A 258,038-nucleotide genomic window follows, 5' to 3' on the forward strand; every position below is an offset into this window, starting at 1 on the left:
TCTTTTTCTGCCGCTGTAGCCACCGTCTGACTCCCGCTCTCATCTGCGTCAAGGGATTCCGTTCTTATTCCACAATGCAGGATGCAATACGGTGACGTCATTTCGATGCGATGTGTTGGCCAATCCACAAAGGGGTTGTGTTTCTGTAGCCACGGCAATCCCAATATGACGCCATATTGGGGCGCTCGGATGATGTTAAAATCGATTTGTTCCAAATGGTTCCTCCCATATCTCATCGGAAGGACCCCCGTGTGCTGTCCGATGGGCCCCGTCACCAATCGCCTTCCGTCTACCGCATAGACGTCTTCGGGTACTGCTTTGGGAAGAAGCACTAGCCCTAGCCTGCATGCCTCGTTGTGGTCCATAAACATGCCAGTGGCCCCTGAATCCACCATGGCCACAACGGGTATCCACTGGTCATGCACTCCCACGTGCACCGTGATAAACAGGTGTCGTTGTCCCTTAGTGACCGAGTTGGAAAGTGAAGGGATGGATGAGTGACTCCGAGATGCCCCTTCTCTGGTCTTGGAGTCCTCTAGTTTTCCGCCGGTATGTCCACCACGGCTGTTACCGACCGGTTGGCCCGATAACGTGACGTCTTCGGTTTAGCAGGGCATTCACGTACGTAGTGGCCTTTTTTGCCACAATATAGGCACAATCCTTGTTTACGGCGTGACTCTTTCTCCGTGGCTGTGAGGCTCGCTCGTATTGCGCTGATGTCCATGGGTTCTCCCTTGGATGCGGTGGAAGTTTCAGGACTTCCCACCGTCACATAGGATGGAAGGGATTTTCCTTTTCTCCCATGATCCCCCTTTCTTTCACTTAGCCTATGTTCCAGCCGTAATACCAGGTTGATAAGGCCCTCACATGTCTTGGGTTGAGGGTCAATATGAGCCACGGCGTCCTTGAGCTCATCGCACAGCCCTTGATGGAAGAGCGCCGTCTGTTTAGCAACAGGCCACTTGGTTTCCGCAACCAGCCTTCGGAACGCGTTGAGATACTGCACCAGGTCGTTGGATCCCTGTCTCAACTCAAGCATTTCGCGGTCCGCCGTGTACGAGTCAGCCCTTCTGTCGAATACCTTCAGGAATTCCTCGCGAAAAGCACCCCAATCACATAAGAGGGGGTCGTCCCTGCTCACCAGAGGTACGGCCCATTGTGCCGCGTTTCCAGCCAAATAGGATAGAAGGAAAGCCACACGAGCCTGACTCGTGGGGAACGCCTTTGGTTTGCACGATAAATGTAGCGCCACTTGTGTGAGGAATACCTGCACTGTGTTAGGATCCCCACTGTACCTCTCTGGTGTTGCCAAGGGGATGGCTACCGGCATTTCCACTACTACCGCAGGGGTCTGGTTCGTGAGGGAGGTGCTGGGCGTGAGCGGGTCCAATTGGATAGCATCCAGTCTGGCTTTTACATCGGCTGTTTCTTGCCTAGAGGCAGCCACTTCAACTTGCATGGCCGCTAAAGCAGCCAGCACATCATCAAGTGTTGCCATGTCTGTTATCGACCGGGAGACAGTTAGTGTTATTAAGGTCGGATATTTTGTAACGCCCTGAACGTCTCAGGATCGTTTAACAGACACGACAATGAGGACGCAACCACTTGTGAAGGGTTAGTTCTTTTAATGAAGGCAAATAAAATACAAAGAACAAACAAAAGTTATAGTCACTGGAATCCTCCAGGCTAAGTACGTTACCAGCCCACAGCACGGATGGTCCTAACCGTCCTCTGCATATACGCCGATCCCGGCGTATGCCAACAGAGGGCAGAAATGAAATGGCCGACAATGCCAATCGGTAGGCTGTGAGGGGCACGAAGAGTGTTGGGGAGAATCGAGGAGTCAGGGAAACACCCAGCCGGGGTCTCTACCTGAAGGGAGCAGCCGCTCAACCTCTTCCTCAGGCTGCACCGGGACGCGGAGTCACCTCCTGGTGATGCGTCACCGATACCCCAATCACAAGCAAGAAGACTGAACCTAGAGCAGCCGCTCGATCGATCCTGTGGACTTCCGAGTCTGTAACGCGGCAAACACCTCCTGGTGTGCGTTACAGCTGGCAGTCCCCGTGTCTCTGGTCGGGCTGGGAGTTACGACTCCAACCAGCAAAAGCGCCACTGCGCTTGGACTCAGCCGAGTCAAAAAGCGAAGCTCAATGGTTGACCGGTAGAGCTTCCGGGTCCTTCACAGGTGACGATGGGGCAAGACACGGCCCAGGGAGTAACGACTCGACCTACCTCCGTTCTTGCCTTACTGGAGCACCACTCCGGAACACTGCTCTTCACGAAGCAGGTACGTCGGTGTAAACACAATATCCGACAGCCTTGTACCTCCCGGTTCCTCCCTTTATAGGGCGTGTTTCCCTTGAGTTATGTAACAGCTCTCCTGTTTACATAAGGGCGTGTTTCCCTTGAGTTATGTAACAGCTCTCCTGTTTACATAAGGGCGTGTTTCCCTTGAGTTATGTAACAGCTCTCCTGTTTACATAAGGGCGTGTTTCCCTTGTATGACAGGAATTCTTGACACTACCATGGGCAAGAGGCCTGATGTCAAGTTTAAAAACCTTCACTTTCTCTTTCATTGTTGTGTCAAAGAAATTTATAGGAACTAAAGACATTTTTGCCCCATAATCAAAGAGCATATTGATGGGATAGCCATTCACCTTGACATTGTCAATAGGGCTCTTACCCTTGTTCAGGCCAACCTGAAGTAGCACTTCCCCGCAGTGTAACTCATCACAATCAGAATCACACTTGTTTTGTAAGCTAATTTCTTTCACACGTTTACTCTTCTTGTTTTTCTGAGCCCTATAAGCTTTTGCTAAATGGCCTATTTTCTCACAAATGAGACATTTGGAAGTTAAGGCAGGACATGACTTATCATTAGCCAAGTGGCCAACCATATCACAATGGAAACACTTTTCCATAAAGCCCTTCTTAGATTTGAGAGTCGAAGTCGTATGATTCACAGGTTCTGTTTGTTTCAAGGAAGTTTTTGTCACACTCTGCACCTTATCACTCGAAGTACCATACTCTTTCTTCATGACTTCTACACAGGCGAGAGAGTGCTCAATTCGTTTTGAGACTTAGATAACCTCATCTAATTTTGGGTCATCTTTTTGCCACAACTCATCCTTAATCTTCTCTATGTTGCAACCCAACATGAATTGGTCACAAATACGTTCTTCAAATGCAGGGTTGATTTGTGAGAAAGAATGGAGGCGGTGTGACATTTTGCATTTCGGTATAAAAATTGTTACAAATAAATTTCCAAATTTCACATACGTACTATACAAAGCGGTTACGCTTGAATGTGAGTAAGCGACTGCAAAGCCTTTAGTACAGGAGGTTGTGTGATCAAAATAAACTAAAATGAGCTAAAAATAAGTGTCTCAACAATTTAGTAGATGAGTGGAATGTAGGTGTGCCTATCGCTGTGGTAAACAGTTGAAAGTTTGTACGGAGATCCTGTGGTGAGGAATTTTTGCAAATCAGAGAATGTTGAATGGTGTGCCTATCACCATAGAAGAGTGCAACTTAGTTATTTGTGACAGGCAAGGTTGTATGGAGATCCTGAAGTGGGGAATTTTGCACGTAAGCAATGTCAAATCAGAGGATACTGAATGGTGTGCCTATCACCGTAGAAGAGTGCATTTATGACAAACAGAAGAATTAACTAGCTCCTTTAAGAGACAGTGTGCTTGTCACTGTCGAGAGAGCTTCTACTTTAACTTGGGAGACTCAAACTTTCCTCTTTTACTTCGCAACAGAATGTTTTTTTTTGTTATTTAGACGCTTGAAAGCCGTGTGGTGTCACTGCGTGGTGAAATTCATGGCAAAGCGGCACCTTTCACGGCGTCACTTAGCAACGGTGATTCAGTACAAGTGCTTCACTTGTCTTTTGTGGCCTGGTAAACCGAGCAATAGTGTGGCATTGTGCGACACAGCGTAATGACGTAAACGCCAAGAAGCCAAAGTGGGGAGGAACTTCTGTTGCCTTTCGTTGCCTGGGAGACTGAGCAATGAGCTCAATGACTCTATGATGCAAGACTCAGCAGGATAGGAGGTAGGAAGGCATGCAACGGAGTTTGTTGCCACAAGGCAGTGCGGGCAGGTAACAGCACTGATTTAAACAAATTAAAAAAATAGGAAACAAATGTGCTTGCAAGTATGTGGGGCATTTTATGCGGGGCCGCAGGGTTTGTGCAAACAGTACCTTAGATTGGTCAAATCTCCAGCCGTGTTAGGACTTTTCAGAATTAAGAAGTTTGAATGAGATGTTATGGTCCATTTTTCACCAGATCGTTGCCAGTCTGAAGGAGCAAGATGAATCCAGTAGAGTTAAACAGCTTCTTCTTTATTTGAAGTTACATCAGAAGTATAGAAACGTCCTATCCACAGGGCACCTCAACAGCAACAACTCATGGAATTCTAGAGCTAACACGCTCTAACCAACATAAACACTCTAGAATTTAGAAAGCTTCTAAATATAAAATGTCAGGTAAAATGTCTCTGCAGAGACAGGTTACATATTAACTACTACAGCTACCCATTTATTTTACCTATGTCAATGTAGTAGAGCTTACTGGCTCACTCACTGAAAGTTCAGTTTCTGTGTGCTTAGCTCACCTTTGGCCTACATGAGGATGGATATGGGGTTGGCAGCCCATGCACGTTTGTGCCACAATACATGGAGGACTGCATGCATGTTTGTACACAATGCATTAGTGTGTATGTGCGGGAGTGAGTGTTACAGTACATGGAGGATTACATGCATGTTTGCACGCAGCACAAAGAATGCATGCATGCCTATGAGTGGTACAGTGCATGGGGCCTGTGACAATAGAGGGAACCTCAGGGCTTTCTGGAGATGACATGTGAAGGTAGAGGAGACTCCCCAGACAGATGTGTTGATTTCTACATTCCTGGGAGCTGGGTGGGACACATCTTGAAGGAAGGGAGAGCCAGGCCCTTCATGCACCTCAAAGGGGCTCTGTGATTCTAGAGGAGGTTACTGGTCAAAGGGACCTGAGCATATCTCGGGAAGCAGATGGGGATGAATCATAAAGAATATGGCTAGAACCCTTTGGTAACATTTTGTTGTGCATACATCAGTGAGGCTGACATCTAGCTGTGAACCTCAATACCCTCCCATGGCCTTTGTTGTGGCACTATCAAGTTTGGAGGCATTCTTGTTGTGATAAACTGCTCTCTGAAAGAAAGAGATGACATGAGTGTGTAATTTGAAGTGGGCTACACCCATAACATGAACTTCAAATACTGAGACTAAATCACATTTGTGTCTGGAAAATGATTATAAAAAAGGGGATTTTGAGACTCCCAGATTGTCAAATTGAGCTGCACATCAGGGTGTAGAAGCTCAACATGAGGTTTGCCTCTTGTTTTCAAGACTGGGGACTGAGGGTCTGCCAATCTCCCATGCTGGGTAAGGGAACATCACACAGAAGAATCAAGAACACTCGCCTGGAGCACCAGCATAACCCTGACACAAGATCAGAGGATTCTGTGAGGACACAGAGATTGCCTGGGGAAGCAAGGTCCAGTGGGATCCTGACAAGTGGATCCCAGGAACGTGGTGTGAGATTCAAGCCCATTGGGACCATTGCATCGATCTGGCATTCTTCCTGTGAGCAGAAATTGTGACTACCTTGCCTGATGGGGCCGTGAAGAACGAGGGTCATAGCCCTTGGTGTTGCACTGTGTCAACATAAGGGCAGCTGCCCTATGTAGTCCCATGACCCGGACAGGCCATTGCCGCTTGTGTCCACGGTATGCCACGTGGGAGGCAGTGGTGAAAACTGAAGGCACTGTTCTGGTGCAGCACTATATGGAGAAGAGGGCCGTCACCCTGTGCAGTGTTGTGTCCTGGAAGGGTCCGTCACCCTGTGTATGTAGATGCAACACCCCGTATTTCAAGTGGGGGGTCATAAAATAGTAGAAGGGCCATTGCCATGAACCAATGTGCAACCATGAATGACAAGCGGGTCATGACCCATAAAGAAAAGAACAAGGATTCAACTCACTGAATCCGGGAGCATCCAAAATCTCTAGACTGAGAAAGAGACTTACCGCAAGACCGGAGGAGTACCATGGACATCTTCTGCCTCAACAGCAGTACCTCGACTTCTGCTCAGTACCAGGCTGCAGATGTGCTCCTGGGGACTTCAAACCACCACTTCAGTGAGAGAGGGTAGGACTGACTCCAGCACCGTCGGACCCTGCTGAAACCTGTTTTGACTGATGTCCTAGGTGCAGAGACACTTTGACTTTTCAAAGGCTTAGTAGAACTTCGAAGATTTCAACTAAATTGCTGGGCCTAACTTGGATGTCACCACACGTAAATGGGGAATAACCACAATCCCTGGAAGGGTAAGTGGAACTTGAGAGCTGACCCAGGTAACACTAGCATGTCTCTTTTATGAAGATTGTGTATATTGTTTATGGCATTCCGTATTGTACTTTGAGTAGACTAGAAAAATACAAGTGTTGGACTGGACAATCATTGATTGAGTTTTCTGGGTGTATTACTGAGCTGTAAACCTGTGTTCGCCCTACAGCTACCTCCTCCACGAGAAGCCTTGAGCTGCTCGACCTGGGCTTCTACTCAGAGCCAGGTGCTGAAGGGTTACTTGGCCCAGTTGATGTGATCGCATATTCAGCTGGGCCCGGGGACATCAAGATTGAAAGTCCTCACCCACCACTGTTGGGCCAGTAGTGCCAGCTTGCCCTTGGCCCTCTGAATAGGGTCCTAGGAATATTAAATGGCAGTTTACAGGCATCTTTCATTACTACCTCAAATACAATCACAGGGATTACACTCCCTTTGTTTAATTTTATGGTTGGAAGCTGGGTTGCCAAAATGGAAGAAGTTTCTCTTCTCAGCCATAAATTATCTTCCTGAGAAGAGTGTTTGGCCATTGTTAGCTACTTCGTACAAGGTAGTTGGCTCTTTCCAGATCTGTTGTGAAAACAGTATCAAAACAACTCTCCAATCAAGAAATCAGTCAGTTATGCTCCAAAACTAATTTAGTAAAATTAAACAAGTATTTTATAATTAAAATAAGACTAAGGGCTGATTACAAGTACGGTGGTCCGACCGTCCGATTACGAGCATGGTGGTTGGTCTGCCTTGAGACTGCCAAGATCTTGGATTCTGCAGTGGCAGTGGTGGGGAATGAGGCGGTGCCGATGCTGGCACCGCAGTGCTGATTACGACCTGCCTTACGCCGACCTTTTCATGGTGGGGCCCCTGCCATGTACAGGTTGGCAGAAAGACAGGGAAGGGTTCGCCAAACAGGGCCACTGGGAATTTTAGCCTATTGGGCATTGTGGCTAGGGGCACATGTTGTGCCCCCCTGTACCTGTACTGTTGTACATACACTGTGTCCCATGTAGAACCTGGTGCATGGCAACAGTGCTCACACAATAGTGCAGGTGCTACAGTGCGGCGACATTGCCTTCAGGTTCTCTCTGCGACCTGAAGCATGCCGCCACCCCAAGACTGCTGCCAGCACACCGCCAGCCCAGTGGTAAACTCCAAATGTGGTAATTGGGTTGCTGCTGTCTTGGTGGCGTTCTCCTGACTGCCGACGTGGCAGCCTTAAGTGAATGGACAGTTAGTGAGGGTTCCTCTGCCTTGCTCATAAGTGGCCAATGGAGGTGTCCTGCCACCCCAGGAATACAGCACTACTCCCAGATCTATGCCACCACCTGCTTTTACCCGGGGGAAGTGGCTGAATGAGAGTCAACTGACTTGTACAGGCTAGTATAGTTGACAGTTTCCAAACTTCAGAGTTCCTTTGAAGAGTGCTCCTTTTTTATCCCCTCATGGCAGGGACAGTCTTTGGACTCTCTCTTTCTACCAAGCCTAGTGGACTGGTTCCTACTTTTCCTAGTGTGTAATGAAGTTCTTGATACTGACGTCCTCAAGTTCTCAATCTTCTATAGAAGTGTTCCCCTTGAAGGTACCAGACAAAGGTGCCTGGAATTTGGCACTGTGACACTCCTCAGTTTCATTAAATAATCTTCACAGGGACCACTGCAAAACTGGTCTACTTTATAAAAATTGTCTTTTTTGTGCTCTATTTGTGTTATGGGAGACTATCAGGAAATCAGCTAATTTGTATTGTCTTTGAGAAACACACAACCGGAGATCTGAATGCCTGATGGGTCCACTCTCATTAGAGTTCATTCATTGTAATCCCTTGGACCACTCTCTTCTTCTCTCTGTCCCCCAAACTCCTTGAGCTGACAAAAATCCATGATGGGTGAAGATTACACATAAATTCCCAATTGAAAAGCATGTCTTGTCTGGCTGGTGACCAGTCTAACAACACACACATTGATGTAGTTTACAAAATTGTGAAACAAGAATATTGTCTAAAATATCATGACAGAAATATCGATGGCAAGAATGTTGTTTGAAGTGTTATTTTTAATATTGTTGTAAAAAATACAGTTTTCTAAATAATCGTATATAATAACATTTTTATGTTTAGTTCATTATGGTTTTTGTACTATCTATTGAGAGTTGTATGTTGATTTATGGGTTAATTTTTTGTTTCTAGTTTATTTAATGTAATTTGAAAATGTTATAATTATTTTTAATTATTCATTAGATTTTTTTCATTTTTATAAGTTTTAATATGGTAAAGGAGTGAGATATTGGGTTTATACGGGAAAAGGGTGTGGAGCATTTTTAAAATATGTTTGTATTAAATATTTTGTGAAATTTGCTGTATGGGTGATAATATAATATTTTATCAATTTAATTTGCAGTTTTACATTTAATATTTTATCTTTAATGAGAACATGTTTGTTAAAATATGTTGACATTTTTTCAATAGTTTGTTTAATGTTCTTTATTTGTTCATATCTACTTCATATGTTTGATAATTTTGCTATATAATTTAATACAACATTAAAAATCATTTATTTCAATTTATGTTGCTTATATTTTTAGTGTTTTAATGTATTTAATGTTTTTAAAAAAATTATTTATTGTGTGAAATATTTATTATATTTTTGTTGAAATGTTTTATTTATGGTATAATTTTAAAAAGTTAACTTTATTTCATTATGTAGATATTTTTATTAATTAAATTGTCTTTTAATTTTTTTAAACATGTGAAATTATTAAATAAATTAATATTTAGAATTTATATATGTTAGGTGTTGAAAATTATAAATATTGATGTACTAATTTATCAATTATAGCCTTTTCAATTTTAGTTACATTTTAAGTATCAGTTTTTTATATGTGATTATAAATAATGAAAATGTATGTATTGACTTAAAGAATTTTGCTTCTAAGTATGTTTAAGAAAAAAATTAATTATATATATTTTTTAATATACAGATGTACTGTCATGTTAATTTTTCTTAAAATGGTATTTGAAAAGTCATTTTTTATTTCATAGTCTTGCATAATTTTTTTTATAGCTATGTTGGTTGTATTTTGTTTATATTTTTTGTTATTCGTGTTTTATATTATGCTTATGTTTTAACGTGGTGAAAATGGTTATATAATAAATAAATTGAATAAATAATCACATTTAATAAATAATAATTTTGTATCAGCATATGCTTTCATGGTAATCTATGTTTATTTTGGTAGAATTTCATATTTTCATTTAATATATATGTAATTTGTATGCTTATTGTTGTATAATCATTTAGATAAAATGTTACAATATGTTTGGGAGTATTAAGTATATATATTGTGCTATCTTTAGTGTTGACCACCTTCAAAGAATTTATTTGGATTGGACTGGGAATAGGTAATGTGACCACGTTAGTGTCCAAAACCTTCCCCTAATTAGTTTAGATTGGATTTGGGAATAGTAAATGTGACTCCTTTAGCGTCCAACACCTTCCACTATTTGGCTTTGATTGGAGTGGGAATAGTAAATGTCATGTGTTTGGTGTTGAACACCTTCCCCTAAATGGCTTAACGTGGTGTTTTAACAGGTATTGGGATCCCATCAATATACAGCATAACCCGCAAAATGGTTTTAATATAAGTGGGAGTAGTAAATACAACCACTTTAGTATATGACATGTGTATGTTATATTACAGAGGCAATAACAATCCTGAAGGGTAGCACAACTATTTACATTGCCTATGCTCTAAGCAAGTTTTAATTTATGGCCGGATTAATAAGGAAAGCTACAGGTTTTAAACTCTAGCTCAGGCCAAAATGGGCTGCTTATACAGATCGCTTCCTTTGCACATGTCTGACTCTGTTTTTTAGGTGGAGTTATTGGACCTGCTCCATTTTCTATTTCTTTTTAAAGAGTGCCATTTTGTGATTTTATCGTTTTTAAAGAGAGTTATGCTATGTTAGGTCTTAAAGTGATCTCAATTGGTCTTAACAATTTTGTAACATTGCATTTAAATCGTTGTATTGTGTGTAAGTTTTATGGAATTAATTTTCCTAAATGAACTTTTAAACTTTATATCTTAATACGTTTATTGATATTTAGAGGAAAATAAGAATTGGAACATTTTTACATATTTTAATACATTTTCTAACAAGTTTTGGTTGACGCCCCATTATTAGGGAGATAGTCTTTTTTTTTAATGCATTTAGCGTCAATATTTTTTACTGCTAAGGGTATGTTTGTAGTCTATTCCTGTCAATTTACATCAGATTTGTTGGGAACGAGTTGTGGTTACCTGCTACTAATCACTAGATAAAGTAAAACCTTTTTAAAGAATTTCTATAGGGTTTTGGGTATCGGGAGCTGTGCGTAGATCTAGTTAATGTTATACTGTTAGTTTTAATTTAAGGGTTATTAGTCATAGTTTGCGTTTTATTGTGTAGTATTGTTGTGTGTTAGGCCTACTTGGAGTTTGGTAGTAGTGTTGTATTGTTTTACGTATTGTCATGTTATATTTTGAGCTTATTTTACTTGTAATGTAATGTTTATGCTGAATTTGGAAATAGTGTTTGTCATGGTGGATATTGCATGTTTTCTTACGTTAGCGACGACGAGACACGCAAGGTCATGAACTCCTTCCACTCAGGATCGCCGACAGACCCGTGCCTACACCACATATTCAACAAGGCAGACGCAGCCATCGCCCCCAACTACGGAAGGTCATCAACATCTCCTTCGAAACACCGACATTCCCGGAAAGCTGGAAACACACCGAAATCAACGCCCTCCTCAAAAAGCCCAAGGCGGACCCCAAGGACCTCAAGAACTTCCGGCCCATCTCCCTACTCCCGTTCCCGGCGAAGGTCATCGAGAAAATCGTCAACATGCAACTGACCCGCCACCTCGAAGACAACAACATCCTGGACCCGTCCCAATCCAGATTCAGACGAAACCACAGCACCGAGACTGCCCTCATCGCTGCCACAGACGACATCAGGCGCCAATTAGACAACGGCGAAACATCAGCCCTCATCCTCCTGGACCTCTCAGCCGCCTTCGACACGTTCTGCCATCGCACTCTAAAAACACGCCTCCAAGAAGCCGGCATCCAAGAGAAGGCCCTCGACTGGACCACATCCTTCCTCTCTGGCAGATCCCAGAGCGTCCGCCTCCCACCCTTCCGATCCACAGCCACCGACATCATCTGTGGCGTCCCCCAGGGCTCCTCCCTCAGCCCCACGCTGTTCAACATCTACATGGCCCCCCTCGCACAAGTGGCTTGCCACCACAACCTCAACATCATCTCCTACGCCGACGACACTCAACTAATCCTCTCCCTCCCCAAGGACCCGAGCACCGCCAAAACCAACATCCACGATGGAATGAAGGCCATCGCCGACTGGATGAGGAGCAGCCGGCTGAAACTGAACTCGGACAAGACAGAGGTTCTCATCCTCGGACCCAACCCCTCGGCCTGGGACGACTCCTGGTGGCCAACCACCCTCGGGACAGCACCGACACCCACCGACCATGCACGCAATCTAGGATTCATCCTCGACTCCTCCCTCTCCATCTCCAAACAGGTCAACGCCGTCTCTTCCTCCTGCTTCAACACCCTCCGCAGGATCTACAAGTGGATCACGACCGAAACAAGAAGAACGGTGACACAGGCCCTCGTCAGCAGCAGGCTGGACTATGGCAACACACTCTACGCCGAAATCCCAGCCAAACACCTACGATGACTACAGCGCATCCAAAACATCTCCGCCCGACTGATCGTCAACGTCCCCCGCCGCAGCCACATCACCCCACACCTGACCAACCTTCACTGGCTCTCCGTCGACAAGAGGATCACCTTCAAACTCCTCACCCACACACACAAAGCACTCCACGACACCGGACCAGCCTACCTGAACAGCAGACTCAGCTTCCCCACCCCCACCCGCCAGCTCCGCTCTGCCAGCCTTGCACTCGCCACCGTCCCCCGCATCCAACGAACAACCTCCGGCGGCAGATCCTTCTCCTACCTCGCCGCCAAGACCTGGAACACCCTACCCACCCAGCTACGGCAGACCAAAGACTTACTCGCCTTCAGAAGACTCCTCAAGACCTGGCTCTTCGAGCAGTAGCACAACTCCCCTCCCCCCATCTCAGCACCTTGAGACCCTCACGGGTAAGTAGCGCGCTTTACAAATACCATGATTGATTGATTGATGTTTTCTTACAGGTTTATGGATTGGACGTCCTCCCTTGGACCTCTGGTTATTGTGCTTTTTCAAAAGGATAATAATTTTTCATTCTACTAAACCAATGATATTTTTCATTTCCTTAGATTTTTTGGATTTCCTAGAGCCGTTTTTCTTTTTTTATAGTTCTCTATGACTTTAAATTACTTTGATTGAGTTACCTTGGCCTTTTTCCTTTTTACATCTCTTTTTTTTGGGGGGGGGATATTTTTGCTATTAGGTGGGTTGATTTTTGACAACATGGACGAAGATCTACATCTAGTTATTTATTTGTGGGTGGGAAATGTTATATTTTGTAAATTTGCTGTAATTACAGTGTTATTTTATATTTCTATGTGATTTACTTTAATTTTGTGTTTATTTCTAATGTTGTGTTGCTTATATTTAATTAATTGCCAAACATATTTTTATTTTTCAGTCTCTTCTGTTAGATAATTTTTTTTTACTGATGTACAAAAAGAAGTTGTATAATATTTATTTGAAAATCCATAAGTTATGATGGTGTTTACATTTGTTAAGATTTGTTGTTTAGTGTGTAGTTATCTTGATTTCTTATAATAGGGATTTTACTATTGATTCTAAGTAGTGAATTTCTTTGTTGTTAATAAAGATTGTAACTTTAAAATGTAGCATGTTGCTATTCTACTGCTTTATTTACTTATTTTAGGTTTAATTTGATTACTGATTGCTTGATTCTTAGTTGTTGGTAGTTTTGTTCTTTTTGTAGGACTTCTATAAATTTGTAGAGTGTAAGTTGTGTTCTCCTTAGTGTGCCATCCTCCTGCTACATTGTTGGTTTTGGCTTCATGAGACATGGTGCTAACATAGACAGTCCATCATGGTATTTGGAATATGGGTAGGCATCTGTGTCCAGAGCAGTACAGTCTGCCAACCCAAATGCCTTCAATGTAGTCCATTGGGCGACTGAGTTTGTGTTGGTTCTTTTGGGAAAATGAACTTTCTATAAGTAGTTTGTATTGGTTAGTAACCTATGTTACAGGGCCACAGGCTAGTTATTTTTTTTTATTTCAAAGGCAAACCCGCTGTTTGTTATATTCTACACTTGGGGGCCGATTACGATGCGGTGCGTAAAGGCTCCGATATGCTACTCATTAAGATGGAGGCTGTTGGAAAGGACACCAGCCGGTCATTCCGACTGGCTTCCGATGGCCTCTGAGAGCCTGTCCGCCAGTCGGATTGCAGCCTGTAATCTCAAATGCGGCTCTTTCCATCCTTGATATTCCGTTGCACGCTTTCCGACATGGAACCAGGAATGTGGATGTCTTCATGTCTACAAGGGGCAGCAGGAGCATCACTGGTGGGGTAGGTATAGCTGGTAGCTTTCCTTTGATGTGTTCAGGTACTTTATGGAGTGTATCTTTTATAATTTTGGTAGTGAAATCTTTGGAACTAGTGCTTGCCTTTTTTAAATCTTGAAGTACATGTGTTATTCCAATTTCGGTGGTTGTGTTCTCTCACGTCAATGACAACATCAATTTTTGTAGCTGCCCTCCCATAACAAGCATTAGAGCAGTATTTTGTACATTTCCAATTAACATTCTTGGTGCTTTCTTGGTTGTAAGTGTAACCCATGTTGAAGAGCAATTGTTTGTCTTTTTAAGATGTGATATATCTTGCTATTTCTGACATTCTGTCTGAAAATAGTTTAATACAGTCAAATAAATTGTAATAATTTTTAATTTTGCTTTGCTAATATAAACACAATATTAGAACAATTGTTTTGCATTTTTTACTTACATATGTATTTTTGACACACTGAGAGTGCCTGTGAATTGGTAGAGGAGCACCCAGAACTCAATCAGAGATGATTCAGTCCACAGGCTCCCCTGAGGGGAGGAACAAAACCGTGTCTTGTAGGTAACTGCCACAGCGCAATAGATGGAACAAGCCATCCCACCAACCAGATGTGATGCCTTGTAGTCCTAAATACATGTGCCCTTTATCAGTGGGGTACACCCCAAGGACTATCACAGATGAGACTGGATGACTATGCACTTTATCTGACCCATATAACCAGCTTGCATGAGTGAATAACCTTTTGTTGTTTTCACAGGCACATCTATGGCCTTCAGCCTAACCCTAAATTCATTTAATTTTTTTACTTGTGTGTTTTTTTGTTGGGGTACTTACTAGTTCTAATTAAGTTAGGGCAACAGATACTTCACAGGGAGAAGTACAGATAAGAGTATGGCGGTGCTAGACTGATAGAATGTTTCTACTGGAGAGACTGGGAAGGGATGGGTTATGGATGGTTGTTTGGAGGCAACCAGTTGTCCACCCAACTGAGGCAATGTTGGTTTAGGTCTCTTCCCTATACACCATTTCATGTTTCCACTAGCCACACTGAGAGGTTTGACTTTGGTCATTACTAAATCTGTGAGTGACAAGGCTGATTGTTCTTCATACCATCCAGTATCTCAGATTAATGTAGAGACCCAAACCCTGGCAAAGATCCTGGCCACATGTGTGTTGCATGTAATTAAGTCAAAATGGCTTCATGCCAAATCGTGGGATCAGACACTGTAGCCAGCGTTTACTGGTGATCATGGCCACAATAGGGCAGGGACAGGAATCGACTGCCTTGATAATGTTTATTTCTATACGATGAACCCAGGACACGATGCAGGAAAAACGGGGTGCTCTCTCTCTCCCCTTCCCAAATGGGAAAGGCACAAAGCATTGTTGTTCTCTCTCTGCTCTCATTTTCACAGTGGTGTTTGTGCCCCTGGAAGAGTAGATCCGCAGAGACGCTCAGCTATGAGGGACTTCGCTGGAGTACAAACCATGAGGGCTGAGTCTCGCTTTATGTGGACAATCTCCTTTTGACATCAAAGTGATGGTATCAGCAGCTGATGAAATGCAGTGTGAGAATACAGTGCGACACAAGATTTTAGATAAACATAGGTATATACGCTAATTATAATCATAGCTTATCCACGGCGTTGTATAATTTTGTCACATATTGGTCAAACACGTTAATTACAATCATAACGTTTCCGCGTACCAGGTAACAGAAAAGGGCTCATCATGTGTCTGATAAGCGGAATTTGTAAGCGGACCAGATAAAGCACAAGTTGACAGAATGCAGATACGGAGAATAGTGATGTTGAGTTTTGATTGGCTCACAGGCACCGGATATTAGCTCGGTTTCCAAGTACGAAGGCGGATAAGCCAGCAACAGCATGCAGATTAGAAAGGTAGGACAAACTAGAATTTAGATTGGTCCGAATAGAGTCGGACCGCATGGAAAACAGGTATTCGAATATGCAAATCGCGTAGTTTGAGAATACGGATTAGTGATTGGTGCGGAAAGAACTGGACAACCGGATTGGTGTAAACAACATTTAAAGGGAGTAGAGCGCGAAATGTTTAACGACAGGGGGATTTATCGGACCGGCTGTACGTGGGGACATGGGCTCATCGTGGCAATTGCTGGTAAACAGTTTAAGGCTTTGGGATTGTGTTGTTGGGGATTTGTAAAACGAGTCTCATCCCCTTTAGGGAGAGAAATTGGAGTGTTACCTCGAGAACCGATTAAAGGCTTTAGTGATTTTTTGGTTTGTGGCTTACCGAGTAGGAGTTTAAAATGATACAATAATTATTTTTATATCGTTTTGTGAAAAGGGAGCGAGTAGAAGGTTAAAATTATACAATAGTTCTGTTCAGATCACTTGTAAAATAGGAGTGTGAGTTTGAATTATGAGAGTTGATTTCTTTCCTTTTTTTGATGTAGACAAATAATTGTGCAATACAAACAGCCAAGTTATTGAGAAATAATGAAGAGTACAGACCTAACGAGGATTAATAAAACATTATAAATGTATGTACCGCAATAAAGAATACTCAGACTTTAAGGTGCATAGGATTTAAAAATGTACGGACTAATAGTTGGTTTTATTTGGATAACCCTTTTTGTTTTGGAATAATTTCACAAGAGGATTAAAAGGTGCATTGTTTAACACAATATTGATACATTTGAAAAGGATAGAGGGAAGATTAATGACCAATCGACTAAACACGGGATATAATATGAAATGGATTGTGCAACTGAATAGGTAGGTCTTGTTAACCAGAGCGATAACAATTAGGTTGATCAGAATCGCCGAGAACTAACAATCACATTTTTTACTTTTAGAAATCGAAGCTTTTGAATCAGGAATAAACCTAGGAAGATTAACTTTCAGACAAAGGGTTAATTATGGTATAATTTTAGGTATGTCCCTTGCACTTCACTTTTTTGAAGTGATTAGGTAACAGAGTATCAAGAAAATAAATATTTGGACAAGAGAGTCCAGGATTGGGTTAGGATTAGTGGATTTGCAAATTAGCCTCAAACATGAATTGGGGTATTTATAATATAATTATGACTGAAATTTCTTTTAGATGTTTTGATCTGGAAATTATTTTCTAATATGAATTTATTTTTGTGGATTAACAATACGTTCTTTTCAAAAGATTGTTCGATGTTAGGTTCCTGGGATAAGGAATATAGAATGGAGATAGGCAGGATATTATGGAACAAATCATATAAAATGTTCGTAATTGGGTAGATAATGAGCAATGTATTGATGTTTACACTATTTTGTATTCAAAGATACTGATAAGTGTTTATATGTACTTTTTCTTGCAGCCCTGATGACGTCCAGGATAGGACGAAATGCGTAGGCTGTCAAGACCATTTGATATTGAACAGATGATGCTGTTTTTGATATTTCTGGAATGAAACTGAATATTGCATTGCAAATGGAAACTAGCCTGTCGATTGTTCTTTGGATATATGTCAACTGTGAACTGATATAGTTGTTGATACTGAGAAGATACTCCTTTTTCTTTTTTTTTTGTTGGAACATTTTTTATTAGTTTCCAAATCAACAACAACTGTTCATTACATCACGGGTTCCCGCGTGCCGTAAGAGCAGCCCCCCTCCCAATCCCAACTCGTCCCCCCCCTCCCACCCCTATGTCAGTGCGCCCCTGTCCCCCATTTCACCCTTGATGTGCCCCCCCGATCCTGGAGTTCAATGGCAGTTGCTCACCTCCTCTCTACGTAAGCAAATCGTCCCTCGTATCCAGGCCTCTGGTAGTTGTCTGGGGGCCGCCCTCCTCCCCTTCCCAGCTCAATCCCCAGGTCCCCTCGCCTCTTGCCGATCCGATGTGCTCCCTTCTTCCTCTACCTCAGACATCAGCCCCTGGAGCTCCACTACCAACGCTTCCCATGCCCTTGCCGTCGCTAACGCTTTCTCATCGTCACCCCTCAGAGCCATCTGCACCCGGAGTGTACCCTCCGCCCCCGCCCATCTCACTAGCGCTGTCCTCCACCGCACATAGCTAGGCCCCCCCCCTGGATTTCCAGTGCAGGGTCAATTCTCTCTTAGCTAATATCAGCCCCAGATCATAGAACCTGCTAGTGACCTTCGTGCGGCGGGTGTGGGGAAACCATAGCAACAAGCATGTCCCCATCTCTGGAGTGAGAGAGCGGTCTGTCACCTGATTCAGGCAATCCACTACCTCAGCCCAATAATCGCCTAATTGTGGACAGGCCCAAAACATGTGGCGAAAGTCTACCCCCTCTCCCCCACATCGAGGGCATGGAGAGTGCGCTCCGCCAAAGTATTGCAGGATCTTGGCCGGCGTCATATACGCCCTATGTAATGTGAAAAACTGAACGAGCTGGAATCGTGCATTCCGAGTCCCCTTCCAGGCCCTCCGCACTAGTGTAGACCATGTGGTTTCCGGTATCGTTTTCCCGAGGTCCCTTTCCCACTTGTCTCGCAGGGCGGCCAGAGGTTGCAAACCCTCCGTCGATAATCTGCGGTATAAGCACGTGATGGCTTTGGCCGTCCCTGCTGCCATTACGACATACTGACAACCCGCCGCGGTCGGGGGTTCCGACAGCCCCATGTTCCAATGCTTCTGAATGCTCGCCACCAAAGCCGCATGGAGCAGAAAATCCCCCTGCGGGAGCCCATAGGCGTCCAGCAATTCCTGGAAAGACAATAACGCACCGTCCCGGTAAAGGTCCCCTACCATCTGTATCCCCAGCTCCTCCCAAGTCGCTAGCCCCGACCAATCTCCCCCATGCGGGAGCGCTGTACACATCCCAAGGGGGATTTCCGGAGCGTACGGGCGGACTATAGCTGCCCGCCTCTGGCACCTATTCCAGCACTGCCGGAGGGTGCGTTCCTCCAGGGTCAGCTGAGTCAGATCCAGTCGCTGCTGGAGAACAATAAAGGCCAGCACATGCCGTGGGATCAACCTGTCCCGTGGGCCCTCAGGGCCTCGATACTCCCGGGCCACCGCCTGTGTGAGCCACTGGAGCTGCGCCGCCAGATAGTACCATTCAAAGTCGGGGGCTGCCAGGCCCCCTCCGCTCGTGGCCTCCGCAACGTGGCCAGCGCCACCCGTCGCCGTCCCAACCCCCAAATGAACCCCGTCGAAAGAGCCCGTAAGCGCGCAAAATATGACGCCGGGATCCATATAGGAAGTGTGCGGAAAAAATAAAGAAGGCGTGGCAGCGCCACCATTTTCAGCAACGCCACCCTCCCGGCACACGAGAGCGGGAGTGTACTCCAAAATCCCATACTACCCCGTAGTCCCCTAAGCGCCCTGCCGACATTCCCCTCCAACAAATCTGCCTGGGTATGATAAATGTTAACCCCCAGGTAGCGCAAGCAGCTGCTCTCCCATCGGATATGTCCCGCCGCCCGCGGTGTCCTGCCGCCCTGCGACAATGGGAACAGACACGTCTTACCCCAATTGACCTTCAGGCCGGACATGCGGCCGAACTCCTTCAACAGCGCGGTCGCGCCCCGTAACGCATCAGATGCGTCCCTCAAAAACAACAGCAGGTCGTCTGCATAGAGGGAGATGTAGTGGGCGTCCCCCCTCAGGGAGACTCCGGAGTAAGCACCCCCCTGTCGGGCGTGAGCGGCCAGCGGTTCAACAGCCAGCGCAAACAACAAGGGGGAGAGGGAACAGCCCTGCCTCGTCCCCCTCCGCACATGGTAGGAAGCCGAGATAGTAGTACCCGTTTTCACCCGGGCCGTGGCCCCGCTATACAACAAGGTGGTCCAACGGACAAAGTCCTCCCCTAAGCCGAATGCCCGCAACACTCGATACAAATACGGCCACTCCACACTATCGAAGGCCTTTTCTAGGTCGACCGACAGGCCTCCGGGTATTCGTCCCGGTCCAGCTCCATCACTCGCAGCAACCGTCGAATGGAGGTGGCTGTGCTGCGCCGAGGAATGAAGCCCGCCTGATCCGGGTGGATCAAGGCGGTCATGTGGGTCAAAAGGCGTGACGCCAAGATTCTACTCAGGATCTTGTAGTCCACCGTCAGCATAGAAAGCGGGCGGTATGCTGTGCGTGCACCCGCCTCGCCACCAGGTTTCAGCAAGGGTATCACGATCGCCTCCCGAGCAGAGGCGGGCAACTGTCCCAACTCCCATGCCTCGCTATACAGGGCCTGCAGCTGCTGCGCCAACAGCTCCGGGTAGGCTGCATAAAACTCGACAGGCAAGCCATCCGCCCCCGGGGTCTTGCGACGAGCCATATGCCTAATTGCCACTCGGATTTCGCTCGGCGAAATCGGGCCCCCAAGGCCCTTTCCAGCGTCTGAGTCCAGTCGAGGCAGGCGGGCTGCCAACAGAAAACCAACAAGGCCCTCGGGTTCCTGCGCCATTGTACTATCATATAACCCAGCATAATAGCTGGCGAACCGCATATTAATCCCCACCTGGGGAGATACTCCTTTTTCTTACTTATTACTTACTTATTAACTGCATTATGAACAGTGGCCTGAGGCGGTGGACCACGAAGAGTTGAGCATCCACACTGAACTGGATTGAATAGCTTGAATTTTGACTTGTGCACACGGGATCTATGCCCTCATCGCTTATGTTTTATTGTGTTATGGTTTATTAAGGGTAGTGTTGCACAGTCATTGGGGAAACAATAGGAAGTTAAAGATTGAAATTTAGACTTGATAATTAATCCCAGGATGGAGGATGATAGGGAAAAACTGGCAGCAGAACTTTTTGCTCAAAGCAAGCAGGAAACAGCAGATAAAAGCAAAGAATCATAGAACAGTAGTTTAAAAACTAAATTTTTGAAATTAGAAAAGCTTAAAAAAATGGAGGTATCAAAGTGGTGGGATGTTATCACTCTTAAAAATTATGTGGACCAAAAGAGAGTGCCAAGAGGCTTAAGAATATTGATTTTTCCAACGTTCGATGATTTAGATGAGGACCTGCTCCAGGAGTGGGAAGAGAATCTACACTCATCATCCTTTCGTATGATGCATATATTGATTAAAAACTGTAAAAGGAAGGTGGAGAAATTTAAAAAATCAGATAGCAGAGCTGGAGAAAGAAATAAGGGACATGAACCTAACAGAGCTAACTGAGAAAAATTATGTGATTCTAAAGGAAGTGATTAACAGGCACCAGTTACAGATTAAAGAGAAAAAATTAAGTAAAATTAGGAGGGATGAACGGGACTACAAACAAGGGCAAGTATTCACCTTTGGTAAAGGTTTCGACAAGATACAAAAGCCGAAAGCTAGTGGGGGGACCCAAGCTCAAGATGATTTAAGTTCAGTAGATTATACAAGTTCAGACATCTCGTCAGGGGAAGAATTGGGGGCAAGTACTGTAAAAAAACGGTACCCGCACAAGGCGGGGGAAGCGAAAACATAGACAGTACAAGGATAGGTGTACGCAGCCAGGACAAATTCAGAAAGTAGAGAAAGGCATTGGGGAGAATGTACAAGATGCTACAAAGGGGGATTTGAAAGTGATCAATTTATCTGACAGATTGTTGAATGAGTATGAACTTGCAGTCCCACAAAGAGGTTTATCATTTTGTCCGAACAAATAATGTAACTTTACTGATGTTGAGATTGATTTATATAAATTGAAATAAAAAAGTTTTTTTTCAACAATCAAAAACCCTTGGAGTTTAATACTAGATTGGGAAGTTCCGAATTGTCTATTGAACATTTAAGAAATGTACATACTTTGGGTTTTTTGACTGAAGGTGATGAATATGGAATGACTGAAGGTGATGAATATGGAATAGAAGATGTAGCATCCATGTTAGATATCCCAACAGACTATGACTGCACCAGTGGTCTGAGACCAGCATCTAAGTTTATTCCCCAAGGTCCCCAGTTTGCAGCGATTGATCTATTTGTGAAAAAGACTATGGACGATTTATATAAATTAGAGGATTGAATTAAAAGTGGTCAGAAAAATTATGGCTACTACGATAACCTATCCAGAGAAGAACGCCAAGCAATCGTCACCCTAAAAAATGATGCAACCATAGTAGTACGTGAAGCCGATTAAGGCGGTAATATTGTGGTCATGGGCAGGGAGGATTATTGCGTTGAGATAAAGAGGAAATTAGGGGACACAAGTTGTTACAGGAAACTAAATTCTAATCCAACTAAAGAGGTAGGCAGAAAAATAACAGAAAGACAATTCTCTTGGAAGGAACAAGGCTTATTGGATGAGCAGGAATATAGATATTTAAATGTGCTCAATCCCACTTTTCCTTTTATCTATATATTGCCTAAAATACATAAATCTTTACAGAAGCCACCAAGAAGATCTATAGTCTCCAGAATTGGAAGTCTGACAGAACACCTTTCTGTATTTGTAGATTTGTTTTTAAAACCTCTAGTCACCAATTTGCCCTCTTATATAAGAGATCCTCTAAATGATGTGCTAAATCAATGACAGGACATGGTCTGTGAGGAAGAGATGAGTTTTGTTACTCTAGATGTTGTAGGTTTATATACCTGCATAGAAAATGACAAATAACATCACTTTTTGGGCAAAAGAAGTGTGAGTTTATGGGACCACTCTAACATGTTGGCAGACAGGAGCATGTTGATTTTGAATAACAATTTTTTCATATTTGAAGGTGATACCACCAGATAAGAGATGCATCGATGGGCTCCAGGTTTGCTCCCTATTATGCCAACCTCTTTATGGGTGGTTTGAGAGGGAGCACACCTGGAGTAGGAGAGCATGAAAATGGATAGATTTAATTTTATTTTGGGAACGATTTATTGATGATATTTTAGTTATATGGAGAGGATCAGAGAATGACCGAACAAAATACTTTGAATTTTTGAATAACAATGATTTCTTTGAAACCTTCAAAGATGGCCACCAAGTAATGAGCCTGAAACCTTCAAAGATGACCTGCACAGCACATGTATTCCCTTTGGTTGGACCAGCCTGTGTTGGGCACAGGAACTCGTTCTGAGGGCGCCAGGAAATACCTCTGTGTTTGGGCCAGCCAAAACACCCACTTGCCTGCAGTACCGGGGGTCCACAGCGCGAGCACCACAGGGAGAAGGGAGAAGAGCGAGGACTCCAACTCCCAGAAGCCTCATTGCCACCGTCAGCAGCATCGCACCAGGAGGCGCATAAATCATCTCGTCGGCTCCTGCGGCACGGGACGCCAGGAAATATCTCTGTGTTTGGGCCAGCCAAAACGCCCACTTGCCTGCAGTACCGGGGTTCCACAGTGTGAGCACCACAGGGAGAAGGGAGAGGAGCGAGGACTCCAACTTCCAGAAGCCTTGACGCCACCGTCAGCAGCATCGTGCCAGGAGGCGCATAAATCATCTCGTCGGCTCCAGTGGGACGCACCCGGGCCAAGGGCGGGCCCATCCTTGCCCGTCATTGGCAGGAAGAGGTAGGGCTGGGCCACCTCCCTTGACTTTGTTGTTGCCAACGCTAAGCAAGGTACTGTACATTTTGGTCTCTTTCTTACGACACTGACGGTAGACACTTGAACATATATTAACCTTGGTCTGCTGACTTTGATGGTGCTTGCCCTCCTTCTGTTACAAGGGACTATATAGCACTTTTGCTTTTTCTTTGATTCATTGGCCTGTATTTTCTGTTCCCTACCACTTTTTGTGGGGGAATATATGATTATTTATTGTCTGACCCGATAAAACTGTGGGCACTGACTAACATTACCATCGGCGATACCTTGCCGTCCAACATGGGGAAGCGGAAAACTATGGAAGGCACTGGAGGAAGTGGGGTAGGCAGACTTACTAAAGGGAAAAGGGCTAAGAAGTCTCTCAAACATCCGGGCAGTAACTGTGTACTCAATAGGATAGATACCCTAATAAACAAGTGCGAAGAAATCCCAGAAGGCAATCAATCGATACCCCCAATTCTAGGGTGTTTGGATGATAGATCATCCTCAAGCTCGAGAACAGCCCGCTCTCTTGCTATCCCAATGATGTTTCAAAAGTTACCTTTCAAAAGGGCATCTACCAACTTAAATAAGTCAGTTCCCCCTGTCCAAGGTACATCCCAAGCTCCCGTCACTCCCCCCGCCAACATTAGTACTAATGTATCTCAAGATGCTCATGAACAAGAACCTACTATCCCTTGCTCAAACAGTTTTTTACCTCTTCAGTCAATTGGGGATGAACACAGTGACAACTCTCCGCAGCCACTGCCTTATGGTTCGGTTGTCGCTATCGGGGCATGTAGTGCAGAAAAACAAATTGAGCCCACAGATACTGTCCTTGCCATAAACGCATTAAGAACAGAGATTGACACACTGAAAAGAATGATTGAGGATCTCACAACCCTAGTTACAACTATAGTGAGGAAGGTCGCGCCCTGCAAGGAAAATATTACCCTTGTGCAATGTCACTGCTCACAGCCCACCAATAGTAGCCACAAGCAACTAGTTCCATTAACCTCTAGCGTAAAAAGCTCCTCTTATGATTCTAATGTTTATCCATTAGCCACCTCTGCTCCTCTGACCCGAAAATGTGCCTCTAATGATTCACTGAACCAGAGCACAAATAGGCCTAACAGCCTTATACAGGATAGGCTCAAGAGGTTAGCAAACCCACAGACTCTACAGGGCCCTGCAATAAAACACACCGCCCAGCCATGACAGGCTCAACCCCCATATCCAACACCCTACTTATGGAACTCGAGAACCCCTGATCACTGCAACTGCTAAAATCAATAGCAATAGATCACAATCCCAAAAAATATTCATGATTAACGTCCCAAGAATTAATACTACCACCAAGAACGCTTTTGAGAACGAAGAATCTTTAATTAATTAAGTGATCCACTGGATTCGTTACACTAGGGGTTGCCAATCGGTGATCAGAGATGATATCCTCAGAGCTCGGCGATGTCTCGCACCCCTTACCCAACTGGATGATATTGAGATTACCTTAAAGGAATCTGAGATTGCGGAGAATCTCCTAGCTCTGGAGTTTTGTACCTGCCCTCCGGATGGCTCATCTATCCAGTTTAGACATCAGCCTTTGCACAAGCTAGCTAAGACACAGCATACACAAGCAATAATCCACTTAGCAGGTATCTCCTTCTTGGATACTAACGATTGACTACAAGAACCATCTCCTCTGATCCCCCCTATCTGCACAAATCATTACGTGCAAACCTCTCAATGTCCAGTAGGCACTAATGGGGCAATAATCCATCTAGACGATGAAATAGTCATAGATTCACATTTGTATACAGATTTTCCACCCCTAGCCCCTCTGCTGGGAAATATCTCCACCCTTTCACAAAGTACAGTTTTTATATCAAATCAACAGCTTAAGATTGTATCTTGGAATGTGGCGGGATTGACAGCAAACTCCCTCTCCCTCACTGGAATGACTTCGTAGGGAATTTCGACATTTGTATTTTACAGGAGACGTGGAGTTGTGTACCCTTACACAAACCTGGCTATACTTGCCACTTCATCCCTGCAACATCTGTTGGGAGAAGCCGCCCTTCAGGGGGCTTGATTGTTTGGACGAGCATTGCTCTTGATTGTCGAATTACCTTCCAAGCAAGCCCAAGCCCAGATATTCTATGGTTGAGTATCAGGGGACCTAAGGGTGGCAGTCAAATTGAGCTTTTTAATGTTTATGCAAGAGGGACTAAGTGTGGTAGGCCCTCGTATACCATCTCTGCACTAGAGGAATGCTTAGACAAATTCCCGCCGCATGCAAGAACAATAGTCGCAGGCGATTTCAACTGCCCCTACGAACCCTTGGCCATAGAGGAACTGTTGGAAACCGAACCCCAATACACTAGGTGGGCAGTACCCCAACTTGATCTCCCTCATATCAAAAGATGGACTAAACAGGTTCTTCAATTGAATTCCATCACTATGGAACATGGTCTAAGAGCTACTAATGGCAAGTCGTCATCTGACAAGCAAGGGGCCAACACCTACAATAGAATTAGTAGCCCATCTCGGATTGATTATATCCTCCTAGATATCAGATTATGGGGGCACCTGATTGACATGCTAGTGAGCTCAACCACAGAAAGTGACCACAATCCTTTGTGCCTAACTCTGAAACCTCTCTGGGAAGTAAATTCTCACCAGCAGAACACTCAACCCCAGGCAGTCACTAGAGCTGTAGTTCCATCAAATTGCAAAAGGACCCTGAAGTGGAAAAGGGTAGCACTTAGCGAGAGCAAGATTGCCGGCATTAGACAAGCGCTAGCAACTGGCACGGCTGAGCTCCAAATTTCGGTACACAGTGCAACAAGATCTTCAGACGTATCGAGGGCCCATGAGCACACAATCACCCAAATCAGTGCACATTTCTTGATTTCAACACAAAAGGATAAACCTTGCGATTCCACCAAGGATCCTTACTCCTGGTTTAACAAAGATTGTAGGGAAAATAGGTCGGCTTTAATTAAGGCAATCAAGGGGGAAAACAAAACTCAAATAAAAGCTGCCAGAAATTCCTACAAAGTGGCCCAACAAGAGGCAAAGGTAACTTGGGATGAATCAAGATGGGAGCAATTGAAAGACGCATGCTTATCCAAGGATAACAATCTCTTTTGGAAATTGGTTACCTCGGACAACAGGTCAGGTCCACGCCCTCCTCCGAGCTACATCACTAGCCAAGTATGGTATAATCATTTTAAAGGGCTTTATTCTATTGAAGGAGACATCCAAGAGGGTGAACCAGCAGGGCAAATTGGGCATCAGTTAGAGGAGGAGCACTTTACATTCATGGAGGTAGAAGCCGCAATAAACAAAATAGTTCCCGCGAAAGCTGCAGGCCTGGATGGCCTACCCGGCGACCTATTTTTGGGCGACCGTGCTCAATGGGCACGTTACATTTTACTACTAACTAATGCCATAGCCGAAGGAGCACCTGTCCCAATGTCATGGAAATACGCCAAAATAGTCCCAATACACAAAAAGGGAGCTAGAGACGACCCCGTCAATTACAGACCAATAAGTCTGATCGATGCTATGATTGATTGATTGATTGATGTGAAACTTATATAGCACAGCTTTCGCCCTGCGGGCATCCTGGCGCTCAGAAGGTATTTGGCCGGATGCTTCTGCATAGGATCCAGACATGGACCGAGGAAGGGGACATTCTTTCCCAGTTTCAGGCGGGCTTCAGAACAAAGACCGGGACAATGGACCAAGTATTTAGATTCCTTTTAATTCATTGGAAGGTAGTGGTGCTAGGTAAGGCAGTCTTTACTTAGCATTTATTGATTTGAAGACTGCCTTTGACCTGGTTCCTAGATCCAGGCTATGGGACACGCTAAGAGAAATGGGTATACCCTACTTTGTTCTTAATCTACTAGTTCGGCTGCATGAGGGGAATTTTGCCCAGGTCAGGTGGGGAGACCAGGGCCAACAAACTGAGCGCATCCCTGTCAAGAGAGGAGTAAGACAGGGATGCGTTCTGGCAGCAACCTTGTTCCCCCTATACGTGAATGGAGTAGTGGACTTCCTCCTGGAGGAGACGGCAGACTCACCTACCCTGGGGGGGAAAAAGATACCAACCTTGTTGTTTGTGGATGGCACGTTGTTGATATCTAAGACCCCAGTAGGGCTACAGTGCTTAGTTGACAGATTTCATCTTTTCTGTGAAAATCGGGGTCTGACCATAAACGCCAGTAAAACCAAATTCATGGATTTTAATCCCCACAGGGCATGGAGGAATGGCCCACTCCTAGGTGGGACTCCCCTTGAAAAGGTCGACACCTTTGACTACCTAGGTGTAATATTCTCCGATAAAATGTCATGGAGACCCCACCTAGGCAAGATGTTGATGGTTCACAAGCGCACGGCAGGAGCAATAGCAAAAGAACATTGCCTTTCCCACACTAGACCTGTAGCTCCAGCCCTTCAGATATACGACACTAAGGTGGTCAGCGCTGCCCTTTACGGAGATGAAGTTTGGGGATTTGAGAAACTAGACGAGGTTTGCAGATCGGAATATACATTTTTAAGAGATCTAGTAACAGCACCAAAATACATCCTCCTCACCCCGCTACTAATGGATATGGGTAGGCGTTTGATAAGCGACATGACTAGGCTGCGCCCCTTGCTGTTTTGGGCCCGCATTAGGAGGACCCCTGAGCTTTCTCCTTACGCAGAGACCTTTACTGAGGTTATCAGCCTTGACACCGGGGGAAAATAGGTTGGATACGTGATACCAAAAAAATGCTACCTGTAATGGGGTTTTCGGGATGCGGGGCCAGTCAGGAACCCCAAGGAGGGAGGATCTTAAATGGCTGTATTGGGAATGGGTGGACCAACGAGAGATCAGTAGGTCCAATGTGGGCAAATTGACAACTGAATTCTACTCATACAAGCTAAGTAGATATTATGAGCCTTACCTTGACTTAATCAAAGTACCTAGAGATAGAATACTCTACATGTATCTCAGGTATGGCTCTCTTCCAGTGGGTAAAGAGACAGCAAAATGGTCCACAAACAACGTAAAAGATTGCCCTAGCTGCAAAGCCCCTGTGGAAAGCACTGCCCACTTACTGTTTGCTTGCCCGGCGTGTAAAACACCACGGAAAAACTGGCTGAGTCCGCTTTGTCGGCAGCTAGGCACACGGGACCATCATGTTGCACTCCGTATTCTTAAGTCAGACTCTAGACCTTTTTTATTTTGCTGTGTAGCTAAGTACTTGGGTCAAGCTTGGCTGATACAGTGGAAAGCACTTTCAAGGAAGATGTAGCTCCTATTGTACAGACGATAGCCAGGACTGTAAAGTCACAATAGCACTGCCGTAAAAATTATCATGCACAAGCACTTTATTTTTAAATACTGGTAATTAACCCAATGAAAATTGAAAGTCTCTCCATGTATCACACTATAAAATGATGAATTATTACTTGTTTTTAACTTGATTTTAGGACGATTAAGTGTATATTTATTACTGTACTTCTTTTTTTATCTATACTCATTTTATGGCTATGTTACCACTGCTTTATGATGCTTTTATGACTTTTGTGTCGAAATAAATCTTGTGATGTTTTTAATGTCACCTTCACCATGTGCCAACAAAAAAACAAAATTGAATTTTTAGATGTGGAGCTGTTTATAGTAGAGAATAGAATCCAAAGTAAGTTATTTCAAAAACAGCCACAAACTCTATCTTACGAGCAGACAGTGCCCACCCTCCTGCGGTCATAAAAGGGATTCCCTACGGAGAAATGATATGCATCAGGCATAACTGTAGTTTAGATAAGGATTTTGAAACAGAACTGAACCAGCTATAAAGTAGACTATCGGGTAGAGGATACTCAAAGATTGGTTTAAATCGAGCTAAAACCAGAATTTGTTCGGTCAAGAGAGAGACTACTCTGATACAGAAAGAGAAAACAACAGTAAAGGAAATAGTGGTCTTCATGTCAACTTATAGTGTTAATCAAAAACAGATCTACAGGATCTTAGAAAAAAATTGGGATCTACTGAAAGGAGTCTCAGGATTACAACATATTGTGGCTGATAAGCCCAATATTATACACAGGAAAAGCCCCACTCTAGGGGCATTAATTACGCGTAACTATTTGTAACCATTAAGTCCACAAAGTTGGAATTGGCTTCCAGCCCCACCTAAAGGTTTTTTTACATGCGGGGCATGTAACATTTGTGATTTGGGTGTGAATCGGATTCAGGAATTCAGTTACAACACTCCTACAAAATATCGTATTAATGAGTTCATGAACTGTAATAGTTGTGGAGTAATTTATATTATCATATGTGAATGTCAGAAGATTTATATAGGAAGCACTAAGCGAGTGTAGAAGGTGAGGATTCAGAAACACAGGAGAGCTATTTTAAACAAAGATGTTAGATCTCCACTGTTTCAGCACATAAAAGAAAACCATAAAGATAAAACGAAATGTAAACTTCATGGTTTACAAAGAATAGAACAGCCAGCAAGAGGTGGGAACTGGGAACTACACCTACGACAGCAAGAAGCTAGATGTATCAGCAGGTGCAGAGCAGTAGCCCTAGGCCTAAATAGTGATAATGGGTTGCACTATTTCTTAAATTAATCAGTTGATTATTTATGATAATTATTTGGGAGTTGAACAAAAATAATATTAAAAAAGTAGATAATCAAGATCAAACCAGCTGATAAATGAGGTACAGCTAATTATAATTGAACAAATAATGCTATATAATCACTGATAAATCAATGTCTTGTGATAGATATAGGTTGAAGACACAAAATTAAATGATCATATAAATGGAGATGAAGACTATAAATAGGGAAGTCACCGATGACATTGTGATAATGAGAACGCATACCGAATACAAGTATTGGAGCGAGAATCAGTCAAGACTGCAATACTTGGAGTGACTAATATGTTGACTAGCATGCGTATTGAGAGTGAAAGTGGACATCGAAGTTATGGTATGGGTAGATGGTTCAATACAGTGTGTGGACAGAGCGCGACATGAGATCCCAGAGGGAAATACGCAAATTACAATCATAACGCAACCACGGATTTGAGATTTTAAGAATTGTTTTACCAATTGGTATATTGAACTTAATACTTGAAGTGAGAACAAGCCAGGATTGCAACATTTGGAGTGATTAAAATGTCAACTAGCATGCCTACAGAGCGTGTGAGTTGACATCGAAGTGATGGTATCAGCAGCTGATGAAATGCAGTGTGAGGATACAGTGCAACATGAGATTTTAGATAAACATAGGTATATACGCTAATTATAATCATAGTGTATCCACGGCGTTGTATAATTTTGTCACATATTGATCTATCACGTTAATTAGAATCATAACGTTTCCGCATACCAGGTAACAGAAAAGGGCTCATCATGTGTCTGATAGCCGGAATTTGTAAGCGGACCAGATAGAGCACAAGTTGACAGAATGCAGATAAGGAGAACAGTGATGTTGAGTTTTGATTGGCTCACAGGCACCGGATATTAGCTCGGTTTCCAAGTACAAAGGCGGATGAGCCAGCAACGGCATGCAGATTAGAAAGGTAGGACGAACTAGAATTTTGATTGGTCCGAATAGAGTCGGACCGCATAGAAAACAGGTATTCGAATATGCAAATCGTGTAGTTTGAGAATATGGATTTGTGATTGGTGCGGAAAGAACTGGACAACCGGATTGGTGTAAACAGCATTTAAAGGGAGTACAGCGTGAAAAGTTTAACGACAGCGGGATTTATCGGACCGGCTGTACGTGGACACGGGCTCATCGTGGCAGTTGTTGGAAAGCAGATTAAGGCTTTGGGATTGTGTTGTTGGGGATTTGTAAGACGAGTCTCATCCCCTTTAGGGAGAGAAATTGGAGTGTTGCCTCGAGAACTGATTAAGGGCTTCAGTGATTTTTTGGTTTGTGGCTTACAGAGTAAGAGTTTAAAATGGTACAATAGTTCTTTTTATATCGTTTTGTGACAAGGGAGCGAGTAGAAGGTTAAAATTAGACAATAGATCTGTTCAGATCACTTGTGAAATAGGACTGTGAGTTTGAATCATGAGAGTTGTTCTCTTTCCTTTTTTTGATGCAGACAAATAATTGTGCAATACAAATAGCCAAGTTATTGAGAAATAATCGAGAGTACAGACCTAATGAGGATTAATAAAACATTATAAAGGTATGTACCGTAATAAAGTATGCTCAGACTTTAATGTGCATATGATATAAAAATTAACGGACTAATAGTTGGTTTTATTTGGATAAATATTTTTGTTTTAGAATAATTTCACAAGAGGATTAAGAGGTGCCTCGTTTGAACATAATAGTGATACATTTGAAAAGGATCGAGGGAAGATTAATGACCAATCAAATACACAAGGTATATAATATTAAATGGATTGTGCAACTGAATAGGTAGTTCTTGATAACCAGAGCAATAACAATTCGGTTGGTCAGAATTGCCATGCAGAGAACTAACGATCGAATTTTTTACTATTAGAAATCGAAGCTTTTGAATCAGGAATAAACCTAGGACGATTAACTTTCAGACAAAGGATTAATTACGTTATAATTTTAGGTATGTCACTTGCATTTTAACTCTGAGTAGGTAACAGAGTATCAAGAAAATAAATATTTGGACAAGAGAGTCGAGGATTGGGTTAGGATTAGTGGATTTGCAAATTAGCCTCAAACATGAATTGGGGTATTTATGATATAATTATGACTGAAATTTCTTTTAGATGTTTTGATCTGGAAATTATATTCTAATATGAATTTATTTTTGTGGATAAACAATATGTTCTTTTCAGAAGATTGTTCGATGTTAGAGTCCTGGGATAAGGAATATAGAATGTAGATAGGCAGGATATTAGGGAACAAATTATATAAAATGTTTGTAATTGGGTAGATAATGAGCAATGTATTGATGTTTACACTATTTTGTATTCAAAGATACTGAAAGTGTTTATATGTACTTTTTCTTGCAGACCTGATGATGTCCAGCATAGGACGAAACGCATAGGCTGTCAAGACCATTTGATATTGAACAGATGATGCTGTTTTTGATATTTCTGGAATTAAACTGAATATTGCATTGCAACTGGTAACTAGCCTGTCGATTGTTCTTTGGATATATGTCAACTGTGGACTGATATAATTGTTGATACTGAGAAGACGCTCCTTTTTCTTAATTAATAACAATTATAAGACCGGTTGCTAGAGGGGACATGCTGGTGATCCCACTGCTGGCCCATTAGCTTTCTGAATTATGCAGAATAGATACATGGCTTGGCATACATAAATAGTAAGGGAAATTGCAAACAGGTCAGCCAATCCAAGAACCATGATTTATTTTTCTCAATGAAAGTTAACATCAAAATATCAAGCATGAAAAACCCATCTACAAAAAAAACACCACCTTTCCAAAAGAAAAACTCTACAAACAAATGTTAAACAAGCATTTACAATGTAATGGTCTCGGCATTGTTAAAGTTAGAGCTGTTGGCATTGCTCATGACATTATTCTTGTTTATGTTTTTGTTTTTAAAACATTTAAAGAAACGGCATTGTTATTTACAATGTCAATAGCTTAATCACTCTCCAATGCGAGACCTATTGCATTTGCACCCACACACAGAGCCACACACACAAAGCCACCCACACACAGAGCCACCCACACATACAGAGCCACTCACATAGAGCAACCCACACACAAATAGAGCCACCCACAGAGCCACCTACACACACACACACACAGAGTTACCCACACTCAGACAGAGCCACCATGCATAGAGTCACACACGCAGAGCCACACACACAGAGCCACCCACACACACATAGAGCCACCCACACACACATAGAGCCTCCCACACACACAGAGCCTCCCACACACACACACACAGCCACCCACACACACATAGAGCCACACACACACAGCCACACACACACAGCCACACATGTATACACAGAGCCAAATACACACACAGTGGCTTCCACAAACCTTCCAGCACCTGTGAAGAGATTAGCAATAAATCATCATTTTCACAGTGTTTAAGGCACGAGAAACGAAGGAGTTAAATGCCAACATCAGAAAGAAAAAAAAAGAGACTGGGCCGACAACCAAGACAAATCACCCACACTGCGAGCATTCACATAATTACTAAACAAATGCTGTCAGAAGCAACCGAGCTGTCAGAGCCTATGACCATTAGGATGAGTTCTCTGACGAGCACCCGGCCCCGCTGGAGCAGCCGCTGAGCTGCTTGCTTCTCATGGCGTGCTGTCTGGTGGGCCTCGGGACCTAAGAGGGGAAGTGAAGGCATTGAACACTGCGCACTCTGGCAGCAGATGCCAGGGAGCACCTCCCGTCAAGACTCCAGGCCATTAGAGAGGCAGACAGTTAAACGGAGGGCAGAGGGCTGAGAGCTGCAGACAGAGGGAGTGAGGCAACAGCTGGACTTGGTAACCATGTTTCTCCGAGGTCAAGCAGAAATGCCTCGGAGAAACGCAGCAAATTTTTGGATTCGGGGGCGTGGTTTTCTTTCTCTCCTCTTGCCATTGGCTGGAATGTTTACATTCCAGAGGAGAGAAAGAAAGTAAAAAACACGCCCCCGAATCCGAAAAAGACGGGGCTTAAATGGACAGACGCACCTCTACTTTGTGGTACAACAATTTGTCTTTTACTGAGCACTTATCCCAATGCACCATTTCTGTATATGATCGGAGGCTTGAAGGGGTGGATGATGATGGAATTGGGGGGTGGTATTTCTGTTACATTAAGAGTTTTGCAGATCAGCAGTTGCATGGGGGACTGCTAACAACGGCGAGAACACCATTCAACACAGGGCAGGGAACTAAAGTGTTTGCAGTACTTCCTTGTTTGGCACTTTTATCCTCCATAGTCAACCTTTCTTGATGCAATGCCTTTATTGACTACTGTATTGAATGTAGCCTTGTCATTGACACTTTGAAAATAAACACATTTAAAAAATTAAAAAAAGTGATAGAGGGTCCGATGTTGTCTTCCTAGCACAAACGTTCACTTATATTTCTGTAATTGGTGCAGCAATGTTCCAAGGTGGAGGGTCATCTCATCAACAACATTTCAGCCTGTCAGTCAGGATGCTTCCCAGGAAGCAAACAACTGTGCCTCAACAGATGAAAATACACAAGGGCCTGTAGAAGAGGGAAGAGACTCCCAGTTGTTGAATTAAGTCCTGGGTAAGAGCGTGTCCAGCTGGCGGTAGAAATAAATGTTCAATTTTGCTTCCATCAGGTAACTTAGATTCATCGTAGCATGGTAGATGGGAATGTCTTTCTCTCTGTTTGTTTCTAGCAACTAGTACGTCAAGCATGAGTCCGTGAAGTAGCGTACTCGAGGCTCCCTCTGCTGGACTCACGGCAGCCCAACCTAAACAGGACTCTTCTGCAGAGAGATTGCAGCGCTGGTGCCAACTTGTAGGCTAAATACAAAAATAAACTGGTACAACAGATATTGCACAGAATAAGTGGGGCAGAAATGTTATACTTCCGTGTTTGTAGGGTTCAAGGTACACTGCTCCGTGAAACAAGCAGCCAACCTTCTTAAATATTCGTCTTCCAGTTTCTTCTCCTGTGGTTTTGTGCTACCATGTGTGTACAATGATAAACTTTTACAAATGTAAAGAACATACAGACAAGTGTATTTTTAGGGCATCTAGTGGGCCACATCAATACTGTCAATATTTCCTTAGGTGGTGTTTTTGTTGCGTATGATTTAATAGGGTGTTTACTTGATGGCAGGCGATCTGTTTGCTTGCTTGGCGCTTGTTTAGTGGAATTTGGGACATGCGGTGCTGAAAGCTCGCTGAATACCGTGCCTTCATCAGCAAACCGTGCTGGACAAAAGCGCGTGCTATTGGCTTGACTCGGAGCCGGCTACCAGAGCACGCATTCCACCCTCCCGGCACGGGCTTTTGTTTTAATAACACTGACTCAAGTGCCCAACGGCTGTAGGGTCGAGTTGCATAATTGTGTGTCCTTAACAAGCCAAGGAACAGCCTGGTTACCGAGTTCAACTGCTGCGGAATTTGTTTGCAGCGATTAAGATAGTGAACTTAACCCCGAGCCACAGCAAATCATTTACCGTTTATTGCGCTTGAAAAACAAATCGTGCCCCACAGACAGCGGCATGGCTGACACCGACCCCAGGATCTCGCAGGAGCTCGCCGACTTGAGAACCATGTTTGTCCGAGGTCAAGCAGAAATGCCTCGGAGAAACGCAGCAAATTTTCGGATTCGGGGGCGTGTTTTTCTTTCTTTCCTCTTACCATTGGCTGGAATGTTTACATTCCAGAGGAGAGAAAGAAAGTAAAAAACACGCCCCCAAATCCGAAAAAGACGGGGCTTATATGGACAGACGCCCCTCTCCTCCAATGGCTGGCCTCCGTTTAGGAAGCCAGCCAATGGAGAAGAGGGGCGGGTTCAAGCCCCGTACTAAAAAACATGAAATCTCGCGAGCGAGACTGCGCAAGCCTTGCCTTCGCTAGCCGAGACCTAAAAATCAGTAAATAGAAGTAAAAAATAAAGAACGCTAAATCTCAAAACCTTAAAAATAGAACAGTTTTCCACCTGATCCAGGAATACCATGCCATTCAAAATGAGTAGTCCACTGTGATTGCCACATGGACCAATCTTTATGACAGTGGGGTTAATGGTAGAGAATCGCAATATTGCGCATGAATGGAGAGCCGTCCAGGCGTCCCGACTGAGTGCCTGGAAAAAAGACATGCATTGATGCATGTTAGCGGAGAGGGCCGTCAAAGCAAGTGGGACAAAATCTGGGGTAAGTGGAACGACTTCTGAGGTGATATGTAGTACGCCTGCTCCAGTTGACCCTGCTGTCCTTCGTTTGGGGCTGCCCAATGACGCCGGGCTCTGATATTTTGTCAATGAGTTGGGGTGGCGGGACTGGAAGAATCTGTTGCTTTACTGTTCAACAGTATGCACTTTGCTGTGCTGAGATGCTACTAAGGCTGCTACTTAATGTTTTTGCCTTATTGCTTTTCCTTGAAATAAAAAGAGATTCCCCCCAAAAAACCTTAAAAATAAAACTAACATAAATGTGACTTTTAAACTAAACAATACCTTTTTCTTAAACGTTTTATTAAAACATTTTTTTTAACATACACAAATTAAGCACCTGTCCCTCACCTTTGCATAAACAAATATAAGCTGACGAAAGAATTCTACAAATTATGACAACAGCAAATATGTACATTTGATAAGTAAAACATGTAATAAGATCTCAAATATCCACATACCTCCAAATATAATTGTAGAACTGCTTAAAAAATATAAAACTTTCACTTTTGAGGTCCCATGACAAAATATCCACAAACAAAATACCATGAGATGAAATATTGTTAGTAGAACTATTGTATTTCTATACTTATTATGTGAATGACAAGAATATTGTGAGCAGATTTTTGGGGCAGGGAATACCATCAAAAACAAAGTAAGAATATACATTTTAAAAATAAAAGTAAACTACAAAGTAATATTTTAAAAATAATATTATTGTTATACACAATACAGTGTATACTACATACCTTTGATAAATTTAATATGTATGTATATATTATATATATTTATACATATATATTTATACATATATGTATAATAACAGTAAATAAGCAATCTTTAAAATACATTCAAATTTAAATAGAACAAACAAAATTAAATTAAAGTTTAAGTTTTAAAGAACGTATACAACCACAAAAGTTATCACGGACTTTAAGTATTTAAATAAACATATAAGTGGGGAGGGGTGAGCCAGATCTCCCCCACTCTCCTTGCAGGATCCATTCCTAGTAAGGTTACCATACAACTCCTCCCAGCTGCGGTTCTCCACGTCATTGTTATGGCCAATGTTCTTCCTCTTAAGAAAGCAGATATGGAAAGTTATCCACAACTAAAAAAGAAAGGATTGCATTGGCTCTCAGACAAGATCAAGATTGACTATTTTTGCCCCAGGGACACATGCCTAAAACCCTTGCAGGTGCCTGTATTGTAATCAACTTCTCTAATAGCTGGCGGGCAGGCGATATTCTAGACTAACTTTCCCATGGGCCTGTGTAAGATGGAAATATTCTTTTGTTCCCCTTGGGCTACTTCTTTAAACTCCATCCCCTTCCCACTGAGTAGAGGCATGGCGGGATAGGGCTGCCTAGATCTATGGTACAGGGGTCCCTGGCCAATTGTGCATCCTTGCCTACCCAGGCCCCCAGCTTATCTTTGAGTAATCACTTTGAGACTTTGTCCAAGTTGGATGCACAAGACTGACTGGGTTCGCAGTTGAATGACTCCTCATCTCACACTCCCCTGCGCTTATTCTATGTCCAGCTCAACACCCTTAAGGCCCTAAGCTAGAATATCGCAGAGATCAGAGGGAAGCTGGTGGACAAAGAGTGTACGGACCTTTTATGCCTCGCTGATATTATTTGTTTACAAGAGACATAGCACACTGGGGTTTCCCTGATTTAGACGGCTACACCCCAATTATTTCACCTGCCTTGACTTCCCTTCATGGTAGAGCTAAGGGAGAGTTAGCAGCCTTTATCAAATTAAGCTTAAAAAGTAAAATGGAGAAAGTTGATTTTCCCTCACATTTTATCCAGGGCACTCTCTTGACCTTTGCACAACAGCTGAGGGTCCTAGTTGTTAACGACTATCACTCACCCCAGGAGGAGCACACCGTTGAGAGCAAGCTCATTCAGCTCCTAACAAAACCGTTGCCAGCTCATCTTAGTTCACAGGTCTCCTTTTGACTTCAACTTACACCTTTGTGCTGACTGCTATTTGTATGGGAATTCAGTCCAAGATGGCGACCCGGTGGTTTGGGACAAAGCACACTTGAAACATAGCCCCATAGGAGATATGTTTAACACTCTGTACACCAATCCCTTGTAAATCTCTTTAGCCGGCAGGACACTCATAACAAACTGCAGACTCCAACTTATAAGGGGACAGGCGCTAGCTTCATCATTGACTACATTTTCAATTGACTTTAAGGTAGTCTGGCATCCGTTGAGTGATCACAATCCCCTTCAGGCTTCCTTCAGGTGGTCATCGACCATGGCAGGGCTCGATGACCTTTTTCAGGAACCGGTCCTTCCCATAGCGCAGGGGCAAAGCCGCAAGTGGGCTAAGGTGGTCACAGCAGAATTTCATCATTCTTTCCTCTCCTCCTGTTTTCAGGACTTTAGTGCCTGTTTAGATAATGGGGCCTCTAACTCCAACAACTTGCTCGCCTTTGTTAACATAGCTGGTCATTTTAAATCTTCCCTTACTGCCCCCATCACAGCCCATGCAGCTCTGCTCAGTAGATGGTTCGACAAGGCATCCTCCAAGGCTCACAGAGCACTCATGGCCTCCCTGCAAGACAGCCCCGTGGCAGGGAGGAAGTGAAGAGGCCCTCTCCGAAAGGAAGAACTCTCAAGAAAGAGTTATGGGTGAAGTTGCTTGGGGCCTGTGGAAGTTTGTGAATCATCCTCTTTTTTTCTACTGATTAAGTGAGCGTGCAGGCATTGACCCTCCCCCCAGCATAGTTTGACCATTTCAGAGCCATTTATAATCTTGAGTCCGGTGAAGTTCCTTTACCTGACGAGTGGGTGTCAATTGGGCCTTGTTTTGAGTGGGAGAAGGTCAGGAAAGCCATCATGTCTCTCCCAGGGGGCAAGGCCCCAGGCCCAGATGTCATCCCAGGGGACTTATTTAAATCTGAGGTGGGTCTATGGCCCCCTTGTTAACTCAGTACTTTAATGCATCTATTGGGGGGGCTCCCCCAGTTGGAAACAATCTATTATAGTCCAGATTTTCAAGAAAGGTAACAGGGCTGACCCTGCTTGCTAATGCCCCATCTCATTGGTGGATAGTCAGGTTAAGGTGTTGGAAAGGGTCCTGTTGGACCACCTTTCCATCGGGCCTAAAGAAAAGAATGCCGGCTCAGAAGCTCAGTATGGGTTTTGGACGGACAGTGTACTGATGACCAGATCCTGAATCTTAACATGCTGACTGCAAAGTACACTGGGGGGAGGAGGGGGTGTTTCACCTGGCCTTCATGGATCTAAGCTCGGCCTTTGATAGAGTTAACAGAGCTAAGCTCTGGGCCGCGCTTGGAGCCATGGAGCTCAAATTGGTTCTGCTCTCCTTCTTGCAAACTTTGCATGAGGGTCTACCACCTCCGTAAGATACAGGCCAGATGGGAAATGCACCCTACCCCTTAAGCCGAAGAGAGGAGTGCACCAGGGGTATATCCTTGATCCCTTTTTTTCACCCTCTATATTATTGGCCTCGACTTAGCTCTAATGGATCCAGGGGTGGATGTTCCGAGCGTAGGGTGTTGTCACCTGCCTGTTCTTTCATATGCGGATGATGCCGTTCTCATGTCATGCACGGCTAAGGGTCTACAACGTCTCCTCAATCTTTTTGTCGCCTGCATGGATGGGCTTGATTTCACCACCAACTACTCTAAATCCCATGTTATGGTGGTGGACCTAGCGAATATCAGATCCAAAGGTTTCTCGATCAAGGACCAGCCTATTACTAGGGTCGATCACTACTCGTATTAGGGATCCTACTGGACTCTAGTCTATCCTGGCAACCTCTGTTAAAGAAAAACACCATGAGGTTTAAATCTGATATTTATGGGGTTAGCTTCCTGGCAAGGCATATGGGACTTACTCATGTGGAGGCAATGCTAAAAGTATTCACGCCTAAGTGTGTTATGTTGGTCTGTTATGGATGTGACATCTGGGGTTAAGTGTCTTACTCCCAGCTTCAGGTCATTGAGAATTCCTTCTTCAAAGGTATTCTCAAAGTCCCCCAGAGCACCCTCTCTGGGGTGCTCAATGAGGAAGTGGGTCTGGGGTACATCTCCAACCTGATTGGGCTGTGCCCCTGCTACTTTGGCTGTCCATCTGGTTAAAGGAGGACATGTCCCTTAATAGGCTCATCCTATATGACTGCCTGGCCTTGGACGCCATGTCACTCAATCCCTGGCTTTCATACATTAGACATACCCTAAACTCCCCGGGTGTCCCTGAACTTTTTTATTGAACCAGGTCATATAGTAAGGAGGGATATTGCATGGATAAAGTAGGCCTTTTTTGAAGGGGTGGCTATGGAACGAGAGGCCGCGGCCCTCCATAAGCAAATTATGCGCCATTTTATCATGGTAAAAACTGTTACTGGGATGGAGCCCTATCTGATGTTAGAGATTTATCATTTTCACTGTAGGTTGTTAACCTATTTTAGATTTAACTTGTTCCACCAACTTTTGTTGCCTAATGTGTCTTCGTATAAAGTCTTGGACCTTACGGCATGTTCCTTTGATTATGTCTCTCACCCTGACACTTTTCACAGTGTCATGACATGCCCAAGATTTAACAACCTTCGTCACAAGTTTATTCATCCACTCCTTCTGCCTATGAATTTTAACCAAGTGAGGCCTTATTTTCTACTCTTCCAACTGCTAAAATCACCCACTATCTGCATTTTCCTGTCTTGTTGTTGTATCTGGGTTTATGCATGGGCACTGCATTTTAGTATTGTTTTTTTAAGTGGGTTTTTGCCCCTTTTTAGCTGCATTTTATGTTGTGATTTAATTATGTTTTTAGATTTTCACATTCCACTATTTGCTTCGTTTATACCTGCTATTTGTCATTTGTAGTGGAAGTGATACATACCATCTTTTCTGTATATTTCACAATGTATACTTAGGGGATTTTCTTGAAAAATCGAATGTTTTTCTTACTTGTAAAAATGATTTTATTTGCCACTATAATTAAAATATACAAACATATAACATTAATATTTATATATATTAAAATATTACTAACATATTTCCAATAACAAAATAATTCAAAAAGGAATATTGCCAGTAATAAAAATTATATGAACATATATACCAAAATTTAAAGTATTATAATAAATACAAAACAATTAAGTTAGAAAAAAAACCACATTTATAAAAAACATACAAATCCTAAACAATTAGGGGGTCATTCTGATGGCGGTCAAACTGCATCCAATGGCTCTTTGGATGCGGTTTGACCACAATCTGCTGCTGCGGTCTGACCGATGCATTACAATGTGTGTGGTCGGAGGCAGCAGGTTGAGGGACATTCCAATGCTTTTCAACAGGCTCAAGGAGCCACAGAGATACCTTCCTTGAGGTTAAGGATAGAACAACAGGAGATAGACAGAAAATGGTATGTGTAGCCACATTCAACAGCAGGAGCAATGAGATAAAAAAGATTATTAATCGCCATTGGACACTCATTACTGACGAGGTTGACACAAAGGAGAAACATCTCTTTGCTTTCAAAAGAGGCCGTAACATACGTCACTAAGGGGCCGATTCCGATCCGGGTCGGAAGGGCACCGAACGCGATCTGGCCAGAAAAACGACGAGCCGAACGCGTGTTTTTCGTCCGACTCGTACAGCTGTACGAGCGAGCAAGTACGATGCGAGCTACGTAAAATTCACCGACCGAGCCGTTTCCGGGTCCAAACCACTCCGTACGTCTCGGTCGGAAGCTAACCGTGGCGTCCAATGGATGCGATTTACGACCGAGCCAGTACGATGCACGTGTCGGACAGGCTGTGCGAGCTGGAGTGTCTGGCTCGCAAAACATCTGGGTTGTTGCCTTTGGGGGTCCTCGTCGGACCCACTGTCACCCGCAGCCCTACGACTCGGACACAGGGGGAGACCCAAGGGTACCCCCAACACAGGCATGTAAGGTGCGGATGGCACCGACCTGTACCCACTGTAGGGGGTGCCCTTGCGCGAGACGTACCCATTCAGTCAATGGGAGCCCATGTATGCATCGTACGACCAGCTCCAATTGACTTCTATGGGAGTCCGACCGAACCGAGTCTGGCAGCATACGGCCGCATTGTACTCGCTCGGTCGGACTGCAGGACTCCGGCTCGGTCAGAAAACACTCCTTATCCGGCTCAGTTGGAGTGCTTTCTGACCCGGATCAGAATCGGCCCCTCAGTAGTCAGATCCTATTTGAAGGCAAATCAAGCTCCTGACCTCAGACCACAACTTTCATTACCAACATGGGTAGGCCATTTCAAATGTGGCCATTATAAGCCCTCCGACCTCACTGTTGAGAGGAAGGCCTTTACCTATTCTGAACGGACTTACATATTGAAACATCACATAAATTACAACTTCACAGATGTTATATATGCCATAACATGCCCCTATGATTTACTCTATATAAGGCAAACTAGACACAAAGTGAAAACAAGGATTTTCCAACACTGCTCAAGGATTAGATGTAAGACACAGGGGGCTCCACTGGTAGAACAGTCCATGCACTTTGAGCACACAGCAGAAAGCTTGAGATGGTGGGTACTAGAAAGGGTCACACGCAATCTGAGGGGAGGGACTTGTCTTCCACCCTCAACTTGCGTGAATGTAAGTGGATACACCTGCTCTATTCAGTGAGTAAAGGTTCAAACGAATCAGAGGAAATTTCTAACCAAACGTCACTATTGTGAATAGGGCAAAATGGATACAATTCACCGGTTGTCTGACCTTACTGATACGTCAAGATAAGATAATCTATTTTCCCAGAAATTTGAATTACATGCTCTCCCAATGAATATGCATCTGTGTAGAAGTGCAAACTTTTCCATTGACGTGCCGGTGTACCGACAATATTATTAGTATGGTAGCATTCTCTAATACCCCACGTATTTTTCATCATCTGTCTGATTATCATCATGCTAGGAATTTAACCTTAACTAACTGTGGTCAGGTCACTATTGAGGCATCATTATCTTTAGACCTAACAATGCGAACGTGTTTCTGCTGAATGTACAAATAATTCTTTATATCATACACAGTGGGTTTTTTCTGTTTAATTAACGATGCCGTGCTACCATGATTTGTAAAACTACTTAACAGACCAAATTACAAATGACCGCTAAGCACATATCACTGTTATGTTATATCCTCTAACAATACATAGCAGGCTCGTTTTAGGCAATACTGATATGCCACCCTTGGACACCTACTATGCACTGGTTCACTAGACCGCTCACTTCACAACACAGGCTCTAGTAACAATAACGCCTTCTGACAGGAGAACGGATGTGCTTAGAGATGTGCTTAGTTCCCTATGAACTAACGGGAGTTTGGCAATCTTTTTGCCCCTTTTGAATCAGAGGTTTTTTAGGATCCCATTGTCCATTATACAGTGAAGCTTTTCTGGATTTTATCATGGTGTTGAATGGATGCGGCTGCACCGTCACCGTAAGGTCATTTTTGTCAATGGAGTTATGGCCTACTTCCTACCGGCCAGGCTAATTTCATATCACTTACGGATACGTACTGTTGTCCTCTACAGCTAACTGAGGCCTCAGACAACCCACTTTTTAAAATAGTATTCTAGGTAATTGTTACCATGCATGCTTCTTTCAGACACATTTGCATGTCATAGAATCCCTTGTGATCTGCCTGGCAACACGGTGGTCCCTAAACCAGGTTCTCCTTCACATGCCTACCGTCATCCCCCCACATCCCCTTCTCTTCCTCCAGCTGGATTGTATTTTCAACTCACTGGGCTCTCTCTCACTGATTTGACACATCGTCTGTTGGATGGTTCGCAGCACCTTAATTACATTCTCTTTACCATACAGGATTTTCCCCCACACACTCCCAGTCTTGAAGAAGACCCTCTGAGATGTTTTCCAATAACACTCTTTCACAAGGGGTTGAGACGTCGACGTACTGAACAAGATATCCCACACCAACATTTCATATAGTGATGCCTAAGGAGAAGGCTTTATGTGTTAAATAATGGGGCAAGTTATTGCGGATCGGGACTATCTTCTCAAGCCTAAAATATCTACCACCAATAGCCAACTGGTATGCATTACTAAACACTCCACAATGAACAATAAAGTCCGCCAAATCATTAAATCCAATTGGCACATTTTGAATAGTAACCATGAAGATAAAGAAAAGATACGGAAACCGCTCTTTGGCCATCGAAGAAACAAAAACATCAAAAATCTCATTACTAGGTCTCGATTCACGGAAGGTACTCCGTTTATCCAAAAGACTATTGATGGTGCAGTACCCATGACAGGCCCATACAAGTGTGCGAGATGTAAAGAATGTGATACTGTCATGGAGGGAACTGCCTACATCTAACATGGATATACCATCAGACCACGCAAATTTTCAACCTGTAAGACCAAAAATGTTATATACCTCCTCGTATGCCCATGTGATTTGGGATATGTGGGGGAGACTTCCCAATCCTTCAGTACACGCCTTACCGAACATCGTTCTCCCATCCATACATCTAAAATGAATGCCTCCTTAGTTAAACATTACATGGAGCATCAACATGAACTTATAGACATTCGGTGGTTCATACTTGAAAATCTGGATGCATTAGGTGGCACTAGAACTGACGAAATTCGCAAGAAACTGGAAGTTTATTGGATCTTTACCTTTACCTTAGCTACACAAAAAAGGGGATTGAACAATGGAATTCCGTGGGAAAACGCAATAAAATATAATTCCATCTAAGTGTTAGTCATTTCTTCCTTTTAGTGAGATCAATACTGTAATTTCTTTTATGTCATTTCTTGCAGCTAATTGTACAGTGATATTTTTCGCTTAATCAAAGTTCTTACACATGTTCTGATGTGCTTTCTATAAGTTTCTTTTGATGAAGTTAGCACTCTAGCAGCCAGTATGATCTTTGGCACATACATCGTAGAAAATTTAGGGATACGTTCCATATGGCTCGTCTCCATCATCGCGCCCCCTATAATTGGTTACATGCGAGCGCGGGTACAATCGCGATGCGTATTCAACTTCTGTATCTTACTTCGGATGAAGATAGGATTCTAGCATTCAGTATGAACTGTTTCCTCATCTACCATAAAGGATCCAAAGGTACGTTCTACACAGCTCGTCTCTACTACCACGCCTCCAGTAATTGGATGGATGCGTGCGTAAGCACGTTTAGTCTCGTCATAAAGGTAGCACTTTCACCCGCATTCTCTTGTACCGGAAGTAGATCAAGCGGACGTCATCCTCGCTGCTAACCGTAAGTAAAGATCTGGATTTGCGATTATTTTTTGCGATTATTTATCCATATTTACGGTCGACTTTTGCAAGCACCTTATCTCTAGCAATTAACGCATTATAAGCTGTTTTACAGCAGCCTCTGTTAGTACCATATCTTTAGCAATTACAGCATTAGAAAGTTTTTTCGCTAGGGTAGCGTTTCCGATTGAAAGCACTCCTCCGACTATAAGTTTATTAAATACGTACCTAGATACAGATTACTGGAGTTTATATCGCCGGCATTAGTTAATATACGGGTGTTCTTTAATGAAACTGCTATAACACACTCCGGAGCACAAGACATAGAAAAGCTCTCCTTTGACCATAAGTCCTGTTATAGATATGTCTACATGTAGACCACTGTGGCTTGTATCGCTGGCTTCATTAAGCATACGTGCGCATTTTAAGGAATTGCTATATCGAGCTCTTCAACGCACGACGTAGAAATGCTCATTATGCATTCACTTGTCTTGTCACTCTATATTTTCTATTAGACAGAAGCTACGAGTGAACATTTCCTGCATCTATTGATCATGACATTATTTATTAAAATCTTTGCAATTAAATCGAGATCGACAGCACAGTATCTAAGGTACTACTGTGCAAAGCATGTTTAGTTTATTTTTAATCTTCTCATAGTATTATTATGATTTACATCTATATATCCATCACTTTTTGCAGACATTGGCGAAGGGAGCCTTTCTCCTGAAAACCCGTTGGTACGATGACTTGGGCTCAAGCATCACTATAGTACCACTTTTCTTCTCTCTGAAACCTGTACATCTGTTCTCAGGTGATTCATTAAAATGAAATATTTGTAACTGATTTTTGTAGTACACTGAGCCTATATAGATATCATTTCATTATGTATAGGACTTGATTTTCGTATGGTCCATAGTTGCTTAGGAATGTTATTTCAGTAAGAATTGTTTCCCTGTCCTAGGATTTTCTAGAATTTTCAGGGGGTCCTTTATTTTCGTACTCAATTTACCCACAGCCTGTCTGTGCGGGGCCATTTGTAGTTTTATCATCTTTTGGTTACTGTGTTGTGGCTGTTGTGCATTTGCTCTCTTGGTGCTCCCCACACTGTTTTGTTATCTCTCTCTTAATTCAATATTCCTTTCTTCCTTTGGAGTCTATCCATCTTGAATTATAATATCTCTCATTATATATTTTTTCAGTATGGACCAATTAAAAACCTTTGGGTTTACAGACGTGGAATTTGCAGCACTAGTGGGCTCTAGTTCCGGTTTCAGTAATAGTTCCACTTCTAACATCAGAGGACACGATGAAGGTAATGAACTCATCTTCCTTAAAAAGAAACTCGCACGGATGGAAGCACACGGTGAGTTCATGCTTGAATATCTCAAGGCGGGAGTGATCCCACAGGGCCTCCGTGTACGTAATATTCTGGGTCTTTTCGTACATATAAAACAATTCCTTGAAAAATGGAGCCTCATCCCTAATAGATGCTCTCGTGACCTCATGATGCTTATAGTGGAAACGGCAAAAGAATTAATAGCAGCACTCAAAAATGAACGAGCCGAACTTGAAGAAAAAAAAAGGAAAAGCAATACTCTTGAGGAAGCAAAAAAGAAACTTGAACAGGCTGACAGAGAATTAGCATTGTTCACAGATTATCTTGTTAAACGCAAAACTGATAAACTACAGAAAGAAATCAGATTAAATTCACGAGATAAAACATATCCTTATCTGGCTGAGAATTTCTATAAGCAGAACCATTATTCCAACGATGATAGCCTAGGCAATCGTTGTGTACATACTTTCTCAGACACTTCGGATTCGGAAGGAGATAATTCTCCATATCAATACGAACAACCTGGACCTCACAGAGCATTTCATTCTAGTCACAATGCAAAGCAGCCTTTTTTAGAACAGCGTGGTACCCGCAGCGGGAGGCAGAAAGTTTGATTTCAGAATCAAACACGAGGCAACTACCAGAATCCTTATCACCAGCAGAACAATTATCAGATGCTGGAGACTCGCAATGGCCAATACTGGAGGAGAGGAACATGATCCCTATTTTTAATTTATCATCCACTCTTTTAGACAGTGCCAGTACTGACCTCCTATCTAAAGGGCTATCATTTGTGGCTCACTCCAAAACTAACATTTTCGAACTCGATCAAGATGTCATAACATTCTTTCGAAAAATTAGACTTAAGAAGTTCTTTATGGATAGAGATAGTTCTTCCAATACAATTACAAATCTTTCAGGGGTGTCAAACCCCTCAATATTTACCCCGTCCTTGGACCAGCTCAGCCCTGAGGTCACGGTTTTCGAACATACAGTTCTTAACTGTTTAGACAAAGCGACCAAATTTGTACCCAAACCGCTTTACAACTTTAATAGAGAGGAATTCTGTTCTCTCAAAAAAATATCGAATGAAAAATCCCTAACTATTAAAAGTTGTGATAAAGGAGGTGGAATCGTTGTATTGGACACGGCCACATATGAACAAAAAAAGAAATCCCTTCTCAATGTTAAAAATTTCTATTCTTTGGTCAATCGAGATCCCACTTCCAAAGTGAAGTCCAAAATCCAACGCTTGACAAAACACCCGTTGGATAACGGACTCATTTGTATCAAAGAATTTGACTATCTGAATCAATGTGAACCAAAATTGCCTTGTATTTACAGCATCCCAAAAATTCATAAAGATCTTTCTGACCCTCCTTATCGCCCAATTGTTTCTACCATTGGCTCTATTTCAGAACCTCTTTCTACATATTCTGACAAAATCTTAAGACCATATATACCTAAAATACCATCTTATGTTATGGACACCACGTCTATTATCAATAAAGTAGAAAATCTCCCTTTCAACCAAGCTAACAATATTCTAGTAACCCTAGCTATTGAATCGTTATATAGCAATATCTCTCGAGATAAAGCTATGACAAACGTGTCCTGGTTTATTGATAAATATAACGTTGTATGTCCTAAAACATTTCTTTTACAATGTCTTGAAATAGTTCTGACTGAGAACACCTTTGAGTTCGGTAACAACCTCTTTAAACAAATAAAAGGCGTAAGTATGGGGGCTTCTGTAGCCCCAGGGTAGCCTATATTTATATGGCATACTTTGAAATGAAACATATTCATAATGAAGTTGCTCCATTTTTTGAGTCTGTCTCGAACTGGTCCTGCTATATCGACGATATTTTCTTTATTTGGACCGACACAGAAGAGAATCTGTCTGAATTCCTAAAGGGGCTTAATGTTTGTGACAGCAATCTTCGATTTACGTCACACACTAGCCAAGGTCAAGTGAAATTCCTTGATATTATCATCAGACACAACCATGGTCTTTTGGAAGTCGATTTGTTCATTAAGCCTACTGCACGCAATACGCTATTACACTTTGATAGCTATCATCCGCGCGCTCAAAAACAGAGTATACCCTTCAGTCAATTTCTCCGTTTACGGAGAAAATGTTCTAACATTTATGACTGATATCCAAGCAAATAAGCTAAAATCTAAGTTTCTTGCCCGTGGCTACCCTCATAGAATCATTCGTGAGTCATTCAAACGAGCCCAGTTTTATGATCGGGACTGTCTTCTAAAGCCTAAAATATCTACCACCAATAGCCAACTGGTATGCATTACTAAACACTCCACAATGGACAATAAAGTCCGCCAAATCATTAATTCCAATTGGCACATTTTGAATAGTAACCATGAAGATAAAGAAAAGATACCGTAACCGCTCTTTGCCCATTGAAGAAACAAAAATATCAAAGATCTCATTACTAGGTCTCGATACACGGAAGGTACTCCGTTTATTCAAAAGACTACTGATGGTGCAGCTCCCGTGACAGGCACATACAAGTGTGAGAGATGTAAAGCATGTGATACTGTCATGGAGGGAACTGCCTACATACACCAAGGATATACCATCAGACCATGCAAATTTTCAAACTGTAAGACTAAAAATGTTATATACCTCCTCGTATGCCCATGTGATTTGGGATATGTGGGGGAGACTTCCCAATCCTTCAGTACACCCCTTACCGAACATCGTTCTGCCATCCATACATCCAAAATGAATGCCCCCTTAGTTAAACATTACATGGAGCATCAACATGAACCTACAGACATTCGGTGGTTCATACTTGAAAATCTGGATGCATTAGGTGGCACTAGAAGTTTATTGGATCTTTACCTTAGCTACACACAAAAGGGGATTGAAAAATGAAATTCCGTGGGAAAACGCCATAAAATATAATTCCATCTACGTGTTAGTCATTTCTTCCTTTTAGTGAGATCAATACTGTAATAGTTTTGATTGTTTCTTTTATGTCATTTCTTGCAGCTAATTGTACAGTGATATTTTTCGCTTAATCAAAGTTGTTACACATGTTCTGATGTGCTTTCTATACGTTTATTTTGATGAAGTTAGCACTCTAGCAGCCAGTACGATCTTTGGCACAAACATCGTAGAGAATTTAGGGATACGTTCCATATGGCTCATCTCCACCATCGCGCCCCCTATAATTGGTTACATGCGAGCGCGGGTTCAATCGCGATGCGTATTCAACTTCTGTATCTAACTTCGCATGAAGTTAGCATTCCAGCATTCAGTACAAATTCTATGTCAGGACAGGAGGCTCCGATTATGCTTTCTCATTTCTTTATTAGAAATGCTCAGCAGCCAATAAAAACACAGTATATAAAGAGAAAAAACTACAGTACCCATAAACACCAGGGTATCACGTGACCAACCATAGAGACCATAGTATAAAAGGTCATGTAGAAAGTATCACATTCTCTTTCTTTGCTGCTCCGCAGCCAGTTAAGTGTATTTTCTTTATTTGTTAATATATATATTGCTTTGTTCTGATATTGCATTTTTATGCCTGTTAAATGCTCCTCTGGCGCTTCATATACGTGCGTTGCCGCGCTGTTGTTGGTCCGGTTTCCATGGTTCCCGTAACGTATTTCTCGGCTCTTCCGCTCGCCGCTTTCCTTCGTTTGCGGGGAGCGTGAGGTTTTTCCACCTTTCCTGAGCCAGGCGCTTCGCGCCCGCGCCTCTGTTTATTGTGGAGAGGGAGAAAGGGGCTTGGAGGCTCACGCTTTGCCTGCGAGCACTCCGTTTCTATTTAATACCGGGCGGCCATTACCGCGCATGCGCGGCGGCCATATTTTTGTCAGAAACGGACGATTTTTCGTCAGAAGAAGGTCGCATATAGCGCCCATTGCCCACAGCCTGTGTATTTCGCTCCAAATATGCCCATTTGCAATATAAATCTTTTGGGCTGTACAATTCATCATAGGCTTTGCCTAGAGTGACAGTTTTTTCTGTGACAGCAAGCCCTCCCTCCACGTTTAATTCTTGCAGTGTGTTCAGGTTTCTACCTGCACTTTTGGCTTGCTGTGGTTTTTTTTCACTCCCCCTGCATTGTGCCTTTGGCCCTTTTGATATTTGTCATCTCTGTGGCCATTATACCTGGCTGCACATCTGTGTCAGAATGGAGGATTATTATTATGAAGATGACTATTACTATGACGATGATGCCTCTGGCTCTCTGGAGCACGATTTGGTTGAGGCTTTGGATCAGGGAGTACAACAGTCGGTTAATAAGGCGCTTGTTCGTGCCATTAACGCCTTAAAACGTCATTTGTCTCTCTATGCTCAACAACAGGGCTGGTTGCCGGCTGCTCGTGCATCCTCTAAATCTCCTGTAAATCCACACAAATCTGATTTTCAAAAGTTGGCTAAAAGTTTGTCTTCAGACAGGTCTACTCCTAAGGCGACGGCTGGGACTTCATTTTCCGCCTTCCCAGATGCTGATGACACTCATTCCTCCACTTCCTCAGAACTTGACCCTCCTCCACGGAAAAAGGCTCGTAAGGACCACTTCGTGGACGCTGCCTCACATCCCCCTATACTTACTTTTGAACCCTCTGATATTGTTCATCCAAACTCTTCTTCTTGGTTGCCATCTCCTGCAGTGGCAGAATATGTACAAGCTCATATTCGCCAACCTTTTGAAAAGGATGTCATGGCCCGCCTGAGATCCGAGTGTCCACGCCCTGATTTGGCTGACCATTTGGCCGAAACCCCAGAAGTGGATCCTACCATGGTCACGTATCTCAAAAAATATGCCAAAGACCCCAAGAAAGGTCTTGACAGGTCCTGGCGTTCCTGCCAAGACAAATTGTTGGACTTATTGTGCCCCCTTACTAAAATCTTGGATCTTGGTGTTCTCGCCAAGGAGTCTTCAGCCCTTGTTGATCCTGATGAGCTCATTGAATGGTCCCAGAGGGCTATTTGCCAGTTGGGCAATGCCAACTGCGTAATTTCTTGTGAACGACGCTGTTCCATTCTTCTCAAACTCGATCCAAAGCTGGCGGAGCTCTCATCTTCCGAGTCCGGCCCCTTGGCTCAAGGACAGTTATTTGGTCAGCCGTTCCTGGAGGAGCTTACGCACTTTGTGGCCACTTTCAGTGGCCTTGACAAGGCTCAAGCCTCGCTGCGGTGAGCGTTTCGGCCGGTTTTTACAAAGGCCGGACGACAGATGGGGCGCTCGTTCGGCCGTGGCTCTCAACAGAATTCCCAGAGAGGATTCCAGTCCCACAGAGGGGGTGGTCAGGACTCCGGATTCACCACTCGTTCCAACTTCTATCCCTCTCGCAAAGGGAGAGGACAGTTTAGGAAAGGTCGATTCGGAGGACACCAAGGAGGTCACCAGGACTCCAACACTTCAGGTGAGGTTAATTGCAGCTTCCGAGGTGGTTTTGGGGGGCAGGATCCAATTTTTTCTCCACAATCGGCATCTAATCTCCAACGATGCTTGGGTGCTGGAAACGGTTCAGGGTTACAAGATAGAGTTTTACCAGCCCCAGCCTCAAATCCTCCCTCCAACCCCGTTGTTTTTCTCCCTTCAGGATCAGGAGTTCATTTCAGCAGAAATAGATTCCCTTCTCGCAAAAGTGGCAATCCTTCGGACTACCCGTCATCCAAGGGGTTTTGTGAGCACGGTGTTTCTGGTTCAGAAACGAGGGGGCGGATTCCGTTTGGTTCTCAATCTAAAGGAGTTCAACGGAGGGGTAGTTTACCGCCATTTCAAAATGGAAGGGATCCATCTGTTGCGAGATCTTCTCAGGGAAGGGGATTGGATGGTTCACCTAGATCTCACAGATGCGTATTTGTCGATTCCAATCTTCAGCCCCCATCGTCGGTTTCTTCAGTTCCAATGGCAGGGGGACTGGTTCGAATACAAGGTTCTCCCGTTCGGCCTCTCGTCAGCTCCTTGGTGCTTCACGAAGCTTCTGAAGCCCGTCGTGGAATGCTTGCGTGCTCGGGGTGTCCGCATGATTGTATACTTGGACGACATTCTGATCATGGCAGATTGTCCACGCAAGTTGATTTCACATCTGGATCGACCTGTTACAATCTCTGGGATTTCTGGTGAATCCTCAGAAATCTGTTTTCACCCCATCTCAAGTGATAGACTTTCTAGGTTTCCAGGTCAATTCTTTGACCTGTCAGCTTCTCTTACCCAATAAGAAGATTCGCTACATCAAGAGGGAGTTAGCTTCGATTATCTCCAAACAGACTGTATCGTTGAGATCTATAGCACGTGTCGTCGGACTATTGGCGTCTTCGATTCAGGCGATTTTCCCGGGCCCTCTGCATTACAGGGCGCTTCAACGATTGAAGATCCGTCATCTCCAGAACGGCCTTCGCTATTCCGATCAAATTCCTCTCTCAGAGGAAGCGAGGTGGGAGATGCAATGGTGGTTAGACCACATGGAAGCCAGGAATGGGCGAGCCCTGTTCGGCTCTTCTCCGGAGATGGTGCTAGAGTCCGATGCCAGCCTGTGGGGCTGGGGAGCCCGGTGCGGACCAATATCGTACCAAAACAAATTCTTCCTCGATTACCTATCCTTCCTTTCCTAATCATCCCAACCTTTGCGTTGTCCAATGCGTCAAGGATTATGAGGTATGTACTGCTTTACATTCAGATATGCATGGTCAACTGTTGATTGCTTTGCAGAAGCCTTTTCGCCCTGTTACCCCAGCTACATTGGCTCGCTGGGTTAGATGGCTCATGTCTGAAGCCGGCATTGATGTTTCCATTTTTGGTGCTCATTCCGCACGTGGGGCTATGGCTTCTAAGGCATTCTCGATGGGTGTTACTTTGTTTGACATCATGAAGGCCGCAGATTGGTCTTCTGATTCTGTGTTCAAAACCTTTCATTACAAGCCAATTGATTATATTGCTTCAGTGGTGGTGGATAAGCTTTGAACAAGCATAATCGGAGCCTCCTGTCCTGACATAGAATTCAAAATTTGCGAACATACGTGACAAGAATTTTCAATTCTATTAAGGACAAGGAGGCGAGGATTATCCCACCCGTTGTTATTGTTTTCTGCACATATCATGCATTTATACTGTTTCTTTTTGCATATGTATTATGTTTAGTGTAATTCATTATTTCTTTAACCCCCCCGCCTATTGTGATTTCATACTATATATATTGGATGTGTATTACGGCAGTCTGTATCTTTTTAGGTTCTGACCCGAAGTAACGGTGTTGCTGTTCCATCTGGTTTTTTCCTGCTTTCGATGCTCTTCGGTTTCCGAGGTTCTACTGCCGGCGAGTCCTGTGTTCTTTGATGAGGACTTCTGCTGCTGCTGATGGTCTTTTTCTATCCCTGATATTCAACGTTGTTCTTGGACTTCCTGTTTTAATTGAACTGTTTTCCTCAACAAAGAAAGAGGATGTGATACTTTCTACATGACCTTTTAAACTATGGTCTCTATGGTTGGTCACGTGATACCCTGGTGTTTATGGGTACTGTAGTTTTTTCTCTTTATATACTGTGTTTTTATTGGCTGCTGAGCATTTCTAATAAAGAAATGAGAAAGCATAATCCTCGCCTCCTTGTCCTTAATAGAATTGAAAATTCTTGTCACGTATGTTTGCAAATTTTGAATTGTTTCCTCATCTACCATAGGTATGCTCTACACAGTTCGCCTCTACTACCACGCCTCCAGTAATTGGCTGGATGCGTCCGTAAGCACGTTTAGGCTCACCATAAAGGTAGCACTTTCACCGCCATTCTCTTGCACTGGAAGTAGATCAAGCAGACGTCACCCTCGCCAGCAACAAAGACTGAAACGTGAGGGTAATTTATAATAAAAATACAGTGGAGATCCGATTAATCAAAGGAAGCAAAAGTGTGGGCATGCACGTACATTTTATTTATTTATTTTCTTTTTTTCTTTTGGGAAGTCACGAAAGTTCACACGGGCCGAGGCCCAATTCCGACTCACCCCTAACGCTGACACTCGGCAGCCGAGATACCGACTACCTTGCTCGCGATAGCTTTCCCCGAATGCACCCGTGGGCGCTCTCGAACCCTCACCGGGCCCATGTCAGGGTAGGCGCTCGACCCCCTCATGCCTCGGGCCCCTCACACTAATTTGGCCAACTTAAAATTAAGCAGGAGAGGGGCACGAAATACTATAATAAAAAATCAGGAGAAGAAACCACAGCGTGCTAGTGGAGGACATTTAAGATGAAGAGCTGCACTTTGCCGCACAGATGCAACGTGGGGGGCAACGCGACTCACTGCTCCCCCCCGCACGCATCGGGTGTACCCAAGCTTGGCTCCGTCTATAACTCCCCTCCCCGCCCCCATTGCGCTGGTCCCGGGGGCTCGTCTGCACACAACATGGGGGGGGGCAACAGCCACTGCGCCCCCCCACTCCGCGCCAGGTGTACCTGGCACCGCTCTAACCTTCCCGACCCTCAGCGGTGATGCCAGGGGTCGGCTGCCTACTCACCATTGCGCAAACCGTGGGGGCTCGCCGCCGAACAGATGAAATATCTGGCGAAGCGACTCTCCGCCCCCCATCCCACAATGCGTCGGGTGTCCCGCTGGCTCCCATAAGGATACCCCCAACCTTTGGCGCAGATGTCAGGGTCGGCCGGTCTCTACCCCGATGGGCTACCCGCCGGGGCTACCCGCCGGGGCCTCCCCCACACCTAAAGTCACGCCTGATGCCACTTGGTGCCTTGTAGCCGGGCCCACTACCGCGAGTTAGGTGGCATCAAGGGCAGTGCTAACAGTGGATGCCGTGCAGGACTGCCCGGCTGCCACCTCCTAGGCCAAACACCCCTTCGCCAAAACCCCCATCCCACTCCCTGGTCCCCGCCATGCTGGTGCCGGCGAAAGCGGACCTGGTGCCGGCGAAAGCGAACCTCGCAGAGGCCAGGGCATCTAAATGGGACAAGGTCCCGCCCGGGCCTGGTCCGCATATCGGGGCCACAGGATTGGGGGGTGGGCTGGGGTGATGGACTAACCTCGTACACTTAAGGTCGGCCACCGCAGCACACACGTCCAAAACAGCGTCCAGGCAGAAGAAGGAAGAGGGCGATCAGTGGGTGGGAGAGGTATAAGTACCTCTCCCCCACCCCCTCCTGCCCGGAAGTGACATGGGCATGGGGGACTCTCGAGGGTCCCGAACGCTGGGAGGCTGACTCGTCGTGTGCCATCTTGTGGCACTAAGGGCGGCCGCCCTCTTAGGAGGGCCCAAGCGTGGGCCTGGGGCAGCCCTGCAAGATCTGGATTTGCGATTATTTATCCATATTTACGGTCGGCTTTTGCAAGCACCTTATCTCTAGCAATTAACGCATTAGAAGCTGTTTTACGGGCGGCCTCTGTTAGTACCATATCTTTAGCAATTACAGCATTCGAAAGTTTTTTCGCTAGGGTAGCGTTTCCGATTGAAAGCACTCCTCCGACTATACGTTTTTTAAATACGTACCAAGACACAGATTACTGGAGTTTATATCGCCGGCGTTAGTTAATATACGGGTGTTCTTTAATGGAACTGCTAAAACACACTCCGGAGCACACGACATAGAAAAGCACTCCTTTGACCATAAGTCCTGTTATAGATGTGTCTACATGTAGACCACTGTGGCTTGTATCGCTGGCTTCATTAAGCATACGTGCGCATTTTAAGGAATTGCTATATCGAGCACTTGAACGCACGACGTAGAAATGCTCATTATGCATTCACTTGTCTTGTGGCGCTATATTTTCTATTAGAAAGAAGCTACGAGTGAACATTTCCTGCATCTATCAATCATGACGTTATTTACTAAAATCTTTGCAATTAAATCGAGAGCACAGTATCTAAGGTACTACTGTGCAAAGCATGTTTCGTTTATTTTTAAACTTCTCATAGTATTATTATGATTTACATCGATATATCCATCACTTTTTGCAGATATTGGCAAAGGGAGCCTTTCTCCTGAAAACCCGTTGGTACAATGACTTGGGCTCAAGCATCACTATAATACCACTTTTCTTCTCTCTGAAACCTGTACATCTGTTCTCAGGTGATTAATTACATGATTCATTAGCTCATGAAAGTGTCTCTCCACACTTTATTCACATGTGGTTCAATATATGTTTATTTCTATGTCCTTTAGATTCATTTATCAGCGTCGGTTTATGTAGCACCTATCAGTTGTCTACACATCACGTGGACCCAGTGCTGCTTGCAGGTAATTATCCATACTTACCTGGTTACTTATCCTTTACTTCCCTTATGTTCTCTACCCTTACCGGTTGTTCCTCATTGCAGATTCGTCCAATCTTGAATTTTCATATCCAGAGTTTTGCTTTCGTTCCCAATTGGTAAGCTTTATCTTTTCACATTCCACAGGCCTTGGGCGAGAACACTTTGACCCCTCCTCACATTTCTGTTCTTGCTTTTGGTACTTTTTATCACTAGATCAGGTGTAGAAGCATGGGTACTTTACTTCTTTCTTTAAATTTTGCACGATAATTCTCTCTAATTTTATTATCTTCGGTATCATCATCACTTTATATTTCTTTTTTTGTGTGTATATGGAGCCCACCTTTTTATATGTATATTGTACAGCCCATATCCCTACACAGACTCAGTGTACTCTGTTGTCTTACGTGTATTTTATGTGTTTTCTTTGTACAGACATCAATGTGGCTTTTCCTGAAGAAGGCGTCTTGGACGCCGAAACTTGCTTAGAGAAAATTACAAAACATCCAAAAAAAGAATCTAGCCACACATGGTCTATACCACTTAAATATCGATCTTGTCTTGATAATTTTTAGTTAATTGTTTGATGGTTGTGTCCCAAATGATCTTCTTTATGTACAGAATGTCGTATATTGTATGTGATGTTATTGATGTTTCATTATGCTTGCTTATGTCAGAATTTTAAACTTTATATGAATAAAATGAAATACTTTTAACTGATTTTTGTAGTACACTGTATATGTGTATAGGACTTGATTTTCGTATGGTCCATAGTTGCCTAGGAATGTTATTTCAGTTAGAATTGTTTCCCTGTCCTAGGAATTCTTACAATTTTCAGGGGGTCCCTTATTATCGTACATTTTGAAGATTCCTCCGCCCCTTCTTATTTGTACTGTACATGTTGACTGTTGTTTCCTGTATATTACACGATATATGTTTATGTATTTAGATGTCTTTTATAGTATACATTTGTATGTATAACATGTGACATGATATATGACAAATAATATATCATCCACTTTTTGGAGTTTAATTTTTGTCACTCTCATTGTGTTCGTGTATCTGTATGGTTTAGACACAAATTACCATTGAGTGGCTCTTTCCTACTGATCAGGACGAATACATATACTAAAGAAATTTAGTCTGTACATGACAGAACCATTTTACAATATACTGTTCCAATACCCCAGGTTCTGTGTGACACTAGGGTTACCCCATTAATTTTTCATGGTTATATGTGCAGACGCTGGTCTGCAAGGGTTTTCTTTCACCGAAATAGAAGCTTATCAACTGTGACATGTCAGATACGCTTTCATACAGTGAGGAATATATCACAAGGCTCATTGAAGGACAAGATGGTTCCTCTTTTCTAGGATCATCCTCTGTTCCATTTGATATTTTTTTTGGGATAAAATAATTTTTATTGGCATTTTCTCTAATTAAGTACATCACATCAGTATCGGTGACATTGACATAAGAAGATATATCACATACATTTTACACCTAGACATAAGGCTGAATAACGTCGTGGTCTACAGCCTCCCCGTACAGTCCCAAAGTTGGTGATGTTTCTAAGGAGCGAGTGGTGAGGCAGTATCGACATTCATGCAAGGCAGTCTGTGTTGTGTGTTGGGATGTGAGGCGCACTCTCGCTATTAGCCCTATACCTCTGTTCCATTTGATACGACACTCAATGACAAATTGAACAAACTAGAAAAATCAGAGAAGAAATTGGTTAGAACTAGACTTCATGGACATCTCACAAAATATTTACAGGCTAATATCATCCCTGGGTGAAGAACGAACCTGCCATATTTCTGGATATTCCCAAATTTCGTGAGAATTTCAGTTTCGTGACCAATAACTGCTCCAGGCACTGGATGGTGCTTGGGGTAGAAACAGCACTAGACTATATCAAAAAACGTACTAAAGAAATAAACAACTTAAAGAAGGAGATTCTAGAAGATAGGTCACTTTGCAATTGAGAGGAGTTGGCCTAACGGCAAGGGCCGTCAACATAAAATCTGGGGAACCGGGTTCGAGTCTCGACAAGGACGCGCAACATCCTGTGATTCTGGGCAAATCACTTAATCTCCCCGTGCCTAACAAAAATGAATGTGTCCTCATGTAAAGCAACTTGTGTTCGTATGAAGCGTTCTGATACCCGATACCTTCGGGTCAAGTTCACGCTATATAAAACTCTGTTAAAAAAAAAGAAATCCACAGAAGCACTAGAAAGTCTAGAGAAAACGGTGGTGGATTTTAACCCCTTCGGTGCCCGCCCCTTTCCCCGCCCTGTGCCGGCCGTTGCATTAGCGGGCGGGGTTTGTGACGAGCTGGACTCGTCATGGGCACAGCGCCACCGCGGCCCATGACGAGTCCAGCTCGTCACGGGCATTGAAGAGGTTAATACAGTAACCCAAACTAGAAAACTTGATAAACTTGGACGCGATATCAGGGTGTATGACAAAAAAGTGACATATCCGTACATTACAGAGGAATACCTCAAACAAAACGAACTGGGACACTACACTAACAGGGGTAGGCAGTACATAAGACGCTACAAAACTTTCTCAGAATCATCCTACTCCAGTGGTCCTGAAAGCGACCATGAACGTCCGGGCACTAGTCAACTTTACGGCCCAGTACAACACTATCAGGATCTATCGTCTGGGCCTTTTTTAGGAGATGGACGGTGGCAAACTCACACAGGAGGCGGTCAGGACCCAGGTTGGAACCTCAACAGGGGATTGAGCAGGGGCCAAAATAAAGGGTGGAACAGGGGCAGGGGAGGAAAACAGTGAGGTTTTATCCCCAGGAGACACACAGAGATATTCAGACCAGGAGACAAACATACAGACGGTGACTCATGAGGGTCCAAGGCCTGAGGGTTTCTGATATGGTTCAGACCAATCAGACGGAGGAAATAACCAGCCACGTTTTCAACCTCTCTAAACATGTACTTACCACCGATGAACAGACTATTTCCGTAAGGGACTGTCCTTTGTACCCACCTCTTCCCCAATTGTTTTAACACAAAAGTGGAACTTCTCCAGTTCTTCAGAAAGGTATGCTTGCGTTATTACAATTTCAAAAATCCTAATCCCAACAAAGAAGTGAGGACTGCAGCCACAACATTTAGGACACCTCCTACCTTCACCCCTTCAGCAAACCTTGTATCCACTAAAATCCTAGCATTTGAACAAGTAGCCATGAGAGATGTTATGAAACTATTTGAAGACAAGAAATACATCAAACATAACATAAGCAGAGATGAGAGATTTGGCCTAGAAACCCTTAAGAGAAACAGTGAGATAGTGATCAAAACTGCTGACAAGGGCGGAGCGATAGTGATTCAGGATACTGAAGACTACTGTAATGAAATCATGAAACAACTACATGTACCCACAACTACACTAAGATACCGAGCAATCCCACGAAAGAGGTGGCTAAATTGTTATACCATCTCACATCTAAAGGACTAGCTGATGGCTATCTCAGCAATTTGGAATTTGGGTACCTGAACAATAAGGACCCTCGAATTCCCACGCTATATACCTTACCCAAAATACACAAAGACAAACACAAACCACCAGGCAGGCCAATTGTTTCAGGACGTGGTTCAATTCTTGAACCCTTCTGGAGATATATTGACCTTTTCCTGCAGCCATGGGTGACTGACACACGTTCCCACATTAGAAACACAATGGAAGCTATCAAACTAGTTGAGAACTTACCCTACAGTAGCGATAGACAATTGCTGGTAACCCTAGATGTATCCTCCCTCTATACCAGCATCCCCCAAGAAGAGGCACTAGATGTCATACGTGACATCCTTAACAGACAGACAGATCCTCGTAGGTCCACACTGAGTTCATTGTAGAACTACTCAGGATTGCCATGACGAAGAACTTCTTTGAATTCAAGAAGGAGTACTTATTCCAAACCAAGGGAGTGGCGATGGGAGCTGGCTTTGCGCCGCACCCAGCTAACCTCCTCCAGGACGCCTATGAGACAACAGATATATATGACAACTCCTACCCTTTTGGTGAAAATTTCACCCTCTGGAAAAGATACACCGACGATGTTTTGATGATCTAAACAGGCGATGAAAAGACACTGCAAGACTTCTTCACATGGCTAAATGACAGGTCTCCTGACATTCAGTTTATTACGTCACATAGTCGAGACGAAATCAGCTTCTTGGACTTAAGTATTAAAACAACAAATGACATACTATACACCACACTATTTAGAAAACCTATGGAGCGCAATACACTACTGAGATATTCGAGCCACCAGCCACGAAATCTCAGAGACAACTTGCCATATGAACAGTTTCTGTGACTCCCCAGGAACTGTTCATGCAGGGGCGATTTTTAAAAAGAAACAGATGACCTTTTGGAAAGATTAACAGATCGTGGCTATCCCAAGAGCTTTTTGAAAAAGGCTAGGAAACAAGCATGGTACTGCCACATAGATACCCTGCAAAAGGTTAAGGATAGAACGACAGGCGATAGACAAAGAATGGTATGTGTGTCCACATTCGATTTGGGAAAAAGGGGGTGGTGATGGACAGAGTTTCTGAATGATGCAGAATACTCTTACCAAGTCAAGAGATCATGGTTTTAATCCATCACCGTTTTTTAGCTCACTGCAGCATCCCAGCTCAGAACCTGGCTACATGCAAATTAGTCTGTACCTGTCCCAGTGCATGATGGGAACAGGGCAAACCAAACTACCAAGCCAATTCTTATACTGGGAAGGAAACAAGCTTCCGGGGACCGGTTTCTGGCATCACAGCCTTCGTCGGCCCGGCTTGCCTGAATCCTGATGGTGCAATGAGCAAGGGGCTCACGTCTGAGCATACCCTCCCACACTGAGTGTGGTTAAAAACGATTTGGGAAAAAGGGGGTGGTGATGGACAGAGTTTCTGAATGATGCAGAATACTCTTACCAAGTCAAGAGATCATGGTTTTAATCCATCACCGTTTTTTAGCTCACTGCACCATCCCAGCTCAGAACCTGGCTACATGCAAATTAGTCTGTACCTGTCCCAGTGCATGATGGGAACAGGGCAAACCAAACTACCAAGCCAATTCTTATACTAGGAAGGAAACAAGCTTCCGGGGACCGGTTTCTGGCATCACAGCCTTCGTCGGCCCGGCTTGCCTGAATCCTGATGGTGCAATGAGCAAGGGACTCACGTCTGAGCATACCCTCCCACACTGAGTGTGGTTAAAAACGATTTGGGAAAAAGGGGGTGGTGATGGACAGAGTTTCTGAATGATGCAGAATACTCTTACCAAGTCAAGAGATCATGGTTTTAATCCATCACCGTTTTTTAGCTCACTGCACCATCCCAGCTCAGAACCTGGCTACATGCAAATTAGTCTGTACCTGTCCCAGTGCATGATGGGAACAGGGCAAACCAAACTACCAAGCCAATTCTTATACTGGGAAGGAAACAAGCTTCCGGGGACCGGTTTCTGGCATCACAGCCTTCGTCGGCCCGGCTTGCCTGAATCCTGATGGTGCAATGAGCAAGGGACTCACGTCTGAGCATACCCTCCCACACTGAGTGTGGTTAAAAACGATTTGGGAAAAAGGGGGTGGTGATGGACAGAGTTTCTGAATGATGCAGAATACTCTTACCAAGTCAAGAGATCATGGTTTTAATCCATCACCGTTTTTTAGCTCACTGCACCATCCCAGCTCAGAACCTGGCTACATGCAAATTAGTCTGTACCTGTCCCAGTGCATGATGGGAACAGGGCAAACCAAACTACCAAGCCAATTCTTATACTGGGAAGGAAACAAGCTTCCGGGGACCGGTTTCTGGCATCACAGCCTTCGTCGGCCCGGCTTGCCTGAATCCTGATGGTGCAATGAGCAAGGGACTCACGTCTGAGCATACCCTCCCACACTGAGTGTGGTTAAAAACGATTTGGGAAAAAGGGGGTGGTGATGGACAGAGTTTCTGAATGATGCAGAATACTCTTACCAAGTCAAGAGATCATGGTTTTAATCCATCACCGTTTTTTAGCTCACTGCACCATCCCAGCTCAGAACCTGGCTACATGCAAATTAGTCTGTACCTGTCCCAGTGCATGATGGGAACAGGGCAAACCAAACTACCAAGCCAATTCTTATACTGGGAAGGAAACAAGCTTCCAGGGACCGGTTTCTGGCATCACAGCCTTCGTCGGCCCGGCTTGCCTGAATCCTGATGGTGCAATGAGCAAGGGACTCACGTCTGAGCATACCCTCCCACACTGAGTGTGGTTAAAAACGATTTGGGAAAAAGGGGGTGGTGATGGACAGAGTTTCTGAATGATGCAGAATACTCTTACCAAGTCAAGAGATCATGGTTTTAATCTATCACCGTTTTTTAGCTCACTGCACCATCCCAGCTCAGAACCTGGCTACATGCAAATTAGTCTGTACCTGTCCCAGTGCATGATGGGAACAGGGCAAACCAAACTACCAAGCCAATTCTTATACTGGGAAGGAAACAAGCTTCCGGGGACCGGTTTCTGGCATCACAGCCTTCGTCGGCCCGGCTTGCCTGAATCCTGATGGTGCAATGAGCAAGGGACTCACGTCTGAGCATACCCTCCCACACTGAGTGTGGTTAAAAACGATTTGGGAAAAAGGGGTGGTGATGGACAGAGTTTCTGAATGATGCAGAATACTCTTACCAAGTCAAGAGATCATGGTTTTAATCCATCACCGTTTTTTAGCTCACTGCACCATCCCAGCTCAGAACCTGGCTACATGCAAATTAGTCTGTACCTGTCCCAGTGCATGATGGGAACAGGGCAAACCAAACTACCAAGCCAATTCTTATACTGGGAAGGAAACAAGCTTCCGGGGACCGGTGTCTGGCATCACAGCCTTCGTCGGCCCGGCTAGCCTGAATCCTGATGGTGCAATGAGCAAGGGACTCACGTCTGAGCATACCCTCCCACACTGAGTGTGGTTGAAAACGATTTGGGAAAAAGGGGGTGGTGATGGACAGAGTTTCTGAATGATGCAGAATACTCTTACCAAGTCAAGAGATCATGGTTTTAATCCATCACCGTTTTTTAGCTCACTGCACCATCCCAGCTCAGAACCTGGCTACATGCAAATTAGTCTGTACCTGTCCCAGTGCATGATGGGAACAGGGCAAACCAAACTACCAAGCCAATTCTTATACTGGGAAGGAAACAAGCTTCCGGGGACCGGTTTCTGGCATCACAGCCTTCGTCGGCCCGGCTTGCCTGAATCCTGATGGTGCAATGAGCAAGGGACTCACGTCTGAGCATACCCTCCCACACTGAGTGTGGTTAAAAACGATTTGGGAAAAAGGGGGTGGTGATGGACAGAGTTTCTGAATGATGCAGAATACTCTTACCAAGTCAAGAGATCATGGTTTTAATCCATCACCGTTTTTTAGCTCACTGCACCATCCCAGCTCAGAACCTGGCTACATGCAAATTAGTCTGTACCTGTCCCAGTGCATGATGGGAACAGGGCAAACCAAACTACCAAGCCAATTCTTATACTGGGAAGGAAACAAGCTTCCGGGGACCGGTTTCTGGCATCACAGCCTTCGTCGGCCCGGCTTGCCTGAATCCTGATGGTGCAATGAGCAAGGGACTCACGTCTGAGCATACCCTCCCACACTGAGTGTGGTTAAAAATGATTTGGGAAAAAGGGGGTGGTGATGGACAGAGTTTCTGAATGATGCAGAATACTCTTACCAAGTCAAGAGATCATGGTTTTAATCCATCACCGTTTTTTAGCTCACTGCACCATCCCAGCTCAGAACCTGGCTACATGCAAATTAGTCTGTACCTGTCCCAGTGCATGATGGGAACAGGGCAAACCAAACTACCAAGCCAATTCTTTTACTGCGAAGGAAACAAGCTTCCGGGGACTGGTTTCTGGCATCACAGCCTTCGTCGGCCCGGCTTGCCTGAATCCTGATGGTGCAATGAGCAAGGGACTCACGTCTGAGCATACCCTCCCACACTGAGTGTGGTTAAAAACGATTTGGGAAAAAGGGGGTGGTGATGGACAGAGTTTCTGAATGATGCAGAATACTCTTACCAAGTCAAGAGATCATGGTTTTAATCCATCACCGTTTTTTAGCTCACTGCACCATCCCAGCTCAGAACCTGGCTACATGCAAATTAGTCTGTACCTGTCCCAGTGCATGATGGGAACAGGGCAAACCAAACTACCAAGCCAATTCTTATACTGGGAAGGAAACAAGCTTCCAGGGACCGGTTTCTGGCATCACAGCCTTCGTCGGCCCGGCTTGCCTGAATCCTGATGGTGCAATGAGCAAGGGACTCACGTCTGAGCATACCCTCCCACACTGAGTGTGGTTAAAAACGATTTGGGAAAAAGGGGGTGGTGATGGACAGAGTTTCTGAATGATGCGGAATACTCTTACCAAGTCAAGAGATCATGGTTTTAATCTATCACCGTTTTTTAGCTCACTGCACCATCCCAGCTCAGAACCTGGCTACATGCAAATTAGTCTGTACCTGTCCCAGTGCATGATGGGAACAGGGCAAACCAAACTACCAAGCCAATTCTTATACTGGGAAGGAAACAAGCTTCCGGGGACCGGTTTCTGGCATCACAGCCTTCGTCGGCCCGGCTTGCCTGAATCCTGATGGTGCAATGAGCAAGGGACTCACGTCTGAGCATACCCTCCCACACTGAGTGTGGTTAAAAACGATTTGGGAAAAAGGGGTGGTGATGGACAGAGTTTCTGAATGATGCAGAATACTCTTACCAAGTCAAGAGATCATGGTTTTAATCCATCACCGTTTTTTAGCTCACTGCACCATCCCAGCTCAGAACCTGGCTACATGCAAATTAGTCTGTACCTGTCCCAGTGCATGATGGGAACAGGGCAAACCAAACTACCAAGCCAATTCTTATACTGGGAAGGAAACAAGCTTCCGGGGACCGGTGTCTGGCATCACAGCCTTCGTCGGCCCGGCTAGCCTGAATCCTGATGGTGCAATGAGCAAGGGACTCACGTCTGAGCATACCCTCCCACACTGAGTGTGGTTGAAAACGATTTGGGAAAAAGGGGGTGGTGATGGACAGAGTTTCTGAATGATGCAGAATACTCTTACCAAGTCAAGAGATCATGGTTTTAATCCATCACCGTTTTTTAGCTCACTGCACCATCCCAGCTCAGAACCTGGCTACATGCAAATTAGTCTGTACCTGTCCCAGTGCATGATGGGAACAGGGCAAACCAAACTACCAAGCCAATTCTTATACTGGGAAGGAAACAAGCTTCCGGGGACCGGTTTCTGGCATCACAGCCTTCGTCGGCCCGGCTTGCCTGAATCCTGATGGTGCAATGAGCAAGGGACTCACGTCTGAGCATACCCTCCCACACTGAATGTGGTTAAAAACGATTTGGGAAAAAGGGGGTGGTGATGGACAGAGTTTCTGAATGATGCAGAATACTCTTACCAAGTCAAGAGATCATGGTTTTAATCCATCACCGTTTTTTAGCTCACTGCACCATCCCAGCTCAGAACCTGGCTACATGCAAATTAGTCTGTACCTGTCCCAGTGCATGATGGGAACAGGGCAAACCAAACTACCAAGCCAATTCTTATACTGGGAAGGAAACAAGCTTCCGGGGACCAGTTTCTGGCATCACAGCCTTCGTCGGCCCGGCTTGCCTGAATCCTGATGGTGCAATGAGCAAGGGACTCACGTCTGAGCATACCCTCCCACACTGAGTGTGGTTAAAAATGATTTGGGAAAAAGGGGGTGGTGATGGACAGAGTTTCTGAATGATGCAGAATACTCTTACCAAGTCAAGAGATCATGGTTTTAATCCATCACCGTTTTTTAGCTCACTGCACCATCCCAGCTCAGAACCTGGCTACATGCAAATTAGTCTGTACCTGTCCCAGTGCATGATGGGAACAGGGCAAACCAAACTACCAAGCCAATTCTTTTACTGCGAAGGAAACAAGCTTCCGGGGACTGGGTTCTGGCATCACAGCCTTCGTCGGCCCGGCTTGCCTGAATCCTGATGGTGCAATGAGCAAGGGACTCACGTCTGAGCATACCCTCCCACACTGAGTGTGGTTAAAAACGATTTGGGAAAAAGGGGGTGGTGATGGACAGAGTTTCTGAATGATGCAGAATACTCTTACCAAGTCAAGAGATCATGGTTTTAATCAATCACCGTTTTTTAGCTCACTGCACCATCCCAGCTCAGAACCTGGCTACATGCAAATTAGTCTGTACCTGTCCCAGTGCATGATGGGAACAGGGCAAACCAAACTACCAAGCCAATTCTTATACTGGGAAGGAAACAAGCTTCCGGGGACCGGTTTCTGGCATCACGGCCTTCGTCGGCCCACATTCAACAGCAGGAGCAATGAGATAAAAAAGATTATTAATCGCCATTGGATGCTCATTACTGAGGAGGTTGACACAAAGGAGAAACCTCCCTTTGCTTTCAAAAGAGGCTGTAACATACTTGACTACGTAGTCAGTTCCTATCTGAAGGTGAATCAAGCGCCTGACCTCATATCACAACTTTCATTACCAACGTTGGAGGGCCATTTCAAATGTGGCCATTGTGAGGCCTGTGACCTCACTGTTGAGAGGAAGGTTTACCTATTCTGAACGGATTTACACATTGAAACATCACACAAATTGCAACTCCACAGATGTGATAGATGTCATAAGATGCCCCTGTGATTTACTCTATATAATGCAAACTAGACAGAAAGTGAAAAGAAGGATTTTCCAACACTGCTCAAGGATAAGATGTAAGACACAGGGGGCTCCACTGGTAGAGCTTTTCATTCACTTTGAGCACACAGTAGAAAGCTTGAGATGGTGGGTACTAGAAAGGGTCACACATAATCAGAGAGGAGTAGACTTGTCTTCCAACCTCAACTTGCGTTAATGTAAGTAGATACACCGGCTTGATTCAGTGAGTAAAGTTCTAAACAACTCAGAGGAAATTTCTAAACAAACGTCACTATTGTGTATAGGGCAAAATGGATAAAATTCACCGGTTATCTGACCTTACTGATATGTCAAGATAAGATCATCTATTTTCCCAGACATGTGAATGTCATGCTGTCCCAATGAATATGCATCTGTGTAGAAGTGCAAGCTTTTCCATTGACTTGCCGGTGTAACGACTATATTACTAGTATAGCAGCAGTCTCTAATATCCCACGTATTTTTCATCATCTATCTGATTATCATCATGCTAGGAATTTAACCTTAACTAACTGTGGTCAGGTCACTATTGAGGTATTATTATCTATAGACCTAACAATGCGAACGTGTTTCTGCTGAATGTACAAATAATTCTTTACATTAGACACAGTGTGTTTTTTTCTGTTTAATTAACAATGCCATGCTATAATGATTTTTAAAACTACTTAACAGACCAAATTACCAATGACCGCTGAGCGCATATCACTGTTATGTTATATCCTCTAACAATACAGGCTATGTTATATCCTCTAACAAAACATAGTAGGCTCATGTTAGGAAATACTGATATGCTATCCTTAGGCACCTACTATGCACTGGTTCACTAGACCGCTCACTTCACAACAAGGGCTCTAGTAACCATAACGCCCTCCAACAGGAGCACGGACGTGCTTAGAGACGTGCACACTTATGTTGCTCACACGCATGTACTTAACGTTGGTTTGTGTGATCTCGCGGCTTCCACCACACCGGATTTGTGCTGCAGTTTTGGATGGACGCATTGGTGCCGTCTCTTAAGGTAATCCCCACTTCCGATCGGGTGGGGTGATCTGCTCATTGCCATCAGAGTTCCCAATGAACTAACGGGCATTGGCGACCTTTTTTCCCCTCTGTTCGGACCAGATGTTTTGAAGGAACCCATTATCCATTATACAGCGGAGCTTTTACGGATTATACCATGGATTCGTGCTGAGGTTACGGACGGACAAATTGGCGCCGTCTCTTAAGGTAATCCATATATCTGATCTTAAGGTCGATTTGTTGCCATCTTAGTTCCCTATGAACTAACAGGTGGTTGGCGATCATTTTGCCCCTTTTAGGATCAGAGGTTTTGTAGGAACCAATTGTCTATTATACAGTGAAGCTTTTCTGGATTTTATCATGGTGTTGGACGGATGCGGCTGCACCGTCACCATTAGGTAATCATTGTCAATAGAGTTATGGCCTACTTCTTACCGGCCAGGCTAATTTTGTACCACTTACGGATATGTACTGTTGTCCTCTACAGCTAACTGAGGCCTCAGACAACCCACTTCTTAAAATAGTATTTCAGGTAATTTTTACCATGCATGCTTCTTTCAGACACATTTGCATGTCATAGAACTACTTGTGATCCGCCTGGGAACATGGCGGGCCCTACACAAGGTTCTCCTTCACACGACTACCGTCATAAGACCCCCCACCCTCTCCCCACCCCCTTCTCTTCCTCCAACTGGATTGTAGGTTAGATTCACTATTCCTTCTCCAATATACACAAAAGTAGGGAAAGTGTTGGGCTCCAGAGGGGTTAAATTTACTAATTCCAGTGTACCCAAAAGTACAGACAATATAGGATTTCAGAAGAGCTGCAGATAACATTCTACCTCCTTATAATTTACAAAATATATATATACCTAAAATTTAAAATAATCATTATCAATTAAAATTACATATTATATAATACAAAAAATATCAAATACTTGATCAAATTAAAAAAATGAATTACATTTAAATTAAATTGACTTCCTTACCACTAAAAAGACAGGATACACCAAATACAGCAGAATTAATTTTCAAACATTTAGTTTATAAAAAAAAGAAATTAAAACTTGGTTTTACAAACATCAATATTAAAATGACTGAATATATTATTAAGTAACACAAATAATGTACATAATTCCATAATAAAAAATAATTAATTATGCTACATACTATGACCACACTTAAATCCAAAACTAACAACTACTAAGCTAAAAAAGGTATAACTGAATTCGAGCAAGCAATGATAATTACAAATTTAAAAATCTACCCACACGCAGCCCTTCAGGGCTATTACTACCATTTTACCCAGAGCATTTGGAGACACCTCTAAAAATCCACACTAACTGTAGATTATTCTCCAAATTTCCAGTTTGCCTATGAGAGAAAAATAATTAAATGGCCTAACATATGTACCAGTCAGAGAAGTGCCTAAACACTACATTCGCCTCAGATTGTTCCTCACCAAATACATGAACACAAGCTAAGTCCCCTTTTTTGAAGATATTTGAATTGGCAGGTTACAATGTTCCGGCCATAGATGCCAACCCAATATCATGGTGTGTGGCTACAGGAATACAACAAGCTGGAAAAACCTTGTCCTGGCAGACCTGCCCTAGACCCTAAAAAGCCTTGGCAGGATTGAAGCACTAACAGTCTTAAGAGCTTTCCCTGAGGTCTGGCAGCATTAGGTAAAGAGTTGAGGGGAAAAGGAATGAACCCTTTTAAATTTGGACCTCTGGAGTACTAGGACCAACCACCAGAATCATTCAGTTTAAAGTATGACCTTCCTTAGCTGAAGAAACGTGTTTCCTTCTTGGAGCTTCTCTGTAGCAGCAAATTCATTTTAACAGGACCTTGTTGAGAAAGTATCCGGTGTTGTTTTCCTGAAATCTGGAGAGATGCAGTAATCAAACCTATATATGGAAAAGAGGATCCTGGCTTACCTAAAAACTATTGCCTAATTAGTTTGATGTATGTAGGGGCAAAAGCGTATGCTAAAATTATATTGCAATATTGAAAAGATTGGATTGATAACCATATTCTAAACCCTGTTGAACAGGGTCATTTTAGAGTGGCAGTTTGATCATAGATCATTATTTTTAGCCTTTTGGCAGTTGCTCACTAATACGTAGAGCAAGTGGGGAAACATTTATGTTGTTTTAGATTCAGATGGCCTTTTGTAAAATGTGTTCTTTTATGCACATTGGCTTCTATTTGGAAGCCAAAAATGCACAGAAATACAATTAGTAATAACAAATATTCTATTCTGTGTTCCCACATATCTTCCGTTAAAAATTGTACCCTACTTGTGTGGCTGAGCCTAGTGCCTGCAACACGAAACACACCAGAACATGACTGGAAGGCATCGCATTTCACCAAGCAAAATCTATGTTTTTTTCATAATGTGGGTAGCTGCAGAATTTGGGCCCTAGTTGCCACCCAGAGCAACCTACCAAACCCAGAAATTTTTTAAAACTAGATACCCAGGGGAGTCCAGGGTGGTTAGACTCATCCATAAGGTCATGCAAACCTCTAACTTTGACTTAGAACACAAACACTTGCATTTTCCTCTGATTTATGTACACCAAAGTTCAGAAGCTGCAGAGATCTACAAAATTCCTATCGGCCAGAATTCCCACACTTTTCCAGATAAAAAATGAAACCCCCCTTGTGTTGCTGGGCCTAGCACCTGCAACACAAAATGCCTTAAAACACAACATGGAGACATCAAAATATCTGATAGAAAAGAGACCTGGTCTGGCATTGTGGGTAGCTGAGGAAATTAGGCCGAGATCCACCACATTCCGGGGAAAACTGCCAAACCATCACATTTCTGAAAATTAGACTTTCATGAGAATCCAGAATGGTGTGACTCTTGGATCCCATGATGTTTTCCTACCCACAAGGCCTTTAAACCCTTGAGCTATGGGAAAGACATGCAGACTCCTTAAATTTCTGTGAGTGAAATCTCGAGAATCTAAGGGAATCTACACATTTCCCATCACTAAGATTTCTCTCACTTGTCCCAATAAAAACAGTGCCCCACTTGTCAGGCAGGCCCAGCGCCCACAATAGGAAAGGTTCCAAAACACAACATGGGCAGAGCAAGTTTTTCCAGTCAAAACTGACCATATTCTGCAATGTTGGCAACTGGATTTCAGAACTAGGCTCTGCTGCCACCCAGGCAAAACTGCCGAATCGAAACATCTTAGGAGAGCCTAGGGTGGTAGGACTTGCATGGATCCCATGACATTTTCTTACTACCTGTGAAGTCTTCAAAACTCAAAGTTCAGCTAAAAAATACCCTTTTTCCTCACATTTCCGTGAGAGTAAATTATGAAATCTATGTGCTGTGGTAGTCAAATGCGGTAGGCCAAATTACATTGTAGTTAAAGGTTTATTGTGTTTGTATTGATTTGTATTGAAGGTGTCGTACAGTTTCCACTTTCGAGTAGGAACTGCGAGTTTGTTGGGCAATATAAATGTTGAGATTGGTGCTAGATTGATTCTGTGCACCACCACAGGTTATGTTGTCCTAATGACCAGCTAGCTCACAGTGCACCATAAATCCCCCAAAACCTAGAAAGGTAAGAAATGGTTTGGGCAAACTCAGAACATGACAACCCTGATTAATGCCCCCCGCCCCCTCCCCAGGGAATCGTGGTAACAAATCTAGAACATTTTCACTCAGTCACTAGTGCTCACGCGGAGAAATATACAAGCAGTACATAAAGGGGCATTTTCAATATTTATTGAACCATAGTGATTCTTGTATAAAATATATGCGCTGCAATGATCAATAGACAGAAGCAGACAAAAGTGATTAGTAATATAAGGACAATGAAGAGAATGAACAATTCCAACATTGTGCTAAAACAGTGCAGATATGCTGGCATATAAGTACTGAGTAGAGTGTATTCCTTCTATGCATTTCCCAAGCTAGGGTCTATGGTGTGTGTGTGCTCTGCCAAGAATCCCCTATTAGATGATCTAACTCTCCTTTACCTGAAGGCAAGGTATGTAGGTCCCCGTATTGGTCAAAGGTTGGACATCCCTCCTCGCAGAGGAATAAACAGGAACCAGCAAGCTGAAACGCCAACACAGCGACAACCTCGCAAGCGACAGTTGAGTGCTCCTCTAATTTGAGCACGGAGGTTCATGCATATTTATAACAATCGCATCCCTGCTTCTGTGTCGATGCTTCAGCTGAGCTGACATTGTTTATTATCTTTTTGATAGCATTGCCGCCTCATGAACAAAATACTAAATAACAACATTTGCACAATGTGTGTCGAGGCCTTGCCGGAAATGTTCATGGTGTCATAAAAGAGTACCTGAGAAGTGGTTTTGTAAGCAATGTGGTTTAGGAGAAACTAACCCTGCACTGTCATGCAAGCAAATGTGTGTCAAAAGTCAGTCAGTCGTCCTTTATTCGATGGTTAAAAAAACACCATAAAAGCACATATATAAAAACGGTTAAAAGTACAATTAAATCATTACGAAGACCTTGACTGCTACTACATCCATAGTTAAAATGGTGACTAGAAAAACAATTTTGTTATGATGATGACAATCCGACTTGCTCTCTAGTTGCCCTCAGTCGCACCGCAACTTTAATAAAGTTTATAATACAACATAATGTCAAGGGGTCAACCACTTTTTGCAAAAAGATTAGAGCCTCTTTAGCATGTATTAATTTAGCTTGCTTTAAAATTCCTACCAAAAATCTGCGCCTAGGCATTGAGTAAAAAGAACATAGGAGTACAAAATGAACGGTGTCCTGCGGAGATCTATTATCGCAGCCGCAGGCACCCTTCTGCTCAATTAAGATAAAACCTGGTGGATCAGCCAGTAAATAAGGTAAAAGATTGAGCCTAAAACGAGACATTAATAATCTATCCTGGGCGTTGTACATAAGATAAAGATACGGCTCCATTCCCTCAGTATTTTTTACAAAACTATAGGCACTCACAGTAGATTTGATCCCTTCAACCTCTGCTCTGTTTGTGGTTCTCTGGGCCAAAAAAGATCTCTTAATAAACAACTTGTCTTGAGATACAATCGTTGTCGGTTTTAAAAAAAGATCCTTGCGGCCAAGGTTTTCCAAACTGGTCAGTACATATTTCAACCATTGTATGCTCATGCTTTTGTCCCTTCCCATGCAATCACTTATAATTTGTCTGCTTAATGTAGCCTCGGGATTTGACCAGATTTTTAGCCATGCCAAGATAGGTCTAAGTTTAACCAAATCTTCTAAATATAGCCTGCCTAATTCTCTATGGGCTATTACAGCTGGGGTACTCTGCGGTATTTTCAAAATTGAACGTAAAAATGTATTTTCCTCCCGCTGTAATTGCTGGGTGTTTACAAAGCCCCATACTTCTGCGCTATAGGTGGCCTTGGAACAACAAATAGCACCATAAAGATTAATTGTTTGTTCAGGGGACCATCGGCCCACTCTCCGCCCATAGCCTGCGATAGCACCATTGGAGGATATCAATTTACAGCAACGTTCCTCCACCAGGGACTTAAATTGTAAAGAGCCATCAAATAGTAAGCCCAGATACGAGAAAGACTGTACCTTTTCTAGTGTGTGGCTTCCTATCTTATAAGCGAAGCTGGTGCAAGGTTTATTGCCTGCGAACATCACATATGATTTACCCAGATTAACCGACAGCTCTAAAATTTCCATGAACTTTACAAATCCGTCTATTAAAATCTGTAGGCTCTTTGGGGTACGTGCAAGTAGGACCGCGTCATCCGCGTATAAGAGTACCGGGATGGGACGCGATCCTACGCTTGGGCAATCGGTTTTTAAATTGATCAGGGACTTCTCCAGATTATTGATGTAGAGTGAGAATAAAAAGGGGGCCAGAATACATCCTTTCCTCACCCCGCTAGTACATGGGAAAGATTCAGTCAGCCCCCCATCCATGTTATAGCGTGCCATTGCAGTGGTGTCCCTATGTAACTCCCTCAAAATGTTAATCAATCCCAAGTCTATCCCCAAATGAGCCATCATAGTCCAAAGTTTGTCCCTGTTCACATGGCCAAAGGCAGCTGCCAGGTCCATAAACCCCAGATAAATAGCTTCATTGCTGGCTTTAGTATATTTCGCTACCAGCATATACAAATTCAAGCATTGGTCACTTGTGGATCTCCCTGTTCTGAAGCCATACTGGGTGTCTGAGATAATGTTGTTCTCCTCAGTCCACTCAGTAAGGCGATTAAGAATTACCCGACCCAATATCTTAGCTGACACATCAATCAGTGAGATTGGTCGATAGCATTGTGGGTTGTCCCTGTCCCCCTTTTTGAAAATTGGAACAATTATGGCCGTGGACCAAGTTCGAGGTAAGCCACACCTAGTGGCGGCATTTAACACTCTAGTAAGTATTGGGGCCCATAGCTCAACATTACTTAGGAACAGATCCGGTGGTATCCCGTCGAGACCAGGGGCCTTGTTTTTTGTCAGACCCTCAATTCCCACAATGATTGCGTTTAGGGTAAAATCTACTGCCTGACCCTGCTTTGCTGTCTCCCCCTCCTCTGGTACGGATACTGTTCTGTAATTATACAGACCCTTAAAATGTGTAAGCCACTGATCCGGAAGAATGTTTGTCCCGATCACAGGGACATTACTGTCATGGAAACAAGGTTTATTAATTATTCTCCAGAACTCAGTAATGTCTCTCCTTTCTGCAGCCTCCCTTAAGTCAGTCCATGCTTCACCCTGGAGAATTGCTTTCCTTCTCTTAATCTCCTTCTTATATATTAGTCTACACTGGGCTACTTTTTGTTTATCCCTTGGCCTTTTCTTGAGACTACATTTAAGTTCCCTTAGGGCGCGTGAACAGTCCCTGTCAAACCATCTCGGACAATTATTTTTCCTTCTTGGGGCACTTGATTTTAAAAGCCCGTCTTCCAGGCTAGTTATTTGCCCGAATGCAACGAGTAACGGTAGCCCCTCCACTGAGGGATCAAGGCACTCATCAATGGGAATTTTCCCTATATCCATAAGGGATTTATAAAAGTTTTTCCCATCTATTTTTGACCACCTAAGCCGCCTCCCCTGGTCTATTACTCTCTGAGAGGTGCCACCCGGCTGTTCCCTCCTGTACTGAGTCAGATGAAAAAGCTCCATTACCACGGGGTTGTGGTCACTGAAAGGGCTCCACTCAATCCCTACAGATATAATCCTATTTTTTAGGAAACTAGATATTACAATGTAGTCAATAAATGACGAGCACCCTCGCCCCTTAAAAGTGGGGGGGAGCATCCCGTCCTTTTCCAGATCCATCATGTTCATCGTATGCACCAAATCATAGGTGACTAAAAATTTGGTGAAGGCCATACCTTCTTGTGTATGGCCAAAGTGGGGTCCATTCTTGACTGAGCAATGTGACCATTCGGCATCAGTGGGAAGTAAGGCTGGGCAAAGATGGCAATTAAAGTCGCCCATGACTAAAATGGTAGGAGCTGGTACCCCCTTGCTAGCTTGCATCTCTTGGTTTAATCTGTGATCCAATTCCTGGAGGAATGGGTTATTTTCTCCTGATATCCCCGTGTTATAAATATTAAACACAATCAGCCTTAGCCCTTTGCCCCTATACCACACAGCCTGAAAATTCTGGGAAGACCAGGTCGGGCTTGTCCATGTGCCTTGAAGATTTAAATCTACATATATGGACAGACCTCCCCTAGCTCTGCCTGATCTTGATTTTTGTGCAGGAACAAAAAAGCATTTATACCCTGGCATGTGGAAGAGACTATTGTCAACCACCCAGGTCTCCTGTAGGCTGATTATCTGATACCGGTTTATATACTGCCGCCACTCGCAGTTATTAAATTTATTCGCCAGTCCGGCTATATTCCAGGAGAGGAATTGTAAGCCTTCCTCGGATTTGTGTGTGCCAGCTATGACAGCAGGAATAGATATTGTGTTAGACAATCCTTCCATATTTCCTATATACCCTAATACTGACCCACTGCCCGGTGATATTTGATCGTTTCCCATATCCCTTGTCTCACTTAGATCTAGGATATCTCCCCCCTCTGGTGTGGTTATATGTGCTGGAGTTTTGACTGTGCTCTTCCCCCTACATTTTCTTGGTATATCAACCTCCTGCATAGGCCAAGGGAGTGGCATTATTTTGTGGTGTATCTATTCCTACCTCTTGCAGTTCCTCGAAGGACGTATTCCTCCCTTTTCTTCTTTGACAAGAATCTGCTGGGGTGAGGAGCTAATAAGTCAATCATTCTCCTCTAGCGATGCCAGGGGACTGAACCTATTTCTCCAACTTGATGGTCCGAGATTCCTCGGTCTGGGACCATCACACGCATACCATTGGGCCCTATGTGGATTAAGTCTCTCCATAAATCTCCCAGATTGGGATGAAGCATCATACGATACTGGATATCTAGGGTAGAAATATCCCAATGGCAGTGTTTTTATGACGCACATATGATTAACTATCCCACATGCCGTGATATGTTCCACTACTCTCTTGTCCCTAAAATTGACTATGATACAATTGCCCGCAATATCTTTACGTCTAGTGCCTACCCAATTTACCCTTCTGACATGTAATATTTCCCCGCTTCCGTTTCAAAAGTCATTGTGTGAAAGAGAAGGCAACTAAAGAAATGTGTATATGTTAAAATGCCAGTGTTTCCTCCTGGGCCTAACTGAGCCCCGTGAAAATGGTATGAAGTTTTTTAAATTGTCCATTGTATTGTAATGTTTATAGGGTTTATGTGTTGTGTTGGTGAGTATTTTGTGTTTCTTTTACAGGTTTATTGTTTGGGTCGTTGAAGATGTCGAATTTTTGTATGCATATTTTTAAAAGAAATAAATGTGGTTATATTTTAACCAAGGTTATTTCGAATATCCTTGCTTTTTCAGTTTTCCTGGAACATATTATTATTATTATTGTTCATGATTTGGATAGCCTACATGGATTGGTATTACTTTTTGGGGAAATTTTTTATTTGAGAATTTTGCATTTTTATTTTATTTTTATTTTCTAATTATATTTGTCTTTCAGATTATTTTGGTTTTTCATCCCTTCAGCTATGAAAGTGTAAGTAACATTTTAGAAGGGTGGTATATGTTACTGCATTGTTTTTTAAGTTCTTTATTATTATGTTTTTAACCCCTTTGCTGCGGCGGGAATTTCGCCGCAGCGCTGGGGGCGATTTGGGGGCAGCGCGGTGGCGCTGTGCTCATGACGGAGCCACTCCGTCATGAGCCACGGTTGAGCTGTGCTAATGACGGAGTGGTTCCGTCATGACTCCGCCCACTGCGCTAATCGCCCGCACAGGCGGGGAATCAGCGCAGCGTGGGCGGAGCGGCGGCCTACGGGCGCAGCATGACGGAACCACTCCGTCATGAGCACATGGCACCCGTGGCTCATGACGGAGTGGTTCCGTCATGAGCGGGGAAGGGGTTAAACTCTGCATATTTTATATTTATTTTTTATTTTGTGTTGTGATTTTTGGGATATTTAATGTTTTATTTCCAATCTTTTAAAGAGTTTTTTAAAATACAATCATCAAATAATTTTTATGTTTATTTTTATTTAAGATCGAATAGTAAATGTTAAAATAATATCAATAAATAAATTGCTGTTTTGTTTGTAGGTTTGTTTAGTTTGTTTTTGTTGGATTGTTTTGCTTAGAGTAAGGTTCTTGCTATCGAACCATGGTATGGTAAGTCTTGATTGCTTGCAGAGAGTTGGACTTTGCTTTGTAACATGTTGTGCATTTCTTTGGTTTGCTTTAAGACGTTTAGTGGTTGTTCCATTCTTAGTTCCCTTTTATTTATTTTTAGAAACTTGGCTTTGTTCTAAAGTTCCTTGGAAGGAATTGTGCCACCCTTCCACTGCGTTATTTTTGCCTGTTGTGCTGTGGTACTTGCATAAACGTTCCGACATGGTATATGGTATATGGAATATGGTACTGGGGTTAGCATCAATGACGAAACCAGTGCCTTCTGTCAACCCAAGTATTTTTGCATGTATTTGATAGTAATGTGTTTTTTATTAGTAGCTTCTAATGTTTTGCTTCTTCAGTTACTGTCACATATGCTAAGGCAATGAGTTTTTTTAATTCTTGGGCAAATTCGGCATTTGTGCAGTATTCTGCACATTATGCCGATTTTTGCTGGTGTCTCTATATAAGTTGTTTAAAGTGGAAGTGACACCCTTGAGTGGTTGTATGAGAATGTGTTTTTAGAGTGGTACATATCAAAGCTTGCTCAAAGTTGATATTTTTTTCTACATTGTAATTGTTGCTTTTGGATTTTATTTCATTTATTCATTCTTGATATGTTGCATTTTGTTTATTTGCTAAAAGGGCGTAGATAAATGAGATGATGGTCTTTTAGTATTCACCATGGAGCATGTAGATTTCTGGGAATGGTGGAGGGCATGATTTGACAGTGCCATTCATCATCCATGTATTGCTCTGAGTGCATTTTAGTGGTTATTATTAGTACCATATATTAATATTACGCTCTCGTTGTTACCAAGGTCATTTACAAGGAAAGTGTCACTTGCATGTATTACTGATAAGTCTTCGAGGACTTTTTATGTGCTCAAATCTTTTTGGAGCAGCAGGTATTTTTCAGGTTGCTTTCCTATTTCTAGTCTAGTTTTCTAGTTTGATATGTTCATGTTGCCTTTTGGGCCCTTTCGTGTGGCAGGTGTTAAGCCCACCCACACAAGTGACTAACTGTTTTCATTGGGATACATGGAGGGATTCTGGGTGCTATTACATTTGTGGCTCCCTGCAGAGTCCAGAACTTGGCCTCCCAGAAATATGAGGAAAATTTGTGTTTTTAGCAAACATTTTAGGTTTGCAGCGCATTGTGGGTAAGAACACTTTATGGAATCCACGCAAGTCACACCACCATGGACTTCCCGATGTATCTAGTTTTCACAAATATATGGGTTTGGTAGGATTCCCTGGGTGGCCGCCTAGCCCAGGCCCATATTCCACAGCTACCCACATTTCCACATCATGTCATATTTTTTAAAGAAAATGTTGATGTGTCCACATTGCATTTTAAGCCCTTTCCTGTTGCCCGGCCCACCCAGGCAAGTGAGGTACATTTCTTGAGAGACTTGGGGGCATGCTGGGTGGTAGGAATTTGTGGCTCCTCACTGATTTCAGAACTTTCCCTCACTCTCACTCTATCACTAAGTGACTCTCTCACTGACTCTCTAACTGACTGACTGCCTCTCTCTCTGTGACTGACTCTCTCTCTCACTGACTGACTCACTCTCTCTCAGTGACTGACTCTCTCACTGACTCACTCTCTCACTCTGTCTCACTAACTGACTCACTCTCTCACTCACTGACTCACTCTCTCTCTCACTGACTGACTGACTCTCTGACTGACCAATTCTCACTCTCTGACTGACTCTCTCACTGTCTGACTGACTCTCACTCTCTGACTGACTCTCTCACTAACTGACTGACTCTCTCTCACTGACTCACTCTCAATCTCTCTCACTGACAGACTGACTCTCACTCTCTGACTGTCTCACTCTCTCTCACTGACTGACTCTCTCACTGACTGACTCTCACTCTTTCTCTTACTGACTGACTCTCAATCTCTCTCTCACTGACTGACTCTCTCACTGACTGACTGACTCACTCTCTCTCTCACTGACTGACTGTCTCTTACTGACTCTCTCACTGTTTGACGGACTCTCTCACTGACTGACTCTCTCACTGTCTGACTTTCTCTCACTGACTGACTCTCTCTATCTCACTGACTCTCTCTCTCACTGAATCTCTCTCTCACTGACTGACTCTCTCACTGACTGACTCTCTTACTAACTGTCTCTCTCACTCTCTCTCTCACTGACTAACTGACTGACTCTCACTGACTGTTATACAGGTACTATTTCCTAACCTTCACCCTCTGTTATTTATGCCCACCCATAACAACAAAAAACATAACAAGCAACCATTGGGACAGGCAGATAGAAGTTGCCAGCATTGAAAGGACAAAAAAAAATCAAGACATTATTTATTGTTAATACTTCTTTAATATGGTTGTTCAGTTGTACATAATGCATTCGTGGTCATATATAAGGTAACAAAATGCTTCTGACACTTCATTATAACTTTTCAGCATACTGCAGACTTCTGTACAGCACAGCTTAAAGACATAGGCAAAGTCAATATCTCTGGCTAAATACTTATAAGGTCCCAAAGGCGAGACCTATTGGCTATGCCAATGCTTGTTCTCTCCTTATATTTTACCATATTAATTTTCTATACTCAGTACAAAGTGAAAAACCATTGTAAGGTGCAGCTCAGTTGTTGATTCCGAGTACCTTGGGATGTAAGAGAACCTACAAACCCTATACATCTTCAGAACTAGAAGGTTCTAGTAGAGTTAACAGTATATTGCTTTTTGTAAATCGGTCATTGTGTTAAGAGCTACAGATGAAAATGTCACAAATGGCTGTTTTTTCTACTCATTTTCCATAGTTTTTAGGTCGAGCATAGCGGCTGCGCGCATGCGCTGCACGCTTTGTGAGGCATGCTGTAGTAGGGTATGCTGTGGAAGCCTCGTCCACTCTCCACCCATATTTGTCATTGGCTTTGTGTCATTGTCCTTCTTACATGCTGGCTTCTGATTGGTAAATAGGCTATTTAGTCACTCCTTGGTACCGCCTTGTCTCCAATTGTTATCGCCCATAACAACTGGAGCTTTTACTTCACTCGTTACACTTTCAGCTTTATTAAGTGGGTGAGCACTATTGTGTTTATTGGCACTGGGGACAATGGCGGTTACTTTTTTGGATTTTTGCATTATGACCGCGGCGTCCGCTTTAGGGACACTGCGATCATTTTAAAATTTACGTTTATTAAACTTTAATATTGAGCACGGCGTCCACTTCTGGGACTCCTGTCTCCGTTGAATTTTTTTTTTACGTTAAAACTGAGCGCAGCGGTTTTATGTAGAGAGTTTACTCCCTGTGTCGGTTACACAAATGCCCCGATCCACACGGTTACACAAATGCCCTACCAAGAGGTTAACTGCTTTCTTTAACCAATATGTCTCCTTGCATTCCTTATTGAGTTTTTTTTTCTGATATTGCCTTTTTTTCTGGGTTGTTACTCCCCCCTTGTTAAGGCTTCTTTTCCCCAGATCCATGTGTGTTCTGAAGTGCAGTCTATTTCCCATACCAGTTTTTCCTCTAAAGCTATTTTTTCGTATCAAGGTTGTGCGCCGTGCCCTGATCTCCGAGCCATACATCTCCAGTGACTGTCGTGTTCTACCCAGGTGTCTCACTAAAAACTCTTTAGGGTATGCATCATGTGACTTCTGTCTTTGTCATCATGATGTCTCTATATCACCTCTGTGCCCCCCAGTCTCATCTTCGCCCACAGCACAGATCTGTATACAGATGTCTGTCTTGCAGAAGGTCGCGCCCTCTCATCAGACTGTGCTTCTTCCCTTGCAGTCTACCCCCTGCTTCACATGGCTGTCTCTTCTCCCTGCCATGTTTGGAATGTGGGAGTGGCAGCAGCCATATGTGCAATTGCACCCACAAACAAGTGGTAGTTGCTTGGCGGGTCCGACCCCCACTTTCAATAAATAACAAGCATTTGCAATGCAATAGGTCTCGCATTTAAGCAAGTTTTAGCTATTGGCATTTGTAAATGACAAAGCCTTTTATTTATGATTTAAACACCCCAAAATAAATAAAAGGCATTGTCATTTTCAATTCCAATAGCTCAAACTTGCGTACATGCGAGACCTATTGCATTGCAAATGCTTGTTTATTTCAAGTTAGTTTATTTGGAAAAACCTGGAGGGATCTACACGAATGACCCCTCTGCATTTAGAATAATGTCTACTTTTCAGAAATGTATAGCTGTCTGGTACCAGCCATGGGTTTTGACCTGTTTCTACTACAAACCAGATGTAGGCTGAAAGCACCAGATTTAGGAAAAAAGGGCTACCTCTTACAAAAATGCCAAAACTGTAGCCAATTTTTTTTTTTTATACAGACCTGCTAGTTCCTATAATATGGGGATATTTTAGCACAGCAAACCTGTTGTTGAAGCCATTTTTAGGAAGAATAATTAATCAGACACTTTCTTACATTTATTTTTCAGCACCCTTTCCCCATTTTCCCAAGAAAAACACCAAATTAAGCTATGTTTGCGTTTTTCTTTTTTTTAATATCTCATATACTTTTGCGTTTTAATCTCAAAAAGTACTTTAATTTGGTTACTATTTTTTAGAGTCATATTTAATAAAATATTTTGTATTTTAATATTCCATTGTATTTTTGATAATTAACATCCAGTGTGTGTAATTACAATTAATTATGACTATTTTATATTAATACTTGTGCTTATTTAATAATTTTATTTATTGGAATATGTGTTTTTTTGCATTTACTTATGAGTATATATTTTTATTTAATGTCTGTAAATTAAACATTTTTATATATTTTTGCACATAGATTTTTTAATGCAATATTTTCATTGTTAATATATAGTTTAGAGTTCATATATAATATTAAATAGTTAAAATACCTATTTTAAAATATTGTTCTAAATGTTTGAAGTCGATACTTATGTACTTTACATAATAAATATTTAATGCCAATATTTTTGCCCTCAATTTGTTTTTGTATGCGATATTCTGTTATACTACTGCATACTGACATCACAGTGGTAAACTGAAAGCAGTCTGCTTTCACTTTCGTCAGTGTTTGAGGAGCATTGCTCCCAGAGCACCGATCAGTGCGGAAGAAGTGTCACTGGAAAGTGAGCAAGGTGCTAATTCAGGCTGTACCACTCTCTAGTAGATCTACATGGGGATAGACACCCTGGGAGGTGATCACAAAGCAGGGATCCATTCACGACACATTAGGGGGAGCATCCGCCCATGCATGGGCCAGTGTTCCCAAAATAAAGAAAAATACTCTTTCTTCACCCTGGAAGGGGCAACTGGAGGATTTGCCCTGGATCCCCTGCCCCAGTGTGAGGGCACAAAGCCTACTGGACCCCAAGAGAAATACATTTAAAACTAGATGAAATGAGGTGGTCTGCCCAGGCATCAGGCCATGTCCCCACACCAAAATGGCCCAACAGTCTTCTTGTAAATCCCTCCAATCTGCCCCGAGGCAAAATGCCCACTGGAAACAATGGATTTTATTTTTGGAAAAAGATGCTGTGGGTGGTCTGCCCAGGAATTGGACTGTACCCCCACTCCATAACGACCCCCTGCAGGCAGATTTAGGGTTTTCCCCTCAGTCTGCCTCTATTGGGAGGTGAGACGGCTTTACGGCGGCTTTTGATACCGTAAACCACTCCATCCTATTAAATAGACTCAAAACTTTAGGCTTCGCGGGCACGGCACTAGCCCTGTTAACCTCCTTCCTGGATTCTCGTATCCAACAAGTACACTGGGCAGGCTTTCACTCTGATGAATTCTTTCTTCCAGGTGGGGTCCCTCAGGGCTCGGCACTGTCACCCACCCTTTTTAATTTGTATGTCACTCCCCTGGCTGCCCTAATCCGATCTCATGGCCTCCAATTAGTGTCTTATGCCGATGACACTCAAATCATAGTGTCAGTGTCCCAGTCCATCGAAGCTACGGCAGAACGCTTCAAACACTGCCTCCTGGATGTTAGAAACTGGATGAGTTGTAATTTTTTTAAATTAAACGCGGACAAAACCGAGATAATTGAGTTCGGTCAGAAACCATCTGTCTGGAGCAACCTATGGTGGCCTCAGGAGGCAGGCCCCTGCCCCAATCCGGTTGATAAAGTCAGAAATCTTGGCTTCTTGATGGATAAGGATCTCTCCTGTAAAACACAGATTAACCAGGTCACCTCCACTTGTTTCTACTACATCAAAGTCCTAAAAAAAATCCTACCCTACATCCCCCCTACTCTAAAGAAGACTGTAATGGCTGCCTTGATAATGTCCCGAGTGGACTATTGTAATGCACTCTACTTGGGCACAGGTGAAAAACAAATCAGCAAACTCCAGGCAATTCAAAATGCAGCAGCTAGGGCTCTACTAAATCTACCCTACCGCCACCCTACGTCAAAAGCTATTAGGGAACTTCACTGGCTCCCAGTCAAAGCCAGAATACAATTTAAGGCCCTTTGCCTGGTCCAGAAATCTCTGTATGGCACTGGACCTGATGACCTGTCTAAACTTATCCCCCGTTATGTGCCATTGCGTGCACTAAGGTCAGCCAACCATGATCTAATATGCCACCCAAGAATAAGAAGAACGCGATGGGGCGGCAGGTCTTTTTCATACCAGGCCTCCAGCCTGTGGAACTCTCTACCCTCCCACCTGCGCTCGCAAAAATCTAAACAATGTTTTAGGAAAGCATTAAAAACCTGGCTTTTCTATCCTCATCAATGATCCACTCTCACCATTCTCTACGTTATCCCAGCGCCAAGACGCCTCGGCATTCGAGCGCTTTATAAATATTTCAGTATTCAGTATTCAGTATTCAGAGGGTCAGACAGGCCTCTACACCAGGAATGTTTTAAAACAATTAGCAAGTTGGAGGTCAGCCCACCTTAATCCACATTTCCTATTCCTTGGGCCCCAACAGTTTTCCCTCAAGGAAAGATTGGGGAATTTGGCCCGTAAAAAGGCCATCAACTGCTAACTCACGGAACACCTGGAGAACAACACTCTCCTGGACATCTCCTAATCCTGATTCCACATCAAACACAGCAACAAAACCGCCCTGATCGCTGCAACGGACATTAGAACCCTCCTGGACCGGAGAGAAACAGTGGCCCTGATCCTCCTCGACCTCTCAGGTGCGTTCAACACTGTATTCCACCGCACCCTCATCAAGATACTCCACCATAATGGAATCTAAGGAAACGCCCTCAAATGGTTCACCTTCTTCCTCACCAGAAGGACGCAGAGTCACCTACCCCCTTTTACCTAAGAACCCAAGAACATTATCTGCGGCATCCCTTAAGGCTCGTCTCTCATCCCTACACTATTCAACATCTACAAAACCCCATTGGCCAGCATCGTCAGAATCCACAAACTAAACATCATATCCTATGCCATCGACACACAGATCATCTTGTTGCTATCAAAAGATTCTCCACCAACATGGCTAACTTCTGCAGATGCGTGACAAGCATCACCACTGGATGAGATACAACTGCCTAAAACTCACTACAGACAAAACAGAAGTGCTGATCTTCAGGAACAACACCTCATCATGGAACTACTCCTGGTGGTCTTCTAAACTTGGACTCTAACCTTCTCCAATTGACAATGCCCGCAACTTAGGCATCATCCTGGACAGCAAGCTCACTATGAAAAACCAGATCAAGCCAGTCTCTTTCGCCTGCTACCTCAGTATACTCATGCTCCGTAAGATCTTCAAATGGCTCCCTGTCAAAACTAGAAGAACCGTCACTCAAGCTCTAGTCACCAGCTGGCTGGACTATGGCAATGCACTCCAAACAGGAATCACCACACACCTCCTGAAAAGACAACAGACCATACAGAATTTATCTGCCAGACTCGTCGCAATACCCAGACAAACCCACATCACCCCCCACCTCAGGCAGCTTCACTGGCTGCCCAGTCAGAAGAGATGTCAATTCAAGATGATGATCCACACTAACAAAGTCCTGCACAACCAAGGACCAGCATACATTAACCACCGCTTGAACTTCCGCCAACCCATCAGACACCTGCGCTCCGCCTCCCTATTCCTCGCTCACACCCCCCCCTTATCTCATGAGGCAACAGTGGAGGTTGCTCTTTTTTCTACCTCGCTGCCAAGTCATAGAACGACTTCCCCCATCACCTCCATATCTCATCCTCACTGCTGGATTTCGGGAAGGGACTCTAGACCTGGCTGTTCAACTGCTCCCCAACACCCACAGGGATCACACCTTCACAAGTGATTAGCCACGCTTTACAAATCCTGATTAACTAATGTATTTATTGAATATCCCCAAAAGCCCACTGGATGGCAATAATATTTCTCAGAAATGTAATGGGCCAGGCCGCACCCACACCCATAAGGGCCCTACATTCTTTCTTTCTTCCCTCTTTGGGCATAGAGCATCTCCATGGCAAGTGAGAGGGAATTTGAATTCTCTGTTGCGTAGTTTTGATATATGGTCCGTCAGAGTGGGGTAAATTACACATTTTCCTGATATATCTTTGAGGCAAAGTTACGCAATTTCCAGAGATCAACAATATTCCTACTATCCCACGCTCCTATGTGTGTATGTTTAATGGAATAGTATTTTGTAGCTTTTTGCATTCTTAATATTTTTTTTTATTTTATATAGCGTGAACTTCACCCAGATTCAAAATTAAGTTAATAGTGATGTAGCTTTTTCTTTTTGCTCGCCATCTAAAATATACATTTAAAATGAATTGAAATTAATATTTGACGTATACTCCTACTTTGTTTCAGTTAATTAAACTGTTTTTACTTTTCCCTACACTTAACCATAGGGAGACTCCGCAGTTGGGGCAGAGATCTCCATAATATTTAAAGTATAGGTAAAAGTAAAAAAAAGTTTATCTGAAAAAAATAGAATCATTTTATGCTAAATATTAATGTAAATCAATTGTATACGTTCATTTGTAAATGTAGAACAAAAGAAAAATGCTATAGCATTATTCACTTTTTTAAATTAAATCTTTAATTAATTTAAATTTAACAAAAATAATTTCTCAACTTAAATAAATTCCCATCTAAAAATTTTTTTTATTATGCATTCATAATGATTAAAAGTGGAATATAAAATTAAAATTAATTTAAATGTTATTCAAATATTTTATATTTAAATAATAAATGTGTTAATTTAGGATTTTAAAAAATTACATTCTATTTACATTGTTAGCTAGTTGAAATTATGTAATTTAATTTAACATCATTTCCTATGAGGTTTTATTTTTCTACCGCTATAATTCTGGTGCTAGACTTACTGCTCTTTCTTTTTTGGCAGTAGTAACTTACACTCATAAATGTGGCTCTACCTCCTTTTCCAGGGTGCGTGGACTTGAAACTCTACACTTATGAGTAACTTTACACTCAGGTTTTGTGAATAGCCAAAACTAGTAATATTACTCAAAAGTGGAAGTGTAAATTAGACATTTAAATTACGCACAGGTGTAATTTACATTCGCAAACAGCTCCATAACTGAGCATACATAAACTGGACAGGGGACCAACCCTTCACTAGCAATAGGCACCAAGCTCAGAATGTCTACCAATCAAGTTGCAAAAACCAAAATATTCTTGTGTGCAAAACCACTACGGCGCAATCTGTCCAAAGGCACCACCCCGTATAACAGGGTCTAAAGTACAAATACAATTGTGTTAAGGTTGCACCACTTTACAAACATATACAATCCAATCAGCTCCATAAATGATTTTGAACTTGGTGCCACAGTTCCAAAGTCAGCAGCTCTGGTCATTAGGCCACATCTTCTATGACCATTATATAGCGATTCATTATGTGCTTATGCAGTTTTGTAAAGCTTTTGAAAAGAGGATTTTACTACCCAGATTACTGGTACTCAATTGAGCGACCTAGGAGGGATGAAAGGCTTATTGTGCCCTGTTGGATTCAATTTTGTCAGCGGATTAAGGAGTATTTTATTGACAAGTGCACAGTTATCCAGATAGAATTGCCTAAATTGTTATAATGCACAGAAAAAACAGAAGGTTTGTGTACCCAGTTTAAATAATACTTTAGCCCAGTGAGCTCTTCAGAACACCGGTTTTCTTTCACTGCTGCAATTGTCACATTTTCATAATAATAAGATACACTTACATTTCTATGCCTCTGGTGTGCTTTAAATGTGTACTGTGGAGTTTAAAATATAGTTTACAAAAGAATGTTCAAGTGTAAAATTCCACTACCACAAAGTTGTTGTTGCTAAACGGAGAAGCGCAAACATACATTTAAAAATATTCCCAGAAACAGTATTTCTGTGCGTCTCCACACCTTCCATGAGAGCAGCAGTCGGAGGTATAGAAAGATGCGTAGGCACCACCATACGAGAAGCGCCAGTATTTCTAAGCTTCCCTTTCACTTCCGGGAAGCATAAACAGAAGAGGGTTGGGGGGGGGGGGGGGGGGGGGGGGGATTTAAACCCAATAGATGTTCTTTTATCACCTGGCTCCTACGCCCTGAATAATCCAACAGCCCTGGAGAGTTCTGGCCCACAATTTATTGTCTCAACGCGGCAGCAGTAAACCGGCTGTTGGACAGCAGTAACGCACTTGGGGACGCGTCTCAGAGACTCGTACCACTGTGCACATGCCGCCTGGCCTGAGATTCAACGATGCGAACAACACTGAAGAAAATAGCCGGACCGGTACACTACCCTCGAACACTAGCCGGAGCAGTGTTGTATGGACGGCACAGTCGCAGTCAATGAGCACTTTTAGGACTTCTGCACAACGCACAGGATTGGCCGAGAGGCTGACAAAGATCCAATCCTAGGTGACTTTAAACGTAACAAGTCACGCCCAGTCACGCATGTCATCGTACATGGGATTGGCTGTCATGCAACCCGGAAGTACTGAAAGAGGATTCATGACTGGTGATAACTGATGATGGGTAGTTTAATAGTTGGGCACTGTACCTGAGCGCTTATTCTGCGATACGCCTGAATTTCTGACGAACGGGTGAACAGAAAATGGGTATGAAAATGCTGCAGTTAATATTTTGATTCCAGCACCGCATTTATATATTCCACAAAATAATATTTAATACACAACATTTGATATTAAATTAGAAGCAATGCTGCACATACTTAAAACATATTATTTTGCCTGCATCAAGAGAAAATTATCCACAGCTGAGCTATATGGATTGTGAGCCAATCGATGATTAGTAGTCATGGGATTTTCTTTGGTTAGTTATCCTACTGGAACCTTTCCTAACCATTGAATTACCTATTTTAGGTATCTGGGATTTCCTACAGTACGGTGGGGGTCCTTTACATTATGAAGAGGTGCAGCACCAGCGCTGAGATTGCTCAGTGCCTGGTGTGCGCCCATTCAAAACCTTTCAAGGAGACTGGCACCCGTTGCATATATAGGAACATCGTTTTTAGGCAGGGATTGGGCAGCTCCAAATAACAACGACATACTATGTTATGGCTACGACTCAGTAGGTGGAAAAACAAAGAGTGGTCTAAGAATGACAGAAGCAGGATTCTCAGGATGCTGAAATAGAATATTACCTAAATGAAAAGGTTGTTGTCTTGCATCACTCTCTCATTTACCTATACATTTCCCTTAGTTAGTAAAGCACCTGCTACAGAGATCTGTCTGTAACGCCTTAACTCTATATGTTGCTTGAGTGATGAAAGCTTGTTCTAGTGTGCCCTTTTTAATCTGTTCTGCAGTGAATGGAAGATTTACACTTCCTTCCTTCTATTAGAGGGGAGCTTACCTTGCCACTGCCATGATACACCTGTTTTGTGAGGAAGCAAAGCTTGCACTGCAGCTGCCTGCTTTGTATATGTCCTGTGATAGGAAAAGGTTTTGTTGCTACTGTCCTAGATGTACATAAACTCTGAAATAATTAAACTTGATCTTTTCCTGCCCAGGGTGACCCAGTTGAATGCATTAAGAAGGGATGTTGCCACTGCTGTTGCACCTGCTTATGAAAAATCAAAGGATATATTTAATTCACGGGTACTTGCAATGTAAAAAGCCCATAAGGCTCAATGAAACCCTGGATATTTCTCAATTTTTTATGTGAGATGCTGAGACCTGTGTCGTGTTGTACATAAGCACAGGAGTCAGGTATGGTGTGTTATGCCTCTTTATTATATGCCTGTACAGCGCTCTTGTTCCCACGTCCTCATCCATCCCCTCGTACCCTAGACTGCCCCTTCCCCACACCCTGACCGGATGTGGTGTCCGGTTGCCCCTCAGGTCACATTGTCTGCTGCAGGGTCCTAGTGCCCTGTCCCCAGGTCACTACATCTCCCCCCTTGTGTCACAAAGAATGACGAGAACGTGACAGTACACAGAGGTGTCATTAGGTGATGGATGTAATTCTTTCATGGCATAGTTCAGTATGCTCCCCCTCACTATATCTCTTCTATTAGTCTCTTTGGGTGCCGGCATGTTCTTCGCGGGCCGGCCTCCGTCCGTAGCTCTTCCTCTAGCCCCTCTCTATTTCCTGTTTCCTCCTTGTCGTGCTCTTGCTTTCCTTGCTCCGCTGTCTCCTTGCCATCTTCCCTTAGTCCTTTGAAATGGGAGCTATTTCTTGTTATCCTCTGATGCTCCGACTCTGCCGTTATCATCGGGCCATTCACTCTTGTTACTGTGAGAGGGTCTTTGGAGAACATGCTGTCAGATTTTCTCTGTTGCCGTTGACGCACTATTACCGTGTCTCCTTCCTTTATGCTCGACGGGATGGCGTGTCGCCTGGCGTCTGCATATCTCTTCATTTTCTCTTTCGCCTCTCTGTCCCTGTCTGCAATGCTGCTACGATCAGGTGTCACTGTCGCTTCTATTTGTGGTAGCCTCGTCCGACTCGTTCTTCCCAGTACTAGTTCTGCTGGACACCTTCCCGTGGAGTTGTGGGGTGTGTTTCTGTAATCACGTAGTACTTGGCACAGTGCTTGACTAAGTGATATTTGTGCTATCTTTGCCCTTTGAACTGCCTTTTTGATGTTCCCCATGAACCTCTCCACCATTCCATTCGCTTGAGGCCATAGCGGTGTTATTTTCCTGTGGCTTATCCCTAGGTAGACCATGAATCGGCCGAATTCTTCTCCTGAGAATGGCGGACCATTGTCTGTTTTTAGTGTCTCTGGTGAGCCCCATGCTGCAAAGATGTCATCCAATATCGGTAGTGTTGCTGTTGCTGATGTTGATGAGACCTGGCGTACTATCGGGAACCGTGAGTATTCGTCAATGACCACAAGCAGGTAGTTGCCTGTGCCTAGGGGCCCAAAGAAATCAGCTGCTAGTGTTGTCCATACCGCCCTTGGAAGATCCGACATTTGTAGTGGCTCATGTTTGGCTGGTGGTCCTATCACTCGACAGAGGTGGCATGTCACTATGGTCTCTTCTACCATGCGATCCCGGCCCGGGAACCACACTTTCTCTGTTAGTAATCTCTTTGTCGCTACCACGCCTCGGTGTGACTCATGTGCCACATGTACTAGTTGTCTTTGGAGTGTGCTTGGTATCACAATTCTCGTCCCCCTCATCATTATCCCTGTATCTGTTTCTGACAGTTCCTCATGGATCTTCTTGAGAGCCAGCATTTCTTCTTTGCATACTCCTGTTCCCCAGGTGCAGTTGTTATTGACGTTCTTCCATCGCTGCTTTCTTGTTATGTCCATTGCTGTTTGCAGCGTGGCATCGCCCTTGCTCTCCTTTGCTAGTTCTAGTAGTGTTATTGGCGCTGGGGTGTTTTGCTTCAGTATGAAGTTGAGGTATTCTTCCGCCATTGATGTCGTCTCATGGACCTGCGGCAATGGGTGTCTCGACATGTAGTCTGCCGGATTGTGTTCTTTCCCTGGCTTGTGCACGATCTTGAAATCATAGTCCATCAGTCTTATGCCCCAGCGTTCAATCCTGGGTGGCATTTTCGCTGATGGGCTGCCGTAGATTGTCACTAGCGCCTGATGATCAGTTATTATTGTAAATAATTTGCCATAGATCAACATGTTGTAGTGTTCACAGGTCCATACCACTGCTAAGCTCTCCTTCTCTGGTTGCGAATATGCTCTTTCGACGTCTGTTAAGCTTTTGCTTGCATACGCAACAATTTTCCTCTGTGTGTCTCTTCCCGGCAGGTGCTGCGCTAGAATTGCTCCTAGTCCTACTGGGCTGGCATCGACCGTCAGTTCAGTGCTTAGTAGCGGGTCGAAGTAGGCCATGTGTTCCACCGTCATCACTGCTTTCCTTATTTCTTCGAATGCATTGTGACATTCTTGGGACCAGATGAACTTCTGCCCTTGTTTGGTCAGTTCTCTTAGTGGTGTGCTCACTGTGGCGAAATCCTGTATATATCTCACACAGTAGCTAGCGAGGCCCAGGAATGATCTTACTTCCGCAACATCTGTCGGAGCAGTTGCGTTCTTCAGTGTTTCAACCTTGCTGGGATCTGGCCTCATCCCTTGTTTAGAGAAGATGTGTCCAAAGAACACTAGTTCACCTCTCCCCAGCTCACATTTCTCTCCATTTAATGTTAGGCCTGCTTGCTCCAGTTGTGTGCACACTTGCCGCAACGCTGCGTCATGCTCTTTGTCTGTCTTTCCAAATACCAAAATGTCATCACTGTAGTTGAGGCTGTTCCGCACTGGCCTTATCACCTGCCGTATTGTTTCCTGGAATATCTCCGCTGCAGATGATATTCCGAAGCTTAGCCGCTTGTATCTACATAGGCCCAGATGCGTGGAGAATGTTGTGATGTATCTGGACTGGTGATCTAGTTCTAGCTGATGATATCCTTTGCACAAATCCAGCTTTGAGAACTCACACGCTCCAGTGAGGCAACTTATCATGTCGTTTAGGTGTGGCCCCGGGTGACGTTCCCTTGCGATTGCTGTATTTGGGATCCTCATGTCCACGCAGATGCGGATCTTTGAGGTATTTTTCTTGGGAACTGCCACGATCGGAGACACCCACGGCGTTGGTCCTTCCGCTGGTTCAATTATGTCTTGCGCCAGTAAGCTAGTTATTTCATCCTCAACTTGTGGTTGGAGATGTATTGGTACTCGTCTATGATGCTGAGTTACTGGCTTAATTGCTTCATTGATGTGCAGTGTTATTTGTTTCCCTTTCAGCTTCCCAAGACCTTTTAGTATGGCAGGGTATTCTTGTAGAATGTTTTCCGTTCCCGACATGTGGTAAGTCATGGCTAGTAGCCCCATCATCTGTGCCGTCACGTTGCTGAGCAGGCACGGTGCTGGGATGTCTCCTTTGAGCACATGTATTTCTTCTTGGTAGCATCTGTCTTTGTACGTCAAGATCTCCGTGAATTTTCCCATGTTTTCTACTGGCCTTTTGGAGCCCCAAGTGAACACATCTACTGTTGACGGTGATAGCTGTGGTTTCACTCTCATTTTCTGATATTCTGACATGCACATGATGTTGCATGTTGCTCCACTGTCAAGTACAAACTTTGCTTGGTGGCTCCCTACGCCAATGTCCACCGTGGCTGTCTTCTTTATTTGTTCTTTTTCCACAAGATGAATGTGTTCTGCCTCTTTTCCTTCTCTTGGCGCATCTGACATGAGGTATAATCTTGCTTCCGACACAGGAGCTGCCGTTTCTTCTGCTTCGTCAGAGGAGCTACGATTTGCTGTTTCCATGTGTCGGGCGTACCTGTTACTTGTCATCTTTGGTCTCATTGTTCTGCCTCTTTCACTCCTGAATTGTCTTGTCATGCATGCTCTTGAAAAATGATTTTCCCTGTTGCACTTCCTGCACCTGTGACACATGGCAGGGCAGGCACCAATGTGTGGAAATTCGAGGCCGCACAGGTAGCATGTCTGTTCGCCCTTCTTTGGTGCAGTCTGCGCCTGGTGAAGTACTGGGAATTTAAAGCCCAGCGGTGCAGGGGAACACACCCTAAGACTTCGGGTTCTTTCCTGTTTCAGACCTACAGAAACACAGAGTCTTCTAGGTGAAATCAAAGATCAGTTTATTGGCTGCAGACCAATTACAGGTATCCGAGAAGTACAACAGCATGTATGTTCTCAGGAGACTGCTTAAAGTTACAGAAACGGGCTTCTCCTTAAATACAAAATATCATGCTTCAGGCACACATTCCTTGTTTTACGATATGGCCATATACATGTATTCATTACAAACGAAAAGGCAGAGTCATGATGACCATCCCACATTCCAGTTAAGCCAGCCCACAATTATTTACCCAGCAAGGCTCAGATCCCACATCAGATATCAATAGGCCCCAATAAACACGAACATCTCCTGTTTGGAAAACAAGCCATAAAGCAGGAAGAGTCAGGTGTGAAAGAGATTAGCCGGAGGCTCGTGTGGGATGAAAAGGCTTTATGGTGTGTCAAACCCTGATGCTAATCACAGGTGGCCGTAGGACGTGGAGCTCGTGAGACCGGACTGACCTGGGGCAGCGAAGCCAAGCTGCCCAGGTCACAGAGAAGTCAAAGGAAGGCACATGTGTTCTAAAGGCCAGTATTTGCTTCATAATATGTAGCCTATGTGAGGGCAACCATAAGATGGCCACCGCTCCAAGATGGAACCCACGAAGTCAATGCATAATATCGTAGACATGGTTCATTTATCAATGAAACGTTATATAAAGCACTTGTACATACCGCATTGACCATTCGCGGTTCGCTAATACCGGGATAGACAGGGGTAGGGCCCTGTCTCCCACGCGGTCCCAAATTTCAAAGTACCACAGACCCTCCTTTTGCCCTTACATAGGCAATAACTATACTCATTTCAATCCGAGTCCAGGTCAATATTCACGAAGTCATGGAGATGTTGCTGCAGCATCATCCTATTACTTAGCTCGTCCCTCGATATAGGTTTCCTTACACATAATGTAGCACAGAGGCCACATATCGCAGGAGCACACTGTATGCACAGACAGAACAGGAAAAGGATGGCTAAGATCATTCCAATGACCATCAGAATCTTCCAACCCCAGGCAGATATCAGTTCCCAGAACCACCCCACCAGTGACCAATCTCCTTTATCCACGTGTATGGATTCAGATATTTTATGCAGTTTGGAGATGGCTTGATAAACCGTTGGAGCGTTATCTGGTATGAAAATGCAACAGCTAGATTGGATAACCTTACATACCCCACCGCGGTCTGCAAGTATGACGTCTAGAACCATGCTGTTCTGCAAAGTCATGAGGCGATCCGCTTGGAGCTCAGCGGTCAAATTACCAAGGGCACCAGCCGTAACATTAACAGTGGATTCAACCACACAAGTCAGTTGTCTCAGGTTCCTACTATTGACCATCGGTCCCCAAAACGGCAGGAAACCCAAAAAGAAGTCTCCCGCTTCCTGACCGGCAGTATCCTCCTTACTAATCACGCCTCTCACAACTCTGGTCTTGTGATAGTCAGAGGCAGCAGTAAATGTCGGCGGTAGCAAGTTTGCAATATAACATGTGCCCGAGAAGTCAGGGGGCAACCATGTATATGCTCGGTCATTGCAGACAAAATATGTACCCTTGGCAGCCAAAAACGCAGGGGAAAACTGTGATGGGAAAGTGTACGTTTCAGTACAGTCACTTCTCCCCAGTTGAGCTCTTGGATTCTGACCATTACCTTGTAAATAGAACCGACCTATGTGGGGTACGACCCAAATTGGGGATGAAATTTTCCGCTGCCTTTCACCTAGACTAATACTATACCCCGTCGCGTTCCACCCTACATAAGCTCTTAATTCATCTTTGGGAATAGATGAGTATGCGTCGATATCTCTGCTCATATCGGCAACTCCTTTCATCAAAGCTTTATTATTTGTGCTAGGTCTGATGGAACGCGGTTGTCGCGGGGAGTAGGCATCTAATGCAAAGAGAAACATGGTCTGGAATGCCCATGACGATCCATTGTAACTAAACGGCAGCACTAGATAAGGAATACCCTTGTTAATGGTATGTGGCATTAACCCACACACCCAGCAATTGGTTGTATTCATGACTAGTTGGTGCTGGTGCAGGAGCTGAATAAACGAGTTGTTTACAAACTCTGATCGTCTAGCTTGTTCATGTTCAGACAGAGGGTGAAAAGAGTGTGAGGAGACAGTAGGAGGAGGTATAGGCTGTACAGTGGGTGCAATGGGCTCTTGAGAGGACAAGAATACAAATCCTACGGTAAACACTATCATACTACATAGTATAAACAGACATAATAATACCAAACGTTTGCTCTTCATTATTTTACATGTTTTTGCTTTAAAGTTCATTTCCTCAGCGAGTCTCTCCATCTTGAAAAACTCCATCCTCTAATCGTGCCGCTCGCGGCGGGTGAGTATCTTCTGCTAAGGAGTACGCCTGTCGGTCCAGGGAACGCCCTAGACCAACCAGAACCGTTGACCTAACGTCTTCGGCCTGTACCCCTGCGGCTGAACCCGGATGGTGGTTCGAAAAACAAAAATCAAGAAAGTCCTTCAGATGGGAGAGCTATGATATCAAAAACAAAAAGGTAAGGAAAAAGAATATTTATTTGTCCATAGGCCTTGGTCTCAAGTTATAGCGGAAACGGCCAGGTACTGTCTGATCTTGAAACAAGAGTTCAGGCTCTGTGGTGTCCAATCGAATTGACGGTGGCACAGCTTCTTGCAAAATATCGTCACTCTGTGGTGCTGAAGTTGTGCCTCTTACGCGTGCATCACTGAATGGTACAAAACGAGGTACAGTGTCTGTTTCAGAGTCAGCGATACCCTCCTGGAACCACTGGTCATATGGTAGAGGCAAAGGGATCCTCTTGATATGGGCGCCGTGAATCCAGTTCTTCTTCCCCTTTACTCGAACAGCTGATCTTGTAGACAGAAGTACGAGGTGAGGGCCAATCCAACGGGGCTCATCGTTGCTCTTTCGCTGGAAGTTCTTGATGAGAACCCACGTGCCAGGGTCAATAGGGTGTCCTGGAGCTTCAGAGGCCTGGGAGAGAGTATCATGCACCTGTTGGTGTAAAACACGCAATTTAGCCGTCAATTCAGACAAATAATCAAGCAGTACTGGATGTTCGATTTCGCTGAATTTTGTCGGTCTTGGCACAACCCATACATTGGCCGGGCGGCCAAAAACCACCTCGTATGGACTAAGTCCCACTCGTGAATGCACAGTCATTCTTGTGGATAGGAGTGCTAAAGGCAGAGCGTCAGGCCATTTGAGACCGGAGCTCGTCTGGATTTTGGCTAGTTTTAGCTTCAGAGTGCCATTGTAGCACTCTACTAATCCAGCTGATTGGGGGTGATTTGCAGCGTGAAACTTCTGCTTAATCCCTAATCCCTTACACACATTCTTCATCACTCGACCCACAAATTCACTCCCATTATCACTCCACACCATTCTTGGCATTCCAAACCTAGGAAAAAATTCCTTCACAAGGGCTTTGGCTGTGTATAAAGCAGTGTTGTCTTTTAGGGGATATGCTTCTATCCATTTTGAAAAAGCGCAAACAACAACCAATACATATTTCAGGTTGTTGCACCTTTCCATGTGGATAAAATCTAGCTGCAAAACTTCAAATGGATATGATGGAGGTGCAAAATGACCAGCTGGAGTTGGGGTTCCCCTACCAGGGTTGTATTTCAAACATACCATACAATTCTTGACGACATTCTCTGCACACTTGGGAATTCCAGCATTCTGCCATACTGGAGCCAATAACTTACAGATTCCTTTCATACTGATATGTGCCATTCCATGTGCCATAGTAACCACTGGAAGCACATATGCATCAGGTAACAACCATCGCCGATGTTCTGACAAATCAACCCAACAACCATTCTCATCCAATTTACCCGTACTTTCTCTCCACTTGCTCAACTCTTTCTCTGTGGCTTCAGCTTGAAGGGACTTCACACTCTCTATCGTGTTTTCACACATTCCAACATCACCAACCCATCTTGCAGGGCCTGCAACATACATTCGAGTCTTCACATCTTTTGCTGTTTCTTTCGCGATTTCATCAGCAAACGCATTACCACGACCAACATCATCAGTGATTTTCTTGTGCGCACTGCATTTCATAATCGCAACTTGCAACGGTAGGGTCAGTGACTCAAGGAGATCATTCACCAACTTGCCATTCTGAATTTTAGCTCCATGCGAAGTCAGGAACCCACGTTCCTTCCATAGGCGCCCAAAACTATGAGCCACGCCAAAGGCGTACTGGCTATCCGTATATATGTTCACTTTCATTCCTTCAGACAACACGCATGCTCTTGTAAGGGCAATTAATTCTGCTGCTTGGGCCGAATTATGTGGCACACGTGCAGTTTCCACAATCGTGTGCAAAGTTGTGATAGCATACGCAGCAGTCGTATCACCATTCGGAAGCTTGAAACACGAACCATCCACCCATAAGGTACCATCACACTCAGTCAGGGGAGTATCTTTAAGATCCACTCTCCCTTTCGTCTCTTCTTCTGTTCTGAACAGACAATCGTGTTGCTCAATCTCATCTAGGTCTGCTGGAATTGGTAATAATGTAGCTGGATTCAACGTGTTGCATCTCTTTATGTGTATATGATTTGCTAACAGTGTTAATTCATATCCTGACAGTCGCGCACTAGTTAAGTGCTGTGTCTTGGTCCTGTTTAACAATGTGTCCACAGCATGTGGGACCATAACAATCAATGTATTATCCATCACTAGTCCAGCAGACTGTCGAATAGACATAGCTGCGGCGGCTGTGGCTCTCAGACAACTTGGCAATGCCCTCGCTACCGGGTTTAAGGTTGACGAAAAATATGCGCATGGACGCGGTCTGTCGCCAAAAGGCTGTGTTAACACTGATAATGCGCAACCGTTCTTTTCATGAACATACAATGTAAAAGGCTTGCTGTAGTCAGGGGTACCCAACACAGGAGCTGAACATAATGCATTTCGTAATTCCAAAAAACTTTTCTGACACTCTTCAGACCATGGGATAGGATTCGGTGTGTCTTTACATGTTAATGCTAACAAAGGTTTTGCCAGCAAAGAGAAATTTGGTATCCAGTGCCTACAGTATGAAGTAATACCCAAGAAAGCACGCACTTCTCTCCGTGTTCTAGGCACACTCAATTGTGCAATGGCTTGAATTCTTTCTGGGGTCAGTTTCCTTCCCTCCTTCGATAAGAGATGACCTAAGTAGGTCACTTCTTGTCGACAATATTGCATCTTTGAGAGAGACACTTTGTGATGAAAGGCAGACAAATGACGCAACAATGACAATGTAGCTTCTTTGCAAATCTTTTCAGTATCCGCGGCGATTAGTAAATCGTCAACGTACGGAATGAGGGTAGCACCACTAGGTAAAACAAGTGCATCAAGCTGCGCTTTTAAAGCTTGACTGTATATTGATGGACTTTCACAGTAGCCCTGGAGAGCGCGTTTAAAGCGGAAGCTTCGGCCTCCTAAACTGAAGCCAAAAATGTCTCTGCTCTCCTCTGCAATTGGGATGCTAAAGAAAGCATTCTTTAGATCGATCACTGAGAACCATGCAGCGGAGGCTGGAATCATAGTTAACAAGGCAGTTATATCAGGGACAACTGGAAATTGTGGCACAACAATCTTATTAACCTCTCTGAGATCAATCACAAATCTGTAAACAGGTGGCTGTGAAGGGTCCGTTCGTTTTAAGACAGGTAAAACAGGACTATTGCAAACGTTGCCTCTTGTCTCTTCAATTACACCCTTTTTAATCAAATCGCTAACAATGGCTAACAACGCTTTCTGACCTTCATTGGAGATCTTATACTGGGGAATGCGTGGCAATCTGACATTGGCCTTTAAAGTGACCACGTATGGCGGTATTTCCAAGAGACCCACATCATTGGGACCAGTAGCCCAAAGGACATCCGGAAGGGATGACAACTCAGGTGGCATTGCATTCTTAGACAAATACATTGGGGAAATCACCTTCTTACCTAATGTAAGTTGTACTCCCGATGGAGAACAATATAGCGTTGCATGCAATCTTTTTAACAGATCCAATCCTAATAGATTTTCACCACATCCTGTCGTTAGGATGAGGGGTGCTTTTAGCTCACAAGGTCCAACAGAAAGTGGCATAGGACTAGAAATCGGGTTCCTAACTGGGGCGCCAGAAAATCCTACTGAAACATTCATTTCGCCAGACAAAGGCGCGCCAGGGAGTTTTGAATGCATGATTCAACTCTTTGCAGCACCAGTGTCTAGCAGAAAGGGCTCTGTTACACTCGCTGTAGTCACTTTAACATATGGTCCGCTCTGATCCACTGGCACTGAAACAACTCCCTCTCTCTGTCTATGGCTGTCCTAGTAATCATTACCTTCCACATTGTCGTCTTCTGCATAATAATCATTATTATAGTACTGAGCTGTATTACCAGTTGCATTGGCTTGCTGATCAAAGCTATTTATCGTATTTTGAGGCGGAAGAGGACGCGCGTTCTGGGGAACGTTTCCACACCCTCTACCTCTAGGAGCTTGCTGACCACCTCTGCCTCTTGCGCCATACGCATTATTAGTACGCTGCATTTATTTAGGACAACTATACTTAAAATGACCTTCCTCTCTGCAATATGAACATTGATTGGGACCTACAGGGATACGTGGTTGATAATACCCATTCTTTTGCTGATTATTCTGAAATTGTTGGGGTACCTTGTGTTTGCCTATAATTATTCTGTCCTCCACGTGGCGGATAAGCCTGCTGTAAAAGGACCTTCGTTTTCAGTTCTTTCGTTTTCTTATCTGTTCTATCCTTCTCATCTTTATCTCTATTTTCATAATACTGTGCAGTAGCCAGTATTTGCGCTGAAGAGGAAACAGCCCAAGAACTTTCTGAATCTTTTAATTTCTTACACAACTCGGGAAGTAGATTCTGCACAAATTTATCAACAAATAACCGTTGGCCACCTTCAGTGCTCATGTCTTGACCACTGTGGTCGATAAACGTTTCTTCAAACCTGGTAAAGAAATCGGACACTGTCTCATCTTTCTTCTGCTTGCATGCAGATAGTTTATCCCAATTTACGCGCATCGCGGGCATTATAGTCTTCATGTATGTAATAATTCTACCAGGGAGTTCTGCTACCAAAGGGTCAGGCTTCGCACCACCAACTTGGCCAGCATCTGCAGCAATGATATTAGCCCATGTGTTACCAAATTCTGCAGCGTGATCTACATTACGAATGGTTCCCATAAAGGCTGTGGAACCACATTCCCAAACAACATATCTATGTCAGCCAGATTCATTACACACGATTCTGCAGTTTGTGATAACTCCTTATAATATCCTGTATGGTTTTTACGGGGGTCAGGCAATGTCTGCTTAAGCGCTAACACCTCAGAACGCTTCCATGGGACATGTACCCAAACACGCTGAAAATGAGCTGGAGCAGCAACAATATTTCTAGCGGCATCAGCCGCAACGGCTTCCTTCCATACCGGAGGGACTTCTCTCATAGGTTATTGTCGCACTTTTCCCCTTTTCCCCACAGGGAATTCCTGGTCGAACAATGATTGTTGACAATCACCATTCCTGAAGGACAGTAAAGTCGCAACTGCTTTATCTACATTGGGACCCACAATTGTACCTGTTTCAAAATCAAATCGCACTCGACACAATTCCTGTGGGTTTGGGTTTGAACCATTATCCTCCAATTCCTCACAGAGGAATTCACACATTTTATCAGAGACATACCTCTGTTTTGGGGCATCCCATTGGTGAAAAACGTTAACAACTGATTCCACATTATAGAGTGAAGGGAAACCAATCCACCTACGCGCCAGATGATCTAACACCTCCTTCTCGTCAGGACCAGGCAGCTGACTACGCAATTGCTTACGCTGTAAACCAGGAGTCGCACTAGATGACCCAAAGAGAGGCGACGTTAAACTAGTAACTACATTAGCTAGTCGTTGTCGTGCTGAAGGAGAAGTTGAGGCGAAAACAGGGGGATAGACAGAGGGAAGAAAAGCGGATTCAGATACAGGTACCTGGGTAGTGTAAGAAGGAGCGCCAGGGGAGGCAGCTGATGTGCTAGGCAAAGTCGCAGGAAGCGCGGGGGCAACAGGTAACAAAACTGGCGGCCCTTGAGAGGGCTGCACTATAGGGGTAGGAGCCAGCTGAGGAGGAGCTGGCAGCTGTGGGAAGGCTTGCGGCATATTTACTGGAGGCTGCACATTTACAAGCTGTGGAGGCGCTGTGGCATTTTGCGCATACGGGGGTGGCGAACTTAGCAAATGGGACATTAGGGAATCTTTCTCTTTCTCTTTTGTTTCATCTTGCACAAGGGTTGACAAAACAGGGTAACATTTATCGATCCCTAGTTTGCGCTGTCTATGTAGCTGTTCATTCATTTGTTCATCTTCATTATCTTTAAATTGCATAGCTGCTTGCATCATTGACATACCTCTTTCTCTCTTATTCCTTTTCGCTAGCTTAATTTCCTTCTGTTTGGCTTCCTTTCGCCATAGGCGGAAAGAATCAAACATCGCCGGCCGGGCTTTCTTTTTAAACAATTTAACTTCCAAATTATCTAAGATATCTGTATCGAAACTACCATTTTGGGGCCATTTTAAAACACCGTCCTTTCTGGTGTATCGGATCCATACTTCATTATATGCAATGGGGCCCACGCCATGTTTTACATAAAGCTCATAAGTTGGAGTTCCAATTGGAGGAACCGGACATGAATCCTCTAACTGGAAATCCCTTCCACAGCCCAAACAAAACAATCTTCCAAATACACTAGAACCAGGCATCTTCGCTCACTAGTCTAGTTTCAAACTTCAAAGGATTATCGATTACGATAGTCTCGTGAATACACGAGTCCTCTGGCTTTGGGACTTGCAAGCTCCAAATCAAAATGATCCCGAAGGATACCAAAAATCCCGAAGGATACCAACAAACTGGGAGACGCTCCACTTATACTTAACTGAATATCGATGATCGATGGCGTCACCAGAAGACTCTCTCGATTGTTTCGCTCTACCAAAATCGTCAAGGGTCCAAAACAGGGCGATTAATCAGGGCAGCAGTCCTTCGTAGCCGTCGGGACACGGAGAACCTCGCAGAAAAGACTTTCGGACCACGTCGACATGCAGGGGTCGATGAAGCGGCGGCCTTCCTCCGGAATTTCCACACGAAGCTCCTCACGAACCTCTGGCTTGGACCGGTACCGCTGAAATCGTCCCGAGTTGGGCGCCAACTGAAGTACTGGGAATTTAAAGCCCATCGGTGCAGGGGAACACACCCTAAGACTTCGGGTTCTTTCCTGTGATAGAGATCAGGGTATGTAAATTATTCCCACTACCACAGATAGAGTAATCTCACAGTTACACGCACATATATTCATCATACGCTAGGGCCCATTTCACTAACATACGCTCAAATACTCTACTGGCAATAAACCTGTGGGAAGAAACTCCTAAACACCCTGCATCTATATCGAGGACGATAGGACCTAATTATAGTGATTGTCCTTAAACATACTCTATACAATCTATACAATAATGATCAAAAATGCACTCAATAATTGACAAGAAAGAAGAATATTCAACACCATGTTTAAAAGTTATATTGCTTTATCTAAATTAGTCAAAGTAAATCAATCAGAATAAATCAGTTCTCATAGTTATCTATTCTAACTAAGTGTCAGAACGGGTCAGGACAAGTCTCTCGGTAATGTCTCTCAAGACGAAGTCCCTCAGCATCGATCCTCAGCAACGCAAGTTCACGCGGCAAAGGTAAAATGGCAAGTGGCAAAGCCCTCCCTAAGCTATCAATTCTTATAGTGGAAATTACAATGGAAACACACATAAAGTTTGAAAAATAAAATGTATCACTGAGCAGAGCGAGAAGGAAGGGATGTAACATTGCTACATCTGAAAATCTTCGCTCAGGAAAAGTCACAAGACGTGAACTACGGAACAGGAACCAAGAAACTATTAAAGTATCCAATTTGTTCAACTTTCCTCGGCAGCCGAGCCACAGTTCATTGTTCATTTCTAAAACTCCTTTGTTTGCCAAGGACGTTCCATTTCTTTGGAGATCCTCCAAGACTGCTGCTGTCCTCATGGAAAGTTTTTCTTACAAGGACTATGGTCAGTCAACTTCAGGACCATTTCCAGCAGGGGTCTCCCTCGTCACGTCTTTCACTTATTCACTCGAGGCCAGGCTCACAAAATCAGCCATCATGGACTAGGCCTCCATAGGCCACAATAGACCATCTCAATTAAAAGAAATAAAAACAACATTACTACAGCATAGTGATTAAACAGTGTTAACCCCACTAATACCCTTATGTGTATGTATTTATCTAGCTTTTGCAACATAAAAAAGCATTAATTCAGACAGCGTTTTGTGCTCAAAAATAAACAGCACACAGCAACGTTTAAACATGAAAACTCGCACGTTATTTCTTAGAAAACAGAAACAGCACACACAAGCTAACCCTCGTGTAACTTTTTCTTATGTTAAGACAAACGGATTGGTTAATAAAACACACTCGCACAAGACAAATAATTAATTGTTAATTATTAATTGTTAATAAAACGCATAGACATGCCAGAGCTTCAAAAGCCCCTGAATTTTCTAAATGAAAACTCTGCTCCAGCAATCCCCCCTTTGGTGATTTTATCACCAAATAAACCCTAAAAAAAAAATTAGTGAAAATTTAATCCCATTTTAGGAGAAATCAGAAATGTCTTTTCCCCTTACACAACATTACACACCAGTCACTCTTTCATCATCTCTCTTTGTCTCTAAATAAACACTCTCCCTCAATTCTTCTAATTCAATCTCTTGCGGTTCTCTTTTCGACCTCTTGTTTTTCTTTTCCTTATTCAATTTCTTCCTCCCTCCCCTGTTTTTACAACACACACACACCAATTTTATTATTAATAAAGCCACAATTATACAAGACAAGGGAAACAATATTCTGCCTATAATAGTACTACCTATTTTTGCAATAAAATCCTTAACAGCTATCATCTTATTAGCTATTTTAGTCCACAAACTCCCAGCTTCAAGTGGTACTAAATCCTCATGCAAATCAGTAATATTTCTGATATAGACCTTCAGGTCTTTACTTTCGTCAGGAATGTAAGTGCAACAATGTTGAACTTTCAGCATTCCACAGACTCCACCCTCCTTGGCCAATAGAATATCAAGGGCAAGTCGATTTTGCATAGACATGGCACGTACGGCACTTAATTCCGTATTCACCAAAAGAAACCCTCCTGCGGTATTTGTCGATAAGCGATCAACCACTGTGGACAGTTTCCGAATTCCATAAGCATTTAAAGAAATTCCCACTGCTGGAATCAAAACCCCAAAAATATCACCCACAATTTCAGACCAAGTTTCTCTCTTAAAACGTGTTAATAAGTTAATATCTTCTACATCTCTTATTTTATCTGTATGAAAAATCTTAGGAAAAACCAGGCCCACATAACATGTGCCATACCAATGGTCAGGCAACTTGTAATAAGCCTTGTTCCCACAAACATAGTACACTCCTGGAAAAATTGTATCCTCTCCACCTCTGAAACCCCAACCTGTCGCAACGAAGTATGTATCATGGCACTCACTAGTCCCCACAAAATATGTATCATATTGGGATTTCCTTCTGGTAATGCATAGTTTACCCTTCTGCGGTACATCTAGAGCTAAAGTTGGACTAGCCCCATTTTTCAACTCTTTTCCCATCTCAATGTCCCAAATTGTCTCACTCACTTCATATTTTCCCGCTTTCTCATGCCTGTTCAATCTCCTTTCCTCTACCATATCCAGGAAAGCTTTCTCCTCTTCTTTCAAACTGCAAGTTAAATTATTCTTAAAAATGTAATCTAATGTTAATCCTCTTTCTTCAATAAAAATCTCACCAAAAGTGTTAGCTTCTTTAGCTGGATTCAGCTCTTTGTTCATTGGCAAGTGCCCAAAAATACTATCTCTGTTAGACATCTTATAATCTATTTTCCCTAACAAATAAAAAACACTACTTAAAATACTACAAGAAATACCATATGTAGCTGGTAAATGGTGATAAGTAACACCCTCTGAAACGGATGCAGGTAACTGCATACAGACATAGCAATCCCTGACTTCCATTGTCTTCACATATTCATATAACAATTTAGAAAACACGTTACTAGAAAAATTATTAATTGACCTATCTTTGTGTATGTAACTACTACTTCTAATTGGAACTACTTTTTGTGAACTCTTCTGTATGTTTGTCACATTTTCTGTATTCATCCCAAATTCAACCTTAAAAGTCACTAATAACACTAAAATACCCCATAGAAGCATTAATAATCCAGTACAGCAGCAGCACATCCTACACCACCTTTTAAAGAAGGCACATCTATTTTGATTATCCTCTATGTTAGCCATTTTACTACTTTGACTTAACCACTACTCCACTACTGAAATTTGAAATCTTAAAAAATCTTCAGCAATTCTTTTCAAACTCTTTCCTTTCCAGCTTCTTCAACTGATCTTTTCGTTCACTTAATCCAAGTGAATCCTCCTTTTATTCAGTTTGGATACTTGTCATTCTTCACTTCACTTTCTTCAAAATCAAATTGTATTAGATCTCCAACACTCAAATCCAAATCCTCAGTATCTGACTCTTCTCCAATGTCAGTCAAGAGTACTTTCAGGATTTCACCAGTATCTTTTTCAACCACTCCTCGTACGGTCTCCTCTGGATTTCCTTGACTTTCCACCTCTTCACCTTCAGGCAGTGTCACATACATCCATTCCGGCGACCTATACTTTTGGTTAGGTTTTCTCACTCTTTTGACTTCTTCTCGTTCTTTCGATTCTTTTGATTCTTTCTCTTCAGCCTTTGAACTTTGACTCGATATTTCATTCACTTGTTCAGCTTTTGATGAATTTGCTCTTATTACTCTGTATCTCAGCCTTTTAACTCGGTTGTTAGGCCATCGATCTCCTTTCACAACCTTTTTCGGCCTTAATTCTTTATCATTCCTTTCTCCAATCCAAGTTCTCTTTCTCAGAACTCGACCCTCTGTTTGTTCATTTTCATCATCCGATTCTGTTTCAAGTGCCTTCTGTTTTCGTTTCTTTGCAGTTTTCTTTTCTTCCACAGATTCTTTCACCACTATTTGAGACTTCCCTACTTCTGTCCCTCCTCGGGTCTCCGACACGCAATCTTCTTGCTGTCTACTTGTCCCTTCACCTAGCTCCTCATGAATGTTCCCTACACCTCCTCGGGGGTCTTCCGCAATCTGTCCCTTTCTATCTTCTTCTGACCCTGCTTCTTCAAGTATAATCTCAAGTGGTTCTTCAAACTCCTCCTCTTCTGATTCAGGAGTAGTCTCTGTGTGATTTTTCTTTTCTTTTCTTTTTCCTCCACTGCTACTTGAAACTTCAGGCTCTTTTACAGAATCTGATCTTCTCTCTGATACTCGCAGTGATTCTCTTGAAGCTCTCTCTGCTTCTTTTCTCACTGATTCTGTATCTTCAGTATCTTCACCATCACTAGAATCTGACTCTTCAAAATACTCTTTACCAGTCCCTTCTTTTGGGTTTGGAACTCTCAGAGTATGACTTGCATGTACCCAGTGCTTCACTCCAGCACACTTTACTGCAGTCGTCGTAGTCAGAATAACTTGTCTCGGCCTTCCCCACCTTGGAATCAAGCAATTTCTTCTTCTGTGCACCTTAATCCTTACCCAGTCTCCTGGACTCAGATCATGGGCTTGCTTCTTCTCAAGTGTGGTAGCTTCTTCTCCAACCTGGTGAAACACAGAATGAACTGTGTCAGCCAGGCCTTTACAGTAATCCAAAATCATGTCATCTGTTATTGTCACCAACTTATTGACAGGCACGAATGCATGGCGCATAGCACATCCCATGATTATCTCGTGCGGGCTCAAACCTGTAGTTCTATCTGGAGTAGATCTCATAGTCATCAGAACTAGAGGTAAAACATCTGGCCATTTCATGCCAGTGGCTAAGCACATCTTTCCAATCCTATTTTTGATTGTGCCATTAATCTGCTCAACCACACCAGAAGCCTCTGGTCGGTATGCACAATGTAGCTTCTGCTGTATTTTCAATGCTTCACAAATTAAACTTATGAGCTCATTTTGAAAGTGTCTACCTCTATCAGACTCAACTGTAACTGGAAACCCGTACCTAGGAATCAACTCTCTCAACAGTAATTTTGCCACTGTTAATCCATCATTTCTTCTAGTCGGGTAAGCTTCCACCCACCTTGAAAACAAACAGACTACCACTAGAACATACCTCAGTCTGTTCACTTGGGGCATTTCAATGAAATCAATTTGCATTCTTGTAAAAGGACCTCCTTCTCTGCCAATAGTCCCTAGACTCACCACTGTCTTTTTCCCAGTGTTAAATTGCTGACAAATTAAACACCTTTGACAGATGCTCTCTGCAATTGTCCTGAACTTTGCATTGTACCAGGTCTGTTTGAACGACCGGACCATTGCGTCTCTCCCCAAATGTCCCTGGCCATGATACATCCTTGCCATTGACGACAAGATTGAGTTTGGCATCACTGGTCTGCCATCTCTGTAGACCCAAACATGGTCTGTTTCTCTTGGAGCACATCCTGCCTTAATCCAATCTTGTTTCTCTTCTTCTCCTGCCTCATCTTGTAACTGCTTCACTTCATCCCATGTCTCTAAGACATTAGTAAACAATACAGAGAGAAAAGACATTTCCCCCTCTCTTTCCCGATTAATGGACTGATTTGTCTTTGCGCAGTATTGCGCAACATCATTGGCATAACGGTTTCCAACCGTTATAAAATCCTCCCCCTGACCATGGGCAGCACATTTTACAACTGCTAGCTCTTTAGGCAGCTGTATCGCCTCAAGCAATTTTCCAATCAATTCAGCATTCTTTATTGGAGTTCCACCTGACGTCAAGAAACCTCTTTGTAGCCAAAGTTGGCCAAAATCATGCACCACTCCAAATCCATACTGACTATCAGTCATCACAGTCGTTCTCAAATCTTTCCCAATCTCACAAGCTTTCGTCAATGCCACCAATTCAGCAACTTGCGCAGATTTCACTCCTTTCAATGTTGATGCTTCCATAACCTCTGAAACTTTGCACACCGCATATGCTGCACATAGCACACCATTATCATTTCTCAGGCATGATCCATCCACAAACAACACATGGTCATTCTCAGGTAAGGGAATATCCCTTATGTCTGGTCTTGGTTTCGTACAGTACTCAAGCACATCCAAACAATCATGATCATCTTCCATCTTTATACCCACATTTTCAATATCCGGCAAGAGTGTCGCTGGATTCACATTCACACATCTCTCAAGAGTCACATTTGATGCTCCCAGAATCACTTTTTCGTACTTAGTCAACCGACTATGTGACATGTACTGAGTTCTGCTTCTCGTCAAAAGAATTGCCACATTGTGAGGTACGAATACCCTTACAGGATATCCCATTATGATTCCCTCACTCTGTTCCAGGCTTCTGCATGTTGCAGCCACAGATTTCAGACAACCTGGTAAACCCACAGCTACAGGGTCAAGTGTCGATGAGAAGTATGCAATAGGCCTTCTCAATTGTCCATGTTTCTGGATTAACACTGAAAGTGCACATCCATTTCTCTCACTGCAGTACAGTTCGAATTCTTTCTCATAGTCAGGCATACCCAAAGCTGGAGCTTCACACATTTTACTTTTGAGCTCTTCAAATGCTGCCAATTGTTCTGCATCCAGTTCCAATGGGTCTGACATTTCACTTTTTGTCAATTTAATCAGTGGCTTTGCTATCAGCGAAAAATTAATTATCCACTGACGACAATATCCCACCATACCCAGGAACATTCTCACTTCTCTCTGGGTTTTTGGAGCTTTCATTTCTCTGATTATTCTGATCCTGTCAGTAGTCACTTTTCTCAGACCTTTTTCAATATTGTGTCCAAGATAATGTACCTCTTTCTTGCAAAATTGCAATTTGGCTGGAGATACCTTTAACCCTCCATCTCCCAGATGATTCAGTAAAGCTATGGTATCTACTTCACAAGCTTCACGTGTCTTTGATGCCACCAATAGGTCATCAATATATTGAACTAGTACTGAGTTCTCAGGCATGATTAAACTTTCCAACGATTTTTTCAATAACTGATTGAATATCGAAGGACTCTCCGTATACCCCTGTGGGATACGACACCATGCTAAAATACGCTGGCCAAACCTAAATGCGAAAATCGGCTGGCTGTCATGATGCAATGGAATTGAAAAGAACGCATGACACAAATCAATCACTGTATACCACTCAGCATCATGTGGAATTTGATACAGAATCACTGATGGATTTGGCACAATAGGACAACATGCCACCACAATTTGATTAATTTTTCTCAGATCTTGCACGATCCTAAATTTGCCATTAGGCTTCTTCAGCCCCATTATCGGTGAATTACACGGACTACTCAATAATTCTCTCAGAACTCCTTGCTGAATCATTTTCTCAATTATAGGAGTTATCCCTTCAATTATTTCTGGTGTCATTTTGTACTGAGGAATGTTAGGATATGTAATTCCCTCTTTCACTGCAATTTTCACTGGATCTACATTATTCATCAATCCCACATCCTCTCCTGTAAAATCCCAAACTACTCTTTTCACTGTGTCTCTCAGCTCTTGAGGCAAATCCTCCGGATTAAATACTGCAAATGCACCAATTAACTCGCTTTCTCTATTTTCTAGAGTCATTCGGTAGAAAACATCATCATCTGGTGTCTCAAAGGCTATTCCATCCGGTGTACAGAAAATTGTACAGTTCATCTTGCACAACAAGTCCCTACCTAACAGGTTCACTGGACTCGTGTCACAGACAATAAATCTGTGCATGTCTGAAAATTTCCCTATCTGTACTCTTACTGGTTCAGTAAGACGTGTTCTGATTTGTGTGTTTGCTACACCAACTACTTGAATTGCTTCATCCGAGAGAGGAAGATTTCTAACATCTGTTGACCTGACAGTTGATCTTGTCGCACCTGTGTCTACTAAAAAAGTAACACTCTCCTCATTTATTTTCCCATCCACAAATGGTCCTGCCTGGTCTATTTCTAGAGTTGCACCAAGTATGCACTCTTCCTCCTCTCTTCGGCACCGTCAATAATCACCCTCAGACTCACTCCCTTCACTCTTTAACAAGTACTGTTGTACCTGGTTAGAACGTCTTGGTTTGTTTACCTGTTCATCATTGTAGAATCCCGAATCCTGATTATACTTTTGTACCCCTCTATTCTGCGGCAAGGGCGGTTTTGGCTCTTGACTCTGCTGTCTTACAACTTTCTGTTGTTGTTGCTGTTGGTTATTCCCTTCGTTCTGCACCTGTTGATTTAAGGATTTACCCTCATTATTCACTAATGGTGGATTAGGACATTCAGATCTCCAATGTCCCAGTTGGCCACAGTTGTGACACGGGAACTTTTTCTTTGCTTCCTCAAGACTTCCCTTTCCTTTTCCTGCATACCTAGGTCTATTCCCCGCATTATTTCCTGGATTATTTGCCTGTTCCACCAACTGTGCTTCCTGTCTTTCTGCAACTTTCACTTGTGCCCACATTGCTTTCTCTTTCAGCTTTCTTTGTTTTGCTTCAATTTCATCACTGAAGTATTTTGCATGTCTCAGGATCTCATCTACCTTTTTACTCTGCCAATCCACTGTGTGTTCACGAATTCTCTCACCAATTTCAGGTCTTAGACCATATACAAATCTGTATACAAAATGACTCAAATCTTTGTCACCCAGGTGTTCATCTCCACTGAATTGTTTAAAAGCCAGTATCAGCCTCTCGTAAAAAGCATGAACTGATTCCTTTGCTTCCTGTTGTGTTCGATCTATCTTAACCCAGTCTGTCTCTTTTGGAGGAACTTTACTCTTCAGGTATACCATCACCTGATCATACTTCCTCATTACTTCTGGATCTGGTGCCCCTGTTCTTGGATCTCTTGGATACTCCTCAGTAGGCCAACTCACAACTATTTTACACTCAGTCCACAAGTCTGCTGGAACAATTATATCAAACAGACTATTCAGGTCGACCCACAGCACTTTTGACAATTTCACAAACCTGTCTACCTGCCTATACCACTCGACGGGCTTTTCTCTCAATCGAGGGAAATCATTCGTAAATGATTACATATCCTCCTCCAGGTATTTCTCTCATGGGATAATGCTCCACTGGTTTCTCCTTTTCTCTCACTGGAAATGCTGAATAAGTCGTTCTATCTTCAGATTCATCTCTTTTCTTATACCACCTATCCTTCCACTTTTCCACATCGCCCCATCTTCGCAATAATGCTATCATTTCCTTGATCTGTCCTGTTCTACCAGAAGTATTCAAATTTTCTATGTCTTTCTCTGTGAAATCCATCCTGTAGGTTTTCTGTAAAGCCTTTACTTTATCAATGTCAATTCCCTGCTCATTTGCTATCGCTCTTAGTCTATCATGTGTATTTCTTGCTCTCCAGGTGATACTTTTACACATAAACATCAGCTCACCATCATGATGACTCTTCAGGATTTCTGTTGGAACTGTTCCTGTCACAAGCTCTTCTAATTCTACACGTAATCTAACCACATCAATAACTTGTGAATCTTTATCTTTTTTCTGAAGAACTTTCATCCAATCATTTAAATCATCAACTGTTATTTCAGCAGTTTTTCTCACTGGAACCACTCTTTTTTGCGGTTCTAAAATTGGCATCCCTGAACAACTAGGTTCACTAGCATCCAATAGTTCACTACATGTGTCATGTCTGGTTTGTCTCAGGTCACTTCTCCCTGTTCTTTTATCTGAATCTCCTGAAGGACCAACTGAATTTGTCAAATCATTCGCAACATATGGAACTACCAGTCCATTTTCACCTGTCCTCTGTCTGTCAAACATAGGAATAACCGGACCTATAGTTACAGGCACCGTAACAGCTTCCAGATTCTTCGTTAACTCCCTAATTTTCTCAGTCAGTTCTGTTGTCGTTTTAGCTAATTGTCTGGCATTTTCCTCACTACCTCGATTCTCTCTCTCCCTGAAAGAACTACTACCTCTTGATTCAGGTGTCACTTTTTCTTTCTCAATGATACAGACTGTATCTCTTATCGGAGAAACAACTGGTGTACTCTCGTCTGGTTCTGGTCTATATGGAGGTGGTCTCTTGTAAATCATGTCATTCAAGACCTCATCCTCATACTCCCCATATCTTCTCATTTCTGACTCAGGAACCCTTTCTGCTCCCCCTTCAACTGTTCTCATCGGATATAATCCCTCTGACATATTAGCATCTCGCCATCTCTTCATTCGATCATGATGTGTTTCACGATCATGTCTCCTCCCAAACATATGCCTGTAGTACCCTCCTGATCTTTGCTTTTCTCGGTCATGAACTTCCTCTTCCCATTCCACTAAAGCCTCGAACTGCGTAGGTCTTGGCTTCGGGTCCAGATGTACCATCTTTTCCCGTAAATTTCTCAACACATGTCCAGATTAAATGAACCATGTTCTGGAAATGCTAGAACACCATCTTCTTTAGTATACCTAACCCAATTCTGCAACCATATACAGGTATGTAATCCATATTTCGCAGCCATGAAGGATGCAGGTGTTTTCGCCGGAGGTAGCAACTCACCCTCTCTCGTTTTAACCTCTTTATCCTTGCTAAACCACTTTTTAACTTTTCCAAAGAATGTTTTTTTTCTTTTTCTTCTCTTCTTGGTAATACATTTTAGCGCTTACCAAAACTCTCTACTCTTTCCGTATTATAAATATACAATACGAGGTTGAAAAGCTCGACTTCACACTATCGCACCAATCCTGGAGCGTCTATGTCACTAAACAGCTCTACCAATCCTTGCGCGGCTCACACCAACACACCAATCCTAGCGCGAGCACTATTCTGATCCACTATCCAATCAGAGCGCGGTCTCTATGACGTCAGCAGCCGCTGCAGTCTCTGTCTCCTGTCTCTGTCACTCGTCTACCCCTCCTTTACAAAATCTCTCAGTAGACTTCGTGTCAAGATTTCTACAAAATCTATTAGTTACAACATAAAAACATCTCCATTGTCTGCTTCGCTAACCACAGAATAGTAAAAGAGAGTCTATTTCTCAAGGGTCAACAAACTTTCATACATCTCATAACTGTTTCCTCTAGGACTTATCCAAAGAGTCTTACAATCAATAAATGTATATGCATTCACGCACATTCATACAAGAAAAATATAGTACATGCACACAGAATCCTGCTTCCCGAGAACAGCGCACACTCTGTCCCACTACAGAATTATAACATACATTAACTAAGCAACTTTGCCCAGTCCTTAACAAGCTCAGAGAATACCTATTACTCCTCCCGCAATAAGCTTTAACGGAAATCCTTACGGATCCCTGGGACTTAAGACCAGAGTTTCACAGATAACCTTCACTACGATACACACTCCTTATATACCAGAAATATTCTAATAGTAACATACAACAATGTCACTGATTCCGAACCCAGACAATGTGAACGCGCAACTTCAATTGTCACACGTAATTCCTTACAATCCCGTCTTTCCCGAGAGCAGCATATACCTTCCTCTGCCCTACTACGGAATTGCTACCAGCTTCCAAATTCCAGAAGCACTACATATAACTCAACAAGACGACTCCAACATATAGTATTAGTACATATACCAACATCAACAAAAATAAATCAATAATCAATAAGCTAATGTACAAGCAATCTTATCTTATCAGATCAAGACAACCATCTATAACCATCCTCTGCTACCAGAGAAATTGATAGAGATCAGGGTATGTAAATTATTCCCACTACCACAGATAGAGTAATCTCACAGTTACACGCACATATATTCATCATACGCTAGGGCCCATTTCACTAACATACGCTCAAATACTCTACTGGCAATAAACCTGTGGGAAGAAACTCCTAAACACCCTGCATCTATATCGAGGACGATAGGACCTAATTATAGTGATTGTCCTTAAACATACTCTATACAATCTATACAATAATGATCAAAAATGCACTCAATAATTGACAAGAAAGAAGAATATTCAACACCATGTTTAAAAGTTATATTGCTTTATCTAAATTAGTCAAAGTAAATCAATCAGAATAAATCAGTTCTCATAGTTACCTATTCTAACTAAGTGTCAGAACGGGTCAGGACAAGTCTCTCGGTAATGTCTCTCAAGACGAAGTCCCTCAGCATCGATCCTCAGCAACGCAAGTTCACGCGGCAAAGGTAAAATGGCAAGTGGCAAAGCCCTCCCTAAGCTATCAATTCTTATAGTGGAAATTACAATGGAAACACACATAAAGTTTGAAAAATAAAATGTATCACTGAGCAGAGCGAGAAGGAAGGGATGTAACATTGCTACATCTGAAAATCTTCGCTCAGGAAAAGTCACAAGACGTGAACTACGGAACAGGAACCAAGAAACTATTAAAGTATCCAATTTGTTCAACTTTCCTCGGCAGCCGAGCCACAGTTCATTGTTCATTTCTAAAACTCCTTTGTTTGCCAAGGACGTTCCATTTCTTTGGAGATCCTCCAAGACTGCTGCTGTCCTCATGGAAAGTTTTTCTTACAAGGACTATGGTCAGTCAACTTCAGGACCATTTCCAGCAGGGGTCTCCCTCGTCACGTCTTTCACTTATTCACTCGAGGCCAGGCTCACAAAATCAGCCATCATGGACTAGGCCTCCATAGGCCACAATAGACCATCTCAATTAAAAGAAATAAAAACAACATTACTACAGCATAGTGATTAAACAGTGTTAACCCCACTAATACCCTTATGTGTATGTATTTATCTAGCTTTTGCAACATAAAAAAGCATTAATTCAGACAGCGTTTTGTGCTCAAAAATAAACAGCACACAGCAACGTTTAAACATGAAAACTCGCACGTTATTTCTTAGAAAACAGAAACAGCACACACAAGCTAACCCTCGTGTAACTTTTTCTTATGTTAAGACAAACGGATTGGTTAATAAAACACACTCGCACAAGACAAATAATTAATTGTTAATTATTAATTGTTAATAAAACGCATAGACATGCCAGAGCTTCAAAAGCCCCTGAATTTTCTAAATGAAAACTCTGCTCCAGCACCTGTTTCAGACCTACAGAAACACAGAGTCTTCTAGGTGAAGTCAAAGATCAGTTTATTGGCTGCAGACCAATTACAGGTATCCGAGAAGTACAACAGCATGTATGTTCTCAGGAGACTGCTTAAAGTTACAGAAACGGGCTTCTCCTTAAATACAAAATATCATGCTTCAGGCACACATTCCTTGTTTTACGATATGGCCATATACATGTATTCATTACAAACGAAAAGGCAGAGTCATGATGACCATCCCACATTCCAGTTAAGCCAGCCCACAATTATTTACCCAGCAAGGCTCAGATCCCACATCAGATATCAATAGGCCCCAATAAACACGAACATCTCCTGTTTGGAAAACAAGCCATAAAGCAGGAAGAGTCAGGTGTGAAAGAGATTAGCCGGAGGCTCGTGTGGGATGAAAAGGCTTTATGGTGTGTCAAACCCTGATGCTAATCACAGGTGGCCGTAGGACGGGGAGCTCGTGAGACCGGACTGACCTGGGGCAGCGTAGCCAAGCTGCCCAGGTCACAGAGAAGTCAAAGGAAGGCACATGTGTTCTAAAGGCCCGTATTTGCTTCATAATATGTAGCCTATGTGAGGGCAACCATAAGATGGCCACCGCTCCAAGATGGAACCCACGAAGTCAATGCATAATATCATAGACATGGTGCATTTATCAATGAAACGTTATATAAAGCACTTGTACATACCGCATTGACCATTCGCGGTTCGCTAATACCGGGATAGACAGGGGTAGGGCCCTGTCTCCCACTCGGTCCCAAATTTCAAAGTACCACACTGGAATTCTTTCTTCTTGAAGTTCCCAGTCACACGATGTGCCACCGCTACTTTCTTCTCTTTTCCTCGCTCCATCTGTTTGGCGTGCTCTGTGGCCCTTGCCTCCGTGCGAGCCATAGTCAATATCTTTTCCAGCGTTGTTGGTTCCTTCAAGACTCATGCTCTGAACTCCATTGATTGACAGCCTTCGATGATGCGCAGTCTTATCGCTTGTTCATTGTCAAATTTGTCGAACTCGCAGTATGTGACCAATTTTCTTAATCTCGTTGCAAAGTCATCTAGACTTTCTTCTCCTTGTTAGCACGCAGCGTTGAATGTGTATCTCTCAAAGTCAACATTTCGTTGAGGGTCAAACTTCTGAGTGAGACACTTTATCACTCCTTTGTAGTCCGCCGTTTCATAGGCGGGGAATGTTAACAGTAGATCCTCAATTTCATCCCCTGCAAGATTCAGAAGCAGGTGCAGCTGCTTGCTATCCGGGACATCCGTGGCGCTCATGTAGCGCTCAAATTTCCTGATCCAATTCTCCCACCGGATGCCCACTTGTGGCTCCGCCAGGCTGAACGGTAGAGGCCTGCGGAATATCGCTTGCGTGCTCGTCTTCTCCTCATTGTCGCTCATTTTCCTTCTCTTGTCGTTACTTCTATTTATTTATTTGTCTTTCTATATTTCTTTCTTTATTTCCTTTTTTTATGTCCTTTTATTGTCACTCTCTCTTGCTTTCTTTCTCTCTTTTTCCTTCTTTTCTGCTCTTTTTTCCTTTATTTTCTGTATTTCTATTGATTTCAAGGGCTGACTGACTTCAAAATGGCCGCCGCGCTGTTCTCTCTAACTATTGGCCCGTTTTGCCTGACTTTAAGAGGGCCACCGTAGTCTCGCGAGAGTTTATTTGAATCCCTCACGCTTTCCCATTCAGTTTTAGTTCTATTTCTGCATGCTTCGGTGCTTCGCGCTCTTCGCTTTACGGGCGGTGCGCTTAACTTATTTCGTTTATCTTGCTGCTTGCGCTCTTACCGCTCTGCACTTCTTCCGCGACCGGGGTGGGCTCCCGCGTCGCTTCAGCTTCACTCCCTCAGATCAGGGTGGGCTCCTGGCACAGCTTCCCTCAGACCAGGGTGGGCTCCTGGCTTTTCCACTCGGGGGAATCAGCGCGATGATCGCCGATCGTCGCGGTTCCTCTCCAGTAGTCTAGCGGACCAGGGTGGGCTCCTGGTTCATCGCAGCTGCTTTAACTCTTCAGCGTCTTCCTGTCCTTCGTGCATCCGACCTTCGATCGCCAGTTGTCGTGTTAACATAAGCACAGGAGTCAGGTATGGTGTGTTATGCCTCTTTATTATATGCCTGTACAGCGCTCTTGTTCCCACGTCCTCATCCATCCCCTTGTACCCTAGACTGCCCCTTCCCCACACCCTGACCGGATGTGGTGTCCGGTTGCCCCTCAGGTCACATTGTCTGCTGCAGGGTCCTAGTGCGCTGTCCCCAGGTCACTACAACCTGTAGTCCTGAACCAGATGTTGGACCCAGTAAAAGCAATATTTGAGCACCGAAACATCATCAGTTCAATTTTTATCTTCTTGTGTCATGTGTACATCTCCAAATTTGCAGTTTGCTTAGATTTGACCTTTTTCGGTCTTGCCTAGGCAGCGCTTTCTCTGCCTCTTCGAGACATGCTGTATTCAGGATATGGGCATTAAGCTCTGCCCATGTTCCGCTCCTGGCATTTAGTGGCGCTTTTCAGTGTCTTTAGCAATTCTTTCTATTACAGTATTTTTTCTGTAGTTGTCCCTCCTTGTTCCCTATTCAGTAACTCCCCCTCTGCTGTTATCTCCCATGAGGACAGTCTCTTTTACATATGTCCTTACTTTGTAGCTTTTATGAAAATTAATGAGCACTATTTACTGAATGTGCTGTTTGTAGTTGCTTGAAGCAGGCACAATTTGCTGTCCTAGGTTTCTGCCACCCTTTTTTGTTTGTTTGTACTTTCTTTTGAAGGTACCATATGTTTTTCCCGCTTCTGCAATGTGTGACACTGCAGAGGAGGTAATATTTTTAAAATCTGCTTTAATTTAGAATAATTCTTATTTACGCACTTTTGTATTAGCGTGATTTTTCTTTTTGTCCACTGTGTCTAAGGGAAACTTTAACGGCACTGTGAAGTGCTATTATAATATAAATACAGTAAAAAGCATTCCAAATACGGTTCGCTTTTTGTTTTTATTGGCCACATTGTTTTAAGGGCAACTTTTAAAGCACTGTCACAAGCTGGTACAGTGTTTAATAAGTAGTGTTACAAGGTGTTACACTGTTAATGTATGCTTTTTCGTACTTTAACTTCCGCACACCACCATAAGGTCAGACTGCTTTTTAACGCTGCTGAACACCTAAAAAGTCCTTATTATATTATTTGATCATATTCACCCAGTACTATTATTTTGTTTCCTTATGATTTTGAACTGACATAGATTCTACTTCACCATGCCACGCTAATTAGCTTTACCTTTTGCAACTTTTTTAAAACTGTGTTTCTGTAATATTTATTTTCTTACTTTAACAAGTTACCGAGTACAATGTACTTTCTTACCTTGGATTTTGAATGGACACTGCTTTTAGTTACCCGTGCCATGCTAATCAGCTTTCCCTCTTGTACGCTTTTTTCGTACTGTGTTTAGGTAACGTTTAATTTGACCTTAACAAGTATAACGCATACCATTTTGAGGCCGATTGAGATCTCGTTCGGAAAGCGTTCCTACCGAATCTGTTACTGGAATGCTTTCTGGATGACTCTGATTGGCTTCAATGGGAGCCTGTGTTCCGTACGAATAAACAGGCTCCCATTGAAGAAGGGGGTGGCTGTGGAAAATTGTGCACCCTGTGGCGGGCACCCCTTAGTGCCTGACACACTGTGCATGGTTGGAAGGGTATCCCTGCGACCCAATCCAGAGGGCCCTGGGTGAAGGGGGGCCTGCTATGCGCCCGCAAAGACAGATTCCGGCAGCCAATTCATTCCGGAGAAACAGATTATAAACGGCTGTCCGAATCAATCATCGTAATCGCTCACTCGGAAACCGAGTCCATAGAGCTGTACGAATCAGCTCCGAGAGGCTCGAATACCTTTCAGAACCGATTCGGACAGCCCTTACGGTTTCCGGGCATCGTAATCGGTCGTTCGATACTGGGTACGATTCGGTCGGAAACAAGGGTTCCGAATCGGATTCGGCAAGCTCGAATCCGATTCAGAGGCCTTCTGAACAAGATCGTAATCGGGCCCTTTGTGTTTGCGTTACGTTATTTTACACCACAAGGTGTAAGGCCACCTTTACCTGCACCGTGAGATGTTGTTACAATGTTATTAAATGGTGCTTTGTACTTTAACGACTGAAAACTATTTTTTTTAATCTAATTGCCCCAGCATGTATTGTTTGTAGTTTCTTGAAGCAGGCACAATATGCTGTCCAGTTTTTGGAACATTTCTTGGTTTGTACTGGTTGTCAGAAGTTGTATGATATGTTTTTTCGCTTTTAGGCACAATATGCTGTCCTTTTACTGCAACCATACATTTTGAAAGGACTCTGCTTTTAGTTCACCGTACTTCGCTAATCAGCTTTCCCTTTACAACACCATGACACAAAATTATAACGTTCTTATAGTAAAACTTATTCTATTTTGGCTTTATTTATTGCTATATTCCAGTCAATTGTCTAAATTGCTTTGCTGCTAAACACACACAAATTCAGTTTCAACAAAGGAAATGCACTGTAAAACTGTTGTTGGGACCCATAGTGCAACATACCATCATCTTATGGATTAGGAAACGTAATTTTATATTATATTTGTGGTTTGGTGGCCTTTTCATCAATATTTTCTATTTAAGTGCAGTGTGTGTTTTTATGCTGCTTTACCAATACAATAAAGTATGTATAGATAGCCTTTCAGTTAGGGAAACCAGGACAGAACAGACAAATGCCATTATTCATTTGTGTTGGTAAACAGTCCCTTCAGCATCCTGTTTGGCACTTGGGTCGAAAGGCCTTTGAACATTGTTAGCGTCACCATATTTTGAAGACTTGGAATTAGCACCCAGACAGTAAAAGAACATGGGTTTAACCACATGCTGTTCCATTTCACAGTGCATTGTGAAATCCCAAATAAAGGTCTACATTTTTTAGCTGGTAAACGCACTTTAGTTCTGCTTCAAGAAAGGAAATACACTTTAAAATATGGTAGAAAAAAGTGTTGCAGAGACCTATACTGCAGCACAACCCTGTTGCTATTTCATTACGCAAAACTATTTGCTTGAAACACAGAAAAAAAAGATTACTGATAACATCGCAATGTTAAGTTACTGTAATAATATCTATGCTCAAAATTATATACCGCCCCCTAACGTGCAGAACCTAATTAATTACCATTTATGGCTATGGTTACTTTCAGTAAAAACATTTACTGCAACTCTAATGGGTTAATATAATTTAAAAGTATTAGTAATGGTCTTTTAGTACTTGCTGTACCAGCCAGCAGTACACGTTCTCTTACTTCCGCAACATACCCTAATATCGGACTCCATTTTAATGCTGCAGAACAGTTAACATTGTTTAAAAGAAACAGTCCAGTTTATTTTATTTGATTCAGTTCACATAGTGAAATGTACGTTATTTACTTGCAATTTTGACAGGCATGGCTTTATGTTCACTGTGGCACACAAATCAGTTTAACAACTCCAGTATTTCATTTCACATTTGTGTTTCTCAAAAGATTTTATATTATCATTCTTTTTTGGGTGAATAATAATATCTTCTTCACAGTTTCTCCTAATTTGTTTTAGAGCGAGTTTCATCACATTCTACCTTTTAGTGCAGCATAACGTGCAGATGTATTTTGGGGCATTACTGTAGTGAGCATGGCAGGTGTTACAATAGTGTTTTCGTGCACATTGGATCGGAGTCTGTGCTAATTTGGTTTTCCTTTTATAATTTGTTTTAACTGTGTTTCAGTAACAGTGCTACAGCTTTATCTCTCTTCCCAGTGGTAACTCCTCATTCTTCATATTCTACACAATGCTTCAAACTGTTTCTTTAATCCCGTAATTCACTCCCCCATTCTAACTCTAGGCTGTGTTGCACCATTGCTGTTTATTTAATATTATATGCAAAATACAACTAGATAAATAACAATGGTAGCTTTTTAAAAAACAAACACAAACTAAAACTCCCTTACAAGTGTATACTCTAATACAATCTTGCTCTTTACAATTGCATTAAATGTGCAACACCTTATATAGCTACTAAAGGTCCCTTTACAACTCCACAGGAACACCTAGTAACAGTCATATGTACTACACACTTTCCTTACTTCATGGATTGTCTTTTATTTCTTATGCTGTTGTTAGGATATTAAAAAAAAAATTCTAAGAAGCATTCTCATTTGCAATGCCAATAGCTCTAAAATTATATAATGCGAGACCTATATAATTGAAATTTGTACTACTGTAGTAACCACATACCAATCCAGGGCCAGAGTTGGTGATGTACTCTTTTTCATACCGTATGTGGTTTGTAAGTGTTACTTTCAGCTTACTGAGTAGGTGTCACAAAGGTTTTATATCAAGTCTAAATTTTGTACTTGCAGCTAAATTATGTTACCATAGTTCATTTGGACTTCAGACTATAATTCAGAAAAGTATTCCACATCTTTCAAAAAGAAAAAAAAGATATAAAGATACACTTGTTAAATAATCTAAAACCACAAAGATAAGTTCAGAGTCGCATTTTCTCAGTGTGTAATTGTCTGAAAGAAGATCTAAATATAAACGTAAATCGCACATGTTGCTATGTGCTGTTGAAGCAAAGTGCACTGTTCAATGAACATCTTCTTACCTACTTTTCCGGGCTTTCATGCTTCGGTGAAAATTAATGGTATCAGAAAGAGCATGCTAATGTTTGCAGTGAGCATTTCCTTCCTTAGCTCTTTTGTACATTGGTTTTATAATAATGCTATGAAGGGAAAAACATAAAGAAATCTCACAACAAACTTGCGAACAAGCTGATTTTGTTTAGAGTTTTTGAAGTGCACACGTTGAGTTAAATTGCTTCTAGTATGTTGTACATGTTTTTGTTTTAAACATCAAGATTTCTGTTTTCAAACTTAGAATGATGGCAGATGATCCACAGAGGAACTTTCGCTCAATCTATTATGAAAAAGTAGGATTTCGTGGGGTGGAAGAGAAAAAGTCTTTGGAAATCTTACTGAAAGATGACCGTCTGGGTAAGGTGCATTTTTATCTTTCTTTCACGTAAATCCTCTGTTTGCGAACTTCAGTGACATTAGTTGTAGAAAAAAACACGTCTTCCATAGAAAGGACATCTACTACATAACACAAATAAATATGTTGTTCCTTACTAATAACGTTTGTAAGATGTTTGATAGGTATGTTTATTACTTGGGCCTTTTACTGTTTTCCACCCTGGAATCAGAAAGTGATATATGAAGAGGATAGAAAGCGTTGCCTGAAAATTATCTTCATCAACACAGATGCAAAATAATGGTCGCATTTTAGTGTGGCATGAATGAATGAAACATCTTATAAAGTGCATGAATACCCGGAGGTGTCTTGGTGCTGAGAAGATCAGAAGAGAACAGATGAGGGCCAAGTCCTAAAGAATAATTGGTTGGATAACCAAGTTTTGAGGTTCTGCCTAAACACCAAGAGCGTGGGTGCCAATTTTAGTTCCGGAGACAAGCGGTTCCAGAGTTGAGCCGTGGCTCTAAAAAAGATTCTACCTCCCCAAGTAACACGTTTGAAGGAAGCGACCCTCGGCCAGTTAGCTGAGCGAGACTGAAGATTTCTGCTGGGGATGTAACGCACCCGATTTTCCTTCAAATAGGCAGGTGCTTTTCCATAGATTGCCCTGTACGCTTGACAGAGAGCCTTAAAAGAAATGCGGTGGCAGACCGGAAGCCAGGGTAAATGTCTGATAGAAGACAAGGCTGATTGATGTTTAGGGATTCTAAGAAAAAAAAGAACGGCGGCATTTTGGATGGGCTGGAGTTTTTTAAGTGAGCCTTTGGAGAGGCTGGTATAGAGACTATTATAATAGTCTAGTCGCGAAAGAACTAAGGCTATGACCACAACTTTAAGTGAGTCAGCTGGCAGAAATTAAAACATTTTCATGACAAATCTAAGCCAGTAGGAGGAAGTAATTATGTTAATTTGATCTTTAAATTTCAGTTCGCTGTCCAGCATAAAACTCAAGTTTTTTACTTTGGAAGTTGGCGTAGGTGCCACACCCAAATCTGATGGTCAGTGGGGGGACCAAATTGCTGGATTTTTGCCAAATTGAATGAACTTGGTTTTAGAGGAGTTAAGCTTTAAGCAATTGCTGGCCTTCCAGCTATTTACTGCACTCATTCATTTAATGAACGTATCACCAGCCCCATTTTCATCTTTAGCCACTGATACTATAATTTGTGTATCATTGGCGTATGATGCCAAGGATAGAATCCGATCAGAGTGGCAAGCATAAAGATTAAATAGAGGGGGGATAGGGAACATCCCTGGGGTACCCCACAAGGAACACAGAAGGTCCCGGAGTTAAAAATTCCACTTGACACCACTTGTTGGCTTCCTGAGAGATAGGATTTAAGCAGCACCAATGCTGAATCGTTAATTCCTAGATCCTGCAGTTGGTCAACTAGTTATTCATGGTTGACCGTATCGAAAGCCGCTGAAAGATCAAGCAAGATCAACACAGCATTACCTCCCTTATCAAGGGATGATCTAATTTCCTCAGTGGCTGTGAGCAGAGCAGATTCTGTTCTGTGATTTTCTCTAAAGCCGAACTGCGTATCCTCTAAGAGATGATTAACCTCCTAATAGGAGGAGAGTTGGATGTTCATAATTTTCTCTGCTAATTTAGCCGGACAGGGAAGTCGTGCAATTGGACGATAATTATTGGGATCAAGGGATCAAGAGTGGGTTTCTTTAAGAGAGGAAGCACTAATGTAGCTTTCCAGATGATAGGGAAAATGCCCGTTTAAACATTATGGAAAAGGATGGTGTCGTGCTATGACTTCAGGAACTAAGTGAACCACCCTGGGGGGAGGACATGGGTCGTTGGGGCAACCTGCTTTGATCTTAGGCATGAGTTCAGCAATCTGTGCTGGAAAAGGAGCAGTAAAGTGCCTAAAGCTAGCTGGCTTTGGGCTTGAGTTTTTGTATATATAGGTGATGAGCCACCATTCTCAAAATTGTTAAAGAAATCTAGGACTTTCGCCTGAAAAGTCCTAACTAGAGAATTGCAGAGCTCTGGATTAGCGGTAGCTGTGTCAGCTCCCCTCAGGATGGTCAGTTTTTTCATGGTTTGAAAGAGGGGTTTAGAGGCATTAGTAGCTACATTTATTTGTGCTTTATAGTAATCAGTTTTGGCCTTCAAAATTGATTCTTTATAGGTACTAAGACAAATTTTATATTTCAATCGCTCCTCATTGCAATATTTAGACAGCCATTTGCGTTCTTGTCTCTGGCATTCTTGTTTAATTGCTTTGAGCGAGTTAGTAAACCACGGCTGTGAAAGCTTTCTATAATTAGTTTTCAAGCTTCTAGCAAGAGCAACAACAATTTGGTCTGAAAGAAGCCACTGGTGATAGTCCTCTAACATCTGATCAAGACTAGTTTCCTTAATAGTAAGTGAATGAGACAGTAAGGAGTCGAGATCAGAGGCTTGGATTTTGTTCCACACCCAAGATGTTTGATGAATATTCTGTATCCTGGGCGGAGAGTTGTGGTAACATCTTGGGTCCCAGATTACCGCGAAATGATCTGTCCAGGTAAATGGTAAGGTGTGAGTGAAATCAATGTTGGGATTTGCGTAGGTCCTCCGACAATCTGGACCAGACCTAAACCTGACAGAATATCTGTCAGGTATTCTGTTTCGGTGTTGGATTGATTTTCCAAATGGAAGTTAAAGTCTCCCAAAACTGTACAATCATTCTTCAATAAATATGATTCCAGTACTAAGCAGATTTCATCTACAAATTGCACTTTGGTCTTTGGTGGACGATAAATAAGCAGGCCGTTAAAGGATTGAATTCTTGATACTTTGATGTTAAAAATAACTGCCTCTGTGCCTTCAATGCTAACTGATGTATATACTGCTTGCAACTGTTCTCGGTAAAATATGGCAAGCCCTCCACCACTCCTAACAGGTCTATCGAGATGCAATACACTGTAGCCCGTTGGAGAGGCAGCGACAAATTTGGGGCCTGTGTGGTCATCAGCCCAGGTTTCCGTTACGAAAAGCAAATCTAAGTGCTGATTTGAAATCAGTTCTGAAATCTCCATATGGTGTTAAACTAGTGATCTAGAGTTAATGAGGGCACCATGCAGATTTGAACCCTTAAATAAATGGGTGGATCAGTGCCAATGGCAGAGGTCGTGCAAGCAGTACCCTCCACAGGTGAGCCCACCTTATGAAAGGTTTTGTTGCAAATGGGACAGACCCTCGATGCTTACTGTTACAGGTCTAATGGGCTGAATAGGGGACAAGTGATAGCTTTATTCACAGAGTTAAGATTTAGTAGGGCTTCTCAAGGGTATTTCACCTGCTGTGAGCATTTTATGTAACCACAACCATGGGGGCCGGCCCTGGGCTCGGTCCAGGTGTGGACGGGCACAGATGGGCTTTCCTTTGGTGCGCCTTTGGCGCCCCCGCTGCGCATCGGCGCCATTGTGCATTTTTATCCTTGAAGGAGGCGGTGCGAAAAACTACACCACCACCGTCCCAAAATGGCCTCTTTGACTTGGAGGCCAGAGAAGAGGCAACCGTCAACCCTCCCTCCACTCAAACAGCACAAGGGCTGCGGTGGACCGGGGAGGTAAAGGACCGGCTGCTCTCAACAGCCCGACCGCAACAACGGTGAGTAGGAATCTCAGTTAGAAATACAAAAACCTCTAAGCCCCAACAAAGAGAAGATAAAATGATGTTGTAACTATTAAAATCTAGCAGCAAATGTTCAAATTGACATAAAATATTTAAATTTAGCAGCAATTGATTAAAATGTTTAACAAGAGGTCGTGAAGCAAGAGAAGGGAATAGCTCCACGTAAGCAGCTTCTAACTGCTGTACGTCAGCACCATCGTGCGTTTTTATCCTGAAAGGAGGCTGTGTGAAAACAACTACACTGCCATCCTCCCAAAATGGTCTCTTTGACTCAACTCCACTCAAACCGGAAAGTAAAAGGAAATGCTTATTCTTATTTCACAACTTTATGGCCGCATTGGATACCCTAATCTCTTCTTATGTAATTGCCTGTTTCAAATGGTCAGTCTACTCTAGAAAGAAAGGACAGTTTTAAGTATAGTAAATGTATCTTTTTTTACAAATGGACATATAAGAAAAGGTATTTTTATTGGTAAATCCTGATTAATTTAAAACATTAATAGTTAGAAACATCACATTTTATTTTTGGGGAAAACAATGTATGCCCTGTAAAAAAAAACCGCTAATTTATTTAAGCTGCTTGTAAGAGATCAATTGTTTGCCATTTCAGAGTGTTTAATTGAATTTGTAGGCAGGTGGTGACTGCTCAAGCACATTTTTACTTCAACTAGTGCTACTGTCCTTTTAGAACCTTAGTAAAAAGCCACAGTGTTTCTAAAATACTTAACATAGCCCTCTTTTCGCATCATGCCTCACCTAGCTCAATATTAACTCCATTATAATGCATTCTATCATTATGAGATGATGCTGAAGGGTGAGAGTTCTTCCACCAAAGCGAAGGGTTAACAATTAGTCCTGACAAAAGCCCGGGACCCTGCAAAGGCGTGCTGAAACATGTCGACATAGTATGATGTACAGTGGTAGTAACCCTCACCTTTAGTCACCCAAATAAATAATTAATATTTTAATCATACCAGTGGCATCCAAAAATAAAGGGAAACTGGGGTGACCTCTAGGTATTTTTAGTATTTATATTCCCCAGCAGGATTAGAATATTATCCAAAGTTCTCCCTGGAAGATGGTTGAGCCTACTCTTGTTTTTTGGGACCAGGGTGTGAACCCCATGATGAAGCATGACACCAATAGGTTGTGTGTGTGTTCTCAATAAAAATATTGAATATTCTTTTGGGGCAGGAGGATAAAGCCACAAGAATACTGTTATAAATAGGGTGGTATGAGACATGTTGTGAAGTTATTAATAGGCAGGACATCTTTGTGTATGGTGTGCATTCCCTTGGCAATGCCCTTGTCTACAGTCATTATTTAACTGTTGCTATTGATAAGGCGTAGGCTGACATGCTGCACCAGGGGTTCTTTGAGCACAAAGGGAACTTTCCTGGGCTATTCAAAGAATCTGAATCCAATCTCATACACACATTGAAGTTTACCGGGAAGGGGGAAATCAGGAGAGCTGTTCAGGAGTGCAGGAACAAAGAGACAGGGAGGCAGCAACACTGATTGCCCTAAATCATCAGCCTTGCGGGAGACATACCTTTATGGGGCACCTCTATATGGGTATCCCACCTCACATGGGTCCAAGTGCTCTTAAATAAACCACTTACAGTTGAGGGAATTTGAGGTGCTCAGTCTTGAAACAATATACAGATTTACATGGAGAAGGATTTTGGCAATCCTCCTACTGGGTGGGGGTAATAAGGCCTGTACCTTATTACTTACGTCAGGTGCCTCCAGCCATTAGAAATGCCATAGCCTGGTCATGGGTACTAACTGTTCATGTTAAAAGTAGTAAACCAGAGTGTAGTAGCATACCAAAATATTGTTGTGCAATTGTTAGGAGTCTAGTTACACTGCTCTCCTGATCTTGGTCTGCCAGAAGGAAAAAATGAGGAGGATTTGGTCACATAGACAAAGTGTGAGTGAATTTCAGTCATACTGTGGGTCAAAACTGTTATTACTTTAAAGTCTATTGGAGGGACACTAAGTAGTATTCTGTGTTGCTATCGCAGAGAACTTCACACAGAATAGCGGCCACCGTTTCTAATGATTCTTGTTTGCTCTTATGGCCCGGTGGCCAAGAAGTCTTTTATCTTTTTTCTCATGGTAGGTGCCACCTAGGCCTTACCTTGAGGCATTTTCCTCTTCCAAACCTTATGAGTGCGCTCATTTTCTTTAGTTAGTTTAAATCATTTTCAGGTTGCTTTTAGTTCTCCGACTGGCCGCTGTCCTCCCCTTTTAAAATAGGTGTGTCTGATGTCACAAGCTGCTGGTTAGACCAACATACCTGTCAAGTTTAAGTCTGTTGCTGGGACTTCCTCCAGGGGGCCTTAACATCCTACACCGATTGAAAGTCAGTATGAGACCAGCTGTCTGAAATGGACCGGCTTCCGGACTTCCCCGCTGCTTTGCTTTAGGTATCACCAGCATGGCAAACTTGTGACAGTTTCCTGTGGTTTGTGCTTTACTCCTGCATGCTATCTGTGCTGAAAGTTCTGGGGCGAAGATGCTAAAGACAATGCTTCTTTGCATGGCTGCCTCTATTCCTCCTCCACTTAAGAGAAAGCACTACTTTTTAGATGCCAAGCCTTAGCTTGCTTCTCCTAAGAATACTGCATGCCAATAGAATGTAGCAGCAGAACATTAATTGTTAATATCTGTGACTTTTGCCTGGGTGTAAGAATTGAGGGGGGAGAAATTGCCCTTGAATTTGGTCCCTTTTTAATGTGGTATAACTACATTTTACTTTAATCATGAGAAGTGACCGAGTCAATTTGGAAAATGTTTATCTTTAATGAAGTCTTTTAATGTTTTACAAAGCATTTATGTAAAATGTGTTTTCAGTTACCTGTGTTGTAATGCATTCTTGGGCGTTGTTTTTAGAAGCATCTCCAAAGCAGGCTGTTGTAAAGCATCTGAGTTCATTGGTGTTGATTGCAGGTACATTTATGCTTATGCCGCAAGTTCTGAATGGGTTTCCTTTGTATTTTCAGACACAGAAAAACTGTGCATGTTCAGTCAGCGGTTTCCCCTGCCATCTATGTATCGTATCCTGGTGTGGAAGGTCCAGCTAGGTACAGTATTTATTTGTTTACCCCGTATAACACAGACCTAGCCAAAAATGCAGCAGAGTGCTTCACAAAAATCTATAAAAATAAATCAAAAGTAATCATGTGATGAGGGATAGGGAAATACATTGGACCTAAAATGTGCATAGATCAGACTTCAGGAGTTCTGTAAATAAGTGCCTTATGGCGTTGTTGGAGCTTTCCTCCTGTGTCTGTGTTTGCAGCTGTGCCTGCATGCTTCTGTATTACAGGCGGGGATAGGAGTATGCTTTCTAACATTGCCTCTTGGTTTGCTGCGCATTTGCAGTCTACAACTGTTGTCTGTGTCCTCATCCCCTTGTGTCCTAAATGCTGCCTGTTTTTGTTTTGAAGGTGTGTATTACTTGGGATGCTCAGTCCTTGGATGTGTGTCCATGCTCTTTTCATGAAGTTAGAGGTTACAACCACTGTCACCATTGTGATCTGATTCCATTGGCATTTTGCTTTCTTTGTGGCTTTATGGCTAGTCTGTTGTGTGTTAGGGTGCTGCTACTTTAGCAGCAGTTGTGCCACTCTGGGTGTCTCTTCCAGGGATTAATTTGTGGCTTGCTGGATTCTGGCCTTTGTCTCTCCTCACTTTCTTTTTGGTCTTGGGTTGCTTCGTTGCCACTGTCGGTGCTTATCGTTGGGCCTGTCCTTCCTCTTCAGTGATCCTTCTTGAGAGTTTTTGGTGCAGTGATCTAGCTATCCTTTTACGTGTTTTTCCATACTAGTACAGCCCTATAACTGTGGTGTCCTCATTGCCTGCTGGTTTTAGTCTGTGTCTGTGTGTCAGTTGGAAGGGGATTCAAGACTAGCAGTACCCTTGTGCCTTTGTTAGCTTGAACTGTTGTCTCTTTGAGAGTTTTTTTTCTGGCTATACAGTGGATGTTTGTGGATGTTGGTTTGTTTAACTGGCAGTACTTTCAGTGTGCCTATTTGTAATGTAAGCGTGCCTTCAGTTGGATAGCAGTTTGAGAGTCCATTTCACAGTGGCCACCTCTTAGTTCATCTGTTGGAGGGCCCTCTGTTCTGTCTCTTGTTATTTTGGTTTGGTAACAAAGGGTTTGTGAGCAAGCAGTAGGCTAGGTGGCTCACAACCTTCTACACCTTCCTCCTCCCTGTACTGTGTTCTGCAGTTCACTACTTCATATCCCAGCATGACTTGTTTGGCATTCTTTCTTATGCTCTGTTCTATGGGCCTTTGAAGCCCTTGTTATTCTTAGGTTTCTTTTTTTCTCTGGGGTCTGCTCTTCATGTGCTTCTTTTTACAAGGGACCTTTTATAGTTGATCAGTTGTGATCTATACCTATTGGGGTTTGGGTTCTGTAGCCCTGCTGTCACGCCTGTCCTTGGTTCGCTGCTGCTGTGTGTCCCAGGCCTGAGGGCACTTGCAGAGCTGATTGTGGCTTTCTGGTAGTGGCGCCTTCCTAGTTGTGGAGTCAATCTCTGATACTTTGGGGTCCCTGTCTTGTTTTTGCTGTTGTCTTGACTCTGCGCAATGGCTTGTACCCATGCACTCAGTTTTACTGCTTCCTACTTTTTGTTCTGGAGTGGTTCCTTGAAGAGGTTGCCCATTTATGGGGACTCTTGTCTACTTTGTGGTGGGTGGTCACTATTTCCAACCTGAAATGGTCTCACTGAGCCCTTTGGGAGCTCATGAGTTTGGTATCTTTCTTTGGGTCTGGAGTTGCATTGGATGATGCGGTCCTTATAGCCCGCACAGCGGTTGCTTTACAGCGGCTTTTGGACGCGTTTGGGGCTTTTATGCAATCGCTGGATCTAGTGGTGAATAATAGCAAGTCCCATATCCTGTCTATTGGTGGCAAAACAAGAAAACCCCATCTCTTTTTTTGTAATGGTCAAGAGGTGACCTCGGTCTCCTCTTTTACCTATTTAGGGGTAGTCTTTGATGAGAAGTTTTCCTGGATCCCGCAGCAGAAAATTAAAAAGAATTCTATTACACGTTCTGCTTTAGGACTAATGGGGTTTGCTAAACGCTTGGGGGCAAGACCAATTAAGAGCATATTGAAAATATATAGCGCTAAGTGTGTCGCGATTGCGACCTATGGCTCCTCTATATGGGCCTTCAAGGAACAACCAGGCATCCAAATAGCCGAAAATAAATTTTTACGCAGTCTTTTATCAGTACCACAATCGACGACAGTCTTTTCCATACACCAGGAACTTGGGCTTGGTTACATCTCAGACACCTTGAGCCTAGCTCCGTTGCTCTGCTGGCTCAAAGTATGGTTAAACCCCGAACTGACTTTGAACCATAAAATCCTAAGCGACTGTGCACGGTTGGACTATTCCAACAAAATCAAGTGGCTGACTTATGTTAAAAGTGGGCTAACTAAATTGGGGCTGCCTGAGTTATTTGAATCCCCTGAAAAGATACGGAAGGAGGATGTTTTATGGGTAAAAAATAACTTTATGAAGCTGTTGTCTGCAGAACGGGAGGATTTAGAGCTGCAGAAACCTCTTGTAAGGGCTCATTTCTCAACAAAAACAAACATTCGTATTGAACCCTATTTGACATTGGTTAATATCCCACACCATCGTTGGCTTTTAACTAGGGTCCCATTTAACTTAGTCCCATTTTTACTAGGTGATTTTCAGGAGTGGTGTAATCCAGAGTCTTCAACCCCCTGTAAGTGTGACAATTTTTCTACCCAGAATACCCTTCATTTTATGATGTTTTGCCCCTTTTATTCCATTATGCGGAATAAGTACCTAATTCCAATTCTGAAAGGGAAGGGTTTTATGCAGGTTAGACCAGCATTTCTTTACCTGCAGTTATTAAGTACACCATGGGATATCTTCAACATTGCCAGTTTTTTGGTCGCAGCCACGCGTTCCAAAAAGGTGAGAAACAGACTCCCGATTTCTGCCGGTCTAGACTCTTAAATGTAAACATAGCACTTAGCACTTTTTTGGCTGTACTTTTGCTTGAAGTGTTACCTTTAGCATATCCTATGATTGTATTGACTGATATGTTTGCACTTTATTCCGTATGCGTCTCTTGCACTATGCATTAAGCACTTTATGTATCATGTGATGGGCAAAGTGTATACCTGTTTTTAGAACTTATTTGTACTTCGTACTTTTTATATATGCCCAGAAACGTACTGTTTTTATTTTTGAAATCCTGTTTTAACTTATCTAGTAATTCACCTTGAGTTGGTAGATGATACCCTGTGTCTTTAATTTGTAATTGTAATATATGACTGATCGAATTGTTCACTTTTATGACATTAATTTGTCGAAATAAAGTATTTGACTTGACTTGGGTCTGGAGTGCAGGGTCAAGGCCTACTGTTGGATACATAGACATTCTTTATGCAACTCGTTCATCTGCGTTGGTTCTGGTTATGTGGTGCAGACTACTTTGCGTAGTCAGCTTCTAAAAGTGTCTGCTTTTGTGACTTCTGCTTTTATTGGGGGTTGGCATGATGGCTATGCAGATTGCTGATCGCTTCTGGCATAACAGGTCCTTCCTGATCATGCACAGGCTGCTTGCCCTTCTGTCCTTGCAGGGGTCAGAATCGGTAGGCCATTGAATTGATCAGGGGCCTCTCCCTCCCCACTTTTATTAATTGAATGTGCAGGCTAGCCTTGTCTGGTAGGGTGCCTAGTTATATGTTGGCAGCTGGTTGGTTTGCTTGTTCTTATTCCTTCTAAGTCTGTTTTCCATTATTTACTCTGTGTCCCTTACCCGCTTCTCTGCAGTTCGTCCCCTTGGTCCCTTGCCATGTTCTTGTGTCCCCACACAATTTAAGTTGGCAAGCCTCTTGGCCTGTTGTGTCTCAATGCTCAGCTTTAAGTTGACATGTCCGATTAGTGTGGAGAGCTCATCAGCTCAGGTTTTGGGGCTACACTGTAGTTCTGGCCCTCTTTTGACTTCTGTGAGTAGGAGGGTTTTGTCTTTCTCTGTCCTGCATGGGTTATTGGGGGTGACCCAGCCTCATGCTGCCCAGTTGCATCTCCTGTGGGGTGGGGTCTACTACCAGGGTTCTTCTATACTACTATGGCTGCAACAGTTGGCTAGGCTTCATTGAATTGAGATTGGCTTATTGTCTTCTTATCTGTTTGAGCCTGTAGTTTCTTGCTGCTTCTCTGTCCATTAGTCGATCCATTTCATTACTGTCTTTTCTGTGCCTTTAGCAGCCTGTTGCAACTGCCTCCAGTTCCTTGACTAATGCTGTGCACAGGTTGGTGGCTGAAAACTGGTTCACTTGTTTTGACTTGCCGTTTGCTGGATATTTTATCTGTAATGGTCCTGTGTCATCTTCTTTTAACAAAGGACTGTTACTTTGCTCTTTTGTGCACTTGGTGATGGATGGGAGTCTGGCCCCATGGGTGTCCTTCCCTCGTTGTTGATGGGTCTCTGTACCAAGATAGTTGCCCTTAAGTGGATTATGTTGGAGACCATGGGTGCATAGTGGGAGCCTTTGAAGGTGGCTACATCCTTATAGAGTAAGGAAATTGACAAGGAGAACAGGGAGGGAATGCCCCTAATGCTTACCAGTAATCTTCATTGCTCCAACCCTTCTCTGTACTGTCTTTCAAGATGTCTGTTTCAAAATGCCTGGTTCGATCCACTCAGTTAACTTTTACCTTTGTGTTAAGTGGTTTCATATTGAACAGGATGTGTAGTTTTTAAAAATGATTTCTTAAAAGATGCTAAGGGGAGAGCACTTATTTTTCTGGAATAGCACAATTGATGCATATCTTGGGAGTGAGGCTTGCTCACATAGAGTAAGGACAGTGATGTGGAAGATTTGGATTCATGAAAATGACTAGGTTACAATCTGTCCATTCTTAGGGAAAAGGATGGAGAGTTCTGAAAATGAGAGGTGAATTATAGGTCTCAATCTGAGCTAATCATGTAAATTAGTCTATGTAGACATATAAAATGTGCCAAGAATAGATGATCTAAGTCAGAAGTCTTGGTTACTTCATGCAGGGCATTAAGTGTGGCATCTTACTATACACATTCACTGCTACTGAGATGTAACTAAATGCTTGGTCCTTAGAAAGTTCTACCATGAAAACAAGCAATATAGTGTGCCAAGAATAAGGCGGCATTGGAAGGGTTGTAGTAATCCTATCGTACCCGTTTTAGATGTTTTAGTTTTAGAGATGGCATACATATAAATGTAGGTGATCACATCTAGGACCATGCCGCCACCAAACGGCTAGTTGCAATCTTTTGTGTGTATTGGGTTATGCTAGTTTGTGTACTAGAGTGCTAGTCATGTCTTCCAAAAGCAAAAAGTCTTGACTGGAGATTGTGGCTCTATATTGCAATTCTTTTGGTGGACAGAAGAGCATATTCCAAAACATGGCACCTTCAGTTGCTCTCTTGTTCAGAAAATTCATCCCTGCAAATCTTTTTGCACATTGTCGATGTTATCTGAGTATACTTTAGAGAGCATATCTCCTGGCAGAGTAAAATACTTAGAGTACTGGTTCGCGATCCATGACCTGATATTCAAGTTCTAGGTGGTGGAACAATGGTTGGCCCTACTATTTATTGTCTCATGTTGATATCTAAAAAGAAAATCATTGTTGGAAAAGAACAAAAACACTAGATTATGAATTAGATACATACATAATACAAGCTTAGTTTAGGCACTGGAGATGTTGATGGTCAGTAATGGCAGGGTGGCACACACATGCCAAATGATGTCTGCAAGTGGAAGCATGTGCACTCCACCAAAGAAGTACAAGAGACACATTCCTCCGGCTTTCTATTCAAATGATCTTTTATTAGTAAAGCACTACCAACTTTACCCATGTTGTACATGTCTTTCAAAATTAAAAGAATAAAAAGGAAAATAATAAATCCTTGAAGTACTGATAAGTCACAGGGGTACTACATAGCCCAAGTGGTGGTTTTCTTTTCATCTTCTGGCTGCACATGTACAAGACTTAGCATGGAGTTCCAACTAGATATTACAGATGGTGTTCTTAACGGTCCAATAATTCAGAAATAAAGGCTAACCAACAGTTGTTGTGAACCATTCATTATTATATTCACCACCCTGTAATTCATGTTCTTTGAGGTGGGCTCTCAATAGTAGAGATTGTCCATATTTTGGAGGGAATAACGAATAAGGATTACTTATGTATAACTCCGCGCTACAGTATAAGGCCTAGGATTGGCATGTCTGCAGTTTATAAGGATACAGTAAAATACATAAGTTGTCTCTCATGTGACAAGAGAACAATGTATGAAAAAGAGAAACTTGGATGAAATGAAATAAAAATGATGAAATTGGATCATTGTTTGGCATTATAATTATGCTCAAAGCAATGCGATTCTACAGTGTCAGACACACTTTGTGTTGTGGATAGTAATATGAATTGTGCTACTTTGTTGAATAGAGCCTTCCATAAGTCATAATGTTATCTTGTGTTGTAGGAATAATCCCACCCCATCGTGAATCTCATGCTGTGGTGATGATGCATCGAAAGGAGCAATACCAGGATATACACCATGCCCTTCAAGTGATGCGTTTTATTCAGGATTCCACCCCGAAGGTTGAGGTTTACCTCCGCATGCATCATCTCGAGTCCGGCAGGCTCTCTCGTACTCTGACATATCCACTGGTGAGTAGAATGTCTTTGTGGGATGGACCGAAATCAAAGCACATGCTAACCCTGAGAGAGAACATTGGTGGAACATATATGCAGTTATTCAAAATGTCTGTAGGCTTTCACGTTGCGTTCTGCTATATAACACTTGAAAAACATATCCTTCGCCAATAATCAATAAAATGCATTTGCAAAGTGCTGCTGTTGTGCATTGTTCAGTCACAGAAATCTCTGGAGGAGTCTGAAATGGGGGATAGTCTTTCCAGACATAAGGCAGTATCACTAGCCCTGGCTCATTAGGCCTTGCCTCTCGTAGCATGATGGTGGCAGTAGTGACTTGATGACATAATCATGTCACAGTACGCTGGGCTAATACACCAGAGGAAATTAGTGATGCTGAGTAGTCGCACACTGGTTTTTGAGAGTCACGAAATAGATGAATTGATGGAAAGCAGACGTCGTCCCCACAGAGTTGTTGAATGAGCAAATTGTCACTAAACCCATAAGTTGATTAACTTGATAAAGTTACACAACCTAGAAGTTTTCCACAGGACCCTATTTTATTAAATAGGTGTGAAATTTATATTTGAGGTACATTCTTTTAATTTTTCAAATTACTGCACACCTAATTTTTCTTCTGCAGTGCTGTAACCAAGTCAGTCAGATATGAGGTTGCTCGGGTCTTCACTGACCCTGCTCCTATTTATCTCATTCATAAGCAAGGCTAATATATAAATGATTTTGTCCCAACCCAGTCGGCCTGCTACAAGTAATTTTGACGAGTGACTGACTGTTCCGAATACTAAATATCTTTTAGTCACTGGTCTGACAAGGTGACTGAATCAGAACCAGAAATACCAGCCTTTCAGAAACAAAGGTGTCCTTAAGTAAACATTACCCAGCCCACCTGAATTTCTCTGGTGACCTTGGCATGTGACTGATTTTTTCCTTTAATCTGACAGCCTTACAGGAATAACGCTGACATTTGATTTGCTCTGCTCCAACTCAACCGGCCTTTTGAAAAAGCACTCCAGCTTATCCTAATTCACCACATTATAAAAGTTGGGCTATGATTGTGGAAAGGTACCAGATTTTGAAACGATAGCAGGTGTTAGTTAATCAACCACTCATGGTTAGTACAGTGTTTTTTCAATTACATTTTTTAAATAAAACACTGCACGCTGCTACAAAGTCCCTTTAATCACAAGTAGAGAGCAATAGAGTTGTAAAAAAGTGACAGACATAAGGGTTTACAAAGAGTTGGATGGGTCCTTGCCCTGTTTAAGCCAACTTGGTGTGTGTCTTTAGGAATGAGTGTGTATTGAAGCCTCTTCTGTGCGTTCCTTTTAATATATCAGTGACCATTCATAATCTAGCAGCATGATGGAAGGACAAGAGGTTAGGAAGTCATGGGACAATGCGACTACTCAAAGTAAAAATTCAGTTAAGTTTTCTAAACCTAAGTGGAGCAGAGGAAGCACCGCTTTCATCCTCTTCTAAATTTGAGTTGGTGTTCTTCAAGTCAAGGAAAGAAGTCCAGAGCATCAAACCTTGTACATAAAGTAACGTTACACCAGTACACCAAACCTTTTTTACTGACTGGTTAGAAGTCCAGTAGGTTATGGGATGTTAACCTTAAATACCTGGTTGGCATTCAGAGTTTGAGATTTCTGGATCAATATCAGACACCTTGTGCACTTTGCTTGGATCTTGGTGAAAAACTTGGAAAATGATAATAGTAAGAAGTATAAATCAGTACATTCAAATGCCTCCTAAAATATATTTTCCTGCATGTTTTGTGCTGGTTTGCTTCCCCATCTACCTCTTGTTGCATTCCCATTATGTTTCTTACAAAATGAGAAGACACTCCTCCCCCCAACCCTCTCCCCTTTACTCACTTATTCCTCCAAGTGTCTGTTCTTCTTCATACCAGGGTATCTTTGTGGTAAAATTAGAATTCTATTTTGTGTTTTCACTTCTCGCATTACCTGCTTTATACGTTTCTCACTTACTTTTCTCCTATATCATATTTATTAAAATTTGTCACTGTTCATTCAAGATTTAAAGTTAATTCCTTTGACTCACTGTCTTGAACTGAGCTCTTTTTCACCACAGGCCAATGCAGATTATTTAAAAGTGGTGTGATGTCTTATTATGGTAGCACAAAATGAGCCAGGGGCATGATCCTGGTCTTTCTAGATCTTAACCGGATCATTTTGTCTGCCGCCCTGTTGTGAAGTAGTTGTTTTAATTCAGCCTTCAGTAAATATGGCAAGCACTGTGTGATTTTGCTGGAGAGTTTCCAGGGAGAGATAACTGATTGCACGTCTATTGTATGCATGTGAAAAACAGTGGTACGGTTACTATAAAAAAACAATGCTATTTCGCCCCTTGAAGAACGTATCCTGATCATTAGACACCTCAATCCCACCAGCTATCGCCGGTACTTTTAACCAATGAACATTCTCAAAGGCAGTGTTCATCTTTTTGCTTCAGCATGGTGTAATGTGATCCTTGGATCACTCTGCCAGGGAGTTTTCAGTTATATGTTGAAATGTGGTAACATCAATCTCATTCTGAAGAAATCTAACATTTACCCTGGTTTTTTTCCGAATTATAGATCTGTGCCTAACCTAGCTTGGCAAAACTATCAAGACAGGTGTCTAACTACCACCTGGCTTACATTCAAAGTAAGCATTTCCTTATAAATCATCATTTTGGCTTCGGATGTGGCTGTAGCATCGAGATGGAAACTAAATATCTTGGGGGATGTTCAATGGATATTGGAAGCATGTAACTCTTGCCTTCCCGTGCTACCCAGTCTCATGGGGGCTTGACAAAGTTAAACATGTTCGACTAATCTGTATCTTGGCACATTGCATATGTTTTTGTGGTTCTGCCCTGAGCTCGTTCTCCTCTTTTCTAAGCAGCTGTTCTGAATTGGCAAAGTTTGAATGCCATTCTTCAGCCTCTTCTTTGATGACTTGTGGCGTATATCAGGGTTCCATCTTAGCACTCACACTATTCCATCTGCATCTCAAGCCACTGAGTTACCTTTGTGCGCATCCAAGAGTCTCCTAAGTGAAGGTTGTATGTGGATGACAACCAACTGTATTTAAACCCCTACTCCCTGAGCAAAACCCTCACTTTACTCACTGTTGTTTCCAAAGTCTAATTTGGATGGCAAATAACTTTCTGAAACTTGATCCTAAGATTTTTTTTAACGAATTTCTTTTCTTTCCCCCTAACATTGAGAACAAGTTCAATCTGATCTCTTTATTAAATTGAAAGTTGTAGGTTTTACTCCTTTAATTTCATCCACATTGAAATCCTTGTGGATCACTCTTGATCCTCCTCTTTCAGTTTTAATTATCCTAAATAGAATTCCCAAAGGTCCCGTTTTCCTCATCCAAGCCCTCCAAAAAATAAATGTAGTAAGTGTCGGCCACTTATCTAAGAATTGCTGCCTGTGCATCAGTTATTTCACACTTGGACATCAGTAACATAATTTTACTGGAGTGCTACAGTATTTGCTTAACCCTTTCAATGCCTTTTCTATATTCCACAGCTGGTTGTTTTTACTCAGTTAGAAAGTTTGTTCATATTAATCCTATCCTTTCCAATTTGACCTTGCAGCAGATTAAGGCAAGAGTAAAATTGACACTGTAAAGTTTAACATACAAAGCCCTGCACCAGAGCAAGACACCCCAACTAAACATCTCAGATGGACAAATATAACTTATAAGTAAGCACACACTAGTCCTTGAAGTACCTTGATCCATAGTAGCCCAATTTGCACCTGTGGATCTAATGCCCAAATCTTTTCTGATGTAATTCTGATGACATTGAAAACATCCCCTGCCTAGGCTTTCTCTCACATAGATATGTGCTTTCTTTATCTTGCTTCTCCTTTCTCACATGTCCAAATGTATTGTTACTGCTGAATTTGTTGTTAAAATGTAGAGTGTCCTTAAATCATAAATGCTTACATTTTGTGCACTCTTCATTGGCAGTGGTGTGTTTCAGTCAGATTGACCCTTGATTAATCTGTGGTACCCCTGAGCAGTGTCTTTGTATTATCACTGTTGAGCAACAGCCTGCCCCTCTGCATCCAGGCTTTGCTATTTCTGACACAGTTTATCTTTTACATGTTGATTTATATGATGTGTGATATACATACATAAAGTTACTGATTTTCTGTGATATCAGTCAGTGGATTATGTGGATTTTACAGAGGCTCAGCAAGAGTTCAGGACTCTGCAGACACAATGAACCCAATTTCCCCTTCATATATCACACTGATTGCAATAGAAATAAATTAGACCATGACAGCGGTATTAAATGCAACAGAGGTGTGTTCAGTAATACAGAATATATTCTTGTCCTATCGCATAAGCCGTTCATGTGTTGAAAAGTGCAATGTCTGTTCCCTTGGCTGTGTGAAATTTGGTTTAAAAATCACTTATCAGTTTACTGTTCTCCTGGTATTCAGATAGTCGGCTGCAGGTTTTCTTGCTGATATAAAAGAGGCTATAATTGGACAGGTTGACCGGGCTGCTTTCATGATCTAACAAGAGGAGTCTTATTATATCTGAATTAGATTGTGTGTGAGTTTTGAGAAGTTGGCAAGTGCTGATATATCACTCTTTAGAATCTTTGCATTGCCGGTGTGTAGAGTAGGGCCAGTTTGTCTGAATGGGCTAAGGTAATTGTGAAGTCCTGAGGTTGTTCCGAGATAAACTGAAGCTGCAGTGCCTGTTGCTTTGACTCAGTAGCGAGGGTGCCAAGTGGTGAATTGGTTGATGATGAGCTGTTTGCACTGACTGACGTGATTTTATTTAGAGCGTACAAGATAAAGGGCCTGATTTAGATCTCGGCGGATGGGTTACTCCATCGCAACGGTGATGGATATTCCAGCAGTCGAAATATAAATCCCATTATATCCTATGAGATTTATGTTTCGAAAGACGGAATATCCATCACCGTTGTGCTGGAGTAACACGTCTGCCAAGATCTAAATCAGGCCCAAAGTTGGTACAGTGCTTGTTTAAGTTCATGTAGATACATTAATATTCTGTGATTAAATACATCAAAACTGCATCACATATCGGTTCTTTTTCGCTATGTTCCATGTTGTTTTGTAGCCTGAAGTGAGATGCTGGCAGATTGTCCAGTCGGGTGGTGACTGGGATCTACTGCAGATTGTTTCAGGGCTGAGTCTTTTTGCCTCACTAGGTAACAAGTAACTCATCCAGTGTTCTTGTAGTTGTGTCAATGTCTTTTAGGTGCTTGCATATGTGGCTAAGTGTTCTGAGATTGACTTTACGTTTATTACTTTTCTCACACATATTTGTCATAAATAGAATACAACGGTGACCAATACACCAACCTACATTATCACATTTGTTGCCAGAAAAATAATACCACACGGGTAGGTCCACCTAAGTCACAGCATCAGGGAAATCTTGAACTGCAGCAATATCTAACGTGCAATGTAACAGTTCGTTTTTTTTGTAAAGTACACTCTGTGGTTTAGCAAGGATGTCCCGCACCATGATGCCTACAAGAAAAACTGACCCTCGTCCCATTGTTGTGTAGGAAATGACACTATAAGTATAATAGGTCCCTTACACGACTTGGCCCGGGTAAGCTGCGCTAATGACAGCTACAACACTGAGTAAACTTGACACCTTTGCAGTTCTACCTTTCTTTTATCTAATGACATGTGAACATATATGTGTGGTACCACTTATACTTGTATTTAGAATGTTGTCACATTGCTTGCTGACATGTCAAATTCCTATGATTCTGTAATTATTTTTGTGCAAATGTGAAGATGCTTCTTTATTCCTCCTAACAGAAAAAATACAAATGGCAATAATTATCAAAACGTAAGTTCACTTGAGGACCTTCATTATCTGTCCCAAAGCTCATGGCGGAAAGCAGCGCGCTATTTAATGTAGCTTTTATGAATAGTTTTTCAGACTGCTAAAATGTGTTGATGAACTGAGTTGATGTTTCAGGATCCAAAAGATGAGCAATATCTGGACATCGCCAAGTCTATGGAGGAGATGGTGGATGATGATGTGGACTGCTATTGGCTTGTCCGAAGTTTTGTAAACCTACTAAACACAAAGTATAAAGATTCACTGCCACAGCTGGTGAGCACTTTTGGTCATTTATTGTGTTGGAATAAATTATTCAGACATTGTCTGATGCTGTGTATTTTGCTGACTGTAAATTACTGCTGAAATAAAACTTTGTCTGTAGCCTGTATGTCAGATTTAGACTATAAAGGGTCCTCATGTTGTCAATGGTGGGACTGGCTATGGGTGTTTTCACCTTATGTAGAAATTGCTATAGCCTTAGTCTTGTGAATATTCCATTCACAATGCTCAACCCATCTAATTCCAGGACCTCACTTTAGTTGAGGTTCTGCCAGTCAAATGTTTATTCAGTAACTGAAGGGAGCGAGGCTTGCTGAAGTTACAGAGGCCGGAAGGGTGGTTGTGTATTAGAGGACTTAACATGTGGCTTAGACTAACTACTAGTATATTTTTAGAACAGTTTCTGGTACCGTTCGGTAATCTGTGGTTTTCACACTGATGGTGTAGGACAGAAGTCATTATGCAGAGAAAGTAGTGTAATAGTTCTAAACCATGGATACCAGAGAATTACTGTGATGCCATGGAGCTTTCATTTCCGTTACATCACAAGTGCTAATGTAGTAAAATTCCTCTGATTCCATATTCAGGTTATGTTTTTTTTTTACACTGACATAGGTAGTTCTTTTATCTTTTGGTATTTTGTCTTGGTGTGTATGTTTTGAGGCTCTGATAAAATGCCTGAATTTAACAACTGTACATGTGTTTGCACTGTGTAATTGAACCCTTCTATGGCCTGTGAATGATATTTAAGGATTAGTATCCTATCTATTTCTCCTGGTCAACCTTAGAGTTTGTTGACAGGTCCTTTAGTGATCACACCGAAATGGGTCAGAGATCATTTTTGAAGACATCAGGATGATGATTATGGGGTTGGTGCTAAAATGGCAAAAATACCACAAATTAGGCCTGTTAGTGGATAAAGTGTAGTAATCAACATCAGCTTCCCAGATCGGTGTAAAAAAAAGTCTGTGCTCACGCCAACTGTAGCCATAAACGTTTTATTAACAACAGAAGAAACTATCTGTGAATTAGAGAATTTGTAGACATTGGGGTCCCCCAGCAACTGAAATATAGTGTGAGCCTCTAAGCAAAGGCAAGAAACAAATATATAGAACATTACAAACCAACATGTCAATGGTATTCACATAATTTTGTGATACAAAGAGAGAACACAGATGCCGCAGACTGAAACCATGAGACGACCTTCAGTTGTAACATGAATGTAAACGTTCTTCCGCTGAGCAAGCTAATCAACACTTTCTCATCTTGAGAGTCAACTTGTGGAAGAGAGGCTCTAAGTGACAAACACTGGCATTTCCTTTAAGCACAGTTAGCATGAGCGACATAAATATGGTTACAGCAGTTAGTTACCCTAAGGCAGGTGTTTATATTGACATCTTGCTACTAATGAAGCAGTTCTGAAGCCTCCATCTTTGGAGACTGTCTGTGGTCAGGAAATAATAAAAACACTAGTGGGTGATTCCGTGGATTTGAGCTTCTCCGTAGGGTCTGTGTAAAGTTGATAAGACTCCAACTCTTTGAAGCACTTTTCAGACTAGATATGTTTCTTGCTCAGTCCCTCCTGAGACTTTTTGTTGCTATGATATACATGAATTTTTAGGTCCCTGGTCTGCTACATCCTATGATAGAAGTGGTTTTATTCCACCTTTTCTTGAAAGGTCTGACACTCTGGTATCCAGGAAGGTATTTCAAGCCAAAGCCAAATCTTCTTGTACTCATTAAGGTTCACCAAGGCTAGTTGCTGTGGCTGAAGTATTGTTTTTTCTGAAAAGCTGCTTGACACGCACCTTAAGAAAATGAAAGGGAAGTGCAGCAAACAGTTCAGGAAGATACATTGTTATTGAGCCCACATCTCGCTGTACTGAATTGGATCAACAAGAAGAGATTTCTTGGAGGAATTAACAATCAAACAAAGTCACACTCCACTGTCTTCACAACCAAATACTTCTCACTATCCTTAACAGGACCCAAGAGGCAAATATACAAACTCTGATTTGATAAAACATATGGTAAAACCAATTCTACAATAGTAAAAATCCTCTTAATCCAAATATTTAATAAAAATACATTTCACACATATTATTAAAATCTTATATCAAGAGAGACATCACAAACAAGACATACATATTTGTCATACAAATGCTAGTTAATTTGAAGGAATCAACTGTTTGAAATATCTGAAAATTCTTTTTTGTAAAACATTTTGTCGTTCCTCAAATTTAACCACAACAGGGGGGCGTTGACACGTTTTGGTGGATTAACAGTGAAGAACCACCTTCTTCAGGACAACAACAATTTTTATCTCTCTAGTTAGGTGTGTAGTATTCACCTGGGTAAGGAACAAATCGTATATCACAAAATCATATTATTATTATTATTATTATTATTATTATTTTTTTTAAAGGAATATTTTGTCCCATAGATGTATCATAGAAGTAAGCAAAAATAATCAATACATATTTTTCATAGAGGTCTTTTGCTCGGTTAATCATGAAAATAGTTTTTTTTATTATTAACGCATCAAAAAAGACCTATAATGTGTTTATTTATAACCTGAAAATCTTTTCTTCATAGAACGTTTGTAAATCAGATTTAAAATTGTCCAAAGAGCCTAAAGTAAAGACTGAGATCCAGACATTCACTCACTTCCAACCATACTTTCACATTCACATCTCAAATGGAAATGAAAAATTCAAAAATTGGTACACTCACCAGTTTTTTGTTATTGTTGTTTGAGTGAGGTACACTATTAATCATAAAACAGCCAGGTCATTGTGAACATGAAACTAGGGGTAAAGGAATGGATAAGTATTACTCTCTAGTTAACATTACTCTTCCAGATATTGTAAGCTGTTTCAAACGGAACTAAAATAGAGGAAGCATACCTCTTTTGTGTTTTATTTTGGTGCTCACATGGGAACTTGAGGCCTAACCTTCTGATTCCAGCAAGGATCATACGTTATTATAACGGGGATATTTCATAAATACACCGTCCTACTATGCTATGAATTGAAAAATCAAATGTAAGAAATCACAGGAGAGGGAATCACGATAGAGAAGGCCTAAACGTAATCCTTAAAAGGCAATCAACCCCACCGCTAAGGATTATTTCCGGTAGGTATACCAATATGATAGCTGAGACGCATTAAACATATCCTGGAAAAAAAGAGTACATTTATATCAACCTGGTTTTATAAGGTTCCTTAAACTACACCGCAATGTTCCAAGCTATCCTAAACCACATACTTAAAATTCAAAGGTCTGATCCCGGAATGTAATGTTGGGGACTGACCAGCCCTCCAAATGTTACCGGATGTTAATCACCACACAAATTTCATTTTCCTCATTTGTGGTGTTTCTGAAAGTCAAATAAATTAAATTGGTCAAAATGTCATAAAGTGCATTCAGCTAAATAGACAAACAGCGTATGTATGCTGTTGTCTAAAGTTTGAGGGATCATATCGTAAAGAACCCCAAATATGCATGACTAAACAAAAGGAAGATGTAAATACATCCGACTATGACTCCAATCATAAAATAACTTCTTTATATTCAGAAAAAACCCACAAATGAATCTGTGCTCTCATCGCCGGTTCTAAATGCAAGATTTTTTCTGTCTGAATTGCCAGACATCATAAAGTTATCCCACAATTCTCTACTTCATAAGAGGGCCACAAAGTATTGATGTCCCCCAAAGGTGTGCTATTATCACACCCTCATAATACCTCATAAGTCTCTAAAAGTGACCTCTATGAGGACTCTACATTGCTATAGTCCTCCCTGGGTATCTTTATATTAATTCATCCTCGTATATTACATTAAAGGCCCCTGTTATATAGGCCAACATCAAAGTAAAAAAACGAATTACTGTTGCAAAACGTTCATATTTTACCAACTCCTTTAAGGAGATGGTAACCCATTTGCAAATGGGAAGGGGTCTCCAAAGGACCTCTTCCCCTTTGAGAACGAAGCCCATTCCCCTTTGAGAATGGGAAACAATTTTTTTTAAGAGCAGGCAGGAGTTCCAAAGACCACTGCCTACTCTTAAAAAAATGAAACTACAAAGTTTAATTTTTTCTATTGAAATGCATCCGGTTTTGCTTTAAGGAAAACGGGATGCATTTAAAAATTAAACAAAAGATTATTTGATTTATACGCAATCACAGACATGGTGGTCTGCTGACTTCAGCAGGCCATCATCCCTGTGATGGCTGCAATTTCTAATGTGTCGCAAATTGCGATCTACCTCACTAATATGCATGAGGTAGGTCTATTTGCGACCCACTAGGAATTGCTAAAGAAACTCAAAAGAGCTTCATACATTAGGAATACTGATTTCCTAGTTGTGATTCGGAGAGAATCGCAATTCGGAAATCGGCATTCCTAATGTTAGTACATCTGACCCTTAGTTCCTCTTTAGGGAACATGTCTGCCAAAATGCGATAGCTGCCCTTTCTCAATTGGCAAAACTCTTTATCTCCCATAGCTAGCCGTAAAAGACGGGTTGGAATATATCCAGATGTATGGCGAGGGAAACGATGTTACTCAATGTCTCCAGGCAACTTTATCCCAAATGTTTAAGGTCGTTGCTGTTCGTGTGCTCAGGTACACATTTGCAGTTCTCTTTTCCCTCAACAATCATTCTGTGTCCTACATGGATCAATCAATAATCGTTGTGCCTGTTGACACCCAAGGGATATCAACCTCTGGTTTATAAAATTGCATTATCAAATGGAATTGGGAGGCTTCTCAATAGTTTTTAAAGTCGGGAAGTGCCGTTCCCAGTCTGTTGTAATAACCTCAGCGCAAATACTGGGCTTTTAGCAGCCCATAGAAATTTGGTGAGTTATGTATCAATGGGGTAACCCGGTAGACCACTGGACTCGGGTATAGATAGGTACACAAAAAGATAGTCACAGTGGAAACAGATTTAAAGGAGTAAAAGAGCATACATTTGTTAGTGATTCGAACAAACTTAACGACACCACCAATTTCCTGCATGTATGACCATCATTTAATTGATTATCCAAAATTTCAGTCAAAAGGAAGATCAGCAATTTAAATCAAGGCCAAAAACATCACAAAGTCAACAAATTTAAATACATGTAGGTGTAAGGTACGTGATAAGTGCAAGATTTTGGGATTGGTGCAGGACGTTGTGAGGGAGGGAGGTTGCGAAAAAATAGGAACATCCACAATTTGTTGAAGAGCCTAACCTGCCAATTGAATGGCCACAAGACTTAAATCAGACAACACAAAATAAGACAGCAGTTGTACATTCACTGACAATCTCCTGTGTTGATTGAAGACGGAAGTAAGTCGACGTTTCGACCCCTGTTAGAACCAGCAAATTGGTTTGCTTGGAGTTGGGGTCTTCATCAGGACCAAGGGAATGGGCTTACACCTAGGGGCAAGGGTCAAAGATGTAAAAAAGTAAGGTGTGTCTGTCATAACCATTATAATTAAGAAAGAAAAAATGATAAAAATTACCAGCATCAGCAGCATGCATCAAGCTGGAAAATTGGGGAGGGGCCAATCAGTGCTCCTGGGAAAAAAGGAAAAGAGACGAGGAATACCACTGAAACCATACTTAAAATCACAATGAGTGTCTATAAAACCTGAGTGACAAAAATACTCACCCAAGGTGTAGTATTCCACCACTCGATGAGTGAGTCAAGGAACGGCTGAATAAATCAGCATCAACAAGGATCCGTTAATGTCCAAAGCTGAAAAAAGGGGGGGTGAGGAAAGGAGAGTTATTCTCCAACACTCGAATCATTAATTTGTGAACGCAGCGCATATGGGGTTGATTGAACCATTAATTATATTACGCGGGAAAAAAAAAGGGGGATATGTGAACCTATCACTCGAATCAGAAAATCATTAGGGAAATGTCCGAGATCGCAGCGCATAACTAGCTCGTCATTGGTCATTAACAAAGCATGCGGGAGATTGTAGACGAAACCTGGGAAATTAATCTCCACACAGGGTGTAACAACCCTCAATAATGCGATAACGGAGAAAAGCAGAATGCAACATACCTCGAGGGCCGCGTCGAGCGTTCTGACAGCTAACCCTGGGCTAGGTCACATGACCATTAAAATACAGAACAGACGCGCGCACAACCGGAATAGTTTGAGTAAGACTTTGGCCGCCTTCCAGCCACCGCCCTCCCCTCAGGTGTGTCAGCCCTTCTGGCCAGCTTTTTTCTTTCTAAACTCCCAAACTGTGGAAGGGGTGTGGCGCGCGCTGCTGAGATCACAAGACCCCATAATAGTGACATAGCCAGGAGCAGGGGCCCGCGCGCCCTTGTCACGGGAGTCAAGAATGGCTCGTGGCCTTGCAGTTTTTCTGCGTATTAGCATTAGTTAATTGCCTATGCATGCTGCTTTTGGAGAACAAGAAAAGTGAATAAACAGATTTTCAACGCAGATAAGCAGGGAAGGCGCATCGCTGTCTTCTGTGTCTATTAAAGGTGAGTTATTTTACTGGTTCGTACGTTGGTATTTTGCCTGCATTCTCGTTACGCTTTATGATTTTCTCTTCCCCCCCCCTCCGAATCACAGAATGTGAAACCTAGCCTGGACGAGGTACCCTTAAGAGTTCGGGCCTTGTCTTCCCCCAACTCCATTACTGAATGGCTCTACTGTCCCTCCCGAATGGAGGGGCTTCTCCTCTTCTGACCTTCTAGGACATAACTGTCTTTATGTCTGAGTTGTTTATCGAGCCCGAGTTGTCTTTTATTTTTGGCATTTTCCGCCCTGTTTATTCCATTGTATGTGTAAGACTACATGTACCACAATGCAAAGTAAAATCTGGACTATACAATTTACTCCCATATGCAAATGTATAAACACGGAGGCCCAATGACCGAGGGCGATAAATAAAAAAAAATATTTTTTATCACTGCTTTCCAGTTTTCTGCTTTTCTTGTCTACAGTTTGAGTATTAGAAAACAATGTTGGCTTTTAAGCACGACGCCCGCCTTGTTGTGACTGGTATCTTCATGGTTTCGAGATCGCAGTAATTTCGGGCCACGTTGTGGGGTGCCTTTTCTGTGCACGTGAAGTCGGTTTCGTTTGCTTGCATCTTGAGGAACTGGATTTTGTAAATGTAAACTGTGCTTTCGCTATTCTAAGCAAACAAATGCCAATTGTTTACTTTGGTTCACATGTGATGTGCCTGCAAGTTGGCATACACGTCTTGTTTTGTGTGCAGTTTTGTTTTTTATAAGTGATTCAATTTGGGCGTAATATAGCCTTACACATATTCTGGAAATAAGCTAAAATGAAACGCTGTGAGTTAAATTATGAGTGGATTGAATCAATTGGAAGAGTGTGTGTATAGAAGGAGAGCATGGAATCCGAGAGAACTGACTTTTATCACAATAGATGAGGTCTGCGTGATCGTCTATTTATTTATACACCCACCTCCTTAGTTCAATACTTGACTTGAAGCTTGAGAGTTCCACTAAATTTATTAGTGGCATCTGCGTGTCTCGTCTTACCATCACGTGAAATGGAGGGCTCGGTTAAGGATTATCTATGTTGATTGATAGAAACTGCACACTTGTGCATACCAAGCTGTCGAGATTGCTTCTAGGCCCAGAAGCCCAACCAGAGTTTTTTAATGGAAGGGTGAAGCCTTCAGGGGTTTCATGAAGGTGGCATTTGTTGATACTTATAAGAGCAGTGGTAGGCACTTTCAAGTCATTGGACCTTCTTGTTACTGAGTAATGTTAGAGGGGTACAGATATGAGGGCCGGTATTAATGAATCTTGTAGCTTAGCTACTCTGTAAACACAAACTTTGCGTTAGGCACATCAGTTCAGATATATTTTGTTCCACAACCTGTTGACAAGTGAAATGCCGGATACTACAGCACTGCAGCAGGATAAGATGTACCACTCCTGGAGCACCCATGGTCGACCATTTCAAAACATGCAACCATTCCCCGGAATCGATAAAATGGCTAGTAATTGAAGCCATAACACTGGGCGTTAGGGGTGGTGACCTTGGCTCAATTCTGAACATCAGGGAATGTAAATGGATGGACCGGTTTGATTCTGTCCTTTGTGGCCTTAATGAACTTGATGCAACCTACACCCAACTATCTTTACTAAATAATGGTTAAGCATCATGAAACTGAGGGCTACACATCCCACACTGTCCAGTCTACATCATAGTCAACCCCACTGCATACAGTAATTGCTGTGATTTTAAGTGATGTTATGTGTCCATTTTACATTACAGTTACACCCATTGTGCACTATAATTGCTGTGTCCTTCAGTGGTGTCAGTTGTCTTTTAATATTTTGTATGTTGGGTAATCGGCAACGAATTTTTCTACCACCTTCAAGGACTGTATCAATTATGTTCGATGGTATGGTTGTCTTCGCATCATTTACTGTAGTGATCATACTATCATATTACCTTTTGTACTGTGTTTATGAGCTTAGAACCAGCAAATGGTCCCTGCTTTGCACAAGCTGACATCAGAACAGGCAGCAACACACACCCCCGAGTTTCCACCTATCAGGGCGCAATCCTTCCGGGTGTGCGCGCGCCTGTTTGGTATTTCAATGGTCATGTGGCCAAGCCCAGGGTTAGCTGTCAGACTGCTCGACGCGGCCCTTGAGGTATGTGACTTCCTGCAGCCTCTGTGTTTTCGCTTCCCTTTCTCTCCAGTTAAAGCATTATTGCGGCTGAAAGAACCCCCGGCTCTGTTTGAATGTGTAATCACATCCGAACACGTAGCCACACACACCCCTGAGTTTCCACCAATCAGGGCGCAACTATTCCGGTTGTGCGCGCGTCTGTTCTGTATTTTAATGGTCATGTGACCTAGCCCAGGGTTAGCTGTCAGAACGCTCGACGCGGCCCTCGAGGTATGTTGCATTCTGCTTTTCTCCGTTATCGCATTATTGAGGGTTGTTACACCCTGTGTGGAGATTAATTTCCCAGGTTTCGTCTACAATCTCCCGCATGCTTTGTTAATGACCAATGACGAGCTAGTTATGCGCTGCGATCTCGGACATTTCCCTAATGATTTTCTGATTCGAGTGATAGGTTCACATATCCCCCTTTTTTTTTTTTTCCCGCGTAATATAATTAATGGTTCAATCAACCCCATATGCGCTGCGTTCACAAATTAATGATTCGAGTGTTGGAGAATAACTCTCCTTTCCTCACCCCCCCTTTTTTCAGCTTTGGACATTAACGGATCCTTGTTGATGCTGATTTATTCAGCCGTTCCTTGACTCACTCATCGAGTGGTGGAATACTACACCTTGGGTGAGTATTTTTGTCACTCAGGTTTTATAGACACTCATTGTGATTTTAAGTATGGTTTCAGTGGTATTCCTCGTCTCTTTTCCTTTTTTCCCAGGAGCACTGATTGGCCCCTCCCCAATTTTCCAGCTTGATGCATGCTGCTGATGCTGGTAATTTTTATCATTTTTTCTTTCTTAATTATAATGGTTATGACAGACACACCTTACTTTTTTACATCTTTGACCCTTGCCCCTAGGTGTAAGCCCATTCCCTTGGTCCTGATGAAGACCCCAACTCCAAGCAAACCAATTTGCTGGTTCTAACAGGGGTCGAAACGTCGACTTACTTCCGTCTTCAATCAACACAGGAGATTGTCAGTGAATGTACAACTGCTGTCTTATTTTGTGTTGTCTGATTTAAGTCTTGTGGCCATTCAATTGGCAGGTTAGGCTCTTCAACAAATTGTGGATGTTCCTATTTTTTCGCAACCTCCCTCCCTCACAACGTCCTGCACCAATCCCAAAATCTTGCACTTATCACGTACCTTACACCTACATGTATTTAAATTTGTTGACTTTGTGATGTTTTTGGCCTTGATTTAAATTGCTAATCTTCCTTTTGACTGAAATTTTGGATAATCAATTAAATGATGGTCATACATGCAGGAAATTGGTGGTGTCGTTAAGTTTGTTCGAATCACTAACAAATGTATGCTCTTTTACTCCTTTAAATCTGTTTCCACTGTGACTATCTTTTTGTGTACCATAGAAATTTGGTGGCATGATCTGTGCTTGTTGGAGGAAGCTATTGTTTATTGAGATTGGAAGAGATAAAGAAACCTTGTGAGAAAGTTAATCCTAACTGTGTTAATCCTACCTGTCCAACACAAAGACAGTGTTGGCCATCACCCAAGATCTCTACTAATCACCTCCAATAAGGGTGGGTAATTTGCTTTAAATATATCTTGTAGTCTAGGGGTGATGTTTATACCCAAATATTACATCTGTCTTTGAGTTCCTCTGAATGGGACATTTCTGATCAAAGTCTCCCTCTCTTTCTCTTTGTCTAAGGGAAGAGGTGTGGCGCAGCGGGCAGGGCGACTGACGCCGGAAGCTGGGGATCACGGTTCGATCCCCGGCACCGGTGGCAAGTCAGCCCAGCACCATGTGACTCTGGGCAATAGCTCGCTTAATCTTCCCGGCAGCCCCCAGCGCCGGGATGCCTACGGGTAGCTGTGCGCTAATACTGGATTTACATTTACATTTTTTAATGAAGGATTACAATCTCAGATTTACCAGATTTACTTTATAGCCCATTAGCTCTTCGGGATTAGTGTAATTTGTGAACCTGAGCAGACCGAGACCACTCTGGGGTACCAAGGGCAAAAAATATAGCATCCGCCAGCAGTAGAAGTTTATGTTTATCCGGCCCAAAGAGAATCCCCTCAATCTACTGCATCCCCTGAACCTGGCAGGCTAATGGCTAAATGCTTAGTAGTAAGAGTAGGGGAGACAGACAGACGGCATCCCTCTCTCCTACCCCGTTCAAGTTTAATCTCTTAGGATATAGATCCATTCTGTGTTATTTTGGCAGTCAGCCTATTATAATTTACCAGAATCCTATTTATATGTTTGAACCCCATTCCAACCTGCCTCAGTACTTACGTTAAAAATGACCAAGCCAGTCAAAGGCTTTTTCTGCCTCTACGGATGAAGGAATTGCGTGTATTTGTTTTTTCTTTACCTTTTTCAAGCAGATGGGCCGCCCTCCTAGTGGCATCATGAGGTTGTCTGCCCACCACAAACTCACTCTTATCCACACCTTCTAATTCTGGCAGTATCTGCTCCAGTGTATTGGCCAATATTTTGGAGCAAAAGGTTAGCATCAATATTGAGCAACATGATTGATCTATTGGAAGCACAGTATTGTTTATCTTTATCCAGTTTGGGGATAACGGTAATAATCGCCTACTTCATGATAATTTCTACTTTCTTGGTGCAAAAATTAAACAAAATTGTTAATTTGGAGGCAAATTTAAAATAAAACGTTTTATAAAATGTTCCCAAGAACCCGTGTGGGCCTGGTGCCTTATTATCCTTCAAAGTGCCTATTGCCTTTTTAACTTTCTTTTCACTGATTGAGGCCTCCAGGATTTCCCCCTGGAGGGAGGTAATCTTAGCTAAGTGAGCATTGTCAATGTAAATCTTTTGTCACGTATAGCTGACTGTTCTTCTGTTTTATATTATATCTCATAAAATGTATGAAAATCTGTCAGCTATCCTGGTTTCTTATTAGAAATTTCCCTTGGTTGGAGAAAATCTCCTTCACATGTTCCTTCTCTCTCTTAATGCGTAATAGCTGGTCCAGAGGAGTTCCCACTTTATTCCCATTGTGTGCATTTGCCTTTTCAAGTTTAGATTAGTTATTTCTGCTGTATTAGTGTAAACCATAGGTAGGTGTCCTCATATTGCTAGAAGTCAACACTTTGTCCCCAGTGACGTGGACGCTGTGTCTTCCACTTCCACTAATATTTGTTCTTTTTTCTAATTCAGAGGCATCGCTTTTCCTAAGTTGCTTTTCATAAGCAGTAAATAAGATACATTTCGCTCTTATTACAGCCTTAAAGTCGTCCGGGATTGTATCTTAGCTGACTTTATCAGGTTTATTTTCTAGAAAGGTAATATTCAATGTATCGTGTGCGCGCTGCTTTAAAGAGTCTACCTCGAAGGATGGATTGGTGCGTTCTCCTTGTAGGGCCGTTGACCTTTCTATGGATTTAGAAGTCTAAATGGATGGGGTGAGGAGGAGATCTGAGACTGATATTGATCCTATCTCTGCTACAATTATCTCAGAAGCCAGGGCGTTACAGACTAAGGCATAGTCAATATACGAATGTGATTGATATATGTGCAGGTGAAATGCAAATGCGTTATCAGCCAGGTGATTTTCTCTCCACACATCACGCAGTCCCATTTCATCCAATTTCTCTTTATACCTAGAATGTTCCTCCTACCTGCTGCCCTCTACGTATTTTATCCCTCTGCAGGTCCCAAACTGTGTTAAAGTCACCCAGAAAAATGATTTCTCCTCTTGCAAAGGCTGCCAGAATTTCAAGGAAATTTCCCAAGAAGGCATCCGGTGCTACATTAGGGTGATCTATAGTAGCAATCATCATTAGGTTGATATCTAAGTAATAAATATCTGACCATCATATCCATTTTCTGTTCTTCACAAACAAAGGAAAGCTCTTTCTTCATGAAAATGGCTACCCCATTGTTTTTAGAGTTTATTGAAGCATAATAAGCAATAGGGTATAATTTGTTTCTCATTCTACCCTGGTCTAAACCAATTTAGTGTGTTTCTTGTAGGCTTTATCACATCTGGCTGTGAGGCATGTAGGTACGACCAGATGTTGCATATCTTATTGGGTGCATTCAACCATTTTAACATTAAGTAATGTGAATCTCATTGTATTGAGATGTGGAAGGGCTTTTCTAATATTGGATTGTGTGGATTCATAACCATAGTCACAAGCATAATGATGTGTATTTTGTTGTGGGGGTTGTAGTCCCATGGGTAGTAAAATAAATGAGCACCGCCTGAAACATAACAAACAAAAAACATTGAACTTGCGTATCAAGTATCAGCAGTGATTCCTGAGTCACCTTGGAGAGTCTTATTTCCTAACTATCTCTTCCCAGTGTAGCCCCAAGGAACTCTTTCAGTTGGTACCTGATGTGGTTGACTCTAGGGAGAACCTTCGCCCCGCCCCCAAGACTAACATATTACTGATTAACCGCTCACCGATTGTTTTTATTTTTAGAGGCTTCTGAGTACCAAGACCTGAACAGACTTAATTCCCCCTGGCATTGACCCCACTTAACCTGTAGTGCAGTTTTGACAGTTGAGTCCCATTATTGTGGCAAACGTTTTTTTTCCAAATGCGGACCTGGTTTATGGCAATGTCTATTGGTCAGCTTTCCTTGACTGTGAGTCAGGCTTTCTTTTGGTCTTGGCGCTAGCCAGGCATTAGGTGAGCTGTGTTGTTTGCTTTGCTTGTACGTTCTGACTATTTTCTTGCCGTGCTTTTCCCGTTGTAGGATTTTTGATGCCAGTTCTCTAAATCTCAATTGGTGTATTTTATTTTTGTGAACAAAGGACAAGCCAGCGGGCGATAGCCTTCTGTACCGTATTTGATGATGTGATCTGTGATATTCAAAACTCCCCTTGTTGTTGAAGCACAGCTTGAGCAATGTCTTGGAAAATCTTGCATTTAGTTTCCCAAAATAAAATGTAACGATGGTTTCTGCCTGCTTTGAAGAAGCCACTGCAAGTCTGGTGCCTTAAGATAGGTGAGTAATCCTTTTTGGGTGCTCTTTTTTGCTTTGTGTCCATGCAACAATTTGTGCCTGTGGTTAATTTATGTCTGAACCTAAGGAGAAAAAATGCTTCCTGTGAGCCTGAATCTCCACCATAGGCTGACAGGTAATCCATTTGCAAGTGATTTGTGCAGTGTCTTTTCCTACTGTGCCACACTGTGTCCGATAAGCAAGATCGTGAATTCAATAAATTAAAGGTGCTCCAGAAATGTCTAGTGTTTTATTGAGCCGTACATTCTCAATCAACCATTGGTCCTTTCCTTGTGTCTGCTAGTAGCTGTCCTACTGTAGCTGTTTTATAGGTTTGGGCTTTGTGATCTGAGGTAAGCAAGAATTGTGGTGTGACATTTTATTGGGGTCTTGGGGAAGATATTGCTCTTATTATATTGCGCTTTATCTAGCCCGTGTGATGAGTAGTAAAGTCTAGCTGTGCATTGACTCCACAGTGCACGTTTTATGTTCCATCTGAGCCCTCATTGCCTGTCAATATATGGTGTTTTCAAGCAGTGGGCCCGCCATACAAGCGTTGTCCCTTTGGAGCTTTAACTGCGGTTGCATTATCTTCAGAGGCTGCTTCACAGCACATGATCCACACCACTTGCCCTGGTGCTTCTCTCTGCAGGTTTCATCTCCATGACTCCATCCTGTGAGCGCATCGTCTTTACCTCCACCACTTCAGAAACCACTCCAGTGCTGCCAATCTCTTGTCACTCATTGCGATGTCACATTGTACTACTTATCATAACCCACTAATTTTGGTCTTACACTCTAATCCATGTTTGACACATCCTCAGGTTTGAATTACAAATGTGAACTTGGATCAAAAGAAGGGGCTACTTCTCAAGTGTTCCAAATTAAACGCCCTCAATGCATTTACTGAATTGATTGAGGTGTGACAGTGCCCTAAATGATCCCTCAATGATTCTACAGGCACTCAAAGGTATTTGCATCAAAGTCAAAAAAGATAATTACTGGTAGGGTTGGAAGATCGAAGGAGAGGGCACAGAAATGATTTGATAATGCATATTCAACTGCCCACAGATAGCTTAGATCTGCATTGAAAAAACACATCCCAAAAGAGATTCAAATGTAGAGGCAACTTTACAAGAAGACTCTGGAAGAAATGAAAGCTGAAATGTCAAATGTAGCATGATCATCATTGTTACTTCTAGTGAGCTTAGATAGAGCGGAGGGTTGTAAATACTCCCTATAATAATTAAATCTCTGCTCCTAACTTGGCAACGGTTATACTGCCTACCAAGTAGGTAGACCAATTTAGTAAAATCTACTTATCCACTCCAACAGTGCCCCCTGTTAATGACAACCAGGAGGGAGTTTGTGAAAGACCATACAGTGAGGTAAAGTTTGATCTTGAAGAGGTTAACCTGGCTTTGAAGAAGAGCCTGGCAGGGAAAGCTGCTGGCCCAGATGGAGTTCCTGAAGATCTTTATAAAGACAAGTCTGACTTTTCGGCTCCGTTGACCTTGAACATACTGAGTGCTGCTGCTAAAGCATCTCCCCTCAGGGTCTTCATCTCACTCAGTTATCATTTCCATCTACAATAAGGGCATAAGGCTGACCAGGCCTGCAGTAGACCAATCTTGCTAATAGATTCAGTGACTAAAGTGGCAGGGAGTCTTATTAGATAAATTTGAGCAAAGGACGGTTCATAACTCAATAGTTTCAGATGTGTAGTATGGCTTTTGCCAGGGCTTAGGCACCATCGATCGGTGTCTCCACTTGTCCTTGTTGACATGTGACTATACAATCGCTAAAAAGGGACATAGGAGATCTTTCTCATGCCGGGAAATGGTGATCTTTGTACAAAAGATACGTTAAGATATATTTTGGCGGGAACGCAGGGAAAAAGAAAATAAATGTAGAGGTGATTAAGCCCTCGATGCGCTCCAATGTGTCAATCTCTACGACTAAATTCATTTAACTGTACTTAGTCTTTGTGACAAATGTACATCATAGATTCCTCTTCACCAGATTTAGATTGAATTTAGTACATATCCTGGTGTGTTTTCCGCTGAAGGTCTTATGGGTAAAACCCTTACCTCCTTATCCTTGTGATAACTCTTTTACTCAATGTACTGTGCACTTTATTTCATTTTGTTATTTTTACCACAATTCGAGAAAGCGTTTTATTACCATTTCTGCCCCTACAAAATTTAGATAGCACAAACCCGCTTTTTTATTATTGCAAGAATTGTCTATACCTGTCATTTGTATTTCTGTGATTAGGTTTCTTCAACAATGTATTGTAATAAAAAAGTTATAACTAAGTTGTGAGTGTGAGAACATTTCCGTTGGCATGATGCCATAATGGATTGATATTGATTTATTGTGTTTTTTAATAGTAATTTTTATCTCAGAATGACAGAATCCATAAAGTTCTAACTTGTGTGGGTGATGAAGCCATCAGTTTTTCTCCTAAGAAAAAGAGGAATTCAAATCAAGGGATTTAGCATAAGGAAGTTCTCCGTCATTCATTTCTCGACTCACACTAGGTAGGATTGCAAGCTGATGTTTGATATTTTGATATGTGAGTGAGTGTCATCAGCATGTTTGTGCATAGAGACACCTGAATCATCGAGGATTATCCTTAGAAGCTCCATATACAAATAGAAAAGGCAGGAGCCAAAATCAAGCCATGAGGATCACCACTTAATACTTTGGCTTTGACTGAGGTGTGGTCCCCAGTCTTTTCAACTTGTGATCTGCTAGTGAAGAAGCATGTAAGCCATCTCAGAACCTTCCCTAGAAGGTCCATCTGATGTTGCAGCATTTGCTTTATTCTTCCTTGGTTGACCCAAATGAATGATTGATTGATTAACCTTATTGAATGCATTCATCATTCCAGTACAGCAAGTAAGCAAGGATCCCCTTTGTCCTATTTAAGATGCATGCCATCCTGTATCTTTATAATGGTAGGTCCAATACCAGAGCCTTCATGTACCTGGATTCATATTTTACCAGAAGATGTTCGTTGGTGATGACCGCATTTAATTGGTTGTCAGTGGCTTTTTCTAAGACTTTCACTGCCACTTTAGTTTTGGAGCAGATTGCAAATGTGATCACTGGCTTGAGCCAGGGCTAGATTTTTCAGAGTAGTGTATGTAATTTGGTCAGACTTCCGCAGGGGAGTAGAGTTGTAGAACATATCTATCTACTTGTTCAAGGGACTGGATGCTTTAGAAATCCACTTGTCCTGTTAAAGAATGCAACTGTTCCTTTTAGTGCCATGTAGTAAGATGACAAATTGTGGCAGTGTTTGTATGATGTCATAGCTCTGATAGTAACCTCTTGAGGGTTAGAATACCTTTTGAGTCCATTCACGCCCACAAACTAACATTTTAAGAGTATTTTCCAACTCGTAGCCAATCTCTTCCCAAAAAGAAAAAGGATGTAAATTTACTTGTGACAAGGGCAGGATTAAACTTTTTCCAGGGAAGGAATAAAAGGGGGTTTAGCGAAAGTGAATTTGCATTCACTTAGCAGATTGTCACATCAGCCGATATTAACCTATATATTGGCTCGTTATATCATGGAATTCACAAACGTTTGTTAGGAGTACTGTTCAGAAGGCTGAATTTGTAAACTCTTCTGGGTTCCTAAAGGTAATAAATCCGCCTACCTACCGGTTCACTTTTGTAACTTTTTAAAGAATTTGGAGTGTGACCCCTAATTTATTCTCATGTTACCTACCATGGTTTTACAGTTATTTTTCGCTTTGTTCGTCTTATTTTGTTTTATACTGGTGTGCATCGAACTTGTTTTACTAAATGAAGCTTCAGAGAAATTGTTTTCAAAGTTACAAATAGTTCATCAAAATATTGTTTTTCAAGTTGTAATTTTTCATGTACATTTTATTTTGGAAAGAAATAATCTGGCGTTTATGCTTATACATATATTTTGCATATAAATAGGAGCATTCTGGGAGCATTATAAATAGCCTCAATAGTTATGTTTTTCAAACATGTCTAAACTTTTTTTCACTTTTTTTTTATGCTGTAACGACTGCCAGTAATACACACGCTTGGGCTCAAGGATCACTGCACTTCCTTAGAGCGCTTGCTCTAATAGTATTGCCTTTAGTATTAATGAATCATATATACAAGCTTGAAAGCTTATTAACATGGATTCAAATCTTACCTTTAGTGGCAATCCTATTTCATAGATCCTTACTGTGGTACTGTAAACTGGCGGCTAAAGGGTTTGTGCTGTGGGGTTTGGGCCTACATGTCCTGTGGAGAAAATAAACATGGAAACCTGTTGTTCTTAACCTTAAACAATATGCCTTGGGCGTCGGGCGAATTCCACGTGGTGCCTTTAAATTACATTCACCAGGAGAAGAGTGAGGCAATATATTGTTAGTTTGAAATGTTTGTTGACGGTTCCTATTAGGCACAAAGGAGTTCCAAGTGGTTTTGTGTTTTGGTGGTGAGAATATTCATTACATATTATCTGCGTTTCAGTGATTATGGTATGTGAAGCTGTTGATGAATTCCTTTACGTAATAAATGGTATTTAGGTATGTCTCTTTCATGAGGTGTGGTGATTTTTCTCATATGCCAGAAGAGAGCTCAGGCTATGAGTCAAACTATTTCAAATGTATTTGGATGTGGTGTAAATAATAGTCAATCAATCCAATACTTTATTGAGGTCCTTGGACCATAAAATTGCTGATGCAATAGGTTTACAATATATTAAAATAATCCGCCAGGGTCCTATATTACAATTGCTAACTAAGGTCCAACACCCCAAAAAATAAACAAAAATACATGAGAATAGGACGAAGTGCCCTATTGCTAAACTTTTCAGTAATTGGTCCGAGAAGACACTAATACATTTCATGTTGATAAAACACTAAATAAACACTCTATAAACCACAAATATAACATTGATTAAAAATAGAGCATGCATTTAAAAAAAATAAGAGTTTTATCAACTTAGTCCTGTACATTGTTTTTTAAGAGTGACTTACGCACACACCACAAGTAAATAGCGTGATACCGCAAATACAGTTGACGATTGAGTACTGTACGTCAGCAGCCTAAAAGCCTCTGCACAATGTTTGGTACCCAGATTTCTACATAGTTGGATTACCCAACGATGCCTTGGCTTTCTGTAACCTGGACAAAATTTAAATACACGCAGCTCTGTCTCGTCTTCATTGCTACAGACCGGACAGCCTAGAGAGGTTGTCCCTGCCCATTTGTTGGAGAAGACGGCCAGCGGGAGAACCCCATGCCTAAATTGAATATACAATTGCCTTGCTAACGCGGGCCTGTATCTCATCCAAAGCAGATTCTAGGATGCAATGGTCTTTAATTTGCAAGAACGCAACTGTTAGTGGACCTATTGCTAGGCACCTCTGTAGGCGCAGTTGCGCAGTGTCAGTATCGTAGCCAATGAGGTCTATCCCAGGCCTGATTATTGCTTATTGAAAACTTTACCCAATACCTCGCCATGTCAACTTGGAAGAAAAAGTAAAAAATTGTGTTTTTGTATTATTTCGTTGATTTCCTTAGCTTGGAGAGTTGGAAGGGAGAATTCAGTTTACTCCATTCAATTTCATTTTCCTGAGATTCTTGCTTGCAGAATGGATTCTGAAAATGATGATTGACTTAGCCTTTGTCAGGATATTCTGAGTTCAGGGTCTAATTGCATTGTCTGCTGTGGTACTAATAGATTCTTACTTTTTTACTCTATTGTTGATGTTGGCTAAGAAATAGTTATTTTCCTTTAAAGGTTTAGGTAATATTCTTGGGTATTAGGAGTAAATGTTTTGAGAACATATTTTCATTGGAGGCTTCTAGGTTGTATAGAGAGGTGCATATATTGGGATGTGTCAGAATGGGGAAACTATATAAGAGCAATCAATACAGTTGGATATAAACTTTGGTGGTGTTGGAGTCTGGTGATATAAGATCCTGTAGTTTTCCTTTATTGTGTGTTGCAGATTACTGTAGGAAATCTTGAATTTGAGCTAGGTTTGCTCATTCAGTTAAATATTAGCATGTAGAGGGTCCCAAATTTAAATTGAAAACTGCCAGAAAAAATGTTGCGCTAAGGTGACGTGAGGCTTGCAGTGATATATTCTGAGACCTAGTAAATTAACTTCACCTTACTCCTAAGTCAATGATAGAACATCATGCTAACGTTTTTATCGACGATATCGTGATGATACCTTGAAATGTTCAAAGGTGTCATAGATAAAGTAAGGTGTGTGTTTACAGAGAAATGTGTTTCTATATGAGAACTAGATATTCATCTTTAAATATTTAATTATGGACCGCTATTTCTTTTTCTTGTTGTAACAAAATCATTGGATGAATTATGTAGTCTTCGTCCTTTGGTAATGCCTTATTAGCTTCAAAATGCAGTGTTGCGCTGTCTACAAGAATTGATTTTCCTAATTAAATGTTTTTATTTACATGTATTTAAATTAATTTAAACCCTCCTATAATAATCCTCATGCCCCTTCATTAGGCCTGGCTTGACAGCGCGGCTGTTGGCAGACATAATCCAATCAACCTAAAAAGAGCTTTCGGGAGTACTACAAAGAGGGTCTTTGGCTCCACCCACATGCCTGGTAGCCAGGAAGACATGTTATGATTGGACAGAATTTGAGTGCTTCCACTCCATGCAGTTGTGATTATTTTGGTGTAAGTGCAGATTGTTATTAACATATATTAAGGCCTATAGGTAGATATTTTGTTACATGGAATCTGACAGATTACCATAGTAGGCAGTTGTTTGGTGTTTGGTTGTTAGGGTCTACCATGGGAAGTAGTATTTTGCTTTGCCAACTGTAATTGTGGATACATTTGTACTTGTATGACTGTATGCTGGATGGTTTCCTTGTGGAAATCATATGCCTAGTACAGTAGGCTTGAGTTGGTTACGGCAAAACCAATGCTACAGGCCTGATTGTTTACTATAAAATGGTATGATCAAGACAAAAGGCCTGGCATATTGAGTATGAAAAGCATGTTAGTCAATTGGCATTCATGGTTAGTTTGTTTCTCAGAATTAAAGCCTACATTGAATCTCAGTTTACTAGTAGGTACTGGTTTTGATGTTTGTTACCCCCCCCCCCCAAACCATGGATAGAGAAGATTTGCAATGTGACAATCCTTGTTAATCCCTGTTGGAGAGATAGTATTTATCTTGCTAACTATATTTTGTATAATTTGAAATTTGCCTACTTTATGCTGATCGTATACCCAGGGAACTCAACTCTACGCAGTCTTTCACTGGTACACCCCTAGGAGGCCTCGCAAATCCTCCATCCACCAAACGCCAATATTTTCCAGATTTCGGAAGGCCAGATGGGGCAGTCGCTGCATCTCGAAGGCTGCTGCCAAACTTTGAGCACCCTTCCCTCCCAAATTGCTAGTTTCGAATCCTTTTCTGTTTTTAAAAAAATATTTAAAGACAAGGCTTTTTGCTACAAGCTGCAATACACTGCCTTCCAAAGCGCTTTGACACCTTCAGGTACAGTGCGCTCTACAAATTTGTTAACATAACTTTTTGTGCACATGAAAAGACAAAATGGAGCCCGCAGGCCTCCTACACTCTGGGTCACTCACACATGGGCAATATGTGTAACATACAGAACACACACATATTCGAAATATCAGCATCCGAATCAGGGTTTACCAGTAACTTTACAGGAGTTGGCCCGTAGGCCACCACTCCTGTGAGCCAGATAAAAACATCTGGTCACACTTGGATTTCTAAATACCTTGTATGCTGCCCCCACCGAATTACACACTTGAACCCATGACAGGGACAGTAGTCCTCTGTCACTATGGAGAGCACTCTTAGGATGCCCCTACAGGTCCAGGTTTGAACTCACACAAAGGGTCAGGCCTAGGCCTTAGCACACATGCTAGATGGTGTGAGGCTCGGGTCAAAAAATCCAAAACCCACTATAGCAGATATTCGCAGCTGGGCACTCTGCTGAGCACATGCGACTATACACCATGCTGGAGGGATTCTTATCCCAAAGAGAGGGGGGTATTCTAGTGAGAGGTAGGCTAGTGAGGTTGTTGGTATTAGATGTGCAGGTATGGTGAGCATATTTGTAGGGTGTAGGTGTGAGAATGGGAATGGTGTGTGTAGTGTAGTTTTGAGCGGCACATTATGCTGTGTGGCTTACCTTGGCAGCGGGAGCTCTGGCCCTAGGTCTTGAAGGTCCAAATAGGGGGTGCTTTCGTCTTGGATGCCCTTAGTTGGGATGCCCTTGGTGGCATGAATTTGAAAGCTGTGGGAGGTGGGAAAGCAAAGCCACTTGAGGTGGATGCTGGGTATTCTAGCACAGTCTTCTTGTTGAGATAGATTTTGGAAATTAATTCCGCTTAGTTCTGCTTTCCTGCCTTCTTCTTTTAACAAACGTTTTGGTGGGACCCCAGTGATATCACTTCCTTTAGAGAGAAATGCTGGGAAATGGAAGGTTGTCACTTCCTGATGATATGTATCCTAAGAATCCCCAAGATGTCTTCTTGTTGGGATGATGGATGCTGTTATTCACAGCTCATTTGCACAAAAGTGTTTTCACAAGGGATTCAAAACGGTCTTAATTGTCTATAATACAGTCATCTGTGCTAACTTGTGCTTTCTTTTACCATCGCTTGGCTTGTGCTTTTGTCAGCTGCATGTAATATTTGGATTAACTGAGGCTCCCAGACGCTTGAAGCATGTCAACGTTTTTGTGTAGCGACTCACTTCACGAGCATGGTCATTTCACTTTCTGCTGTGAATACTCTGAGAAGTTCTTTGTTCCTAGTGACTTATAAATTATTTTCTCACGAGGCTACTACCCTCATTGTTTAAAACAAATGCATATTTTTGTAAAAGGGTATTTAAAAAACACACACATCCTAAGTCTGCCTTTTTCATTATTCTTGGTGTGACTCCCAGACATCACACGCCTTTTTTTTTTTTAACCTCTTTTTATTGAGTTTTATAAAATACGGCAGCATTACAACATAGACACTTATTCATGAATCCATAACTGTAACATCATGGACATGCAAAGTTGTACCATCTTAGCACTATGAGTGTTGACACAGTATTACTAATTCAACCTGCCCAGACATCACACGCTTGATGTGTCCTGTTGAGTTTTCTGTTACAGAACAACTTCTACAAAAAGCATTGGCAAAACCAAAAGGTACAACCTATTGGCTTTGCAGTTGCTTTTTGGTACAGATTTGTGGGGTGTGCATTTACTGCAAATGATAAATAATTAAAGCTGGTGAGACTCTGAAATGTGCTGAGGTCAGGACGGTAAGGGGGAACTCTTCATTGGGTCAACACATATGTGATCCCTCTGCGGAATATCATCCACACATGCATAAACATCCCCTCCTATGCTGACCACATCCAACTACTACTTTCCCTCCCAGACAAGACCTCCAACACAAGAAACAAGTTTGCCGCCTTCATGGCCAAAGTCGCTAACCGGATAGCAGTCAACAGTCCCAAAATCAAAGCCGACAAGATAGAAGTAATGATCTTTGGGAAGATCACTTCACTAAGGGAGTCCAACTGGTGGCGTAACATTAGCACCCGCAGGCCCCTGTGGTGCGGGGAAGCCTAAGCTCCAGGGGGCCCCCTCTGGTACTTTGCATGAGTGGCGGGCCCATGGGGGTCCAGGGCGTGGGGGCCCCCCTCCATGTACTTTTCAGGGTGCCCCCTCAAGTTTAGTTTCACCACTTACTGGTGGCTGGCAGAACTCGGACTCACATCCATCACCCACACCAGGAACCACGGAATCGCCAACAGCAAACTGGACATGACCGCACAAGTCAACGCAGTCACTGCATCCTGCTTCTACACCCTGAAGATACTGAGGAAAATCTTCAAATGGCTCCGAAGCAACACCAGAAAAACAGTCATTCATGCCCTAGTTACCAGCAAGTTTCACTGTGGGAACACCCTCTATGCCAGGATCACCAAGCAACTCACCAGAAGACTACAAACCATCCATAACTCAGCAGCCAGATTCCTACTCGACCTCCCATACAGAACTCACATAACACCACACCTCAGGGAGCTCCACTATCTCCTGATACCCAAACGTTCTCATATCAGACTCCTCACACATTCAAGGCAGTACACAGCTGGGGCCCCTCCTACCTGTACAGTTGCATCACCTCTCACCAATCACCCAGACACCTCTTTTACACAGGACTCCTACTCGCACACACCCCATGCATACACAGAACTAGATTAGGAGTATGAGCGTTCTCTTACATTGCTCCTAAGGCGTGGAACGACCTCCCACTCGACATCAGAGCCTCCTACTCTCTTATTGAATTCCGAAAGAGGCTGAAGACCTGACTTTTCAATTAACCAACCTTCCCTAGCAAGGCTAGGCACATACACCTGCTCAGCGCCATTATACCCTCACGAGTGATAGGGCACTGTACAATACACATAACCTGTGCATATATGCCAACATTTGAAAACAATGAGGTAATATAGTGTGCTTTACAAATACACATCACATGTGCATACATGCCAATATTTCAAAACAAGTAACAAGGAGATATTTGAAAAAATGGGAATTAATTTTCCCCATTGAATAACTTTGAAACCGAGGGAATTTTAAGTAGGAACCTGCTAAAATTAAGCCATGTAATGCTTTAAAAGCCGGGAGTCTCCCTCTTGAATTGGGTCTGTTGATATGAAGAACTGGACAATGCAATTACAGATGTAGGGACACATTATGTGCACTCTCGAATGTTACAGGGGCATTAGCATTTCAAGTGCCAGAACAACAGTTTACCTGTGAAGAGGGCATAGTGAAGTAAACGCTCCCTGCTGGCGAGAGGGGAAGGAGAAACAGTGAATGAAAAGTAAATTATGGGTGAAACGTCATATTGAGAGATAATAAGGTAGGTTACCAACAGAAGCCTAGTCATCCCTGCTGCATTCTGATATTCCACTAGATGGCAGTATATGTTAGTTGCATGGTGTTTACCGCACGCAGTAAGCCTAGAATGTGGGTAAATAAATGCACACGCTTTAATTTTCGTGCAGGTTTTTTAAAACAAGCATTTGCAATGCAATAGGTCTCGCATGTACACGAGTTCGAGCTATTGACATTACAAATAACAATGCCTTTTATTTTTGTTTTAGTTTTTAAAACATAAATAAAAGGCATTGTCATTTATAATGCCAACAGCTTAAACTCGCATGAATGCAAGACCTATTGCATTGCAAATGCTTCTTCTCTCTCCCGTCTTGGACGGCCTCCCCAGAAGTCGACTGATGGCTTTGAGGGTACTGAAAGCATAAAGTCGCGAGGTACATTTAAAATAATTTTTCTATGCTAATTCTGATAGTGTTACATTTCTCAAACCCAGAATAGATGATAGAAAGCATTTTGTGAAAGTTGGGCCACAATGGGCGTCGTGCACAAGTGATGCATGCGTATAACATACAGGACTCTGTGCCGCCAATAAAAGTTTAGAACACCGCCTCCCTCTAGAGAGCTTCTTGCATGTACTCGGAAAACGGTCCTGGGCTGAATGTACTTTGCACAGTGTATATATCCCCACAAAGCTTCACTCTCTCCAGCTTTTCCCAGGCAGTCGATTACATACCTCGGAGTGAAACGGTGAGCCAAATGCGCTATAAAACGTGCTGTTCAATTAGAAAGCGCTATTTCCTGCAATGGTACCAAGGGCCCTAATGCAAGAAAGGAACACGTCCCCCTGTCATCTGGTTTGGTAAAAACAAGACAGCTATGAGTGGGATGCAGGGTGCCCCTAAGACCCCTGGGCCTCGGTGCTCTTGATAGCTACACCGTAGCAAGAACAGAGGGCTTCCGAGGCCCCAGTACCCTAAGTGATGGAGAAAACCATAACGACCCGGTGCGTGCGGGTCCTACAATTAGTATTCATTGTTTGCCTTTTATTTTCTTGTAGCATTGGTATAATGCTTCCAGCTCGCGACCCCTTCAGTCTAAGAAGGGTGTTTCAAAGCTATCTCAAGCGTCATGCAGATAAGCCTAAAACACCCTCTGATGAATATTTTATCAAAATGAATTGTACATTTCTTTCTTCCTATTCTAGTATCTATATTAGGAACACCTTGAAGCAACCAGTGATTACTTTGTGTTGGCGCATTAGCAAACAGCAAACCTACAACACTCATGGCACTGGTAATGCCTGAAATACGATTGGGTGCAACGCTTTAAGGAGTATGATACAAACTCTAAACTATAACAATGACATATAGTGGTCATGGGACTTCAATGTGCATCGACACCAGCCAGCTCTGTTCTGCAGAGAGTCTTGCCCTGCCTGATGCCTTGAATAAAGTTTAAACAGATGGTTTTAAATACCGTTTTCCTTACATATATTTTTTAATGTGTGTGATTTGTGAAAATACATTACAGACATTTTGCAGACAAATGTTTTTATGTTTCATACAACATTCATCAAAAAGGTTTCTTTTTGATTAAAACAGGACCTCATATATGAGAAATGGGAGGGGGAGGGGGGTCACAGAGATTATTTGCACTAACATGCACCAACAACATCGAAATGCTTACAAATTTGGACAATCAAATTCAGCGAGACCAGTGGTTCTATGAAGAATTCAATGAAGGAAGAATTCCATCAACCCGTAAAGAAATTGTGTCATTGAAACTTAGGAAGATTCTGCTATTTATGGGAAGTTTAAGTGATATGATATGATAAAATTATTTATAGAGCGCACGTACACCAGCGGTTTCTTGGCGCTTAGCAGAGATGCGTTGACATGTGTAGTGAGAGTTAATTAGTTATAGGCCTGGGAGAATAGCCAAGTCTTAAGCGATTTCCTAAACTGGGGGTAAGAGGTAAGTAATATTAACTTTTTCAGGGAATTTTATATTAGCAATATACGTCTCGGGACACAGGCCGGTAAATGCGCTTTGAGGCTACTGCGCAGTGGTATGAAGAGATGTTAACCTAATACTACTCGTCCCTGGAGATCCTTGTTTTTCCTGCAGGTGATGCCCAGTTTACAGCAGCTGTAAATCCTCTTCATGTAGTGGAAGAGATGCTGGTGGGGCAAGACAGGGCTGGGGGGTGCCGGGGCAGCAGTGCGCACCCTGAGCTTAAAGGCAGCTTCGTCATACAGCGCTGCCAATTTGCTTTGCCCGCTGCTCCAGGGCTGGCTCATGTGCAGGCACTGATACCGCCGGTCCGCTCTGCCGAGGTCATTGTAGTCCACTCGGAGACCCACGTCCTCGGGTCTTCCGGTGGGCCAGTGCCGGGTGGACACTGTGCTGTGTTTGGCGTAGAGCCGCAGGGCCAGGCCCTGCTGGAGGAGAGAGAGCAGACAGCAAAGGGCGAGAGCATCCAACATGACACGGCACAAAGGGCAGTGAGTGGGTGAAATGCAGTTTGTGAGGCAGCATAACGTAACCCAGCATGTTTAGTGCCCGTAAAAACTGGTCCTAATAAAATAACAAAGAAATAACAACTAATCCACTAATTAAAATATGGAGGTTGGCAGCCGCGTCGTGCACAACAAAAGAAACGCGCGGCTGACATACTTAACGAAAAAGAGTATCGCGTGCTGCAGATGCAACTATTAGGGGGGAGGGTGTGGGGGAGGGCAGGGGGTAACATTGCGGTCTGGGAGGCGGCATAATGTAGCATGAGCAGTGCTCGTAAAAACTGCTCCGAAAGAAATAATACTGAGCTAAACTTAAAGCGCGGCGCGCATATTGTAATTTGAATGCGGGCGCTGTGCTTTACATAATGTGCTACGCCTGTATATGTCAAAGCTATGAAGCGTCTGCTGGCGCTAAATCCTTACCATGAAATAAAATAAGTAGTCCTCAAAGGAACTAATAAACAAGTACAGCGTAAGTAAACTGTACTTAGTCGGTGCTGCCTCAGCAGAAAACGGAAATTACGTGACTGATCGCCAGCCAACAATCAGCCACATAAGAAGGGCAATGCCAGAAAGACCCAATGGCAAGTGGCAGGACAAATGACCCTCCATATTTTGTTTACTACAGGTCTTGCGACAGCGCATGCGCTGTCTAGGCTCGACCTAAAAAATGTTACGTTATGTGGCTGCCGTTATGAGAGCATACCTACATTGCTATACTTTTGTGTGTGGGTTACTGTCCATAACTCTCTTAGGCTGTGATGATCGTATCTGGGAAGATTTGCTCGAATCGAGTATTTTTCGTGGTTGTGTTGGAATTCGTTATATCGGTTATTCAAAAATATTTACTAATCTGCTTGTGCTGTTCTTGACAGGCTAATTCCTGTTACTCATATGTCCCGAGTGGTTCCTTTCTCATAATCTACCTGTTGTTATACCGCCACCTATCCGCAGAACTGAAAGCTACTTCTGTAGCTGTGCTTACAGCTCTTTCTGCACGGGTTACGCCCAGTTATGCCCAGTCATCCCTTCCTGTGTTCTCGTTTTATTCTCCAGATTGCGTGGATGTGAAGTTGCTGTTCCTGACTCTCCTTCAGCAGGGCATGTTTTGCAGTTTTTCCCGCCTTCTTACAAGAGGTTGGCGAGACTAGAGTTTCAACTGGGAGGAAAAAACTGGGGTGGGGATACCTAAAAGGGGCCTGGCCTTGTGGCTTGAGCGCATGACAAAAACTACGTTTCTGTGATTCTTGTAGTGTGCTGCCTGATTGGTATCTTGATCCTCTCTGAGCTTTCTGTTATTGCATCCAGATATATAACAGAACAGCTGACTTGCATCTCAAACCAGCCAGGACTATTGCTTTGTCAGTGGTTAGCTGTTTAAGCTAAATGAATAACAACAATGATTTTGTTGTAAATATTATTGAAAATGTTTTAATTCTGCAAATTTTTAGACTGAATATTAAACATTACTGAGACCCCGTGATGCTGTATAGATGGGTTTGGCCGTCCATTGCCTGATACCTTGTACCTACCCTCTAGCCAATCCCTTGATCAGGAGGGTCAGTTGTGTTCCCCAGGAAGCCCCGGGATCCCAGATCCCGTGTAACCCACTTCTTTTCCTTGTGCCGGGCTCCTGTGGGAAATAGCACTGCTATCCGTTCTGTCACTGCCACAATTGTTGTTTATTTGTTATCTTTTCATTGGATGGTTCATTTGTAAACGAGTTGTACTGTATATTTAATATACAAATATGAAGGTGTGTGTTTTATCCGGCACTCCTGGGCTGGGAGTGCCGGCTTCGCATCCGGTTTAATGTAGAGACTGCTTTGGTAGTATTCCGTATTGTATGATGCTCTTTGCCTTTTTCATTGCTCCTTGTGAGACAACAAGCAGTGTAACATTTTGTGCAATTCTGAATAAAAACAAGTTTTAAAAAAACGTTACTAAGTCCTGTGGAAAAGGTAATGGTCTTCAGAGTGTCTCAATTACTCCTGTTTTTTTCACTCTATGTTGGACAAGTACTCCCTTTTTCTAACCACATCTCATCCATCTGTGTATCTGAAAACTTCATCTCTTTCCTGAATGCACTTCTTTTCGTCTCCTTCACTTCACCACCCCCAAACACACAAAGCACCCACTCGCCTGCAAGCTGTACATTTTCTTTTCCATTCACCTTGTCAATATTTTGACAATGGTGTATCTTCTTCACACACATTTGCACAGACTCACAATCACAACTGAAGTACGTAACTATTACTATGTGCTCTCTGCAGATAGGCCAAGGATTGGATAACCATGTGTTCGAGGCATGTGGGCTGCTGAATTCATATCTGTGCATAGATCGCCGCCTAGTGTTGGGTCCAGATGATTGCACATTGTTGTCCTGGAAGAGTCTTCGAAGTATCACGAGATAGGTGGCTCCTCCCCTGGACTACAGTGCGCATGGGCATCCTCTCCATCCCCAGATTGTTTTTTTCCGCCATTGGGTTCGGATGTCACTATCTTAGCTCAACTTAGGAATACTTAGTGTTAGGCCAAAAGGCCTTTAGTTTTTGTCAGTACAGTTACCGTTCGGTGTCGACTACTAGCTTTAGTGCTCCACACCCTCTTCCGACTTTCGTACCGAATTGGTCCAAACTTCGAAGCTCGATCGACGATGGAATCGAGGACTCCGTTCAAAAGGTGTCCGTTATGCCACGCCAAGTACCCTCATATCGACGTCCACCCAGTCTGTAATAAATGTCTCTCGCCGGATCACGACGAATCGAAATGCATGGCCTGTGCACGGTTCCGATCTAAGAAGACTCTGCGGAATCGACGGGCAGCGAGGCTCGAAGCACAGCAAGCAGCGCCCGCTCCCACCAACATATTCAGCACCGAGGACGAGGACGCCGAGAGCGTGGAAGAAGTAGTCTCTAGCCCCGCTTCAGAACATGATTCCCGATCGGACGACGACGATGAAGTGATCTTTCGACGTGCAGAAACCGTCGATAAGGTAGGAGACTTCGACGAGGCCTACGGGGCCGAAGAAGACAGCTCTCCCGAAGAGCTAGGCCAATCCGTCGAAACGGAGGCCGAAACTGTACGTCGTCATCAGGCTCCGGTCGAGGGATCGCCTTCGGGCCTTACCCAAGATCAAATACATGGTTCCTCGGCCCCACCTTCCGGTCCGGCCTCGAACACTCTACAAGAGCCACTATTACCGAAGACGACCGGGTTATTAAACCCAAAACCATCCATCGCTCCAGTCCCTTCAAAATCGAAAGTGAAACTGGTGGTGGTCGGATCGAAGGCGTTGAAACCATCCACTGCCCCGACTCCGAAAAAAGTCGTCGGCTCCGACCGCGTACAAAGGGACTTCGGCGCCGAGCTCACCGCAGCAGATGCGGTCGACACACAGAAAAAGCACGCGCTCGGGCACCACAAGGCACCGAGATCTTCGGCGCCGACACCGAAGGCCGTAACCTCCGCAGTCAAAATGGCCGCCCCGGCTACGTCGACGCCTAAAGCACCGATGCCGAATAAGTCCTCGACTACATCGACTGTCGATGCATCCCTTCAGGCCAGTGACCCCCCTCCGACAAAAAAATCGGGGCCGGCCTCGACGTCTACTACCAAGGTGCCCATCAAACCACCATTTGCGTTCACTGTGCAGCAGGTCTCTGCATCTTTACAACGCATCCGTCACCGGGCATCCCTCCACTCTATCCCGGGTCCCGACACTACCTCACCCTGTAGAGTGCACTCGGAGCCCACCAATATTACATTTGGGCCACCACCGACATCGGCACCGAAACTATTTCAAATTCGGACACGTGTCCTCCACACACAGTCCACCACCTCTGGCCTAACAGAACAAGACTCTTCGGGGCCACAATTTATCGACGCCGACACTGGCAGGTTAATGCTCCACAAGCGCAAAATAACGCCAGTCAGGGAAGAGGAGCCATACAAAATTCCTCTTAAACGCAAGCTGCCAGCGGAGCAGGAACCAGTGCTACAAGAACACTTCCAACCCTTCCACTCAGACCCGCAGTCCTTTTCTCCTACCCCTTCCGAATCGGACACAATGCAGGACTATGGCGGGGAGGATACCATCTACCCCGGGGACGTAGATCCCGATGAACAACTACAAGACCCTGATCAGGCGTGGGATGATCCCACAGACCAAAGTGTTGCGCCACATACTCAAGATGCGCAACTCTATAACGTAAAAACGTCTCCTACAGAGGACACGGCTGCATTTAATGCCCTCATCGAACGGGCTGCTGCTCATCATGGAGTGGAGCTTCATTCTGACGCCATCGAGAAAGACTTCCTGCTTGACACTTTCGCATCTTCAGAAAGAACTGTCAAAACGCTGCCCATGCTAAAAGGGGTTCTAAAACCTGCCAAAGACATTTTCAAGGACACCACAAGAGCCCGAGTGTTAAACCCCAGGATTGAAAAAAAATATAAGCCTGCACCCAGTGACCCTAAATACATTAGGGGTCAGTTGCCATTAGACTCCATGGTGGTTGCCAACGCTCGCAAAAGAGCCCACTCACAAACAACTGGTGATGCTCCTCCCCCAGACAAAGAGTCAAAAGTGCTAGAAACATCGGGCAAACGCATTGCAGCGCAAGCAGCGAATATCCTGCGCATTGCCAATACACAGGCACTCCTGGCACGTTATGACAGGTCACATTACGACACGCTGGAGTCACTGCTCCAACATCTACCAGAAGAGTATAAAGAGTCAGCGGAACTCCTCATTAGAGAAGGACAACTCCTCACTAATGCATCCATAAAATGCGCCCTTGACGCAGCTGACACAGCGGCCAGGGCAATAAACACAAGTGTCATGCTGCGACGCCACGCCTGGTTACGCATCTCAGGCTTCAAACCCGAGATCCAAAACAATATTCTGAACTTACCAGTTAACACAGAATTCTTATTTGGCCCAGACGTTGACACTACCCTAGAAAAAATAAAGAAAGACACTGACACTGCGAAATCAATGGGGGCTCTACAAACGCAACAATTTCGTAGTGGCTCCTTTCGTCGCACCGGAAATAGGGGAACAACAAGGGGTCAGGGGTCACAACAGCAGTATGCTAAAAGTGGCACACAAAGCACCTATGACAAAAACAACAGGGGTGGATATCGTGGATCCTGCACCAAGGGCAGGGGATGTGGCTATGGCAACACCAGGTCCTCCCCAAAGAACAAACAGTGACGCCCTCTCCTTACCCCCCGACCACATAACACCTGTCGGGGGACGACTCCAGCTGTTCCTGTCCGCGTGGAAGAACATCACCACGGACAGGTGGGTCAGGGACATCATCCAGCACGGGTACTGTCTAGAACTAACTTCCACTCCACCCAACATACCACCAAAGCACCGTCCTATGTCAGCCGAACACTTAGGTTTACTCCAGCAGGAAGTGCTTGCTATGCTCGCAAAAGGGGCAATAGAAGTAGTGCCCATCGACCAGCAGGGCGCAGGGGTGTACTCTCTGTACTTCTTAATCCCCAAAAAGGACGGCTCGCTCAGACCTATTCTAGACCTGCGACCCCTAAACCTATATATTCTGTCGGAGCATTTCCATATGCTCACCCTCCAGCAGGTTCTCCCACTACTCAGTCAGGGGGATTTCCTAGCTACGCTAGACCTGAAGGATGCATACTTCCACATACCCATACACCCTTCACACAGGAAATACCTCAGATTCACTATTCAAGGGAATCACTATCAGTTCAAAGTTCTCCCCTTCGGAGTAACAACAGCACCCAGGGTCTTTACCAAGTGCCTGGCAACAGTGGCCGCGCATCTGCGAAGACAAAACATTCACGTCTTCCCTTATCTGGACGACTGGCTAGTTCAGGCCAAGTCAGCACAACAATGTGCCACCCATATGTCCCACACCATTCACCTTCTTCACGATCTGGGATTCTCACTAAATTACCCAAAATCAAATCTCCAACCTGCGCACGTACAACAGTACTTAGGCGCAACAATCAACACTCTGGCTGCCACAGCTCAGCCAACTTTAGTGAGAATCAACAGCATGAAACTGCTAATCTCAAAATTCAAACCTCAACACTCCCTTCCGGCGCGAGTGTTCATGCAGTTGATAGGCATGATGGCCTCCTGCATTTTCATAGTCCCACACGCGAGACTACATATGCGCCCGCTACAGGAGTGCTTAGCACGTCAATGGAATCAGGCTCACGGGCAACTAAAAGACCTAGTGTTGGTGAGCGGTCGGGCATACAACTCTCTGCATTGGTGGAATCCACAAAACCTTTGCAAGGGCCGACCGTTCCAAGAGCCTGTTCCACAAATCATACTGACAGCGGACGCGTCTCTCCAGGGATGGGGAGCTCATGTACTCAATTACACAGTGCAGGGACTATGGACAACACAACAAAAGAAGATGCACATCAACCTTCTGGAAATGATGGCAATCTTCCTAGCCATGAAGGCATTCAAAGTACACTTGTGCAACAAAGTCGTGTTGATCCGGACGGACAACATGACTGCCATGTACTACATACAGAAGCAGGGAGGAACACACTCTCCACAGTTGTCTCATCTGGCTCAGAGCATGTGGAAGTGGGCCATCCAGAGGAACATATTCCTCATGGCAGAACACCTCCCGGGCAAGGACAACCAGATGGCGGATCTGCTCAGCAGACACAGCCACCAGATGCACGAGTGGGAGCTACACCCATCAGTTCTCCAACCGTACTTCCAGTGGTGGGGTCATCCAGAGATAGACCTATTCGCCACAAAAGAAAACGCAAAATGCCAAAGCTTTGCCGCCAGGTTCCCACACCCACAGTCGCAGGGCAATGCGATATGGATGAACTGGTCCGGCAGATTTGCGTACGCTTTTCCCCCAGCACCATTAATACCGCTGGTGGCGCGCAAACTAAGGCAACACTCACTAACCCTGATCCTAGTTGCTCCAACGTGGGCACGCCAGCCCTGGTACACCACCTTTCTGGAACTTTCCGTGGTGCCTCATCAACGACTGCGGATAAAACCAGCACTTTTAACGCAGAACCATGGCGAAATTCAACACCCAGATCCCCAGCAACTGAACCTGGCGATCTGGCTCCTGAGGTCTTAGAATTTGGCTACCTAAACTTACCACCTGACTGTATGACTATCATCAAAGAAGCCAGGAGACCCACTACTAAAGCCTGCTATGCGGCCAAATGGAAAAGGTTTGTCATTTACTGCAACAACAATGACATTAACCCACTGGACGCATCTATTCAAAACATCATATGCTACCTCTTACACCTATACCGCTGTAATCTGGCATACAACTCAATACTCATCCATTTGACCGCGATAGCAGCCTACCTCCAAAACAGGCAGCACCTCTCCTTATTCAAGGTACCTGCCATCAAAGCTTTCTTGGAGGGACTCAAACGTGTAATTCCCCCAAGACACCCACAAACACCAGTGTGGAACCTCAACCTGGTCCTCACCAGACTGATGGGTCCGCCCTTTGAACCTCTCCATTCATGTGAGATTCAATTCCTCACCTGGAAAGTGGCTTTCCTGGTGGCCATCACTTCCTTGAGGAGAGTTAGTGAACTCCAGGCACTAACCATTCAGGAGCCATTCATTCAGGTCCACGCAAACAGGGTTGTCCTACGCACCAACCCCAAGTTCATGCCCAAAGTCATATCACAGTTCCACATTAATCAAACTATCGAACTGCCCGTTTTCTTCCAAAATCCGCAAAATGTCGCGGAAAGAATGCTCTATACACTAGATGTAAAGCAGGCTCTCATGTACTATATTGACAGAACAAAGGATTTTAGAAAAACTAAACAACTCTTCGTTGCCTTCTCTCCACAACACAAAGGCAACGCCATTTCCAAAGCAGGAATAGCCAGATGGATCGTTAAATGCATTCAGATTTGCTATCACAAAGCTAAACGCACATTAACGGTTCCCCCACGAGCCCACTCAACACGAAAGTTAGGGGCATCCATGGCTTTCCTAGGAAACATCCCTTTACACGAAATTTGTAGAGCAGCCACATGGTCCACTATACATACATTTACCAAACACTACTGCGTAGATGTACACTCAAGACAGCAAGCAGCTGTAGGACAGGCTGTTCTCAAAACTCTTTTCCAGACTGCTGCAGCTGGCACAGGTAGCCGCCTCTAGGGGAGGTACTGCTATATATTCTATGCACAGATATGAATTCAGCAGCCCACATGCCTCGAACTGATTATGCTACTTACCAGTATGCATCTGTTCTTGGCATGTAGGGCTGCTGACATTCATATCGCCCACCCTCCTCCCCGGCGCCTGTCGCGGCTGCAGCACTCAGTATTTTCTGTATAGCATGGTCATCACTTACTGTATCTACTCCATCACTGCCACAATGGCGAAAAACAATCTGGGGATGGAGAGGATGCCCATGCGCACTGTAGTCCAGGGGAGGAGCCACCTATCTCGTGATACTTCGAAGACTCTTCCAGGACAACAATGTGCAATCATCCGGACCCAACACTAGGCGGCGATCTATGCACAGATATGAATGTCAGCAGCCCTACATGCCAAGAACAGATGCATACTGGTAAGTAGCATAATCAATTCCAAACTCCCTTTTGACCCAATAACCGGTACTTTGAAAAAGTCGCACTGCCTTCAGGCTCAACTCCTGAGCTCTCAACGGTGGCTTATTATAAAACCTGGATTCGACTCAGTTCAAAGTATGGACTATACAAGGTGATCCAGCGGTAAACCAGCCTCAAATACCATTTACTCATCTGGCCCCATAAACGTATGCACACACACCAGTTAAAACCGCTGGGGGCCAATTTTGATATTTTGTCTTCCTAAGATTAGTTACCTGTCATTTTAACTAATCTTTCACTGATCAAAAAGTTCTTTCCTCTGGTCAATGGACCATTAGGTGAACTAGTTAATGGTGAAATGACAAAAGCAGAACTTTTCTATATTGAAATGACCACAGATTCGGGAAAATTTTAAACGCTTTAGCTAAATTAAATTCATGTGAGCCAAATTCAAAGTACAGTACAGTCTCCATCTCTCAAGGAAGGAAGAATTAAATCAGCAAGAATTTTCAATTACGATACTTAGAAAAGAGAGGACAGAAAGAGCAGCACAATTTTAAATCTACAGAACATTATATTTACCTAGGATAGTGTGAAAATCGACCCCTTAGCCAAGGAGTTGGGAAGGGTCCCCCCGGAAAGGTCAGGAGACAAAGGCTTCAGAATTCAGGACAGGTTTCAGAACAGGATAAGGTGACCTCTTCTAGATCGGACGCCTGCGTCGCACCCCTCTCTGATACTATCTTTCTCCTTGATTCTTCCGCGATCTTCTTCTAATTAATTTGGCTAAAATTTGAAGTCTGCAATAAGATTCTTCTTCAGCTTTCGCTCGTCACTCCGACAGCATCCCAAGCTCTGCAGCATTCCGGTCTCTCTGATCTAATTATCTAACTAAACTACCTCAATTATACCTTTCTAAAGTCATGTACCACCCATTAATGTTTCAATTACACAAAACTCCTAATGCTGGTTGGACAGGCAAAGGGGATGATCATCACACCATGCAAAATGTTCAATACAGTCCTTCAGTTCTTGTTTAATGATCCCGCCCCTTAATTTTTATTCAAAAAACTTTATTCCCACCCGCATTCACATCTTTATCAAATACAAAAGTATACACTTCATATATTCTCTTCCTTTTCACAGGACACTGTGCCAGTTCCCAGGGTACGTTTCTGTTCTCGTCCTTGGATGACGTTCAAGGATTACATCGCAGCTTCTGGCTCACTTAAACTGCGCATGTGTAGGGATCACATGGGGTATAGACTTCGGTTTCTTACAAAGGCCTGAATACGAACTATTAAGAAAAGTCAAGAAAATGTATATTAATTTAAAAATAAAATGATTTCACTGTATACCACTTATCTCTACTCTATTCCCATTTACTTAGAAATGTTCTTCCTGCATTAGCAATTAGTAAATAGCTTCATTTAGTTTCGGCAAACCAGATGCTTAGCATGTGAGCTTTTAAGCGGCCATTTTAGATGCGTTTGCGCAGGTGCAGAAAATTCCCTCCGAGCGACAGCTCGTCATACTACGTAGATGCAGTTGACGCATGCGCAGTACAGTTTCCTGTGTTAGCAGCCCTTTTAGATTTCACTCGCGTTACTTGTTAACACGTACGCAAACTTCTTTTTTCTCTAGAAATGGAAATGTAGTGCATATTAATTACGCAATACACAATTACTACAAAGTTATGAGTTATAGGAGAGGATTGCTTTCAAGCAAGTCTCTTTTCTACGAGTCCTTGCTCCATCAAAGGCTAATATCCGACACGAAAAAAATGCAGAAACACAACATCCTGGATATAGTTAACACTCTTAAGGAATGCAGGATTAAGTAAAACATGAAATATAAACCACTGGCGAGCCAATAAATTAACAAGCAAGGGTGTGGCTTGGCTCTAAGCCAGCCTGCACGAGCTGAGAATCTTAAAAGTGCTTGCCCATGCAAGAAACATGATGTAAAATATAATTAAGTCTCTTAAAAAGTCTAAATATTGTATTTCTTTAACATGCAGTAGTGTTTCACCTTCAAACATCACATTATATTGTTGTACAGAGAAGTACTTGTATAAATCTGATTGGATTTAAACATGAATTTAGAAACATTCCTGCCCATGCTCCCTTGCTGGGCACAGTGCATTTGTAAACTAAGAGGCAAGTCACTTGTAATGTGTACTCTGTATGTGGCATGGATTCTCTTTTATTTTTAAACTCTTTTTATATTGTGGTTTCCAAAGACCTCGGCATAATCATGATTGAAACATAACCATGCAGGATGGCAATGCAAGGCTGTATCAGTACCGTATCACACTAGCACATCCAACCGCAGTAGTCCGCATCAATCTCACATCTGATTGCTCTGTACATAGTCACATCATGATGTGGCCTTTATTCTTATTATAGATTGATCAACCTTATAATCCAGTGGTTCTCAACTTTTTGACTTCTGTGGCCCCCCACTTAATCATTATGGAAGAATCTTAAAGCCTGGGAATATGCCAACAGGTTCCATGAGGTCAGATTTAATTCCCTCCTTATACCCTGGACTATGGTGCCTGATGACAGCAACAGGAGTCTTCTAAGAACTGCTCCTGCCAACCGATCCCAGTCACAGGAAGGGTATACTTCAGGTATATTAAAAGTGCATGGGGAGCGTGGCCAAGCAAGATGGCTGAGCGGACGTGAGCCGCATCAGCTCCGGAGCCCCCACGATTGCCACGAACTGCTAAAAGCGCACATAGAGGACCGCAAAGCATATTTTCTGGACCACCGGAGTCCCGTGTTTAAAGACAGGAGGTGGAGGCTCTATAAGGACGGATGTGCAGCGGGGCCAAGAGAGACAGGCGGACCTAAGATGGCGCGGAGGAGCGCGATCGGTGGGATCACAAAGGCAGCCTAATCGACCGTGGATCTTCCAGTCCCCTGGTCCCAATCCGGAGAGAGCTACGTCTGCCTACCCCGTCCCACAGAAACACAGAAGGAGCTGGTCGAGGCTCAGCATCACGTGCCCACAATGCAAGGAGTTAGACCGGAGCTGCGGGGCACATTGACTCTCGCCGGGAGAACGTAGCTTGCCGGGAGCACCGACTTGGGCCAGAGGTGAGGGGGCCCAGCGGCAGTGACTGCGGGAGCAGAACGGGCGGAACTGGGAGGTCCTCCGGGTGTTGGTGCAACTTCAATGGGGCTGCAATAGACAGGCCTTCGGAAGGACGGTGCAGGGAAGTCTTGCCTGACCTTAAGATGGCGCCCGAATAGCGGAGGCCTCCTAGTGCGAACACATCGACTGCACATCTGTGTTTGAGGGTGCTGCCCGAGTGAAGCTACAACCCCCAACAGCAATTACCTTGGACGGAGGAGATGAGGCCTTGCCGCCCCGGGCGGGAGGAAGCAGCAGGATCCACAGCGCCTGACCCTAAAATGGCCCCCACAGTGTAATCCATATCAAGGGCCTGGCTACAATCGGACTCTCAACACACGTGCCAAGGTAACACACAAGAGGCCTTTACGCAGAGGGGCGAGAATAGGCTTGGTCTAAGATGACACAAGTCACTGCCCTTATGCCACCAAAAAAAGTGACAAATAAGGTCTCCAGCTATTTCGCAGCAACAGACAAGGGCCTTTCTCCCACCGAGGGGGACCAGACGCACAAAATGGCGCTCACCAGGTAAGATCTAGTGGCGTCCCTTCGGGACTTTAAATCAGAACTCTGATTAGAAATTAAGCAGGATCTTCTGGTTTTCATAGACCAACTGAAGGCCGATCTCACCGAGAAGATGACGACAGTTCAACACAACGTAGATGCAATAGGTTCCAGAATACTTGAGGTGGAGGAACAGACACAGGAGCTGGACGCTCGCTCCTCTACAATACAAGAAATGCAACATACTCTCCAGACTCAGCTTCACCACGTGCTTCTGAAGGTGCAAGACCTAGAAAACAGGTCACGGAGAGAGAACATTTGAATCCGGGACCTGGAAGAAGGAGCGGAGGGACCGGACCTCAAAGACTTCGTAGAGAGGGCCTCTTTACCGAGATCCTGAGGCCTCGTCAAATGAAACTCAAGATAGAACGGGTTCATCGAGTGGGGACCCCACAGGCAGGGGAGCACAAGTGTACCCGGGATGTCCTTGTTGAGATGCACTCCTTCAAAACAAAAGAAGCCATCTTGAGCGCTGCAAGAAAAAAGGGAGAGTCCTCATTTCAGGGCTGCAAGTGTGCACTCACTTCAGGACCTGGCGCCCTCCACCCTGGCACACAGGCAACTGCTTCGTCCAGTCATCGCCAAACTACGAGAAGTTAATGTGCGCTACCGCTGGACCTTTCTCTTTGGTCTAGCTTTCAAATATAAGAACAAAGCCCACCTCATTTCAGACCTGACAGAAGGACTGCGGATTTTGGGGCTTCCGCTCCCTGACAATGAAAGTGGCTCTGGCTCTCCAAAAGGAACAGGCATGACACGATGAGAAGCTCGGCCTTGGCACACCGTCTCGAAAAGGAAGACAAACCAAAAATTAGGACACTAAAGTTGTGGGTGATCCGTACACGCAGATGACTACGGACAATCACTGCAGCAGCACTACGTCAGGACGCTTGATATTTGGGTCATGGCGCAGCAGAAAGGACACATGCCCACGCTTGGGTAACAGCAGGCTGCAGCAGACCGATTTTGGCGATAGTCCCGATCCTTATGTTCTCTATGTTCTTAATATATGACAGTCAGGGGGTCCTGGCCTTGTCCATACCGCCCAGAATTACTCTACTCTTCTTTGAGAAGAACCGAGCTGGGAGCCCGTTGGCTATTCAGCACAGAGTTTCGGGGGGGGGTTATTTTTTGGGGGGAGGGTTCCTGGTGGTGGTGAGGGGCACAGTCAGCTTATTTTCACGCAGGGGGCAGGCAGTTGGTGGCTTTGGGACCATTCAAGGCACGTGAAAAACTGGTGGGGGAGGTTCGAGGGCATGAGCGCAGCTCACAAGGGGAGGTCAGAAGGGAAGGGGTGAGGGGCCACTTTTCCCAATGGTTTCCATAGCTTCTTGGAATGTTAAAGGCCTGAACTCGCCACACAAGAGGCAAAAAATATGGAAATATCTTAATGAACACCAGTTTGAAGTAGTGGCGTTGCAAGAAACGCACCTCAAAAAGTTTGCTTTGTCACAGAAACCATACCTTAATCTACAAATCGTCTGCTAACACCAAACAAAATGGAGTTGCTCTCCTCTTCCGTAGCACTGCAAAGTGCCAAACCGAAGCTATAAAGGCCGACCGGGAGGGGAGAGTAATTATGGTAAAGGGGAGGATAAGGGGAAACCTCTGTACTTTTATTTCTATATACGCCCCCAATACGGAGCAAGCAATATTCATGTCCTCCACACTGGACTTGATCTGCGAGTTTGCAGAAGGCCCGTGGTTCTCCTAGGGGATTTTAACCTGACCTGGGATGCAGATTTAGACAGTTCCCAATCTCACAGGGTGGCTATCAATGGCTTCTCCGGGGGGTTAAACAAAAAAAACACACTTTAAGCCTACGCGATGCATGGCGTACACTACAACCTGCTACCAAGGATTACACCGACTTCTCTCACGTCCACCAGTATTACTCCAGGATACACTACATCTTCAACAGTCAGGCGTTACTAGGTCTTTTGCGGGCGGCCCGGATACTCCCAATCTCGGTTTCGAATCATAGCCTAGTGTCCATTAGTTTAGCATGGGGCATTGCAAAGCCAGGCACATCTAGATGATACTTTCCGGCCTCGATTACCTGGGATAAACTCCTACAAGACGAATTGAGGGCCTAAATCGCCCACAGGCCACTTCGCCCCAAAATAATTGGGACGCATTCAAAGCCGTATTAAGGGGTAAATGCATCCAACTTAACGCAGCCCTGAATAAACAGAGGATGAAGGAAAGAGTAGCGCTCGAGGGGGAACTAGAGACAGTAGAGAAAGCCCATAAGATAACGCCTACCCGCGCGCTGCAGCGACAGCTTACCACGCTAAAAGGCAAACTTCGATCCATTTATAATAATAGAGCCGAATATACACTACTAAAACTACAGCAGACATCGTATGCCCTCGGCGATAAAGTGGGATCCCATTTAGCTAGGCAGTTGCAGGAGAAACAGGAATGCGAATACATAGGGGGCATCCAGGATGGGGACGGTTGCATCACCCACTCAGACGAAATAAAAGCAAACCTCTTCAGTAGATTTTACAGGGACCTTTACCCAGGCACGTCTCCAGATACAACCCTGCAAAACATTACTTAGACTCGTTGGAGCTCCCTCACCTCCCCCCAGTGGAAAATGAATGCTTAAATGGACCAATCGCTTAGAGGAAGTCGGGTAGGTTATCGCAAAACTTAAACTTCACAAAGCTCCAGGGCCTGATAGCCTGACGGCGCAGTTCTATAAATGCTACGCGTTCAAGCTCATCCCCCACTTCACTGAGCTGTTCAATGCGATAGCTGAGGAAGCTGAAGTATCTACCTCGATGGCGGAGGCGGTGATCTCCGTTATTCCTAAGCCAGGGAAAAATCCTCAGAGTTGTGCCTCTTATAGGCCCATTGCCCTACTAAACCTCAATTAAAAAATGTTCTCTGCGATTTTGGCTGCCAGGTTAGAAGACCTAATGCCCACACTAATCCACCCTGATCAATCAGGCTTTATAAAGGGAATACAAACGCATGATAACATTTGACGAACCATACACCTAATTGAGAAAGTCTCCAAATTTAAACTCCCTGCTATTCTTGTGGGTCTCGATGCTGAAAAAGCCTTTGACAGGGTGGATTGGTTGTTTCTCTTCCTTACTATGCAGAAGTTCGGCTTTGGGGAAAGATTTCCTAATATGGTCAGGGCTAACTACAAACTCCCGCACTCCCGGGTACAGGTCAGCGGATACTCATCACTCCCCTTTGCCCGCTCTCCCCTCTTTTATTTGCTCCTAGCATCGAACCACTAGCTATTAAATTCCAAGCAAACAAGGAAATTAAGGGTATACGTTTTGGGGGTACTGAATACAAATCATCACTCTTTGCGGATGATATTCTGCTAACACTCACGGAAACTAGCTCCTCACTTCAGGCTGTGCAAGTGGTACTAGGGTAATTTGAAGCGGTGGCGGGTTTTAGTGAACCTATCAAAATCCTCCATACTAAATCTCAGTCTTCCAGAGGGCAAAACAACTAGACTAAGAGGCCAGACCTCCCTGCAGTGGGCTAAACGTTCCCTTTTATATTTGGGCATCCGACTCACCCCCAGAATAGAAGATCTATACAAGGCCAACTACCCCTCTTTGATGACGCAACTTCAACAAGACCTTAAGAGATGGAGGCCCTTATACATCTCCTGGCTTTGACGGATAAACGCTGCCAAAATGACAGTATAACCAAAACTCCTGTATCTATTCCAGACGCTCCCAATTGACCTCGATCGTGATCTCTTGCCTCGATTACGCTCGCTCATCACCAGATTTATCTGGCAGGAGGGAAGGGCACGCCTTCCTTTTCATGTGCTCCGACGCCCAAAGAAAGAAGGGGGTGGCATTACCGGACTTTGCATCTTACTATCAAGAGGCTCAGTTACGGGTGATTGTAGAATGGTCCATGAGGGAATCTGACAAGCATTGGCTCCATATGGACAGGGCGATAGTGGTCAGAACAATTTGGGTTGTCCTATGGAAACAGAAGAAGGACAGGCCAGCCAATGCATATCTCAGCACCCCCACGCGAACCACACTCAAAGTCTTGGACGAGATCGCGAGATGGGAGGGCTGGACCTCTTTCCCTTCCCCATATACCCCGATTCACTTCAACCCTGCCTTCCCAACTGCGCTGCGAGAAGGACCCTTTGACCGATAGAGAGAAGGGGGCTGCCTAATGATATCAGACATGTTCCACAATTTTGATGTGTTGACATTTGAGAGCTGCAAAAGGGATTTCCAGGTCCCGCAATGTGAGTGCTATCACTATCTCCAGCTTAAACATTGGGTCTCCCTCCCACAAATAAGAGATGCCGCCACTAGAGAACATACACCGATAGAGAAACTGGTACGGAACACCGATATAGAAACTGGTATGGAGGGCGGGTTCCATGAAAGGAGCAATTTCTTCACTGTATGCCATGCTATTAGCAACGATGCACGCTCTACGGGTGAGACACATGCCTTTCTGGGAACAGGTGATAGGAAAGGACATTACAGAGGCGGAGTGGAAACCCATATGGGGAGACCTTTCTAGACACAACCACTCTGTGGCTCTGAGGGAGGCACACTTTTAGACACTCCTCGACTGGTACCTTTACCCCACTAAACTCAAACAGATTTTTCCAGACACCTCAGATCTCTGTTGGCAGAGCTGTGGTCTACAAGGGAACTTTCGTCACATCTGGTAGGACTGCCCTGCTATCCATGCTTTTTGGGAGGAAATACTTTCACACATCAAAGACATGCTGGGGTACCCCATCCCGACAACCATAAAGGGAGTTCTGCTGGGCATTAGGGACCCTGATCTTGAACACCAGTCTAAAGCAGACAAGGCTAAAATGTGGGCATGCTTGGGGGCGGCAAAACTCACAATAGCAGCAGCGTGGAAGCAAAAAGACACACCAGCGATATCGCTGTGGCATTCCCACCTATGGAGAATCCTCACCATGGAAAGGCTGGCTGATATTTTCAGAGACGAGTAGAAGAATTTCGAGTTTAAATGGGGCCCATTGGTAACCTTTCTGTCCCGTGGCTTGCTCTCGGCGGTATGCCCCCCCTTCGATACGAGCCATGCACCTCTTTAAGTTCTAATATGCGTTGGAGGGAATCTCTAGATAACGCCAGATGGAGCAGTAGTGTCTCATTAAGAAACGGTTGTTGAATTCTCGCCGCCTTACCCCTAAGATATATCCAAAGACCTTACTAGTGACTGCAGAGATACCACCACCACCGGGGAAGGGGAGGAGGAAGAGGTAGGGAGGGTGTGTTACATGTTTTAGTTTAAGGGGTTACCCTTACTGTTTGTTATAATAAAACAGGCATACTTTGGAGCGGGGGGGTGAGGGTGACAGGACCTCTCAACATGTGAAACTGGACTCAAACTAGCAGATTGTATAGGCCCGAGGTCCTGCACACTCTACTGTGTAATTTGTGGTACTTGATTGCAATGCTGAATATAAAGAGTTTTGAGAAAGGTGCATAGGCAGTGAGCTATTTAGCCTTTAAAGTTGGATTACCAAAGAGAAGCGTTTCTCTTGGTGAAATGTGTTCTGGTATTGTGGAGGAAGATGGTGAAATCAGTGTTCATAAAGTCAACACTTCCCTTTGACAGAGAACCAGTATTACAGGAATGCAGCTTTTCCATATTGACAGGCTGCATTCTTAAAATAAATAAAAAAAATTAAAAAGGCGGACCATGCATTGCAATTCTCAGACACATCATGAAGAGTTCCCATTCTGAGTGGACTCCCTCAAAGATAATGTCAATTAAACCAAAACCTGATGGTCTCCTGTGAAGTTCTCTTCTGTTCTCACCCTAGCCATACCAGTCTCCTCTGCATCACTTACTCCTGGAGACCTGAAGACTACTTCTCAAAGACAGTACCACCCTCTGCAGTCAATGTATTAAAATGTATTTCCTGCTTGAAAGGGACACAGCCCCACACAACCACACATCTATTACAAATTTTCCATTTTTTGTGTCTCATGCAGACTCACCTTCACATTGCTTTATGGGTACGTTTATTAAAATACTCACACCTGTGTTCAGTCTGGGCCCTACAAGCTACCAGTAAGACACAACCACAGAACAAGCCAAGTCCTCTCTCCCCTCCCGACATAAACGCTAATCAGTGCATAGGAAGCAGATGTGTATCACAGTGGGAGTGTAGTATGTACTGTGTAGAAATTTTCGTTGGACCTCAAAATATTTTTTTAATAACGTTTAGACATAAGTGGGTAGATTTTCTGCATCATTGACATCATATGGAATGTTATTGTATGGGGCTGCCTAGAGGCCAACTCTGCAGTCATGGAGACTTTTGGGTCTTTTACTGTTATGTTTATAAGTTTTTCTTGGGTACTATACCGAATGGCACAATTTAGCAACTTTACCATGAAATGTCCAGCCATCTGTTTCAGTGGCTCAGGCTCCCAGTGCAGGCCTGGAACACTCATGGACTGATGTTCCAGCCTTTGAGTTTCCACTTGCCAAAAAAGAAAATTGAAGAAAAAACCTCCTCAATCAATACATAGTGTGAAATTCCCTGTGTGCCAACATTTAGGTGCCCCTATCTATGAAATTATCTGTTTTGGTTACAATTGTCTAGTGGGAAGAACATGCAGTCTATCAATTCCACAAAAAGACAAACATAAATCTGCAGGGCGAGGCACCATTTTGTGTAACAGGCACAGTCTCCCAAATAAACACCACCATTCAATTTTACCATTGTGAATTGCTCTTTCGTTAATTCTCTCATTTAATCTCTTCAGATTTCGCTTGTGCTCACTTGAACTCACTCGCTCTCTATCTGTGCACTTCCTGTCACTCTCTACACATAAACACACATGTATAAGCATATTAAATAATGCTTCCACCACCACTGCTAGTCTCTTCTTAGCCTGATTGAAGGGGACAGTAGTCATGCTCCCTTGAGTGGGAGGCAGTAGAGCTTCACTTCGAGTGACCCCACTGCCATGTGAGGAACACTAGTCATGTGCTGACTAAGAGTACCAAACACCCTAGAGATCCTCCTCATTTTTACAGACTTGTCCTATTTATGGAAGGAAAAACATAGGCCAGGCAAGAAAAGAAATGTACATGCACTGTCGTAATATCCCAGAAAAAGGACTTTTTTCTGCAGGTGGCAGATAAACACCGGAGGGGGTGGAAGCAACACAAACTGGGAAGTAGGAAGCAACACAGGGGATGTGAGTGGGGAGGCAGAAGCAACACGGGTTGTGGGCAGAACAACATGGGGTTGTGGGTGTGAGTAGAAGCAAAAGCAAATGGGTGAAATAGCAACTTGTATCCGGTGGTGAAAAGCACACGGGTGAGAAAGCAATGCTGATGAGTGAGGGAGAAGCACACAAGGGGTCGAGAGGAAGACGGTGTGCAGCGAGGGAGTGGTAGAAAAGTACACGAGGGAGACACCTGTGAAACACATGCACTCTTGTGGAGTGCTTAACAGAAGGAAAAGTTGCACTTGAAAAGCAAACAGTGGAAGGACACAAGTAATGTGCCCATTCTCCATGGGAGGAACAAAACAGATGAAGAAAAAGGAAATCCCACTCAATTTAACAAATAAGAAGAAACCAAATAAATAGAATCACATACCAACCAGTGGTAAACCCACTGTAAGCTAACAATATGTCACTCATGCACTGTATAGTAGGTGAGACCTAAAAAATGGGGATTCAAAACTCCAGATTGTTTTCCATAGTAGCTGTGATGGCTCAGACTAGCCATTAGGACTCTTGCAAAGGCTCTTCATGAAGATAGTAGCTTCCCTGATACATTGTTCTTGGCGAAGTTGCAAAGGTGGAGATAATCAGATTCCACAGACTTTTACTTTAATCGAATTTGAACATCAGTGGGTATCCCTGAGACCCCTGTGAGAAATGACATTACTGTGTGGTGAGGCTGCACATTCATTTTGCCCCTTTAGGAGAAATATTTGTTCTGTACCAGTTGATGTATATACTGTGTGCTCCACACGGTTATCCAAGGCTACATGAAGGTACCTTTGTCCATGTGGCCCGGTTTGGGGTTATATTTGCATATTTCATTACCATTTTCTCCCATATTCAGAGGCATCCACTCCCCTGATCCAGATGCAGCTTGGGATCCATTCCGTAACCCCTTAACCTGAATATAATACACTTCAGGCATACTTTTAGTTTTTTGATCCCCTTTTCCTCCTATTATTGAAATTTTGAGCATGAACATATAATACTGGTAAAAATTGGGCTGGCCCCCTCTTCTGAAATTGTATCTTGCTTCTGTTCTGGCCTGGCCTATCTAGCGAATTCTGAAAAAAGCCAGTGGTGTAGATGAGAACAAACTTACAAAACACTTTATTCACCTGTTAGCAGTCGTGCTTTCTGTCCCAAGGTAGCAGCTCTCAAGTGTTGAGATGTGTTGGGGACATAATGTATTTGTAGCAGCAGAGTTTAAACATATGTTAGTAACTATGATATTTTTGGTTGCTTTGGTTAGAGCATTTTTGTGGTTCTATATAGATTATGCGGCGGCACAATATAAAATTGTTAGAAATTAGGTCTCTAGTTGGCTGTGTTGTGCACCCTGTCCAAGTAGGGACCCTCACTCTAGTTAGAGTAAGTAAGTTACACTCTAAGAATAACCTGTGCTCACCCCCTTGTCACTTGGCAAGAGCAGGCAGGCTTATCTCTGAGGCAATATGTAAAGTATTTGTACACACACTTAAACACGTACATACGCAATCACACACACACACACACTGTAACCCAGTGAAAATACCACAAAAGGATTCTACACCACTTTAGAGAAATAGCCAATATGTATCTGATTAAAACAAGACCAAAACGGCAAAAATCCAACATACAAAAGTCAAGATATGAATTTTCAAAGTTAAATAAAAGTTAGAGTTCTTAGATATCAATGGTTGCACTTGACTAGGACAAAGTACCTTAAATGTGTTAAATATCAAAGACAATGCGAGGTCTAGGGGAGGTGAGGCTTAAGAAAAGCCGGTGATGTGTCAGTTCGTTACTGCTATGCAGGTCGTTGGCACAGTGACACCAGGAGGGACATTGCGTTGTGCAGAGGAGGTTAACAAACAAACACTTGATGAGTTGCTGTAGATAGGGATGCATCGGTTCCTTAAGGCGGGGCAGAGTCGTTGAGTCGTCCACTTCCAGGGATGATGTTTGGTGCAGGGGAGGTGATGCATCCTTAGCGGGCAAGATACCTTGACTCCTTACTGCGGTGTAGATGAAAATAACGCCCAGAAAGCATTGATGATGCGTCGAAAGTCACGCCGTACCGTGTTACTTACACGACATTGCAGCCGATGCTGCGTTGGATCGGTGTGTTCACAGACTTTGGTGAAGCGGTGCTTAAGACTCATGCAGCGGTGGCTCTTCAGAGGCACTGCGTTGAAAGGTTGGGGCTTGACGTAGTGGTTGCATCAAGCGGAGACCACACTTCAGTGCAGGCAGCGGCAATGTGCCGATTTCCGAATGATGCTTGGAGTCAATACGTTGATTTTTCATCTTGTTGCACCAGAACTCACCTTGAAGGGCCGAGAACTGGAATTGGCACCACTTGGCAGAGCAGGGCTCCCAGCAGAGGAGCCCAGGTGCTGGCAGATGAAGTCTGTAATGGCCGTGAGACTTCCAACTGGAGGAACACTCAACTCAAGCCCTTGGAGAAAACAGGATTTAGAAAGCAAAGATCATTACTTTCACTCCCAGGACAGAAGCAGCAGGCCAGGACAGTAAAGCAAACAGCAAGGTGGCAGTCCCTCCTGACAGCAACACAGCACAGCACTTCTTCCTGATAGAATATCTTCAGTCCAGAAATGCTCTGAGTATATGTTATCAGAGGTCCAGTACTTATACCCAAGTCAGCCTTTGAACTAGGTAAACTTGAAAGAATGTTCTTTGTAGTTCATTAGACCCTGCCCTTCCTTTCCCCGTCTCCAGACACACTACAGGGGACAGAGACTTATTTGTGCTGGGAGAGGCACAGCCCTATTCAGATGTCTGTGTCAACTCCTGCCAACTCTCTAGCTCAGGAAGGCCCATCAGCCGGGTGATGGGCCATCATGATAAGCAGGGTACACCGCAGCTCCCTTTGTGTGAATGCACAGGAGCCCAGCTGTCACCCTGACCCAGATGTGTATTCAGAGACGGCAGAGAGGCACAGAATGGTTTAAGTAAGAAAATGCTCACTTTCTTAAAGTGGCATTTTCAGACCTGCAATTTAAAAACCACCTTTACTAAAAGATGTATTTCAAATTGTACATCCAGAGACACCAAACTCCAATTTTCTATTTGTTCCCAATTGTAAGATGTTACAAGGCAGCTCCAATGCTAACCTATGTGAGAGATAGCCCTTGTTGTAGTGAAAAACACATTTTGCAGTTTTTTCACGACCAGAACATGTAAAACTCACCAGTACATGTCCTACCTCTTAAATACACTGCACCCTGCCCATGGACCTAGGACCTACCTTAGGGGTGCCTTTCTTGTAATAAAAAGGAAGGTTTGGGTCTGGCACGTGGATGCGCTTGCCAAGTCGAGATGGCAGTTCTAAAACTGCATGTAAAGACGCTGCAGTGGCAGGCATGAGACAGGTTTGAAGGACTACTCATGTGGGTGGCACAGTCAGTGCTGCAGGCCTACTAGAGCATTTGACTTACAGGCCCTGGCCTGGGCACATCTGGTGCACTGTACTAGGGACATACTAGTAAAAAAAAAATAGGCCAATCCTAGAGAACCCAAATACCATTACAATTTAGACAGTAGCACTTGCATTTTAGCGCTGATCAGCAGAGTCCTAAAGCCAGCAAAAACGAAATCCAGCACATAGTCAAAAACAGAAGGTCAGAGGCAAAAAGACGGGGGAAACCATGCCAAAGGATCCTAGGTCTAACAAAAACCACATTATTTAATTATTGGCTTGTCATATATAAAAGCCCGCCTACTTCTTAACATCTGGCGTCTTGCCACCGCTGTCATTTTGTACTGTGTTTTTGGACTGTTTACTTGGTGGACTATGGAAATCTGCATACATGAGCTCCTACGCGCAACGATGAGGAAGCTTTAAGTTAGCATTTTGGGACGTGTGTCTTGCGTTAAGCATATTTTGGCTGCCTTCTGCAGACGGTCGTGGCGTTAGTTGAGATTCCTCATACTATTCAACATGGCAGCCAGTGACGTTTGGGTTCTGCAGGACATGTGCCAAAGTATTCAGTTCCAGCTACTACCTGCTGCAGATCACTATTTTTTTCTTGGGGAGCGGGAAGGAGTAGGAAAGGAGTCTTAGATCTCCCCAAACCCAGTGATCGGCTGCATTCCAACTACCTCTCCCCTGGGCAAGCTGTGGAAAACTAAATGTTATTTTTGGTGTCGTTGACCAGATTTCTTTTGCCTATATTAAGCATTTTGTCACATTTATACTTGACAGTTGTTTTGTAATTTGTTTAGTGCACTTAATATTAATTTATTTTTCTCTTTGACTGTCCCAATGGAAGTATAACATTCTAAATGATGCAAATGTTTTAATTAAACTCCGTAAGATGCCATCAGTCTGTTATCACGCTCCGTCTTTCAGAATCAATTGAACATGCGCTGCTTGGCTCTCAGTGCAATTTTTGTGCAGCACACATGCTTCTCTCCATATAATCTAATAATATTTTTCAACATGTTTACTTTTTCACATCTACTACAACTGTGCAGTATGCACTCCATTACAGTCTCTTATAATCTTAAAACTGCATTGTAAATTTTATATATCAATTCACCATTCATATTTACAAACCTAATCCCGATAGTCCAGTTTAGCATGAATTGTGACTCATAGATGCACATAATCGCATCCAAAAATTGGTTCGGACTGGCCTCAATGAGTTTCACTGATTATTTATTTCTCCCTGCCAAAACCATGATCTTTGGTGCCTTCCACTGGGAATTTAAATTTGGTTCACCATCTGCTTTTTCATTTTTCACTTATTATTTCACCTATGAATGTCTCAAACGGATTATTTATGCCCCCTTTTCTTATTACAAGCATTTCTTCCTCCAATATATATTTAATATTTTCTAATAATCAACGTCTAGTAGCTTTACATATTATTTATTTGATTAAACCGTTTTATACCATAAATACTCACTCCCTTGTGAAAAGTCTTTCCTTCTTCAGAAATTGCAAAAATGAGTGCCACCGAGTTATGGCAGCTCTTAGATAAAATATAATTGAAGCATTAGACCTTAAATTCTAGTTCCTACGTATACGCAAAGCTTGCATGTTATTCTCCTAAATGTTTTTGGTAGCTGAGTAAAACATACTCATGTGCTCAGTGCTTGATTAGTAAAAAATAAAAAAAATAGTAATAATATATAAGTGTGGTTTCAAATGTACTTAGGCGTCAGACTTTATCATACGCCGCAAGACATTTATGAGGGGAATTACCGCACACTGATGGGTGGTATTCGATCCTCGATCCACTTCTGGAAGGGTCTCCACCTGGCTGTCACTGGGAGGATAGCTGTTGCAAAAATGATTCTGGTCCCGCGTCTGCTGTACCTCTTCTCCAATCTCCCAGTGGTTCCCCCGCGATCCCTATTCCGCGAGCTGGACACCCTGCTTGGGACCCTCATCTGGGGCACTGGTCGCCGGCGTATTGCCCTGGCAAAACTGCAATTGCCGCTTGACCAAGGTGGGCTAGCGGCCCCCTCATTCGAAGCATACTTCCTTGCCGCCCAATTGCAATGGGTATCACGTTGGACGGCGGGCCGGGCGCAGGGGGAGCTGATCACTGAGACGGGGCGCATTCAAACTCCCACCATCCACCGCATGTTGCTGCCAGGCGCAGCACCGCTGCCGTCTGGGCCCCTCCAGGTAATGACCGCGCGCGCCTGTCTAGCGCGTGTCCATCATCTTAGTCGGGATGCTCCCCTGTACTCCCCGCTGCTGCCGTTGGTGGGCCTCCCCAGGGGTCGGGCGCATTACACGGAGCGAATGCTGCAAACATGGATGGACCGCGCCGTGACGGAGGTGGGGATGTTATTTTTTTAAGGGAACCTGCGGACATTCGCAGCACTGGTCGACGACTTCGACCTTCCCGAGGGGCAATTCCTACGGCACAGGCAGTTTCTCACGGACTGCCGCAAGCAGTGGCGCGCGATCGATGCGGAACCCCCCACACACCCGGTCATCCATGCGATCCTACAGATGGGGCCAGGACGTCATCTAGTCACTTGGATCTACAAAGCTATGCGGACCTTGCGGCAACCCACGCTTGCACCCCTCGGAGAGCGCTGGGAAACTGATAGAGAATGGACCTGGGCCCGCAATAACCGTTTTAAGAATATCCAACTGCACATCCTGCACAGGGCGTACCTCACTCCCGAAAAACTACAGAAATACTTCCCTGACAGTTTGTTTGCTTTCCCCAGATGCCTGGAACCTGCTGCCTCGTTTATACACATGTTTTGGGACTGCCCGACACTGCATAATTACAGGCACGTGATCCATACTGCTCTCCGCTCGGTCACGGGGTTACAAGACCTATACACATGGGAGGCAAGTGCCCTGGGTATACACGGGCGGCACAAACACAAGAAGGTGGAAAGGCGTTACGCCTCCCTAGTGCTTCTCCTAGCCAAACGGTGCATCACCGTGCACTGGTAGACACCGGAGGGCCCCCCCCTAGCGGCATGGCTAGGCGCAGTAAAAAAATGGGGTAAAGCGGAGGAAACACTACTCAGAACGGAGGAAGCCCAAGGGACACGCAAACACCCGATCTCCCTGCCATGGGCCATGTTAATGCATTCCTTCGCGCAAGAGACAACAGCAGTGGCGGGCCCACCAACGTTTGATCCCCCAGCCACGATCGATTCCCCAGCCGCGAGCCAGGAACCCACCCAGGGAGACGCACGAGAAGATCGGGCACCCGGCGGGTCGCAGTCGTAGACCCCATCTGTCCCGCTACCATGTTTTCATATAGGTCGGTAACTGGCGCCCCCGCATCCCCCCTCATCCGACTATCCTCCCCCCCCCCCCCCCCCCTCCCCGCACCTGCGAAACCCCCGACATCATCCCACGGGACGGTCCAGCTCTCCGGCACAAGACTACTGTTGCTCATTAACCGCAAAAAAAAGTGCAACCCCCCCCCAGTTTATATATCCCCAGTTGGTTGAAGGTTAGCTCATGGCTGCAACCCCATAGCTTGATGATACACCTCGCAGGGGAATAGACACATTACATGGCCCTTATGCGGCGCAGTGACCACTATGCGCACTGGTGGGGCATGCCCAGACGCAGACCCCGGACACCTGTCTGCAGCTTAAAAAGAGTAGCGACACACACCCCCACGGGTCCGCGAGACCAGAGGCCCGCCTGGGATGCGGCTGGGCGTTCCTGCCTCGTATACTTATACACCAATAGTAATTCCAAATGTGCCTCTGTATGTAATGTCTATGCAAATGCCAATAAAAAAGAATTTTCAAAAAAAAGTGTGGTTTCAAATGTTTCTTTGAAGGCCTGCGCTGGTGCTGCTGACTAGCTCTGTCGTTACAGCCTACAGTGTAACCAGCTCCGCCCAAAGCCACCCTAGATGCTGAAAAGTTGCAACCCAGCTGGCTTTTTACCTGTGTCCGGAAAGACTGAGATTTTTTTTAAACACGTCACAGAAGTTAACGTGTCAGGTGTGGCATTCAACATGATTTATGGAAGGTGAATCCAACCCAATGTACATTTGAACCTGTACCCTACAGGACGATGGGCGAGTACTGAGCACAACGCGTTATTGGAGGTGTGTCTGTGTGCTAACCATGTAGCACACAAACCCAAATTAAATGTCCTGAATGCTGTAGCTTGCTTCTCTTCAGAAAAAGGAAGATAGAGGATTTAGTATAACTATTTTCTTTTAAATAATAGCACCTTTTGTGCATGGTAATCGTCATGGTCTTTGGTCAAAAAGTTAATTGCCAAAAGAGCAAGAGGCTGAGATCAGTTGCATGAAATATAAGCTCTTACCAGGACGTTGACCACTTCCGGCATAGTGGGAGAGGCGGGCCCTGCAGAAAACCATAGCCGTCTGTTCAGTAATACAGTAATTGATTAGGTTAAGTCCCAAATGACCATTGGTTGGCAGTTTATATGTATATGTTCATTTGGAAAAAAACATTTTTCGCCATCATTCATAAATCCTGTACTCATATTTGAGTGTCCAGTCGCACTAAGTTTGCATCAAGCACGGTGCCTGCGCCATGTTCTTTTATTTATTTTTTATTTTCCCTCACCTTAAATGGACCGGTTGAGCGAGAAACTGTTATGCTCTAGATGCTAGGTTCAGATGCTTTTTTAGTGATCCCATTAACTTCATTTCCTATTTTTTTTTTTTAACTAAATCATTTAATCTGTTGATGGAGCAACATTATTTTACGTGTCTACCTCATTTGAAACTTTAAACCCCCTATTCAATGTTTGCTGTGCTCTTTTCTGCTTAGAAACAAACTTTCTGGTGTGCAGCTGTCTGTGCTGCAAAGCAGAGAGGCATTAAGGGATACATGTTACCCTGTCTTTCCCCCAAGTTCTTAAACATTGAGGGCAAAACTCATCAAGTTAAGCCCAGCACGGTGCTTAACTTGCAAGTGGATGAGTAATTCAACTCTTAATGTCAAATTCCTCAGAGTGGAGAGAGGAGGTAAAGTTTCACAGTTTGACACATTGTGTCCTGCCAACCCAAAAAAACCATTGGAAGTACTGCATTCTGATCACTTATGCTCTTTGAGCAAGCTTTCAATGGCCGACTAAAAAGTACGACTTCTGTATGTAATCGCTTTGCCACTCCCTTAGCCGATCCTGACTCCAGTGCATTATTTTAAACAGTTCTCCAAATTAAACAGTGTATGAGACTTGAACTTGGAGGATTTTATGTTGACAATTGTGATTGCCCTGATGAAGCAATGATCTTATTTCGCAAAACACGCATTGGCATTTCTTCTTCTATTGGTGCCTCCAGTTGGAATCATTCAATTATTTATAAAGGTGGGTGCAATTCCAATCCTATAAGAATTGGTCCTGATCATTTATATTAAAATTTTTAAAAGTATTGGGAGAAAGGACAGCTTGTGCTTGTCAACAACAGCAAGGGATGCCTTTGAAGGAAGTCCAGTCCCAAGCTCAGTCAGTAAGCCAGATTAAAGATTTAGAAGGGCATTCTGATGATACACGAAAACTTGCCGCAGTTTTAGTGAATCCATTTTAAGATCATTGGAAGCAAAGGGAGGCTGGTACCTGAACGATACTGCTATACTTACATTTTGAATTTGTTTTTTTTTAATATGAGGTGGCACAAGAGGATCTTTGGGCCATTGATTAACAAAGCCAGACAACAACAACTGGATCTGGCCTTATATTAAATTGCTTGCATCTTAATGCCAGGTCAATGTCAAAACACTGTTTAGAGATCTGGGGCATGATTAAGGAAAATAAACCAGACCTGGTTACATCTCAGAAACTTGGCTTAAAGTTTCTACACTGCCAGAAATCTCCGTAGCCATACCTGCTGGCTTTAAAATGTTAAACTGTAATACAGATGTTCGCTCTGGAGAGGGCACGTCAATTATATTTAAAGACACTTTGAAATGCTCTGTTGAATTTGAGGTTAAGTCAAATGACTGTGAGATCTTAGCTTTCCTGCTTACATATAAAACACAAAAGTTACTATGAGGTATTGCTTCTATAGACCTCCAGGCAATGACTCTGTATTGACCAACAAGTTACTTACTCACTTAACGGAGTTGAGTATCAAACATGAGCAATATCTAATTATTGGCGATTTCAATATGCACTTTGAAAATGAAGAGGACGTATTATGTAGGCAACTGGAGAATGACATGAGTATGCTACGTTAAAACAATGGATGTCCGGCCCAACCTATATGGCAGGTCTAACATTAGATCTACTGTTTTCCATTATTAAAACCATTAAAATTATAGATGTGACTCCACTTACATGGACAGATCACTACCTAATCACCTACTCAATTACATTCCCTAGTGCCAATTTGATTTTAGCAGACAGTCCTTTAAGCCCCACAAGCTCATGGAGGATTTTAACAGAGCAAACATTTGCTGATCATTTTTTTTTTGTTGATGGATACTGCCTTGCCCCTCTCTAATCAGGTTGAATCATTTAACACTGCAATTGTCAATTCTTTGGATGTTTGTACTCCGTTGAAGATGAATAACTTGATTAAGAGCTTCCAATCAGAAAAATGGTATTCAAGGGAATTGAGAGAAATGAAAAGAAAGTGCAAAAACCTCTAACCAAAATGGAGGTCCTCTAAAGATAAAACTGACCATATAAAATTTAAATTGGAGCAAAAACTGTATTTTAAAGCCTTGAAAAGAGCAAAGAATGACTACTTCATTCACCGTATCAAGGAGAATAGTAGTTCCTCAAAAACATTATTTAAAATTGTGAAGGTACTTGCTCAGCCCAAGTACTTGTCTCAGTCAATTCCCCACACAGAGGCCTACTGTGAAGAAATTAGGAACCTTTTTATGGCCAAAATTGCAAAAATCTATACGTCTTTTGAGAACCAATCCCCTCTTTCTGATGTGGTGCAGGCCTTCTTTGATCCATACTGAGCTATTAAGGCCCACTTGAAAGCCTTTTTAACTACTATCAGAAACACAGTTAGTACAGTTGATGAGGGAAGTTAAATCTGGTTCGCCATTTGACCCTTGCCCTAACTTCATTTACTCCCAATTAGCTACCGCTTTAGGTCTCCATTTTTCTCAAATCTTTAATCCATACTGGAGAGAAGGGACATATCCAGAGATCTGGAAGGAAGCAATATTATTACCCTTAGCAAAAACAGCGGCCATTGATGTGTCGATTCTTTCTAACTATCAAAAATTTAGTGAACAAACAACAGACTAATTTTCTGGAAGCCAACTATCTGCTGGATCCCTCCCAGGCGCGTTTTTCAGCTAATAACAGCACTGAGTCCATTCTTTTAGCTGTGTTGGACGACATCAGGGCAGCCTGGATCCAACTTGACCTATCTGCAGCTTTTGACACCATCTCTCATAGGCTGCTGATAGGCAGGCTTCACAAGATTGATTTACATTCTCACACCCTAAGGTGGATGAGCTCCATTTTATTGAATAGAACACAGAAAGTGCAGTTGGGTGCCTACAGGTCCACTTTTTATTTCTTATTGTGGAGTCCCCCAAGGCTCCTTGTTGAGCCCCACTCGTTTAACATTTATGCAGCTCCATTGGCAAAAATCATTAGGAATTGGGGCCTTATGGTTCCTTCCTATGCAGATGATACCCAGTTAATGTTATCACTAGGGGAGGATCACAATGAGACCCGTTGGAACCTATAAGGGTGCCTCACCGACGTTGCAGGATGGATGACGAAGCACTGCTTAAAACCCGATGCAGAGAAGACTGTGATCCTGCTGATCAGCGGTGCACAGCTAATTTGGGATGCTTCCTGGTGGCATTAGGGGAGATGCCGTTGCCCAAGAAATAGACAAAAAGCCTTGGAGTCATTATTGATGACCAACTTTCCATGCAAGAGTATGTCAGGGCTACATGTGGGAAATGCTTCAGCATTCTTAAGCTGTTGAGAAGAATGTTCAAATATATTCCTAAAGCCTGGTGAAAAACCATAGTCCAGGCCCTCATAACAAGTAGACTGGACTATGGCAGTTCATTATTTGTAGGCATGGCTGACTATCTTTTTAATGGATTGCAGATTATCCGAAATGCAGCAGCCAAGCTCATATCTAAGACTGACAGGTGTGGTTCTGCTTCAGGGTGCGTAGCCTACTTGCATTGGCTGCCTATACATAAGCGAGCTAACTTCATGCGTTTATGCTACGCTCATAAAGCCCTTCACAATGACGGCACTGAGATTCTACAGGCCAGGGTGGCATTTTATAAACCCTCTTGTGACTTGAGATCTTGTACCAAACCAAGTGTATAAGGAAAGTTAGATTGGGTGGCCGATCTGTCTTATACTTAGCCGCTGTTCAGTGGAATTCCTTACCTTTGGAGATTCGTCTCATTGAGAATCATATCAGATTTGGAAAGAGAAGGAAAACCTGTCTTTTTCCAGGCTAATGGACGATATGAGGCCCCTTCTTCAGTGCATGCTGTTAATGGTTAGTTGGGGCAACCACTGAGCACTGTGATATCCCCTTGGGGATGGGTGTTGCACTTTAGGAATAAAATAAATATCAATATAAACATGGTAACCTTCTTTGTAATGCAAGAAGCGATCATTTCAGCAGATCTAAGTGTTGCCTCTCTTTGCCTTGGGAATTTGGTAGCTCTCAAGAGGCCCCTTATAGGCTAAGATGTGCGTTTCACATGAATTGGACACGGAAGACCTCGGTGCCTTCCCTCCATTTCTGGTGATTTACAAAGAACTACATACGTTCACTTTTTTTGTCAGTCACAATAGTTCTGTTATTCTTTCGATACTTCATCTTAAGTAGTTTCCTCTTTGTTAGGGAGGGTCTATGAAAGATGTCTGCTTAATCCTGGACATATGTGTTGTGCCCTTCTCTTAATACTTTATTGCAATGTATTTCAATAAGTTGGGATTGAAGGAATGCATGGACAAAAAAAAAAACATAGAAATGTGGATTAGTAACTCGGGGACAACATGTTTTATCTACTTGTTTCCAACTCCTATCCGGCTACCAGCACTGACGTATGCTAAGGTACAAATATTATGACTGCCCAGAAAATCCTCTTGGGTCTGGTTATTGGCCTTAGTGACTATGTTATAGGTGAGGGAGCAAGATATAAGGACGGACACCTGGGGGTGCGCTGTTTAGCCTCCTGTACCTCTACGTGTTTTCTTAAGAAGCATAACATTGGATAAAAATTCCTGAATCAAGGTAAGATATTTCATAATGTATTTACCACCAAGTACTTCTGGTTAAAAACTTGTTTTCTTTATCACCCTGAAAGACAAAATAAGAAAGTATTGTGAAAACTATAAACGCAAAACTAGGGCCACAAACTTCTTGTATCTATTCTAATTACCCTGAGCAAATGCACAAACTAAACGATAGGGCTCATGCGCAGAACTGGCAATCCATGGTTTTACTCTATCTAAACTTGTAAAGATTATTTAATAAAATAAAAACATCTTAAGTTCGATGGTACTTTAAAAAAATAATTCTCCACCTCCTTTTGAGAAAAAGTCTTACTTAAAAATGACATTGCTGATGCTAAGACTTTTTAGAAAGTCACTGCATAGTGAAACTGTGCCTCCCCTATTCTGTGTATGCCCTTTTTGTTTCTTAATTTGTCACACTGTTTGCATATGCTCTGGTTAATTGCAGTTGTTTTATCGCCCCTCCCTATTTGCCTTAAAGTACTTTTTCAGATATTTGACAGGAAATAACATCCTTGTCATGTAAAAAATTCTGGTTAATTTCCAAGGCAGATCTGGTCTTTGGAATGAAAATAGTATAGAATCAAAAACAAAAATATGTTCATGCATGTAGTTGCGATGCCACAGCCTGCCATGGGTGCTCTATTGTTTTGACGCAGAGTTTATTAAACTGCCTTGTGGCAAATGACTTTCATCAGCTTGACTCCAAAGTGTATCATGTGTTTGTCAATTATTATTTGAAGAAAGTGGGTTGTGGGATTGGTGTTGTGGTGTTTACATAGGGCCGAGAATTTTAATATGCTTTGTACATATCCCTATCTTGGCCTGTAATCGTAAGTCAAACATATTACTTAAAAAGTTTTTTTTTTTCTTGGTGTGCACTGGATGAGTACCAGGTGGTATGGCTCACCGAGGAGCTCCGCATTTCCTGGTTTTTGTTCCCACCATAATCCAGCAGTAACCATCCTTACCTGTTGCAGGAGGTTCCCAGTAGTGGCTGAAGGAAGCATGACCACATTGACATAAAAAAGATATGGCTATCTCAAGAACAATTTACTGAAATTTTCTCCTGAAGGCTGCACATCCCAGGCTCAGTGGCATGGCTTGTGTGGCATTGTGCTGATGAGCCTGACTCCATTCCTATGTTCTTGCAAGTGGCCCAACACTGGCCCAGGGCCCACCTATTCCCATTCCCATGTGTTTTCATTGTTCTAATGATTTCCTTACCATGGTTGCTGCACCTCCTATAAAATACTCCATATTGGATGCCCAATGAATACTTTCCATTTATTGTCTGGGTGCTTCGGACCCTGCGCTGGGGAGTTGAAGCATCCAGGATTTTCCTTGCCAGGTTGGATAGGTCTTAACCAGGGAGACCTCGCTCCATCACATATCAAGAATTACAACTTGGTGTCTCCATGAAGAGATTAATAAGTGGGCACACTTCCTAAAAAGAATGGCTAAAGGTTGGTTGATCCTACCTGCATTTTCAATTTGAAATGGAGAAAAGGAGAACCTGATAGATCCCACATATACTGTCAAGAAAGCAAGGAGGGATGCTGTGACTTTGGCTGGGTGGAAAGGTAAACAGAAGAGAAAAAGTTTTCTAGCTGGACGGGTTTCAAAAATGAAACTCCATGAGCATAACCAAATTGTGGGGCATGGCAGGCAAAGACAATACTAAGAGTTTGTGGCCTTCTAGGCTGAATTCAATATGGAGAGAGTGGAATGCACCCATTGATATGCTGTGATATGCTTTGATGATAAACCTTGTCAGTTAGTTTAGGCTACCAGACTACTGTAAGGCGGACCCCATGGTACTGATTGATACACTTTCCTTAGCGTCAGTTCCCTGAATGTACAAAACCATACAACTTGCCTGGCATATTAGTCAAGCTTAGGAAACGATGACAACCTGCTGTGGGCAAACTGGAGTATGTAGACAAGGATGCACTTGCACATTTCTGAGAATTGATCATAGAATCTAGTCTGAGGATGATGTGCTCAGTGACATGTTATGTGTATTTTTAAAGCGCATTATCACCCTCGGGGGGGGGGGTATCCTGGCACTGAGCAGGTGTTTGTGCCTAGCCCTACCTATGGTAGGTTCGTTAATGGAAATGCCAGGTCTTCAGCTTCTTGCGGAATTCATGAAGAATGTAGGAGGCTCTGAGGAAACGCTTGTCTCCTGTTCTAGTTCTGTGTATGTGTCTGATGTTGGTTAGTGGCAGTCCTGCTACTAACCTATGTGTCTGGATGGTTGGTGGAAGGAGATGTGATTGTTTAGGTTGGTGAGGCCTGAGTTGTGGAGTTCCTTGAATGTGTGTGTGGGGAGTTGGAATTGAGGGAATTTGTGTGCTGGAAGCCAGTGTAGTTCTCTGAGGTGTAGTGTAATATGAATCCTGTGTGGGATGTTGAGGATGAGTCTGGCTGCCCAGTTCTGGATGGAGTGTCTGTAGTCTTCAAGTGAGTTGCATGGTGATTCTGGCGTAGATGGTGTTCCCATAGTCCTACTTGCTAGTAATTAGGGTGTGAGTATCAGTTTTTCTTGTGTCCCTTGGAGCCATTTGAAGATCTTCCTCAGCATCTTTAGGATGTGGAAGCAAGATGCAGTGACGACATTGACTTGAGCAGTCTTGTCCAGTTTGCTGTTGATTTTATTACGAGGTGCCAGACGTGGCTTCTCGGTGTGAGTCTGAGTTTGGCTGGCCACCAGTTGAAGTCCCATGCTGATGTGTTCTTGCCGATAATCACTACTTCTGTCTTGTCCGTGGTTAGCATGAGACAGTTGTCTTTCATCCAGTTAGCGACTTCTGTCATGCAGATAGTGAGCTTGTTTCTTGTGTTTGAGGTCTTTTCCGAGAGGTCGAGTTTGAGTTGTGTGTTGTCTGTGTGGAAGAGAATGTTGTGTGCACGGATGACATTGGCTAGAGGGATTGTGTATGCGTTGAAGAGGGAGGAGCTGAGAGATAAACCTCAGGAGCTTCCGAGGAGTAAAGTGCCAGGCATATAGCTTGTGTTCTATCCGTTAAGGAGTAGATCCAGCGGAGAGAAGGTCTTTGGATGCCAATCTTGTGTAGCCCCCTGAATGTATGTGATAAAGGAAACAGGAAGGAACCTTTTTGTACAACATCAGGGGCTGTTTTATTTTTTGGGGGGTAGGAGAGGGGGGCTAGACTTATGGGAGAGGTTTCATGTTAAACTAATTGCAGAATTAAAAAATATAAATAGCTTTTACTGCTCTGAATGCAGATTTAACGAGGCACTTATTGGCTCCATCCACTAGAGTAGATGTTGGTGCAACATGAGCCGTACATCTGACATTCAAAAGTCATAGGAGGCATGATCTGGTATATGCCCTCTGAGAAAGCTTTATATGTAGTTGTAGATCCCCCCAAAAAACCCAAATTTATTTTTAAATATGGTCTTTCAGGTATGGCACTGACAGCCAAGAATAAGTTACGCTTTTCATATCAAAATCATTGAAGTAGGTTAACATTTCCTGAGTCTACTATTAAGGAATGTTTGGATGCCTACTGTGATAATGTCTCTGTTCCCCATCCAAAAAGCACTCAACGTATTGTATTGTTCTTCTTGACTTTTGAGGCTTCAGCCTTGTTTTTATTGTTGTGTGCTATTTCAAACAAAATAATGAGATTGTAGTAATGAAAAACTTATCTTGTTTATCTGTGTCATTGTTTTGCCTCCGTTTCTAGCCCAAGACATTTGAACATTTCTTAACCCTGGAAGATAGCCGACTCCTGGCCCATCTGAAAGCCTGCTCTGCTATGAACAAACTTCCGTATGACCTGTGGTTTAAAAAGTGTTTTGCAGGTTGTTTGCCGGAGTCCAGTCTACAAAGGTAAGACTTATGTGATTTGTATAGATTCCTTTGATTTGCCTGCCTCATATCTGATGATCACCATTTTTAGGTTAGTCCATTGTGTTGACTCTCTAAAGCAGGGTAATAAGGATTTTGAGTGCTAACAACATTTGTTTCTGCTAGCCCTCCCTTGTTAATGGGCTGTTGGCAAATTGTGGTGGTGAATTGGATGTCTCTGGATGTCGGGACCCCTGAAGTGCTGCCGAAGAATTTCCTCCATTACCACGGAGAAATGCTTACTAGTCACTGCAGCCACATTTATTTCACACCCTTGCTTAGGGACACAGTCACAGTCCCTAAGCAAGGGTGGCATTGGCACCAGAGAATTTTTAGTTCAGCCACGAGAGCAGTCCCATGCTAACAGTCAGTGTTTCCTCATCCCATAACCCTCCGCAAACCCACAGAATACCAGGAGCAACCATTAATCCTTAATTTTACCTGCAGGTAGGGACTCCCTATAAAATGCTCCACATCTGATCTCCACAGATATATAGAATTAAAGTTGCATGAGAACGTGTGCTTTCCCATTCTAAAAATGTATAAAAATATCCAGTCTGGCAGCTCCTCTAATGTGGTGATTCCTGAAAATGTACACAAAATATTGAGTCCAACTCGATTGGATCAATCTAAGGAACCCTCACGTCGCCCTAAGGAGAAAATAATCCTTTTGCTTTAATGAACTCTCACCATCCAGGGGTACCCCTGGATGGCTTGCTTCCAGGGCCGGACTAGCCGTAGCGCGCACCAGGCGTTTCCCCAGGGTGGCGGCCGATTTTGGGCCCCTGGGGGCCGTTTTTGTTACAGGGCCGTTTTTGCCGCATAGCTGCAAAATCGGCCTTGTAACAAAATCAGCCGAAACCGGCCCTGGCAAACAGCTCGGCTGCTCCCATGGGGGCCGGACGAGCTCTTTGCCAGGGCCAGTTTTGGTTCCCAGTCCGGCCCTGCCTGCTTCATCAGAGTTCCTTCCTGTTCCATTACGGAAAGGGGTATGCTTCAATCCATGAGATGGACGGGAGCACTCTGTTGGAAAAGGAATAGGGTAATGAGTGGGAATAGGGTTACTCTTTAAAAATACCCGACTCATAGCCCTCACATTATATTCTGGGCGGCTGCCGGTATTCTGGGCGGCTGCCGGTATGATTAAAAATGGGAAAAGTTTGGAAGTCCCGGGGCTCGAGTTACCCGTACATCCTCTTAGGGTCAACATGTTTCTACCACTTATGTTCCCACAATGCTCGTGGCTTTTATCAGGACCGATTATACTACCACAATACACACCTATTCCATAATGTTGATGTAACTGGTGAATTTACCATACATATATTAAGCACAACTAAAGCACCTACTTGGTGTCTGTAAATGGATGTGTATATATTAAGGCCCTAAATAGTGCTCCATGGGTACATGGAGGATAGGTGAGCCTGTTGTCACACAGACTCCAAGGTCCCCGCCTGGCCTGCCCGCCTAAAATACCTAAAATCTTTCCGTGCCTTGGAGTCTAGAGTTCTTAGATTGATTCAACCAAGTTGGTTTCTATAGTTTGTGTAAAGCTTTGTGTCAGAGGAGGGTTAACCCATGCTCTACATCACCTCTTCACTCCCCTTAATTTGTTTGTGGCTTCCTGGAAATGGCTCCACTACGAATTGACAATTATTTTCCAGGGCCAGTTGCAAATATATTTCTCTACCTGTTAAGCAAGAAATAAAGTCTCTGGTATATCAACCCCAAATGAGACACCATTAACAGCAGCTATCGGAGAATTAGTCGATTTTTGTACCGTCTAGATTATTATTCACACCTCATCCCACTCCACAGGCCAGGAAGAAGCCTTGCTCAAGGCTTTACGCTACCACCATTGAGAACAGACGTAAGATCTCTCCGGCCCTCTGGAGCAGCTGCACCTGCCACTGGTCACAACCCTTGCTTCTCACCATTTAATCACAGTGGATTATATCCAGCAATCAGGGTGTTGGTGTGTGCCCTGGGGGGGGGGGGGGTGAGGGGGAGCTTGGCCCCTAGCTGTGATCCCTGAAACACAGTTGTCTCTAAAGTGATAGCTATAGCTAGGATTTCCTGATCCAGGAGGGTGCAAGCTTGCCTGCCAGCCCCACACTTCTTCCATAGACTGGAAAAGTGACATTTTTACCTCTACAATAACTCCCTACTGTTCCGGGAACAACATCATACATTTCAGGCCACCTCCCTGAGGTTTTTGCTTTAGCTGCATCAAAGCTCTGCCCCTATACAGTTTGAGTAAAGTCAGGAAAGAGATACACTTAAGTTCATGAAGCCTTCAGAATGAAATTTCTGTCACAATATGTTAGAAAATGCAGAGTTATTGCTGCTAAGGGGGCATTCAGAAACAGGGTGGGAACCTATGGGTGCACTCCACTAAATAGAATGTTGACAGTTTTTTGAGTTTCAGAACCACTGATATTCATCACTCAGCAAACAGCTTCATATTTGGGCCCTCTGTCCTCTTCAGCACCCCAACAAAATAAACATTGTTGTGCCAAACATGGTCGGACTGACTTGTAGGGCAGTCAGGCAATGTTCAATGAGCTGCTCTGACAGGTCAGTGTGTGGGCCATTTTTGTTGGCGTTTTGTGGCCTGTTTTATGGTCGGCTAGGCAGTTTTTGTTGTTGGTTTCCCTGATATTAAAGCAAACATTGCCTGCAGCAAGCTCAAATCCTCGCATTCTTCCATACCTTGCAAAACACTTGTACTGCTTGTCATTACAAGTTCAAAATTGGCCCAGTCGAATTAATTAATGGGGCCACTTTTATTTTGGTGCCCAGACTTATTTTCTGTACTAGTCTGACCCTGGGACCGGACCTCCCCTTGCGTCCAATTTGTTTCTCAGCTTTCTTTTTTTGGGGGTAAAATATTTTTTATTGTTTTACAGAACAACACATAACATACCACTTTTAATTGTACTTCGATATTATGCAAGTCATGATACATTCCCCACAGTGGAGTATTGCAGTGGCAGTCCGTTCCAACAACACAAATCACAGCCACCCGCTCCTGCCTTTGTTATGCTATATTCCCTCTTCTGGAGAAGCAGTTGTCAGTTCTGCTCGTGCCCAACTCCAGCAACACCAGTGACCCTCGCTTCCGGTAGCAAGTCAGGGGGCTCCAGACCTCACAGTCTAGGGCGTAAATGTCCCTCTAAGGCTTTCCTAAGCACCTTCAAGTCACCATCATTCTCAGGAAGTTCCTTTTGCTGTTCCTACCCTCATACATTTTCTCAGAATCAGCCCCTAGGAGGCTTACCTCCAAATTCACTATCTCAATTTTATGTTCATACCCCATTGTGGCATGTCTTACTATGGCCAAAACACCCTTCATTGAAGGTTTGGGGGCCTGAGAATCCGGGGAATTGTATGGTAAGACCTTTATCAGTGATGCCATTTTTCTGTTGGAGAATCTCGCCCTCTTAACTGCCCATTCTAGTATGTGCTAGAGTTCACTAATGTAGAGTAGGGTACCTGTTTGTCCTTTTAATGGGTCGTAGTTAAAGGGGGTGAAGAGTCAGGAGAAGGAGGAAAGCTTCCAGCCAAAGCTGTATTGGTTCCAGTTCGTGCAGCCTCTTTCCAAGAATGCACGATTCATCAATGACCTTTCACATGTGACTGGGGAGCAGGATACATAAGGAGAAAAGGGCTTTCCGCTCATGTAGCATCCCATGGGGGAATCCAAATCTCTGAATACAGGCTACAGATCTTGAATACTGAGCAGATGCTCAGTGTGACACAGCAGGCCCTGCCTAACAACAAAATGGGTAGGGAAGGGGAGTCCTCCATCAGCAACCAATGTGAAGTGGTCCAGCATGCAGCGACAGGGAAATCCACTCTTCCACCAGCACAGTTATGCGTGCATCAGTAATACTGTGTTCTGCTCCACGAGGCTCATCCTTCATCTCGGTTCCTCATAGCGCCTGGGCAGACGATGAATGGAGCCCGAGGTGCTGCCCCAGCTCAAATGCCTCCAAGGGTCTGCACCTCTCCCGCTCAGGGTCTGTGTCCAGCATGCAGAGTGGGATAAGTCACGAATGTACACCCTGACTGATTACTCAGCAAAAAGTACCGCTGACAACTGCCCCACCGCCAAGTGTTTGGGAAGAGGAGGGGTGCAGACATGATCCACAGAGTCGACCAACAGCCTCACCAGTATAATGTCCCACCACAGGGGCGCCAGTTGAGCAGGAGCCCACAGTCACTTCAAAATAGAGCCAACTCTTCTTTCTGCATTCGTCATTGCAGCATCTTCAACAGTGGTGGGGTAATATGTCACAGGTGTGCCAGCACAGCCAGACAAAAAAAATCCACAACAGTCAAAATACCTGTCCCATTCCACCAGATCACACCCATGCACCATTATCAGGGAAGTCAGCGAGATGCAGCCACTATTTTAGACTGCCCTTCTCTAGATGTTTACAGAGTCACATCGAGACAGCTGCTCCAGGCAAGAGGATGGTGTGATACAACCTGGTCACTCTGGTTCTTTACAAAATTGCTAGTCACCATGGAAAAAAACTGATCTCTGGTCTCGTGCACAATTTTGACACTTTCACAGACGAAGGGGAGCTCACTTACCTTACAACTTTTGTGGAGCTCTTCGAAGCCAAGCCTCAGCAGTTGACTGCCCTATTAGTCTTGAGTCTCTAGTTCGCCTATTATTTTGCTGTTGAGTAAATAATCATTTTACTATGTACATTGAGGTCCAATGCCTGGGCGGGATCACAGTATGACTGCAACACCCTGGCAGTATTAACAAGATCTTAAGGAATATATGTGTTAATGTTGGCACCACCTTCCACTTCATGAACTCTTCCCTAGCTCAATTCAGGCACAGGGAAAGGTGCAAACCCTTTACTCCCAGTCCACAGAACCACCCAGCTTTCTTAGGGACGTGAATCTTTACAGTTCACCAGACTCTGTGAACTGGAACGTCACCAAGCCAAACTAGTTTTATTGTAAGGTGACATGCTTCCCATTTCTTAATATTGCGGCCATACATTTTGTATCAATCCTGAGAAATAAATATAAAAAAGTGTGACTCATGCGAGTTGAGTAATTCATTTCGAAGAGCCCCAGTGTTCACTAAACTATGAATAAACTCTGAAAGTTTCCCTAAAGCCAAATAGTCCCAAAACTGTAGGCCACTAAATTTGCGTAGACAGTTTTATTGATAAAAATATTAATCATGCACGTGTAAATGTATCGAGATCAGATTTCTGTGAATATTTATAATTTGTGCATTACCAAATACAGCGTCTTAGTGTATTATGATCCTATTAAAATCTGTTTCCAGCACACTTCAGAATTACATAAAAAGTGCCTATTTTTTTCTTTTCTGGCTGCTGAAGACATACAGTTAATTTTCAGGTATTTACATTTTGTTGTGTTGCAAAAAATGACATCCTACAGCCGTTCCTTTCCCACTCCCTGTACTCCAGCAAGATAGTCACACAATTCACTTTAAAAACTCCTCTCACTCTCTCACTTTGCAGTCAGAGAAAGAAAAGTAAATACCAAATCCCCATGTTAAAAGAATAAGCAGAATTTGTCAGAAGTCATATCCTGACAATTGGCCTCTGTCTTTGAAGCACCAACAAATGCTTTGTTCGCCATAAGTTGTCAGGGTATGCTCAGACGTGAGTCCCTTGCTCACTTTGCCACTGGATTCAAGCAAGCCTGGCTGAAGACGGCTGAAATGCCAGAAACCGGTCCTAGGAAGCTTGTTTCCGGTCCAGGGAAGACATGGCTTGGCAGTTCGGGCTGGACTGTTCCCATGAGGCACAGGGTCAGACTGATTTGCATATGGCCATGTCTGAACTGGGGTGGCAGAGTGGGCTAAAGAACGGTGATGGATTAAACCCAGATCAGTTGACTGGGGGTGAGTGCTTGCAATGTTCAACACTCCGTCCATCATTTCCTTTGGTTTTTGCTTTGTTCGCCATAAGTTGGCAGGGTATGCTCAGACGTGAGTCCCTTGCTCACTTTGCCACTGGATTCAAGCAAGCCTGGCTGAAGACGGCTGAAATGCCATAAACCAGTCCTAGGAAGCTTGTTTCCGGTCCAGGGAAGACATGGCTTGGCAGTTAGGGCTGGACTGTTCCCATGAGCCACAGGGTCAGACTGATTTGCATATGGCCATGTCTGAACTGGGGGGCAGAGTGGGCTAAAGAACGGTGATGGATTAAACCCAGATCAGTTGACTGGGGGTGAGTGCTTGCAATGTTCAACACTCCGTCCATCATTTCCTTTGGTTTTTGCTTTGTTCGCCATAAGTTGGCAGGGTATGCTCGGACGCGAGTCCCTTGCTCACTTTGCCACTGGATTCAAGCAAGCCTGGCTGAAGACGACTGAAATGCCAGAAACCGATCCTAGGAAGCTTCTTTCCGGTCCAGGGAAGACATGGCTTGGCAGTTCGGGCTGGACTGTTCCCATGAGGCACAGGGTCAGACTGATTTGCATATGGCCATGTCTGAACTGGGGTGGAAGAGTGGGCTAAAGAACGGTGATGGATTAAACCCAGATCAGTTGACTGGGGGTGAGTGCTTGCAATGTTCAACACTCCGTCCATCATTTCCTTTGGTTTTTGCTTTGTTCGCCATAAGTTGACAGGGTATGCTCAGACGTGAGTCCCTTGCTCACTTTGCCACTGGATTCAAGCAAGCCTGGCTGAAGACGGCTGAAATGCCAGAAACCGGTCCTAGGAAGCTTCTTTCTGGTCCAGGGAAGACATGGCTTGGCAGTTCGGGCTGGACTGTACCCATGATGCACAGGGTCAGACTGATTTGCATATGACCATGTCTGAACTGGGGTGGCAGAGTGGCCTAAAGAATGGTGATGGATTAAACCCAGATCAGTTGACTGGGGGTGAGTGCTTGCAATGTTCAACACTCCGTCCATCATTTCCTTTGGTTTTTGCACCAGCAAATGTGACAAGATAAACACATAATTTAAAGGCATCTTTATTTATTGCTTGTACTTTCCCAACCCACCAACAATCGGCTCGCGACCAATGCTGATCTAGAAGATGTCCAAAGAAGCTCAAGAAAATATGCAGGCCATGTACAATTTTCGATTTCATATGGCAACAGAACTATGGAACCAGATGGGATTGAGGTATTCAAACGCACATTGGTGATTTATTTTGGGGGTGGTGGAGTAGAATTTGTAGACCAATGCAGGGTGTTATCAATTGCTCTGAAGATAACTGTCAATATTGTTTAGAAAGTCCATTAAAAAAAATCATTAAAAAAAAAGAAACTTACAAAATTCCTATTCCAAGATCTACCTTCAGCTGTAGGGCTAGGGCTGGCAGACCTAAACTACAGGTCCTTCTGTCCCCTTCAGTACAGGGATCACGCGTGTGTGATTCAAAAAACATAAATAGCTCTGTTCAGTTTTATGCGCAGACCCACGTGTACTTACACCTACTGGTTTTTGTGAATCTGGCCTAATAACCATATTTGTAAGTATTCAATAATTCTTTGATGTTTACTGCTTCTGGGTAGATTGCTTACCACTTGCTCTGAGCAAGTTGAATTCAGCCCTTTTAAATGAAGAGGGTATGAAATTACCTCTTTGGTATGATTGCCTTGGTAAAAGGCAGTTTGAACTTGTGCGGTGTAAAAACTGTGCAGTTTGCTTAATGGTTTCCCACCATGACAGAGCTACGCCAAATGTGACCTATGATGTAGCAGAGAATTGAGAGATTGTTTTGTGGCAACAATTTTTCTGTGTTTCAGAAACACCTCAATGCAATTACCAGCAGTTCCTTTGTGTGTTTTATTACTTATTTTGAATTTCATTTTCTAGGGTGTGGGACAAAGTGATAAGTGGCTCTTGCAAGATCCTGGTGTTTGTTGCTATAGAAATTTTAGTGAACTTCAAAATGAAACTACTGGTTCTAACTACTGCTGAATCGATTGCTCAATTTCTACAAACTGTAAGTACTTGAGTCTGTACAGTGTGTCTCGGTAATGAACTAAAACTACACCGGATGTGGGTGTAATAAAAATGTTGTGTACTTCACCAGCAAGTTTATGTGATGGTGCATCTTCTAAAAGAGTGGTTTCAATAGGTACAAAGTAGCATGTGTCTTGTTAATGTGATACTATTTTTGAAATTTTGTACCATTTTGTTACATTTTTCTATTATGTTAGTCTTTATAAATGAAGCAAAGAACTGACCTCTCCTTCATTTATTGTGCATTTATGACATGCAGAATCTGAACATCTTGTGGCCTTTTTTCCACGTATCAGTGTATTAAGCAGTCAGGATTTATAAACACGGCTAATCACCCAATAGGGTATCCAGGTGCTTACAGGCCCTAGTGGCTTATTCGAACAGCCAGGTCTTGCGGGCCATTCAGAATTCTGGAAGTGAGGTGATGGTCCAGAGCTGCATGAGGAGGCTGTTCCAGGTCTTTGCTGCGCTGTGGGAGAGAGACTGTCCTCCACTTCTGCTTCGGTAGATGTGAAAGGAGGTGGAGCATAGTCTTCTCGATGGTTGGTGAAAGTTCAGGCTGTGGTTCATGAAGGCATGTCCTTGATTGTGTAGAGCAGTGTGTGCATGGGCCAGCAGCTTGAATTGGCATCTCTTCTGTACGGGAAGCCAGTGGAGTTTCCTGAGGAGGGGGGTGATGTGGCTTTGTCAGGGAAAGCAGAGGATGAGTCTGGCTGCGACTTTTATGTATGGTCTGAAGTCTCTGAGGAAGATGTGCTAGTGAGTCCTACATAGAAGTAATTGCTGTAGTTCAGTCAGCTGGACATGGGGGCTTGTGTCACAGTGTGTCTCGTGTTTACAGGTAGCCACTTGAAGATCTTACGTAGCATGCGCAGTGAGAGGAAGAAAGTGCGTGAGATGGCGTTGATCTGTGATTTCATGGTGAGCTTGTTTTCAATGATGATTCAAGGTTTCTGGCGGGGTTGGAGGGAGTGGGTGTGGGTCCTAGGTCTGATGGCCACCAGGAGTCGGATCAGTACTTCCATCTTGTCTGTGTTCATCTGCAGGCAGCTGCTCTTTATTCAGTTGGCGACGTTTGTCATGCATCTTTGAAAGTTGTTGGTGGTGGGGTCATCAGTGAGTAAGAGGATGAGTTGGGTGTCGTCTGCATAGGAAATTATGTTGAGACTGGGATCTGACGATGTTGGCCAGCGGGGACATAAATGCATTGTGTAGTGGAATAGATCAGCAATTTTTAGCTTTCTATGCTTCCTAAAGTTTTCATTCCTTCAAACTCAGTACTGCATGGGCTGACCAAGACCTTGGTGAGGGAGTACACTTGTAACATGGTCTACAACAGGGCAACTAAACAAACATCTGACAGGCTGCAGAGATGGTAGAGCCAAGTAAACTGTCAGTGCCTAAAAACCTAGAAATAAAACCATATGAAATCTTCATTGATATAGAGGAAAGAATATTTAAAAAAGTCCAACAAGTCACAGGAACAACAATTGCGATAAAATCCTTCCTCATCATTATATGCCAAGGACAAGCGTCAATGGCTTTCCGACCTATATACTTTATAAGATCATCATCAGGACAGACAACAAAATTTCGAGCAAACAATTTGAATTCTCTGAATCAAATGCATTCCGACATAGAACATGGGAGCCACAGGAATAACAATACAAAATCAGCAATCCAACCACAAAAATTCATGCACACGTGAATAAATCAACGTGCCCTCGGAGGACCCGGTGCAGTCTTAAAGCCGGCACCTTCAAAATTCACAATGTACGAAGCTTAGTGCGGCCAATTCAGTCAAGCATGCAAACCCGTCAGTCCCCATCAACATGTTTGATCTAAGCAAGTTGTATCGCTTTTTTGGTGTATGCTTGTTTGATTTCAATGTTTTCTACTATGTTTTATTGCTCTTTTATGGCTTACAGGTGAAATAAAGATCTGAAATGTTAAAAAATGTAAATGAACATAGCTTCCGCTCTATATGCAAAAATTTAATACTGATTATTGTAAGATGGTTCTTTCAAAATACTCACGATGCATCACAGTTCCAAGTTCCAGTTCGTTGTGTGTGAGGCGAGACTGTAGCCTTGTGGAGGATACAATAAAAATGCAGCTAGAACAAGAGGAAGCCTTGCTGATCTACTTTTTAAGTATGAAGAATCAGCTATTCTTTGACAGATGTTGAAAAAGGAGTTTCAAATCTAGTGATGTGACACACAGGTTATTTTCAGTAGGTAAACTGGAATAGAAGTACATTTCTGCCATCAAGGCGTAGCCGTTGCAAGCGTGTTGTAAGAGAACTAATTGAGGCTGTTTATATGGTAGAGAAGAAAGAAGCAGTGTCCTTGCTAATCTTCTCCTTATCATAGCAGTTTTAGTAGGTGTGTCGCCAAAGCTAGCAGTCCAGTGTTTAGCGATGAAGCAACATACTACAGGTAAAGAAATCCACATTTGTGTTGGTATAGGTATTTTACTTTCCCATCAAAATAATAATAAAACTTAATGTGGTTGCATCGGAGTCCTTTTTTAATTCCTTCCAATTTATGGCAAGATTACAAAATTATTGCAGCTCATAAATTGTATACCCTGCTAAATTTTCGTATTACGGAAAGGATTTAGATGTCAACAGATTTTCTGGAAATACTACAGGATGCTATTGATTTTCTTGTGGCTTTAATTCCTAATACCTTCTAATTATATTATTTGTGCACCCTATGGATATGATTCTGCACATTCGCTATAAACTCTCCAAAAAGACGTGAAAGCAGTTCTTTAATTGTAAATAGCTCTTTGGCTCCTAGCACCTCACAGAATGACTACTACTTCTAGTCCTCCAATCCAACACCCCACTAATCTCGGACTGAAGGATGAATCTAAACCATATCCAGAGAGCTCACCCTACCTCTAATGATGATGAAATTGGTCACAAGTCTTTATCTGTCTCCCACGCTTGCTCACTGCGGTCGGGTGTCGCATTTAGTACAGCTGCTGGAATCCAAAAGCACTCCCTCGTACATCTGACCAATACTCTCAAGTGAACGTGAGGCAGCATTTTAAGTAAAGTACAAAGAACCATGGAAAAAAATAGAAGTTTGACTGAGTGTGAACTTGTTACTGAGTGTTGGCACCAAAATAGAGGCCCAGCTTAAACATTTTTTCAAGGGATGTCCACCCACTGGCCTCACTGAGTTTACTTTGCCATGCTAAGAAAAGTATCTGATGTGGACATTATTTTATACCCACGTTCTATTACATTCATATATACAGTTTGAAATGTTTATGTTCCACCACACCGAGACTGCACGCGGGAACACAGAGCCCGTAGAACCGTGGTATAAGGACCATCAGGAGTATGGCCCACCCCAGAGATCATTAGAGTGACAAAACAGGCTGAATGGTTCATTTACACAGAGCATGAGACTTGAATACAGACTGTCATGGGCAAAACAAAGGGGATCTGCCCAATCAGGACATTACTAACACTCACAACCATAATGATTGTACCCTGAAAAGGTTTTTGATGAACAAAATGCGTTGGTTAGTAGCAACAGTATGAATACGTTTTTGGAAAAAATAAACTATATTCATTATTAACACCAGTAGGACTGAGGTGCATTTCCTGAGAGAAATTGAATTGTTTTCTTTGGACTAAAGGAAACTCACACTGAGATGGGTGTAGAGCAATTCTCGAATGCTGTTTATTATCCTTCATGATTTCACCTGGCTGAGTGGCAAAAGTTAACAAAAATGATTTGACTAGCTAAGATAATGTTCTTTGCATGTTTGTGTGTTTTTTAAATGTTTTCTTCTTGGTAAAGGTGTAGGACAGACTTCAAGAAGATCTAGTCCTTTCAATGCATCTTCATGTTTTTAAATCTGGTTGGTGTAAAACGTTTGGAAAGAAAAAATGAAAATCGAAACCTGGTATATTTTAAAAAAATATTTTTCTATGTTTTTCAGATTCCTCAAGACCACACTGATGCCATTGTTAGCAAAGCTATCGACTTGTGGCACAAACACTGTGGGACACCTGTGAATTCTGCATAAAACGTTCGAAACTACTTACTATTTAATGGCCTGGATTGATTGCCCTACATTCGTGTTGCTTTTTCGAGTTTGTGTATTATTTATGATTGTCTTGATCCTTGTAAATAATGGATTCTGAAGAAAACATTTGTTAATAAGGCACACCATTGTAAATAGTTGTTTGTACGAAGTGATGGCATTCGGTTATCCTGTTGTTCTATAATAAGGAGGTACTGGTTATGAAAAATGCAGTCCTTATGTCATAATGCAAATCTATAATTTTTATGTGGAAGAGAATTGGATTTAGAGCTTGTTGTATCTGTTGATGTGTTACCACAATCTTGGAGTATCTGCATAATTACCCACTTGTTCCTCAAAATCTACATGTTTATATGTCCCTTTCTTTGTAGATTCTTATTTTTAAACGTTTTATTAGTTTTCCTAACATACACACACTTTGCAGTTCAGAAGCAGTCATGGAGACTTCCATTGGCTTCACATTCAGTAGCATTATATAAATTGGCATTTACAGTTGCACTTTTACGTGTAATTCAAGGAGGCAATGTGTCAGGTGGGAAAAAGGCACGCACCATCTCATACAATTTTTCCAGATCTGAATATATTTTTACCAGTTCTAGAGCATATCATATGCATTTATTCAACAATCTTCCAGATCCCTATGCCACATATTAGTCTGTAGACTAGTAGGACTCACAGTGTATGTGTCCCTTAAAACTAAGACAGCGATAAACAAAAATCTGTCAGTTCTTTTTATTTTCATGAGTGGGCCTATAGTTCCATGCCATTTGTTCTAACAAAGTAGGTTTCCTTTTCCCTGATGTGGGATAATCCTTAGATCCCGTCTTGTGCTGAGTTGCTTGCCCTCTGTTGGGATAGAAGCCATTCTACATTGTCCAACAATCTAAAGACACAGTTTGCATGGGAACCTTTGCCTGAGATTTCATGGCTTTGTGGGCTCCGGCATTCTCACATTCTGGTAATACTTCCGGATATGGAGATATTTTTGGCTAATCAGTCTTATCTGTTATCATTCTGAAAAATGTTGACTTGAATGAATGTATCTAACTGGCAGTTATGCTTAAAAAAACTGCCACAGTACTTGTAGGTGAAATGACCTCCTGTAATCGGTAGATGATTGAAGTGGATGCTAGCCTCAGCCACCATCAGTGACAGGACACCGGTGATTGGACTTGTCAGATATGGATTCCAGCTAGATTGCAAAGGACACAGTCCTTTAATAGTTACTGGTGCTGTTTTATCCCAGTTCAATATCAGAGTAATAAAAATTGGTCATGACTGTGTGAAAAGCTCTGCCTCTAGTAACTGGGCCTGCATGGCTGGGCCTTTTGCCGCATTTATTATGAAGCAGGGGGGTAGTCTAGACTCCCCTAATTTTTTCAAGTGATGGGATGAAATGTTGAGATCGATGGTGGTTTAAAATGTTATTTATACTATATTGAATCATTTGAATAAGATTGGCAAATGATGGGGTACTTATGACAAATGTAATCAATAATATGATGCCATCTATAAATAAATTTAAAAAAAATGTTGTTCATACCTTGTTGTACACAGACCATAACATCTTTTCTGCTTATTAGGATTGAGTATTATTGAGTAAAGTTTGCATTCACTGATTTGTTATTTATTTTTATATTTTATATTATAAACATATTTGAAGAAAAATAAAAATTCCTGCTAAATAAACACACTATGACTTCATTTAATGGTTCTTTGGCATCCCTATGAATGATATCGGAAGCAGTACTCAAGGTGGCCACGAAGACACAAGTTGCTGAAGATAAGGTGTAGCTGGGTGCGAGAGAGATATACATTGCTGCCTCAAAGCGTGTCTGCACTGTATGGAGAAGATGGGCCCCTAAAGCGCCACTGGTGAGTGAACACAAGTAGTTGTAATTAAGCACTCATGCACTCTCTGAATAAGTCCATAGAGAGGCTGCCTGATGGCAAACGTAGTTCCATCACACAACAGACATTTCTTTACCACCCTGGTCTCCCTCTTACCCAACTGATTAGCAATTTCCTGTACAAGTGGACCTGAAAAGCTTCTCTGAAAAAACAGTGCTGAAGTTTGGAGTTGTGGCAGTCAAATTATGTTTGCCGTATATGCTGACATTTATACCTTCACGACCTAGTTCCTTGGTAGCAGCTACTAGGGGAATGCCCCTAGTAGTACGTCTTGATCGAGCAGCAGAACAGTCAAATTATCAAGGGTAAAACTTGTTCTGTTTTCTATACATTCAGAAATGAAGTGCCCATACAGATGTTATTGCACTGCTCCTCTCATGCAAATTGAATTGGTATCCTTGGGACTAACTCATTCGAGTCAGTGGGCCCAGAGGAACACAACCAGCATAAATAAAAGTTCAACTTTTGCTTGTACTGATCCAAAACCGACCGGAAAATGTTGTCTTTGTAAACTAACCATCTACTTTTGCTAAGGGTTCTCTTTTCCATTCTACTGACACACCATCTGCACTTTTCCTGCTGACACAATATCACAGTGAAACAGGCTTGCTGTGAAGCAGGGGTCTCCAACGAGTAGCTCGGGAGCTACTGGTAGCTCGCCAGTACCTTCAAAGTAGCTCTCTGAGGTGAAGTCAAGCCAAGTATCAATTTCAGAGTAGGTGCCTATTAAAGAAGGCAGCACTGATCATCTCAAGACCCTCAGAGTGACAGTCAGCCAAACTTATCACAGTAACTCATACTAATACTCAAACACACACTGTGCCAGCTTATAGGACCTGCTACATGACAGTCTCAACTGCAACATGGTCAATCTCAATATAATTAAGCCACAAGGAGATTGACCATGTTGCAGTTCCTCCTTTAACAGTCACAACATGTGTGTGAACAGTGCACCATCAAAAAAGTATGGCAGCAGTAGCCTGAGCTGTAATCAGTGCTGACCCACCAAAGTGCGGGACTGCAGAAATCAGAGTGAAAATGTGTCAGTTTAGATGCATGATCAGCTCAAGACCTGAGGAGAACAGGGTATGATCCAGACCAGAGAAAATTAAGAGATTCATCAACATTTATGTGTGTGCCCATAATAAACACTTTTGCTTCCTGAAACTATGCCTGGTGCCAATAACTGCCAAATATATATGCTGTGAAGAATACCAATCAGACCTATCAAGGAATGTGGTCGAACGCCACAGCCAAGGCCAGTTAGAGGGAATTCATCTATGTTGCTTCTCTGTGGTGCATCTGCAGTTTTAGGCGCTCCCCCATTAGGTGGGCTCCGCCACGTCCTTTTCTGTATTCTGCTTTCAAAGCAGTGTGTTGATCAAGCTGGGCAGTCCTTGACATTTTCTAGCAGTGTTGATAATGAGCAGTACTTGGTAGGGATCACACCAATTATTGAAGCAATATTTCTTTTGCCAGTGGATCTTTACATGGACCCAGTAGCTGGGCTGCCAGAGGTAACACTTCTTGCGTCCAAAAACAAAAGCTTTTGAAAGAGCGAATCAGTTGTCTGCAGGTTGAACTTACATCAAACTAGCGTCTCCCCTCAGCACAGTTCTTTTTTTTTAACAAAGAATGGTTTATGGGAAAGAAATAGAAGATATTTTTTTTAAATGCATGTACCCGTAAACGTTTGCAGGTAGATAGCCATTCTGTATCCGTCCCCCATGTAGGCGGGATCCTTAGAATTAGTTATTTCCACATTTTTTATTTGTTTTAAAGGGACAGTGTTCCTGTCTAAAGCCACTAGGTGGTCTCATGTAAGGACTTGGACAAGGAGAAAGTGTGAAGTGGTAATTTATTTTATGACTGGAAAAGAAAACGCACAGCTTTGCAGCAGCCGTCCATAGTACTTTGTTGCCCCCACTCTTTGTTGCTCTCTGTTCATTCCCAGACACGCCTAGATACAGATGCCCTACACAAGATTGTGGATCTGCCTAAGGCAAAATATTATCTTATTTTCATTCACGGACATAAAAAAAAACTCCATTCAAACGAATCTGTGAGTTCTATAATCACGCATTCAATCTAATATATACATGTAAATGAAAACTATAAATGTAACTACAGTGTTAAGAAACCATTCAAATTGGCTAAACTTACAAGAAAGACTAGATCGAAAAAATCCAACACTGAAAGAACTGCGTAAAGTTCAAGGAAATGCTTTAGTATAAAAGGGACAAGAAAAGGGGTTGATTTGGCAGATTTTAACCCTCTGAAACCATTAGCCCAATAAATATTTGAGTAAGTTATTCAGAGATTTTGTGTGGTGAAATTCTTTCATCATTACATTATTAATCTGTTTAAACATTATATTCCTGAGGGCTGGCAGAGGCAAGAGTTGGTGGAAATTATTAAGAAGACCAAAGCTACAACTATGCCATTGTGGGTTGTGTTCTAATGTTCTAAAGAACTATGGGTCTCAGTTGGAGGTGGGGAGACACAGGAAATCTGCTGGAATTTGCCAAATTTTCTGTCCTCATATTTAGTATGTCAACATGGCCTTTATTCCTCCTACAATTGTCTGACACTTCTGTCATCATCCAGACCCAGTCAATCATCCAACAATGTGCCAGACTGACTGCTTTTTTTTATAGCGGAATTCCTGTTGCAGATCCATGGTAAACAACCATTGCCAAAGCCAATAGGTCTGATGCTGGCTGTCAGCCTTTTGGCTTTGCCAGTGCTTATTTATTTTATTTATTAAAAAACAATTGAAAAACTTTATTGCTGGGGAAGCTGGACACTCGTTAAGCTAAAAAAAAGCGGCTTAACGCACATATTATTTTGTCCACCCCTTCAACCAGGGCCTGGAGCAGTTTCCACTCAATCCCACGTTTCCTCAGCAAATACTTTGGATAGCCATCCTTCTTCCTCTTCTTTTCTATTGGATGTAGTCCTATTGATGCAGACGACCTTGCACGGGATTATGGAAACTTTTGTTATCACAAACTAACTATTTGAAGGAAGACAAGTTAGAACTTCACAAAGTGAACATACGTCTGCCATAACTTATTAGGCCAGTATAGGAAACCCTAGCTGCTGTCCGTTTAAAAAATCAGGGAACCCAGGACTCAAATATTCAGCATCCCACATTTCCAGAGAAATCTGAGGATGTAGAAATTGTGCCCAATGTTAATCGAAAAAAGTTTTTTTAACTATAGCTATAGGCAATCCGCCCTAAATTGTAGAATACCCCACCTTGTAGGTGGAGAAAACATATAAAGAAAATAAAGAGTATATAAAGGAAAAAGTTACATAGGCCAGTCAGAGGTCTCCCCTTAACCAGGAAACTACCTCAAGAGATATTGTCCCTGGGGGAGAGCTACCTCATTTATCCACTAAACCCTACCAGGAATAAGCCCTTTAGGTAATAATACTGAGGTGCCTGAAGCTAAAATAGTAACAATTGGTCTAAGGGTGGGTGAGGGCAGGGTCATGGAGAAGGTCTGCCCTAAATCCATAGGTTCAATAAAAAAAAAACCAAAGGCTAAGAAAATCCCTCCCAGGTGTAAGGTGAACCTCATTGCTGCAGGGGAGAGGCAAGGCTTTGCCATCATATCACCTTCTGAGATTGTGTTTTTGTTTTTTTAAATATATTTTTTATTTTATTGTCGAAACATTGCAGCAGGAGCAAAGAAGAACACCATACATTGAAACTGGAGTCCAACTCCCTGACCGCCAAATAACTGTAAGCATGAACATCCCCTGTCCACCTTAACCCCCTCCGACCCCCAGATGCCAGTCCACCTTCTGAGATTAACCCTCCTCCCTTAGCCAATTCCTTCATTTTGATATTAACCATAAGGAGAAGAAAGCAGAAAATGACATTCGTTGAATAGATCGAAACTGCTTTACAATTTTAAGCAGATACTTTCACTCAAAGAAATAGCATCTGCATTCCTTGCACATGCAGGCTTCCTGATGGGCAAAGGGGTTTGAGAGCTAATAAGGATGGACTTTATGTCCCCTCCCTAATTGCCAGTATTGTGTGCAGGGCCGAGGCAGATCTTTTAGGCCTAGGTCTGCGGATAGTAACTCAAGCAGAAGTGTTTGTAGAGGGTTTTCTAGTAAAGAGAAAATTGGTAACACAAGTGTAGAATCACCGTGAAAGTCTATCTGCTAGACAGAGAGACTTTTACATCCCTCCCAGCAACTAATGCAGGCTACCCTACTTTCACCTCAGGTGTCTGTAAATTTACTCCAGCGTTTTAATAGTAACTTAATGATTGTTATTTTAAATAATCTTTCTCCCCATTGTGCAGGTTGGGGCCAAGGATGAGTCATCATGGTAGCCATGATTCGGGGGAAGTGGGGGTTCAAAGCATAGATCATTCAATTCTCCCGCAACCCCTTGTTCGTAAGTTGGAACACACATGGCTTTACACGCCTATAAAAATATGGTTATCTGGATGAAATTGTTCAGAATCATCAAATTCTGCATTTACAAAAAAACATGGTTGTGAGAACTAATGACCCTTATCTCCGCTAAAAGAGTCACCAAATCATACAATTGTTGGAATCACAGGGTACACAGTTCATAATCGTGGAAGTTTGTCTAAAGAATAAAGAAAATAAAGTTTTTTTTTGTTAGTGGAATTGTATATTCATAAAGAGGTGTTTAATACTTAGAGTATTTAGATTGCTGAACTGGAAAACGTCATAAATAATGTTTTGTTTAAATATCAGTCTCAATTCTGATAATGGCTGGTGACTTTAATGCCAGGCTCTCCCCCACATGTACCAATATTTTACTACAAGATTTGCTTGATCAATACAATGTGCATATAGCTATATTCCCTGCGGAGTCCCCTTCAAAGAGGGGTATCCTGCTGGGGAACTAGTTGGCCAAAATTGGCCTGGTTTATCTAAATGGGCGTCTGGTCAAGAACATGCCTGCCGCACAGACTTTTCACTGTGGCAGTTAGGGTTGTCCGATTGACTATGTTTTGGTATTGGTCTGGCAGTTTGGAGTGATTGGTTCTTTTACTGTATTACGATAAGAGGGGAGTGACCTTTGGGCACTTGCTGCTACTTTTAACTACAGGGAAGAATGTTGTTAGAAATTGGATTTCTGGTTGGCTAAGGCTTGCGCCAAAGCAGGCAGAAACCACCACTCTAGTCAGGGCAAGGCAGTTACACGTTGAAGATAACCCTGCTCACCCCCTTGGTAGCTTGGCACGAGCAGTCAGGCTTAACCCAGAGGCAATGTGTAAAGCGTTTGCGCAACACACACAGCAGCAACACACAAGGCACACCATAAAAGAAACTTTACACAAGGTTATATATAAAAATAGCCTTTGTATTATCCAAACACATTAGAATAGTAATGACACAATATACACTGTGCCAACTGGCTCTAGCCAATATTTACAGGGGATTATATACACGACGGGCCAATCGGGCCACTGAGAACCATCACAAAGCACAAATAGTAAATGTAGAACACAACCAGTAATTGCTGGCAAAAAACCCACACTCAGCATTATATCCTGCAGCATAAATCACATTATGCAATCAGCATCACATTAGGAGTAAAACACATTATGCACCAACCTCATAAGCATAAACACTTCTGCAATAAGCATCACCAGCATAACCACAGTATGCAATAACCTCATAAGCATAAATCACATTAGAGGCATAAATCATGGTGCATAAATCACATTTATCATAGGCACCACATAAATCACATTAGGGATTGGCGCCCTACCGACCTAACACTGACGCCCTAGTCAACTGGCCTTCTTTCTGAGGCTCAAATGCCCTAAGTCCAAGATGTCAGGGCTGGCTGCCAATGCAGCAACATCACAGGGTGCGCACTGCGCTGGGGCAGGGCAGGAGTGTACCTAACTCCTTTCTCAGAAAATGAATAAAAATTCCCCCAAAGAAATAGTGGCGCTGGCACTACTGTGCCTCCAGGGTCCCCACTGGGACTTGGCAAAACAAATGTGCCCCACATTGCAGCTGCTGCTAACTGGCGGTGCAGCCGTGGAAATAAATGTAGGCACTGGCAGTCACTTTGCCCTCTGGACCCCCACTGGGGCCCTACACAGCATATGTGGCCCAACGTTGCAGCTGCCCGCGACAGCTGCGCAGCTGTGAGTAAAACAAAGAGTCACTGGCACTTCTGTGCCCTCTGGACCCCCACTGGGGCTCGAGAGAAAATGGCCTCATCGTTGGAGCAGCCCGCTCTCCAGCGAGACCGCTCGGGCACTGACAATGTGCCTCGAAAGGCACCAACAATGTGCCACACCGAGCTACCACTCACCGGCTCTGCAGGCTCTTCTCCGGCCTGCTGCGGGGAAGCACGAGGATCCTCCTCGTTCCTGCTGCCGGTCGTGAAGAAGACTGCTGGGCTGGATGAGCCCTCGGGACTCTGGTCAGGCTCTTCTTTACTGGTCGCCAGCACGGGGTGGGCTCCCGCCTGGCTTCTACTACATGTGGGGCTCCCACCAGCTCACAGGAGCCCTATTCAGGCCTGCACCGATTTCCGGACTCCGGCCCTGCCCGTAGTCAGGCACGACTGCCTGGCTTCCGGGTCGGACCGAGTCCTCCACCGCGGCGTCTCCTCTCTCGGTGGTGCAATGCGGGGCGGGCACCTGCTTCGAATCAAAGCAATTGCGGGGTGGGCACCCGCTGTAATCGGCACCAAAAAGCGGGGTGGGCACCCGCTGTAAATAAAGGCATAAAGCGGGGTGGGCTCCCGCTCCCTTTGGAAAAACGCGGGGTAGGCTCCCACTTGGAATCCACACGAATGCAGGGTGGGCTCCAGCCGATAACCACCAAATGCGGGGTAGGCTCACGCCGTCTCCCAGCAGCTCGGGGGAATCCCTACAGCGGGATTCCCTCTAGATCATCACACAGCACAGCGTTGCAGAGTTAAACAAAAATGCTCCTCATTTCCTAAAAGTAAAAGTAAGGCGATCACGTGGCACAAGAGTCCTTCAGGGTCCAAGGGGCATATCTGGGCCCAGGGAGGCCAGCACACAGGGCCCTCCAGCAGGGAGGCAAGCCCTTGTGGGTGTTCCTCCTGGACCCCCAGCAGCAGCAAGCCCCAACAAGTACAGGAACAGCACCCAAAAGCACAACTTCATGGGGTCACAGCACCTATATTTATAATCCATCTTTACTTTGTCTGCCCTGGCACAGGGCTTGGGGGAACCAGCAAAAACTGGTTCAGGGTGGAATTGGAGCACTTTGTTTACCAGGCTCCTCTTCCCCTTTGTCATGTGGGGTCACGTCATCAGACACACCACAGCGGGGCGGAGCCAGCATTGTACAGGCTAGGCACAGACCTATTCAGGGACCAGGGACTTCTCCTCCCACTACTACTCCAAATGCAGATGTCCCATTCAGCCTAGTGCTGACTCACCCTGCCCCTCCTGGAGCCACACACACCTCACCAGCCTCTGTCACTCAAAAGCCAGACATGCAATTCACATCAGGCAGGCAGACACATAGCACACAGAAATGCCAACTTCTAAAAGTGGCATTTCTAAAATAGATATAATAAATCTGCGCACACCATTGCGTAGCATTTATTATCACCATTCCAAATATACTAAACTTGACCACGCTGCTCCTCTCATTTCAGGAATTACCACTGAAACACTTATCAGGGAATCCTCAATGCATTCCTATGGGAGGGCAGCCTCACAGTAGTGAGAAACCAAAATGGCTATTTGTCACTAACAGGACATGTCACACACTTAAGGTACATGTCCTACCTTTTATCTACAATGCACCTTGCCCATAGGGCTAGCTAGGGCCTACCTTAGGGGTGACTGACATGCAGTAAAAGGGGGGTCACAGACATGACACACACTCTAGGTGCCACGTCACAGCGGCAGTAGGTTTGAAATTCAACTTCCACCAGTAGCATTTAATTTAACAGCCCTGGGTATATGAGACACCACTTTACAAGGGACTGACTGGTAAATTAAATAGGCCAAACAGGTGTAGACCAATCTTACCATATTTAACACTGAGAGGACACGCACTTTACACTGGACAGCAGTGCTAAAGTGCCCAGCGTCCTAGAACCACCAACACCATGTCAGAAAAAAGGCTAGGAGAAAGGCAAAACGTTTATGGATGACCCTGCAAAAAGGGCCAAGTCCAACAGGTGTTATAGGGAATCAATGGATAATGTTCTTTCTTGTTTAATTGTTAATCTACATCTCAGATTGGGAAAGGCAACAGTATCTTCGAAATGAGTAAACAATACATGGTTTGATCTTACTTGCCAGAAACATAAAAGTCAGCTTAGAAAGGCTGTTCAGAATTATCGTCTTGGGTGATTAGGTGTCTCTAAACAAGTGGAAGACTGCCTCAAAAGAAGAATAGGCAGTTCATCTGGGAAAAGAAAAGACAATTTTATTAGAATTGATGGAAGGAAATGACAGTGGTCTGAGGGCCAAAAACAATTTTGGAAATTAGTGAATCAGCTAAATAATTGTTACCCAGGAGCCATCACAGTTAATAATGACTCCTGGATAGCACATCTGAAGAATCAATATGGCCTACCAGATGAGCCGACAGGGACTCAGCCTGTATCTTCCTATATCACCAGTTCGCTTCTGGCGAACCATAGGGAGTCTAACCCAAATCAGGTAGACAGTCAGCAGACCAATAGGTTTTCAGTAAAGGATATTAGGTCAGTTATAGCATCCCTGAAGTTGGGTCTTGAAGCAGGCCCGGATAATATTCCAGTAGTAGTAACTAGTAACAAAAACCTCCATTGACTGGTTGGCCCATGTCTTTTCTAGTGTATTTAAAGGGATAGTTTCGACTGGGAATTTGCACAGAATTCTGGAAAGGATCCATAATAAAGCCTATTTTGAAGAAAGGTGATGCAAGTTGCTCCTCTAACTACAGATGAATTAGTCTGTTAGCGATAGCTCAGAAAAGATTTTCTCAAAGGCAAGGTTTTCTCAAAACTCTCCTGATCCAACTGAAGGAATGGGTTAGGGCTAATGACTTTCTTCCCTTTGAACAAGAGGGGTTCCAGGAAGGGCACTCTAAAACCGACTACTGCTTCACAATATGGGCGATTATTAGGAAATCCATACCTATTAATAAATGGCTGTCCTGTTGCTTTATTGATTTCCACACAGCCATTGATACAGTGGATAGAGGGTGATTGTGGGCAAAGTTGAGTGCCTGGAGGAACGCCTTGGATTTGCTTTTTGCAATTCAGGAGCTTCATACCTGTAATTGGACTCCGGTAAAACTGGATAAAGCAGGCAAACTATCTGAGAAAATAGACATTAGAAAGGGACTGGGAAAGGCTGTGTCTTTTCTCCCACCCTTTTTAGTCTTAATGTGGCAGATTGCTGCATTGAGAGGAACTAAATTGTTCTCCTCCAAAATGGGTTCTACCCACATCCCCCATTTATTATATGCAGACTAATTGGTTTTGCTGAATTATACAGCCATGGATCTTCAGAGCAAATTAGACGCTTTAGGTCTTTAATGTATGGGAAATCGATTAACAAGAAAGTTTGAGAAAACGAAGAATGTGGTCTTAGGGGAAAAAAGTAAAGAATTTTAAATGGCACTTGGATGCCAATCAGATTGGGATCGTTAGCCAATATAAATATTTGGGCCTCAAGTTCTCAAGTAATCTGCAAAGACCAGGATCTTTCTCCTGACACACTCACTTGTAAGATTCGAACTAATCTGTGGCGGATTGTCGTGGGCCCCCTTAATAAAAGCTTATAATGGCAACATTTCTGCTTTAGCTCTGTATGTGGCTGAGGTTTTTGCTTGGACTATAGATATGCCTGGGATGCCCTTGAATGGGCAACCCTCAAAAGATTATTGTTCTTATCAGAATGTTCAATGGCTCAAGGGAACCAGCGTGAATTTAATTTAACGTCCTGACTATGTTATGGCTGGTGTCCTGTCTGCCAATGAGACCCTCAATCATTCTTATTTCTAAATCCTTAGGGCACAGCTTCCCAAACTTTTCATGTTGGTGACAAACTTTTTGGAGATGCATCATTTTGGGACATAGTAAGGCAGTGTAGCGAGCGAGCGTAGCAAGCGAGCCTGAACCACTCAAGGGGGATTCGGGGGGGGGGGGGTTCTCCCTTCGACTGTCTCCCTCCCTCTGTCTCCCTCTATCTGTCTCCTTCCCTCTGTCGCCCTCCTCCCTCTGTCTGTCACCCTCTGTCTCCCTCTCTGTCTCCCTCTGTCTCCATCCCTCTGTCTCCCTCCCTCTGTCTCCCTCCCTCTCTGTCTCCCTCCCTCTATCTCCCTCTGTCTGTCTCCCTCTGTCTGTCTCCCTCTGTCTGTTACCCTCTGTCACCTCACCACAGCTTCCCGGGCGCACACACAGCCGCACCCGAGTACTTCGCAGGTCTTTAAAAGACCATTTACTGGGAGATGTTATGCAATAGATGAGGCATAGTGAGAACAAAGCTTTCAAAGGAATGCCTTTTAATTAGCAGCAGTTATGTGCTAAGTGCCGTTAATACCAGTGTCATCCCGCGACACACCCACCATTTGCAGGCGACACAATACTGTGTCGGGACACACAGTTTGGAAAGCTCTGCCTTAGGGCATGGCGATCTTTTCCCTTACATATAATTATGTCTGCCTGATGAGTATCATCCATTTGAATTGCTCAGAAGTTTGGTTGGGTTCAATCCAGTCTAATCTCATCAACAGTGGTATAAAAGCTGGCAAATATATAATGGAGTGTGCCTTTGTGGCCTAAAGATGAAGTGTTCTATATGCCATATTTTGGTAGATTGTTTGTTTTTTAAATTAACGTAAATTAAGTTTTTTTTAAATATATTTATTAAATATCTGACATTGTCTAGGCTCAAAGGGATTGCACTTTTGATTAATATGAAGTTTTTTTACGTAGGACTCATACGTTTTTTGTTCTGTGTTAAATGTAGGGGTTAATATTAGATATTCAAGCTGTATTTTAAGATGAATTGATAAGGTTTGGTCTTATAGGGTTGTGGTTTTTAATTTTACAGTTTTTTTATTACGCTGTACTGTTTTTCTATGATTTAAGGATGTGCCCCAATACATTTTGTTGTTGATTTGATTCACCCTTCTGATTGGCAGACCTTATTGCTGCCTTGCTAGCACAGATTGCATCCATTTTCTCAAGAACCTCCTGGGATCCTAGGACTGCTGTGGAGTGTGCAGCTGCTGGTAGAAGGAGCGAAGGACACTTCGGACTGTACACAAATTTGACTATCAACTAATGAACAATCTACTCCTCTGCCAACACTTGTGCCAGCTCTTCACTGTCAAATTCACTGGTTTGTGCTTTTAAATCTGAAACACCAGCCTCAACTCTCGTTCTACTACTGCAGATCCTTCAGCTGTAATGATCGTACTGATGTGTCCTGAAACTATAATGCAAATACTACTGTATAATCAGGAAAGTCAGTTTTGTGTTCTCGACCTACACAGTCACGAGGTGTAGCATCATATACATACATCGGCTTCAAATTAGAGACTGGTATCCCCTCAGACCTGGCAATTCTGTTCATGTCTGACTGAAGATGTGCAGCATACAGAAGATGATCAGATTCTGTTTGGCATTACCACAAGTTGAACAAAGGTAATGTTAATACCATGCCTATCAGGCGATGTCCTACAAGTGCTTGTAGCACTCCCTTGGTACACAAAGTCTTCCAGATCTTCTGTTTGCCCTTGCAGCCAGACTGCTTACTCTCTTTACTTTATAACAAGGGTAGTACTTCAAGAGCCCTCAGCAACAACCTAAGATTCCTCCTGGGTGTATTTGGGGGGCCTCTCACAATTGCAGTCAATGATTTTGGGGTCTCACAGAACAATGGGCGCGGCAGATGCTGGGGGATGACCATGCTGAGCGTAGTGATGGTACAGAAAGAGTTTTGTTTTCCACTTCTATTGGCTTTGTGGTATTTGATAGAAGATTCATCAGTCACCTTCCACATTGGCCATGGCCATTGTGGACTTCCATCCATTATATATACCCAAAAAACGATCTGGGTGCCTACAGGGTGAATCTCGAGAAGAATATATGGTGCCCCCATGGAGAACCTTACACCCTACTATGCACCCACTAAGTCAGGCAGTTGTAATCATCTCTAAAGAGTTTGTTTTCCACCCTCCCAGGTACATTGTGCAACATGATCTTATCAGCTAGGCCATCCCCTGTTGTGTGTTTTTTCCCCAACATGTTCCTTATGTCCCCTAATTCTGCGATATGGGTGCATCCAGAGATCTGGAGTTGTTGTTGCCATGGGAGGACACCTGTTGTAGCTTCCATGCCCCCAATGATTGCTCTTCATGAGCATGCTTGGTGGTAGCCACATGTTGAGGGTGTACAAACAGGGATGGACTGGTTCACATGACGTCATGCACGGTATGTTGGGTGGTAGCAGGTGATGATGACTCCAAAGGTACATCCTGCAGTGATGTTCCCTGAGGCACTGCTCTTCCTGGTTCAGTGGAGCCATTGCAAGGTTCAGTTCCTGGATCAGATTTGTCAAGGGTAGTGACTGTGTGACGTATATCCAATGCACCTGCAAGGGACTGGATCGCTAAAACATGGTTATTGGTATATGTGAAGGACCATTGCCTTAGATTCTAACACTCATAACAATTTCAGAGTGTCCTCCCTCAGCATGCTGTGATGTTACACATCCACAACCTAATGCCCGTATGTACACATCACACAACACATTTCTTCATGTGGTCTTGTATGAATGTTGAGGTCACCCATTTCAGATGTCCATTATATCTAACAGATAAACATCTTTCTGTGTCTTCACTTTATTGCCCCGAACTGCATTTCTGACAGACGTTTTGGAAAAGTTGTGCACTTTTATGAGGTCAAAAGGGTTTGACATGTGAGCTATCTTCAGGCTATCCTCACCTTTAATTTATGCTTTTCCTTCAATGAACATGCCTATGTACTGTGACGTGATATGATGTATGCAGTCATATTTTAGCTATTTGTTGTACCCGGATATGACGTTGCTGTCCTTCAGTGCAGTACGTAGGGGCAATGGTCTCTCGTCCCTGTGTTTAGCACTGTACTAGGCCGACTGTATATTAATGAGTATCTATATTGTGGTGCCACTATTTCCTGGGAGGGCGCAAATGCAGTCATGCGGTATCTACTGACATTTGATTGACAATCAATCTGGAATCCAATGTACGCACCCTGTGCATATAAGGTTACTCTACAGTCTTTATAAAGTCTGATGTGGGCCAATGGACCCATCCGCATGTAATACCTCTAGGTCATGTCATAAGTGTGTTTGCGTCCCTGTTTTACCACTATACTAGGCCGACTGTATATTAATGAATATCTCTATTGTGGTACTATTATTTCTTGGGACGGCATGAATACAGTCATGCGTTGTTTACTCTCTATGCATAAGTAAACCTGTACAATAGGCCAAATGTAAATTTCTGTACATTTCCAACATGGTACTATTTTATCACAAAGTGTCGACAATACAACTGTCTGGTCAGGAATGGTAACAGTAATGTTTTATGCTATCCGCAAGACCGTTCCTTGAACTCAGACCCCGGTTTTGGTATTATAACCTCTAGTACATTAATGCAACATTGCTTTCTCAACTCACCATTTCCATCTTTTATTTGTCGTCACCACGAGAGATTGTTTTCAACATCAGGACAGGAGTCTTTCTTCTCTGACTTCACCCTTCTTTCTGTAAGCTGCGAGGCATTTAGCGCCTGCACGCTCGTTATTGATACGTGTGATTGACAGCTTTATTTTAACAGCTGTCCTCGAGCCTTCCGGTTTGCTCTACTCGAACGGAGGCATTCACTGAGAGCAGAGGTGAGTCTTTTATGGCACCCGGCCCGCCCTAATTATCTGTTTTACTCACCACTGCAATCGAGTTTGTGACATTCAACATACTCATTATACCTTCCCCCATATTTATTTTTCAGATGTAAAGATTTACAGGAGCCGCCTAGGCCCGCTTCTAATAGCAAAGGTAACTGCCCATGCCCTGTCATGCCCCGGTAGCTGCTGCACCTTTTCTTTCTTTTTATTAATGCATTGCTATCGCTGCTTCCTAAACTTTTATTATCATACACTTGGTTTACAGATACTTCTGGATTCTTTGTACTTTACCGATTACCAAGGTATTTGCTCTTTAACCCGCGCATAATGTCATTCAAGTTCTGAACACATTGTCAATTAGGTGGTGTTAATGATCAGTTCAGCTAACTAGTGGTCCCGTTTATTTAATTCCACAGACCATTTCCATTTTTGTCAGCTCAACCCGACTCATATGGAATGACAAGTGTAAAGGCCATCAATATAGGAAGTAAGAGACCTTGTTTTGGCTGTTTTTATTAATTCTTTATATCGAGTTTGGTCCCCACTGATCTCGCACCATAATTTCTTCAGGTGCCTTTGTCACTCTCTCGCCATAGGAGCAAGCGCGCCCTTCTACACCCCTAACCTGTGTGCAGAGGCTTTATGGTAATATTGATTTTTGGAGTTAATACCTGTTTTGATTAATGTAACTCTGTTTCACGCAAATTATGCTTCTAAGGCCATCTTCATGTCCTTCCTTAGATCACGCCCTCCCCCACCCCCACACCTGTGTCCTGAAGAAGACACTGTTATAAGGGCTACAACTGCCTACAGTTTCATAGGGGTCGAAACGCCGACATTTTACTGCATAGCCAGTATAAACAACAGATATCTCATACTGTGCTACTGTTGTAAACATGGCTGTACATTGTTTTTGCTGAAATTGAGATTTATTGGCTCAAGGAATGAGCCTTATGTGTTCTAAGTAATACACTGTTTTTGATTGGCACTTTATCCTTCCATCACTTTCTTATCCTTACTAAAGCACCAATACCCGATCCTCCCCCTCTTCCCATCCCTCACCATGTTCCCACCCAGGGACATTGTCACATGTAATAATACGCAATTATTTTCATTAAGATAACATCGCCAAGTGTGAATTAAACACTGTGTTTAACAAAATACCTTGTGTTTTATGCTTTGTTTTGAGTGTTTGTTTTTGAATTTGTTTACACTGTACTGTCGCTTTCTGGGACCATTGCCCCTACGTACTGTCCTTCACCCAGGTCCCAGAGACTAGTTTTGGGTATACCCTTCTTAGGTAGCTGTCCTTCAGTGGGAAAAAGTCTGGCAACTTTTCACTTTACAGTGCCACACCCATGTCTCAAAATTCCACCATACTTCTCAATGAGTGCCTGCATGTCTATGTATCAGCCCTACATTCTCTGCACTTCTCACGCAAAGCCACTGTTGGTGCTTGGAGAATCTTTTTTATCTCTCTTTGTCCACAAAAGATGCAAGTGGTGGACTCTATGGTGTTTGATGGCCCTACCAATAAATATATATGTATATATAAATATTCCACCAACGATCAGTCCTTAACCTCCATACAGCAATACAGCGATAAGGAATGCACAAACTCCTTGTTGCTTGTGCGAATAGTATTTTATTACTTCACTCTCATTAATGTCATGACGCATTTCTGCCGGAAAAACCGGCCTTGATCACATAAAGACTGTTAAGCGGTGTCATTTTTTTTTTTCCCCCTCTCTCTTAACTGTGTCACGTGTCCCTAAACACAGAGAAAAGACTATGGACAGGCTTATACGCAATGTTATTGGGAAAACAATACTACATCTTGTTTTTCATAGTTAAAATTGCATCCCACATATCGATTGTATGTTTCATAAATACCTTAATTTACAAACTTGGAACATGCCTATTACAAAATCAAAAAAAGGAACATAAAGTGCATTTAGTCATCATGTACACTATAAATTACCATCACAAGTCCATTGACTATACTGTATATGAATAAAGAAATAAACACATGAATATAATTATATAAATATATCTTATAAAATGGTAATCAATTTTTTTTATACATGAAGTATCTCTTAAATGCACTTAAAAATGATCATCACTACTCATTTATTATATCTGCATAAATGCAAGATTGAATACTCAATGATACTGATCAGTGTTCTCTCATTTTCTGATAGTATTAGATCACTAATCATTTGTTGGACATGTATCCCAGGTTCCCTAATCCTCTTAGGGTCTATAGTCTCCTTGAACGTATATAATGTCTTTTCTCCCTACAACATCCTAAAGTGCATAGTGCTACAATAGTTCGTTATGTGCAAAAAATGCTAAATAAAGTGCATAGTGCTGTACAGTACTTAATAGGTGCAAAAATTGCTAATATATAAAACACACATCTATACGATCATTTTTATGGGGATTCTTATGTTTGTAACATTATGTATTTTCTTATATTTAGTTTAAAGCTTTTTCCTTTTACTTCTTCCAAAGTTAAAATATTTCTAAGACGGCTGCTGATCACATATCTTATCATGTCTTAGCTATACTGAATATTTTAAGATGCTCCCAATTAATCTGATTATAAGAAATTGTGCAGGTCTTCAGTGTTGTTGAGTCCCTTGGGGCCTCACTGTCAAATTCAATGATCATGGGAGTTTCCAATTGTCTCAGCATGCGCTCTCTATTAACCCCCTCGTCGTAGTTTGGGAATGGCATTTGTCACATAATATGATAAGCATTCAAGATTGTTATCATGTTCCTTCTTAAAGTGACATGCTACTGGGTAAGTACTGTCATTATTGACAATTGCCCTTAAATGTTGGAGTATACGTACATGTGCCTGCAATTTTGTACTACCTATATAGTTCAGTCCGCATGTGCATGTAAGAACATACACCCCATATTCGGTGCAGCATGAATAATGGCCCTTGATGGGTATACTAGTAGGGCTAAACGGTGTTACATAATGGGTCTTATTGGTACCAAATTTGCATGCACGACATGATGTACATTTGAAAAAGCCAAGTTTTGGTTGAAGCCAGGTTGTCCCCAATGTTACTTCTGGGCTATTTTTACCCAGTTGTGACCTCATGGACACTACTCGTCTAAAAGTTACTGTTAGTTTGGTAGTTAAAGTAGGGGCAAGTACTGCATCAGTTAACAGAATAGGCCAGTTTTTATTTATGATATATATGATATTCAAACATTAGAAAGTGGTACATAAAAGGCTGAAAAGAAAAGGCAGCTAATCTCGTCACTAATACCAAAAAGTGGGACAGAGGGGCTATTTTATTAGAGGTCCAGTGTACATGCCCCAAAAGGACTGTCAACGAGAAAGGTACAAAGTTCCTCATATACAGTGAAGAGATCAAGGGAACGTGAATGTGGGAAATTAACCATCCATTAGTTATCAAGGGAATACCGGGGGAATTCCCTTGGTGGAACTAGAGCTCTCACACACCCAGCAACCTAGGTGTCATGCCACCTATTCTCCATTCACACACGGCCCTATGAGGTACTTCACCATATAGAGTTATTTCTGGCACAGTGATTTTGTTAAAATCAACACACCTTTGAATGTATTTTGTCGTAGCAGTACTATACTTTTGTCAACAGTAAGAAGAGATGATTTTAATTATCCTACATTTCCTCCACAGGTCACAGACCTTAGGACGAGGTATGTAGATTTCACGCCACCACGTAGTGTAGATAGTGTTTACGATCCTGATGAATTGCCCAGATCCTTCTGACACACAAGGCATGAAACATGTTGATCTCCTAGAGTAGAGCTACATGTCTAGATACATTATCTCTAGTACACAGCCACTCTACACCAGTTTTTAATAGGGTAGTTTACCTTCTGAATAAAATATCGACTAGGACTAACTGACCCTTTTTACCTCACCCCTTGTTACATCTACACACACTAGGCCCCTCACCCCCATGCACCAATCGGCAGGAACAAAAGATCCCCGATAAAGAGCCCCGGTATCGGGAGCCCGTCAAGGATTGCAGCGCCGACTTGACGAGGGGCATTGCTCATATGATGAAGCATGACAAGGGTGTGTGAGAGCTCTAGTTCCACCAAGGGAATTCCCCTGGTATTCCCTTGATAACTAATGGATGGTTAATTTCCCACATTCACGTTGTACCTTTCTCGTTGACAGTTAATCTCGTCACTCACACAAGGGTGGGACTAGGGAAAGGGGTGTAGGCAGACCTCCGTAAATTGGAGATCGGTATAGAGGTAGTGGGAAGGGGGTGTGTGGTTAAGGGAACTTAAAAATAGAGATAAAAAGCGATTAGTAGTAATGAGAGAAATTGGACTTATCTGCTTGGAGCCGCATTTAAAAGAGGCAGATTGTTGATGGCTCATGCCTTTTATGTGTTGCTAATGTTTTACTCTGGAACCTTTTAATATTGTGATGTATGGGGCTTTTTGGACTGCATTAAAAGATTAATGCATAATGTCAGCCTCTGTGTCTTTAATGAAATCCAGATTCTCTAGTCATGGAAATGGGAGAATCGCAATTGGCTGAAGGCTATGGCAAGCACATAGAGCATGTTGTGTACTCCACAAGTCTGTGCACTGGGGCTTTAGGGGCAAAGGTGCGAAGTGCAAAATATATGGAAATAGGCTATCATCCAATTTATATACATTTTATAACTAAACCTCCTTCCAATTATAAAAAGATGGTTAAAAGGAAGTATTGTATTTATTATACCTTGATATTTTTGGCAAAATACCATAAAAACGAACAATTTTTAACCTTCACTACATTTCTGGAAAAAAAACTGGAAGCGAAACGTTGCACGCGGGACTTCAGATCAGATGTTTATACAATAATATAGCAAAACCAAAGGAAATGATGGACGGAGTGTTGAACATTGCAAGCACTCACCCCCAGTCAACTGATCTGGGTTTAATCCATCACCGTTCTTTAGCCCACTCTGCCACCCCAGTTCAGACATGGCCATATGCAAATCAGTCTGACCCTGTGCGTCATGGGAACAGTCCAGCCCGAACTGCCAAGCCATGTCTTCCCTGGACCGGAAACAAGCTTCCTAGGACCGGTTTCTGGCATTTCAGCCGTCTTCAGCAAGGCTTGCTTGAATCCAGTGGCAAAGTGAGCAAGGGACTCACGTCTGAGCATACCCTGCCAACTTATGGCGAACAAAGCAAAACCAACTGGGGTGGCAGAGTGGGCTAAAGAACGGTGATGGATTAAACCCAGATCAGTTGACTTGGGGTGAGTGCTTGCAATGTTCAACACTCCGTCCATCATTTCCTTTGGTTTTGCTATATTATTGTATAAACATCTGATCTGAAGTCCCGCGTGCCTAAGGCAAGCCCGTCTGCGCCCGTCTGCGCCCGTCCGCGCCAGACCGTGCCCAGGGCCCGGACCTCTGGTTCGCCCTCCCCAGACCACCACTTACTCCAGGGACACCTTGCTGGAACTCCGAACTCCCCCATCCCCCTCCTGCAGTAACTAGATCTCGCTCGCTGAAGGGAACTCTCGCTGTCGTTCATGCTCGTACAGTTTCCATCCAGAGCCAACGTCGAAACACACTTCCCTCAATATGGCCCTGCTTAACTGCAGATCCCTCCCAAAGCATCAAACGGAAATTAATCTGCTCCTGAAAGACTCTGACATTGAAATCCTATTCCTTACGGAAACATGGCTCGCAGCAGGATCAGAGCCAGATATCGTTCAGTCACTCCCACCGGATTACCTGATTAAATTTCACAACAGACCTGCAGGCATCGGCGGAGGAATCGCTGTTATTTACAGAGATTATTTCGCATGTCAATTCAGAGATAGTCCCATACTGGACTGCGAAAACATCCTTTTCTCAGTGAGTCGCCCACCATCGCTCACACTCTCGGGACTATTAGTCTATCGCCCCCCTGGACCAATCCGCCACTTTTGCGAGTCTCTTATTGACTCTGTCTCCTCCCTGGCCTGTACTACGCCGAATTTTACGATACTGGGAGATTTAAATCTCCATCTCGACGACCCCTCCAACAAACCGGCAATGGACCTCAAAGCCGACCTAGGTTCGCTTAGTCTCGAACTACTTAATAACCTCCCGACCCACATCAAAGGTCACCTGCTGGATCCTGTGTTCTCCAACCTCCCCCGTCTCACAGCTAGGCCCCCTATCCCCACTCCATGGTCAGACCACTTCTTGGTCCCATTCGAGCTACTGCTATCCACAGAACCTATGGGTAAGCCCCCTCCCCAACCCCCAGATCGCCCGTGGAGAAAACTGGACAAAAGCGCCTGGGCTCAGGTTCTATCCTCCACCTCCCCTCTCCTGGACGAAGACCCGTCCTTAGCAGAAACTCAGCTACAGGATTGGATCCATCAATCCCTTGATGCCATTCTGCCACCCAAACCAATGCCTAGCAGGAACAAATCGACCAACTATCCCTGGTATTCCCAGGAACTCCGTTCCCTAAAAAAGAGCTGCAAAAAATTAGAACGCGCCTGGAGGAAAAATTGGTCCACAGCCTCCAAAATCGAATACAGAACCGCTATCAAGCTCTACAAAGCCGCAATTAAATCCACCCAGGCCACCTTCTTCGAAGGAAAGATTGCAGCAGCTGCTAACTCAGCGAGGGAAACATACCGCATAGTTCGGCTCCTCACCAAAATCCAGGACCCTCCCCCCCCTCCTGACCCTGAAGGCGTGAGATGTAATCAAATGGCCAACTTCTTTTCCGCAAAAATCGACAAAATACTCACCTCACTCCCCTCACCCCCTGCTCCTCTTCATCCTATCGCACCCCTCCGTCGGCCGGAGGCTCCCTGCCTGCGAGCCTTTGATCAAATCTCCACGGAAGCTTTCTTAGAAACCCTGAAAGCTGTTAAAAGTGGCTCACCAGCGGACCCTGCCCCCATCAGCAAGATGAAACTGGTCGCCCCCACCATTGCCCAACCCTTCACCTATCTAATAAACGCCTCCTTCAGGAGTGGCACTGTGCCAGCCAACTGGAAAAAGGCGACGGTCAAGGCCCTCCTGAAGAAACCCCACCTGGACCCCCTAGACCCCGCCAACTTCAGGCCGATTTCCCTCCTCCCAGGGATTAGTAAAGTGGCGGAACGAATAGCTAACAAACAGCTATCCTCCTTTTTGGAGTCCAATCACCTACTACGCGACTCCCAGACTGGCTTTAGACCGGGTCAAGGCACCGACACCGCCTTGCTCGCAGTTGTCGAAGAGGCGAGAGCCATCTTAGACGCAGGAGGATCAGTGGCAGTGATCCTCCTCGATCTAAGTGCCGCCTTCGACACGGTGGACCACTCCATCTTGGTCCACCGGCTGAGCCAACTGGGAATCACTGACTCGGCCCTCGCATGGATTAAATCCTTCCTCAAGGGAAGATCATTCCAGGTTTCAGACGGCTTCTCCACGTCCAAACCCCTACCGATGCAGTGTGGGGTCCCTCAGGGCTCCTCCCTTAGCCCACACACTTTTTAATGTCTATATGGCACCTCTCGAAGACATCATCACTCCCTTTGGTGTCAAGTCAGTGATGTACGCTGACGACACCCAGTTGGTCGTGTCCATTAACCACTCTGACTCTAGCCTAGGAAACTTGGCCAGTTGCCTAGAAGAGATCTCACAATGGATGTCGGACTCTAGACTCAAGCTTAACGGCGACAAGTCCGAAATCCTCCTACTGGGCAATCAACATAAATTACCCGTCAACCTTTCCTGGCCTGCCTGCATGGGCACCTACCCTACTCCCAAAACAGAAGTTAAAAGTCTAGGCATCTGGCTTGACCAGGACCTTAACTTCAAAACCCAGGCCAGGAAAACATCAGGGACCTGCTTCGGCCTAATCCGTATGGCCCGTAAGATCCTCCACCTGATCCCTTTCCATTCCAGGAAGCTACTGATGCAGGGACTGGTCAACTCAAGACTTGATTATGGTAACATCCTATACTTGGGAGCCCCTGCATCAGTCACTCAAAAACTCCAGGTCGCCCAAAACGCCGCAGCTAGAGTCCTCACAGGAACTAAAGCACGGAATTCGGCGAAACCTGCCCTCAAGAGCCTACATTGGCTCCCAGTAAAAGAGCGCATCACATTCAAAACGCTCTGCATATCGCACAAAATTCTGCAAGATAAAGGCCCCCCAATACTCCGTTCCTTGATGAAACCTCACAAAGCTAGTCGTCAACTAAGATCTGATTCACTTGTACTGGCATCCATCCCGAGAATAAAAAAGGCAAGATCGGGTGGCCGCAGGTTCGCCTATAACGCGCCTAAACTATGGAACTCCCTCCCACTACCCTTGAGGAGTGAGCAGAATTTACTGGCATTCCGGAAAAAATTAAAAACCTGGCTCTTCCCCTAAACATTTCCCTGCTCCGACCCCACGGGGAATAAACTTAGTCCTCTCAGCGCTGGGATGCCCAAGGGTAGCTATGCGCTCTATAAATCCAAATCCAAATCCATCATTTCCTTTGGTTTTTACAATAATATAGTACAACATTTGCTGTTGACTTCATTACATAGACTGTTTTTTATGGGCAAAGGATAATCTTTCTGACCTGCTTAAATAGTACCAGTTATTAATCATTGTCCTTGATGTGGTATTTTGTGCATTTGATCCTAAGTGCTTGGTGATGTTCAGCCTTCAGATACTTTCTAATGCTGGATGTTATGCATTAGTGGAAGCCCCGTTTACAACAACTATTTCCTTTTTTCTCCCAAGGTGGAATAATTAAGCATGTCCACACTAAAGTCTCAGTTGGAGATTTGGTGGGGGTTCTCAGATCACTTGTTCTACCATTCGTAGGTCATATTCATCCATATCCTCAAGGGGAGCTGTGGAATGACACCCTCTTCTGTAAATGGAGGAGCATCTTAATGAGGCAACTCCTTTATTCAGAAGGTCCACAGAAGGGTTCTTGTATACAGCTTTCAAGACATAAGTTCTTCACAGCACAAGAAGATCTGTATTTGCTTTTGTGAACCGAGAAAGGTGTACACTTCTTGACTACTTTTTCAGAAACAGGTTACTCTTTTTTTTATCCAATAAAATTTGTATAGGATTTGAAGATGCTCATTTGATAGCTGCATTTCTCGCTTTTTGACCCAAGTGTAGAGGTAGAGGATGAAGATGATGACAATAGCTCTGGCAGAATCATTGGTATAGATCTTTTAGCATTCTACCAGTTTCAATGAAAAAAGTGCATGCAAACATGTAGCATGAAATATAGCCAGAAAAACTTGAGACGGGGAACCTTCGTGCACACACCTTAAAACTTTGAGTAAGAAAAAAACATGCAACTGTGAAGCATATTTTAGCACGCCTTCAAGAACTCTAGAAGCACTTAGTACCAACAAAATCAGAAAAAGTAAGAGATGAAACTGGCAAAAAATATATGGGTACAGTAATGAACTGAATGAGGGACAAATCATGTTAGTGTAGAGAATGCCAAAAAGCAATATGCTGGAAGTTATTCAATGATTATAAATAATTAAATATTCTTTTATTACTTATAATTATTTGTTACTACGAATAGTATCCCCCAACCTTTTTCTTTTTATTTTTGCCCCATAGTTTTGCTTATTTTTTTATTTTGTGAATGTTTTCCACCTATGATTAGTTAAAAAAAGATTTCAGAGAGCATATTTTACATTTTCTTCTTTTTCTATATTGTCCTGTCTTTACAGAAATGGTCCAGCACCTACCTCGATGCCCACATAATGTGTGTGGCAAGCAGATTATGTGGCACAACGTGGTTGGGCGCCATGACTAATGACCATACACGGCACCCAGAGCCAGCTCGTCCCAAGCCAGTTGGCCAGTAGAAGCCAGCACGGATTGGGAGGGGCTGGGCAGGTGGGGGACATCATGATATAAAAATAAATTAAAAATTAAAAAACGTACCTTCTCGCCGCTCTCCCACACCGCACGTCGTCAGTCTCTCCTCTCTGGGACCGGAACAGGAAGCGGCCAGCCTCCCTCCCCTAAGCCAATCACAACGTCTGTAATGCAGCCTGCATGGAGAACATGTGAAGTGCGCATGACTGTTTTGTATGGCCCCAGAGGGCCCGCCAAACAGTCATTGTGCATGTGGAGTAGGCAAACTACTCCCCCCCCTGCTCTGAGAGCAGAGAAGCCCTGGCCGCCACGCAAAGCTGCGCAGCAGGAACAACTACAATGATAATAGCCTTGAGTTATTATCATTGTATTTGTTCTTTCTTTCACTGCTTTGCATCAGTGGGGCAGCGTTCCTCCGCTTTAGCAGAGAAGCCGCTTCCGCTGTTGGCAGCAGATCTTGTCAGCACATGAGTGGATAGAGGATATGACTTGAGGCCATCCCATATCCTGATGTGTTGTGTCGTCATATATAGTCTCTTCTAGTTTTCCCCATTTCAAATTGTAAGTGCTTGTTTATTTAGAAATAAGTTTTAAACATAAATACACATTTAATAATCTTGTTATTCTTTTTAACATGATAATTCTGTCGCTTGAATATGTTCATGCTTTTTGTATTGTTTGAATGCTCACTTCCAGTGATTGTTATTAAATAATGAACCAGGCTTCATGGAAATAGATATCACAACTTCTCACCTATTGTTTTCAAACAATTAACAAGGATTCAATCAATCAGGGGGTTTATAGAGCCCATTACTCACCCGTGAGGGTCTCAAGGCGCTGGGGGCTGGGGGGGGCAGCTCCGGCCCAGACAAAGTGCAAGGCTTGAGGTCCTTCCTGAAGGCGTGCAGGTTCGGGGAGCGTCTGATGCTGACTGGGAGCTCGTTCCAGGTCTTGGCTGCGATGTAGGAGAAAGCCCTACCTCCTGCTCTGCGGATGCGGGGGGTCTCTGCTAGGGCGAGGTCCGCGGATCAGATGGGTGTGTGGAAGCAGACTCTCTCTTTGAGGTATTTGTGTCCGATGTTGTGGAGGGATTTGTAGGTGTGGTTGAGAAGCTTGAAGGTTATTCTCTTCTCGACGGGGAGCCAGGGTAGGTAGCGCAGGTGTTGCATCATGTGTGCGTGCCGAGGAGTCCAGAGCACGAGTCTGGCCGCTGCGTTCTGTATGGTTTGGAGCTTGTGTAGGAGGGTCCTATTGATGCCGGCATAGAGGGCGTTTCCGTAGTCAAGTCTGCTGGTTATGAGTGCGTGGCCGACGTTTTTTCTGTGCTCGTGGGGGGTCCATTTGAAGGTCTTTCGGAGGATGCAGAGGCAGTTGTAGCTGGTGGAGGCGACAGCGTTGATCTGGTGGGTCATGGTGAGGGAGGAGTCAAGGATCATGCTGAGGTTCGCGCGTGGTCTGTCGGGGTGGGAGGGCTCCCGAGGGCGGAGGGCCACCAAGAGTCGTCCCAGGCGGAGGTTGAGGGTCCCTCTCTTTTCTCTGTGTTGAGTTTCATGCAGCTGTTCTTCATCCAGGCCACAACATCCTTCATTCCTTCCTGGAAGCTGATCCTGGTGTCATCGGGATCCTTCGTGAGGGAGAGGATGAGCTGGGTGTCATTGGCATAAGATACTATGTTGAGTCCGTGCTGTCTGACGATGACGGAAGGGGGGCCATGTAGATGTTGAACAGCGTGGGGCTGAGCGATGATCCCTGTGGTACTCAGCAGTTGATCTCTGTGGGTTCAGAGATGGAGGAGGGGAGTCTGATCCTCTGAGTTCTGCCGGAGAGAAAGGAACGGATCCAGTTGAGGGCGGTTCCTTGTATCCCGGCGTCGTGTAGTCTGGCTGCGAGGGTGTGGTATGAGACGGTGTCGAACACCGCGGAGAAGTCTAGTAGGATGAGGACTGCGGTGTGTCCTTGGTCGAGTAGCATGCGGATGTTGGTGGCGGCAAGGAGGGCGGTCTCGGTGCTGTGGTTGCTGCGGAATCCAGACTGGGAGGCATCTAGGATGGCGTTTTCTTCGATGAACGCGGTCAGCTGGGCATTTAAGAGTCTTTTGGTGACTTTAGTGGTGAAAGGGAACAGGGAGATGGGCCGGTAGTTCCTCAGGTCCGTAGGGTCGGCAGTGGGTTTCTTGAGGAGGGGCTTGACTTCTGCCCATTTCTAGATGTCGGGGAAGATGCCGGATTGGAAGGAGGCGTTGATGGCCCGTCGTAGTTCGATGGCGGTGGCGGCTCTCTGATAGATGTGTGGTGGGCAGGGTTCCGTGGGGGCTCCAGATCGGGTTTTCATCATGGTCGTGGTGATGAGTTCCCCTGTGGCGGGAGTCCAGGTGGTGATGGTGGGCTGGTGGTCAGCTGAGGGGGAAGGAGTGGTGGATGGCGTCTGGTCGCTGAAGTGGTTGTAGATGGCCTTGATCTTCTGATGGATGTAGAATCTGAGCTTGTTGCAGAGTATGATGTTGAAGAGTTCCTTGGCGTTGGTTGTGTTGGCGTCGATTTTGCTCTTGATGAAGGTCCATTTGGTGTCCCTTATGAGCTGGTGGTACTTCTTCAGGGTGCTCCTGTGGTTGTTCAGGTCTTCTGTGGTTTTTCCGCTTTGCCAGTTCTTCTCGAGGCATCTGCAGGTGTGCCTGGCGACTTGGAGTTCAGTGGTGAACCAGGCGACATTCGGGGGGTGTTTTTTGGCCGGGTGGCAGTGGGGGGGGGGGGGGTCGATCTTGTCGGCGCATCTGGAGATCCATTTGTGAAATTCTGTGGCTGCGGAGTCGGCGTTGGTCGCTGTGATGGGGGGGTCTAGGAGAAGGGTAGAGTTGAGGAGTTCTTCAGTGATTTTGCTCCAGTTTCATCGTGACGGGTGGCGGGCCGGAGGCTGGAATGAGTGTTGTGGTGGTTTTGAAGGTGAAATGTACGCAGTGGTGGTCGGTCCAGGGAGGCTGCGTGGTGTGGCTGAAGTGGACGTTTGATTCCCCTGCGAAAATGGGGTTGAGAGTGTGTCCTGCTCTGTGCATGGAGGTGTTGACGAGCTGCTTCAGTCCGAGGTTGGAGAGGTTGACGAGGAGGGTAGTGGATTCAGGGTTGCTAAGGTTGTCGAGGTGGAAATTCAGGTATCCGAGTAGGATGCAGTCCATGGAGGTGATGGCCTGGGGTTCAATGAGGTCGGGGATTGCAGTTATGGCTGGGGAGCGGGGTCCCGCAGGTCTGTAGGCGAGGGTGGCGCATAGCGTGGTCCTGGGGGAGGTCTGGATCTGGAAGTGGAAGTGTTCTGTATTGGAGTAGGGGTCACTGGTGCTAGTGGTGGAGAGTCAGAAGGAGTTCTTGTGTGCGCAGGCAAGTCCTCCTCCTGGGCGGTCTGGGCTGTCCTTCCTCTGGAACTTGTAGCCTTCGGGGATTGCGGTGGTGATGTCTGGGCCAGAGGAGGCGGTTGTCCAGGTTTCCGTGTAGAATGCGATGTCGGGCACGAGGGGGATGATCAGGTCCCAGGTCTCTAACGCGTGTCTGTGGAGAGAGCGTACGTTGAGGAGGATGCACGTCAGGGCTTCGGTGGCACGGGCGTCCCGTGAGCCTGTGCCGAACGTGGAGGCGCTGAAGGTGGTGCAGGAGCGTTGGCAGTGTCTGCTGGAAAATGGTCCGTGGGTGGTGGTCGGTGAGGAGCTCTGGCAGTCAGGGTGTCTTCCGGGGTTGAGAGCAATGAGGGTGGCGGTGTCATATCGGCGGGGCCCTGGGGAGCCAGGGTTCACAGAATGAGAAGTGAAAAGTTAGAAGAGCTATACTGCTAATTGTTTATTTTCGAAACATTCAATAATGTTCGGACAGACTATATAAACTAGAACAAAGTTCCGATTACTGTAACCCATGTCCATATACAATTCCAAAGATAAAGGAAATGAATGGATAGTTGAGCAGCGTAATTTTGGCTTTATCCATACATGTTATAAATATGCAATCTATATGTGCATTCAGCACTACATACTTGTATGTCCTAGTGTTATTAATGTAAAGTGCTGCACTCAACATTACTATTGAAGTGCATTCACTGTAGGATCAGAAACTCATATATGCAGTGTGTACTTTACCTGTATTAAATGATATGTACTAGTAAAATGTATTTACTTTAGAAAGGTGGAAGACTTATGTAATGTATGCACTAATGTTTCATATTTGCATTTAAATGCAGTTCATAGTCACATTTAGAGACATATACTCAAAGTTATTTCACCCTTATCAAACCTTAATCTGAATCTAATGTGCTGACAGTTTTCATTCATTTGTGTCTGAATGTGCTCACGTATATTAAACGTGCACCATTGATGCAATATGTTAACTTGTCATAACCAGGCCCGTATTTCTTTCTGCATGAAATGCTGTTTCCCATTTTCTGCTTGTGTGTCTGTTCCTTGTAGGTACGTTCTCATGGTTTGTTAGTTTGAAAATAGATGTAACACTGCACTAGCGAAAAAGAGACCCTCATATGAATACCTTGAAAAGGAACATGGAGAGCCAGAACTTTAACTGAAAGTTTCTATTTAGCACTGTTGCAAAGGCTCACAAGTGACCAAGGACAATACAGTTCCCATATCTGGCCTGGGAGAAGTTGCTAATGTTTGAGCTCATAACGTGAGAATGGAAAAGACAATGAAGCCCCTGATCATGCAAACAGAGAGAAGTTACTTTTTAGGCTCTCGTGGAAATAACTGGAGTTCACACTGTCTTAGATTACGCTACTTTCTAGTGGACTTTGAGAGGTTTAGGCCTCAATGCTTATCCCCTTTGACTCTTGCTGAGTGTCGCTTAGACTAACACTGATTTTTCTGTCTCAAGAAGGTTCTTTACTGAGCTTCTGAATGCTGACACCTTCAAACACGTTCCTATTTTGCTACATTTCCCTGATTTATGAGATCCTGTTAGGGTTTTAAACTATCATCTTAGTTTGTACTTAATCTAGATGATTTTAGACTTCACCCATGTACAGAAGAGAGAAGCAGAAACACTTCTCTGAGCATCACATTCTGTTATTAATCTTTTGCATTGCTGTGACCGAACTTTTTGTTAAAGTAAACTTTATTGGCATTTTCTGAAAAACAAAGAGACTTGACATCTTATAGTATAATGACAGGTAATATAAGAAAGCAAATAAGAGAATAAAGGAAATATCATTCTCAGCAGTATCTCTCGCAGTTCGCCCAATCCATTAGCTCTTAGCTATGTACAGCATCAACAAACACCTCTTGTTACAGTAATATTTTATGGTGGCAATTTCCCATCATGAACTATCATCATCTCAATACAGAGTGCCACCAGTGCCCACATTGCTCGCAGACCGAGTCCTTACTAGTATTCTAACGTTGTGACCCCCTTCTATATGTCCAGTAATTGAGTAAGGTCTCCTCCCCTTCATCTTCTACAGTAGCATTAGGTCCTGTGGTCACACTTTCTTTGGCCATTTGATATGTCTTGTATAATGCCCAAAGGTTTTTAGGACGACTGCGCGGCGGGAGTAGTTCGCTATAGTTCTCAGTTTGGATACTGCAGTAGATCATGTTCCTGGACCACTCCGTAATGGTAGGTGTTGGGCCTCTCATCCAGCACATCGCTACCCTGTGACTAACGATCAGCATACTCATGTCTACTAGTCTGCGAACCGCCTTTGGCAATTGCCTGGAATAGCCCAATAGAGCAAGCAGAGGATCTGGATTAAGTTGCATATCAATAATTTCGCCTACCTCTTTAAACACCAGTGCCCAGAAGCCGGCGATTCCAGGACAATTCCAAGCTAAGTACGCGAAGTCCACCAGATGTGCTCCGCAGCGGTCACATACCGATGTAGCACACAGCCCGTATCTGCATAATCTTTCAGGGGTGTAATACACCCTGTTCAGGAATTTAAAATAGATTAGCCTGTGCTTCCCATTTAGTGAAATCCACTTTGTATTTACGCAGCAATACCGGCAGGTTTCGTCATCTAGTTCTCTATCTAAATCAGTTTGCCACGCTAGTCTCGCCTTGTTTTAAAAGTTTTCCCGGTATCCCAGTGTTAATTTGTAAATTTTTGACACTATGTGAGTAGGGGATTCAGTTTTTATCACGTATGTGAGTGCAGTATTGTTCGGCAGTTCTTCCATGTCGCCACCCAGAATATCGTAGTGCGTCCGCCTGACGTCTCAGGTTCTTCCCATGTCTTAACCTTCCCTTTCCTGAACATATCCTCAATTGTCACTATGTCTAGAGCTCCAAGTGCTCTCGTCACTCCTCTATCTCTGAATGCAGGAACCCAACAACACCACTCCAGAGAAGCAAGGGGGGAATAAAGTATTGCTCCAGCTTGCAGCTTGAGCAGATGATGCCATGCATGTCTAGTCGCATTTATTGAGTCATGAATTCCCATCCGACGATCCGTAGGAGTAAACAGAACAGCGGGTAATGGGAGTGGTGACGTCACCACACTCTCTATCTGAATATGGGGTGTACCGGTGGACTATGCATCCAATAATGCGCATGGGCTGCCTGTGCCACTCTATAATACAGATCCAAGTCTGGGGCCCCTAGTCCTCCAAAACGGTAGGGGAGAGTAAAGACGTCCTATTTAACCCTGGCCTGTTTCTCAGCCCAAGCTAGTTAGATTAGATGTGACGTGAGCGTGCGAAAAAAAAAAAAAGGGAGGACCATAGGAATATTAGAGAATAGAAACAAAAAACGGGATAGTATCACCATTTTCATGATCGAAACCCGGCCTAGCAACGAGAAGGGAAGGCGAATCCACCTTTCAATCTCATCTTCCAGCTTATTGACAGCTACCCCATAGTTCTCGCGGAACACTACTTCCGAGTCTGTGTGTATTTTTATTCCTAAGTATCTAACTGGCTCCTAAGACCACTGCAATGGGTAATCGGGCTCAATCGGCACAATAGCAGAAGTGAGGAGAAAAATTATTGATTTCGTCCAGTTAACCCTAAGGTCAGAATGCGTACCAAACTGCACAACTTCCCTGAGTATGGGAGACAGGTTAATTTCTGGGTCCCTAACATAAAGCAGCGTATCGTCTGCATACGCTGAAACAATCAGGTCGTACTCTGGGAATCCTCTGTGGCGATGGTATTCTCATAGTGCGCAAGCCAGCGGTTCCGCCACCAACACGTATAATAACGGGGATAGGGGGCACCCTTGTCACGTGCCTCTAGAAATACTTATAGGGTCAGTAACAAAATCAATGATTTTAACTCTCGCAGTAGGAGTGTTACATAAGACCGCAACCATTGGTAGAAATACATCACCCAGCCCCATCTGTGTCAACACTTGTCTCATTAAAGGCCATTCGACAGAGTCAAAAGCCTTCTCCATATCTAAAAGCACCGCTTTGACTTGTACATCCGGGCGGGTATGCTGCATTACCCCGAATACCGTTCTCAGATTATAGGACAAATTCCTACTTGGAACAAACCCAGCTTGTTCCGGAGCTACGAGTAGAGGGACCAAGGGCGCAAGCTGAGTCACCTGGATCTTGGCGTAGATTTTTGCAACTACATTTAGTAGCGACAATGGCTGGTAAGAGGAGCAGTCAGAAGGTGGTTTGTCCGGCTTCAAAATAGAGAAAATGATCGCCTCTCTCATGGAGGACGGCATAATGCCATTCGCATACATCTCCCCTCAAACAGAGTTGCAATGTGAGGGACCAACAGGTCTTTGAACTCTTTATAAAAATGAACCGTTAAACCATCTACGCCAGGGGCGCTGCCAGATTTCATCTCCGCTAGCGTTGAGGAGATTTCCTCGAGCTCCAATGGACGCATTAAGTACTCATGGTGTTTGTTAGTTAGCCTTTGGAAACTTTATCTGTGACAAATAGTCTAAAGTCACAGCTTCCCCGCTCACTTGTCGTATGCCATATAATGTCGAAAAGTGTTGCCAGAACCGAGCGGCTATCTCAGTCTCTTCGGTTATAGCCTCCCCCTCCGCACCCTTGATCTCAGAGACTAGAGTGGCTTCCCTACGTTTCTTCAGTAGTGAGGTCAGGACCGCTCCCGGGCGCTCTCCCTCCCCCTACGTACGCGCTGTTGCATATTTGCTCAAATGTTTGATTTCCGCGTCCACGGCATCATGGTACTCCTCTAATAATGTTTTAAACATTGCCGTGTCAGTCTCTGTTGAACCATCCACTGATAGGCATTCAAGTGTTTTAAGCGACCCCTCCAAGTTAGATAACCTCTTACGGATTGCCCAAAGCATCCCTGAGTGTTTAGACATAGCTATCCCATGAATATAGACTTTAAATGTTTCCCAGACAGTCACAAAAGAATCTACTGTTCCAACATTGCAAGTGAAAAAGGAATCTATGGCCTCAGCCAGTTCTGATTTAAAAACTGTATCTAACAATGAGTATGGGGGAAGCGCCATGTGTAGGGTGGAAACGTTTCTGTGGAGTAGCTACAACAAGAAGTATAGGGGAGTGATCCGAATATGTGCGTGGAAGTACACTGCAGTCTCATACTTGAGGGTAGATATTCAGAGAGGCCAGCCAATAGTCAATCCTGGTGTGCAAATCATGGCACACAGAGTAGTGTGTATACCCGCCTCCGTTTGGATTTCGCTGCAGCCAAACATTAGTAAGTTCTAACTGCATCAATGCATCTGTAATAGCGCAGGCCAATGCGGTGACTAGCCGCTCTGGCCCACCAGACCTATCCAGCCGTGGGTTCAAGACGCAATTAAAGTCACCACCCCACAGCTGGGTATGTCCCACATATCTCCGCATCATTTCTGTTAGTGAAGTGTAGAATGTCAGGTTGTCATAGTTAGGGCGATAGATGTTGACCAGTATTAGGTCCAAGCCCTTCCCTGAGCATCTAGATATGGAATATCTACCCTCTCGTTCAGAGTCAACCCGCTCGAGTTTGAGGGCTGATTCAGGATTCACCCAGGTGATCACTCCACGAGCGTGTGTGGTGAAACCTGAGACATGAGAGCGCCTGTGTAAGCTTCTACTACTAAGCATGTTGCTATTCAAGGGCAGGTGTGTCTCCTGTAGGAGCGCAATGTCTATCTTATGTCTTAGCAAGTAGGCCATAACTTTCCTCAGTTTGCGATGATCATTGAGACCCCGGACAGTCCATGTTAGGGCCCTAATCCTGGTGTCGGCTTTCACGTCTGATGTATTAGTGGTCAGCAACATTGGATGTGCGGATTTATGTGGGAGCTAAGCTGTGAGGTTAAGTCTATTTTAAGACTGCTCTTGTGCTGTCTAAGCATAACATCAAGAATAGCTGCATATTGCGTCTGTCTCAACACCCCACTAACCCCCTCCCACGCCAAGCTTTCCCCAACTGTGCAATGGCGAAATTTCCCCGTAAATCCCCAAAATAACATGATAAAATCACATTTAACAGTGGTGGTGGTCTCGCACAAATTGAATAAACCCCAAGTAGTGGTGCACACATGTGGGCGGATGTTGCCAACCTATACTATAGCTTAACTTATTAGGCTAAATACACATTACCGTCTGCCATCAAGCCTATGTGTACATTAGGAAACAATTCAGTTACTTGCCCCCTATCCCAGAGTTCCCTCTGACGAGGTCCGCCCAGCCCTGTACAAATTAGGTAAACTGTCAATATTCCTTACCCATTTGTAGTTAACGAAGTCTACTTTAGACATTATCGAAATCGTTGGTGTAAAGATTGCAGCAGTGCAGCTGTAAAATTATACAGTCCCAACATTTTCCCCCCTCAGGGTCCCTCCTTATCTGGCAGTCCGTAGGCAGGTGTGCTAATCCTGGTCATCAAGTCTGCCTCCTGTGGCAGCCTCCGAACAGTTCTGCTCCGGGCTTCACTGCTGTTCTCTTGCCCATTCCTTGAGAGCTTTCTACACCATTTTAGGGTCTGTAAAGATCTTAGATTTTCCCTGTCTGTTTACTCGTAGCCTCGCCGGGTACAGCATTGCATAGTCAATGTTCTGATCGCGGAGTTGAAGCTTGAGTGGTGCAAACTGCCTATGTGCCTCCTGTACGCGAAGTGCAAACTCCGGATACACTGAAATAGCTGACCCCTCAAACTGAAATGTCTGCTTCTCACGCGCCACTCTCAGCGCTGAGTCTCGATCCCTGTAGTTTAGGAGCTTGGCAATTATGGGCCTTGGAGGAGCTCCCGGAGTAGGCCTCGGACCCAACAATCGATGGGCCCTCTCCACTACAAACATATTTGAGAAAGTGTCTTTGCCCAGCAAGGTGACCAGCATCTTCTCCACAAACAGCTCCATATTACCGACCAGAGTGGACTCTGGTAAGCCCGTAATTTGTATGTTACATTTTCTAGAACGGGCCTCGAGGTCCTCTGCCTTGTCCTGCAGGGTCCATTTCTGTCTGCGCCTCCTCCACTTCAGTTACCCGGCGTTCAGTCATGTCTTGCCTTCCTGCTTGCTTGTCCACACGTTCCATCATTCCATCCATTCTGTATGCCAGAGAGTCTAGCTTTCAATCAATCAATCAATCAATCAAATAATTTGTAAAGCGCACTACTTACCCGCAAGGGTTTCAAGGCGCTGAGGGTGGGGAGTGGTGGGGGTGCTGTTGCTACTGGTCGAACAGCCAGGTCTTGAGTCGTCTCCTGAAGGTTAGAAGGTCTTCGGTTTGTCGTAGGATGAGGGGGAGGGTGTTCCAGGTTTTGGCGGAGCGGTGGGAGAAGGATCTGCCTCCGGCTGTGGTTCTACGGATGCGTGGGACGGTAGCCAGGGAGAGGTCTGCGGAGCGGAGTTTCCTTTTGGGTACATAGAAGGAGAGTCGACTGTTGAGATAGTCTGTTCAGGTCTTGTGGAGTGCCTTGTGTGCGTGGATCAGGAGCTTGAAGGAGATTCTTTTGTTGACGGGGAGCCAGTGCAGGTTCTTCAGGTGGGGGGTGATGTGGTCGCGACGTGGGACGTCAAGGATCAGGCGTGCAGAGGCATTCTGGATTCTTTGCAGTCTGTTGATGAGCTTGGTCGGGGCTCCGGCATAGAGGGCGTTTTCGTAGTCGAGTCTGCAGCCGACTAGGGCCTGGGTGACTGTTTTCATTGTGTCTGTCGGGATCCATCTGTAGATCTTGCGGAGCATACAGAGGGTATTGAAGCAGGTGGAGGAGACAGCGTTGACTTGTTTGGTCATGGTGAGTTTTGAGTCGAAGATGACTCCCAGGTTGCGTGCGTGGTTGGTAGGTCTATGTATCTATGGCTGTTAGGCTATCTTGAAGACTTTTCTGCATAGCTGCTAACATACTTCGAATATCCCCCTCCGCTTGCTCTGGCGCTTCATCATGTACACTGCGACCCCCCTCTGGGGTACTTTCCCTTGTCCTGGACTTCCGCTGCTCAAAAGATATCTTCGGCTGAGCCTTGTCAACTTTGCCCATTATGGGTGAGAGTGGTGATTAGCAGCTCTGTCTCCTGCCTCCACTCCAAGATTGGCAAGCAGGCCACCACCTCCAGCGCAGGATACTCTGGGCTTCTCAGATGGCTAGCGTCCACTGAGGAGCAGTCTTTTGCACAGCTTAATGTCCACCAAAGGGGAAGCAACGCAGAACCAGGGCAAGTTAGCTGCGGAGTGGGAGCGTGCGCAGCAGAGAGTCCGGCATGGATTTTCCACAGCAGCCCACCCCTGACTTTCTATCAATTGTCTTCCAGCCTCAATGGGGGAGTATACTGACCCCAGGCTATATAGTAAAAGCTAGTTCTCGGCCAAGAAGAATGTAAAATGCATCCCAGATGCAGCTCTTGGATACCAAGGTCTCAATCCACTGAGCAGGAGGAGGGTATCTTTTCAGCAGGTCTCTCAAGTCACCTCAGCCAACCCAGCCCTTCCAGCAGAGTGCCACCTATCACTGTGCACTCTTCCAGGCAAATGAAGCACAGCGGGGGAGCACGCAGCGCAATGCAGCTAGGTGCAATACCACGCACAGGAGACGTAGGGGACAACCATCGCTGCTCCCAAAGTCGTCAGTTTGTCAGTCAGGGAGGCTATCGGGCCGCACAAGCCTCCGTGGGGTGCCGCAGGTAGGTCCCGCCTCCAACGTAGGGTAAGGATTCTTCTAACGCCGCAGGCCAGATAGATCCCAAAGGCCAGCGGGCGCGGCCACAGGTGCACCTCTCAGTTAACGCAGTCCGCCTCACCCGACCCACAGGGCCGAATCGACACAGGCCGCCGGTGCTCTCGCCAGGTCACGTTGCCGGCTGCTCCCAACGAGGAGGGTCAGAGCGATGCGGGATGTCCAGCAGCTCCCCGGACCAACCGAGCTCGAACTGGGGTAGTTGGAGCAAGCGCTCCACGAGTGCACCGTTGCTCTATGGATCTGGCGCCCCACGACTTCGCCTCAGCACCAGTTTCGTTCCTCCGCTGATCTAGAGCAGCGCTCTCGGTCGGAGTATCACACAGCACATCTTGCCCAGGCCTGTGACGCAGCACCCGGCCTGCAAGTAATCGCTGCAGTTCACGGGCCCCAGTGCGTCCCAATAGTTCAAAATGCCACCAGCAGTGCGGGCTCGGCTTCCGATACCCTTTGCAGCGCGGTTGCCCGGCCAGTAATCTTCCTAATGCAGGATTCCTGATGAATTGTTGTATGGCTCGATGGAGCTCTCGTTTCAGGTGGCCATCATAGGCTCAGGCAAGCTCCGCCCCCCGCTGTGACTGAACTTCTTGTCTGCCTTATTCTGGTACACCTGAACTTCTTTAGGAGGTTGGGTCACCCAGTTGTTATTCTGTATCTTTACAGCATGGTATTGAGATGTATTTACCTCAACACAACTGCTAACGTGTAATAAACCTTCTTAACTATAGTGATTGTTTCCTGGTCCTTATTGTGTAGCCAAATTGGTTGCACTGTTAATGAGATTGTTTGATTAAATGCTAACTCCTTTTACCTCTTAGTGAGTGAAAAAGGCCCACTGGATAAGAATGGTAAGATGGTTGGCCCAGCGATGCATCAACTGGTAGCATTGGTGGATGTTTTGTGACTGAAGTTAGTGAGTTAGGGTGTTCCTTTCAGACATTGCTCAAGCCCAGTCCAAACCCCTAAAGCCCATGGTTTGCTCGAAAGATTGATGGAGTTCCAGCGGTTTGGGAACGAGTTGTAGAAGCAGAGGTGTGAGTATTAATAAGGTTGCGCATTGTAATTGCTTATGCTTAACTTGTGTGTCCAGTGATTGTGTGGTGTTCTGTTGAGATGTTTTAAGTTGTTGCGTGAATGTGGTGCTTAAGGCACAGAAGTTGAAGGGGTTATCTGGTCCGACGTGGCCTAAGATCCTGGGATAAACAAATAAGTTATCTGTGTAGAAGACACTGGGTGTAGTTGTCTGCTGTGTTGTGGTGATAGTTGTGAGACATTGTTAACAGTGCTGTTGAGATAGGGACTTTATTTTTGTGCGATTGTGAGGTGTGGTTGGTATAGAGAATAGTGCACAGAGAGGAACTGTATCAATCTGGGTAAGACCCCGCTGGTTGAGTTTTCATTTGAAGTGAATGTCAGGGTAGGTCGGAAAGTGCTACTCCAGACCGTTTCTTGCGTGATTGAGTACTTTAATTTTCTTTAGAGGAGAAGACAAAGTTAGTTGTTAAATTGCTTTCATTTGTTTTGAGCGTAAATTACTGAGAGAACACGCTTGTGGAAATTGTGAAGGAGGGTGAGCTGCTGCAAAGAGTGAGATTGACGTCACAGTGTGCCGCCCTG

At 43.5% G+C, this 258,038-nt stretch overlaps 1 protein-coding gene and 1 non-coding gene across 2 annotated transcripts; both read left to right on the forward strand.

Annotated features, from left to right (window-relative positions):
- Positions 1 to 89,516: 89,516 nt before the first annotated feature.
- On the forward strand, positions 89,517 to 220,332 carry TBC1D7 (TBC1 domain family member 7). Its single transcript, XM_085606073.1, has 8 exons — positions 89,517 to 89,652; positions 123,737 to 123,852; positions 130,535 to 130,615; positions 137,058 to 137,245; positions 143,254 to 143,391; positions 206,422 to 206,567; positions 214,422 to 214,551; positions 218,535 to 220,332. Exons 2-8 carry the CDS (start codon positions 123,738 to 123,740, stop codon positions 218,619 to 218,621), a joined length of 885 nt encoding a protein of 294 aa, XP_085462199.1. The 5' UTR covers positions 89,517 to 89,652; position 123,737; the 3' UTR covers positions 218,622 to 220,332.
- Positions 162,458 to 162,599, forward strand: LOC146832721 (U4 spliceosomal RNA). The gene has a single exon (XR_014961649.1). It is a non-coding gene; the product is annotated as a U4 spliceosomal RNA (small nuclear RNA).
- Positions 220,333 to 258,038: the final 37,706 nt, after the last annotated feature.

The sequence above is a fragment of the Triturus cristatus genome, chromosome 5_1 (genome assembly GCF_964204655.1).
Source record: "Triturus cristatus chromosome 5_1, aTriCri1.1, whole genome shotgun sequence".
NCBI classification, from domain to species: Eukaryota; Metazoa; Chordata; class Amphibia; order Caudata; family Salamandridae; genus Triturus; species Triturus cristatus.

Bases quoted from the DNA above. Each gene is read 5' to 3' on its own strand.
- TBC1D7 (XM_085606073.1), top strand. From the start codon at position 123,738: ATGATGGCAGATGATCCACAGAGGAACTTTCGCTCAATCTATTATGAA. The intron at 123,853-130,534 runs GTAAGGTGCATT...TTGTATTTTCAG, and splicing joins ACTGAAAGATGACCGTCTGG to ACACAGAAAAACTGTGCATG. The intron at 143,392-206,421 runs GTGAGCACTTTT...CTCCGTTTCTAG, and splicing joins AAGATTCACTGCCACAGCTG to CCCAAGACATTTGAACATTT.